Genomic DNA, 288,358 nt, shown 5'->3' with positions numbered 1-288,358 from the left:
CACCTGAAAGATATGAACTCCTGTGCTGGCATATTCCCTGCAACATAATACATCTTTTATACACTGGTTTGGGATGTACCACTATAGCTGTGGAAGAGTAGTACTAACAGTTTTATCCACACCCCTGATCTAGTTTCTATACGGAAGTGTTCTGAAGAGCAGCCACTGGGAATGGGAAGCCCTTATCCTTGTCATATACACTAAACAAATCATTCGTGAGCTATATCCCCCTCTACCTCCTAAGGTCCTGTTTCCCCCTATACCCCACACATTCATCGTTCAGAAACTTGCCTCCTTCCCAAGCTATCTGTTTTTTCAGAGAGCAACATCGGGGGGGGGCCTTTATATATACTGGGTAATAAATCTTATTACGCTTATAAACTTCACCACCATTACAAACGTTAGGTCCATTTCTATGCTTGTGGGACACACAGCCCATATAAACACATATCTACACAGAATACATATGGTCTGGCCTACTCAACTCTGAAAGTGAGAACTCAAAATAACAGCAGGAACCAACTGTACACCTCACAGACGGTGATCAAATGAAGTCTTTTAATGTATTTTGTCATTCTTTTGTCTTTTTCAACTTTGATATGACGTGATTTAGAAGGATGTACAGTAGAAGCCATGTTGCTGAGTGAGTGTCTCTCTGTTGCTTCATTATGTGTCGAGTGCTAAAGCCGGTAGGGTCATTTCAGACCAGAGTCAATGGTGAGACTGCAGGAGGGAAAGTGAAGGAGTCAAGCGTCCATGTTGGCTCCGTAGTAGTGTGTCTCCAAATCAATGGTGGCCCCAGTACAGAGTATCCATCACGGCTCCGTTTCAGCGGGGTACTCTTCACAGGAACCTCCATTTTGGCTCTGTCCCACTGTGTGTTTATATGGAAACTGTTATACTTGAACATGTGTCCCCGACGTTTGCAGGCCCTGCACACTGGACAGGATCTTCTTCTGGTGGCCTGCCAGAGTCACGCCCATCTTGGACAACTCACTGAAAGGAAAAGATAAATAATAATAATGTTAAGAAATATTTTTCATAATAATTTAAAGGTGTATTATGTAACGGTTATGGTGGAGGGGCTGCAACCTGCTGGTCTCCATCAATTTCAGGTATTTGCTTTCCCTGGAATGTTTTAGTTTTCACATCTCCATGGAGACAAGCAGGTCACGCCACCAGGTCAAGTTACAGGCCAGATCTGTGAAGAGGCCTGCCATTTTCAAGGTAATAAAAACACCTGTAATTGAGTAAATGCAGGATAGATGTTTATGTGGAACATTTTAAACAGGAATGCCATCTGCATGGAGACAAGCAAGTAGCAGACCCTCCACCAAAAAGTTACATAGTACATCTTTAATCTTACTCAGATTTACCTGACACTGATGTAGAGGATTGAGTCTAAACTGACATATCCCGCACTAGAGAAGTTCTCCTTGTACTGGCCCATCTTAATGGCCTCCAACCACTCGTCCACTGTGCTCACACTGAACTCTGGGGTGGTCGGGTCCTCCCTGCTAAAGACAACATACCTCAGTCAGGTCATGGCAAAGATTACTGCAGATTTTTTGTAGAACTTAGAATTGGTTGCTAGGTTACTTTTCATGTGTTTGTTGGTCTGCCTGTGTCTCTGGATTTGATGTATTTACGGGAAAGGTCAGAAATGGGCTGTTTGGTGTGACTCCATATGTCTGGATGAATGTTGGAACACTGGTGGCTTGGCAGAGGTCTTCTTGTTTCACACTGTATAATTACATTTTAAATCTTGAGTAGTCTTTCACAGATCTAACAAACTTGTATATAATTTTTGGCATACTGACCACACTGAACTGTTGGCCAGGTCCCGGAGGCTGGCTGGGTTTCTGATGAGTTTGTCCAGGATTGTGACAATCTGTCCAAACTTTGGTCTCTCACTGCGCCCCTTCTCCCAGCAGTCCAGCATGAGCTGATGCAACACCACAGGGCAGTCCATCGGAGCAGGAAGACGGTAACCCTCGTCTATTGCTTTAATCACCTTGGAAGACAAAGTAATGTTAAAATCAATGCATTATCAACAACAGTATATCAGTCAGTGCTTAATGTACGACTCACATCCTGGTTGGACATCTCCCAGTAAGGTCTTTCTCCATATGAAAGCACCTCCCACATCACTATGCCATAACTCCACACATCACTGGCAGAGGTGAACTTCCTGTAGGCTATAGCTTCAGGGGCTGTCCATCTGATAGGGATCTTCCCTCCCTGTAAATGAGAAGAAAATGTTAAAACATGCTAGCCATTCTGTAAAATAGCCAGATTATTATATCTAGGGATGTAACGATATTCAATTCTCAGGGTGCATGGTCATGATATGCATCTCGCAATGTATTTCATACAGTATTTATTGTTGGATATTGTTAATAACATTTCTTTCTTTATGTTTTTTGTACTGAAATGGAGCAAAAATCATGGTCTGCGTGGTTCCCTCTGATTTCGGTATATTGTGACTACTATTGTGAGACCTTTGACAATTACTGTTACATCCCTGACTATATCTGCTTGATTTAATGTTTGTTTGTGGGTTTAGTGATGAGTAATAATAATATGACAAAGATGAAAATATAGTATTGGTGTAGAGAGGCGAGTCCATGTTGAGAGCCAATGTGATTACACCGTATTTGTCTGTTGCACTCATATAAGAGGATTCCCCGTGCCTGCTGCTTTGTCTTGGTCTTGCCTTTCTTCCCTTCTAGCATTACTCTTATTAACTTTTCCTGCTGTTGAACCCTTGCCTTTGTTGCTGATGCGTGGATCAAAAGAACTCTATAAAGCTCGCCGTATGGCTTCAATAGGCAGCACAATACATGCCCCCTTCCTTCTAAACTTGTTTTGTCTGACACTCACGCATGCACCATTCACTCACTGTACCTATAGGGCTTTCTTTTTAACATGCTGCTGCTGCCTCTACCTAAAACTGCCTGAGTCTGCCTGGCCAAAGTCAAATAAAAGACAAAGTTGTCAAGTAGCTCAATGCTGTACTTCCATCACCCCGGTCCAACAGTACCCATTCTTCTCTCTATATGACAACGCTGGCTTGAATCCTCCCCTGGCTTTTCCTATTCATCCTTGGATCTTATTTGATATCCTCTGTCTCTCCCCCATCTCCACCTCACCCCCACAGCGCCCGCAGCTCTCCATCTAGGACTCCTGACATCAGCCCGTGTATGTGTGTATGTGTGCGCGTGTATGTGTGTGTGCGATTGCAATAGAGCAGTCAGCGCTTGATACACTCGTCCCAGGGCAATGCTAATGCCATATTAAAAATAACATCCCCAACACTTCCTATGAATATGAATAATGCCAACTCCTCGTGGGCATTTTAGATGAGTTACTCCGCTGTGGTTTAACTCACTGACGTTTGAGTTTCAGAGCGCGGCTGCTGATATTACCGAAGACTTTTCCATAATACAATAGGCCAGTGGGGGAGGAGGCTGAATTCCAATACTTTCTTGTATTATGATAGCGCTTTATTTTTCAATGTAAGGCACACAGTATTCTCGGCTGTTAAGTGTATTCAGTTGGAAGAATAGGTATTTTTGTCATATATAGTGCTAAAGTAGGAGACTGAAATTGAACTCTACTTTTTAATTTTTGGTCAAAAGTAGTGATGTGGAAACATATTTTTTTTCTGATGTTAGTATAATAATATTTTTTACCACTTTCAAAACAGTACCATGTGCTCTTACGCAAAGACCACTCACAAAGTCACGAAGGTTCAACTTTCAGTATTTTTTCAGTACTGATACCTGCTCAAAAGAATATCTAGTTTCAATTTTAGTTTAGTATCAATTAGCATCTGGATATTGAAAGTACATAGATTAACAACAACATGATCTCATCACTGTCTCCCGAAAGTGAAACAAGAAATATAATGTAAAAATAGAAACGTAGCAAGCTGTTTCTTACCCTGGTGGTGTAGGCTGCCTCTGGGTCGTCCTCCAGAACTCGACTGAGGCCGAAGTCGGACACCTTACACACCAGGTTACTGTTGACCAGGATGTTGCGCGCTGCCAGGTCTCTGTGCACGTAGCTCATGTCTGACAAGTACTTCATCCCAGAGGCAATGCCACGCAGCATGCCCACCAGCTGGATCACTGTGAACTGACCATCATGTTTCTGCACAAAAGAAGAATGACAAGTTAATGCATAACTAGGAGAATGCCTTTTTCATAACATATCAATATTTTTAATTATTGAGTGATAAATAAAACCTTGGACTCCAACAGTACTGATAAAGATGAAATATTCCAGACATTTTTAAGAACTTTTGCATTTTGGCATTTGCAGTATTGTTGGTGCTACCACTGGACTGTGCAGATAAAATGAGATGAAATTCATTTAAAAGAAAATAATGAATTACCATTGCAAGAAAGAACTAATGCTTTAGCAGAAATAATACTTGTAAAATGTATTATTTACATGAAGGTTGAAAATAGTAGTATTTGTAGTAATGTATTGAATTGTACTAACTCTGAATTTATTTTGACATCAGACAACACGTGTTCTCCCAAAATCAAACTCGGGCAAAAAATCTGAAAGAATCCTACACGTGTGAAGTCGGGTGTAGGCTAAACTTTGCTTTCAGCTCCTGCGTGCATTGCCAAGTGCGCTCGTAGACCTCAGATTTGAGTTGGCAGAGGGAGTAGAGTTTGTCTGATCAATGACTGTCCGCCTCATCTTCTCCTGCCAATTATTTCAGCCTTGGGCCAGTGGTCTCCGTTAAAAAGCCATCCATGTTATCAGTCACCCTCTCTGCTTTATACATCATCTTTGTTACACTGGCTTCATTCGTCTACATCTTGGATTTGTGCGCTCTCTCTGCGTGTACGGGCGCCTCTCCTCCTGTCCCAGTCACTCTCACTGGGCAGCTGTGGAGTAAGTTAATTAGCCCGTGGTTTTTGTGAGATGCTGATTGATTGGACTGTCTAACAAACCTACAGACTTCCTCTATCAATCTGCCCACCACGCCGGACTGCCAGGAAGGAGAGAGGAGAGAGAGAGGAGGGGGGAGCACAGACAAAAGCAGGGCACCAAGGTCCTACAAGGTGATGAGTAAGACGCATGACGGAATATGGAAATGGGTTTTTTGCAAGATGAGACAACCACGTTTAGGTTTGCATATTTTATAAAGGTTTTTTTTTTTTTTAGTAGAACATTTCTATTAGAGGAAAGGTTGTTAATGGAATGCCAGAAACATGAACAAATTCAGTACAAGTTGGACTGGCAGGTTATGGAACTCATGGCAAATGATTGGAGAGATTATATTCTTACAGCGAACAGGGATGCCTCTCCACTGATCTAACCTGTAACCTGGCTGCATGAAGATGGAGAAGTTTTATGCCATAATGTGGAACCTTCCAGGCAAATCAATAACATGCCCAAAGAGAGACAAACAAGTAGTGGACCCTCTACCTGAAAAGTTACACAGTGCATCTTTAATGTTGATGTTTTCCTGCAACCAATAAAACGCATTTTAACCAGTTGATATTTTTCATGATGTTCTTCATATTGTTATTCATTGTTGTTTTGTTGTCATTATACATTTTCCACATAATTATATTTTAAGTATATTTATACTTTACTGTACTTTTTGACTTGGTGTTGTAGGGTCAGGGGGCTGCTCACACATTAATGTTTTGTTATTTCTGTGGGACAGCTGCTTAATAAACAGTGAGTCTAATTAAAGACACATGGTGGGCAGCTCCAACTGGCTGTAAACCTATAAAACTGTTTCCGTAATTATATTGTGCCACTGCACTGCCTCTTTACGAGTCATTTTTACTAAGCTAACACACACCCCATGTGTGTCGCTGTGTATCCCAACATTACATTCTTTGGCTGTATTCATCTGTCAGAATTCATTTTATTTTGCCTCAGTGTTGCTGATGGGATTGGTGCCTGCTTAGCGCTCAGACTATCATCACTGGCTTAATAGCATTGCGGTGATTTTACTGGCAGACAAACAACACTGAATATGAATCAGGGAGATGGGAAACAAGAAACAGTGAGGCAAAGTTGTGTTAAATGTAGTTGAAGGTGAAGCGATAATAGACTGTGAAATATTAAAGAAATGATCATTTGTGGAGTCTGTCATGATCGTATCTTACAGGGTCTATTCTCACAGCTCTTTGATGCTCCAGAGCCAGACTTGAAGGACTAATTCCTTCAACACATCAATTCTGTTAATGGCATATTGAGTGACAGCCTCCTCCAACTGCTGTCATTTTGTCGATTTCAATAACACAGAAATACCTTCTTTGATTTGAAAATCTGGTCACAGGCAAAACCTTCACCTGCACTGTATCTCAAATGTCTGTCTTTGGCACTTTGAGGGAAAAGTCTGAATGAAGTTTTGTAGCATGAGTCATTGTTTTGTTGGTTGGTCAGTAAGTTTGAGAATAAAGTAAACCACAAGGGGTCACACTCTTTAATAAGAACAGTTGAGAAATTACCCTTTAAAAAATTGTTGGCCCTAGAGTTGACCTCGGCACATGAGATTAGTTCTACTTAACTAATTATAAAGAAAATATTATAGGGGGAGGCACTGCAAAGGCTCAGAAGTCATGCTTGTAAAATGTAGAATAATTTATGTCGGTTGGAAGGTTGAACATTGTAGTTTGATGCCTGCAGTATGTTTTATTGGATCTTGTGCTGCTCTGAACTTATCTCGATCTTTTTTATGGCACTATTCCTCCTCTTCTATTTCTTAAAAAGATAGCAAATAAAAGCTCCAATTTCCCCTCCTTTTTACAGTTGGAATAGCATTTTACACCTGGCTTTTGTGCGCAGCCCTGCCAAACCTTAACCTTGTCTTCAATGTCATCCCTGTGTTGCTCCTAGCTGCGATGTGAGCACCACCTCTCACCTTGAGGAACGTGTCCAGTGATCCATTCTCCATGAACTCGGTGATGATCATGACGGGTTTACCTGCAAAAAAACACAACAACATATTATTAATGATATTACCAGAGTTACAAGCAACAAACTATAAATCCACAGGGCCAGGGTAGTCTGCACAGCTGCGGTCTGTGTCTCCCTTGGGATAACTAGCATGTCGTCATCAGTCACTTTGACAGGTTCTAATCAGGCGCTGCCATAAACGCCACAAGATAATTAGAATGGACTGAGCCACTCCAAAGTGTGTGTGTGTGTACGGGGAGGCCTCCAGAGATCTCATGAATACTAATCAGCCACTAGGGGGGGTTAGGGAGGGGGTGAAGAGAGGTTGTGGTTTCTTTGCACCTGTGTGTTTGTGTTGACTGACAAGCACCGTGCACTCTCTAGAGCCCTGCGTGGCATCTGCTGGAGCTTACAAATGATTAACAGAATACGTGGTCACAAGTACATGTAGCTACAGAAAGAGAAAGCAGTCGTTGAACCACCCCCCCACCAGGGATAAGACAAAATGGGTAAGAGTAGTAACAAATGATGGTGTGTCCGTGTCAGAGGGGAGCTTGTAAAGGCATAGATAGTGACAACTGTGATGAATAGGTCGCAAGACAGCAGAGACGCTCAACAGAAGAGAGCTTTATCAGAACATTACAAGAACAAACAACACACCGGATACAGTACAAACATAGAAAATAGAAAGGTGTCCTAGGAAGCAAATAGTCCTTTTCATTAAGATGCAATCAGGGATTTTTTCTGTATTGTGTGATTATGTGTTTATTGGTCAAAGGCTAAACTACGAAACACTGTAAGGGGGTTCTGTCAATTTGGCTATCAACAAAGTACAATTTTAGAATGTCAAATATAACTTCCATATTGCTTACAGGTATTTCCTTAATTTTGCTATACGTGTGAGACATTTTCCTTTTGATGTTGACCGATAAATCAAGTGTTTACAAAGGTCTATAAACATAGTGCCGTTGTGATGCAAGAAAATACTTTACTAATACTTTCCCCTTTTCCCTTATCTTGACATTTCAAAATATTTATTTTATTTTTCAGATTTCCATAACAAGAGACCTATATCCAGAAAAAACAAAGACAAACTGGGGGAGCTCAACTGGTCCACATCTTGTCACAGAGAAGACACAACAACCGCACTGAAGCCTGAGAGATTGCAGGTAAAGACGGCAATACATCAGCCTAAATGAATTCACTATCTCCCACAGCACACGTACAACAGTGGGGGTCAGACACACAAACAGGGGCCCGGGCTCCTGGTGCGGTGTCGCCTGTGACAGTAACATTAGTCTCAGGGATAAAAGTGAAAGAGAATTGGATTTTCTTGTGCTGCGGGTGAGGACGGCCGCAGCATTTATCTGCACATGAGGCTCTGTGCTGTGGCTCTGCAGGCCATGTGTGGCACAGAGGCGGCCGAGCTCCAGGCAGCACCAGCGGGCAGAGAGGGACCCTGCACTGCATGTGATGAGAGAGGGCTGTCTTTTTAACAGGAGAAAGGACTGACTAATTGAGTTGTGTTAATAGTCTACTCTATTTTAATACATGATTTCAGATTTTCACTTGTATTTTTTCTTAGTAATAAACACATACATAGGCAATTATTTTACAGTTTGTTCATTAGAAATAACTATATTGATCTAAAATGGTTTATTAGTAAGATTTTAAAAAATCCATTGGCCACCCGTTCGAAAAGCAGAAGTAATTCTCTGGTGCTGCCCCCTCCTCCGTAGCATAGCAGAAGCATTTCACTATAACAAGCAGCAGATTTTTATTTATGGTGTTTATGTTTTGGAAAATGCATATGCAACAGGTTTGTCTTAAAAGTAAGTACAGAGCAGTGGGAGGGGATAGAGGTTATGTGAAAGTGGAAATGGATGTAACACTCAAGCCTCGAATGCAGGACAATACAGGATTACTCAAACATGCATGGATTACATAAAATACAACTCTAAGTAATCTAGTTATGATTGAAAACCAGTCTAACATGGTTAAAAGCTCGTAAAAGGTTTTGTATAATATGTCTCCCTTAAGTTTGTTTGTTGTAAAAAAAGTATGTCAAGACATCCATTCACTCTCCTCATAGAAAGTCGTCTAGTGCAATCCTATAGTGTGTGTTTATCTTGAACATGGATAGGGCAATCTAAACCTCATATTGTACCCTGTAGACAGCTCTGAAATGGAAGCCATCTTTAAGAAACAGCCACTGAAAACCAATTACATGTGTGTGCATGTTGCTGCTATGGCAGTGTGCCTTTTGTGCGTTTGTGTGCAGCCCATGTGTGGATAGGATATAACCTTGAAGCCCAGGTTGTCAGAGGCAATAGTTTAGAGAGACTTTCTATGAAAATCATTTATCACTTTGTCTCTTATTGGAAGGCTATGCAAACCTCCCATGTAGTAACTGACACACCATTCATGCTATCGCTAGCCATCATTTGGACACCTGCCATGCAGAATTATCCCCACAACACTGAAAGATAACAGATGTTGCTAATATAGGCCTCCCTCATGCTGTGTATTAACTTGTTCTTTCCTTTGTTTATCACGCAGACAATAACTTGCACAAATGCACTTGCCGGTTGCTATACTGTTTGCACAGCACGCTCCATGGCGCGGTGTATATATTTCAAATGCAGACAACATCTCAGCAACAGAGAAGCCACTTTAAATTCCCAGCACAAAACAAGAGCTCCTCAAATTCTTCCTGAAAGCAACTAATTTACTAATCACATTCATATTCATTCAGATGTATTACTTTCAGCGACTTTGGAAATAACACTAACACTGGCTCCCTGGGAATGGATGCGTGTGCAGATTGGCTATTGATGTGGTGCCAGGTGGAGTGTGTTATAGGATAGATCAGAGAAGAGACTGAAGAAAACGACGCAAACAGCTCTTCATTAGGTCGAAGTGAAAGTATTGTCAGTCATTCTCGATTTGAAAATGAGTGAAGTCTGCAGTCTAAACCTGGTAAATGACATTATGGGAGCTTGTTATGAGCGCCTGTTTGTTTGTGGGCGTGTCGCTGTGAAGCGGTAGGAACTGTACACAACTGGACAATTACATTATGAGCGGCTATCTGTGGGGCAGCATTACCGCATTATTGAATGAAGCGGCCCAAGGTACAAATGAGAAAATGAAATAACTGCTGTATTGATTAATGCTAAGAGTCCGGACTAAATGATACAATGCTTTTAACACAAGGCAGATCTTTGGTTCGAGGAAGTGGCATGCGTTGGGAACACACAGACAGAAACTCAATAACCTTATCTTCCCTACACCCCCCCCTCCCCCCTCTCTCTCTCCCTCTCTCCCTCTCTCCTCATCTCCTCTCTTCATCTCCTCACGTTTGTCTTCTCGCTCTGGATCCTTGGGTCTATCCTCACCATGAATCTCCACAGCCTCATTTGTTCCTGAATCCTTTCCTCATTTCCTCCCCTCTTGTATCCTATCTCATCTGTCCTCACTCCTTTACCCCCTGCCCCACAACCTTTACTGACTTATTGTTTTGGCCATAAAATCTGCCCTTTATATATATATATATATATATATATATATATATATATATATATATATATATATATATATATGTTGAGAAAATCTAATATACTACACGATTTGACAGTGTTTCCAATATAATCAATCGCTATATTTTGTAAATTTTTTTGGAATGATCTGATTTTGCAGTACAATTCTGCGTTCATATTCACTTTTTGTACTTTTCCCAAGCCAGTATATATTTAAAAAGTTTGCGATTGTAGGAACACTCTGTTGAAGTAGATTTTATTGTATTTACTTAAACTGCAAATGAAACCCAGAGAGAACAAAGGAATATGCAATATGTACATTTTTTTGGAACTGCTCTCTCTCTCCTCTCCTTAGGTTTTCTTATCCCTCACCTTCTTCTGTCCTCCATTGTCCCAGCTGCACAACCTCTACATCTGCATACATGTTCAGAATCAACCCTTTTACATCACTCTCACTATTGTTCTTGGGACAAAGACATGCAGTTAGAACTAATGACTAGTTTCTTCAGCGCAGAGAACTGAATGGGAAAAGCGTGTTAGCATTTTTCCACTGATTTAACAACACCTTGGAATGGTGTTTGTAAGTGTGTGTCTGTGGGTAATTGAGGGTTTTTTTAAAGGAGCTGATAGTTGCAGTGATTGTGCACCGCATAAAAGGACCTATGTCAAGAATGCGGAATGGGGTAGATGAAGCCGAGATTGGAGGGGGTGGGGGTGTCAGCGCGACAGAATCTCAAAAAGATCTATTTTTTCTGCTTTTCTGCATGTGGGGTTGTAATTAGCATGACAATAGCGACAATCAGGTGACAGACAGCAGAGAAATTTATTGGAATGGCACGCGGCGGGGGCCTCTTAAAGTGCAGCGCGCACAATGCACCCTCACACAAATGTCGGCATAAATAATCCTACACGAGCACTCGCCCTCCTCGCAGCACTGTCACCCTCACTTTTCCACACATTTTCTGAACAATTATAGTGTACAAAATGCTCTAGATATAAGTGCCATTGTCAACACTTGTGTCTTTAAACATCACACAATTAACAGTGTAACATGCATCAAATTCACTAATTACATTTTCTTCATATTAAACAATAAAGCAAAGATTAATGTAGCAACATAAATTCAGTTGTAATGTAACTAGATTTGGTCAGATTTTGCCAACAAGCGTTATTGTTTTTCAAATGATCAGTGTTGGATTCCATTGTATTTTCTTTGTAGCCTCCCCGTGATCAACTTTTAGTTTCTCCACTTCCAGTTGAGGGATTACTTTATTAAGTGTTTTGATTTGGTTTGCAAATATTAAATTACAACTATTAAGACTGAAGTTTTATTATAACCAGTTTTAAAATACCCCTCACCCGACTATACAAATGAAACTGACCCGGACAATTTGTTAGCACCACAGTCGTTCCAGCTCTTGCGTGTATTTTCTTCAATTCCGTGCTTAATATTTCTTGCTTACTTGAAAAATAGTTGTGACATAACATTTCATATTGCAGACAGTTAATAGCTTTGGATATCTAATCAAGACCTGCCACTGACAATTTGCATCTTATAGCACCAATTGCCAAACAACACAAACAACTTTCTATATCCCCCACTTTAATACCATGACGCCCATGTAGCCCACCCCGTTCCACCTGAGCCCGGAGCAGTCAGGGTCAGCCCGCTTGATTAGACCTCGGCCCGGCGTGAAGGGACCAGCTGGTGCAGCAGGAAAAAAAAGTCCTGAAGGAATTATTGACCCATCTCAACTCTCACCCCAAATCTAGCCAGAGCTGTGACCTGTGAAATTACTGCTCTGCTAGTGAGATTTGTTTCTGAGGGGCTCTATCAGCTCCTCAATGCGCCGTAAAGACAAGTGAGAAGAGGCACAAAGGAACCTCAAGAAAAATACATAAAAATGCTAGATGCAACTCCAGACCAAAAGGAAACATGCTTTATATTCATACAAAACAGAAAACAGAACGCTTTGTATGGCAGTTACACCGTGTTTTGCTGATTTGACAATTGTCCCCAGTCGTGAAATGTTGAAGGATTCTGGCAGTTACAGCTGAATTATTTTGGTTATTCTCATCAGAATTGTCAGGGTCCTGTAATTGTGTGTCTGGCTGTCAGGAAAAACACATTACATTTGGCTGCGGCAGTTTTCTCGACAAACTGCTGGAAATCAAAGGTCACAGTTTACATCAAACATTATTTACACAAGCAGAGAGAGGGGGACAGGGGAATGAATGTGGTACGCAGTTTGGCCTCTGAATATTCATGAGGCTAAAACACATCCAATTAACTCTATGAATTATTAATATTCATTAGTGGAGGCTATGCATATGCATTTGCTCTTTTGTTACAGCCTCATGTGCCATTGTGTGGGCGGACAGGAAATCTTTTTGAGGAAAAGAAGAGCACTTTTTTATGCTGATTTGTGGCATCCACTTTTAGGAACATGACAGTAGTTCCAAAGAGCTTCTCTTCTGTAGTTTTGTAAGTGGTCTGAAGTGGATGCTAACACTTTAATACCATCTTACAGGGACTATGTTTTTCCACACATGTGACCGCACTTTACAGGCTACACTCTACTGCCTTAGTGGGGGTGTTTTATAGTTGATATTTTTATAATATAATGTTTACTACTGTGTCGACTAGTGGACAAAAATCTGGAGATAATCCAACACCAATAAAAGGGAGAGAGAGAGAGGTATGAGATATGAGGAGAGCTGAAGTCACGGGGTGGGGAGGTACTGATGAGAGACCCAGAGCAGCTGATAACGGATCGCCTATCTGCTCCATCCAGACCTCACCAACAAGCGGCCCACCATAACAGATACTGACATAATCATGTGAGGTAAGCAAGTGGTCATTTCTACGAGCAAGTAAGCAATATACTCATGGTTTACATTATTTGCACTATCGAGGTGGTGCCTTTATGAAAACTCACATTTGGTGACGACTCCCTCCAGCCTGATGATATTTGGGTGGTCGAACTGCCCCATGATTGACGCTTCTGACAGAAAGTCCCGCCTCTGTTTGTCCGAGTATCCCGCTTTGAGGCTCTTGATGGCTACGTATATCTCCCTTTTCCCTTGCACCCGCAGGCGACCGCTGCACACTTCTCCAAACTCTCCTGTTACACATTAAGAAAAATATTTTTTACAAGATGGAATATAGCTGCAGTAGCTTTTAACACCTTTCTCACCTGCTCCTATCACTCTTTCTATTCGGATATTAGAAGCATCAATCTCTTTGGCAAAGTCCCGTATTGCCTGGTTGGGGTCTTCATAGGTGTGAGGATGGATGTAGGTTCTACTGCCAGGAAGTTTGACTGTAGAAAGATACAATAATAAGAAGAAATTGAAAGATGTATTCAAATATAATTCATGCCACTGCAGAACACGGCGCATCCAGCTGGTATATTTGTATAGTGTGGATGTGGGCGATGTGTTTTGAGTGACATTCTAAAACGGTTACATAATTCAACACATTAACTTCTTTGTGTGCATAAAAATGATTCAACGTTTTAACAGGAACACATCAGGTGCAACACTCTGCCAGCCAATGTGGATTTTCAAAACTGTGAAGAACAACTCCACTAAAAGTCAGCTACATGATGTTTCACGCTTGTTATACATATAGTGCTTGGTGTACCAACAGAGTATGGTATAAATAAACAAACATTGCAGTGAATTTAAATGAGGTGTTCACCTGTGTTAGTATATTGTCCTTCCAACTCTGTTTTTGCAGAGGAGGAAGACATGCTTAAAATATATTTAAATACATGCATATTCACCGTGAAGATGCAAAAAAAGGCTAAACAAGAGTGAATAAACTTTAAAATATTTAGAAATATTACTAAACACCATCTGAAAATTCAGTTTCTGGAATGTGCTTTGGTGCATTGCATAAAATATTTAAAATTACCTGTGTTTATAGTGTGAGTCAGGGTGTAGTTAGTTTGTAATTATTATTCTCTTACTAATTTTTTTCTTTTTTTTTTCTTTTACCTCTCCCATGCTGAAACTGCATCTTCTCTTCATCTGGATCCTGTTTGGCCTTGATGTAGCCGCAATGCCTGAGGGAAAAAGAAAAAAAAAAGTGAGTGAATTACTGTCGTCAATTTACAGTATTCCTCTAAATTCATTCGCTGGAGTCGGCAAAATATCTTTTCATCTCGATTCTTCCCCATTGTCTCTTACTAAGACAAGCCTGGAGCAAATCAACCAACTCTTCTCCTATTCTTCAACCTGTCATTTCCACACTTCACTCTGAGCTGTTTTGCGCCGCGGGTGGAGTGAGATTTCATGTGTCCACAGATACTGCTCAAACACATTCGATAAAGCACATCTGTGGACCCCTCTGGCCCTTTTAACCACTGCCTCCAGCGCCATGGCCTGGACACTCATCTGCATATAAACGCTTTAGGTCACTGATCAAAACCAAAATATTGATCATATTGATTGTCTTGATACGCTGTCCCCTGGCTGTAAGGAAGTTTTTATTTTTACTGCCCTAGTGGGATAAAGAAAATGTTGAATGCCATATGTTCAAGTCAGCCCATTTTCTCTCCTTTGTTGTGAAAAAGAGGATAATAGCACCAATCAACCATAACCCTGTCCAAGAGATTTATAACAGCTTTGATGCAGCTCATTCGGTGTTTGAGAGTAAAACCATAACAACTATATGATGAGGTTTTTATTGCAAGCGAAAACTAAACCTTTTACACTGCAGTGCAAATCAAGTATTTGTAAATCAAGGTTTTTATGTTAGATGATCATAGCATTTATAAAGTTGCAGTGAAATATACAACCATGAAAAGACTACGAACGGCTTGAAATTAGTTTTTAGAAATTAAACTGTATTGCGTGAATGCAGAGCGTTATATTGTATTGCCTGTATAAAGTATGTAAGTACATTCAGTATGAACTCAAACTCCACACATACTAATTGAGATTGTAGGTGGTCTGCCATAAAAGGCCACCTCCAATTTGTTTTTAGTGTATACTATATCTTCATCATTAATATTCTTCACTCCACTGGCAAATATAAAGGTGAACCTAATTTAATTAACGTTTTATTTGCAGCTTTATATGCACCTATGAGGTTGTAACTTGTATCAGATATTGGCTGTTGGCCAAAGTAACTGGCAGCAATATTAAATAACAAGTCTCTGTTTGGCTTTATTATCAAACTAGAGGCACAGTGGGAGAACAAAACATTGTCCCTATTTCACAATGATAAAATAAAGTGGTAGCCCTGTGCTTAAACTGTGCTATCAATAAAGCTACATGCTCAGTGTCATCTTTCAGTGATAATGAAGGTGACAAACATTTATCTTGTGCTCTTTCACTGACCCATACTGTTGTGTTACTAAAAAACACAATTAAATTTTGTTTTCCAGATCTACAGAAACATACATACATGTTCTTGGTCATTGTAAGATGTTATGAAAGAGATAATTACTTAATTTTGACTTTTTATTTAATCCTTTCACTTTCCCACTAGCATCTACGTCTATATCCACTTATGTTGCAAGCCAAAGGGATTGACTATTAAAAAAGACTCACATTTTGCATAATAACTGGGTGAATGACTGGTGTAATGGGTTTGACTAAGAATGAGAGTCCGTTGGTGGTTAATCCCTTGTTGCCTTTACACAGTTGACTGCACGACCAGACCACAACCAGACGTCAGTACGGCCTTTTGGGAATACATGGCCAGACACCCACACTGGAGCATAAAGAGGAGAGGAAAGAGAGTGACCTGAAGGGGGGGATATATGGACCCCACCTGCTTCTCAGCTGGGATACCACGGATGATCATTAGACCCCTGACACACGTGGGACATGTGTTACTGACATATGGGGAATATGGACTTGGTGACACCTCTGCACCAAGCATGAACGCCAAAATCTGTTATAGTGCTACGGCTGCATGTGTTAGGGTGTCGTCATGGGTGCTGGCTTCACGGGTGGGTGTCTGAAAGGGAATGAACACATTTCCATAGTAATTACATAGCGACTCATTTCTCCTCTCCAGTTAGAGGTGTCATGAATCATTAGCGCCGCAGTCTTAAACATGGCGCGGACCCCTGACATGGCGCTGGCTTTTGTTTTTCCCCTCCACAGCTGTGCCTCTGTCTGTCTCGCATGGATATATCTTGGGTCTAATATCTTTGAAACGGCCTGACCTGTAATTTACAATCACTTAGGAGGGCACCCTGTGGCGGCCATGTTTGGATTCTACAAGTAGATCACGTACAGCATATGTCCTCCATATTGTAAAAAATGATGTTGGTTGGAAAAATATTGTCGATACAAAGTGTAATGGTTTTATTTCCTCGATACAATGATAAACATGATTTTTTTCACAAATTTTTCCTTTTCTCTAAGCCTTAACCAAACAAAATACGAAAAATTATTAGTGCTAAATGTATTGTTTTGAGCTGATTTTGTACATAGTTGTAAGAAAGAACTTTGTGTAAATATTTTTTCTCCATTCACAGGAGTTAATTAAAAGTACCATTGATTTAATTAATTGATTTACATTGCCCCCATTAAACTTTTGTAACCATTTTCTGTTACTCTTTAGTGCTTAAATGCGTATTTGTACACAATAATTTGCCCCCCACGTCACTGTAAAATACCTGCACGTATGTTAGTGATACTTTGTACTGCTTTGCTACACTGTGAAGTTGGACTATATCTTGCTGTTGAAAAACCACTGTTGCGTTCAGCCACCATCACATTGCTCTTTCCTTCACTTTTTTCCCACATTGGCAAAAATGTACATGCAAATCCGACCCAGCTATATCAGTCTCACTTTCCCCTTTTTATTCCGTTCCGCTTGAGTGCGGACAACAGGCGATCCCCGTCCTCCAAAGCCACACACTGCACATTTGCATATCAATTTACTTTTTAATATAAGACTCTGTCACTCGAGACCCATTTGTCATTCCACCTTCATAGGGCTCTATCCATATATTACCCCAGCCCCTCCCCCCTCGCACTTCCCGGTCTTTTCCCATTCTGTTTCCCGTTGGCCTTTATCTCTCGTGGGATGTTATAGTCAGCGTTAATCCTTGCTTTAACTTCAATCATTTTGTCCAATAGCTCACATATACCATTATTCTTCTGCTCTTTCTGTTCCCTCAATGCCATGGCTCTTCTGTTGTATCCTCTGAAAGAAAACGCTGTATACTGGGTAGGTTAGGTCTGTTTGTATATGACAACAAAAGAGCATTGTTAAGATAATCATTGAATAATATATCATATCTCAAATCCAATTTTTACTTGGCAAAGATTGTTATATAGCGTGGAAAGTCCTATTAGACAGTGGAAGTTGTGACAGAGCCCTAAGGTACAAATAACATTGGCGAGAGCAGGGGAACTTTGGCGGACACAACAAAAGATTTACATAGTAATAAAAAGACAGACTGGGGGCTTTGGAAGTAAACTTGAAAAAACTGCAACTGCATTTTTGTAAATAGTATAGATAAAAACAACAACTAAAAGAAAGGGTTTACATGCGTACATTGGAAATAAGGAATCATCACGTGTTACAGTAGGTTTACTATGGAACAAATACCCATTAAGTAAGTTATTGATATTAAAATTTGAGTGGGCCACCCAGTAGAAGGATAACCAACAATAACAATATCCAACACAAAGCCAAAATATTATCAAAGTAGCATTACAATCATGAAATCCTTTTAGCAAGCTGCAGCTACAGTGATCCCAAAACAAAGTATGCTTTTGAGAACAGTAGAAAAGTGACCAGTCCAGGACAGTAAGATCACTCACGCAGACCGAATGTGCTGTCTCCTGTTCTCACCTCCTCTCCTCCTCCTCCTTCTTTTTTTGTCCTGCACTTTCCTCGGGCTAATGAAAATGAAAAAATCACTACATCATTAGTCACCCTTGCTCCACAACACAATAAAATGACACCTCGCGCCCCGCTGTGCCCATCTCTTCTGCTCATTACTCATATTAATGGCTATTTCATTTAATATTAAGCCTTTTAATAAAATATAATTACTGCAACAGAAATCAATGGATTGAAATCATTCGGTGTTATTAAACCGTGTACAGGCAGTAAACTAAAAATTGACGGGACGCTAATAAACTCTCTGGTTTTTCTAAATGCTGATTAGTGCTAATTAATTAAGAATGGGGCGTGGTGTGAGCGGTGCGGCTGATGTAAGTGAACTTGACGCCATCTTGAATTTGGGTCTGTACTTGGCTATACTATGTGACCAAGTGTGAAAAGATTTACCAAGGCCCGGGCTAATTATTAGAGAGGAGAAATGATTAGCTGTAGAGTTATGTCTAATAAATCTGTCTGTTTCATTAGCTTGCTGTTTGGAAGCATTTAATTTAGTGTGTCTCATTACAGGCGCTGCTAATAAAGGCAGAAAGGAACATGGAAAGCAAAAAAGCCATAAAAGATGGAATAGGATAGGCCCGCATGTAATTGGTGTAATGTAGAAGGATTTTTAACGATCTGGCGAAAAGGTCACGCGACTTGAGGACGCAAGGAGACGAGGAAAGGAAGCAAGGGAGTGTGTCTGGTGTAATTAACTCAAGTGTAGCCATATATTTGCTAATAGCTAGGTGTGAAACCAATCAGGGTAATGACTGGACTCGATTAAGCTGCGGTGCTAACATGTGTGGTAAAACGCACCATAAAGTTTCCAAAGCCAAAAAAGTGTCCATGCAATGTTTACAGGATATTTGACGCGTCCCACGGAAACATCTGTTCATTTGCATAAAGCCCCGCGAGTTATTCTTCCACCTGAAATGACGCGCCGCCATTATTTCATTGTTTTATATAAACTACTTTTCCAGGCGTTTTGCAGACAAAGCTCAATTCGGATACACCCCACAGCTTAGCAACCTTAATTGAAAGTAGTGGCCCATAAGCAACACATACAAAAGTGTCTAATAGCATTACACACGTTATTGTCATGTGCGCGTGGCGGCTTTGTCTCGCACTGTTTTGGCTGCAAAAGCATTATTACTGTTATTATCAAGCAAACTACCCAAAACCACCCACAGGGGTATATTGGATGAGTCCTATCTCGTGCAAATTCTGCGCAGCTTCCATTTGGCAAGTAATTTGGCAAGACGCTAGCTATTGTTTGTGTTTTCGGCTTCTTATTTTTGCATAATTCAAAATAGATTCCATCATTTTCTTCAATTTTCACCACAAATCTGACTGGATTCGGGGTAATTTCAATTCAGATTGGCACCATCACTTTTTGGTTATACATATCATTTCTATTTCACTGCCTGAATGCTGTGTAAAAGTTTAAGCACATATTAAAGTAATTATTGTCTGCTTGTGTTTTTTTTTTTGTTTCAGGCATTCAATAAGCCTAATTTTACAACATTAGTTTCACCATTTGTGCATCAAGTCTCAGTCAGAATGGCAAAGCAGCTGGTTTTGAGGTTTATATTTTAGTCCCAGATGTTTTTTGCTTTTAATATATGTTTTAGCACATTAAAAAACATTCAAACATCAATGTATATTTCCATCTCCTAGCAGCAACAACAGTGCGCACAAATTGCTCACAACACACAGGGCCCTTTATTTTGTTCTACCATTCCCAGTCCCTTTTCCAAACACAAAGAAGCAGTTGTTTAGTGGCAGTTCTTTGATTTCATTCCAGTCTCTCATTACCTTTTTAACTCGCCTGTTCTTTTCACAACACCTTTCATCAACTCTTCCCATTACAATGCTCCTCTCTCTTTGCAGTCATTAAGTTTTTAGAATAACCCCAGGCTGCAACAGATGCTACCTCTACTAGCATGCATGTTATCAGGGCGTGTTAAGGTAAAGCAGTTAGCTCCTTCTATTAGCTCTACAGTCTTCCCAGTTCAAAGACATCTCATTTTCCTCGATGTCTTACTTGCGTTGTTATACTCGACTTAAAGAGCTCTCCTTATTGCTGTTCAGATGTAAGCTTTGCAATGAAGTCCTTTTCCTTTATGTCTTAATTAAAAACTTAATATAAGCCGTGATTCCTTTTTGCTTAAATTTCCAGACATTTTTGTTAACAGATTGTGACCCTTGACCCACTGTTGGAAGTCTCAGAGTCAGACAGCAGATGTAGTCTGACAAAGGCGAGATTAAAAGATGCAACAGATGAGAGGGAACATGAACAGAGCAACTTCACGCCGACTTCACACCCAAAAGTGCTACCACTTTTTTACACTTCTGTTTGCAGAAAAAATGTAAGTAGCCTACGCATAAAAGTAATAACTTAGTTTTACAAACATTGCTCAGTGCACAGAATTAAGTCTTTTATAAAAAATTACAATGAATCACGCCCACACTCATTCAGACACATTTGATGAGTCAAGAGCACTAACCACTAAAAACCCAACCCAAACAGAACAAAATCTTTGTATTTGTTATGTTGTCACGCATCGATACAACTTTCAAACTGGATTTCAATGCTGGGATCAGGCTAGATACTTGATATTATGATCAAAGAAATGCTTTTGACAGTAGAGTGTAATTTTAACGCAACATAGTAGTGATTTCATTTCAGTTTTATCCTTTCATGGGGTCTTGTTTGGCTACAGATCTGATTCTGTAACTATTTAAGAAAAGCCCAGTGCTGTTCAGTTCATGTGATTCATTTTCAGAACCTGAATAACTTTAGTAATAATTTCAGTATCAATATTAGTTCAGACATCTAGTTTATCCGTGCACTGAAGTTTTTGGCAACCCCACTTACTTGCAGTTCTCAAAAAAATCCTCAAAACTATCAAGTTAAGTGCAATATACAGTATCACCCAGAGAGCAAAATCCAAGAAAGACACAGCAGTCTGGCATCCACCCAGAGCCTCCAGCTATTACAAAGACTGTATCGTTAGACTGCAGACAAAAGCAGTGAATACTCAGATGCAGGGAGGGAGCGCTGCAACATGTTTAACAAGAAGCTAGAGGAGAACACTTTTTGAGTGAAAGGCCATCTGCCGGATCCGTTGCAATGCCAGTCCTTAGCTAGCTCGCACCTGCCAAGTCTGTGCCTCGGGAGGGACAAACTTCCAACACGCACATTACCAGCTATGGCATTCTCTCACAGGGCAATAATGGCGACCGCGTGGCAGTAACTAGAGTGATTTGTCAATGGCGTGCAGAGTCTGAAGAGGTTTTTGATGTTTTCCAGTGTTTTCCCTCCTGCGGTAACAATAGCATAACAGTGGTGTATTAAACAAGAGCCGAGTGGCACAGCAAATCAAGCCGTTTATGAGGTGGTGCTGTTTGGGGCGCTGCCAGCACAAATGCAATGTGGATGTAAAACCAGGAAGGAAACTGCAACAGAGCATAATTTTAGAGCTGTTTTGTGCTGGAAGGGAAATTGTTGAATCACATAATGGTAGGTTACATTCAGGTCTTTAGTTTGTTATTAGCAAGAATGTAAGGTGCAATTTAAAAGTAAATGCACGCTGTTCAAGCAGGGCCGAAGCAACTGTGCTCATAAGTAGTGCTGTCACAATATTAAATAAACTTGACTTCAGTACTAAGGAAAAGCCTTGGTTCTGATTTCAGTACCAAGACGACAACACAAAAAAACACTCCAGTTTGCCCTGATGAAGGCCGAACGGTGAACACGTTGCAGTGCCTTTAACTTTATCTCCCATGTAGTAATAAAGGCTTTTAATTATTTTGTACTTTTTGAGTGCCTCAGTTTTTCCAACATCATAAAAGACTCTAATTTTCTCTAATACCTAAGACCTTTCTAAAACTGTTCGCGGTAGATCCTGTGTTTTTTGTTTTGTTTTTTTACTATTAGTACTTGTTCCATTGTACCAATCAATATCTTGTCAATCAATACTAGTTTTAGTATCAGTACCAGTATTAATATCAATATAGTACTAATACTTTTGACCACCATATTACATAAGACAAAAGAAAAGACATTGTTCCATGTTGTTTTACTTAAGCACAAACTTTAGGGCACTTCAGGGATCAATTGAATGCTCACCGAAAACCATGGAGTAAGTTATAATTATTATTCACTAAAAAGTTGGAAATCTACTCTAAACTTTAACGTTATTCAATGCCTTCTACTTTATGCGCTCCATTTGGCTCTTTCTGACAACCAACAGGTCCCATTTGACCAAGTAACATGAAGTCAATGGAAAATCAAACTACAAGAGCTCTCGGACAATGATTAGAAGTGCTGACATTTGGACAGAAAAGTCTTTAAAATCTCTGGTGGGAAATAGTTCAATAAACCCAAGCCCTCACTGTCAATTTTCCCCTGAATCTCATTATGAGCCACATCGAGGGCAAATGCATCCAATATTAGATACATTACACCAGTCGGGGCCGTGAATTGCAGCGCAAATTCTCATCCAAAAGTAAATTTCAGGAACAGAACAGGAAATGAAAGGCAGACAGACGTGTTGGAGAGCAGGGCTGAGGGGAGCGAAATGAGAACATGTTGGAAAAATGGATTCTTGTGTGATTGACGGATAAGATGGCAGCTTTGATAGATGAAAAGCAGGAGGCAAGGACTCCACCAGACGGGAAAGATACAGATGATATATGTTTTTTTCTTTTTACATTTTCGCTAAATTCTTGTGAAATCGTACCGGATGACACTTGTGTTGCATATAAAGGTGCAATCGGCCACCCGCCATCTTCCTCTCTCCCTCTTTTCATCTTTCACAGCTCCTTTCTTCACAAATTCTACTCACCACTCAAGCTTTTCTACCGCTCTCTTTATCATCACCTCCTCCTCCTCAGATATCTATACCATCCAGTCATTGTTTATTACATGATTCCTGCTCTAGTCCCTTGTGCCAAATCACACCACTGGAAGCACACATGTTGTTTAATCGAAACAGCAATCAACACTACTTCCTCTCGAGTGCCTTCGCCTTCATGTTTATATGAATGCATTTAAGTGCATAAAGGTGGAAGGAAATACTTGGATTTGATGATGGTACCTAAACCATTATGTAAAATACCTACACCTATGCACCCATATGTAAGGAAAAAGCAGGTATTACAACATGAATATCAAAAAAGTAATGGAAGCAACGATTCTGTACCATTTTGTGCCGAGGTAAAGCACAGCAGCAGTTTTTAGTTTTATAGTGTGCGTTGTGTGTACTCTAAATACTTGTATGTTGTTCTATTGGTAGTCAACATTACTTAATTTACTGCCTATAACCTAAAACTAAACAGTGGTGAAATTGTGTCTAATCAAATAAAGAACATTTTTTGGATTATTTAGATTAAAATCACTGTCCTAACCGAGCAATTTGCACAAAAGTAGAATAATTCCAATAGTTAGTTGCTGTCTATACTAGATACTGACAATAATTGCTACCATTACTGTATATTTTGTACAATCCCTGTATATTTTACTCCATAAAAAATATGCTGTAGTACTTCAAATAGCCAATTACTGATTAGTTGCACAGCTTGAACTGATAAAACATTGACTGTGGTGCAATTAACCCTGGTGTAAAACTTAGTTAACACTGTCCCAGCCTTGAAATATATACGGGATAAGTCAAGTGTCCGTCATCTCTGAACAATACTTGTAACAGGTTGTGTCGATGGCATATATATTGAAGCTTATACAGTAATTCCACACTGATTAAAAACCCCCAGACAAAAGCGACTTGAACGGCAGGGAGGACAGTCTCTGCTGATTACATCCCTCTGAGTCAATAGTGAATAGAGCACTCAGCCTGATAAGCAATCACCTGAATCAATACTAATGTTTTTACTCTGCCCGCATTAGTGAGTGTGTGTGGGTAGTTTTTAACATGTGGCTAATCTAGTCCGGGGCCCATTGTAGACAAACAGTTGCAGCGGCAGTAAATTGCGCAGGCTGTCGTCCCCTTCCAAAGAGCTTCACTGGGCTTTCATCTTCTCACAACAATCTGTATTCTTTTATTCCCCTCTCTGCCTCTCATCTCCGTCGCCACTTTGGCCTCTTTTTAGAGACAGAGCATTAACCTTCAAAGAGGCACATCATAGAAGGGGCTGCCATGTACAAAACAGACCGCGCTTTGGTTCATCTAGCAGCGTATAAAATGTCCAAGTGGGGACATTTTCCTACATGCGCTGTATCGTATATTATTGGTGTTCTTTTTAGTCTTAGTTGTTGCAGGTAGTGGGCCACCAATAAAAGCAACAACACTGTGCTTTTCAATAACTTTCTTAACCAGTTTTGGTCACCTTGTAGTGCTGGGTGTGTGTGTTGTTTGTTTTTTTTTGTCACAATTTCAATTCAATTTGATTTTCCCTCATTAAAAACCAATATAGCTTTCAATGTGCATTTTTGGAACATAAACAATACAGTCTGAACTCTTACCCATGCGTTTTTACCGGCTTATATGTGTGATTCAGTAAGCAACGAAATACTGTAATGTGTTTTTGGTAGCTAAAATATATATGCTGAGCTCGTAATCAAACAAATAAAAGTTGGATCTTTCAATTTGATCAAAGGGTAACATCTCATCCCTGTTCACTAAGCTGCTACACTCCAAATTCGCTTTCTCTCTCTAATCTTCTTAACTCCTGACCTTCCTCTACATGACCAATAAGATTATACCTGTCAGTGTCTGAACCTGAAAGTGACCCTGGTCTGTCATTGGCTCCCAGCATCATCATCAAAAAAAAAAAAATCGTAAAATAAAAAAATCACCCACACTCCTGCTTTTTTATACCAAGGTATTTTTGGTTTGAAATCTGTACCTAATTTAGAATTCCACTGACAGGAATTAATATTTCATAAACTCATCAGTTCTTTCCTGCAGCACTTGTAAAAATAAAGTTGTGCTTGGATAACACGAGGTTAGAGCAGATAATCAGAAATTTTCAACTTTGCTATTTAGTATACGGGAAATATTGCTCAAAATAGGCCTGGTTAATCTTGTATGCATTGCACTGCGTAAAAAATATAGTTACGTTACATAGTTTTTTTAAATGTAGCTGTTATTGTATCCATGTAGCATATGTCAGACATGTTTTTGACCTTACCTTCCACTCACAACAAAGCAGGTCACAAGGAAGATGAGCAGCACAATCCCCCCAGCAATGGAGACGGCAAGGATAGTCGATTGATTCGGGTCTCCAATGGCCAAAACGTCTACGAATAAGACACAGACAGACAGTGAACTCATAATCTTACAACTTTAAGAAATAAAAGTCTCTTAGAGGGAAGCCGGAGCCAAGTGAAAGATGATAGCAATTGAAACGAAGATAAAAGACTAGATTGAAGGAGGAGTAGGGAGAAGGAACTAAAAATGAGCAGAGGAAGTGAATTGAATAATAAGTACGGCTCTTGATGAAAAGCCCTCTCGCTCTATGTATATGAGAGCCGACGCGAGACCCCGTTCCCCGTTCGGCCTCGCTGTCCAAATGGATATGTTAACATTGCACATAACAAGGCTTACTGCCGAGAACTTTCTGCAAAGACGTATTGATTTTTACGCCACACCAATCGAGCCATTACTCAAAACAAATACCCCATTTATCTGACTTAGCTAAGCATGAATGGACACGTGTGCCTGTGCGTGTGTATATATATCCCAATGTGTTGAAGAAGCGAGTGAATGCCCAGGGGCTGTCGCAGATAAGCATTGATCTCCTATTACATTTACCGGAGCACGCATACACACTTCTATAGGGATCGATGGCATTGATCAGAATAGATAACCTCCTGTTGATTGCTGGCAGGTTGGAGGAACGTGGCACAAGCTGCATTTACGGTGTGAACTTGACAGTGGAGTAGGTGTTACAAATAGCTCTATTATATGAGGCATATTCTTTCATAATAAGGAATAAGGAATCGATTTACCTGTTAAATGCAAAGATCAAATATGAAATGTGACAATGAAGATGTATGATGTATGATTTTTATTAGGAGATTAATAATATAAAAATACAGTGTTAAGATTATAAGGATTAGAAACGCCATAATTATTCACGAAATTGACTCCATGATCCTTTTTCGTTTTCATTCACACCGTCTACATCGCTATTCTTCTCTTTCAGCTCTATAAACTCAAACTTTTCTAAATGATAAGATAAGGTTGATGTGACAACAGCCAGAATTTAAAAAGTCACAGCAGTTTACTTTTTTGGATGTAAAAAGTCTTAATGTTTATGGTTTTTAGACCTGATTTTGCACAATTTTAGATAAACTTAACCTTTGCAATGATAGATTGTTAACCACTCTGCCACAATGTGTCCAGGAATGTGTCCTTTAAGCTGCTTCATTGATTATTGTGCGATCGACTAACGTATAGACCTTATGCTCCACTGGGCATCTAAAACATAGTCACACTTTATATACATTAAATGATTGACCCCACTGTCTTTCTGCGTGGGAATCAATGCTCTCTTTAGCACCAGAGAACATGGCACCATAATGAAACAATGTGACAAGTACAAAGGCTATAAGAGATGGTTAACGGAGGGTCCTGACATAACAAGACAGAAGTACAACAGCAGCAGTTTGTGGAACATTTCCCATTATAACCCAAAATGGAAAGATCATTACCTCACAACAGCAGCTCCTGTTAGACAGAGAGAGAGAGAGAGAGAGCGCTATTTGCAGTGTAATGTTTCCAGCATCAGGCCAATTCTGCACTTTTTTGTTTGGGACACAATGCCTTATTGATTTATGTATTTTGTTCTTGCTTAGTATTGTTTTGAGAAAGATATGACACAATTACAGTATATTGTATAGTGAAGGTTGAAGGTTTAACTGAAGGTTTAGCTCGTGTGAGAATTCAGATTTCTGCTAAGTAATGCTAATTTGAATAGTTTCCTTTGATTAAGGTTTTTAAAATTTACACTTTTTGCCTCAATTTTGTCTCACAGCATATTTTTTTAACCATATCTTTACTTTTATGTGTCTGAGAACATAAGACATCTAAAAAACTACCAATTTAAATAAGAAAAATATGAAATTAAGTGCATTAAGTTTACTGGATAAATGTATACTGACTTCTTGTTCATTAATCTGCTCGAAATAAATAAAGAAATTAATGAAACTTTTTTGTTCAGCTTATAAGTGTGTGAAATGTAACTATGGGACTGGAAATACTGAAACATGACGGTCAAAACCAATGTTCTCTGTTTGTAGTTCTAGTTTGTTTTGGCAAATGCCCATGATTTAAATTCACTACTTAATAAATAGTTTGTCCTTTCTGATCTTTGCTATTGAAAGGGCAAAAGTTAACAATGTGTCCACTGAATCTATGAAACATAAAATAACACAGTGTTCTACATTATCCTCTTTCAATAGTAAAATGTAAATGAGCTTCGGTGCTGATATAAAAGCTATTTTGTGTGCGTGAACTCTTTAATCTGCAGGAGGAATACATTAGGCCAGATATAATCAGTCATCTTTCTCCTTGTTGTTGACCTTCAATATCCAATTTATGTTGCATTTATTTTGTGAGCGTCACCGTTAGCACACTGGCATGCAAACTATTTCGATCCGTGCTATCAAGTGTGTGTTTTATTGTTTGTTCCGGACCAAAAGCCAGTGGGAAATGAAATATGTTGATGGAATAAGTAGTGATGCAGAAGCTCGGTGCGTACCTTCGTGACTAGTCTCCAGCTCGATCTCTCCCCCATAGCTGCCGTAGCCCCCATCTGTGCGCGCCCTGACCCTGAACACGTAGGTGGTCCCCGGCTTGAGGCCATCCACTGTCATCATGTTGGAGCGAGTTTTCAGGACAGTGTAGTTCTGCTCACGCTGGTTCTACAATGAGGAAAGACCAGTTAGTGTACACGTTTTATACTTGTAAAAAAAACATGGCGGACCACAATGTAAGGCTGAAATGTGCGTACGTCGGCGCCAGGGCAGAAAAGTAGAAGTAGAAGAAGAGTTGCTTTGAATTTACAGACTCATGAAATGCTTTGTACTAAAAAATACCAGATTTCTTACAGTTTGGCAGTATGACTGACCACATTTTATAATTAATTGGCCACTATGTCACCATCTGCTTGTCTCCATGGTGATGTTATTGCTTTGCCAGGAATATTTCACAGTATGGCATTAAACATGTCTACCTCCTTGGTCAAAAGCAAGTGACACCTCCAGAGTTACAGATTAGAGCTGTGGAGAGAATGAATGAAGTTAAATGGCACGTGGACTATTACTGGTGAAGCAATAATAAGCATCTGCCTGGAGATAAGCAATTGGCAGACTCTCTACCAGAAAAGTGACATAGTGTACCTTTACAGATATTGTCAAGGTCAAACAAAGTGGGTTACAGAAACATACATATTGAACAGACCATAGCATGACAAAATTAAGGTGGAGGAATATGATAATAAAATTGATGATGCATTCAACCTTTCTATGGGCCACGTTCACCTCACATTTTTCATCTGCTCATCACCACTTAGATGCATTTATACATGAGCATCTGCGCTGTCCCAAATCCTAGCCTTGCCAAATCTACACTTTGGGGCAATATGTTTCAACTCGCACCCTGCCATGTTTCTTGCGCTCCCCCAGGTGTGCGTGTGGGAGGATGAATAAAGAACAAATGTGTGTCTGTCCGTAAGATGACTCCCCGCAGAGAGCTAGATACGCTGCCTAATGGAGGACACTCTACAACGTGGATTAACACTATTTTACTGCTAATCACCGGCAGCACATACAGGCAGCCTTAATTTCATCACCTTGGCTGTGTTTTACAAGGTTTGTTCGACAGATGTGTGGGTAATTGGCTTGGAGGGAGCAATAGGGGAGGGCTTATGATGGAGATAAAGACAGAGGGAGAGAGGAAGAGCAAGTTTTTTGGATGAAGAAGTCATTACTTGGATGCCTTAAGGCCATAGACAGTCTAAGTATAGTAAACAAGGGGGAAAAAAGGTTTATTGAGGGATTTAATGCCAGATTTGGTGTTTTTCTAATCCCACTTGAAGTCTTTATTACACTGTGATTCTAAATGTGTCTCACCTTCTCGTAATAGATGACCTCATATTCCACTATGGCTCCATTGGGCCGCTCTGGACCCTGCCAGGCCAAAGTCACGCTGTCCTTGCTCCGCCTTTCCTTCAACACAACGCTCACTGTATCAAACAAAAACAGAATAAAAGCATTAACCGCAAAGTCATAATGTATCTGAACCACCCAAGTGGCCATGGGATTTTTGTTTCAGCGTTGTTAAAGTGCTGTTTTGTTTTGTTTTTCTTTCTTTCTTCACTAAATATTTTGTCCTTTTGGACCAGTTTAACTTGGATCAGATGAGTGTGTTCTTTTTATATTTTAGTCATGTCATTTAATTTTATCTCAGTTCTCATAATAATTGTATTATGAAAAGGATTTCTATGCAGTGCAGCCAAAAGGAGAATGCATGAAGAGTGCATTAGCTGGAGTGACTAGACAGTTTCATCTGGACAGTTTAATCTGCCTTTTCACTATTTAAGATGTTTACTGGTATTTCTCTGACGTTTTCCACAAGATCTTAAAAACTGAGAGCTTTTGCCTGTGTTAGACCTCTTTTAATTCATTACTCGATTCACAGGGCATGTCTTTAGTTAACCAAGTATTTCCTACATTTTACATGTGCTCAATGTCATCAATCTTTGCTAATGAGCGTCTAATGTTTTATACAGTGTGTGGTGCTACTATGTTAGTGTGACGTGTGTCCTCGCATGGCAATACTCATTAATATGTACATCTTGCACAAGAAGACTGTTCTGGTGCAGTTCAAAGTGTATTTTACCAAATATATACTGGAGTCAGGAGTGCTACAAGTGACGCGTGCTGTCATAATGAGGTTAACACATATGTTCATCACTTCCACCCCCCACGAACCACCACCTCCTTCACCTTTTTCTCATTCACACTTATTGGGCCTATTAGTCATCAGCAGTGTGTCACATGATCCTTTTTGACATAAAAAACATCTACGCCACACTGGGAGTAAAATGTCTATCTCTTTGGGGGCCTTACTTTGTATAGTTAAACTAAACTTGCAATGTTTGGAATTTTGTGATCAAGACTTGTTACTATTATAATCTAATAAAAAACAGTCAAACCAAAACGTGAACCAACACATTTTGTGTTTTTATCAATAGTAGTCTTGAAGTAGTAATATCTTAATGACTACTTCCTTCCTGATCATTGGGTGCATAGGCTTTAGAGGCTAATAAGGCTAATGAGATTTTTCAATAGTTTCTACCATCTGATGAACACCTTAGTATGGCAATAGTGCTTTAGAAAATACTTCCTACCTGTTTGTGAGGTGGTGATGTTGATAACCACTGTTCCCCTGGGTGTGGGGCTTAAATCAGACACTCCATTCTGACTCTCCACGGTGAAGCTGTAGTTGGAGTCCGGTTGCAGGTCGGTGACTAGCACATTGGTGGAGGAGAGACCAAACTGTCGGGGGATGAAGTGCACACTGTTGCCACAAGGGGAGCACTTTTTGCCGTCGCCAGAGCACTTCCTGCAGTGGAGGCTGTAGGTGATGTCGCCCCGCCCCCCTGTGTCCCGAGGTGCAGACCACTCCAGGGTCACACACGTCTCATTCACAGTGGAGATGGGGTTTTCAGGGGCAGAGGGAGGACCTGCACAGGAAAACATGATCAAATTATGATTGTGGAGCTTGCTTTGGTCTATGTCAGGGTCACTTTGGTTATCAGGGCCACTTTGTCAAAAAAACACTTTCAACTCACTCAACTAAGCTTCCTTAGTGTCCATTGCCATTAGAGTTTACAATGAATAAAATAAATGCTTAAGCACTTAAAATACTTTGGACTTTTACCTTGCTTTTTAATGTTGTATAAAAGTCTATGGCTCTTGCAAAATCAGTGTAATAACTTGTAACTTCAACAGGATTTCGTGATCCAAGTTGCCATGACCCAATGTACGAAGTGTTGGTCTCTGCTGACTAATACAAAATGCCTCAGCTGTTTGGCACTGACAAATGTTGCAGACTACTACAGCTACTGTTGATCAAAGATTACAGCAAACAAAGGTGGAACTTGTCTCGGCGAAGGCCACCCACATGTTCCACAAATAAAATGGTTATAAGAAGTAGCCACTGTCTCTGTTTTGTGTTGTTTAACCAAAGAGACATGGTCATCGTTCCTATCCACATTAGTAAGTCCTTTCTGTCATTCTTTTGATAAAGGCACAACTATCTAAAACTAGAACCACAGCTGAATACAAGCTATATAACAAATGTAAACCTTACCTCACAGGGTTTACCACACTTTTTCTATTATATGAAGCATATATCCTCTGGGTAGAGTTCTGACTTACTGGCAGAATAGTGTTAAATATTGCATTCCGGCAGGACAGTCTGGTAACCTACAAAGCTCAGAGTTGTCCTGTATGTCATTATGATGGCCGCTCTATAGGAGCTACTCATATGGAAAAGCGCTGATTATGGCTAGTCCCTGCTGCATGCTGCAGTGCAGGTATCTATGGAAATGTGTCAGTGGATGCCCATTAAGCCTGACATGTCATCAGGCCGGGCTGAGCCTGAGCCCCAGGGGGGCCTGGCAGAGCCTGCAACTTTCCTGATTAGGCTTCCCCGTGGCACAGCCCCCAGAAGAACAGAGGAGATGGGGGTTTTCTGGCCATGGGGGCGGAGGCCTGGCTCAGGATAATTGAGCCTGTCACTCATATATCTGTTGAATAGAGGTTCTCTGATCCTGCTAATGCACCCCTTTTCCATTCTGCATACACAAGGCCACACTTAACTGTCCATCATAATCACCACTGATTGGCCCTTTATGACACTGGGACTATTCCACTGATATTCTACATTTCCCCCGCCGCTCTAGTCTTCTGTCTCATTTCCTTTGTCTGCTGCTGACTAATTCTCTCACTCTTTTTTTAGCCTTAATGCTTAGGAGAGTCGGAGTGGACCCATACATGTTTGGATGAATCACTTTTTCCACTTGAACACCTGTCATGTCTCGCCTGGTGCAATGATTAATATGTGTAACCTATCATAATCTGATAATGGCGTAGGTGTGAGCAGCCCGCTGTTCATCCATTCATACTCTGTCTTTCTTTTCTACTCTCTCATTTTGTTGAAAGTCAGACAAAATGCAATAGAGATATACCGGTATGCTGTAGCCTTTCATGACTTCTTAAATAATAAAATGTTCTAAAACAAACATAAATGAGTATGTGTAGACTCACGTGTGCAGGACATTGAACGTGGATCAGTCTCGGCTCTGTGGTAGCCCCTCTCACACATGCACTCGGTGGCCTGTTCCTGAGGAGACGAGCTGTGAGGAGGACATTTGGTGCAGTAGGCGTCTGTAGCTGAGGCCTTGTATGTACCAGGTCTGCATGCTGCAATGGAAGATGGAAAAAATAAGTCAACATTTTCTTAATTTGTGTAACACTTCAAACTACTGCATTAACGGTGTGGAATTCAATTAAGTTTTAAACGCTTTAGCAGTTGCAAGGAGCCATATTATGTATATCACAGTTGTAATTAGTGTGTTTTTTGGACTATGCCACGTATATTTAAACAGGTAATCAGGTAATTGTTAATGTCAAAATGCCAAGTAATTGTCAGGGGTTTTTTTCCTATAAGTAAGAAACAATACAGTAAGATTATCAGGTTACAACACCACTGGCACCATTATGTATAAACACTCAAATGAAGAGTATCCCACTATATCACATTTTCTCAATCGCACACCCCACATCCTTCTGACAGCTCGACATTGATTAACCTCCAAAATGATCACACATATGTCACTATTATGACCCAATCTTAAACAAGACCGCGCAGACGCATGGATACAGGATTCACAAACAACAGCTTGTGGTTTGATGTAAAGTGGGTAGAACGGATCCGGCGAGGTCATAAGTCCATGTCATGCAGCACCAATGGCAACAACAGCGCGGGATGTAATGTAATGTGACGTGAGAGACCCGGACGACCAGTTTTACCACAGGCTCCGACCAAACAAAACAGCAACAGCACCGCCAATGTTATTCCTCTTATATAATATCTTGTGGGGAATTCAAATACAACAATAACATAATATGACTAGTGCTGCGGCTGTTACACTGGGTGCATATTAGTCATTATGTGGAGTCATAAAACAGCGAAGGCAAATCTGTGCTACTGCTCAACACAGCAACAAAATGGATTGGGGACCTGAATGATTTCCCTTTTGCATTCCTGGCAGTAAAATGCAATCCAGGCTTTCTCTTTGGTAATCTGAATATAGATTACGCATGTATTTATTTTTACATTCACAGGGCTGCGTATCCTATTCTCATAAGTCCTTTTCCGGCCACAAGGCGGTAAATGGTATTATAGTGTGCAAAAAGTAAAGGAAATTAGGGTTGCTTGAAAAATATAATTGAATACGTGGCTTGGGTGTGACTGAATACTAACCAAAAAGTTCCAAAAAGTTGAAACAGCCTCAGTGCTTTGGGGGTCTTGAATGGCATTATATAAATCCATACATTATCGCAAGGCAAGATAAGTGTATTTGTATAGCAGTTCGCGCTCAAAGTGAATCAGCATAAATAATCATCATAAAATTAACATTAAAAGAGTAGAGTGCAAAATAAAAGCCTTTCAGTCGTATGCACAGCTAAACAGAACTGTTTTGAGCATATTGTCAAAGCAGAAGCCTGTCTCACATCTTTAGAAAGACTGTTCCAAGTTTTAGCTGCATAAAACTGAAACGCTGATTCCCCATGTTTAGTTCTGACTCTGGGCACCAGCAGGAGGCCGGTCCCTGAAGTCCTCAGAGTGTGAGATGGTTCATATGGCACTAACATGTGGGAGATGTACTTTGGTGCTGGTCCACGGAAAGACTCGTTCACAAGCAGAGTCGATTTAAAGTCGATTCTCTGAGCCACAGGAGCCACTGCAGAGACCTTTATTATACAGTATTATTTATAGTTGTATTAATATTAACACACTAAAGTGAACATAGCAATACATACAAAAATAAACAAAAAACTGACTGACTTTTTTTTTACCTCAATTGTAAACAGGGTGAACAACATCTAAAAAATGAAGGGATATTTTGAGAACATTCTATTACCTTATGCAGGTTTATGTGATCTGATAATTTGATATGTTTTTAATTTGATTTTTCAGCTCTAATATACAGGATAAACACTGCACGTAGAATACTAAAATGAGTATAAAACTTCAATGTGTGAACTGTGTGTGAGGTTGGATCAGAGGTGTGACAAATGCACCAGGTGTTGATTGGTTGTTGTGCGCTGGCCCTGGTCTACACAAAGGTGTTAAGTACGCTCTGATTGGGTGTGTGTGAGCACTGATTGCCTGCACCAGATCTGAAGGTCAGGGATTTAATCAAGCCGTACGTCACTCTGCCTCGAGCGGCGGTAAATTTTCCCTCCAACACACACTTACAAAAAAATGCTAGGATACACAACATAATGAACAAGACAGTGGACATTGGTGAGCGCTTTAAGAAGACAAACTTCTTTTTTGACCTGATCGGAAGTTAGAAAAAGTCTGTGTAACTTAATAAAATACATTTGAGTTTCTAAAATGATGTTTAATGGGTAGAAATAGAGCCGAGATGACCTTGGGACTTCCGAATGTTAAAACTGACGACGAAGCTGGCATGCAAAGGGGCAAGGAGCTATAGTTGAGACGATGGCAAGCTAACAACCACAAAATGATGCTCCTTCCGCCGTCTCCGCTCAGCTTTAAAACCAGTGGAAGAGGCAAGCGAAACGTGTTGATATTTTAACCCTTCCCCCTTTTTTGAGTGCTTAATTTTTTACTTTTCTCAATCTGAAACAACTGATCCCTGCATTTTACTGCTATCATGCTCCTGTCTAACGTATACTTGGTGTCAGCAGATCTGCATAAAGAAAGATGTTGCGTCAGAACTGGGATATGATGTGCCAAGTCGATATGCGAACCACCGCGCTCTAGACTAGACGAGGCAGTTTGATTTTGTCATAATGCTGCGATAAGACATGTTCATATTCCAGAACAAGCATTGATCTTTTTGAATTTGATCTACAATTAGTAAATAAATAAAACATTCTATTCCAAAAGTTATTTTCAATGCCAAATTCACGATATTTCCAACACAGTCAAACAAACAACTGACTATTTAATACCATGCTGTGTATTTATATTTTAAACTGCCAACATTTTGGAACCAAGCTTGTAATTTCCTGGCAATGTTAAACCTTCAAATATAATAGTGGCCTAAAAGCAGAGCGGGTTCTTAGTGTGTCGGTATGACTTCCACCTGGTTGCTGTGCAGGCTCCAATACAGCCGACAGTATTTTTAGGCAAATCATTCATCATAGGGGAGCAAAGTCCACTAGCACAATCCCCCATAGACCTGAAAGAACAGTGGGAAGGGGGCTATGTGTGTAGAAAGAATAGTAGACAAAAAAAAACACGAGCAAAGAAGCAAAGCGAGTGATAATTCTCCAAGGGTTACCGAGCTCTCCTTCCTGTCAGGTTCAGCGTAATGGGTGCCTATGCAATGCCATGTGTGCTGGCGAGGATGTAGCAGCTCGCTTTTCTCTAGGGCGCTTTTCATCCCGGCACAAAAAGGACCCCAAAAGATGGACAGAAGGGCCGCCATGCCAAACCTGCATCCACTGGGCCAACTCCTTCCTTTTCCTGGGCTCCTCTTTTGCACCCTATTTTCACTTGTTTCCTTTCCTTTACCCCAAAATGTACTTCATGTGTTCTTTTTTCGCAAGTTATACTCCAAGTCGCTACCTCATGGGAACAGGATATTTGACTTGATTCCCTTATGATGAAGGGGTGTAGGCACAGATCACAGTCTATAAAAAACATAGCAGAACACAAAAAGTAGTTTTTTAGTTATAAAGTTGTGGTGTTATGAAACTATTATTTTTAAAAAAGGGCAATGTTAGTGTGTTAGCATGTGTGTGTGGACATGTTCCCACCAAATGCAAAGTGTGCCATCAGATCCAGTGTCTTATTAAAAATTCATCTCGTCACCAGAGACAGTGTATTTGTGCCGATCGATAGCTCTTAGATATGATATAGTACCACTGCTCCAGACACTCCCTCAGTCACCACACACGGGACGGGAACTGTCCTTTGGAAAAAAAATGTTTTGACTGAAATATGTTCAAAGTAGAAAAAAAAGATGACAACAACCTTGTTTTTATCCTGCTGCTGCTAAACTTAGCGAAAAGTCAAATCTTTTTAGGTTAGTTCAAAGTTAGAAAATATTCATCACACATAGATCATTTAAATGCAATACTTAGCCTTATTTGAGCCTTAATATAAACCCATTAATACACATTAGAGGCTGTCAAAGAAACTTTTCTCATTAAACGGAAAGTTGTAGCCCACAGCGAACTTTTGTACTATGAAGGATCAGAGTGAATATTGTGCATGTTATAAATTTCAATACTAATGCGTATGTACAATTTACATTGCAAAACCACTTCATATAAAAGTAGAGTAATACATCAAATGAAAACAGTAGTAATGTTGGTGGCCTGAGGAGGATGGATGTCAATAGCACGTGTGACCACAAGTGGACGGGACACGTGTCCCTGAGAGCAGGAGGAGACAGATTAAAATGCAGGGTCTGGGGGAGGCCTCTTGGTCGTGTTAAGTGTTTGCTGGGATATAGCCCATGTTTGTGTGTGCTCTTTTGAGAGGGAAGTTGTGTGAAGCTCGCTGGCCCATGGGAGATGAACTCTGTAATGGTCACCATGGCAACAGGCTTTCAGGATGAAGCCCTTCTGCGGGCTGCCCCTGGAGTGCCACAGAGCTGCTGTGAGCGAACTGGTTGAGAACGGCTCCTTAAAAATTGATACATCAAGCGTCAGTGGAGAAATGTGACGAGATTGAAGGCGGCGTGTTTGGAGGCCACCGGGGTCGAATCTGCCTGTGTGTTTGTGCTCTGTGTACATGTCCATGAAACATGCGCCTCCTCCCATTGACATGTTTTCATGCTAAACAAATGATGTGACAAAGACGATGGTGTAACGCTGTATGTGGGGAAAGCCATACGATTATGAGCATATACTTTTTATATACTTTAACCACATGGCAGTGGCAAAGCGCTATTTGTAGATCTGCTCTAGACTTGAAATGTGTTCTTTATAAATACTTTGCTTGACTACCAAGCTCATGTAACCTCACTATGAAATCACAGAAATACAGATAAGCCACAAATTCTGTACATCTCACAATGACGATGATTTCAGAGCACAATCCAATCATCTGTCAGTCTTCTAATACAGGGGTAAAACCTCTGGTCTACTGTTGTTTTATCTGTCTTATGTTTGTATTTAATTTATCAAACTGTTTGGCCACTTAATTTCCTGTCAAGTCTAACAAAAATAAATAATTCAATCCAGCAGATTAAAATTTTATTTTAAATTTTAAGCAGGGATAATTATTCATTTTCACTTCAGCTCCGCAGAGTTTTATTGAAATCCAAAAATTTGGATCATTAAGTGCTGCCAGGGACATTATTTCATTATTTCAGCAGTCATTATAATTGAGCGATTATACATCATGGGAACTGATGTAAAAAGCTTGAGGGCAATTAGGAAGGAAATGTTTCTTGTAAATAGGTGTTGATCAAGCACAAAGTACAAGGAAAGATGCTGCGCTAAGTTTTTCTTCAGTAATGACTGAATGATGACTAAGGCTGAATCACCTTAGCAACTGTTATATAGGCACAGGGAAATGTTAGCAAACATTACAGCAACATAATAGAAAATAAAAAGCCAGTATAGATATAGCATCTACACTATAGCACTAGTCAACTCACTAGTCCAATGAATATTTTATCTTCACACAGTGCCATCGAGTTCCTGGAAGCTGAGGATTTCCTTTTCCCCAGACACTTTCTGTATAGATTGGTTGAGAGAATAGAAGTCAAAGGACATTAAAAGGGACTATGTTTTTTCTATGTAGTCCCCTAAAATGATCCAAGTTATTCTCCCTATGGACAAATAAACACTATTGAACTGGTGCTCTCCAACATTGTAGGTGTCAATGTGTTACTGCCTTTTCTTGCAGGTTTATATACAATTTATTATTTGAAACCAGATTAGTCTTTGTGTTGTGTTCCAATCTTTGCAGACAAGACCTAAAGTTCAACTCTTTTTAAAGCCATTTATCTGCATTCATAATAACACAACTAATAGATAAAAGTATTTTGGAAAAACATAGGTATTTGGCCCAGACAGTCTGACAGGTTCACCAGTATCTTGTGGCTACATTGCAGACATGAGATATGAGCCGTGACCAGGCGATGACACTCACACAGTGACTGACAGCTCACAATGGGCCCTCAGTGTATTTATGGCATCCTATGGCATCTGCACTCTCCCCTGGTGGAAGCAGATCTGAGATGTCCACAACATGAAGCACATGAGTACACACAGGCTGTCTCTGATCTACAGACTGTTCCTCTGATGTCAGCCAATTACAGAGAGCGTCCGAGGGGAACTAAAAGATGAACCCTCTACTTTCACTCACTCCAGCTCAGAGTAAATGTTTGCACTATTACACTACGGCCACAGTTGGCAGGGGAACTAGATATGTATTGTTGGAAATAAAAACATAAAGCAACTGTTCAAATTGTATGTTTTTACAGTTTTAACTGATCTATTTGCTGTCAGGTTTGATCATTGCACAAGCACATCTCAAAACTGTTGAAGCCCGGGCAAAAAATGCTTGAAACACTTACAGATGCACCGTGTAATCAGGTGATGAGTCTGCCTGTCTCTGCTTGTCTCCAATATGTCAGTATATATGCATTAATGTTTCACAGTATGGCGTTAAAACTCATCCATCTTGTATTTATTCAGTTCCAGATGTTTTTACTGTCCAAAAATCCCTTCAAAAACATGCATTCTCACTATGGGCGGGCTCGGCTCTCAGTCTCCACAGACCTGTAACTTGGAGTCACCTACTTGACTCCGTGGAGATAGATAAGTTCAATGTCATTCCATGGAACATTCCTGGCAAGGCAATAACATTTCCATGGGGACAAGCAGATGGTGGATCCTTCATCAGCAAGGGCAATTTTTAGTAAGTTTTTTGTAACCAAGGAATTGGCAGCTGTGAATAACTTCTCATTTGCAAAATAAGACAATAAAACTTGCCATTACGGCCTACCACCTGCACTGATTTCCTTTAAAAAACTCAAGTACAATATATTAATGCAATGACCTAAAAATATGATCATTTGACTTTTTTTGTATTTATGTTTCACAAAATGTCACAACTTTTTCACCCCTACTCCCTCCTCTATACTATCTCTTCTGCACCTTTCGTATTTATGCCTCTCCCTATCCATGCGTCTTATTTCCCAGTGGTCTGTCTGTCATACGTTGACCCTGACCTTCTCCAGAGCTCCTGCACAAATATTTACTCTACCACTGACAGCTGCTGAGACACACACACACCATCCAAAAAGAAAAAAAATGTGGAAGAGTGTGGTGTCATATTCATCGCAATTAAATCTAACACTTGCTTCATTCTCGGAGTAACCCAAGTTGATGGCCCTCCAGTGTGGAGCTGTGACGATTATCCACAGGTCTAAAAACACATTAAATAGATACCAGGTGTGTGTCTGTGCCGCTGGGGTCAGGGGCAAAGGAGGGAGAGGAGGGAGTGAGCATGACAGGCCTGTGCATAGTCTGCTGGGAGTATGGTTCACTCTCTGAATAGCTTATTCTAGGCTGTCTGTTTTGCCATCAATACAAATAGACCAGCAGCAGAACAGTGTATCTTAATACTAAAGCTACTGTCTTCTATAGAAATGTTTCAGTGGTAGTTTTTACTTATTTAACTATATCAAAATGCTTAGGTCATTTTAATTAATTGAAATTCATGGTCGATAATGGTATTCAGTAAAGATCGACGATGAGAATTAAGACTAATAGGCGATCATTGTTGAGAAAAACGCTGTTTAAGTATAACGACATTAGCGATAGCATTATTTTTATTAGTAATGAGTAATGTAACTAATTACTCTTCCCTCTGCTGTAATGCCATTGTAGTTACTATCAATGTAATGGTTATGTACTGGTTATTTTACTATGCTTACTGTGAGTCTGAGAAGGTGACGGATCAGACCCAGCTCTCTCGTCTCATTCAGATGACCTGCAAAGTTTTTCCTTTGTTTTGGGAATTAAACAAAACTGAGATGAGGGATTAGAGACTGTGATTGGCTGAAAAAGAGATTGACTCTAAAGGTGACCAATCAGAAGCAGCGCTAGGCGGCTGTAAAGACTTTCTTGGTTTCATTCATTTCATTGATTTAGTGCTGGCACGTGGATGAATACTCGCTGTTTTCAACACACGAGGATATCTGTCGATTCTTGTATATTTTATGAATACACATCATTATTTGGCAACTCTTTTGTGACAGGAGAACAAACTATGACTACAAAGGGAGGGACAAGTGCGTCTGGAGTTTACAGCCCATTAAAAAACGTCAGCATGGCGACAGTGGACACAGCCTTCTGCTCATGCTACTTATCATAAGTGCAGCTTATTTAACCTGTTAGGTGGTTCACCTGGTTTTACAAGTGTACAAGCACTGTCATATGAGATGCACATGTTTGTAATGTTCTGATCTCTGTGCGAGTCTGTTATTTAAAGGGGACAGTAGTTTGCCGTTGTTGCGACTCTACAGCTGTGAGTCTGTTTCAGTGCTTTTGAGCTCTGTGGAGGAGAGTAGCTTATAACGCTGACTCTGGCTGCATTTGGTAATTTGTAGGCCAAATAAGGCTGAACATAGCTCGTTTTTACTTGCTATAGGCGATGTGCAAAAAAGTGCAAATATTGGTCTGTCTCTATTCTGCCAGCAGTGACTGTCTTCAAACGTACTGGACCAACAACCATTAAAAGCTTCTTCTTCAAAAGCACATTACAGTGTCTTAAAGAAATCTAAGGAAAATACTATCCCGTAAAATACGTTATAAATTCTACATATTGAAGTAGTTTTCTTTGCTTGGTAAAGTGCCTAGACCAGGACACGAACCAGGGATGTGGGTGGAGTTAAGTTGGACCAGACATTGACACAAAAATGTTTTCATTTTAATGTATTACAAGAGGTCACGTCTTTTTTAAAACAACTTGCAAATTGACAGAGGAGCTCACCAACAAACAAATCCATGCAGTTAGTTACCGCTTTGGCAGAGGTAAGAATAGCACATCAACTGCTCTGGAGCTTAGTCATGTTGGTAAAGAGTTATACATTTCTTTTCGAAAAGTATTTTTAGTAAAGTGACTGCAACACAGCCTCGAATTCTCTGTACTTTTAAACTGAAGCCACAGTCTAAACATACATCTCATACTGTTAAATGTATTCATACGCACGCTTCGTGTCGGTAAACGTGCCCCATGACCGGTGAGTGGTGTGTGGGAGGAGCCGCGCGGTATTTTCAGTTCATCACTTTCAATAATTCATTCTCTCAAGCAGCGGCGGAGAAAGCAAAGCCGTGTGCCTCTGTCTCACACAGTAGCTTTCTCTTCACACAAACATGTAGATGTAGCTGTCAAGGGGGAGGCCAGATTCTTCAGAACTTGTATTGGTGGGTGGGCAGTTTGTCAGTCAACCTCAGAGCAAATTGAGCAGCAGCAGAAAGAATGAGAAAGGAAAAACCCCATGTGTTATTCTTATTCATGAGTGCTAGCGGAAACTTCCATCACCCAGTGGTTAAACTAGCAAATGTTTAAGAAGTAGGCAGATACTTTTAAGAATGTCCTGTCAGCAGCTTGTTACAATTCTGTTTTTCAGTTCATTGTATTTAATTTATAGTCAGGTTTCCTCCTTGCTACTGGAGATTTCCTTTCATAAACGTGTAATTATTGAAATGCATATGCAGCTTGGTTTTGTGTTATTTTAATAATGAGTGCTAGCTACATAAATCAGTTCAATCCATAGACTGCATAAAGAAGTAATTTGTCTGTTATTAATGTTCATAACTTGATTTACGGACGCAATAGTGAAATAAAAAATGACAAGCCTGACAGCAGCAGTTACGGAGAGCGGGGCGACAGCTTTTCAATGTAAAGTAAATTGGAGCTGGAGTCGACGGAGCCGGAAGCGCGTTCATGCTTACTTCCTATTTGAAACAGGACAGCTAGCAGGTTAGTTGTGTCCATTTACATGTTTCAATCACGGAACGACATCTTCACTTTAAACATAGCACATTTACAGTATCTTACAGTGACCCCCAAGTGCCATGATCGTCATACAAGATAGAAACACAATCTCAAAGTAAATGTATAATAAATAGGGCAATATCTCACAAAGCAAAATAATGCTGTTATTCTGGCATAAGTTTATTGTTGCTAATTTGTGCATGTAATTCCAACTTCCTCATCTCATGAAATATCACTCATCTCTGTGCAGCTGTAGTGCACAAACTCATCACAAACTTAATGTGTCAAATCTCTCATTAGTTCTTTATTCTTTGCTCAGAGCTGTACTTTACATTTCCTCTCTGACAATAGCGCAGCTGTACTCTTTGAAACCTCAGACAAATTGGCCAACGACCACATCTGTATGACAAATTTAGAAGTGAGCAATAATGTATGTACGCCAACGGGCCCCAATCAGTCTTTTGACGGGCCCACTGTACATCTGGAAGCTATCCCAAGATCCAAAGAGTGAAGCAGAGTGAGGCGAAGGGGTCAATGGCTGTCTTCCTGTTAGCCTGGCTTCCTGTTGGATTGGTTTGGTCTATGCCTGCCCGTGCATACAAATCCAGTCGACCTTAAATAGAGCAATCCTAAGCTGACTTTGACTGGAGAGACGTGAAAAAGTTTCCCATGAGTGTGTGCATGTTTATCCCTGAGTGGAAGTGCACGAGCATAAAGAGCACAGCCAATTAATAGCAACTGTACCCAGAGGAGTCCCGGCTCTCCAGCCCTCACTCTCCTGACTACGCTCTGCGGGGAATACTGCTGCTATATAAAGACCTGAAGAGTAGAAACGTGCATTCACAGTTTCACAGAGTCCTTGGCCTGTTTTTCCTTTTTGTCTCTTAAAGTTACACTACCCAGTTTGAGTTTATTGTCACGGTTAAAAAGCTAGATATATGTGTAGCACCTAGTAGAATGTGACTTATTACTTTTGTATTTTTGTGATGCACGTATTCCTCTGCAGTTGGAATATTAACTGAATTTAGAGACGGTTTAATCCACTCTTTGTCCTTGCTTGTTCATAAAGTATAGCAAGAGTTTAGTCTTATTTTAGACCCGGTTAAGCCCTCATTTAGACCTACAATAGTCCTGCTTTAGACCTGGTTTAGATCCGGTGGTCTCAGAAGACTCTATATTAATGTTATTTGGAGATGGCTGGATAATACATCTAGTGAAATTCTTATTATCTCATCATTCATTCAACCATAAAACAGCATTTCTATTTTCCAAATCCAAGACTCTATATCTGGTAATAGCCGTCTTCCATCCAAAGCCTGTCAACCAATTGCTTTCAAGCCATTCTTATAAATACACCAGCATGGATTTAGTGTTTTAAATGTGTCATGGACAGCACTAAAATATGCACATTGTCGTATTTTGTACAGCATTATTTATTTTTGTATGTTAACATCTGAAAGGCTCCTTTTCAACAATGCATTTTCTCCTCAAAAGCTGTGTACCCGTTTCCTAAATATCTGAGCAAAATTTGTCTTGCCCCAGTACCAAGTATTGTATAAGCAGCTCTTAAAGTCAAAATAAGTCTGCTGCATGCTGTCGCCATTTAATTATAAAGGATTTCTTTGTCCAGTAATCACGAAGTGCACATTAACATGCTAGTTTGTGTTGGATTTGAGAGTTGTGAAAAGTGCCTATCGTGGTGAATTATTAGTATAAGGTAAGTGATGAATAATGCAAACAGTTTAAAGTGAACTACTTCTGTTTTTAACATTTTGAATACAGTAGAAATCAGGTCCAGCACCTTTAACATCTAAGCTAAGTGACAAGGTCCAGACATTCCCTTTCTCCACTCTACCTCCTGCTTCTGTTTGAAGGCACTGCAGATACCTCCTTGGCTCTGGGGTGCATTTGGTGAGCATTCCTGGCGTCTTTAGCCGAAGTCTGGCAGGTGATCGGCGGTGGCAGTAGCAGCAGCACTAGGAGGCTCTTTGTGTGAATAGACATTATCTGGGTCAGCGCTGCGTGGGTATGTAGAAAGAAGACTATGCACCCTGTCGAGGGTTTAAGCCTTTTGCCATTTTGTGTGTCATTTATTCCTCGACAAAAGATGAAGGAAAGGGGGGGAGGGGGTGGGATCTGGGGTGAGGACATGTGAGAGAATTGAGATAAAGGTAAATGAATAGGGAAAGGTTGGCTGTGAAGGGGAGCAAAGGATCTAGTCCAAAAGTCAGACTGAAAAGGGGAGATGCTCCTATTGGCCTATATCTGCTTCTTTTGGTTCTCTTGTAAACAGTTTCATATCTGTTTGGTAAGGTTTTGCTCAGGTTGACATTATAAATAGCAGCAGAATAAGAAATGGTCAAGCAAAGCAGCGTAAACTATATGGGAAGTAAACATAATAACATACCTATAGGCCATAATTAGGAAAAGAGAAGAGGGAGTTTGTTGTATGGGAGCCTAGAGCCATTTAACACAATAAATATGTGAATGTTTATTACAGTAATTATCTAAGCTTCATGTTTGAAGTTTATACTGAAAAGTTGAACTACAGCCCTCATTGCTTCTAAGGAACTACTGAATGTTCTGTTTGTATATATGTTACTACAAAAACGTAGAATGTTTTAATTGATTATAAGCAAGAACCACTATTAAACTACTATTAAATCTTAAGTTATGCAGCAATGTATCAGCCGCTCCCTTCAGGTCTGTGAATGATCAAATGATTTACAATTAGAAGGAGCCAGTGTGCAGAGGTCTGGTGTTGTCACAAACTGCAGCCTGTACAATTTCCTCGAAAATGTACTTTTTCACGGTCGTAGATTTAAGGCTGAACACACCATGTGCTCTTCAAGCTTTGGGTTTCCTGCCACTGTATTGTATTTCACAGATCTAAGTGGAACCATCTCACTCCTTTAGAAATAAGGCTTTACTGTAGCCCGAAGCCCTACCCTAGCATTTGTCCTCTGCTAACATCTGTCCTGCGCTAACATCTGCTTGGCTATATCACCTTGGCCTTCCGATTCTCGAGCAGCTTAACACCTAATGCCTGGCACTCATTCACCTCTTGTACTGTACATCCACAAAGCCCTTGACTGGCTGTCTAAATCTGTGTGTTAGCCGCCCACTGCCTGCCTCCCATCACCTCTCCAGATCCCCGAGCTGCCACGCCGACGAAGAGGAGTGCTGAAGGAAGGCGTGCAGCGGGGAGCTCTTGACCTTCACCAGTCTGGATGTGAGCAACATAAAAATACTGGCTTTACGCATCTCCACCGGCCACATCTTACACACATTTTTGCAAAAACAAAAGGCTGCGTGATAGTGTTGGCAAAAATGTAGGATGCGCAATAGCTGTGTGGAATATAGCAGTATAGCAGTTTATATAGCAAGTTAAATTGCAGGATAAACGAAAACTACCGTAACTACTTCTAGGCTAAGTTTAAACCCGGTTTTAACGAGAAATTTCAAATATGGAACAAGACCACACATGTAAAGGAAAACCAAGACCCACATGTACCCAAACCAGATCCAGGCTAGGTTTAAACTCTGTGGGAAACTAATATCAGATCTATTTCTGGTCAATACAAGAACTAACTTATAAATTAAATCTATTCCAAAAATAAACCAGATCAAAACTTCTTACAGAACATGCACTCTTTAGATATTCATATACATTTGTCCATATCTCATTCACCACATTTTGAATACATTGTAAAGCCTGTACAAAGGCTCAGACCAGACCTCACTTCCAGGGAGCCAATAAGGTCAAGGCCCCTGCTGAGCCGTAGGCGCTCGCACAATGCACGCTGCTCTCCAAATGAGCTCCTTCTCATTCACAGGTACAGAGATTAGCCTTTACCACACATCTGTTCAGCCCTTTATTGTACACAAGGCCACAATCCTCTTACAAATGTGTTCTTCAATACATGCATGGGAGCCAGCCTCAGGACATGTGTCATACTTGTCTTTTTTCTACACTGAACAAATCGAAATGCCTTCCTGCTGGACTGTGGTTAGGGCCAGAGCTGAGTGAATGGCTAAACAGCAGGCCTTTGATCCCACTTGTCACCGGGAGACAGAAACACAAAGTAGTATAGGGAGATTTTCCAAAAATACATCAGTTCCTCAAAGTGAGATTGTGCAGGGTGCTGCTAGAACCCTCCAGTCTCTGTGATCTCATGGTGATGGTATTTCAAGCGTTAAACATGTAAAGGAGCTAAAAAGGAGGTTTTCAGATATTTTACATGGTGTTTTACAAGCGGAGTACTACGCCCTTAGGACTCCTGTTTGACGTTTCTTGTGGTTAACTGGTTATGTTAGGCACCTTTGTTCTTGAGTATGTAGCCAGAGGTAATAACTACAAAACATTCGCTCTACTTCACCAAGACATTTCGATGCATGTAGAACTTGTTTTAGGCAAAGCATACAGTATAATTCAGTTAGATTAAAAAATATATATATAATAATTAATCAAATATTTTCAAACTGAATGCATTTTTCCTTAACCAAACTATGTCCCATCAAGACCAATATCTACTTACATGGAATAGCAATACCAGAAGGAATCCAACTACTACTTAATGTAAACCAACAAATAAATAAATGTTTTGCCCTAATTATACTATTTGTGGGTTGGCAGAAAGAAGTTCCAAACCACAACTGCTACAAAGGCCCAGTATTCTCAACTTACTAATAAATAACCAATATGCAAACAAAACAGCGACTGCCTTTAGTAATAAACTGCTTGCCGGGGGTCTAAAATTACACATATTTTGTTCAAAGCAAAAATACATTTAATAAAACTATGCACATTTGTTCCTCAATAATTATCACTCTAGTTTCCTCCAAACGGCATAAAAAGAACAGCAGGAGAGCCAAATGTGAGCTGTACACGCAGTCCGGTGTGACTGGGAAAAGTATCCACTTCAAAACTAAGTTCTCGTCTTGTGTTGGCAGCATCAAACATGGAATAAAACAGATTCCAAGTAGACCATTAAATAGTAGCCGTGTTGCCTGGAAACATGTCACATTGACCTATATTACAGTTCTTGCCCACTGCGAGATAGAGAGGAAAGGGTGAAGGAGCTGAGATGAGAGAAGGAGGTGACAGGTGTCCATCCCTCCTCCATCTTCAACTGCACGAGGCTGTAATTGGGGGTGTCAGCATCACACGTGACATTCAATGGTCTTCAGAGAGAAGTATCCACCACAATAGCTCAGAGGGACAGAAAGGAGAGGATGAAGGTAGAGATAGAGTAGAAAGGGTAAGTGGTAGCGAGTGTGCCTGTACAGGGCTCAGCGTGGGGTAAAGAGGCGAGGAGATGTGACAGGTCGTGACACGGGATTAGATCGAGCTGTGGATGTGAACTAGAGGAATATTATTATGTAACTCAAAGTAATGGTGGACAAGTGAGATTGTATTAGTGTTCTTAGGAGTACAGAACGATGCCTCCATTAGAACTGACAGATGCCATACACATTAATCTAGTAAAGGTCTTATATTGCGCCAAATTTACTCTTGTGAGCTTTAAGCCATGTTAGAATGGTGTTACCTCATCAAAGACATATGTGGAGTTGTGTTTTATTTCATTTGCCCGTTCGAGTACCCTTTATTGTTAGTCTGTCTCCATCTTCAAGGCTCAAAAGTCTCTGTTCCACCTCATGATGTCATCAAGTTAACAGCTTCCAACCATTCTAGGGCTGAAATTATTCAAATGATTCTCGTGAAAATGTATTTTATTATCACATTATATCACAAGATAGATAGTGTGTTTTTAGTTTGAGAGAAGAGCCACCTTATTTTAGCGAACAGGTGTAAACTAGACAAACATAATGCCATTTAGTGTGTTATCAAATAGAAACTGTTTATTAGCATGTGCAATTTGCTTTATAATGACATATGATATTATAGATTTTCACGTGTTTCTTTATTATTAAACTTATTGCTATGTTTGGACAATATCTGTAATACTCAAGTTCAAAATCACAGGTTCAAAAAAAGGTACGGCATGTTTTTGTTTACAGTATGGTTGTCAGGTAAACCTCTACACACGTCACATCTGCTGCTCATGTTCAACCAGGAACTACAATGATAAAATGGTCAAAAGATTTTTAGCAAAGTGAGTAGTCTAACCTGCCATACGCACTTTGGGTAATCTATTTTATATTACCCCATGGCGCATACTCGGGTTACGTTCATGCATTTAAACTGTGAGAAAAAAAAAAAAACACCAGATAATACAGTTGCTACATGATAATACACTGATCCGATGGAGCCCTGGGCCTTTTCTCAGCATTTCAAAGCATTATCAAAGCAGTGCTGCTAACTGTCTGCCAGGTTATATCACTGCCCAGAGCAATACTGCGGCTCGCTCCCAATCACATTCATGTCGGCAGGTTAGAGCTGGAAATACAACATATTTCTCATGATTCCTGCCACTGCTGTTAGCAACCTCACACGTGCACATGCGTTCAAACAGCAGGACCAAACCCTGATTTATACATCTTTAATGAGTTTGGGTACGGAGAAGAGAGCAGCCAACAGGGGCTTAAGAGGAAACATGAAAGTAGAAATGCAATAAAAAAGTTATATTATAGAAAGGGGAGAGGAATTTTCTTTCTTGGCAACATGGGTAGCGCTTAGTTTTTTCGTTTTAGACTTGCTGCAGCTAATGAGGCTCCTGATGATAAATAAATAAAATAATTACGCTTTAATTACAGTATAATTACAGTGAAAGATATTGGTAATCTTTATGCAGTAATGAATGTGTTGTTGACAGATTGAGTACTTTTACCACTTAAACCAAATACACATAAAAGCTTACACTACTTCAATCACTTAACGCTAACAAAATATTAAATAAAAAATTCATGACGACAAGGAAAAATATATGACAAATACGATTTAAGCTGACGGCAAAATAGAATCAAACATCAGAAAAATGAAATTGTGAGAATGATCGATAATTTCGTAGAATAGGTGTTGGGGGCATACACCAGGGTCACATAATAACAGATTGGAGGAGGGGGAAAGGCTAAAGATAGAGGGAGCGAAAATGGCCGTAATTGGAGGTGTCTGGTGTTTGTCTAACAGAGCAGTAATGATTCCATTAGCGCCTGACTCCGACAGAGAGAGAGAGAGAGAGAGAGAGAGAGAGAGAGAGAGAGGCGGGGGGGCAGGACACTCGGACAGACTCTATAGGAATCAGTGTTAGCATCAGAGCAGCCACACAAAGGGATCTGAGGGTGCTATTAAAAGCCTTGTTCACCTGCACAATAGTGATAATTACAAATGCCCCCGGCCATCCTTTTTTCACCTCTTTGTACAACACTGTGTTTAAATGCATTAGGCGAGTTTGATTCCCATGTGTACGACCTTTTGACTGTGTTTCTTTGGCACATCTCACGATGGTCGGTTTAAACTCCACACGCTATTGTCACACAGTCATCTCTGAATAATTAATATTTGTTTTAAGTACATTAACTTTGCTGTATCAATTATTTCTAACTGCATAACTGCATATTGACTGTCCAGAACAAAGGTTTAAGAAATAAGTTGATGTAACCCCTCATTCATGCAGAAGTGGTTGAAAAATTTTCAAAGGACAATGTTTTTGCCATTGAAATGTTTCTTCCATTGTCGATCTGAAAGTACTGATCGGGTGAACTAGAATCTATGACAAATAACATGGTATCGGACAATAGACTGTAACAAATGGTGACTGATTTAGCCATAGACCACCAAATTTTTGCCAGCTGGTCAATCAGAGTGCGTGCCAGTGAGGGGATTTTTTGGCTGGATTAAGATGACAACAGAATGTCAGAAAATAATAATAATGAAGTAATACAAATAGAACTGTTCTAATTCCTCATTAAAACTATAAGCAGCAATCTATAAGAACAACTTCCAACAAAATATCTGCTATAAATGTATGCAAATCCGTCTTAATATCAAAACAAACTGCGTAGGTGTCGCACACTTCCCTGCAGCTAAATGTTCATTACTAAGGGATTACAACCTTTTGTTTTTACTCTTTGAAAATGTCCCTTACTATGCAAATAACAACGAGCAATTGTTCCATCCACAGCTTGCGCTGACCGTAAGTTACTGCCGCAGACACATAAATCTGACGACCTCTGCCCCCACCCTGTCAGGAGGACTCCATCAGTACCCTTGCACACATGCACACATGCACACAAGCCGGACCTTATTGAGTTGACGCTAGCTTGTTAAACATGCTTACATCGGTTTATTTATCCTCCAAGGGGAGATAAGATTCGCTGAGCAGACTGATGAGGTCATACAGGGGTCATAGGTCAACCCTTCTGCAGTGCCAGATTGACCTGATAAATAATAAAGAGTATCAACCTTAAGCGCGACATGTTATTTTACGAGGCGCACTTGTTTTTGTTAATTGAGATGCAGCCGGAGTGCCACCGCAATCTGTGCACATTCTTCCAGTATGCAAAGTCTGCCGGGTACAGCTTGTTCCGATTCGCTTTGTCTCCAAGGCCCAAGTGCCAAGTTTTCTAGGCGTCTGGGTGCTGCTTTTCCTCCAAAACAACTGAAATTGCATTATGCCCGGAGATTTCGAAGTTTGCAGTGATGAATCTGGGAATGCGTTTTCTTTTTCTGGGAGGAAGTGAGCCCGTGGGGACAGGTGAGACGGTGCTAGGACTCCATTACAGCTTGCTCACTCAAATTCATGCCGCCATAGAAACGAACACAAAAAAGCCAGCACACACGCGGGGTATGCATGCTGTCAGTGGAGGTTTATGACTCAATAATCTTTCTCCCATGGCAAATGCACATCAATAGGCACTTTTTTTTGCATCCATACCTCAGCATTCAGGGGTTAGTGAGAAATAAAATATCCAGCCACAACACAAACACTCCAAGTAAACAGGAAATCCAGCAGTTTTAGTAAATGGAGTCATATGAAAAGTTGCATACAAAACACATTTTGATGCGATAAGAGCAGAAGTGACGTAAATGGACAACTGTGTTCTCAGTTCTAAGCCACACCACAGGTACTGACTTATATTACGCTCACCCTGGCCTGCATTACAATGTGTCCACAGCTTCTACTGTGTTGAATGGCAGTTTCCATTATGGTGTTGTAGACATACACAAGGTTAAGAACATGTAGTTTTCTTCTTTCTTTCTTATTTCATTATATAACTGTTGAGCTATATAACAGTAAATCTGTATTTGAACCTGGCAAACCTCATGGAATCAAAGCTACTAGAATAGAAATGCAATCTTAAATAAGGGTTGGTTTAGCTATGTCTATATAACATTTAATTTTGAGTGTTTAATATATATATATATATATATATATATATATATATATATATATATATATATATATATATATATATATATATACTTGAATAACTAAAAGTAAATTAAATTAAGGAGTCTGGGGTGCATATGTTTATAAGTTGTCACTAGAGGCCAGACAGTTAAAGAGTATAATAAAGTGTCCTTAATATAACTGGATTAAAAAACTGGATTAAAAACACAAATTTGAACATAGCACCTCGTTTACTTACGTTGGCAGACATCCTTGTTTTCCTCAAAGCCGGGTTTGCACACACACCTCCCGATGGGCACGAGCCAGCCTCCATCTGCGCTACAGTACATTTTGGGCGCCTCAAACTCCTCGGAGGCGTTCACACACACTCCGTGCACCTCCACCAGAGCTGTGTCCCCGCCTGTGATGGTGTCTGGGAACTGCGCCAGGTTCAGGACGGTCAAGGGGCACTTCTTATAAAAGACCCGCACGGACACTAGGGCAATGCAAGCACCCAGGTCCTGAAAGGCCAAGTAGAAGCCTTTTTTACTGAGGTTACTAATGTCCCGCACCTCTGTGTTCAGCTTCATTACGCGGTCGCCCACATCCACCTGCAGACAGGAGCAGAGCATGTGTAATATACTACGGGCGAGCAAACGGGGACAAATATATTTTTAAAAACATGTCTAAATGTGTGTGAATGTAGAACCATGGAGCAGCAGCATGCGTTTGCAAGCCAGATGAAATTAATCTTTTTGGAAATTCTCCACTCAGATTTACAAGTACAGTAAAATAAGTTTGAAAATAAAACTTTCTAAACAAATTATTTTTTCTTGGCATCAATGTCTGTCTCTATTAATAGCACTAGCAGTGAGGTTTATTTCACATTGTCAAGGAAGTTTTAGCCTTAATTGCGAAGGAATACAATTGAATGTTTAAAAAAGTCTTCATCTCCAAAGTTTTTCATTTTTTTTAAGTCATACAGTATTTACAAAAACATAATATGACATAGTTTAATGTAGTACTTGTTGTTCTGTGAATACTCTTTGATTACTCTTATGTAACTTCCATACCTGTGTAAAACTCTCATCTGCAGCGATTGTATCTATCTTGACGTACTGACTCTCTTTGATGAACCACAGGTTGGGATTGTTGGACTCATAGTAGTACATGTTGAATGTCTGCAAGAGAACGCAACACTTGTCAAAGTTATGAAATTGAAGTTATCAGACAAGGCCTAAAGTGGACAATGTAAAGTGTAGGAGACAATGGGAACAAGTATCAATCCAATGTGATATATTTTCTGCAGTTCTGATCCACTGCTTCTCCTGCATCTCAGCCCATCTGTCTGTACGGCCAGTGAGCTGCGTGCAAACTCCAGCCTGTGTGGAGCTCATTCTGCTGAAGTAATGAGAGCGTGGAGTGGCAGGGGGCACTCTCAGATGGTCAAGTGAAAACTGAGGAGCTACAGTATTACTCAGATGAGAGACTGGGCACTACAGTCAAAATGATAGTCATGAATTGAGAGTGTAAAAGTATTTGGAGAAGTGCATTTTTATGTATTTGCTATTGCTCTGGGTTTTGTTTATTGTGGAAAAGGTAAAATTGTATATTATGCAAATTCAACTATGTTTCAAACTTTCAAAAGTCTTATTTCATCTGCCAAAAGGACATTTTTTAAAAATACTTTGGAATCATACCACAACATGTTGAGGCAAAGATAAGATAAGACACTTAACAATAGAGTACCAAGAGTTTACTGACTCTAACACTCATTAATTCTAACAAGTAAATTATTTTTATACATAACATATATAATATAACAGTAGCCAGTGTGTGATTGTGTGCAGACCTCTTTGCAGGTGCCGGGCACTCCGGGCAGGCTGTTACAGTCCCTCAGAGTGAACTTGATCTCGATGTAGACTCTCTGTGCTCCCTCTCTGCTGATGTGCCGTGTTCTCAGCCAGTTGTTCTGGTTCGCCTCCATCACATTACAGACCTGGTAGGTTCGCATGGGCGTGTTCCTCTCATCCATCACACTGATCTCTTCCCACTGAGGAACACACAGCAATGTTAAAAACAGCATTAAATGTACCATTTGTCACACAAAATAGCAGCAGAATGAATGCACGGGCTCACCACTCCAAAGATCTGACCTGCTTGTCTCCATGGTGACACATTTAATGCCATACTTTGGAGACAAGTAGGTGGTGAACCCTCTAATGGAAAAGTGTAATTGTAGCTTTGACAAATACTTTGTATGTTTTTACGTTTACTGGTTCCTGGCTACTTTGCATTCACATCATTCATTCGGTTGAATAAGTAATGCTATATGTATTCAATAAATGCAAGGCCACTTTGACATGAGAGGCTCCAAAAGACTGTTCATCATCGGTGTACAAAGGACATCTCGAGACTTGCAATTACTCATGGGAAACTAGCTCTGGTTCAGTGAAGTGTGCCTCTTTCTGTGGTGAAAAAGCATGGCGTGTCTGTTTGATTATGAGTGATGGACTGTGTCATACTGAAGGACTGCCTTTGTCTGTGTGCACAAGTATATTTTCCTAGAGTCAATGCGATATTCAACACTTCTATAGGAGTTTGTGGTCTGAAGAGAAGCTAGAGAACAAGGAGGACTAGGCCGGACAGAGCTACTTTGTCTGCCGTCATCTGCTGCCATCTGGTTCCACTTCTGACTACGGGCCAGTAATTGAGAACACTTCTTACACCAGGAAAACATTTCAGTCCACACACCAACCACACACGCACACACACTTAAACATGAAGACATACCCTAGACTTAAAATCCTATACAGCACAAATCCAATTTCACTTTCTTAAAAAAAGAAAATAAACGCTTGCGGTTTCAATGTCTTCTGATCCACTTAAAGAGAAGCTTGCTAGATCCTGCAAGAGACACACGCAAAATTCTCTACAGCTGTACGAAGGCACAAAAGCTCTCAATTGTGGTCAAACTTGAGTGGACCACCATCTTTGCTCCAAGCTTCCTGTCATCATGCTAAGACTGAAGCTTTAGGATGCATGGAGGTGAGCGCATCTCATTTTCGGTCACTGAAAAACATGAACGCAAGCGCACCTGCCATGACCACACACTTCTAAAATTAAAATGCCAAATTATAGTACAACAAAAGCAACTATGCAATGACTACTGCTATAAAAGGTTAAAAGCAGCTAGTTGTGTGTGGTTTTGTGATCCTGATCTGATGTGATGGTCCAGCAGCACAGCAAAAGCATGTCACATTTCACCTTCAAATGCAAAGTGCTTAAACAGAACCGCGCGGCCTTCTTCTTTGCGAGCTCTCTTGATTATAATCTCTATATGTTGAACCACACGCTCCGCTGTGTATGCCTGCCCAAAGCCCTCTTGATCTTGACCCAAGCACTTTGCCATGAGCAGGAGGAGAAAGGGAGCTAGGGCTGCACTCGTCTGGAATAAATGTCACTGACAACCTATTCAGTTACATAATAAGTGGTTCAATGACAATTTTATGGACAAAAGCAACTAGGTGCATGCGATAGTGAAGTGTAAACACATTTCAACACTCATTTATCTCTGTTTGGATGGTTTGGTATTGGTATTATCTTAGTTTTAGGTCTGATATGTCCTGATTATCTGACCTGCTTAAGGCCTGGGTTGATGTCATTCTTGCTATAGTCCTGTAGCGATGCAGTTCAAGTGGTTTAAGTTTTGGTTAGTTCTGGTCTAGACCTGTTTGATGATCATACATAGAACTGTTTAATCTTTTAAGTTTAATTTAGGATCGATTTAAACACCCATTCATTCTCAGTCTCATTAAGCAACGCGTTTTTTCCACATATTGGCCATATTTTTCTCCTTGGTTTTGACCTGTGTAGGGCTATGATTACTCGAGTCCAATCTCCTTGGAAAGCCAAATATTTTCAGAGGTGGTGCATAGAGCTGAGAAGAAAATGAAGGAGAGAGAAAATGAATGTTTAGAAATTACGAGCACCGCGTCTGGCAGCTAAACGGACCCATCTGTGTGGAGCTGAGACCAGTCGGACATCACAGGACGGCGCGCGCACACAAACTCACACGCACACACAAAACCAAGTCCATGGGGAGTGGTGATTAAGGCAGTTATGGGAATAGTCATTGAGGGATAAAGAGAGCTTTATGATGTCTTTGTTTATTTCTTTGTGGGCCCAGTTTGGAGTGGCTGGATTACTGCCACTTACTGCGCTATACGATTTGGTGCTCTAGTTGGCAAGGCTGTTCATTGTCACTTGAGCGTGTCCTAAAAGAACAGGTGTGTTGTTTGAGTCAGGATCTTGAGCTATCGGAAGTAGGTTATGGGTTAGTTTGTTGGATTATATCGTACTTTCATTGTACTTTTCAGGAACAGGTCAAGCCAAAAGAATTTTTATTTGCCTTATTTTCCTAAATATCCTTCACATGCAAGATTAGTATGAAATAATGACATGGGTAAAGGATTTAACCTCTGAACGAGCATTTAAACTCAAACATCAGTGCAATAATCTGATATTTATTTTATTTTACTAATGAATAGCGGTGTCAAAATGTATAATTCATGACGAAACATGACGATTTAACTGGTCCTAATGATGTCTTTACATTCACATTTAATTTTAATTCACATTGATGGCCATTCTTCTGTGACCAAATGTATGAAAAATGAAACAGGAACAGCCAAATCAAAAGCATTTTACATTTAGGTGGACTTTTTTTCACTTTAAGAAAGCAGCACAGTGTAAAAACTTGAGCAAGGCTGAAAAGTTTTATGCATCAACAAATGGCAACCAGTAAAAAAACAATAGTATAGAAAAGAAATATTTCATTTTGCAGCGAAACGTCTTCACTCCTACAACTTTTTGCTCAGTTGACAGATTTTATATTTTCCTTTTACTATGGATCAGACCCGGACGACTGAGGGATTACCCAGACATCTTTGGGCTTTGTAATGTAACAAAAGTGACCTCTGGCATGTCAAAAGACGTACTTGTTGTCAGTTAATATGTTGACATTCGTGTTGGCGAGCTCTAATTAACATGTTGAAAAGAAGCCGACCCTCCTCAACCCTCAATCACCTTAGCCAATCAGAACGCTGCTCGCCTGATTGCTTTGAAGTGAAGCAGAGATGTCGAATCAGTCTAAGTTCAACCAGCTTAGCATAATATCCCTGCTTTTGCAATCACCCGATGGTTTCACCTATGAGGATAATTGGCCTGCAAAGTCTGGAATGGCTTTAGCGGTGACAAGAGCAGAAGTTGAACATAGAGGGACCACGGAGGGGGCGTCCATGTTGAAGCATCATTAGTTCGTATCTGTTTTATGTCCCTCACTGGGAACACCCTCGGCTAGTGACAGAAGTGGGTCGCTCTGCCCGTCTCCACCATATCCGGCGCTGCATGGCTTGGATTAAAGTTAACCTCGGGGGGTCAAGTGTGGGTTTGGGCTAATTCAGGTAGACAGTGGTTTGTGATTGGTTGAAATTGGCTCTTGTTTAGCCCATTCTGTGGCTCTAAATGCGAAAGGTCAACTAGATAATCCCTCCTTATATGAAACTTCAGAATGGCTGGTCCTGTCACCGGCCTTTCTGAGCTGCTGCCCTTTCTGCTCCCCTCAGCGCTCAAACTATGGAAATATTTTGACAGATATCATTCTGTTTTGACATAATTTTAAACTATTTCAGGTCAAGTTGTCATTCTTGCAAGATACGATAAGACAGAAGACCTTTTTTTGAACAAGTAAAACTATCTTCCAAATTAATCGTAGTTGTGATGAGTGTGTAATAGTATCATTCAATATTAAAGCTGCACTATAGAACTTTTTGGGGATTTACAGGCGTTTTTATCATTGAAACCAACCTGGAGAACATTCTAAGAAAAGCAATAACATCGCCCTTCCACCAGAAAAGTTACACAGTGCACGTTAAATGAGCATAAAGTGTTTTGAGGATTGCGACCAAACCCATACAAACGCCCTTTTCTCATGGAGGCTAACAGCTTTCTCACGTTCATGTTCTGCAAGAGTCAATGACAAGAAAGATGAAAGCCCGGACTTAACCAGCTTAATTAAATATAGCAATTTCCCTGTCCAGATTAGGCGTCTGATAGAGTTAGAGCTGGAACAAACATGGGGAAGCCCTTGTCCCTTGTGTTTTTATCAATGTGGCTTGTTAGTCGCACTAACTGTGGGAAAATAGTCTCATGATTCTAATGATACCTGCTGTTTAGTTTTAGAATTTCACACTCTTTTGCGCCATCAGGATGAACACAGAACCCTTAGCGGATATTTCAGCAGCTTTTATTGATATTTCACATTTTGGTTGTTGTTTATTTGTTTTGTGAGCCGTGCTAAAGTGATTATAGAGTCGTTACAAATTATTACAATTGCCATAGGATTTCACTGTCTGGTACTGCACTGTTCTTCAATATAACTCACATTACTGTTTATTAAAAGGTTTATAGAGTACTTTGACCTCCACTTTTGACAATTTATGATGAGAAACTTTGGTAACTGTAAAACTGACACTATTCACTGCTATGACCTTTTAAGAAGTTTGTGAATTTACAAGCCGCAAAGTTTTTTCTATTTTGAAAAGAGGCTATTGTAAAAAGCTGTCCTGCATTTTTTTTCCCCCAAGTAAATCTGGCATTGTACACTGGAAATTACAACATTTACAGTTTATGCTTCAGGACTTCAACTGCCAAACTTATACCACATGTTTTGCCTTTGTCCATGCGCAAGTTCATTTTTCCCATAAATAACTCGCTGGTCCAAAATGAGATTGACCTTCTTAGGCACAGATGGAAAGGATTGTGTTCTTCTGAAAGCACCTATGCAATCAAAGCCAAATAAACACGCCGTGGCTGCACAATCAGACCATGTCAGTTAGGTGAACTTGATATCCTTGGTCGCACACTGTAGGCCTGTTTCCTCGCTGCACCCAAACCATGAAATACTGTGTGGCATCCTGCGATTTACCACAGTATATAGTATAATGGTGCAATGGAAGTGTGACTCAAGGGGCAATAGAATGGATTCAGATCTATTCAGTGGTTCTAGTGCAGGACTGACATACAGAACGAGCTCTTATTTATGCCTTGAATGCTTTGGGCTTCCGTTCTCTTGATGTGATATGGCTGAACTCCCTCAACCCCTATACCTGCGAAAGGGCTTCTTACGCAACTCACTTGGAGCAGCACCAGTCTACATAGGTTACATAAGTGATATTTAGGCCCGCGTCCTCCTCAGTTCTATCCCCCAAAATTTGTGACCCGTGAATAACGGCTCTCTCCAGTGGCACAGCGTTTTCAGCACACTGGAAATAATTTGTAAATTCCCAAGCACTGAATCCCAATTTAGACCACACAACAAGCGAGAGCTGCCTAAAAGCAACTTCTACCACTCAGATTTGAATGCTATTTTATGGACTACGAATATTCTTCTTAATTGTATACATTTTTTTTTATATATATATGGCGATAAAAATTGAATTGTGACCTGTTAAGATATGCTGTGCAATTTTTCTGTTTAATGTAGCTCTATACTCAAACACACACTTTTCCACACTACTCCAAGTCAGTGGCAGTTGCATTTAACCAACTACAGTGACATGTGAACTTTCTGAAAAATTACTTTATTTACCCCTTCAAGGAAAAATAAAGACACTGATGGCATATCCTTATCATGAAAATGCAACATTTTTTTGCACATGGCCCACCTCTACATGAAATTATGCAAAATGAATATTGTAAATATGTTCCGATAATAGTGGCACAGTTTTTCTTTTCTTTTCACTCATTACTGTTCATCCAAGGGGCCTATTGCATTTGTATTCTACTGCAGTGTATACTGCTGTATACTCACCCCTTCATTTGGATATGCCTCCCAGCCCAGGTCAGCCAAAGCGGACATAGAATCCAACAATGTAACTGCAAAAAATAGGAAGAGAACAAAGGCATAAGCAACCATGTAAACACTGTAATCATGTTTAATTCTCCTTTCTGGAGCCAAACTTTGTTATGAAATCATATACAAGCGGTTTGTTTGTGCTATATGTGCAAGACAGCAGCAGAATCAGCAAACCTATAATTTTCACTTTTAGATTACAATAGTTGCAGCTGTTATGATCCAAAAGAACAAAAAGCCAGACAGAATGGTCAAAGCAATGGATGATAACAAGATATCCATGTTTTTTCACAAATTTCACAAATAGACTGCAGAGGTAAAACTAAAATTAAACTTAAAATAACGTCAATCAAGTAAAGGTGAAAGTACTCCAGAAAATCACACTAGACTATTATTATTATGAAAAGCTCTGTGGACGCGCTGCAATCTTAATCACATCTACTGATTAAAGCATAAAGCTGACTAAAGCATCTACTGATTTAATGGATACAGCATTTACCCCCAAACCGAGGCAGTAAGTTTCTTTGTTTTCGTCTTTCTGAACACACATGACACGACCCTTTTCTTTAAGGTCAAAACATTCTTAGCCCACAGGCCCCAGATGAAACATATTTTTCCTACAGGCCATAAACTGTCACTTTGAATGCTTGCACTTGATTCTCACCCTGTACCCTTCAAGTAAGAATAAGAATTATTTGCTTTGTACTCCCATGCAAGCTCCCATAAGGCAGTGTGACCCTCCATACGTGCCTGCACATGGACTGCCCTGGCTGTCTCCTGCTGGCAGTGTGAGGGTGACAGGAGGAAGAGGAACAAGGAGACTGTGAGGAGGTGAAAATGAAAAGTCAGGAAGCAGCAGAGAGGTGCTTGGGTCTGCAGGAGGCATATTGGGAAAGCAGCTTGGAGAGAGGAGCAAAGGGTTCTGCACCTGTGTCTGTTGAGTTGTTTTAGATTGGATCAGTCTGTGCATGTGGATACTTTTGTGGTTTTGTTTTGTGGTGTTGTCACGATACTAAAATTTCAGACTCAATTTTGAAACCAAAAAAGCTCATTCCTCCATATCAGTTTTGAAATCCACCTTTTTTATGAAAATGGAACCCCACATCATCTCTATATTATAATGTCATTTTAAACACTTGATAATAAATATTTCACAATGTGTCCATATACTACATCTGAAAAGGTTCAAGACCATCCACAGACTTAATACTTGTACTAGTTTTAGATTAGTACCTTCATAACAAACATGAAACAAACCCAGACTCTTGCAGATTGCGTTCTCCTTAATTTATTCTATTAGAAATGTTGGGAAAATGGAAACGCATGGAAACGAGCTACATTTACTTAGCCAACACAGCCAATCACAGCCCAGGGAATCTCCGCAGACACCGAAGAGACTAACATCAACAACATTAATAACAAAGGTTGACACGGAAACGCTAGCACTGGGACTAACAATTTTACGTAGCTCAGCTGGTTTATTTTTACATGAGAAAAACATGAGAAAATATATTTTTTGAGTTACACTGTGGTAAATTGGGGCAACAAAATGTCTCGAGACTAGAATGAGATTTGATTGCTGTTTATATTTGTTAGTAGTAATGTTTGTAATGGTGGTGTTAGTTCATTTACAAAAGAGGACTAAAAAATGAATCTAATCCTTAAAGTTTTTGCCTGGTAAAACTGACCCAAGTCATCATTTTGGCGTGTGAATAATTCATTTGAGAGTAACACTTTAACCATGCACCACTTTAGAGAATGGCACATTTTATTGATCCTTTATTAGCTGTGTATATCTATGAGCGTTTAAACCACTACACTTTCATATTCCATCCATTTTTTATGAGCTAACCGGAGCACTGGCCCGGATAAGTGCAATGAAAACTAGCACACATTCCAATGAGACTAATCAATTAATAGAGAGCAGTTGAGAGTTGCATGTTTACCGTCACCTCTGGAGCTGCACACTGCCTGCAGGTATCCACAAGCAAAGCATAAACATTCACCAGGCTCCCCTCTCTCTCTGCCCTTCTCTCTTCTGTGTGGTTATAAGTGAATATAGGCTCTCCACGGCCACCTGCACCATGACAGAGAGGAGAGACGCCACGCTGTATTAAGGTATGTTTGTGAGAATAATGGTATAGAATGCACAGCGCCCAGATTGAATAATGCAAACAGGAAATACAGGGAGACATGTAGCAAAACGAAAGGTCAGAGATAGAGCCCGTCATATGAGCGAGGTAACTCACTCCATTGGCATTTGAGTGGCGTACACAAGCAGAACATAATAGCATAATAACATGATTTCAGGATGCGATGGAGAGCGGTAGTATTTTCAGATAAAAAGATAAAAGAGATTGCGTTTGTTGAATTAGGTAAATTGTCTGTCACGAACACGGACCATTATGCTTTCATACTCTCACTACCTGGGTAATTTTCTCACAGTGCTTTGCAACAATATTGAACAAAACATTCCATTCTCAGTGGCTTTAGTTTTGACATTTAAAAGTTGTGCCTGATACACCGTCACACTGACTCATGTAAAACAGTTGAATAATCTATAATCACAAATGCATGGTGAATAAGAATAGCTGGGGAATCATTATTTTGTTGTTGAAAGCAAAGGGATTGGCAACTGAATGAAACTACAGGTAAATAGACGATGTTTTAAAAAGCTGAGCACAAGCTGGTATAGTTTAAAATATATTAGAACAGACTTGGAAAATATGACACATGATGAAATGACTATATAATGTGATGTTTGAACTCGTGTTGACTCCATTTTTATTCAAATCTAATTATACCACAATAGTAGTAACAATAGTGTGCAGAGTTTGTCCTTCATCTGACAGAAGCAAAGACATTGGTCAGTTGAATATTTGTGAGTGAAATTTTAGATTTTACATCTCAAGGTTTGGCTTAATAACACTCACCACTCTTGAGTGGCTTACCACAGTGTTAAGAGCACAGCCTTACATTTCATTAGGACATAGTTTTAAAGCAGTTATCCCTGAGTAAGGTGCATCAATTTGCCTAAGTGAATCTTTGACTCCACTTTGTTACATCTAGGGTCCCAGAGTTTCTCATTAAAACACAGCTCCTTGTGCTACAACAGCGGGCTATGCTAATGTGTGGCTCAGGCCATTAGAGCTCCTGTCCAGTGGGTCTGCTGGGACACACCGGTGCAACCATAAACCTGTGCATCAACACTTTCTCTGCTCCGCTCACACCTCCTGTCAATACCACTTATCACTTGTAATCAATGGGCTGCCTCATCCATAATGGATAAGCTATAGCTTCCTGTCTGCTGACCTGGACACTATTTGACAAATAAAGTTCACTCAAACTAAAGCTACAGTGGTGGTAATGTGCATCTGTGGTTCATCAATGGTGAAGGATGGTTCAGCATCACAACAATAAAACAATATCACAGGGGCAAGCCAAAGTGTTTTGGACACAATCAATCAAAAGACTTGGAGATATGGCAAAAACAAAACCAAAGATTAGCACATTTTTTTCTCATATTGAAGTGTTTGTTATTTAAAAAATATCCACAAGTCCAAAGTTGGAATTCTGCTCCAACCAACATGCTTTTCCTAATATGAGACAGATTGAAGAAGACCTCTTGATTTAAAAAAAAAAAAAAAAGCTGATCATTGTCATTTTAAAACAATTGCATCTTGATTTGATTTGATCGATAGCACAGTGCAACCCAATAATCACTTCTTTTTTTTTTTTTACTTTTCAAAACAAGACTTGATTAAAGTGATAATGATAGAAACTTTGTGCAATAGGTAAATAATAAATCCCTTGCTCTCATCATGTGTGCTGATTACTGAGAGACTTGTTGGGTTACACAGAGATACTGTCTTATTGATCCCAGCTCTCAGGTTCACATTTTCTGAGTGTAAGACGAGGAGCAGAGGAGGAAGTCCCTGCTTTTCTCCAGCACCAGTTCTCCACCAGGGCTATGAAAACTCAATCCACTCAATAACATTTCTGCATCTCTCTGCCACCCCTTGTCTTTCTTGTTTTCTATTTGCATAATGGTTTGTCTCTCTCTCTCTTTTTCTCTCTTGTTGGTCAGCATCCACTTCTTGAGCAGTGAGAAGCTGTGATCCACCTGCCAACAATCAAACCGCGCTGCCAACAGCCGGACTGGCACACAAAGACGCCCCTAGAATACACACTCGCACAATATGTGACTACACAATGAGCTCATGTTATACTGGAAGAGGAAGACAATAAAATGCTGCCATGCCCATATTTAACAAGTTAATTAAAAGCCTATGATATTTAAAATTAGTTTATGGTGTTTTATGATGTGAGAAAAAATAGCTTTTTTTAAGAAATCTGAAGTCATGTCTGCATAATACTACTACAGAGCTGCTTTATGAAAAGGACAAATCATAATCACGGTCATTTGGTTCATTTAGTGATTTTTACTTTAAACTATTATACACTGTCAAAGGTCAACTTACAAAAAAAATAAACTTGCTGTTATCTTGTTTTAAAAGCTACTAAAGATCAGGTTATGGCGCAGAGATGATTCAGAACAGAGTTAAGTTTTCTATTACACCACATTTAGAATCAGTTCAATAAAACTGAAACTGTTCTCCCCATTTGCCACAAAGGTCAAAAATAGTTGATGTTGAAGTATTTAATAAAAGCAGATTTTCCCTGTAAAACTTCTAGGTCAAAAGTGAAATATTTCTTTGTCTGGTCACGGCTCAACTGTTCTTTTAAAACAATACAATACTATACTATCTATATCTGTAATACGCTCTTCTTTCATTCATGCTTTCCATATGGGCCTCTATTGACAATAAGTGCGTTCACCTCGGGGCTTGCCTCCTGATTGCCCGATACTGCATCTCTGTGACATGGGATCATAAGTTGCTCACATGCGCTGTACTCAGGCCCTCGCAGCGCTCCTCTGAGAGAAGCCTTCTCCATCACTCTGAGGGTTGTCAAAGGCAACCAGTGGACCACGAGTGTGAGATGATGGAGTGAAGGACTTGAGCTCTGAACTTTGGCAATTATATAAACCGCTAACAACCACAACTATGAGTATGAGTTATAATGTCAAACCACTCATAACATAAACAAGTATTTTCTCGCATTCATTAAAACAGCATACCTTCATCTTAGACATATTTCTTTACAAATTTACCTCTGCAGCTGTGAACTATATAGTAGACATTTACAAACAATAAACAGAATAATTTGTATACCCTCAAGACATTTTTTATGTAATCTTTATGAAGATACACTGAAGAAGATGCTTGTTCCATATTTGTCCTGTGCACATGTGGCAGAGTAGCGTCGTCAACTGTATAGACGATATCCAGTGGTGGAATGTAGCAAAGTAAAATTTGTTAAGTACTGCACTTAGGTAAAATGTTTTGATATCTGTACTTTACTTAAGTTCGTTTTAAACTGGATACTTTTTACTTTTACTTCATTACATTTGAGAGCAGGTATATGTACTTTCTACTCCACTACATTTTTGAATAGGACTGTAGTATTTTCTAAGTATTTTTTTTATTATTGTTTGAGACCTGCAGAAAAGGCTGAGGGTTTATTTTTAACACATTCCTAATTTGAGCAAAACAAAACAAAACAAAACAAAACAATACAGCTAGAATAAAAAAGATCGATTCAATTGTTTCTGTTTAACAAAATTCAGCACAAAATTGTATCAAAATCAGTACATTTGAAGCTTTATTAGATGTCAAAATCTGTGTGAAATGCTACTCTTACTTAATCTTTAAGTACATTTTTAAACAGGTACTTTTATTTTTACTTAAATAGTTGTTGTTTTTTTCACGTCATACTATACTTATTTTTTGCTCTGGTATCTGTACTTAAGTACCAAAATAAAGTACTTCTTCCACCACTGGCCATATCCACTGACAATGCCACTTGATCACAGCCTCGTCTGTACACATTTGGTCCATATGTGAGCTGCTGGTGCTGTGAGTTATAGTAATATCACTATGTTTTTTTAATAAGCTACATTTGCAACAAACACGAAAATATACTTGCACAATTTGCGACCTTGAGAATCCTGCTACTACTCTAAGTAAATGGAGCCAGCCACATCCGCCTCTGCACACAGCCTCTGCACTCACACTGTGACGCATGCTATCATTCATTTAAAGACATGAATTACAATGGCATGTGCGGACTGAGGATATTGGAGGAGCAGGTGTTGGAGGCGCAGGCAAAATTGGAGTGGAATATTGGGAGTGTAGTGAGGTGCCGCTGACAGCCAGGAAAAGACTTGTCACATAAAAGTGTGCTTAGACAGGTGACACACGTATATTTAGCTATAGCACACCTTGGCTAATTATCAGGAGGCTGCGGGGCTCCTAGCACTTCAAACATAAACCAATCTGGTGCACAGTAAACACAAGCAGATGTGTACAAGCAACGCTGCTGTGGGACTATAGTAAACAGCTACAGTTAACGAATGTCCAAAACACAGTCATGAAAACAAGGGCTCCTCGTAAATTAACATACTGATGGTGGGAAAGTATTTTTATAACTGTAATGTGTGAAAACATATTTGCGCATTTTTGTCCAGTTTAATTTTACTGTGGATCATACCTGGACGACTGAGGCATTACACAGATAAATGTTTTTTCCTTGGGCTAATATAAAACTAAGTACTAATGGCTATATTTTACTGTTATGTTATTTTATTGTTTTGTTATTTTATTGCTATGTTTTACTTTAGGTGTAGGTTTAAATCAATAGGCCTAATAAACAATATTAACAGGAATGTGCTATTAATCGGACTTATAAAGGGTATAGAGCCAGCCCTCTGTCAGTAAAAGCATTTGGTTCAGGCGAAGTTCAGACATTGGAGAAAGAAATTTGACATTTTTTGTGCATTAAATGGCAAATTAAAAGTGTCTATTGTTTATATTCAGGAGAATAATAATGAAAGACTTTTTTTTTTTTTTTTTAATGGGATAAAATTAAATAAAATAACTGTCTTTTTCTTGCTTTAAACAACGAAAGAAAACAACTTTTAAATGTTTGGAGCATAAGAATAACCCTTCGTCAAGGAATAAAACTTGTGCCCCAAAATCCCTGACTTTTCTTTTCTATTACGTCCACAGGCATTCATCAGGAGAGACAAAGAGATTGAAGCTTTGGTCAGCAAACACTGGAGATCTGACCCAAATCCCGGTCTGTTTGCCGAGCGGTCTAATGCTGCCTTTCAGCGACACAGCACGAGAGGAGAGACGAGCAAACAACAACACAACAGACCAAGAAAACCGAGAGGAGGCCCAACGCAATCTGGACAAATGAAAGGTCAGGGCTGAGGATGTGTGGGAGTGGGCACCAGCGTGGTCAAGGCCCGGTGACCATGTGAGCAGATGTAAGGGTCAGGGTGAAAGGGGGAGGGGCTTTGTGTTCTGTTCCAACTTCACTCACTCCATCAGGCACTGCACATGATGAGCTGAGGGTCTCTGTGTCTAAATGGACCCCGACAGAAACCGGTCAAGCACTAAACATAACAAATACTAGTCCTTGTTTTTAAAGAGAAAACCACTGGTGCCTGGTTGAAGGTTATAGTGAGAGAGCACAGTTAATGGGCGGTAGAAGGGGTTTGAACACACACATGTGCTGGTTAACAAAATCCAATTCATTTTATGTTTTTAAGTCCAGAGTTTGAAAATACAACCACATCTACATTAGCCTTAATAAAGCATGAACAAATACTTAATTCATAATAAGCAAATCAAGCCTATTAACTACTAAAACAAAAGGTAAGGTTATGAGTAAGGGTTAGGGTTTTAATTAAGTTGTTACGAAGCCTGAATCATTCTTAATAAACTATTTGTTCATGATTAACTCATTTTAAAGTGATACAAAACTGATCCCAACAAACAGAGACATTTAAAAATCACAACAAAGTACTGCATTTCCTAAACCAGCTTTTGTCATAAAACCAGAGTTGTTCCGGAAGTACACATCTCAGTCTAACGTCGCATTAGACACAACGGTTCCTCTCATCGTTGTTTATTTTCCATTCACACACTAATCCTTGAGGTAAGCTCGGTGTAGCAGGATCTAACCCTCTGTCACTGTGGTGTATTTATAAGGCCATCTATCAGGCAGCCGGGGGAATATGTGACACTGTTCCCTGGACCAAGACCACCTAAGTGCCCCCCAGCCATACATTAGACCAGGATGTGTGTGTGTGCATGTGTGTGTATGTGTGGAAGCAGCAGAATAATCCTGTGTTAAGCATATATAGGGGCTACAGCTCATTACAGAAAACATACAGAGGCTGCAGGCAGGGCTCCTGTGGTTATACTGTTATTTAAGGTCATGGAGGGAGGAAAGGGCAAAACAAAGGGAGCGGGAATTTCACAATCTACCATGACAGAAAGTACAATTGTCTTGTTTATGCAGAAATGTAGTTACTGTAGGTTTTTCCGAGATTCTTCCCCAGATTCAGTTTCTAGTTTGCACATGTGACGTGTAGTTGCACTGGTTGGTTTGTTTGTAAGATTATTAGGCTATTGGCCAAGAATCAGAATTTCAAGCATACTCAGATTTGAACAGGATTTCTAAAATGTGACTACTCTTTGTATGTTTAGGCTACGGCGTGTCCTGTGACAACTTAATGGGAGGTATTCACCTAGTCCAGGTCTGGCGCAACTGCACTACAAAGTCAGATGGTTGTCACATCTTAAGTAAAGCTGTCATGGACTCCTTTCCTGTCCTTCTCTTGCCCGTCTTGACAGTTAACGCACCATTTCTCCAAGCTTGGGAGAGTTCAAAAACTGCGACTTGTATTTCAGTTGATCGCTCATCGCACTCTATTATTGTACTGCAGCAACTATTTTTATAAAGTTAGAATAATGGTGGAAAACATGAGCACAAACATCTCAGGAAGAGCTTTAGAATGGACTACAGAGAGATGGCTGCTCTGAGGGGGGCAGATCGAAGGCACTGAGGCAGGGGGCCGCAATGAAGGCAGGGATTAAGTATAAAGCAGTAGCAGGAGGGTGCTCCTGCCAGCCCACTCTCTCCACTCAGATGAGAAGCTAGATCTATATCCTCTTCTGCCCAAGGTCATGGCTGTTACAATCTCCTGGACACACACACATACACAGGCACACATGAGGTATAGCTCTGCCGATAACTACAAGCAACCATTATAGATTAAAGCAATTAAAGCAAAGGTGACCTCTGACCCCACATTATAGCGTAGTCCGGATCTTGTGTGAATCATAAGACGCGGGGCACACTTTACATATGCTTGACTCCGCACTAACGGCTCACCCTCATGTTCACCCTGCACAAGCAATAAGCCCTGAGCCCCCCGCACGCAGCACCCATCAGCGCCGCAGCACCCCGAGGCCAATCCAATGAAAAGCTCAATGTGTAGGCTCAAGATGAAGTGCAGATTACAGTAAGGCCCCAGACCATAAAACAAGCCACGGTCCAAGGAGGATTTTACAGTGCTGGGGCATTCTTGTTTTGCTGCTTTACTGTTAATGAAATCAAGAAACTCAAAAGGTAATGAATGGATGACTGTTATTTAAAGCAGAGCTATTCTGCAAAATCAACTTTTCAGAGCTTTTAATCTTGTTATAGTTGTTTCCCCTTACCATTTACTCATCCAAAATTATTATTTTGAGTGATTTGTACATGCTTGAGCAATCTTTAATCACTTATTTTAAGATTCCATTTTATTGATCAGCCCTCATTTTCACTGCCACCGGTATACGCCCCGTGCTCTCTACCTACTTCATTGATACGCGCAGGATTCGGTAGCGTCATGTACTCATTTTGGTACAAATGAAAAAGATCCGTGGCTTGCTAGCGTGATGTGCAGCTATCAGCCATCAGAGGAGCCGACAGCAGCACGGCTCTTTGTTGTGATGACGTTTATGCCGATGTCAGCTCCCATTGGGCTCCGCAATTTTCTTAAGTTGTTTTATATTAATTTTGCGATTTATAATGTGCAAATTATAACATAATGGTCCATAGATTGTATAGATTATAGATTATAACTATAGAGAAGGCACAAGCACAATATGTCTTCTTTAAGTTATTTGTTGCCTTGATCGTTATTAATAGAATCTAGAATTGTAAATATAAAGAATATTAATGTGTGATGTTAATTGTTGCGCAGCAGAGACCCTGATCTGTTTTAAAGTAAAATCCAGATCCAGATTTGCCTCTGAGTCTGGACTTCTTGTAAAAGAAATCTAGCTGTAAAAGAAATGTCAGCATGTCACTGCGCATCCTAAAATAGATCCAAACAGAAAGGACAGTGTGACAAAAGAGACCTGGAGGAGAGCGGAGAGCTTCATAGTGCCTGGGGCAGCTTACTGGGGATGTGTAGAGCTCCCTCTACTGGTCAAGACAACCACAACACCTCCCTGGCATCTCATTTCATCTCTTTTATATAGAAGATCATCTTTATTACAACAAATAAACAAGCCTATATCCGCTATGGATTTGCTAGTCACACACAATTTTCTTAAATTTGATCAATACCTCAAATCCAGCTCTCATAACAGCCTTCTTTGTAAAATGCCACCAATTTTGCAGCCAATCAATAGCTGCACTGGTAAACTACAATAAGCTTGTTGACAGCTTAACAGTGCTTTGGCCTCTTTGTTTCATCCAAAGCCTTTTGTTCTTAATTGAGCCTTGAGAGAAATATTGGACTTTTTTATGAAATGAGATAGACTCCATAGACAGAGTGGGTGGGAGATACACACAGTGATAAGCACACGTACACAAAAGATGGTACAACGAAAGAGCAATCTTCAAAGCTAAGTGTTGAAGTCACAGCAGGCGAAGGAGAGATAGGAGGCTGTAAGGTAAAAACACTGTGGGAAGTGTTTGGCACAAAGGGGTGTTATTTGGTTTGTGCCCCAATGGAGACATGCGCTAAACACACATGCAGTAAGTGAGTCCTCCAAAGTGCCAATTAGACCAGTCCGGAACAGCAAGACACAGAGAAAGCTAATCAAAATCATTAAGAGCTTCTAATTACTGATCATAGCTATAGCAATTATGTCAATTATTAAACAGCAGTGCATTTGCAAGAACTTAAACAGTGTAAATGAACTTCAAATAATCCATCTGGAAGCTCTTGTTTGCATTAAGATTGCTGGAAGGGCAAATCAACAACAAACAACAGTAAATAACATTGGAATGAATATGTGTGAGAAGGTGTGAGGAGGGAAAAGTCACAAGTGAAGAATTGCAATGGATTTCAAATACTGAAATGATGTATTAATAATATAATTCAGTCATAGAGTTCAGTTTGATCAAAGCAGTAAGTGTAGTTTAGTAAACCTTGAAATTAAGTCTGACATGAAATACAGTGAGATACTAATAGATTTCAATCATTCTGAGTATCCATTGCATACAAGCTCGTGTGATTTGCTTTTTATTACGTTTCACTTTTTTTATTTACTCAGACTAATTTAGACCAATTAATTTAATCAGACCAACATTTCAAATCCATTGTCGCCGACCTCCAACAGTATCCTCGCTTGGTGCCTCTCCTCTCTTTGTCTTTCTGTTACCACTCCTGGGGTTTGTCTGACACACATTGAGTCAGATGTATAGGGTCTATATGTACACAGTGACTTATACTGTTAAATTATCCCTGAGGTAGAAGCTCCAGCTCTAGTGTGGCCTGTCACCTCAAGTCTGTGCTCACTTTTTCTTATTTGAACGCTGCATCTTTCCCACTCGCAGTTGCTCCGTGGAGATGCAGCTTGGTCTCCAACAAACTGATAGAGCCATAGAAAGTATAAGACACATCTCATGGCACTTTGAGCACAAAATCCACATTTAAACAGGTGCTGGTGCCTTCCTTTCCATGCCAAAAATGTTAAAACGGTAATGACATCTTCTCTCTTTTGATAAACTTAACTTAATCACCAACAACAGCTCAGTGCGCACAGATCAGGGATAGTTAGGCTCATGAGTAAATTCATTGCCTGGTTCCAAGCTGAGCATCAATGTTAATATAATAAGTGCGACGCGCGCAGAAGCAGTGTGACAAATTTAACTAACAATAATTGCTGCTCTTCAAGTATATATCCAAATCAGAAAACCACCACTCAATCTTTACGCATCCAAGATTAAGACGCACATGTCGTTCCCTAATGTCGTTATGATAATTATTATAAGTTGAGCTACTTCTATAAAAAGAAGAAGGCACGAGCGAGCAGTGTCTGTCTCCAGCGTGGCAAAACGTGACTATATTTCCCTTGCATGTTTTATAACTAAGTCAAGCACTTAGCGGGAGTCGTCAAACAGTGAGGCATAGAGGTCCCACAGAGGTCCCACAGAGGTCCCATAGAGGTTCTTACGCACCGTGACAACTGCCATACTCCCGGGGAACACACTTTGGAAACCCGCCTTACCTTCATTGTCTGGGTAATTCCGTAAAGCTCCACAAGAAACGAACAGGAAAGAGTAGAGGTAAAAGGACGGATAGATCCACAGTACGCGTGGTGGTGTTGGCGGTGCCATTTTTCAGGCTGCGCTGCGCCCTCGCTGCATCCCTGGTCCGCGGTGTCGAGTCGGTGAGCGCAGCCCGGCGTTTGACGAGTAGGAAAGCAGCGAGAGCGAGCGAGAGAGGGAGGGAGAGGAGAGGAGACGTGGAGGGAGAGGAGAGAGAGGAGAGAGCAGAGGTGGGGACGCCGGGAAGAGACGAGAGGAGGGACCGCGCTCAGCCAACTTGTGTCAATCATATGGTTTGGCACTGAGTTTTACAAAAAGAGCTTCAGAAAGTGATACCATAGGCTACATGTCACGCTGGCTTAAAATACTGCTCTTAAAATAGGCTACTGTACAACAAAAGTAAAGCAGTTTTATCATTAACCTATTTGGAAACTATTTAGAACACTTTTATTTTAGTGCAATCAAAAAACTGTGCCAAATATGAAATCTTAAAGCACATACTTCTGTAATATAGCCTAATTTGGAACAATAATAGACGTTTTGTTTCATGTTACATTCATAAAGCGTTTAATATTTATGATTTACAGCATATTCTCATAATATCAAAGCACAAAGCAGATTGTAAGCAAATCAAAAATGTGAGTGAGTATGAAGCCTAATTCTCAAAACAGCCTTTACACATCAGTATTGACCCTTATTTGCATCTTCATTTACTGGCTTGCTTAATTAACTGAAATTAATGAACTAATGATGTAAAGATTTTGCAAACATTTCTGTCATTTAGGCTGCAGTATAGTTCTGAATAAAACAATGATTAAAAAAAAGCAACAACATGAAACTGCTTCTTATTTGTTTTAATTATCTCCTGTTGTGATCTTCAGAAACACTCATACTCATGCCCCACCATTCTTAACAAACCACAACAAAGCAGCAGCAGTCATTAGTTTTTAAGAGTCACTGTGGTCGAGAAAAACAGTCCCATATCACTGTGGAAAATACTGTCAATTATTTTGATAAGCGACATAGGCACATGGCAATTACTGGATTAGTGTCAGGCCGGGCTTCCCTCTGTCTTTGTCTGGTTGATGTGGTGGAGGCAGCGTTACTGACATGCACATGAGAATCCAGTAAAATATATGGTATGGAGATTTATTCAGCCTATATGCCATGTATCAGACTGGTCTCTGGTGTTTATGTGCCCTGCCTGTTGTTCTTCAGACATGAATAAGTGATGTGTGCACTCTGTCATGTAAAATGAGCACAGAAGAGTCGTGAGATACAAGGTCAATCTGTGTCAATAACTCAGACGAATGCTGCCGTGGTTTAGAACAGTTTTTCTTACCTCCTATAGCGTTTGACACCAAGGCTGCCAAAACACATCATCTGCCTCCTACAGAGAAGTGATGTGCATATTCATTTGGCATAAGTGTCAGGTGCCAGTCCCTGTTCCCTTTGCTCTTAATATCTTACAAACATACAGTCATTTCAATAAAGATCTTTTTTAAAAATAAAATACAACTTATTATTCTGCTTACTAGGAGAAAGAATGATCCAAGACACTGTGATATGCTTAGTTATTTTTATTTCAAAGCCGACATGTTTCAACCTGAGTCTTCATCAGGGCATGTGATACACATGACATAAATATCCCAAATTTTAACACTGCAAGTGCATCTTTTAAAATCACCAGTGGAGCAATGTGCCTTCGGCATTTAACCTTGAACAGTAGCCTGTTAATCACAAGTCTCTGTATAAATTTGAAAAAAATATAAAAAGGGCTATGATTTTCTAATTGTTTTTCTATGAAGAGACAACTGGTTGCCCCTAGGTCTCCACCCCCCTCTAGGATGTCTCTGTAGCATTAGCAGTCAGAGGTGATGCAACCACATCTTGATTCATGGAAAGATCATGACCACAATTATATTTACTACGAGCAACGTTCCTGCTTCTGTCCCAAATGAGGTTCTTGAAAGAGACATAAAAGTGTCAGGCATGTGCTGTGATTTATGCTGGAGTCCCATGTTCCTCCTCGAGGCTCTATGTGCAGCTCTACATGTGTGTCTGTGCTGCCTGCACCTTCTCCCATTTGTTAAGAGTCCAATTATGATGATGATTTGTTCTATGCAATGGCTTTATACTTGAGTGACCTAATTTCCAGGGCGAGGATGTAAAGTGGGCTAAAATACTACTCCTTATTTCCTCTTCCTCCTCCTCTATTCCTCCCACTGCTGTGGTGACACTGCACTCATGCATACCCTAACCAAACATGGCTGCCCTGCATTGCAGAAGTGACAGTGTGACTCTAAAGCCTGCTTGCCCCATCACCCCACACACAAACTCCATGTGCATGCCCTCAACATGTGCCCACAGCCTCACACTGTGTGACTGAGTGACTCAGCCAGTGTAGAGCATCACTGCTGCATACACTGTATAAATAATATACTTATATAAATAATAATAATAAATAATTACATGTATATATTCAGTCTATGTCTCTGTATTACAGTCTCACATACACTGACAACAACAGACCACAACAATGTCAAGTCTGCCTTCTCTGGCTTTGCTTATTGCAAAAGGAAGCAGTTTCTTTCCATCCTCTTTAGAGCCTTTCTCTCTGCTTGGAAAAGTCACCTCTAACCCTGCTGAGGTCAAACATTAACCTCTTCCATACTCCATTTTGGCTCCTCACTTTCAGATTCCAGCCCAGACCTCCTGCCAATAGAGACACAGCTGCTCATTAAGGGGCACTATTGCTCTTTTACAACTAAATGAGACATTCATTAACCTACTGGCCAACAATGACAAAGTCTTTGCATAGAGATGCAGAGTGTATTGTCAGCATGTATGAGCTGTGTGGCTTGTTTGTGAGTAAGCCTCAAATTCAATGTATCATTCAAAATGAAACTGATGCTAAAGTTTCATATTATATTTTTAGCCTCTTACTCATGCACATACTTTTGTCACATTATTATGATTTTGTGTATACCAGGTGTCTTGCTCAAGGAATGAACTCAAATTTGGACCACATCAGGAGTGAAATGCCTCCATCACTGTCATCTCACCAACTATGAAACAAGGTGGTGCTGAAACCTACACTCATAACAGTTTTTTTTAAATGCCATTTTAGTTTTTTCAAAAGTTTGGCTCAGTTTAGTATTGAGTATCAATCTTCTAGTGCCCTGAAGCAAAGCTTTGGGGAAAGCCACTTTGAAAGTACAACTAAGTGTGTGTCCAAAGGCAGGAGTTGGCTCCATGTGCACTGGCAGGCGCAGCATGGTGACAGGGGGCAGAGGTGATGACAGAACACCCCCCTCTGCCTGCACTCTCTATACCCACACCCCCCGCCCCATTCAGAACCACTCACTCATGTGGTAATGGCTCTATTGTGACAGGCCCTACACTTTGGGCAGCAGCTTGGTGCATGGTCCTGGCAGAGGCATGATACACTCCTGTACTCGGACTGTTCCATCCTCTTTTAGAGTCTTCCTGTGTGAAGCTCTAGGCCACACAATGACAGGTTATTAGAAGTGAACGAGTTGAGAAAGAAATAGACTGGACACAATTAAAAGAGCCCCATCTTTGTTAAGCCTCTGCTCACAGTTGTTCCTGTCCAGCGGTGTGTGCTGTGCTATGGGCACACACAGTGATTCGTCATGTCAGACAGCCCCGGTGCTGCCATACAACAAAAGGTGAAAGGGAGTGTGGGAAAGGGCTGGTGCACAAAGCATGCTCTGCCCCCGCCTGCCTCTCTTCACTCTGCATAGGACCACAACATGCAGCACCCCCACTCTGTAGGCTCCCAGGGCTGGGCTGTGTCACTCTCTGAGTTCTCTCTCTTTCTGAGGCTATAAACTGCACTTCATCAGTACACGACAATGGGATCAGCTACATTGGTTAAATGGTTAAAAATTACTTACAATCAGTTTGTATCACTCTTTTTGGGTAAATAGAATTCTGATTTATAGTAAATGTGTTACCCCACTGGCTGAACATTTAGCTCAAAAGTTTTGTTCAAAATATATAAAATAAATATATATTCTAAGCCAGGGATATCCAAACTATGGCCTGGGGCCAAATGCGACCCTCAGAACAGTTTTTATTGGCCTTCTGCTAAACTGGCCCATTTGATTATAGGCAGTATTTCTTACGGCATAGTTAAGTCATTCTATCACCTCAACCTCAATAACATCACATTTTATTGTGATACAGACCTGAAATGAATGTTTCAAGCCTTATTAAAGTTACAGTGGCTCTGTCAAAACTACGTAAAATGCATTGACACAGCGTACTGACCACTGGTCTGTGGTCCTCCGCTTCAAACATGTATTAAGATGTGTCCCTCGGTTTGGACGGCCCAGATCTAAGCCTATTCAATTATTGGCATTCCTATTCTTATCTTAATGCACTCTTTTATTGTCACCATCTGCAATTTTACAGTAGTATCGTGATTAATTTGCAGCTCATTATAACTCCTTTATATATGTGCAATAATCAGGCAAACAAAGTGTGAACCTGTGATGTTCCTCAAACCCTGAACCCCCTTGTGAAGCACCATATCTGTCCAGACTGTAGATTGAAACATTTATAATGTCAACAATTTTACAGTGAAGGCCACCAGGCATGGTATCACATTTGCAGACAGTTGGAAAAAAGGAGCTCTGTCCCGACAGCTCCTCCGTGCACACAGAGGGAGAGGACGAGCGAGGGAAACAGGGAGACAAGGGGAGGTGAGAGAGATAAAACAGTCTTTCAAATGGAAGATGACCCTGGCCATGGCAGCTCTGCCCACCACAGACAACAGAGAGAAGAGGAGGGACCCTGATTCATTCTGGTGCCAGCCGTGCAGACACAGACAGCGACAGATGGAGCGAAAATAGTCCTGTGACATAAACACTTTATACTGGCACATGGGTAAAGTGAATATTGTGTGGCTTACACGAGCCAAAACATCTTAGCCTAACTCAGAGCGTCTCTTTATCATGGCACCTGTTTGTGAATGAGATCAATGAATATATGATAAACAAAAGCTATATGTTGGCTCTGACCATTATTTTCTGCTGAAGGTTTTGTCTCTAATGACCATGACTGAGGCAAAAACAAAAGAGAGAGTAAGCTGGAGGATACAGAGAAAGACTGACTGATGATGAGGAGATGCTGCTCAGTCACTTCCTCTTTACCAAGTGTCTTATACAAAAGAGGCAACCACAATGTTGACAAATATCTTTCTGTGGTTAAGGAATCATTTGAGCAATATAGCTAATAGTCACATCTGATGGTAATTCAATGCCGTTTTAGTTTTACATTTACCAGAGCTTTTTTGGATATACATTTTTATTTGGAATAGATTTTTACACCAGCCTTTTTATGTAATGTAATGTTCATGTTGTAAAAGTAAAATAGATACTATTGATGAGGTGAATATTTGGTGACCCAGTCCATCTAAAATGCTGATTCTTCTTGAGGATTTGTCTCCTGTTGTAACTTAGAGAGCAGCAGCAGTTACATGTTGTGTGATCTGTCACCATGTTTCCTGGCACAGACAGGCCTGCACTAATGGACAGACACTCTTCGTGCGCTAAACAAATTAGCTCCATTACCCAGAGACAGACAGCTTAGGCGCGAGGTAGAGAGTGCAAGAGAGATGCTGCACAAGAAATCCTATATCTACAAGAGTAACTATGAAGCCTAACTATGTAAAACAGCTTACAGTGTGTGTACAAGAACTTGATGAGTGACTGGGAGCTCATTTGAATGGATATGTACTCAAGTAGAATACTGCTGCCAAAATTGTACTTGAGGAAAAGTAAAGTAGAAAGTAGGCTTGAAAAGCTTGTTTTTTACATAGTTTTAGTAGCATTTTAGATCAGTGGGCTATTTTATACTAACATTTTTTATACTGGATCCACATGATTTCAGAGCAGGTGGAGGTGATCTGTTTGTTGTAGAAAACAGCAGAGACAGCAGTGATACAGCTGGACACTGGGAAGATTGGACTTTGGTGCTGTACTCACAAACTCCAATCATTTAAAATGTAACAACATACAATTATTTGACTAGGATTTTACTTGAGTACAGGTACAGGGATGAAAATCTATTGCACTTCTACTTTGTGAAGGAGAGGTCTTTTCTTCCTGCTGCTGTCAGACTGTAAAACAAACACTAGCTCTGTGCATGTGAATAAAACACTGAAGTCACTTAACCTGCTGCTTAATCTGTCCACATGCACTGTACATAACCATAGTCATAGCAACAGCAGCATTTTTGGTAGTGTTTGGTAGAGTATTTGTCCACTGATCTGAAGGTTGGTGGTTCGAATCCCACTCTCAACACAAACATCATTGGTAGAACAGTTAGATTCACTGACCCACAGGTTGGCAGTGCGATTCCAGCTCCCACAAGTGAATATTGTCATTGTGTCCTTGGGAAAAACATTTAACCCACCTCACCTCACTGTCTGCGTACAGTGGTGTATGAATGGGTGTGTGATTCCTTGATATAAGGTGCTTTGAGTGCCTCAAAATCCTTATACCTTCACTCTACTGACAAAGTGTTGTGTTAGATCTTATTTCTATTGTTAAGTCATTTAATAATTTGCCTTGATTCTGAATGCATGTTTCATATTCTCTGAACTTCATTTTGCAACCGTGTAATTTCCCAGTGTGGGACAAATAAAGGTTTATCTTGTCTGAAAAGTATAATTACTTCAAAAATCTACTCAATTACTGTAACTTGCTTATTTGTAATGAGTTACTTTCCACCCTGCTGGCAGAACATGTGTTAGACCAGGCCAGACATCTTAGAGCGTGTGTGTCCTCCAGAGACAGGCTAAATGTGCATTATGGCCCATCCATCACTCACTTATGACCCTTTCACTTACTTACACACAGACACACGCAGAGCCGCTCCCAGCACATACATGATACAGCTTAATACGAGCACTTAACACTGGGCTGGCATAAGAGAGCGCAAGACACATCTATCTCCATACACCGCTGAGTGCATCGCCAAGACATGTACTAAACAATAATATAATCCAGCTGGTTTTAGGTCAAAGCAGTCCACCTTAAAATGATTGATCTATAATTTGATTGACACGACTATTCCATCATCTGCTGTACCCTCGCTCTTCTTTTTGCTCTGTTCACCTCTTCTTGCAATCCCTTTACCTCCTTCCCTGTTGATGATATGGACGCATCACTATGTCTGCATTGTGATTGGATTACCTGGCCATAACCGCATGCCCTGACGCTACGAGGAAGCACTCCCCCGTACAAACATGAGTAGGAGCACAGGCGGACGCAGGGAGAATCTACTTCCATTCTCGGTAGTAGAGCCAATGTGGCCTTGAATACTTTCTTAGCATTTACTACAGTCAAATAAGGTAAGCTTTCATTCACTGTAAAGTTGCCAATAGGAATACTGATTCATTATGCAACAAAGCACCATAAAACTAGAGTAAGGTTAGATTTTGGCATGCAGTCCAGCTGATGTCATTTCATTAAAGGTGATTTATTATGTAAAATAGACTTCTGGGAGCTTTTAACCATGTTATAGCATAATTAGCTTGCTCGAAGTTTTGCATGATTGGTTGATGCATGTTTGAGTAATTCTCTTGCACGTGAGGCTTGAGTGCTCAGAAAATATCTATTCTTACCTACCCCCTGTCTCCGCCCGCTGCTCTGTGCAATTCTGATACAGGGTCATATATGTAGACTTCAGTGATGTCATATAACCATTTTTCAACAATAAAAACAACCATAAGAATATCCACAGGTTTCTACCATGAAGTATGAACTATTACAAAATGTTTTTTTTTATAATGTTCTTATTTTACAGAGCATCCATTGCACATACATTTGATGCAGATTTGACTTTCTAATAGGGGTCTTTGTTAGTGGCAGGGACTGTGTGACATTGAGGTCAGACTGAGCCAAGGACCTGGACCTTTAGGTGAAGGCCACTGTTTCCAATCAGGTCCTGATCAATGTGGACTCTGCTCTTCCGCACCACTGGTTAACCAGCCTCTTCCCTGGTGTGCAGAAACTCAATACAAGTACATAAGGAAATGCTTGGCTTGTTTATTTGTTTGAAAGATGTAATGAAGAGGTATGCACTGAACAAAGAACCAAAAGAGATGGAAGAAGTAGAAGTATCTGTTCAGTGTGCAGAAGAAACTATTGATTACCACCTCTGCTGTTTTGTGGGTTTATGGACAGAGCATTTACCCTGGAACGGGAGGCTGATTGGTTTTATTGCTGAATTGAGAGCACTGGGCTACATGTTTCCTTGCAAGCAGAAGGCACAATTAAATCAGCAACTTTGCTTTCTTTAGTTTGAAAGAGCAAAGGAAAAACACTTATACACATTTGAGCACTTTGAAGATTTAATGATATGCTAGCTTCGCCCTTAATTGAAACTCTTAACAGCTGCCCTGGATCCATAGTGCTGTGTCACTCAACAATCAATATCTTTCTGGAAACAAACTTAGGCCCAAACGTATGCATGCCCTGGGAGGAATCAGTCTTATCGGGAAACATCCGATCAAGCTGATACACTCCAATGCCTTATGGGGCCGCATCGACTCACTGGGAGGCAACTCAGGATCAATGTTTTCTCCAGCTAACCCAAACTCCATGCGTATGTGTGTGCGAGCCCAGGGAACCAGCTGTCTGCATATTCATAATAATAATAGCAGTGTGAGTAGACAGAACTGGCAGTGCACTTTGAAGAGCTGAGAGGAGAGAGAGAGAGAGAGAGAGCGCTGGGGCCCCCAGTGGAGCTCACCCGCTGGGCTCACCCAGACAAAGACAAGTGGCTGTGTTTTCAAACACCGGGCCCCTCTCAGCACCCAGAGGTCAGAAACTCGGAATAATCTCGCTCCAACAGGGGGACAATGGACCAGGAGCGGGACACACCAGACACACACCAAACACACACACATAAGGGAGGGATTGGGACTTTGATATGACCCTGATTAACCCAAGGAGGAAGTAGTGTGGGGGAGAAGTGAGAGAAGTTGAAGAGAAAGTTTCAAAGAGAGGGGAGGGGCCTAAGCGGGTAAATATGACAGTGAAAAAGCAAGGTTAAATAGAAGGATAATTTATGGGCACAACAGACCATAGGCCTGTTGCTGCACTAAACTGACATTAGTTTGAAAATAAAATAATGTGTTAGACAAAGTTAGACTTTGCATTTTTAATTACTTTTACCATTATTAGCACCATTACTCCTCCAGTCGTTACACAGCGCAGTGACTGAGTGGTTAGCATCATCACCTCACAAAAACAAGTCCCAGAGAATTTGATGTCAGGACTGTGTAGGGATCATAGTGTAAGTTTTCTCCAGATAGTGAGCCAGTAATTACCAGTAAAATAATCATATCAAATATCATGCATATTGATGTCCTGACTTTTGACAAGGAAATTTGGCGCAAAATTTGTAGAGAGGAACCATTCAAGACAATAAAAAGTAATGAAACTGAAATATTGGTGGACGTTAACACCAGTGAGCATTTTAAATAACTATTGACACTTCTGAATATTTCCTATAAGTCAACAACAACAACAAAAACTACTGCTGTATAATTTCTCTCAAAACTGTTACAAACTGTACAAAAGTAGCCTACATTTAAACCTACCAATATTTCAAAGCAAAATTCACACCTCCGTTAATGCATTGTATTTTTCTATGAGTGTCATTTCTACCCAGAGGCTACAGCTCACTTGTGTTTTTACCTCTCACAATGGGCTACATTTGGAAGACTCAGCCCAGCACAGTCCCCATACCAGGGCAAGGAGAGGGTGCCATCTAGTGGAACAGAGGATTAGTGGAATTATATAGTAGAATTTATTAATATTTCAAATACTTGACCAATGTGTGTCTCCTAAATTGTATTTAACATGTTCAAATATTGCTTTTACTGACAGCAATTGTAATCTTGATGTATTTTTATTGCAAAAAAATGACATAATGATCAAGTTGTTTATGTTGTCATTTGGTGGTTTGGTTCTCAAGGTGGTTATATAATAAGAAAGCAGACCTCAGATGAGTCTGTCATTTGAGTTACCAGTTCCTATAAACCAGTTAGAAATAAACCTAACTCTCCGATCAGTAGTGCTGCTGCAGTGAGTTCATTCTGGAGGTTCATGGCATTTCCACATAACGAAAATTTGTATGTGTCCTCAGTGTGCAGGTAAGTACTCAGTATGTGTCAGTCTGCAGGTAAACACTCAGTATGTGTCACTGTGCAGGTAAGACACTGGGCTGGCTCACTTGTGATAGTACTTCCTTTTTTTAACCTAAGAGCGCTACAGATCTGTTCTAAAACGTAACGACACAATTTGTTCGAATTTCCAAACTAACTTAACCTCTCAAAACTATTAAACCTGTAATAGTCTGGCTCTAACGTTATGTGCCTTGATACATTTTTTTCAGTCTAATGCATTTTTTTCCTTTTTCTTTTTTAAGGAATAACAGTACAGACTAATGGGGTTCTGATAAGATGGCAATTTGAGCCGTTTGAGGCCGTAGTTTTCAGTCTATAATGGCTTTGGTTAAAGTGACAGGTTAGTGGGGGAGGGGGGGCAGGGATCAGCTGCGCCCGGCGCGCGCTCCTCTGGACCGTGAAGCGCTGATGATTAAAGTGCGCATAAAGTGCTGAAGTGCGCATTGATTTGCCCTGACACGCCCCTCGCCCGCGTGCTCGAGGCGCGCGCAGTCGGGTCATTCCCTCTGCGCGCGCGCCCCAGAGCCACGAGGCCAATGTCTATGCTAATGTGCTAATGCTAATCTCTATGCTAATGCAGCCTGGCTTCAAGTCGATTATTGACACATTTCTAAATGGACGCTTGATCCACAATTGAAGCTTTGTGCAAGAGATACAAGCCAGAGGGTCAGTTTCATTCCAGCTGTCATTTCAGGAAATGAATCCATGACCTATTCCTAAGTGAAATATTAATTTGAATGTAAATGACATTTTGCTCTTTAGATCTCTGCTGATCAACTAAAGTGACCAGATGAATGTGCTCAGGACGCCTTTCTCCATATAAACCATATAAACACATATAAAGCAACAACAACTATTGTGGGTTGTTTAGTTAAAACTATAAAAAAAAAAAAAAAAAATCAAATATCAACAGTGATAGTGGCTGGTTCTGTAAAGGTGAAAGAAAGTCATACAATCTCCGTGCGAAAGGTTGTTGTATTGATCGGTCTGTGTCCACCTCCACAGTTAAATATCAAAACATGGACAATGGTGACCTATAGATTCGAATTCTTTCCCCAGTCATATTCAGGATTTCTGGTAAATTAAATGTAACCATATTGTTCTTCAACCCAGAAAAGGCTGGTTGTATTCCTTAAGACAATATAGAGAAGATAAAGTGAAATGCACAATACCACAGATTAAAATATTGCTAGAAATGATCCAAGCAAATTGTTTTCATACATGAACTGCACTTCCACACGTGTCTATAAATATGTGTTTTATGTTTGATCTGTTGCTTGCTTTGGTGTCCATGTGCAGTGCAGCTCTAGCATGATCCTCCTTATTGACGGTCAATATAAGATGAGAGTTGGTATTGATTGTAATTTCCTGCTACGCTATATTCTGCTTTTTTGCTTCATCAGGAGACTCAGGTGAATATGGTGTTGTCCTCACATCTGCAGCTGCTACACACAACAAAAGAATAAGATAGCGTAGTATTGGGAACACCTCCAACAAGTAGTTTAACACAGGCAAGGGGACCTGAGGATTTGGGGAGTGGATATGTTTTGTAGCAATCATAGAATTATTGGTAATTAGATTTTAAGTCTGTGTAAATGTTGACAGTATACTGCTGAAGTAAAGACCAAAGTATCAATATTGAGAGCTATAGGACACAAGGACCCAGGAGGAAGACTGCATATGTACTCCTGACAAACATTCTGACTCTAGAAGAGTCTATTCGATTCAGTGACAAAAGAAAATGGGTTGAATGGGTTCTTAACTTACTAGTATAATATTTTATTGTCAAAACCCCAATGTATATTCTGGCCTTTCTGGTCTGGATTGATAATAAGATGATAAAATAATTCAAACTATTAGAATAGAATAAATGGAAATATTATTATATTATTATTATAAACTATTTCATAATTCATATTTTTATCTCCATATTATTATTATTATTATTATTATTATTAGTAGTAGTAGTAGTAGTAGTATATGTTTTTTATCTATTTATTTTTAGCTTTTTTTTTTTTTTTTTTCTGACTGTTTCCAAGTTAGTTTGAAGGGGCAACTATAGTTAAGAATAATTACCTTATTGCTGACGTCATTGATAGAAGGCCAGTCACCTAATACCTTAAAAAGTTAAGTACACTTTCCATAAGCTGTATATAGTGGGTTCGGTCAACTTTCAGGTCCTCTCCTTTTTGCGGCTGGTGTTAGTGAGAGTGACAGAGCACGGGGTGAGGTTGCACCTTGTGCAGGGGCTGCAGCAGTAGCTGTGGGCTCAGTGTGGTTTTTCTAGTGACTTCATTGTTTCCTCTCGTGTGGTGGCTGTCTCCATTGTGACCTCGTAGGGGGTGGGGATGTGCAGTGGAAGATCACACTTTTATAAGATCTATATAAGAGAGCCATCGTGCCTCTTCAATGCACTATTCTACTCTGCTCACCTTGGTCACAGATACATCTCACTGTGAATATGGGACACAGCCTGGCACCTGCTGTTCTGCTCTGCCTCATCACATGGATTGCTTCACTTCATATAAGTAAGTTTACCAAACATATTTTTTTGTTTTGTTATTTTTGTTTTGTTAATAAAAACTGAATTCTAATTATTTACTCTTTTGTTTTAGCCAGTGGTTATTCATCTAAGTGCTGTATCAAGAATAAAAACGTCATAGTCCGCCTGGACAACATTGTAGGCTACAAAGTTCAGCCTCAAGGTTTCTGTCCCATCATGTCTGTGGCGTAAGTATCTGTGTAAAATATCATTTTACACATTTGTTGTACAAACTAAACAATTATAATCAACTAATAATGTGTTTTATTCAGGTTTTTGACCAAGCAGAACAAATGGATCTGCTGGGACCCTGAGGAACCATATGCACAAAGGGCCATGCAGAAAGTGGACCAGCTCAGACACACTCAACAACAGAGAGAAGTTACAGTTCCACCTACGGCTAAAGAAATGACTGTTGGCCAAACAACGGCTCAACTCAGTAGCAGCAATTCAACGCAACTTCAGACTCAGGTTCACAAGGTGATGGTGAGGGAGGTGGACAACACTAAAGGGAAAAAAAACTCCAGAAGAAAAACAAAGAAAGGAAAGAGGAGGAATAAGAGAAGAAGAATGTGAATATGGTCCAATCAACAATAGTTTTCATAATAAGCTGTTGTTGCACCTGTTTTGCATTGCTAAGTTTGTTGTTTCTTTTATTTGCAATATATTAATATATTTGAATGTCCTTAAATGTATGTTTGACAAGAGACATTTAATAAATAATTAATAACGGTCGGCTTCTTGTATGGTGTATATTGGTGCCCCCACCCTTATTATATTAGAAAATATAATCCCAAGCATATTGTAATAATAGAAATAGGATGCATTGGATTCGGACGTCTTTAACACTAGTCTATTTTTCATTGCCTCCAAGGTCAGATATCATTGAGAGTAGGTTGTGTCGGTGTTGGGCTGAGCCACTAAGGTCTTGTTGTATAAGTAAACCTTGTCGGGACCTTGTCTGTTGGAGACTGCTATTCTAATGGTGAATCACCAAGTAAATCCTATTGTGAAAAATACCTACAGCCATATTGAATGATATTTAAGCATATGTAAAAAGGAGTTTGTCTCTTTACCATAAAAAACAATCAGGTCATTGCCTTAAGGGTTCACAACCGACACAAGAAAGTGGAAGACAAGTTACATGTTGCACCTTTAAGAATAATAATGGGGACTTCAATGATAAAGTTACTTAAATAATACAGCCACACACATATGCATTTTCAATAAATGGTTTATATAGAATATAACCTTGTTACACCACGCTCAAGGGCAGCACTCAGCCGCACAAATACAATTTCAAGTTACTGTAAACGTTGCCTGGGCACTGATCTAGCCTCTGTTCTAGCCACTTCCTGGGTGTTTTTGGTACAGAGAAATTATGTGGTGGTTCATCTTAGGCAAAGGCAAAGGCACACTGCTCTGTTCTGTGTGTACTTGATTCTTAGAAACATACATGAGTATAAGAAAAACACAGACCTCGCACAAACCGCAAGATACAATTTACAACACTGTTTGTATCTGTATTTGGTCAGTGAAAAGTTATAAATTCAATTTCACATACCCACGGGTTTCAGAATGATGAAAAGTTAGAACTATTACCATAGCAATTGACAATGTAGAACTAAATATTATATGTTTAGAATGGTGAAAAGTCCTGAAAATGTAGAAGATGTTAAACATATAATATAGTGTTACTGTGGATGTCACTCCAGTGGGTTTGTAGCAGTGGCTGTATTCTCTGTAGTCAACCCCTGTAAAGGTTCCACACGGTTTCACACTGAGTCCACCGGTCTATGAGAACAACTCAATCCTTCCAGGGCTCAAGACAGAGGAATATTCATACAACCCACCAGAGTGGTGAGTGGGTACAGTGCAAACCGTGAGGTGTAACTTAATGTAGGCAAGTGTTTAAAAAAATATTATAAAAACATTTCCACACAAAAGAACTCAAATCAATGAATTATGTGATATAATGCTTGATTATATAATTCTTGTATTACATCATGCATAGCTTTTAAAGCACGCAAAGGCACTGGTAGTGTGCTGTCAATAAAAGGTTGGGGAAAACCCAAAACCCATAAAACCTCAAGTACCACATGACCCTAAACTGCGATTTTTCTGTTCACCTTCCACTGCAGCAACACTGGTGTTAAAACATATACATATGTGTGTGCATGTATGTGTGTGCGTATGTGTGTGTGTGCATGTATGTGTGTGCGTATGTGTGCGTGCGCACGTGTGCATGTGCGTGTATGTGCATGTGTGCGTGCGTGTGTGCATGTATGTGTACGTGTGCATGTGCGTGCGTGTGCACGTGTGCGTGCGTGTGCATGTGTGTGTTAAATTAAGGTGTCAAAACTTCCTCTTGGACAGTATGATGAGTGGCTCGTGCTGGTCGTCATGTGAAACAGCACTGTACTAGTGTATAGTATAAAATACTATCTATAAAAGAAAATAAAAATACTCTTTACTCCGTCTAGGACAGATATGTCTCTGAAGGGAAAATCAGTTCAGTGTCCGTTTATCTGTAATGATTCATATTATTGACATCACTGTTCATAAAGGGCATAACACTTCTCCCACAATGACAAATGACACAGACGTCTTCTCCCCCCTGACTGAGTGGTACTAAATGAAGAATACAGCAAAAGGTTAAAAAATTGTAATAATTTCAATATAAAATTTTTTACAAAAGTTAACTGCAAATCATGTTACAATTCACTTAAATAAATGCTCTATTTTGAAGTCTCATAAATCTTGTTTCAGAAAAGTGCATAGCACTGTCACTGCAACCACAAAACCTTACTATATTGATTAACTACATTGGTTGCTATTTAAGAGAAAGCCTCATACTTTTTTAGTTAGATGATGCTGTTTTGTTTGCAAGTCCTCCCTCTGTGATCAGACGATTTTAATACTGCTGCAAGATTTTAATGAAATCCAAAATTCCCTAAAAAATCTTAAATTGTGATTGAATGCAAATAAAAGTAAGCATATGATCTTTTCTAGTCACCACTTATAAATATCTTGGGTTTTGGCTTGACGAAAACGTATCGAAAACTGTTGGATTTACTCTTCCTTTGTTTCATTACAGATGATGTATTTGAGGCCCATCACTGTATCCTCTGTGGAAAAGTGTGTTGGTCATCACTATCTATTAGAAGATTGCAGCACTGTGTGAAATGTATCTATAAGGGATCACTTTAAAAACTGCCAGAATATGTCACCTGCTTGATAATCATTGATACCAGAACATTTAATACCAGATCACATGGCTGTATAAAGACTAGCAGCACCAAAACTGAGACAGGAAAGAGGGTTTGTATCTGTTTTGCTTCAAGAAAATGAAATACAGGAAGGAAGGAAAAGCAAAATTGGATACATTGGTGACACCATTACAATTTATTAATCTGGTACCACTGATATACACACACACACACCTGTGCCTGTTTTAAATGGACTTATATACTTATTTGTTGTGTTTGTTTTTTGTTTGTATTGTATTTTGAACAAGGGACCTATGAAAAAGAGAGTCCACTGCATAAATAAAGATGTTTCAGAGCTTCCAGGCACCAAAACACATCTTTGTTGAAGTGCAAATGCAGGTTCAAAGCTCAATGCAGCAGATGTCTATATTTTTAGTAGAATTAAAAACATCTGTATTAATTTTAAATGTCTTCTGCTGCTTCCGACTGTAATTCTACGTGTGGATTGTCAATAGTCTACAATGAGTAAAGCAACATTTTGTGTCTAGAAAAAAATGTTATACAAGACTACTATTACTTCAGCCCTGTTCCTGTAGTTTCTTTAAGTACATAAACAACTATTTTCAGTGTAAAACAGTGTCTTTTATTTTTCAACTGTGCGTTTTACAAGAATATAACAGCAACATACATTTTAGTTCACATTTTATACCAAGTCAAGTGTTGAATTGAACAAAATGAACATAAATTAAAGACAAATGTAACTACTTATAACTTACAGAAATGCAAAAAAAACATAAGAAAGTATCAAACATGGTCAGAACTTGTAATTTCTCCAGCAATAATATGTTTTTTTGTGTGTTTGTCTCCTTTTATGTTGTCCAGGTATTTTATCATGTTTTTTGTCCAATCACTTTTTGGGTTGGCACATATTCGTATATTTTTCTGTGCGGTGAATCTGTTATAAACATGAGTATAATGTTAAGGATACTATATGAATACACAGCTTAATACAACATTATAGTTATACTTACACAACTACATCCAGATGACAACGAGGACGAGTCTGTTTATAATACTTCTTCAGTGAGCTTTGGGGAGGCTGGGTTTTGGAAATGAAACGACAACACTTTGCCATTCTACCTATTAGATAAAGACAGTAGTAAAACACTGAACGATTCATCTGAAATCGGAACAAATCAAAAGAAATCTTACTTTGTGCAGCGCTGACAACAACAATAGTGGCTACAAATATGACCAATACGACCATACGCCCCGCCATGGTGTGACTGACTGCAGCACTTATAGCATTCACATTCATTTATACCTTTTTAGCTCAGCACCCACATGCCTCTATGGATGGAAAGAAAAAGTCTAGTTCCCCCTTCACATGTCACCACTAACCATCTGCAGCTCTGCAAACAGCTCTGCCACAAACGGGGGGTCGTAGGATGTCAGGTTCCACTGACTCAGGAAGTGGCTCTGTGACAATGATTTTGTGACTTTCTTAAAATATATCAAGTGTATGATCATAAAGTCCATTTGTACGGTCAGGGGTGGGTAGTTATTTAATGGAATGTGACCGTATATTGAGCAGTGTGACAGTGTACAGTACTCTTACTCTCGAGTACAGGTTTTTGGTTTCTTTTTCTAGTGCGAGTAAGTTACATCTGACATAGACTCACTCTCACGAGGAAGTGGGAGGTTTTGTGTTGATAAATGGCCTGGGGTCTTATTTATTTGCGCTGTTTTGTGTTTATATTTTGTGTATATTCACTGTTTTGTATATTTTGTGTATATTCAGTCAAAGTCTAATTTTAATTTTTATTGACCTTATTTTAAAGTATGCCCTTATTTTTACTTTATCACAGCTTATATCTACTATTGTTAGTCACTGTTTTATGTTGCACCATTGTGAATTCAGTGTGTGACAATGGCAGTAAAATGTATGATTCTAATAGAGCATGTGTACAAACAAAAATGTGTGACTGTACACGCTGAGATTGTGATCTAGATTTGGAAATGAGCACTTTGTCTGTCTGTGTTGAGATTGTGATCTGAGCATGAAAATGAACACTGCTACAAACATTTTGAGTGTTGGGACTTTTAGAGATGAAGCAGGAGACAGTTTGTGCTTAGAGAGATGAGAGTGAAGTGTTTGGAAGTTTTAGTTTAGTCTCTAAGTAAACTTTTAGTGAGAATTCTATTTTTTATAAATGAGGACTGTGAATATTTGTGTTTCTTGAACTTCACTTCCAGATATTATTTCATTTTTCATATTTTTGTCCATTATTTAGAGTTTTGTTCTTCCTACTATTAACCTTAAACTATTAAATCAGAGGTCAGGTCTAGATAGTTACTCTTACAATTACTATATGTCCACAGGTGTGTTTTACTCCTACCTGAGTCATTTCTTTCTCTATAACTTTAGTACAATCTTTGGGCTGAACTGTTCACCACAGAGGTCTCATTTGCATGACTGTTGTAGTGGTTTTATAGTACTACTCATCCATACATAGTACTGCTCACATATACACAGTACTACTCATCCATACATAGTACTGCTCACATATACACAGTACTACTCATCCATACATAGTACTGCTCACATATACACAGTACTACTCATCCATACATAGTACTGCTCACATATACACAGTACTACTCATCCATACATAGTACTGCTCACATATACACAGTACTACTCATCCATACATAGTACTGCTCATATATACACAGTACTACTCATCCATACATAGTACTGCTCATATATACACAGTACTACTCATCCATACATAGTACTGCTCATATATACACAGTACTACTCATCCATACATAGTACTGCTCATATATACACAGTACTACTCATCCATACATAGTACTGCTCACATATACACAGTACTACTCATCCATACATAGTACTGCTCACATATACACAGTACTACTCATCCATACATAGTACTGCTCATATATACACAGTACTACTCATCCATACATAGTACTGCTCACATATACTACTCATACATAAACAGTACTGCTCACACATACACAGTACTACTCACATAAAATTCACACCCCCACATGCACACACACACACACACACACACACACACCTACTCACATGTTCTACGCACACATACACAGTACTACTCACATAAACTACACACACATACACAGTACTACTCACATAAAATTCACACATACACAGTACTACTCACATAAACTACATACACATACACAGTACTACTCACATATTCTACACACACATACAAAGTACTACTCACACATACCCAGTCCTACTCACATAAAATACACACACATACACAGTACTACTCACATAAAATTCACACATACACAGTACTACTCACATAAACTACATACACATACACAGTACTGCTCACATATTCTACACACACATACAAAGTACTACTCACACATACCCAGTCCTACTCACATAAAATACACACACACACACGCCCCCCAACCCCCCCCCCCCCCCCCCCCCACACACACACACACAGTACTACTCACACATACACAGTACTACTCACATGTTCTACGCACACATACACAGTAATACTCACATGAAATACACACATACACTTTTGTTTCTGGTCTGTGTAACACAGTAACACATGGTCTGAATACTCTCTCTCTCTGCTGACTCATAATAGTACACAAGTGTTAACCTTTTGCCTGCTTTCATTTCTGAGTATATTGTACATCAAACTGTGTTCATCACATTATTATTCACAGATTCCTACGTTCATTTTATTTAACCTTTTGAATCTGGGTCACCATATTTAAATTTTCCCAGACTTAGGTTTGTAAGCCGACTGCTCTCTGACAAACACTAGATGGCGACCAAACATGAAACTACACCTAAAATAATAAAATAATAAAAACACCTAAAATAATAAAATATAATAAAATAAAATAATTTCCTGCAGATGTTGCCTTTCGTAACCAGACCTTGTAGTTACTTGAGATCTTATGAATAACGATGGAGTGAATAAATTTGATTTCCTTTGGTCTTTACACATTTGGAACGACCCTAATTTGTATTTTAAGTATTAGTCTACGTATCGAAACTGACATCACGGTACACATAATCACTTTTCCCCTTATGACTTTCCTGCTGTCCATATTTGGCTGGACAGTTGTGGTTTTGGCTGATGTCTTTGGTTAGGACAGACTCTCCTTCCTTCCTCTTTCTACTCTCATACTGACTTTTGTACTGTGTGTCATGGTCTTTCCCATTCAATACTGCTGATCTAAGGATACATTTGGCTCATACATCCTATTACAATATTTTACTCCGCAATTTTTAAGTTCAGGTTCCAATACTCTAACATCTTAACTCTTAAATACAGAATGGGACCATAAACATGTAAAGTCACAGGCCCAGTTGGAGTTATGAGGTTAAAATAATTGAAAACATGTAAGCACAATATTTACTTTTATTTATTTGCTTTTTTCTCAATAAATGACCCACTAACTACATATTTCCTGTCAATTCCCAGTATTATAAGACACAAATTCCCGCTCATAGCTGATCCTAACAATGGATAACAATGGAAACAATGGAAATATGAGCCTGTACATAAAGACGGATGCTACCACAACAATTTTAAAGCTCAATCAACACTTTTACAGCTTCATTTCTAACTTATTAAGGCCTTTCTGTTGTATTTAAACTCCACTGTGCCCCACATGCAGTACTGGTAACACACTACATTGGGAAGAATGTGAACATATACATATTTTTGTCATTTTTTGTTTGTAAAATGGGCTACATAAAGATACCACAATGAGCTGCAACAGGTAGACCTAATAAACCCACAGACCACATCACTCATCTACTGCTATTAGGATGCTCGAGTTCCGTTGACCACTCAGATCCGGTATATGTTTAGGCAATAGTCTCGTTCTGAATAAAAATGTTGACTGAATTTGCAAGGAAATAACAGTTGCATCACTCTGCTCAGAAATAGTCTTTTGCAATCATTTGGAAGACACCATTTTCTCAGTCAGATTTTCCCAGTTCCTCTTTTTATGGTATAAATCAAGAGGGTTTGAACAAGGGAAGCCAGTACTTTCTCCTGCCAGATTGCTCAATCCAACTCCGCAGACAGCACCTTCAAACCCAGAAATGGACATGTGCAGCAGAAAACTTCAACTCTTTGCCATTTTTGCTGGAGTCCTGGCTATGGTCACAATGTCATCTGGTAAGTTAAATGTGATATTGCTTCTATATTAGTTCATTACTGTATTGTCTGAATTTGAGAATTTGAAGTAATTTAAGAAATGTTCTTTATCATCTCACCTTTACAGCACAAAAAATTACCACCTGCTGCACAGAGGCCAGCATCGCCCCTGTGACCGCTCCCATCACCGGCTACAGGATCCAGTGGAAGAGCCTTCCATGTGTCCGGGCTGTGATGTAAGACCCTTTCCATCTCTCTTGTTTAAAGTGAAATATGTCAGACAAAATATACCCCAGAAATACTTCAATAACTGTGCTTTCCTTGTTCAGATTTGAGACCACAGAGGGTGAGATCTGCAGCCACTGGAAACAGAACTGGGTGATCAGCAAGCTCAAGGAGCTAGAGTGAGTCTATAAACAGGACTAACATGTGTGCTGTGTGCATGTATTTCAAATACTGACCTATGTTTATCTCTGAACAGGTCAAGCCGCAGAGGCAAGAATAACACTACTGTAAGAGCAAGCTCATAGAAGAAAACACTTCTGTTTTATTTAAAGTTTGTTTTGAACTTGAATATTTAAAAGTGCATAATGTAAAATATGTATTATTTATTAATTATTGTATTTATTTAAAGGACCTTTTACTTATTTAGCCTTTTACTTTTGCTCACAAATAAATACACTTACTTTTTATGAAATACATTTTTTGTCTGATTTAATTGAAAATTATATCATAGATTTATAACTGAGCAATCCTGCCATCTAGAGGACACCAAAAGCAGTGCACGATACAAGAGACAATAGTTTGAGTTCAGCAAAGACCAGGAAACTGTGACTCTACATGAATCCTTCAAACAAAAGCCTCTGTGCTGCCTGAGGTGTAGAAAGACTCTGTGATGTTCTGAGAGCTTTCTGTGGAACTGAAGAAAACTCCACTGTTGTTGTCCATCACAGACTTTACACTTTTGTCCATCTGCATTTGTCTGCGAACATCCGGACGCTCTTTAGCCAACTTCTTAAACTGATCACTGAAAAAAAAAAGAAAAAGTTTTATAATACATATCTATCTATATCTATAAATCTCTCTCTCTCTCTCTGTCTGTCTCTCTCTCTCTCTCTCTCTCATCTCTCATCTCATGTGTGTGTGTGGGTGTGTGTGTGGGGGGGTGTGGGTGTGTGTGGGTGGGGGGGGGGGGGTGCATGTGTGGGGGTGGGGGTGTGTGTGTGTGTGTGTGTGTGTGAGATGAGAGAGAGAGGGAGAGAGAGAGAGAGGGAGAATATAATGATCTCTTTCTACCTGTATACTAAGTACACTAAATGGGTAAAAAGTAAAGTTGACACTTTACCTCAGCATTTTCAAAATTCTTTGCACCCACGGAGCTCTTCTGTCTGCACATATCTTGTTCTTTTTGACTGTTTCGAAACTAAACAAAAACAATGCATTAGATGATAAATAAAACGATAAAGACAATAAAATAACATTATGTTTGATACACAATGTTTAACTCAGATGTGAAAATGAATAATATAATAAAACATAAACTATTATGTCATAGCTTATTTCATAATATGTTATGATATGTTTGTATTGTTAACATAAACTTTAGGTGGAGTATGTTCTTACATGATGGCATCGAGGTCACAGTTTTCCATTACGGTCTGTGTTTTAACGCCTGTGATGCGGTGGAAAGGTATGGGGCTCCGTGTGTAGCTCGTACAACACGTCTGGGCCCCATGAGAAGAAACTGCAGCACAGAAGTACATGTAAGAAGACTTTGTTATGCCAACATTTAATATGAAATAAGAGTACAGTAAAAGTTCAACAACAGCAGCAGCAGAATAAAAAGGCCAAAAATGTATCAGACATATACAAGATAAATAAGGATTTAAAAAGTTTTTTTTTTTGTTTTTTTTTAAACATAGAAACACTTATAACTGAAATATCTAATACTTTGAATAGAAAAAAACCAAAAACAAAAAAACAGTTTTGTACAGTGGCTGTATAATCCCTCAGTCGTCCTGGTATGATCCATAGTAAAAGAAAATTTCAAATCTATTAACTGGAAGATGAAGATGTTTCACTGCTCAAGCCGCTTCTTCACTTCTGATTTAGTGACTATGGTCATGTAGAGTCTGCACAGTATTGACCTCAGTAAATCCCCGTTACTGTCCACAGCACTGATTCTCTTATTATAATATTACAGTCTACACATGATGCCTATAGGGAAAAGCTCACCTTTTTCTCGGGCTGAGTTAACTAGTCCCAGGCAGAGGAGAACGGTCGCCACGGTGATGGTCCTCATGAGAGCCATGCTTAAATCAAAGAGAACTATCACAAACGAGCTCTGTATTTATAGTGTTTGCCGCTCCTTTGGGTTTTTCACTGCGGTTCCTAAATTGAGAACAGGAAGCTCGATATTACATCATAGAAATAATGTACTCATTGCACTCATTATTTTATCTTAAATTATAATTACACTATGTATAGTGCATTTTCAGTCTAATCTTTGGGAGGGTTTGGTAGAAATTGTCTCCTGATTTTACATTTTCTTAAACACATCTACAATAGGCCACAGCAGACTGACTTTAGTTGTAAATTAATGCATTACTTATGGGGTGATTTATTATATATTTATTACATTTATTACATCTCTTATCAATAGAATAAGAAAGGAGGCGGGCAAAATATCTAAGTACAGCCCTCCTCCCTTCTTATCCTATTGTCCCATTAGTTCAAAATAGAGCCTGAGGCCTTTGTCTGATCATTTTTACCCTATCAGCAGTTTTGATATTGTTGTGGTGAAAGAGATGAGGTGAGATAGGTTTCGAACCCCATTCCCCTGCTAGTGGTTTGACCCATTTAGTCTGCACAGAGCTGACGTCTCCAGATGTAGCTGACCTAGAAAGGCATTGTCTACCTGTGCACCATCTGCAAATAAATACAGGAGTTTAGCTCAGTGTTTTTAATATATGGATATGCAAATGATGGTACCATCATCATTATGTTTTAATAAAGTACATAAGAGCAACACTAACCCCATTACATATGATCAAATAAGCTAATGTGTGCTATACATGTGAGGTAAAGATGCTGCGGGCCAAATCATAGTGGTGGAGTGTGTAATTCTGGCTTTTTATTTTTTCCCTGCCTGCTGCTGGGAGTGTGGACTGTATTTCTAAACAAAATGTTTTTCCTACAGTTCTTTCCAGTATTTGCTGCCGTATAAATGGAAATTCTCATATAATATTATTACAGTGTAAATTCCTTTATTCTCATGTTAACACAAAGAACTGCACCACAACTGTATTTAAAGTTAAATCAGAACATGCATATTTATTTAATACTGTAGTATATAAACTATAGTCTGATTTTGCCATAATACTTTTATATTTTTAGTAATATTATTTGTAATATATGTATTATCTAAAATAAAACTGGACTTTTCCCAAATACAGTTGTGCTCAATATGTTTTATTATTGGATAAAATCAAAATGATATTTTTGCCAAATATAAAAAGAGTTGGTTAACCTCAGGTAATCAGACAGAGTGAAACCACCACAGATTTTACATAGAAGTTGGCTCGATCCCACAAGACTTTCAGATCTAATCTCACTCTCTATTTGAATCATCTAATGTGGGTCCTCCTCGAATCCTCCTCCCACATGTCTTTATTTAGCACAACACCATCTGATGTCCTGTCATCAAAGCCTGCTCCCAGCCTTAACGCTTGCATCCAGGCGGCGGCGCTGTGAGAACAGGCCGCTCCACTCGAGGATATTGAGCTGGACATAACAAAGAATGTTGATTAAATGGGGTTAAGGCCTCAGTGGTCGTATAAATCCAACCTGAAACCACTTTGTGACAACTCAGATTAAACTGAGCGAATTAAAGCATTTAGCAGTGAAGCCATTGTCACAACACATCTTCTGCATGAACATAAGGACTGTGAAATCTCACATGGCTCTGTGTCAACAATACACACTTATTAATAAATGCCAAAAATACATTTGCAAAAACCTAAATGTTGTTCCCTATTGTGATAACTATTTCACTGATAATATCACCTTCACTGTAAGATAAGGGGTATTTTTTATTCATTTGTTACACCTCGATTGGTAAATTTGAACAAAAGGCGTAAACAAAACCTGATAAAAATCAAGATAATTCAGTTGAAGCTGTGGATGGAGAACTTAAGGTTCTAAAAGTTTTGATAAACCATTCAACATTTGTACAGCATTGGCGTTTAGGATAAATATATTTTCAGTTTGCAGATATTGGCCAAATGTGTCTTTAATATATATATATATATATATATATATATATATATATATATATATATATATATATATATATATATATATATATATATATATATATATATATATATATATATATATATATATATATATATATATATATATATATTTAAATATATATAATTACAAAGCACTTCTTAAAACACAAAATGACATTACACCCTCGTTAAGGGTTTTTTATCTCTTCTCTTTCTCGTCTGCCCATGTCTATTGTTTGACCTGCAGCTGCTGATAAAACAAAGGTAAAGTGATTAACAAAACAATTGTCTGGTGAGACGCCTAATTCCCACTAATCCTGAGGAAATCGCATGTCTTTATCAGTGACACAGAGTTTGGTGTAAGCTGTGTAATGCTGCACAATACACTTTTCCACACAGTCGGATAAAAGCTTAACTACACTGCACCTGCATGTTTGAGAGTAATATCAAGTTTTAATGTCACAATTAGAAACAAAATAAACATCACAACATCATCGCAATTTAAATGGTGTTTGTGATTATTGACACCACAATCAAACAACAGTGAATTCTTGCAATTACTTTCATTTAAACTGCAAAGCAATGCCTTTTCATTCTTAAAATATGGGACCAGCTTTAGGATGTCTAACTCTGAATACAAAAGTAAAATGACTCTAGCACAAACAGACAACAGTAGTGTAAACTGAAATGATATTGTGACGTGAATAGTCTCTGTTGTCAATAAACAGAATAATCTTGACTTTTTGGGATTCTAAAGTAAATCTGCAATAAGGTTGTAATAAAAAAAATAAAAATAAAATAAAAAAAGCCCTCATGCTGGTACTTCTGTTTTTGGTCTCTTGCATTTAAATAGTTCTGACCTGTGTAGCAGACTCAAGCTTTTTGTAACATACATTTTTCAGTAGGAATATCATTTTGTACAACTTCATAATAAAAATTTAATTTTGTCTTCTTTTTTTTTTTTACTGTTCTTGGCTGCGATTTGTTCCTTTTGTGTGATGCATTGATGTACAACTGCCTTGTTTATGCCACAAAATGAGCAAGATGAGATGATCGAAAGTGTTTTTTCAGTTCCACTCGTTACTTTTCACACTATGCTCAGTAAGAATTTGGTTTAAAAAAAGTGCAGCTATTAAAAATCCTCTTAAAATATTTTGTCCCAGCATTAAGCCTACTGCAGCACTTTTGCAGGGTGCTAGCTTAACCATTACACCCTGGCTTTTTTGCTTCTACTTGCACCTGTTTCGGAGCGTTGAGATAAATGTTTGTCCCTGTTTTCTTGTTGTAGCAGTTTGCAAAATGTAGTGTCATTTGCATGAGGGTGGGAGTGAGGCAGGCCTTTTCCTCCTCCGGGCCCCCCCTGTTTCGACTCTGTTTTAGACTCTCCTTTTGGGGGGTTGAAGGCAAAGGGAGGGGGTCAGTATTGAGTTGTCCACCCACTCGAGGCACCCCCTGGTCACCTGCGTGGGTGTGGGCCAAACAGAAAGGAAAGGAAACACACAACAAGGAAAAAAGGAGCAAAGATTGTATTTCTACCTGTTTAAAGATTGACTTGTGAGGATTCTGCAAAGACACATGATTTGGGCAAAGGTGTGGCGATTTCATTGAGAAAAAACAAACGACTTGCACTTGTACAGAACATGGATTTTACTTCTGTTATAGAGTACCCCTGTGATTTATATGCATGGTAACACAATGGAAAGACGCACACAAGCAAGAACAAAACCACTTCCTAACCCCGAATGTCAAGCGTGGCAAAAAAACGTTTTAAATGAGTCGAAACTTCCCCAGCTCTACGGAAAAGTGGTGGTACACATAAAAGCACTCCACAACAAAGGCGGCAATGGAGGCTGGTGAGACGCAACGGCTCTCAGAAACACTTGGCTGAGGAGCGATCTTAAAAAATAGTGTAGTTTATCATAATTAGCGCCGTTCCAGACTGTCAGACCTGTAAGGCAGGCCAGACAATGCATGGCGCTTTTTACTTTATAGGAGAGTTACAGCTAATGGCTTGATGTTTAGTTACAAGAGCCCAGTAGGTTTGGTTCCTCACTCGCGCTCCTCCTACATCCCATCTGCCCCATGTCCAGAGTGTGGGTGACTGCTGAACTAGCTCGTAGGGGGGAGGTACGAAATCATTGCAGAAAATACTAACAAAACTTGTGATGTAACACTTCAACATCTTTAGACCTGTTCCAAGCAAAACATAAAAGGGGGGAAAATATAGAACTGGACCTGGGCGACTTTTGGGAGCGCCCAGAGGTAGTGGAGTCTGGCAGAGCTAACTGGATAGAGTCAGCCAGGAGAGGTGAGAGAAACAGAGAGCGAAGAGATAGAAAAGAGGAGTATTTTTAGGGTGGTCTGTTATCTGCGAAGATGAGGGCATTGGTATCACAGCAGGGTCAACAGCGCTGAAGGGGAAAACCGCTACAAAGCTGAGAAGTGAGAAACGGTGAGCCGGAAGAGTGGTACAGAGCATGGCCTGTGCTGCACAAAGCTAAACAATGACTAACCACATGCACAGGAAGGCACTTCACTCTCACATAAGCAAACGTCTCAGAAATAACACACAACAAGTCTGGTTGAATAATGTGAAGAGGTCGGTTTAGATCAATAAAATCATTCCTCATCTGTTATTTTTGCGGACGATGGCAGTTTTGGTGAAGGTGGGGAATAGGCATGGACATTAATCTTGGTTTGACACATCAACTTGACTGACTGAGTGTAGGTGTGTCCTTTACCTCAAGACAGTTTTATCTCATGCGTTCATATTCAGCACCGTAATTCTCAAAGATATGCCTAGAAATATAAAAGTGTTGTACAATATCATCTACCCAAAAAATGTATAAAAATGAATGGAAATAGAAAAAACTAGAAGACATGAAACCACACACCCCTGGACAGTTTCCAAATCAAACTAGTGCCCAGACGTAAAAGCAAACTGGGAGTTTTCTTGTGCCTTATTATGAAATGCATTGTATTGTGTATCAGAGGTAGTAGAAACAGAAAACTGAAGGCCAGTGAAATCCTGTTCATTATTGCTTCTTGGGCACACACACTTTGGACACATGTGCCACCTAATGTTTTGCTAACTCAAGAAAATTGTCTTTACTGTACACCTTTTCTGTCTCTCTCTTCTCTAGCTGCTGCTCTCTGAAATGCCAACAGAACAGATGGATGGAGAGAACATCACATCACTCCAGCTCAGTGTTTATGCAATCACACAAAGACGCCAGCATGCAAACACATCTCCAAAAACACACAACCACACTCACATGCGCTCAAAGCACGCGGCTGTCATTGATTTATTCAGTCGACAAAACATTTTTGGTGTTTTGGTGGCTTGAAGGAAACCTTCTGTTCGCTTCTTCCTTTGTTTGTACAGTAGAGACACGCGCACGTCTGGCAAGGGATGTCCACATGCATAAACACTAGTTTAAGTCATTTGAACAGACTGGAGCAGCTGCTAAGAAGTGAGCTGGGCACTGATCAAAACGCCTCAGCCATGTTAATGGCGCCGTGTCGGCAGAAGGAGTTTGACCGTTCAGTCTCATCACTGGGTTTAGAATAGCTGAATATCATTTGTGCTAGAATCCACAGAGTATGTGTCTAGTGCTATGAATATGAAATTGTTTTTGCTCACAGTGCGATGGCACAGCTCTGTGTCGGACTGAAAGCCAAATGAAAACTCTCGCTCCAGGAATATCTTAATGAGGCTTTGAGGAAAGCTCCGTTTTCCAACACCCAAAGCCCCCTCTGTGCGTCGCCGCCACCCACCCGTCCAATCACATCCACACTCATCTCTCTTCTCTGCTTCTTTTGTTCGTTTCTTTCAGCCGCCCACACACCTACCGTCCCTTGGGCTTTTCTTCTTTACACTTGCACAGTTACATTTGGCTACTTTGTGTACTTTCTTTATTTCTTCCCGTCCGCTTCACTGTCCTGATCATTGTTATGCCCTTGAGATCTGCACATTGGTTGACATGTGGAGGCATACAAATAAAAAACAGACAGGCCGTCCTATATTTAGTGATAAACAATACAGATGTGTGGGCAGCTGCCATCTGGGGCCTCAAACAGGACAAAAGTGTGTGTTGAAGCCGTGTTAGGCCAAGCACCAAGCTTAAAGTAGAGGTTCAGCGGCGATGGGGGCGCAATGTCGAAACCCCCTCTCGAGAGTGCAGATCCTCAGGGGAGAGTGGGAAAACATCTCGATGGTCATCAATCAAAACTTTGGTGACACAAATGACCAGAAACAACAGAACCATTCTCCATCCATGTCACTATGTCACCTCCGCCCAACAGTCGTGTCCCACCCACCTGCGCCTCCGCCCCATTGGTGGACAGACTGCAGCGCTCCACACGATTGGTTCGTTGGTCCCTCAGCAAAATCGTAATCCCATTTCGGCTAATTGGGTCTTTGTAATTACGCAGTCTTTCGTGAAGATGGTGGAGAATGAAACACGAAAACGGTATTATGGTAGATGTGGAGAGTGGCAGGTCGAAGTGGTGAGATGGTTTTTGGCGGCTCTCGGTGCCAGATGCTCTTCCTGGGTCCATTATGATGCCTAACAGGGGATCGAGATGGTTTCGGCATAGCAACTGCAGGACACAAAGCGAGATGGAGACGGCTAGAAAGCGAGCCACACCAGTATATACCTTGAAGTGCAGCTATACCATTACCCCCAAAATAAAGATGTTGCACCTAAAATATACAGCCAACATCTCTTTAACTAAAGACAAAAAGCTTAACCAAAAACCTATTGTTTGCCATAAAGCATGTCCAAAGTTACTGTCTGACATTTGTGACCCCAAACAGTTTAAAGGACCCGTGTGTTATCATCAAGGCACAAACATCAGAGCAAAAGAGAGCATGTTTCTTCTTCAAGCTGTGCAGAACCCAAAACGATTGTTCACTGTGTCTTTAAAAAGCACAGTGTAGGAGGACAGTTCATGTGCCGCTCTTTGTTTGATCCACCACACTCCGGGCCTTTGTCCCACTGCCTTTTTCTTCTCTGGCACTACGTAATTATTGCAATAATCTGGAGGGTTTTTTTTAGCTGGAGATATTATGATCAGACAGTGAGAAGATGGCCCTTGTGTTATCCCCCTCTTTAATTCCAACATTACATTCCTGATCAGGTTTTTATTTTTATTTTTTTACCCAGTTGTCAACAGGCGGCGCTGCTGTCACGCTGTTCGCCCACAGGACAAAGAACCTCCAGCTGCCTGATCGGCCATAAAGACAGGCCAGGCACAGGCAGTCTAACCTTTTATTAGGAAATACACATTCATCTTTTGTAATGTAGTTGACAGGATTTCTATGACTTACAAGCAGACATTTTCCTTTGGCCTTCACTGCGCACAAATGTCTCTGTTGAGAGTTAGAACGTGCCTTGGCTTGGATCAGGTGTAAGGTGCAGTGCCATATTGACTCTAATCTATTGGAATGCGGCATCTGCATCTCTGGTTCATATTTGGATAGAGTTTTTTTATCGCTTGATGTTAGTTTTTTGTTTTGTTTTATTTGGTTTTTGGTTTTTTGTTTTAACTTTGCTTCAGCTGTGCCCCGTTCCATGCATGTTGAATTTATAGGTCATCCCAGTGCACGTACAGAAGTCACCTCCATTCAATAAATCACTGGTAACATGATACTAGTTTTTATCAGCGCATATTAACAGTGTTCCGGCGCCCCTGGGGATGTCACTCGTCTCGTGTCATTTGAATTTACCACTAACGCACAAGCCTCTGGGCGTGAGATCCCGCCCCATAAGCTTTCCTCGCTGCATCCAACTCGCTTCCACACTTGCGTTCATTCACACACATTTTTCCCACCGGGATGGATGCGCCTCAGCCCGCGCGCACAAGAGTGAACGGGAATTACGCACACATGGCGAACAAATGGAGAACGATTTACACTTTTATTTGGATATCCAGCACAGTGGCCAGTGCAAGGACGAGGGTTTATCCTGCCAACGAAGGTAAGAAGAAAACGTAAAAGCCTCTGAGACATTTACAACTCGGACGTTTCCGCGTTTGGACACTGCTCTATGCGCATCTTGTGCGCTCCAGGAACGGGGTCGAATTTAAATTTTTTTTTTTTTAGCTTGTTAAAGTTTTCCTTTGGTTATTTGGTTTAATGATTACTTTTATGTTGTAGTAAAAAGAACAAAAAACATCCACTAAACTCAGATTTATCAACAGAGACAACTGTAAACATGACACAAGCACCAGGACTAGTTATGTTCTAGTTTATCTTATTCATTTAATGTCTAAAATAAAAAGAGTATTTTTGTAAAAGTCCAATAATGCAAGTAGTTTGAGGAGATTAGCTTTTGATTTGCATTTCAATCATGTCTCATGCCTTTCTCTGTAATAGAGCCATTTTAACATGTATTTTGGCACTTCTTCAGAATCATATATGTGGCAGTGATGATTGAATACTGTACTGGCTGTTTTTCCCTGATGCCACCTGCATATGTGTGCGTTTTAGTGACCCTGCTGGATACAAGGACAGCGCCAGGAGAACTGAAATGGGCAGCCAGTCCTTCAGAGGGAGGGGTGAGTGGGAGCTTCTTCTCTTTCTCTCTCCTTTTTCCATTTATTAATTTATTTTCTTACAAATACACAGTTTACAACCTGTTTTCTCTTTGGAAATAAATCACACTTAGTCTGGAGACTGCAAATAATCATCCCACAGATTTTTTTAAAATGAGCTGTTGTTCGCCCAGCCTAAGTGCTAATATGAGATTTTTGGCGTAGTGTTTGGCAAATGATAAAAGTAGGAAGCAGCTTGATGGTGGGTGTCGTTTTTGGGGATTTTTAGAGCCATACGTGCCAGAATGGATCACAGAAATATATTTTCTTTTATTACTTATTAGTGTATGGGCCATCTGTACATCATTGCCTCTGGTCTTGTAGGAGTTAGTGGATGAACTTGACTCTCCTTTCTTCTTTAGTTCTCTTCAGTCATGGTGTGCTTATTCTCTCACATGCTGCTTGATTGACAGGGTCCTGGTCTGCACGCACTGAGCTTTTGATTACAGGCACCCCCTAGTCTTCGACATCCTTTAGCTTCACACACTTTTAGACCCGCACACAGACACCAAAAGCCATCCTCTCAGTGGTGTGCGGTTGGGGCAAGTGCATTGCTCCTTTTTTCTTCTGACAGCTGTGATTTCAATCTGCTGACAAAGACTCCAAAGGGGAACCAGACAAGGAGCCATCAAACTCTTTACAGCAATCTTCTTCATTACACACGATCCACACTAACACACACACAGACACACACAGGATCACCCCTATAGATTAGACTTTGTGCATGTTTATGGCATCGCATTGTGTTTAGCAGAATGCAGTACAGTCAGAGGCTAAATCTTTTATTTTGCTGATCAGGGGGGGAAACAAAATCTAAAATCCTATTGTGCATTTGTTATTGATGATACAATCAAACAACAAATGCAAAATGAGTACAATAAAGCAATTATTAATGTCAATTGGTTATTTGTTTGGTACCTGTTAATATTTTCTAATGCGTTATGCTGCCCTTTAAACTCATCGGTCGCAGAATTATCGTGAGTAAAGTTGTAGTAAATATTATAGCTTTTTTGTATTTAAGATCTATTTTACCATCTTATGTAGTTACAGAAACAATAGGAAGTCAAAGATATTATTAGGATTCACTGTTGAGCCTGAAAGCGCCAGAGAATCAATACAGTAGTGCACTGTTTCCCAACCAGCGGTACAGGGACTTCTGGACGTACGTGAGGAATTAGTGGGGGATTTTTGGACAATATCAGTATCACTACAAGAAAATATAACAGAAATAATTAACAATATGCTGCTAGAATGACCAGATTTATTTGAACCCAAGTTAGAGGGTACTTGGAGTGTGAAACAAAGCTTAGGGAGACAAAAAAGGATGGGAACTAATGCAGTAGTGAACATTTTCTCACTAGCAATAATGAACTCTGCAGATTTTTTTTACATTCAAGCTTTCTGAATACTACTCAACTTGATAAAAAATAAATAGCAAAAAGTCAAGTTTAACCAAGCTGATGCATTTATCAAAATTTGCATTCCACCAGGCAGTGTAATAAGGCTCAACGACTTATTGATCCCGTTTGTGCACACGGCCCCTCACATGTCCCTCCCTTTCAGATGCACACATCCTGTTGTCGTACTTCTCCCTGCCGCTCTTTCTCTCTCCTTTGACACGCCACATTTAGAGTGTATACAACTCTCACCAGTAGGGAAGGGAGCAGATTATTATTCAGTGGCAATAAAAAGCCAATTTGGAATCGTCAGGCTCGGCGGTCATTTAAAGGGTCACAGTACAAGGCAAATAGTCAACTCTATTGAGATGGATGGAGCGGTGAAGGTTGAGCTGCCTTCACTTCTGTGGAAATGTGGCTGTAAAAAACCCTTGGAGACAGTACTATAATCTGAACCTGCCGAAATGTCACAGACTGCTGAGGCAAGCATCAGTGTTAGCCCTATATATTTCATTAACACATACAATGGTGTTTCAAACGTGTGGGAGTGGGATTTGTTCACTTGTTACTTCACTTTATTTATGACCACACAATATCTGCAAATGGAAAACCCATTATTTACAATCAGCTTTCGTGAGATTCCATTTGTGCTAAGTGCAAAAGTAAGAGTGGTATTAGATGCCTGGAATCAAAGGCATTTGCCATCTGGGTCCAATGTGGTGTAAAAAATGTGGTCATTAGACAGAATTTATTTGTCTTTACTTTTGCAACAGTTGGCCTATCAGCTGCAGCCTTCATCAGCTACTGTTTTGAAACCTCATCCTTTTTACACTTGCGTTTTCAAATGCTTCTGAAACTTGAGCTTTGGAATTGCCAAACAGCAGACGAACACGTAATCATTTTAACCACTGCCATATGTAAGATGTGGATAGCAAGCCTGCTCTATTCCTTAGTTGCAGTTGTCCTCTTTAATGTTTATACTTAAATTTAGCCAAGCTGTTTTCTCTATATCCCTGTTTCTTAACTTAAGCATTGATCAATGTAACTATGGACATCTGTTTCAACAAATTCCTGATCTATACTCAATTTCCAAGTTAAAAAGCCCCAGCTGCCTCCCAAACTGCTAAGAGCACTAAGTTGTTTTCATTCTGCCTGGCTGCGTGATACAATTGATGTTGTGTGATTGCAGTGGGAGGAAGTGAGCATAATGGATGAGAAGAACATCCCCATCAGAACATACCAAGTCTGCAATGTCCTCGAACCAAGTCAGAACAACTGGCTAAGGACGGACTGGATCCCACGGTCTGGAGCTCAGAGGGTTTATGTGGAGGTCAAGTTCACTTTGAGAGACTGCAACAGCCTGCCTGGGGTCACCGGCACCTGCAAGGTATTTCAGTCTACAACAGGAGAGAACAAGTGGCTCTGGTCTTCCACGCTAAATCCTTTATTTTTATCTTTTAGGAGACATTCAATTTGTACTACCACGAGTCCAATGACGACAAAGAGAGCTACATCAAAGAGAGCAGCTTCATTAAAGTTGACACAGTGGCAGCGGATGAGAGTTTTACTCAGGTAACAGCTCATTCGGGTTCAGAGATCAGGATACCTCCGCCCCCTCATACTTTAATTTATCCACTTAACAGTACTCTTTTATTTTGTGGGATTTTTAACATTCGGCATTTTGATTCACATTAATAATCCATTTTGCATCGCAGAAGTCAGCCAGTGTCAATACCTCTTCATATGTCTATTTCTGTCCAGGTTGATGTCGGAGATCGCATTATGAAACTGAACACAGAGGTGCGGGATGTAAAGGTCACGACTCGGAAGGGCTTCTATCTTGCCTTCCAGGATGTAGGAGCATGCATTGCTTTGGTTTCTGTGAGGGTCTTCTATAAAACGTGCCCCCTCACTGTACGGAACTTGGCTACCTTCCCCGATACGGTCACTGGAGCTGACACGTCGTCACTGGTGGAAGTGAGGGGTTCCTGTGTCAACCAATCAGAAGAGAGAGATGAGCCTAAGATGTACTGCGGCGCTGATGGAGAGTGGCTGGTACCTATTGGTGGATGTCTGTGCATCTCAGGATACGAGGAGAAGAGTGGAGCGTGTAAAGGTACATGTTGCTTAAAGTTTCATATGTTACTGCATTCTGATTTTGAAATGAATTGTCTTGGGATATTCTTGTTGCTGCTTTCTTGAGTTTAAAATGACAGGAAACAGCACTTGTGGGTGCTGCTTTATGCTTGGTTTCTTATTGTGTAAATCTTAATTACTTATAGTTTGTGATTATGACATGTTCACTAGAAAGCATGTTGCTGTTGGAAAATGTGCTTTAAATAAATTGCAGCGTTAGGAAATCATCTAATGCTAAAATGTCATTGACAGTCATAGTAAAAAAAGTCACAGGTCTAAGTAAAGGGTGTTTGAAACCATCTGGATGAAAAGGCCTCTCCCGTTAACAAATCTGGCTTGAACTTTACAGCTACCAAAATGCAAGCTGTTCACACCTTTCACCAACGTACATGTGGTCGGCATGACGTGTAATGTTTGTAAGCCTGTGTGTGGTTGTATGGTTAGCTAAGCAACGGGTGAGTGGAAGCTATAGTGGGTTTTATGAAAAGAAAAAAAAGGCTCTCCTCCTTCCAGGGCACATAAGCAAAATATGCGCAGATGGACACAGACCAAGCAATAGACAGATATAAGGGAACAGCTCAGTGATCTCCTAATTTATGAGGCTTGTCCGGCTGGCTAATTGTATAACAAACAGAGCAATAACTCAAACAGAGAAGAAGAGAGAACAACACAGCAAGATGGACATAAAGACTTTTGGTGCCAGTTGGCTTTTCAAATTGAAAAAGCACTTCTTTCTGTAGAACAGTAGCCAAACCAGTGATAAACGTCTAGCGCAACCTTCACCCCGCTTGCCCCATTTGTTGAATGTGAAAGAAGGAGGAGGTTTTTGGGGTGGTCCCTGAGGTCTGAAAGATGCTTCTCCTCAACGAGATTTAAGAGAGACCCTTGACTCGGCTGAACCTCTAGCAGATGTGAAGTGCCATCTATCTATCGGCGGCTCTGTGTTCTGGCTAGTCTGCTCCCGCTGCCTGTCAGGTTGTTGGCCGGGCTCAGCTGCCTCAAATGGAAATCCATCAAACTCCGGATGAATACTGAGGACCCCGCACGATTGGCAGTGTGCCTCAATGCTCCCTCCAGTTTTAAGCTCAAAGTTTGTGTTAGAGACAGAGCAGGACGACCGATGTAGACGGTTCTGAGAGGTGTTGAGAAGGCCTGACTGCTTAGAGCCGCTGGGGTCAAAAGGTGTATGGATTGTGTTGACTCATGTGTGATCACTCAGTCTGCATTATAGACTCCCCTACTGACAGATGGTTGAGCGGAGTACAGCTACTACAAAAAATATTGGCATAATTAGAAAGTCATGTTTTACTTCAAGCTCCATATGCTGTTGGTATACATAGAAAGTGTAGTGGTCTTTTCTTCAACAGTTCAGATAATGTGAAGTTCTTGGGTTTTAGAAGTGAAACAGATAAAAACATTAAGCTGTTTCAAAGAAAGAGTTATTTCTGAGACATCCTAAAGAAGACAGAATATTTGAATGATGATATGGAAGGAGTCTCTTCATAATACTCCACACTTCAAATATGCTCATTTTTGCTTATTTTGAGAGTAACCAGCCTCACGGTTTGTTGATGGTAAAATTTGTTTCCTATCACTTTCACTAATTTTAACTCAACTCCATTTTTGAATGTCCACTTAGTTAAAATGAATGGGCCCTAAAGCTGGCCAGACTAATGTGCGTGAATTGTGAAAGGTTCATGTCGAGTGCTGGTGAGGAAGGAGAGGATCAGGCCAGGAGCTCTGCAGAGGAAGATGGGATTTGGTGTTGAATAGGGGAGCGCAGTATGAAAGAAGGCCGCTGACAGCAGAAGGCATCAATGGTCACCCGACCCCTCCCCCGCAGAGAGTTCGTCACAGGGTGCAAAGGGGACGAGTGGGGAAACACAAGGGAGGGAACACCCCTCTTTTGGAAGGCCCTGGTTAAAACCGAGGTCATGACTGTGGCTGATGAAGATGTCAAATTGTGTGAGTGACAGGCTCGCTCTCATATACACCGGGAGTTTAGCCACTGAGTGCAGGGTCACGACCAGCAGAGATGAAGACGTCAAAAGTTTGACAGCTGCGATCCGTCTGGGAGGATCGGAAATGAAGGAGGAGAGACGAGAGGCGAGTGAGGAAGAAACAACACAGAGAATTCAAATGGAACGGCTGGAGAGGCGGAATGAAAGCTTTGTATTTAACCGCCTCTGTGCTGGCTGGATGGCTGGGCTGCGTTTTGCTAAGCACGTTGGGAGGCCTGGAATGCATATGAGCGTGCGTGTATGTGCGTCTCTGCTCCCCATGTCCAGAGAGATTTCATGGTTGCTCATCTTTCCAATGCACCTGCAGAGCCTCGTCAAGTGCAGAATGCTTGGATGAGAGGGGTGTATAAAACAGTGGCAGTGAAAGAGCGATTTTAGGAAGTTAAAAAGAATGAACAGATGATAGAATAGGCTGTATAATCGCTGCATTCAGCCCCTCTAATTATTGCATTTCTGGACTGTGGACATGTTGGATGGCTGATTTAGTGTATCTGTGAATTTGTGCCTAACAAAGCCCTTCTTCCCATGTACTCACAGTTTGGAGGGCTGCCCGGGAATGCCTGGAGATCAGGGGCATACAGAACAGGGGGAGGAGTGTGCATGTGTAAATGTTCATGTATGGCAGGTGACAGTGTGGAGCACAACAGTGCACTGGGATTGTCTGGAGAAGCCAAACCCAGGTGGGGGGGAAATGGATTGAATTCCTCTTTCAAACTCAGAGGCTCATTGTCTTTTCTCGCAGGTTATTCTGCACTGCTAGACACGCTGCCAATTCCTCTTGGTCGTCTGGCATTGGCAAAACTCTCTGCTTTCCTCTCATTATCGTTAACTCTTTTTTCCTGATATACGGTGTAGGGTAGAGGGGGTTCGAGCTGGTGGCAGGGGGTGATCTGTGGCATGGGGAGGGGGATCATTGTTACTGAGAGCATTCACATGCTAATGCTAGCACTGTTGGCTTAGTGCAGACAAATCCACACTGATTTCACATGAAAACCTCTATATTTGCTTATGGATATTTAAATGTAGGCAAACGTTAGGCTCCCCGTGAGTGTGCGCACATTAGATTAGCATCAAGCTGTGCCAGAATTCCTAATCCGCTCAGCCTCTCTTCTAGTGATCATTTTAATTGAAGGGATACATAAAAAGATAAAGTTGTTTGGCCTTTAGGATTTCTGTGTTTTTAATTAAGAGGCCGCGACCCCGGTGATTAACAGTTTCCCTCCCTCTCCAGTGACAGTCTATCAGTCTGTCTACTCATCCGTCAATCCGTCCCTCCCTCCATCCATCACTCAGGCAGGTGTCACAGTGGAGCGGTCAGGGGTACTTCCTCCTCGGCTGGGGGGGACAAGGTCTGATGACAGATAACATGGGGTCAAGGGGAATACACACACACAGCTGCATACAGTGTGCCAACAAGACTTCGTGAGATGCGCAAAGAGCTGCATTTGCATTTTAGCTACTGAGAGCCTGCATATGTAAATCCTGACTGTGCTGATAGTAATCAAAGGGCACCTTCCTTTCCTGCCTACTTTATCTTTCCTATCTGTTTGCTTATTGCTGTCTTCCCCAATCAGCCACTTCCCTGCTCTACAGCTGATTACACTGTATGCACAAGATACAGTAGCAAGCAAAAGTTTGAAAGTGGTGTAAATGAAGTGTTGTGATCCTAAACAGAGCAATTTCTGAAAACTGACCTAGTCAGATGAATAGTTTTGTGTGGATCCAGATCACTGATAACCTCTATACTTACATTTATAGTAGATTAAATAAGGCAGAATGGAAGGAGCACATTTATTATTTTATTTGTTTATCTTTATTTATACAGGGGGGCCCAATGATAGTACCTGGGTTCTCTTTTTCATGGGCGCCCTGTTTAAAATACAATACAAGCAGAAAAACAGACAAAACAAGGAAGTATAAAAGTCCATATAAAACATTAAAAACAGGAGCAGGTGTGTGTATAAAAGTTTGTTACCAGATTATTAAATTGCAAATGTGTCACCAAAGTATCCAGTTTTGCTTTTCTTTGGAGTGTCTTCCATTTTTGTGAAGAAAAACAGCTAAAGCCCTCTTTCCTGTCTCAGTGAACTATATCTGTACATTAAATCATGAAATAGAGTCATTGCTCATTGCTTAAATCCATGAACAACTTTTAAACTCATGGAAACACACACATTTTGTAATTCATTAGGGCAATAACTGTAATTGAAATTGATTTATTGCACAGCCCCGTCTCCTTCAGTCCTTCCTGTGTTGTTTCTTTTCTAGTTACAGATTTCGTCGTTCTTAGAAATATTTTTCATCACTATTATCTATAAACGTTTTTTTACAACTGACATCATTGAAGTACCTTATCAGTGTTTGTGCCTAGTGATGGTGCCACCGCTCAGAACAGGCCCTTCGTCTCATAGTAGGGTTAATGTCGGGTTAATGACACCATCATGAGCTCTTATTCCAGGTCAGCACTCAGCTCTCACTCTTGTGAAGCTACGCTCAAACACACAAAAGCTCGGGGACAACAGGCCCAATAGAGACATGAGTAGCTGGTGAGGGAAGTTTATGGCTTCAAATGCTTGGCTTCTTTCATTCTTTCAGATCTCTGTGTTGAAGACAGAAAGAGGAGTGGTTCAGGCTTAGACAAAGGCTGTGTCCAACCCCCTGGAACAGTCTTGTTATAATCAGCCTCCAAGTCACATAAGTGGACCAATTTTTTTTTTAACTGTTAAGAATGACAATATTAATCACAGTCAAATGAAAATAGCAGAAATTTGCACTTGTCTTTGTTTTATGTTCCAGGTTAAGTCTGAGTAAAGTTCCATTTTTCAAGCAGTGCGATTGCAAGTGAGAACACAGCTTCCACACAGAGCAGTCGCAATTAGCAAATCATAAAGTGTTACTGCAAAAAACTATGTCTTTGCATTGGGTCCTACTCTTATTCCTACAACCTACAAATCTACAAACCCTGTAGTTTAAAGCTCAAATTAAAAAAAATTGAAATCTATATTATTGTTATTATTGTATTATGTATTAGTTTAGCAGTTAATATTTCGTAAATGAATAGCACATCTAATTGCAATGACATATTTTCTAAAAAGCCCTGGTTCTTAACATTTATTATATGGAATATAACTCATGCTGAGATGAATGCTATCTTATCAGCTGCAATTGTGCTTATGTCTTCCCTGGCTTCACATGCCATTTTACATAGCTAAAAGCGTGTTTTAAAGCTTTCCTTGACACTTAGAGAAGGGTATATTGAGATCTTGAAAATAGCAGCACTATCATGACACAAAGGCAGTTAAGTACACGGCCAAAGTAAAAAGCACACTGACTGGGAGCGAATCCTGTGCAAAAGCTGAGAAGTAGGGCTCAATGAGTGTGTGAAAGAGTGACTGTACGAGGACTAGTGCAGATGGGGCAGGATGGTCGGTGAGAGGAGATTACAGGGGAGGCACTTCCGCCCTCTCATCTGCTCACGAGTGTCATAAAGCATGCTGACACACACACACGATTCCCACATTCCTGTGCGCTCCTCCTACTGGGACGTCTCCATCTCCTTGGAAATCTGAAAAGGGGAAGAACTGGGGATGGCTGAATTGGTGGAAGCAAGAATGAATGAATAGCGAGTGATGATGAAAAGAAGGTGGTGGAGAAAATGATTGCTCGGGAAACAAACGCTGGATTTCCAAGTGAATTCAAGGGAGGAAAATGTCTCTAACCAGCCAAGCTCCTGTGCTTCTCCAGTGGATGTCAAGCTGTATAATTATGCACTCATTTATCGTATTGTTGTTCTGTCAATGCATAACTGGTTGGTACACAGAGAGAAGATTTCCAGCCTCCTCTCCGCTGCACTCTCTTCTTCTCGGTTGCTCTGATTCTGTATATTGAAATGTCAATTATATTTGTGTGGGCTGTCGACACCGGGGTTTTTTAATATATTCTCCTCTTATGTTTTCTGCAGTAAGTGTGGGGGGTGTTCTTGTAAATTAATAGAAAAAAATAGTGCCTCTTTACTCTAACGTCATTTTCTCATTTCAATTTTGTGTTCAGTGGATTGAGTTGGATTCCCCTGAACGTGTTGCCCCATGTGTTGATTAAGTTGTTGTCTGCAGCGATCAATAAGGGTCAGGGAGCAACCAACCTGGGTCACCGGTGACCTTTTGAACCAGACTGCAGGGTGGACTTAAATATCCTGGCTAATAATGTCCCTTGTTAAAATAGCAGACATTCAAAAATACTATATACTGTTTTCCACAAAAATATCAAAACAATAATTTGACAGTGATTTTAATGATGCAGCCTCTTAAACCAAAACATCTCAAGTAGGCTTTTATTAAACACAATTGTTGTTTTGTAGTTAATCATAATCAACAGTAGTGGGTGGATTTGGACAATTTTACCACCTTGACCTCAGTGTGCTACAGCTGGAACAATTATTCATTATGTTTCCCTTTTACATGCATTACTACGGGATAACAGTAGCAGTACTAGCAATTGGGGAAAAGAATTTGCAAATAAGCTTAAGGATTTTTGTTTATCCGGCACTTTGGTGGTCCTTTTTACTGTACGGGAACATTAGCATTTGAACTGTCTTTGTAAAATGGTGTTGTTATGACTGGCAATAAAATCTTTTAATATGCAAAACACCAATTAATTCCAGAGCAGGTAATTGTCATGGATGATCCCAGTGTTGACAAAGAATTCCTTCTGGTTTGTGTCTCTTTGCAGCCTGTCCCGTCGGCTTCTACAAGGCAAAATCTTCCGACCCAGGATGTGCCAAATGCCCTCCCCACAGTTACGCGCTCAAAGAAGGGACAGCCGTTTGCGAATGCCACGCTGGGTTCTACCGTGCAGACTCTGACCCTCCTGCCATGGCCTGTACCCGTAAGTAAACACGCACCCTATCTAGATGCTCAAAACAATGCTCCACGTGAGAGCCCTGCATGCTAACCAGACTGAAAACCCATTGTATGCACAGTCTGCTGAACCAAATACAACAACACACAACCCTTTCTCAATAACACTGCTGTTTTCTGAACTTGTTACCTATGACTAAGCTGTCATCTACATGTTATTGGATAAGCAGTGACTACAGACAATGAGTGAACAGAACAGGCATGCTCAAATAGAAGGTTCAGTGTAGCAGACTGGGAGGCCATAGTCTTAGTATGTCGTAAACTTAATTATATCTAAATACAGCTCATGGGTTTCTTGGCCTGGGAAAAAATGAGCGAGCATACATAAGCACTGTAGCGAAATACCAAGGAGGAAAGCATCCAACACATCAAAAACGCTTTCAATAAGATCCCAGATGTCTACAATTTAACCTCTGCCAAACTCACCACAGCCCCTCCCCTCTGGTGTAGTCCACTTCCTCGATGTGCAATACAATTATACTGACTGCTCCTATTCTTTTACACAGAGCCGCCATCCGCTCCACAGCAGTTGATCTCTGTGGTGAATAAGACTTCGGTCGTCCTGGAGTGGAGCCCCCCTCGCCGCTTGGGGGGGCGCAGCGATACGAGCTACAATGTGGAATGCCTCATCTGTCAAAGCTCCAAGGGGAACAAAATGCTGTCCAGGAATCACAATATGTCCCAGCCTGAGGCACAGAGAAACGGCTTAGGGATGCAGTCGGACCAAGGCTTTGTGGGACCGGATATGCACCCAGGGAGAGGAATCTACCAGAGTGGAGACTACCCCAAATCTAATACAGATTCGGGGTCCCAGTTGTGCTTACCATGCGATTCGGATGTCGTCTTTTCCCCCAGACAGACTCGTTTGATGACTACTAGGGTGGTTGTCAGCGAGCTCCGAGCCCACACCCACTACACCTTCATCGTACAGGCGCGAAACGGGGTCTCCCAGGTCAGCGGCACGGGGGCAGCCCAGAGCGTTTCTGTGACGGTCACCACAAACCAAGCTGGTGAGATAAATGCGTTTGTCTTTTCTATACTGCAAAATCTGCTTAAAATCATATGTGGGTCAGCACAGCGGCATCTGCTGTGGTTGTTCTCAGGGGTCCTCTGGGAAGCAGGTCCTTGTGGGTAGTGTGTGTCGTGAAAGAAGCATGAGGTGTATATGCATTTTAAAAGCTTTTAGGAGATGTTTTTACGGAGTCTATGAGGCATATGATTGCACATTTATTTCTCGAGTACATGACATCTGAAAATGATCTGATTTGCAAATGTAAATGATTTGTAGTATTTTTGTTTGAAGAAAGTATGTTTTATTAGAAAGCTCTCAGCTGGAAACACTAGCTCCTAATCAAACCATCACAGTCTGTCACTGCTCTGTCCTCCTACACCTTACAACCGCTGAATTAATTATATGGATGCTCTCTGGAGGCTGTCAGGGAGGAGATATGTAAATCACTGAATGCAAATACAGTGGGTAGAAAAAAGCGAGTTTGTCAAAAATGAGATGTGACTACTTTTCAAAAGAACTTGACTTGACATACAGTATGAGTGTAAGAGTGTGACATTGTGACTCAGGTTTTGACCCTGGATGTGTTAAAAAAAAGTCAGCTTAGTTTTTATTATGTGTTTCATTTTAGCTGCACAGGTGACATGGTGTATGTGTGCTTGTCACATACGTTCTCCATTAGTTTGAAGGGGTGCTGTGTTCACATGCTGCTGTTACATCTCAACTGTCATAGTACGAAGGCATTAACAGTGCCATTTAGACGCCTGTGCACCTGCTTAGGTTCAGGTGCCCCGGGGAAATAACTTCATGCATAGCACCAAAGTTGTCTGGCATATATCAAGTCCAAGCTGCACCTCCATATGGCCCAGTATCACATAACAGCCGCAAAGAGGACAAACTGCAATAAAGGGCCAGAAAAATGTAGCAGACCAGGCTACAGTGAAAGTCTCTATTAAGGAGTGAGGAAGATGAGATTTAGGTCAGCTCATACGTACAGTGGGTCAATGGGATTGCTGACAAACAGGCAGGGAAGTGGTCTGTAGTCAGCTGTGTTTTCTGTCATAGTACTACTACAGAAATAGACACTTCAGTCTTCGTGCTATGTCATACTAAGTGCATCTTCTTCTCTGTCAGCTCCCTCTCCTGTGACATTCGTCCAAGCCACCGATGTCACCAGGCACAGTTTGTCGTTGGCATGGCAACAACCAGATCGACCTAACGGGGTCATTCTCGAATATGAGGTCAAGTTCTATGAAAAGGTGAGCCAGGCATAGTTAATGCAAGTCATACACGTGTCAAGAATTGTCAATATATTGGCACACTGTTTTACTTCACTGATTCTAGAGATGGATTTGCAATCAGGCACTGACTCCAGTGTCTTTTGTCTCTTCTAATCAGGATCAGAAAGAAAGGTCCTATCGCATAATGAGGACTTTTTCCCAGAGCGTGGACGTGGCCGGCCTCAGCCCGCTCACTGTCTATGTGTTTCATGTGCGTGCCCGAACAGCTGCTGGATATGGGGAGTTCAGTGCGCCCTTTGAATTCTCCACTAATTCAGGTATTTCAAAGGCATTTATGCAAAAAACAGTAAAACACACTGATTAGTTACATAGAGCTTTGTGCATGGGCATGTCAGACAGCAGCTACTATTGTTTCTTAAACCTTATAACAGAAGATGCAAATAATTAAATTTATTTACTGCATACCTCAGCCTCCATTTCTCTCCTATCTTATTTTGTATCTTTATTATGGACAGTGCTGTATTTCAACATCTCATTACTGTCTCTTTCTCTCAGATCCATTCCCTCTGATTGGAGAAGGGGTGAACTCAGCCTTCCTGCTGCTGTCAATCAGTGGCCTTGGGATTTTACTCCTGATATCTGCAGCTGTCTTCATCATTACCCGCAGGTACACACACCCACACTCTCCTTGTTACTGTACAGTTAGCTGTCCACACCTACTGACTCTTTCCCATCATGCAATCTGAGCAAAATGGTGATGTCAATAATATGCATTTCTTCTGCTAAGCTGCCATTGTGCATCTAAATAATATGAGGGTTACCTGAAGCTTTTAAAGGGGATTAGAGTGGAGACAGTGATAATCCCTTTGTCCCTGACTTGTCATTACTGTCTCTTCAGCAGTGGGGCTTGTGTGTCCTCTTCACAGCAGACGTGCACGCTCACATGCACAGGCACACAAAGCATCCACACACACCTGCTCCACCACAAAGGTGTTTGTGACAGTTTCTTTGTTTAATGGAAAACACCTTTTATCTCTTGCTACCTGAGGCCTCGCCCCTCCTCCTGCACTTCCCTCAATGCTTTCATCTGCTCGCTCAGCTTTCCTCTGTTGTCATTGTCATTACTTTGAATTACTGCAAATCCTGGAAACCCCTCTAAAAGAAACAGAAAGAAATCTGAATATAAAACAATCCTGGTGGCTTATTATTGGTTCAGTTGACTGTATAATTCAAATATATCCAGGCTGAAAGGAAATAGTTCACTTTACCTACTTAATTTGCATGCCAGTTAAACAGCTACTGTCATTTTTTCTCTTCAGGAGGAGCAAATACAGTAAAACCAAGCAGGATTCTGAAGAAGAAAAACATCTTAATCCAGGTATACTGCATACTTCGACTGTCAGTGTCTCTTTGTTCTCCACCTGCACACAAGCGGCCAGTCCATTTACATAACACATGCATCATTATACAACTAATATTTCACACTAATCCTCCTACCTTCCATTCTCCTCCTCTTCAGGAGTGAAAATCTACATAGACCCCTTTACTTACGAAGATCCTGACCAGGCCATCCATGAGTTTGCCAAAGAGATCGATGTCAACAGTATCCACATCGAGAGGGTTATTGGCATGGGTAAGACTCGCTCCAGCGAGCAGACCCCCACATGGGCTCACATGCAACTAATACTAGTCATTTGTATGTTTATAGGAGAGTTTGGGGAAGTGTGCAGCGGGCGACTGCGTTTACAAGGGAAAAGGGAGATCTACGTGGCCATCAAGAGCCTCAAAGCAGGATACTCAGACAAACAGAGGCGGGACTTCTTGGCAGAGGCCTCAATCATGGGGCAGTTTGACCACCCCAACATCATCAGGCTGGAAGGGGTTGTCACCAGATGTGAGTTTTGAATTACATTATATTGTTAACGATTGTTATGAATAAACTATTAAAATAAACTCAGCTGCTTTGAGACCAAACATAAATATATTGTGTAGTGAACAATCAAAATAATAAAACTAATTAAAACCCAACAGACCTGATTATGAGTTAATTCTGTATATTTACTATTTTTTATTGTAGGTAAGCCTCTAATGATCATCACAGAATACATGGAAAATGGCTCCTTGGATGCTTTTCTTCGAGTAAGTCCTTTCTTCAGTTGTCTAATTATTATAAACACTGGGATTATTATTTTCCTGACTCACTGGTTGGTTTCTGGTTGTGCAGAAACATGATGGTCAGTTCACAGTGATCCAGCTGGTGGGCATGTTGCGTGGCATTGCCTCTGGGATGAAGTACTTGTCAGACATGAGCTACGTGCACAGAGACCTGGCAGCGCGCAACATCCTGGTCAACAGTAACCTGGTGTGTAAGGTGTCCGACTTCGGCCTCAGTCGAGTTCTGGAGGACGACCCAACTACAGCTTATACCACCAGGGTAAGAGCATATTTTAATCTGTCAATACATTTGTATTAGTAATTTGCACATCTATAAAATGTGTAATAAAGAGTCTGAATTCTTTCCTGGCACACATTCACATTAACTAATTGATGATTACATTTGCTTGTTAAGAGGATCAATAAACATTATTTATGAGGTCTCTGTGGTGTTTAGGAGGCCACTGGGACTTACCTCTCCCCTGGAGGAAAAATCCCCATCAGATGGACGGCACCAGAAGCTATAGCCTACAGGAAGTTCTCAACAGCCAGTGATGTGTGGAGTTATGGCATTGTCATGTGGGAAGTGGTGTCATATGGAGAGAGACCTTATTGGGACATGAACAATCAAGATGTAAGTAGCTAGAATCCAGTTCTAAGCCAGCCATTAACACCAAGAAAATGCATGGAAAACGTCTCACATATATCAAGAGGAATAGTCAGTACATCACATATATTTATTTGTTTCTTGTCAAGTTTGCTGTTGAAATAACTTTTAATCAACTGCATCTGAGTGCATCTGAGATAAAGCACATTTAAAAATTCCCAGCTCACACGTACAATAAATAAGTATAATGAATCTTAAAAATATCTACTACACAGGACAGGCTCCAATCCTCAAGACACTACATTAGAGGCACAAAGCCTATGTTTTCTAAAATAGTTTTGCTCTGTTTAGCTCTGTGCCAAGGACCTTGGTCAATATTTATAAAAATGCAGAAATGCCTTTGTGAGCAACAGTTGAAGTAAGCTAGATGTCTAGAAGGGTCACTGGCCTTTTTCTTGATGATACATTTTGATGTTTTATTAAAGCCAATATAAATGGCTGCTTAGTGCTTTTCCAAGCATAAACTATATAAATGTTGGCTTAATTTACGCCTTCTAAACCGTTCTAAATAAAATCCAATTTCCAAGCAAATTTGCAATCACTTTGCTATCAAAGCTGGTTAAGTTTGAGTGGGTCAAAGAGCCTTTGTGGCATATGGAAATGGCTGAGACGTGATTGATTTCATCTGCGGTGCTCATGAGAGGCTCTCGAGATGAGCTCTACTCCACATATTTGGCTGTTTATCCAATGTGCCGCACTACTTTTTACAGCAGTAAAATTTAAAATGTAATTGCAGCCTGTTGTAAGACAGCAATGGGAAGATCCTGAAAAACAAAAAAGCAATAATTCTTCAGTATTTCCTTAGTGTGGTTTGTAATTAGTAGCTTAGTTGATCTTAATCACCATTTAAATGTCACCAGATTGTGTTTATTATCACTGCTGGCCAGATTAACTTAAAACTGCTGTACCACCCAGATGTCCTCAAAACTTTAACATTATCCAAAAACAGCCAATATAGGACAATGCACTCATAAAGATTAACCTCACTCAACCTCTGATGTTTTTTGCAGGTCATCAAAGCAATAGAGGAAGGCTACCGTCTCCCGGCCCCGATGGACTGCCCTGTAGTTTTACACCAGCTCATGTTGGACTGTTGGGAAAAGGAACGTGCAGAGAGACCCACCTTCAGCCAGATATTAAACATGTTAGACAAACTCATCCGCAACCCAGGGACCCTGCGCCGCACTGGGGGGGACAGGTACATTACTATTCTATTTTTTTCTTTATAAACTGACTATTAAAATACATGAACTGATGTAACCTGTAAGAGACAAAAACAACCATTTTTATTTTATCATCTGCAGACCCTCGGCAGCCATTTTGGAAACAGATCTTGGCACAGACGTGTGTGTGTCAGTCATACCTGAAGTGTGCTTACAAGAGTGGTCCGTGTGCGAGTGGCTCCAGTCCATTGGTATGGAGAGGTACAGAGACACTCTGGCAGCCGCAGGATACACCAGCCTGGACAGCCTACTCACACTAACACACCAGTAAGTTTAACCCGTCAAACCACCTACCCACCCTTAAGCCTAGAATTACGTAATTATTAAACAAAAATTTTGTTTATGTTGTATGTTTTTGACTGCACAATAGAACATGGATAAAAGTTCAATAATATCAGTTACATTTTAATAATATTTAGGAATATTTTAAAGCAATTATATCTGATAATAATAAAAGTATGTATCCACAGGGAACTCGACAGACTTGGGATCATCACACCTTCACATCAGGACATACTACTGGCACGAGTGCAACAGGAAATGTTTTCCCAAATGGAACACATGCAACACACAATGGTTCCAGTCTGAACTCTTGGAACCACTGGAGAACATTTTCCATTTTACCTCATTCATGCACTTTAGAGGAATGTTTTAAAAACTGTTGGATTACAATGACTGGAGTGCATAATGTGAAACCGAGCGAGACTGAAGCAGCACTTTTGTGAACTTCTGTGGATGAACGGACATTTCCACAGATATCATTCAGCTACTGAGAGTTTCACACTCCGACGTTTATGATAACATTATTTTACAAACTGTTTTGTGAAGGCTGACATGTAAAGCTGTGCATACGCTGTATGGCTTCAACTTCTTTCATTTGCTGCTTTGGGCTTGACTTGAAGAAATATGTCACATGTCTTTCTGTGTATGTGTGTTGTGAATGTAGAGTGGATGATGACAGTGAATCTCTCTTAAGATGTCAGCATCTTTATTATGCAAAGTTCCCAGAGAAATGGGAGGAGCTGGGCCGAATGTATTCTTATCACTTAACACTTGGACAATACTAACTACCAGAATGGTTTACCTGTGTCTTTTATTTGAATGTCTTAGAAATTAGATTAGAAACATGTTTCTGCGTCCAATGTAAGCCTTTGTCTGATGCTAATATTTAGCTTCAAGGAAAATTTTGTTTATTTATGGCCTTTTTTATCTAGTTTGTACATTGTAAATTAGAACTGAGGAAGAATTGAAGAACTGTAATCATTGCCATATTGCATTGCAATAAATGACAAACCTTATCACAGTAAAAAGCTTTTAATTATTTTTAATTGGCCTTGTGCATTCTAATATATTTGATCTATAGTGTAAATTTTATTGCTGTAGATAAAGATGTGCCATTTCCGAATTAAGTGTGGCAGGAGAATGTGTTCTGCGAGATTTGAGACTTAGTCAGAGACGCCTTGACAGGGAAAACAAGTCCAGAGAGAACAGCCAGTTAAAACTGTGCTGGTGTTAGATCAGAATGTGTGAACGATGGGGCACACACAAATGAGGGAAGACTTTGAGGAAAACGGGAAGTCGAATTAAAAAGGAGAGAATTAAGAGTGAGCTGTCAGAGCGTCTGCGTGGAGTTCTGTTTTCTCCTTTTCTAAATTGGGCTGAGTTTGCAGTGCATATTTTGTTGAATCAGCAAACATCTGTCTCCCCCAACCGATATCCCAACACACAAACACACACTCAGGGGAGAGTCTTTGATACATGAACCAAATGGAGATATGATTCTAGCAGAAATGTCAGTGTGTTTTTTTTCTCCAGCCTAATGAGCGCTGCCTTCAAGCACAAGCACAAGCACTCACTTCCTCCCTCACTTCACTACATTCAAATCACACAGAAAAACACAAATGCTGATGGGGTTTAATGAGCCACTTCTGTCTGAGCAACAGAAAGAAAAGGACTCTGGACTGGACCAATCAAAACGGCAGCTTCTGTCAAACAATAAGGCGCTGACACCACACTTGGCAGGTAGCCTTTGTGACAATGCTTCACACAAAACTGGCAGAAAATACAGAATTTGAATGATGGCTTTCAATTATTGCCAGTAACTGTTCTCACTCTAGCTACAATATCATTAATTGCTTCTTTCTTATGATGAAGGGAATGTACTGTGATTTTATTGGTTTTACCTTTTAATTTCAATTAAACAAACATTCCTCATTTCAAACATTGGGGGTCATCTCTTTCTGCACTTAGAGAAAAGGTTTTACACATAATAATTAAGTGCTTCTTTCTTATGATGGAGGAAATATACTGTTTTTTATTGATGTTATCTTATTTAATGGCAATCAAAGGACAAATATCAGAAGGGCAAGAACTGAGCCTTGTGGAGACCCATTTTTTTATTCATCACCCTTTTGTCCCATTGCCTCTGTCTTAACTTGTAGAAATGGGATTTAGGAGTACACGTGATAAGGCTCTGCTATTTTAACCAAAGCACTGTAGAAAGCTCTGTGATGGTGTAGCAACAGAAGGAATCATTTAACAGGATGAAAAGGACACAGTTTAGGCCTTGAATCCACATTGACTCATGGTAGCCTGAGCACCAGTAATTTTAACCCTAAAAGACACTCTTGTTATATGGAGCTGGGGTAAATCGAATTGAATCTCTCTGTCTCGGCGTCTCTGTGGGAGGTGATTGTGTGTTTTGTGTCCAGATTAGGGCGGCCGTACAGAAGGCTAATCCGGGCCCGCTCTTCCTTGTGGGAGTGGCAGCGGGGTGTCTTTGGTGCGCGGCCGGCCGTGAGCTGAAGGCTGGGAGATGGAGGCCTGCACACGGGCGGCTCACTGCACAGCTGGGGAGCCACAACACGGAGGCACCCCTGGTTCAGGATTAGAGCTTGCACCTCAGAGGGTGACAGAGTGCTACAGGCATTCCCACGCTAACATGAACAGGACAGCCTCAGGGACACAGTGGTGCACAACTCTAATTGAGAAAAAATTTGCTTTGTGGAAAGAAAATCAAAACGTGTGGATGTGTAAATCTCATAAAGACATCAAATCGAAAGTTGGTAAAATGCTAAACATGACACTGGAACATTTGCTAACTTGTCATTTTGCAAAACTTGTTAGAAGGTGATACGCTCCCTCGCATTGATCAAAACTTCCATATTATGTGAAAACAGTTTAAATGTTTTACAGCAACATTTATTTCATTACTTTTTCACATCATACATTGCACAAAATGATCTGAATTGTTCTGTTTCTGTACTAAGCAGTGGTTTAATAGAGACAGTAGTATTTGTAACTGACCAGTTTAGGAAATTGATGTACCAGATATTAAATGAAGATACAGCATAAAAGGAGACACAGACAAAGAGCCAGTGAGTGTTTTGAGAGGAGCAGCTGTCCGAGTTGGCCGCTCTGTCCCTGTCATTATTGTGTCCAGTCGCTCGTGTCCTGGCTCTGTCCCCCTGCTGCTGCGGCTGCTGGTGGACAGGTAGCATCTGACACACATTACCCCACTATTAATGACTTGTGCTCAGCCATTACCACACACACAGGGAAACAAACAGCCCCCGGCCATGCATTCTGCAGAGCAAAGCATCACGTGTTATACAAAGATGAACAAGCAAGTGTCTTTTATTTGAGTTAAGGGATTGGTCAGATGTGACGCAGGATGTGAGCTCTATACCTGAAAAAGGCCAATTCTGGATTGAGGAATAGGTTTAGAAATGTTTATAGAGCCACCACTGCAGTAGGAGGATCATTTCTACCATAGTAATTTCAACAATGGATCAATACCAGATACTCATTGTACTGTATGCATTTGATTCTTTATCAACTAATAGATGAGATTTATTCAGATGATTCATTCTTGGCATGTTCCAAGGTGAAAACAATCAGTTCTACATATTAACCATGATTCTCTATAACATTAACATATGTTCCCTATTTTGCAAATAGCAGAGAACTATAATAAAAATTATCCACTGCATAATGGTGTTCAATTCCACAGTTCCAACAGCTGAGACAGTCTGTCATGCCCCATTGTCAATATCATAGCTATAATTACTCCAATTCAATTATACCATTTACTGTACACTTGATGCATACATTACATAGTAATATGTTAACTAGATACCCCTCACCAACCATCCAACAACCATCTGCTCCAGTATTTAACAGTGCTACTACATAATGGACAATACCTTAACCTTAAAAGAAGATGGTACATCAAAGTACCATGACTTGAATTTTGAAGACTTCATTTTCCACCTTTGTTGGCTTATTTTGAAATCCAATTTTATACAAAGCTGAGCTTGTAGACATCTTTTGTTTGGGTGAAATTATCAGTGTGGTCGGGGGCCCCTTATCATCTCTGCTGGGCTGCGGTACTCATCCTATTGTTGGTGTTTTAGGGATTTGGAGTCTGCTGGTATTTCTGTCTGCTTTAAGAGATGCCTATGTGGAGAGTGGGGTGTGGCCACAGGACCCCCCACATCAGAGTCTTTGTGGGTTAGAATCCCTCAGGAATACCACTGCGATTAACATTAATCCTACAAGTCTGAGCGCAAACAACACAAGCACATCTGAAATCTCTCAACTCAGCTAAAGCAAATACCTGCTCCCACTGGCAATTTGTCTCTACATGATTCAGGATAAGAGTGTAATGATAATGTCCCTGGGCATTTTCTCTGTGACTCATGCTGCTTACATAAGCACCAATGAAACACATGAAATTTACTTGTCAAATCGTCCATCTTATGTAGCTACATGTAAAAAATGTAAGAAGCATAAACAGACCCTTGAGGACTCCTTATTAAATATGTATTGATTATTTATCATGCCACAGATATTTTTTCACATTCAACACTGGCATCAATTTTAAATTGATGGGATAGGCTACTATAAAAAATACACCAGTGGTTGTTGTGGTTGTGAGGGGGGTGTTTACTTTGATTTGAAATGGGATTTTAGTTTTTAAACTCACAAAAATCTATCTATGATCCCTCATTTTGAGATCTGACGTCATTTTTGTTCACAGGTGGTCTTAAATTCATTTATATTGTTTTAAATTAGCCCACAGTGTTAGCTCTCAACCTGGTCTTCCATCTGGCCTTGCAACAGCACTATACAAACAGCAGCACACATACAATAGTTATACAAAACATAAACCTTTATTGGAGCTTGAACAGAGCTTTGAGGAACCAAGAACAGAGTGAATAAAGTCCTGTTACATTTTAAAATAAATTGTGCTATATAAAATTGCCTTGTACAGGAGAATCACAGACAATATCCTCTCAAACTTTATCTCTTTTAATGACATTTGCAGGTGGAGCCCACACAGAAAAATGTGCATGTCAAAACATGAGCAGATTTTAACCTTAATAATATTTGTGTTAAGATCAAGTAGAGGGAATAATCCTCACATTCTGGATAAGCAAAGCGGAGAGGAAGTCGGTCAATACTGGTTAATATGACGGGCCCACACAAACAGACAAAGACCCGATTACTCATGTGCACACAGTGACTCTAGACTCTCTCACTGCATAATCTATGTCAATGTATCTTTTTTTTAAACAACTATTTCACAAGTCAAAGTGAGCCCATATCAGCAAACTGAAATACATGAGTACTAAATTTGTGATTTTGGCTGGTAATATACTTTATTATTAGTAGTGACATACAGTTCAGTTGAATATTTTGTTATTGTAATATTAGTGGTATTGTTCCATCAGTAGGAGACAGCAGTAGTAGGACTGGCTGTAAAATACTTTTGGATAATAAATACAGTGGTGGAACATAATGAAGTAAAAGTAGTACTATACTTAAGTATACATTTCAGGTATCTGTGCTTTACTTTAAAAGTACACTTTAAAGTGGATACTTGTTACTTTTACTTCACTACATTTGAGAGCAGTATCTGTACTTTCTATTCCACTACATTTTTGAACTGGACTCAAAAGTAAAAGTATTTTTATTATAGTTTGAGACCTGCTGAAAAGACCAAGGGTTTATTTTTACAACACTCATAGTGTAGCAAACAAAAATACACATAAATCCAGCCAGAAAAAGCCTGATTGATTATATTGTGTCTGTTGAACAAAATTCAACAAAAATCTTTATTAAAATCACTACATTTGAAGCTTTATTAGATCTCAAAATCTGTGCAAAATACTTCAATTTTTTACTCTTTAAGTAACAGGTATTTTCATACTTTTACTCAAGTAGATTTTTTCATGTGATACTTTTACTTTTACTTGAGTTTTTTTTTTTTGCTCAGGTATCTGTATTTTTACTTTTACAAAACTGTGTAATTGTTCCACCACTGAATAACTAATATATAATTTCAAAATAATGCCAAAATGTTTGCCAGTACTATGATATTTTGGTCTGTATTCAACGACAGCACCACCTCAGTATAGAGCAGCTGCATTAATTCAATTGTCTATTCCCCTAAAAGGAATGTCAGTAGAGTGAAGGAGACCGATAGAAACGAGATGGCCAGAGAAAGTTTTGTCCTTCAGCATCGCTGCGTCCTGTTAAGGATGGATAGATGATCAATAGGAGAGAGGCCATAGAGGGGATTAGGATTAGAAATCAATGTCTTTGTTTTCTTCAGCCTGTCACAGATAAACACTGCCTTAAGACACTGTCAGTGGAGGGAGAGACTATTGACCATTTCCATGACATCCCTGAGCTGACCAGCACATGCCATAACATTATGACCATCTGACTATGGCGCTAGTTACAACAACCAAATCCATAAACAAGAGAGAAATAAAGTACTTTCTGAAGTCCTTACATAAGCTGTTTCACCAGAACTGTGTAAAAGTTGGATGTAACAAATTGAAATGTCTTGGATAGCCAACAGTGCTGCTTGTGGAGGAGAGGAGTTGGCTGATGAAGATGTAGGAGCAGAATACTTGATGCTGAGATGATGCTCAAAACCTGAGTGGGCTGCAGGGAAAGAGGCAAAGGATTCTGGGTAGGTGAGGTGCCACGTCCCACACACAAAGGCTGAAACTCTCCTGCTTTGATCCCTCCCTCCTTCTCTCTCCCTCTCTCTCTTTCTCTCTCATTCTCTCTCTCTCACCATCACATACACACACACACACACACACGCACAAACACACACACACAGGCCTTGTTGTCGTGGCTTTGGCCTGCTGTCTTGGCAGAGAACAAAGCTATTTGTTTATGTTTGGTGCAGATGAAAGCTCAGTGTTGTGAGGGACTACTTCACCCCAGGTATATGCCACTGCTCCTGCATTTCTGTTTAAACACAGACCTGCATTTGTTAGTTAAATCAAATGTAGCTTCATAAAATGTAACAACAAACTGAACATCCACTCAGTTTTTGTGCACACAGTGTTTCCTTAAAAAATACTTTCTTAATTAATTAAACTGGCTTACATCTAGAATATTTATCTTTGATAAAAAGTGGTTTGATTATACTTTTCATGTTGTGTTTTCATATGCAGCCCTTGATGCAAAAAAGCATAAAACGTATACTGTGTTTAGAGCAATTTAAACACTAAAAAGCAAAGAAAGACTCCAACTAACCACTAAATCTAGAGACATAAAACAAAAAGTGTATTTATTCAGACAGGCCTGTTTTGCGACACATAAAGTTGGAGTTGTTGTGGAGTAGTTAACCCATTAACTACTGTCCAATTTTTTCCCCGAAGACCACATTATGAAATTCATGTACCATTTGTAGTACTTTGAAAATGAATGAAAACTGAATAAAATTCTGACTTTTTATGGTGGGACACAATTGTGATGGTGGAATGTTTTGTGAATTAAAGGTGCCATAAGATATTTTTGATCATTTTAATCTATATATTAATCTAATCTCTACTTTCACTCTAGGCACTGAGATAGAGACACATTGACTTTTAAGGATATTTTAACATTTAAAAAGAACAGTTTTCAGTTTGACAGATTTTGACAGATTTTGCAGTTCGTATAATACAGTGCAATTATTCCTTAAAATGAAAAAGATGCTGTTCTCACTTATATATAGGGACAGACAAGAGTATAGTCATTTCTGAGAGAACCTTGGATGTTCCTCAGACTTGTCTCAGTACCAGATGGACAACTTTGAGTGTTCCTCAGACCTGGTTCTATAAGTTCTAGAGAACTTGGATGTTCTTCAGACTTGACCCTGACCCTACGTGTTCTACAGATTTCTCTCTACAGGTTCTTGAGTACTTTGGATGTTCCTCAGACTTGTGTCTCATGCAGTTATTCAACAACCTGCTGGACATCACCCCCACACAGTCTATTTCAATGAACCCAAGCTCTCATTTTTAGGGACAATTACTTCACCTTTGCCATCACCTTCATCCAGCATATCATGAATTTCCCTCAGGGTGGATATAAATCAATTCAAAAAGGTGGAATATCCATAAGAAATACATGTGCTTCTATGTATACTGCTCTATACTATGTTAAAACGTTCTATCCAACATGTTTCCATCCTACACTCAAACCAAAATAAACTGGAGTAACTGCAGATAGATTTCTTACTACTAGAGACCCTTAAGATGAAGTGTACCAAAAATAATTGTCCTGGGTTAAATTTAAAACACTTTAGTACCCTTTTATTTGACAGAATTCTGGGCATCATCTACTCTTCCAGGTGTAACCTTCACATAACCATCTCTAATCATGTGACAATTTACAGTAAACCTGTGACATCGGACACATTTCAGCCTGACTCTTTATTCTTTCAGAAAATACTGAAAATCCATTGACAATGTACACAGTAACACATTTAGAATTTCGAAAGTACATCAATTTTTGGTGGTCACAGTTGTGCCGGTGGGTTGAGATGGGTTAATTAAATTAGAGGAGAAGTTGAGTATAGCTCTTGTATGATTCTAAAAGGGAGAATGTGAGATTGGAGCCAGACAGTGGTCTGTACTGTACACAAACAGAGAGACTGCAGTTTATAAAAGAAAAATACTGCTATTCAGGCCTTTGTATCTGACACATGTGACATTTACAGTGTTGCAGTTATTCATTTATGGGAGACCAAACCATAAGTAACTCACTCTCAACCGCCTCCAGCACTTTATACACAAGAATTATTACAGAAAGTGACAACCACAAAGAGATTTACATTTGGCGATATATGTCCCATTACTAAGAAGGAAGAAAAATACACAAACATGAATTTAAACAGGACAAAACAAACCTTGAGTAATGGATAGGAGGATGTGGCTTCTTTCTGACATTACTTCTCAAAATGAGACGTAACAAGGAGAGATAACAGGGTTTTTACTTTAAAGAAACACTGCGTAACTCAAAACTACTTAGAAAAACATGCATTCTTACTGTGAGCCGGATTGCCTCTCCACAGACCTGACCTGTAACTTGGCCAAGTGCCTCACCTTCTTGTCTCTATAGATAGATAAGCACTAACATTTCCATGGAGACACCCCCCTCCAGAAAAGTTACATAGTGCACCTTTAAACCTTTGAATTACTTTAACTGGGAAATATTTTTAGAAGATAATTGAACCTCTGAAATGTGCCTCTATATGAAAGGTTGAGTGCTTTATCTTTAAAACTGCATTGAAACTGAAGAGGTATTTTTACACTATCTGCCATTGGAGGAGCAGGAGATGGAGAAAAGAAAGGTGAGAAGAAACAATTGTGTGGGTGTCTGCTGATCCTTGTCCATCACACATTCCATCACAGAGCGACATGGCTGACTTGTCACCCTGAGTGACTTTCCCATCTGCCGCGCATATCCCTCCACACAAACCTGCACAAACCTCTCAAATAGAGACCCAAAGCCCCATCAGCCAATCCACTGACACACTTGTTTCTGCTGAATATCTCAAATCTTCCAATCTTCTGCGGCCGTGTTGCTGTGAAAAACTATATATCAGCAACTTGGGCTGTGACGCATTTCTTGTCTCCAAAAAAGTTCCTAGTGGTGCAGATGTGTACAGTTGGGATACTTGTTTCTTATTTTTGGGCGACATTCACTGGTATTCCGTAATGATACAAATATTTAAGTATATTCTGTGGCTAAAATACTGTGCATATTTTATAGTTCTGCAACCTCTGTGGAAGCTATAGGCAAACAAATGTCAAAAATGATCAGGCTGTAATGAGTGGCAGTTTTAAATGCTCTGGTGCCATCTAGTGGACAACAGGTAAACATACATGAAACTAATCCTGTTGTATAGGACTGTTGGTACTGGTACTGCTTGTAAACTTATAGTACTGTAATTCTACTATAAAATAAAACTAAACAATATGAAATAAAATGTGTTGAAAAATAGTCTTGTGGTCAATAGCCGTGCCTGGTTTTATATATATATATATATATATATATATATATATATATATATATATATATATATATATATATATATATATATATATATATATATATATATATATATATATATATATATATATATATATATATATATATATATATTATATATATTTATATATATATATATATATATTTATATATATATATTTATATATTAAACAAAACAAAATAAAAAAATATAATTAAATAAAATGAATAATGAATTTCTTGCTTAAAAAACACACCATGGCATTTGTTTACAATATAATATTTATTTTCACAGTGATTGGCTACAAACACTGTTGCCCACAAATAGGCCGGGGATACGTGACTGAAAAAAAAACAATGTACATGAACTTACATCAGAGTTTGAATGCAACATAGAGCAAAAAGCAAGAATATCACCAAGTATGAAAAAAGAAAAAAACATGTAGTACTTTTGTTCACTTCCGACAATGTAACAGAAAGCTCTTCATAGCTAACAAGTTACGTATTTACTGAAAACCCTGTCACGCCATCAAATCATGCACAACATGCACACATGGACAAGTGGAAGAGGACACATGCAGAACAGCTGTGCCAACATTTAGCAAAAGCACTTCTCCCCACAGGATGCTGCTTTAAATGTACATTACTATTCAAATTAATTGGTAATTTGATAAGGCATACAGGACAAAGCCATTTGCTGCCAAATATTTTACAGATCTATTGAAGACTCAGAAAAGGAACACAAAATAATAGTCTGTCAAAGCTGTAACAAACGTGTGTACATACTTAAAAGTATGGTATAAAGTGCCAGAAATTGTAAATAAATTATGAATAAAAGTGATTAAAATTTGACTGTGTTGCATAGGCGAGCACAATTTGACCATAACTGTTTTTTATCCATAAAAATACAACTGATAAGGTCACTGAGATGTGCCCATTTTTGCCCTTTTGCATGTAATTATCAAAGTTTTCAGGTAGACAGTGGTAATAGTGTGTTTAGCATTAGCGTTCACCATGTCATAGTTGACGTGTGCAGCTTTCGCTCACAGCCTGAGTTTCACAGTAAATCAGTAGAAGTTCAGTGGCCTCATTTGGCCTCACGAGGTCTCGCTCAGTCATCACTGCTCTCTCCACAGTGGTTTACTAAGGAAGTGGAAACAAACAGAATGAACATATTAGCATTTATACTGGTGAAAAGAAAAGTGAGAATAAATAAAACATATGATCTTACAATCTCACTGTCCCCGTCGGATCCTCTTCTGGAGTCTGAGCTGGGATGTAGAGGAGAGTACACCCAGCTCTGGTCATCCTGAGTCTGCAGTGTCACCGTCCGGCCAGCAGAGGGCAGCACGAAGAAAACAAAAAGTTAAATTACTATGGGACACAAAATTAGTATTAGTTTAGCTTGCAAACACCTTGAGAGCAGTTTTGACAGAAAAAGAAAACTATGAAGGAAGTAAGTGGGAAAGTATTTATATGATTTAGGAAGCAGATGAAATTTGTTATTATGTAAATGCAGCCAATTCTGAGTTTTACAAAGCAAGGTAAGGTACTTAATTCCATTTGCAATGCTAATAATACTACTGCTAAGACTTTACGTGGAAGTATTTAGTTAGTTACTTTCCAGTTCTGGCCACACTACTCTACAAGCTACACCAAGAACGCCTTGACTCATGACTTACACTGTAACTCGAACTAGAATTGAGTTTACGACGGCCAAGAACTGGGGAGTACACCCAGTATCTGCCGTCTGCATACTGATGGATCAAAACAAAGGCAGAAAATCAACAGTGAAGTTGCATGTATTAATAGTATTTGCGTAGATGGATTCATGTTGGTGTTTCCTTACATAAAAAATATACTGTAGATGAATGGCAAAAACATGCAAGATTCGAACTAATTGCCATGACAGTACTCTCTTTGTGCAGGAGAGAGAAACATTTCAGTGCATTCAAAGCAGCTCCAGTGTGCTCTGGGGTAGGCTGAAAGGTTTATGGAGAGGCTATAGGCTCCTAATGGTTAAGTCCCTGCATGGATTATTATTTTATACTTTTGTTTATTATTTTTACAGGAGATTTCATTGCATGGGTTAAAACAAGGACAATAGAGACTGCATAATCCACTCCTACAGGATGGATCTTATGTTACTTACATAAGAGGGAATAGCATCAGTTAGCTGGTTCTTAAAGGCACACCATGTAACTTTTCTGGCAGAGGGTCCACTACCTGCTTGTCTCCGTGGAAATATTATCGATTTACCTGAAATGTTCCATGACTAAAACTTATCTAGAATTTATTACAGGTCTTGGCCTTGCATTCTTACTGTGAGCTGGGTCACCTGTACCTGAGAGGAATAAGTTTAATGCCATATTGATGAACATTCTTGGCAAAGCAATGACATCAGACAAGCAGGTGGGAGACTTGCCACTATAAACATTACTTTCTACTTTAAACCCATGTTGGTTTATTTGCTGGTGTGTTATTGTGTTGGCCAGATAAAGTCCCCAATCTAACAGAAATGGGGAGTTTTTTTTTTAGACATTTAAACCTACCCCTGTATACACACATGTTTTGCTCTCACCATCACAGCTCTACCACGCTGTCCTGACTGGGCCACTGTGAGACTCCCAGTAGATCGAGGACAAACAGACAGTAAGGCCTTTGTAATGGGATTTCACTGTGAACCAATGACATGAATTCAAGTGCTCAGTAAACTCAGTAAATACTCACAAAGTAGATGTCAGAAACCTGCACTTCTCCATCAAGGGAATTGTTGCTACTGGAAACTGACACGTGATTGCTTGACGTCAGTGGAGGGCGGCGAGGGGGTGGCTGAGGACTAGACGGAAGGGAGGTGGGCAGGGTTGAGGTCAGCTGGTGGGTGGAGCTTTGGGTGGAGGTTTGAGAAGATGCTGGGCAAATGGGAGTAAAGGCTGATGCAGGTGCCAGTGCTGAGGTACTGGGAGTTAACACTGGAGTTGAAACTGGAACTTGTAAATTGGTGGGAGAATGGAGGGGCTTTGAGGAGGGCTGTATGGTGGAGGAGGGGAGTGTGGCGGAGGACTGGGTGGATAGGGGAGGGTCTGAGGAGGAGGTGAGGGATGGAGGCAGTGTGGTAGGGGAACAAGGGCCTGGAGATGGAGCGATGGTTGTGGGTGGGGCCTCAACAGGATGCTCTGGTGACAGGTCTGGTGATGTCTTCTCTGTTGCTTTGGTGAGCTCGGTGCTGTTGGGAATTTTACTGAAATACAATGAAGAAATAAAATGTTATTAGTCCTATTGGATCCATCTTCTGTCTCAATCAACATGGTATGACGGTGAAACTTGCTTGATTGTCAGAAAATGCTGGATTTTGCTCAGTAAAGGTTCATTAATATATTAGTATGGGCTTGGTATAGTTTCATATGGATCAAACAGTCCTTTTCTACTACAAGTTAGCACAAGGTTTTAGCTATAATCTTGAGTGAGTTAGTTTTTCACAGCAAATAACTTTTTACTGTTACATAATCTACATAATCTTGTAGATTATGTAACAGTTTTATATAAATTGTATTGAAATTAACTTTTTTATTTCTGTGTATTTTTAAAATTAATTAACCATTTCTATAGAGCCTTTCAAGAAACCCAAAGCGCTTTACATTGCAATATTCATTCACTTATTCACATTATTTGGTGATGATAAGTTACTATTGTAGCCACAGCTGCCCTGGGGTAGATTGATGGAAGCGACGCTGCCAATCTGCGCCATCTGCTCACCGGACCCCCACCAACACTCACACATACATCACATTCATTCCAGGCAGTGAGGGTGAAGTGCTTTGTTTCATTTGTTTTTTTGCCACTGGCGCCCCACTGTGGCACTTGGTATTCCATCAAAGTACTAACCAGGCCCAGCCTTGCTTAGCTACTGAGATCTGATGAGATCAGTCTTTGAAAAGCTGGTATGGTATTTGGGGATGACAAAACCACGTCACTTCAGGCGAAGTCGATAGTGTCACAGTGTAATGCCTTGGTGGAGGTCTGCTGTTTCTGAATACCTGAGCTCAACTTCTACTGTTATAATATCTTGCTTTTCCTCATGGACCTCTACAATCTCCTTCTGGGACCTGTGTGCACAACAGAGAACAATTCCATGTAATAAGAGCCACGATAAAGAGTGAGGTGACAGACTATTGGCCTGCTGACACACCTGGCCACACTGGGAGAGAGCATCTGTCTGCGGTAGCGCGGGTGCTCGGGCGTGTCGAAGGGAGTTGTGGTTAATGAGTTGTTAGACGACAGGGTGGTGGCGATCGATGCAGTGGTGGCATCTTCAAATGAAGGAGGAGTGCAAGGCGGTTCTCTGCCTAATGGGGTAATTATAAAACAATACATATGAGAAAGAAAGAAGAAAAGAGTTTTACACTAAATGTTATGATACTTTAACAAAAAAGCCATTGCAAAAAAGCATATATTCGTGATTCATGTCTGTTTATGTTCTTTTACTTTAAAGACTAGTTGACAACTGCTATCAATTTACAATTAAACTGACCAAATGTGCTGATGTCCAGAAAACACAAACCATGTTTTTCCTCTTTGTTAAAATTAAGTTGTAGGGTAATTGAAATACATCCACTTTTCCAAACTATGATTCTACTTGCAAAGGACTAAATATTCTATCCCAGCAAATATGGGTCTAGACCACTAGATACTAGATACAACTTAGATTCACCAGTTTTTTTGACATGTTTTCAAACAGTGTGACAAAACTGCAGTACCCAAAACAAGAATACTGAAACAAGTTGCTGGGATTGTGGCGTTCCAAGTTAATTTTATTTATAAAAACACTCACCCCTGTCCTCCAGCATTGGGAAACTCCTTGCTCCTCTCAGGTTTTCTAGATTGTCCAGATTTTCCCTGCGGTCTTCAGTCAGTGAGGGGCGCTGTGATGTGGACCCAGCATTAGACCTAGATGCTGACAGGGTTCCTCGTCCTCTCTTTGAAGGAGATGGCCGAAGAGCTAAACGGATAATAAAAGGTTTTAGAGTTTTCAAACTAACTATTAAAACCAGCAGTCCTTAAAAGTGTGAATTTACAGCAGCTTTTCCTGAAGACAGTCGAGGTACAGAATTTGAAGAATCGCTCAGCGTAGAAGCCAGGCCTGTGAACTGACACAGTGTCCTGAGAGAGAGAGGAGATGTGAACCATTATAGACACTGCATTATAATTCAATCTGCACATTTCATTCATCACAACTACTCTACTTGTGTAATGAGAGGAAACTCACTACCGTTTATTGACATTATGTGATGTGGTGTTTTGGTTGATTGCGTAACAGATGTGTGAAAATGACTTACCCCGTCATGGATAAGTGACTTCCAAGAGTGCTCCAGCTTCTTAATCAGCCTGTCAGAGAAGAGAATTAAATCATTTAGCTGCTCTCAACAGTCATTTATTCCTGTTACCTGGCAACACAAGGGCCAATCACAGCCTTATTTATGCAGCGTGGAGTGTCAGTTTTCATGTAGTGCTATTCAAAAGGAAAATGGCAGTATTCATTATTACACACCTGTAGGACTGCAGGATATCAATGATTCCAACAAAAAGTAGTAGATTTTCTCCTTTTGGCCCCACAGCTGGAATACCTCCCATTCTGCAAACAGATAAAACATATTTGTACAGTCTATTGACCTTCTTTGGTGATTTTAACATTCTTTTAGCATCCTACGTGACATCATGGTCCAGCGTGTCCCTGCACATTGAGTCTCCCTGTATAGACTCCATGGCAGTGGAATACAAGGCTCTCTGCAGTACAGGCCTCTTGGAGTCAGTGCCCCCTGCTGGTGATGCCTGGCACTGGATCTCTTTTTCTGCCAGAGTTTTGTTGTGGACACCGAGCAGCAGACTGTAATCCATGATCTTAAAACTTTCCAGAACCTGAGAATAAAATAGAATTGATGAAAGAAGTTTACAATTGAAACGTTATGGCACAGTATAAATAGTAGAGTGTCTTACCAAACAGTCCCTCTGCAGAGTGCGCACTAGTGCACTGTAGGTGTCCTGGTCTAGTGAGAGGCCTTCAGGGACATCGCTGAGAAAGTCCAGGTCTTTAAAAGTGGGTTTGGACTTCTCCCTTTCTTTTTTTGATGCACGTCTTTTATATGTAGATCCTTTTAGGTCAAATTTAAGGTGCATTCGTATTGAACGGGGTAAAATATTGTTCATCACAATAATTCTGATATTTCTGCCTCCACATTGAACACAATACAGTCCAAAAAACTTTGGCAACAAGGTCCTTGGGTTCTGGTTCAAATTCTGTGAAGAACAGACACAGTTTCAGTTTAGTACAGTGGTGATAGGACAGTACACCTGGTGTCACAGCGTGACCACACGTTGCAGCTAAGTAGTACTTGGCCCAGGCAAACCACTATTATGCTTAAAACAGCCAGTGGGAGGCGTCACCACCGACCAGGGTCAAAACACTGATAGGATAAAGAGGATAATGGTGCCTAGAAGTTTTAGCTGCAGACTTATTCTTTAACACTGAACACACAAACAGCCATGAACAGTTTTGTCTAAAAGTCTGAAATGTCTTTATGTACTGGGCACATCATTTGTCATAAAACAACACTTGTTTCTTTCAAATTCATGACACTTCTTTTCTGTGGTAACTGTTTACTTGGAAATGTCATGACCTAATTGTCTAACCTAGACGTCTCATCCAATATTGTTTGTTTTGCAGTGACCTCTATATGTTCAGTAAGTATTACTTAAACACAAATAAATAGCTATAGTATACATACACAATGTACCTGTCACGGGTCAAACTAACTGTAATATAAGAGAGATTTACCATGTAGTATCCAGGTAGTAGTTTTTGTAGAAATTCGGCCTCCTTGTGCAGCACAGTTTTAATGATAAACTCATCATCACTGGTGACATAGAATATTGATCCACTGGCTCCAGGATTTGACAGCTCAATCAAAGGTTCATTACAAAGCGAATACTGCAAAAACGATTAACAAAAATATAGACTCATTTTAAAGTTCTTCAAAGGTTAAACACACACTCATCACTCGTTTCCCTTGCTGCGTCAATAAGAGATTGTTTCAACAAAGCTTTTTCTCACTAATGTTCATCGAAAGGCTTTGTGGGTGTTTGTGTGAAACTTACACATTTAGACTGTGTTTGCAGAATGTACCATTATCAAACTACACTTTCACCCACTGTATGCTGTGGGGCAATGTGAAAAGAAAGACGGCAGTTTCATTTAATGAAGTTGCTTTATGTGTATGCACGGATACATGTGACAATACTGAGTAATAGGAAGTTACTAATCTCTTTGCATAGGGCAAATTCAGTGTCAAAAAGTGATGTTAGAAAGATTGTCTTTGTTCCCTGGGTTAGTGTACACACCACGTGCTAGATATTTACGTTTGAGGGAAGTAAAAACAAAACATTTTCACCAAAGTTCCAGTAAATAAGATATACCAAATATAGCAACGCTGCATAACTTCTGAAGGTGGAACATTATCTGCATGATGAAAGTTAAAACCACACTCAGTCTCCATGGAGATAGAGAGTAGATATACCATACTGTGGAATATTATAACTAATGAAACAGCATTTCCATGGGAACAAACAGACGGAGGCCCTTTCAGACCAAATAAGGTTTATTTATGTTTATTAACTTTAAAAATGTTGTTCAGTTGACAGAATTCAACCTTCTTTTTCTATGGACCCTACCAGGACGACTGAGTGATTGTGCAAAAATGGAAGCACTCATTGGGCCATTTTTACAATGAAAAAAATGATACTTGGATAAACTGGATTCATACAGCCTTCAACTTACTCAAACCTATCACCTCTCACTGTGTTTGGCCTTTTGCAGTGTTTATCATCTGAACAAAACTGATGTATTAGCACATACCAGGTAGTCATCTGGTCGGATCCCAAACAGCTCTCTGAAGTAGCGGAAGGCCACGGGAGCATACGTTTTAAATCGAAAGTCTGGGAAGTGATGTGCTGGAGTGAGATTACTGCCTTCACTGTAAAAAGAAAATAATTGGACAACACTTACCTAAAAAAAATCTCTATGTTTCTGTGATAAATATTTGAGTAAACCCTGATAGTACCTTGGAAAGAAGATGCTTTCCACCACATAGAAGTCTTGCATCAGCACATCTCGCTCTGGCTTGGAGCTGAGGTTACCGACTGTGTAACCGATGCCCAGCTGGATGGCCCCTTTGAGCGCTGAAGAGGTGGTCTGTAGGAGGCACACAAGAACAACAAAGTGAGCAGGAGGCTGACAATGCTTTGAGGGCTGTTATATAATATTATGCAGCTAAGCAGTTCTCAAGCAGTATGGTAGTCAATTGGAAAAGACTGGTAAAAAGACAGTGCCTTTTTGTACGTCGTCTCCCCTGAGGCATCGACTCTTCTGTGGCCAATCTTCTTCTCGTGAGTTGGACCTGCTCCAAATGGTGATGGCATCTATAAAAAACACACAAAACAAAATTCAATTCAGGAAACAATCGAGAACCTAAATTAAAAGGGATGTTTTCCAAATGGGTAAAATCAACAAGCATGGAGTCATTTGTGTGTTTGTTTAATCAGGACCACAACAATTAAACAGAAGAAATGTGATTGATCGTCTACTGAAATAATTAAGGACTACTTTGATTATCGTTAATTATTATCTGGGCAACAAACTGATTATTATTACACATGCCATTTACTACAAAAACAAGACCGCACTGTTATTAAATCAAACAGGGAAGAAAAAAAAGATATATTTTATGATTTTTTATTAAACTTTACCTTTAACCGTTTTTTTTATCAAAAAAATCTTCAAGGTACAATGAAAAATAATCGTTTCACTAAAATAACTGTTTGTTGCAGAGATAGTTGTAATATTGTAACTGTATTGACTAAACTCTGTAGACCCTCTTTCTCAAATAGTAGCAATGCATTTAGATTTCAAAGTGTGTTTTATACTAGGGCTGTTATTGACTAAAAAACTTCCTGCTAACTGATTATTCGACTAAAAGGGGGACATAGAAAAAGTATCTCTATGTATCCGACCCAAACTGTACGAACAAGACTACAATTACAAAGGTGTTGCAAAAACAACTATTTATGCAAAAAAGACACTAGGATACAATGTATTTATATAAAGACAGATTAATCTTGTGAATCTTGAGTTTAATTTGGCTTTTTACATACTAATACTGAGAAATAACAAATCTTCAACGCCCTCACTTTTCCTCTCTGCTGTTGTCCCACATAACTCCTTAAAATCTACATAATAGTATAGGACAGTAGCTCTATTTTATACTACTGTAAAACAATCATAGCTTTGAATACAGGTCATTAAATAAGAGCAGTATTAGCTCACACGAACGGTAGGTCTATGTTCTCAGTTCTCACCTCTGTTATCTGAGCTTTTCTGGCTGGATCTGCAGATAGAGAATGAGAAAAGAGGTTACAAAGCTCCTACTACAATGCATTATTCAATGTGCAGTGACAATTATTTAACAAATGCTGACACAAAATCATTATATAGACTAACATGTTCAGTTTGACACTCACCAGCAGGGGGCTTTAGAACATACTTCGTAGTTTTCAAATCTAGTCAAAACTAAAAGATCCAAACGGCAATGTGCACTTTGCTTCTACTATTCTTGCACCACTGAGATTTGTCAGGCAAAAAGTCTATTGGATTGACTTTTAATCTGAGCGTTGCCATTGGCTGCTTCCTCCAGATCAGGGGGCAAACCAATCAGAAACAGGGATTAGAAGAAGCCAATGCATAAAACTGATCAGATCTGTTCAAATCAAAAAGACACTGACAGGGCATCAGGATAAAAATAGACTGTATGGATGCTATCGGTGGCAGCTATGGAAGTGTAGTGAGAGTGTTTTTTAATAATCATGCTGAGATTCCGGTCGTGTGAGGGGAAAAGATTAAGGATGCGATGTGGACGGGGCAGGGATAAATACCCTTTAAGCCATGTTAAAGACGAGGACACTGTAGCAGATGTTTCAGCACTGTGCAGTACTACACAATGCTTGGAAATAATGGAGACCGGCTCATATAATACAACGACAGAGATGTAGTTTTAGTGGTGTGAAATGTTAGGAATTAAAAGAGGTTAAATCAATAAAATCAATAAAAGGATTCTAATAACATAATATTATGATCGGTCTAAGCAGTATATGAGACTACTGATTTCACTACACTACTTAATTAAATGTATTCAATGAATGGCCTTGTGCTAGTTCTTACATAGATCAAGACCATACATTAAGTCTATTCAGGAAAGGTTCACTGTTGTCCTATTTAGGATTTTTTTTTTCACATACATACAATTGAGTATCTAGGTTGGATTGAAACTCTATGAGACTAGAGCATAGCCATGGCAGACAAGTTCACCTGCATATGCACTGTTACTTTACCACTGAGCCAAACGGCATTGCAACTTGTCAGTGCAACAGATTTGGACGATACTATGGAGTGGCAATTTAGAGGTTATATACACCCTACAATGGAAGCACAAGCTTTATTTTTCATGATACCTTTGTTCTTTTCTTGTTTTAGTCCGAATATTGGGTGAGAACACCTGTTACAGGTCAGATAGTTAGAACAATAGAGACTATGCCAGGGCATACACAATGGATCTGTGGGATTAAGGTCAGAGCACAATTATGACTGTGGGCCATGATCATGGACATGCACTGTGTTTTTTTATTAAAATGACACATTTGATGCATTTTGATGGCATAGAGATATTGTCCTAAATGAACCAATGGCAGGAATATGAGTTTGAGTAAAGAGGATTAGGTCAATATAAGTGCGAGTGCATGCGGTCTGTTGTTTTGACAGTTATAAACACACAAGTGGATTTCAAGCCCACTGCAGGCTTGGGACATCTCACTCCCTCCCTGTGCACAACTATAATCTGTTTGGATCTGGTATGAATAATAATCTCCAGAGTCATGCAGCACTATACATACACACTTGTTGGCACTACAAGGCTTCTTCAGTTGGATGTAATGTGTATTAGAACTAGTAGTAGTTAGTAAACCTGAGTAAACCTGACGTGCCACTATCTCAATGTATTTGTTGGGACGTCCATAGTAATGGTTGTAATTGATACCCAGAAAGGATTAGGAGTTTATGCTATAATTCCATAGCGGATTATGTAAGGCGTTCTTCACATATAGACAGACAAAGAGTGTGTTCTGAAGAGTTAAATGTGTGAATCCAACCATCAGAAACAACATACTGTAAAAGTTTACCTGTCTAATGAACTGCAGTGAACTTGAATCACTTTAAACTGAGGTCCAGTGACTTTACATCATGACACTGTTATCTAACCTTTAATTTATTATTAATTCCTACGTCTGAGGTTTCAATTTTCTGGAACTTTGAGTTCTTCACTTGATTTTAGTCACCCAGCCCTAAAATAAAATAGTTGAATTGTCTGTTGGCACATGGTGTTCGTGCAGGCCTGGTGTACTCTATGAATGTCGTTTAAATGTGTAATACAATAGGCTATATCTGAATGCATTGTATTGAAATAAATTCAAATATCATACAGACCGGTGTCCCCCAGGTCCCCCAGGTCAAGCTGCAGGCACAAGCCGGACGCCTCGCTTCGACTCCCGTCATCCCCGGGTTCCGCAGTCCTCCCGTCCATTCCTGGAAGCGTCCTGCCCGGAGAAGATGCACAGCCTGCTCCTCCCACCAAAGACACTCACGGCGAGGGAACGCGTGTGCAGTTATCAGTTAAACCTGATTCTAGCCTCAGAATAACGGGCAGGCTTCCCGAAAACGTACATAGCAGCATCTTTGCGTGTTCAGGTTGGCAAACGCCGCGACAGTGGAGTGGTGCAGCTGCTCATCTCCTCTGCCGCTGCTGTGCGTCGACGTCGTGCGCAGGGGCGCAAAAGCTCTAGCGCGTCACATGATAATATCCATAGAAAAATATTACCAAATAAATACAAACCAAGGATGTCGGGAAGTTATCATCAGTAAAATCTAACATCAACTCTAATAATTAACTGGCAATTTTGTGGATGTAAAGGTTTGAGATTTAATCCATTCCATACACAGCAGCCAGAGCTTTTGTTGTGGTTCAAGAAGACATCGTATTTATTAGTCAACAGGTTAACACTTTGGTAGTTTATACAAAATCAACGTCACTTTCAGCTCTTATCAAGCAAGTGAATAGCACATCTATTAAATGCAGTACATACAAGTGCAAATGTGGCATTTCATTTTAATGTTTCTGAAGACAAAACACTAATTATTTTTCTAATCAGAGTTGTGACATGGAGATTTATACTGGGCAAAGGAATGGCTTTACTTTTTTAAGCATAGTAAAACATGTGGCTTTTCTCATGAACATAGAAGGTGGTGGATGCAGGTGATCTCTGATTCAGTTGCACGCTAAAATCAGGCCAGTCCTCCCCGCAGTAGGGTTTAGAGACAAGCCGTCATACGTCAGAAAAACACTGCTACACCTTAAAGTCCACATGAAAAGCCAACAGTTAAAGCATAATTTATAGGTATGAGGGTAGATCCTTTTCCACCACCTAAAACAACAGAAGAGACAGGATATTACTTTTAAAACATGCCTGACCAGTCACAGAAGCATGTTTAAACAGCTTACACTTGGATCATCTGTGGGGCCGTATCTCTTCACCACTTGGCCCTCTCGGTTTATGAGAAACTGTAGCAATAAACAACATATTTCATTACTCTGCCTAAATGGCTAAAGAAATACAGTAATTCTTGAAATTACCTTCGTGAAGTTCCATTTGATATTACTGTGGAAATAAAAAAAAAAATAAAAAATCAATTGATGAATATATACAAGTCTAACACAATTAAATAGAAACATCTGATGGATGGTTAGTCATGGATCAATTACTATAACTGGGCTATAACAGTTCTATATTTTACACCACATTAACTGCTGGTTGAATTGTACAAACAACAGTTGGACTTGGAACCTACTTCCCCAGGGTTCCTTTGCCTTTTGGCTGAGCCTTCATCCACTTCCAAAGAGGGTGGGCATTGTCTCCATTGACTTCAATCTTACTGAACATGTCAAATTCAGCATTGTAGCCTTTGGCAAACTCCTTTATCTCGGCATCTGTTCCTGGTTCCTGCATCATACAAGTCAAAAGGCATACAATGAATAAAGATGATGCAACCACCAACCACCAAATGTTAGGTTAGGCTAGGTGAACACATACCTGTCCTCCAAACTGGTTGCATGGAAAACCCAGGATACGTAAACCTTTGTCAGCATAGGAGGCGTGCATTCCCGCTAGCTGAGTGTAGTTTACTCGGGTCTTTCCTCATTTAGAGGCTACATTTGTGATTATACAAACAAATCCTCTACAATACAAAAACATATCAATTAAGATACAAATACTCATCTGTAAACCTGAAATATTACATCTACTTTACCTGTACTTTTCCAGTGAGACTTCATTGCCATCTATATCTTTGGCAGAAAACTCATAGATAGACTTAGCCGTCTCCCAGTCTGCCACTTGTGCACACTAAAAACAAGCAAGAAAGCATTTGTCATAAAATAAGAAACATTTCCCGGAAAGCAGTAAATGAAGTAAAGATTAATAGTGTACAAAGGTCAAAGGGGGTAACAAAAATATGGAAGTTGCTTGTTGCGTCAAGATCTCTGGACTCATTTTTACCAGTATCTGATCACACCTAATTTACTACTTTTTAAACAACTTTTTTTTTTGCCGCCCACCCTGTCGATTAAATTACGGGGCGCTCACCCATCTCAAAATGTGCTTCTTTACCAAATCCGTTCCGCTCCTTACGAAACTATTATATTAATAAAAATCCGGTCCCTATTTTCCCCCATACTTTGTCTCCCTTATCCAAGGCTAGACCATAAAGACTGTAAATACCTGTAAACAGAGGTGAGTTTAAGGAGGAAAAGGAGGGAGCCAGATTCTATCATCATTATTATCTCATCTCGTAAATGTGTGACTTATTAAGTTTAGACAAATGAGACTCTACATGCCTTTGTGTTGTCCAGTTGACAGATTGAATTTTTCTTCTATGGCTCATATCTGGACAACTGAGGGATTACACAGACAGGGCCTGATGTTGTAAGAGTCATTTCATGTGACTATTACTTAACTATAAATATATGAAACGCACAAACAAACGCAGTTTTCCCGCTGTGGGCCCAATGTTTTTCTTTTCAAAGCACAAGTTTAACTGTGTTTTGAGTGGAACGAGTAATTAAACAACATTTAAATTTTAAACTTCTAATACATAAATGAACGTAACATTGTAAAAACAATCAGTGTGTGACAAAAGGGATTAAGTCTTGAGAGCTCCTTATCCCTAAATTTAGTGGTAGCTGGGCTGAATACTGTTGGCTTTAAGCTAGTTACATCAGCACAAAATCACATAATAATTGCGTATCTTTGTTCAATGCTTCAGTAATCAGCAATCTACTAAAGCACTGTCTAAATAATGAATGAATTAATGAGAAGCTAACAAATCAGGCTAATCTTATCAATCGGACCCTTTTGCCTGTGACACCCGCAGAGCCGTTACGCACTTTGTTTATAAATAGACGCCTCGCGCCGACCTACGTCTTCGACCATAAATGAGAGAAGATAGATTCAATTGAATGTTCTTAATTGCATCAACATAAACACATAGTGCAGTAATGCTAGGTTAACTTACCATGCCTCTCACTAGTCCTCTGCTCCCGACGAGACCCAGCAGCAGAGTAGACCTGCAGAGCCACATGGCGGCTCTGCTTTTGCTGTGTCACGTGACCAGCTAACCCCGCCCACTAGAGTGCAGCACTTCCGGGACGTAAGTCTGTTTAAGCTTTTTTCACTAAAATATTTTTACCATACCATAAACGAAAATAAATTTAAAGAAGTTTTTTTTTCTTTTAGTTGCGATATTAGATAACGTATTTCTAATAAAATGATAGGCCTTCGAGATGGCAATAGAAATTAGAATTCCCTTGCGAGTGTCCATGTGACAGGGTTACTTTGGGGAATATGACATTTGACTTATTCTTGCCTAAACATGTTTCTGCGGAGATGACTCAGCCTCCTCCATGGAAACGCACAGCATCCACTCCGCAAGTCTGTGCACATATGGACGAGCATGCGGGGGGGCCCCATTAGCCCCATCAGCCTAAATTATTCAGTGAAAATGATTTGGAAAAGTTTCTTGATCTCTTCATAAAAAATGTGTTGGACTGATAGGACACTAGGCTATACATTTTTTTTTTTTTCATGCCACTTAAAAAACAACAAAACCATCAACAGTAAATTCTGTGACACTGGAAAAAAAATTACATTGTAGTTTCAAAATTGAACCAACAGATGGCACTATATAGATAAACAAAACATCCTAGCTGGGGATTTGACATTTATTTCTAAACCAGAAGCTGTGTAAAGTAAAAGAAATTGAGATAACACTTGAGATAACACTTTAATAAGAGGCTACACCACCTTTAGGTACAATATTTACTAAGTTACTTAATAAATAGTAAATAAGTAAATAAGTAATAGTAAATAGTAAATAAGTAACTTCCAGCCTCATACATACACCTCATACACTTATTTTCAGGCGTGACGTCAAACAGGTGCCATAATTAAACTTATGAGAAACAGCAAATCATGGCTTTAATTGGGTATATTCCCAGTTGGAAATGTCTCAACCGTCGACAATGATCATGAACCCCCAAACCTTTAGCCTACTTGCTTGATTTTTGTTGATTTTTATTTATTTATTTTAATTTTATTTTTTTTTAACATAATTTTAAGTGGTTTGAAGATGATATGATTTTGTTTTATGGAATCTCATTCATTAGATTTGTTTGCCATTTTTTCCCTTTGCTTTAGTACAACTACCATGCATAACACAACTGACTCAACTCAACTGAATTGCTGTCAGATCTCAAGTATTAGCATTTTTTACTACTATATAGATGTTGTTTGGGGGATTAGACATGTCAGTGTAACCATTGTGTTAAAACCAGTTTAATGGAGACAATATCATACCACAAGGCTGTAACTGACTTAACTGGTTTGACTGGATGAAAAATATCAACGTACGGTGTTGCATGTTATAAACTCCTCGTCCCATGTTGTCAGTGGTTTATAAAAGTCACAGTAACATGCCAAAGGGGCTGTGCTGTCTATTATGATCCCTAATGACTGCCGGGCTGTTGTAATTACAGGCGATCTGCGTGCGGACCTCCTTGTTAGTAGAACCAGCGGGTTGTCTCTCTCACATATCACAAAGAACACACATGCAAAGCACAACAGGTGTGTTTGGGTAACGCAGAGCTGAGGCCATGACTTTTTTCAGGAAGACACTTTTAATTAGACCATGGTAAAAATCACAGAATCTGCCACAGGTTCCCACCTGCAACATCCCAGTTCAAAGCACCTAATTAAACACCTCACGTATAGCCAATTAACTGGGAATCAAGCTACTCCTACTGTACCAAGCATCAGGCAAATCAATACACTGTCTGTGTGGGCGACTGTGGGTAGGAGCTGTAATAAGCTGCAGCTCAGACTATGCTATCAGAGATGTAAATATATATATATATATATATATATATATATATATATATATATATATATATATATATATATATATATTACTTACTATAGCCTACAAGCCTATTTAGGTGAGACTGTACATCAAGGAAGATCGAGGCCTATTAGTAACGTATCATCTCACTAGCAAATATATTATGTAACTTGTGTTCTGCTCAAGGGCAATATTGATTGCCAAAATAAGGAAAATAACAAAAGATCCAAAATTGCATCTAATTCTTTATTTAAAATTCCCATTAGTACAATCTGCCGGGGGTTTACCACAGAACAAAACACAAACAATATTTTGAGAATACATAAAAGACAAACACACAAAAAAGTGTACTACTAAATAAATGTTAAACTTTATGTACTGTCAAAGAGTCTTGAGTTTTGTTGCTATAAAGCTTTTGTTATACAAAATAAGTTTTAGCCCATGCATGTCTGAGAACTAAATTCCCATACAATCGTTACAGGAGTGCTTTCTTTGACAGAAGTCTGAGTGCAGTTTTGTGTATTGTTTGTTACATCGATAAACCTTTCTTTGTTCATAACCTTTCCTAAAAGCCTGTTTGATACTTTTTTTTTTTTACAAAATAAGTGCATAGCATAAGTGCCTTTTATTGTTGTGGGATGAACAAAGACATAAAAGAAGTTTCCTTAAATGACCAGAAATTGTATTTATATAGGAACTTCTTTAATGAATACAAATGAAGGGAAAAACAAACAACTTTTATGGGAAAAACAGTTGCCTAGGAACAACCTCTGCTAAACCTGACTTCTGATAGCACCCCCCCCCCCTCCCCTCCTCCCCCACAAACACACACACGCGCACACACACATACACACACACACACACACACACACACACTCGCCCATAGAAGAACACTAACAGCTCGCACCATGGGAGATAAGATCAGATGCTTCAAGAAAAAGTTACGATTATTCCACACTGTTCCTAAGCAACACGTCCGCTGTTTTCTTGTGTCGGCACTATCTCCCCCACCCGACTAGAAATTAACAGTTTTAAAAGTCAGAAATTAAGTTCACTGCCCAAACTTTAACAACTCGTCAAAGTTAGGGCATTATATACAGATAATAGGTTCTGCAGAAGTTTGTCGCCCCAATGTATAATGTTGTTGTTGTTACAGTCTACAGTTGTTTGTTGTGCTAAACTGCAGGTTTGGTTTTGGAGAGTCTCTGACCTAACAATACATTCATTACAGTATAAAACTCTAATGTTATTTAACCTTTAAGGAAAACTAGGTGTCTATATATCATGTATCTGATATAGACCCACTTAAAAAAAAAGAAAAAAACAAATTATATATTCAGATACTTTCTGAAGTCACATTTCAATACTGAAATGTGATGCTTATTTGGTTGATACTTTTCCTGACTCCATTCCTTTAGATCGGTCTTAATCTATTGCACCACACCGCAATATTAAATCATTGGCTCAAATTTTGTGTTGAAACTTACAATATATTGCGTTTTTAATTATCATTGTGGTATCAAAATTAGTATTGTGTATCAAGGCTAATTTCCATATTGAAATAGTTTGAAGTTTTGTTATCGTGACAAGAATCATGATGAAGAGATGTTCTGTTTTTCTGTCACCTGTCAGTGAGATCCTGTTAAGTCTGATTTTAAACTACACAATGGAATCTTTAACACCTTTCTAGATTAGCTAATTAAACATGAACAAGTGTAGATCTGCAGTGCCAAAGCATGCATACTTTTTCACCGTACTAATTACACACGCACAAGTCTTCCACTCCTCTAGAACAAAGAAGGAACACAATGAAAACAGATGGCAACCTATATTTGCATTAGCCGTGGATCTTTTTACATTTAACCGTTGCACTCTAATGGGGCTTGGTTGGCACGGCAACACATTCTGCTGGTCTGTTGTTCTGTGGCTGAATCTCAATAGTCCAGATCAGCCTCCTTATCACAACATCGTCTCAAAAAAAGAAAAAAAAAGAAATCTAAGACTATGAAGGCATGTTTTCCAAGCTTCAGTGACAGGCAATTGGCAGCTCCCTGGCTCTATCTCGAATCCATTCACTGAATCAATTTACTAGCACACTGACCTCGCCGCACTCATTTCAGCATCCAATCAATCCCATATTGTATTTGAGCCTTGTCAGATTACCAGGCCTAATCTGCACTGAAAACAAATGACTTTAGTATGGCAAGTTCTCTGAGCTTCCAAATAAGAAAGATTTTAAATGCATTGCCACTTGTCAGAAAAATAGTGACAAAGTATTAGACAAAAGAGGAGCCAGGAAAAGAAGCGAGCTTTGATTGAAAGTGCAATGCGGAGAAGATAGCAGGTACAGTTCATTAACCATTTAACGTGATCCTGCTGTGAAGCAATGAGCTAGTGGCATCCTGCTGACAAGAGACTGCAGCCATCTCTGGACAGCACAGGAGAAGAGGGGAGCAGAGAGGGGACTTTTTTTTTTTGGAATTAAATGGAGACAGACAAAATGATAATTGGATGATATGAATATGAATTGATCTGTCACACTTAACAGGATGTATTTATTTAAACTTTTCTTTTTGGCCAGTATTATGTCATATTTTATTAATGCATATTTCTCCTAAAATATTGAACAGCAAAGTCTCAAACTAGCAAGCAGAAGGGGTATTGAAAACAAATAGTTACCATCAGCTTAACTCTAGTTAAAATACTAATATTTGACAGCAAAGTACAAGTACAACCCCTGCCCCAATAAACTAATAGTTTATAATAATTTGTGAGATTTGGTCTAACACTTCTCAGGGTCCTTCACCATAGGGGGATGTGACATCCCCTATGATGGTATGGAAAGATAGCCACTGTGTGCACTGGTTTAGAACAACTTTTTTCAGATGGCAAAGTCAAACTGAGGTAGAACGCCCAGGCACAGCCAATCACAATATTCTCTCTGAAGCAAGTGCTAAATGTACTCATTTACAAACATGTAGTCTGGTACCCCAGATTTAAAGTAGAAATAGGCCTAATAGAAACCTTAATAGCACAATTAGCAGTAAGAGAACAATAATGACAGTGTGCTTGGCACAGTGCAATTTCCTATTAAATATTAATTAACCTTTTACTTTTCAATAGATTTTGTGGCAACTTCAGTGACAGTTTTACTCTAAGCATATGCTCCAACACCATGAATCATTAAAGGCCCTATATATACATGCTATTTTCTCATCTATGTTAAAATGTTGTTTCCTCATCAGAAACATATAACACAAGTTGTGTTTTGTTGCCTTCACTTCTCTCAAATGGAAAACACTTCCACCTTGTGATGTCATATGGTAATACAGGAAATCCTCCATTGTATTTTTAAACCCTATACACTAGAATCATTTGGATGATTTCAGCCCTGGAATTCCCAATCTCTACTGAACAAAAGGTAAAAGGAGCTGTTAACTTGAAAACTACCAGTACATGACATCACAAGGTGGAACAGAGCATTTTGAACTTTGGAGATGTACAGATTAATAAATGAGAATTATTCAAACATATTTGAATGAAACAAAACACAGCTCCAAGTATGTTTCTGATGAGGTTACAGCATTATAACATGGCTTAAAGCTCACAAGAGTCAGTTTTGCGTAATATAGGACCTTTAAGCTATTCATTTGTATACTGCCAAATGCTTCCTAAACCATCTTTTGACATAAGAGTTGTGCAGATTTTCTTAAATAATCTTGAAAATTAAGATCTGTTATCATTAGTAAAGCTTCATAATGAGACATGCAAGAGTGCTATTTATATATATGAATGAATACAAAACGTAGGGTGAGACAGAGACATGCTATTTCCTGTGGTAACTCTCAAAGATAACCAGTAAAAGAAGTGTCATCTTGTACATGCAAATTAAAAAGTAATATTCTCCAGTGCATGTATTTTTCTTGTTTTGTGCCACTGGGAACACTTTGACATTCACTCAGCTGTACTGTCCTAATATGTACTGACCTACTAAATTGAGCATTGATTCTTTATACAACCATGCGGTAAAGTGCGTGTGGCTGTCTATTCCCTCGCTGAAAAACAGTGTATGATATGAGCTTCACATAATAGTAGCACAGCGACAGCTTGTTACAGAAAATTGACTTCAGGAACAGGGGCTGCATCTATTTCGGAAAACCCAATTAATGGAAGATTATGGCTATTCAACAGATGTTTTGAAGTCCGGGGGAAATACAGTAGGAGCAGAAATGAGAGAGCGCACATGAGTCACGTGTGGAGAACAAATGGAGAGTGGAGTTTTGCCACAGTAGGGGACGTGTTTGTTAGGATTCGTGTCATTTCAAACTATTAAGACGCATGGTGTGCTGCCAATCCAGACCCTAGCTCCAGAAGTGCTCTTTAAAAGGACCATGAGTGTACAGCAATATCACAAAGGGCAGGCTGAGAGGGCCATGTTCACCTGCTGTCTCATGACGGCCATTTTGACGTGTACGCTTTGAACCGGTTTCTCCTCTTCTCCCCTGTTCTCCCAGTGCCCCTCCGAGGTACACACCCGCTGTGTTTCCTGCTCTACTGTCAATCATTATGGATTTGTCTAGTCTCTCCCATGGATTTTCCCCTCTTCACTATTAAAGGAGTAAGAAATTTGGTTAAGTGATGCTAAGGGAACCAAGGAATACAAATGTATGTGGTCTTAACATGAACACTAAATAAACAGTAAATCTGAAACTCCATAATCTTACTTAATCTTACTCTAGACTTTCTCATTTAACCGGGCTTTAAAGGTGCACTATGTAACTTTTGGATAGTCTGTTGTTGCTTTGCCTGGAATGTGTACAAAATGTCATTAAAGTTGTCTATCTCATTGGAAAAAAACTGATTTTTTAGCTATTAAACATGTTCAAATGAATAAATGTAGAGATATAAGTTTAATGATGTAGTCTGTGTGGCATTTGGCCCGTGCAGGTCAATTGGAGCAGGTGATTAAAATTAATATTTATATATATTGTGTCACAACATTTGGCACATGCTGACAGGATTCGACTGAATGGGACCGAGATCAGTGCTTTGGTTAGGCTACTTTGTCCACTGTAGACTTGAGTTATAGAACACATTGCATTAATTTGGTGGTTAAAGGTGCATAATGGAAATAGTTTTAATTGGCTTGTGTTATTTTTTGCATGTTTTATCTGTTTGCATTTGTTTATTTGCATCTTGTATGTTTTGCTTTTGCAGTGTATTATTTTGAAGTTGCATGTTTTCTTGAACCTTGAACAGTTGCTTAGAGCTACTTTAATTCAACTTGATTAGCAAACTATCGCTTGTGCCTCCAGCACGTTGCACTGATAGACTAGTTTGTGTTCCACGTGAGCCCTGCCCCATGTTCCCAGGTAGAACCTGGATGGGTTGAAGCAAGTGGCTAGAAGAGGCCCAGGCATATACGAGCTCAGCATTTATCTTCTGCTGACCAGGCGGTTTTCCTGTTTGATTATTTAGAAGAGGAGGCCCGCAAGGAGATAAAGTACCACTCCAATGAAGAACAGAGCGATCCAACCAAAGTCACTGCCATTTTGCAGACCCTATATGGATGTTCAGAGTCATATGTGGAATCGCAAGAGGCATTTTTCTGTACCATGTCTGGTGAGCACAGGGTCCCAGTGGTTACAGAGAGCTTCTTTCGGAAGAACTTCAGACCTTGGTGCGAGGAGCGTCTCAGAATCTGCCATTGTCTGTAATGTAAGGCTGCCAATGATTTGGCCGTTCCATATGTTGGCTACCTTGAGGTTGATGTCAGTCTTTGTGGTAAATTGATGCCCCATTATGGGGTCTTGGTGGTACAGGACCTCCTGGGACTCCTTTTCAGGTTACTGGTGAGCTATTTGGTCAATATGGATCTGCTTTGTTTGGAGAGCACTGAGGATCACTCCTCAATGCTCTTGTGGAAGCTATACAAAAGTGTCATGTGCAGTCACCCCCCTACCAGTGTCCACAACAGTATCCAAGCTGTGACCCTTCATAGGATTTGTGAGTTACTAACATTGATTTGTAGAGGGCTTTGCCAAGCGTACGGCTCTACTACATAGGAAGGTGGCAGAGCTATCAGGAGGAAGTCTAAATGTAGTATAGAGAGATGAGACCAGGAGTGTAAAGCAAGCTTTGATGGCTTGAAGGAGAAACTGACCAGAGCACCAATGCTTGCCTATGCAGATTTTTCCTTACCATTCATCCTGGAAGTGGATGCAAGCCACTGCAGCTTGGATGCAATACTTTCTCAGGAGCAAGGGGGCAAAGTCCATGCCAATAGCATATACAAGTCAAGCCCTATGAGCTGCAAAACAGAACATGTCAAACTAGAGTATTTAGAGAATACCTCTTTGGACATCGGTGTGTTGTGTACACAGATAACAACCCTTTGAGGCACCTTTTGGCCACGAAGCTTGAAACCATCAAGCAACGTTGGGTGGCACAGCCCATATCCTTAGATTTTGAGTTGTGGTATAGATCTGGCTGAAGCAACCATAATGCAGGCGCACTGTCCCACCAACAAGATTGTTGTTCATCAGATGTATCTGCTTTTGTTTCTGGTATGATGGTGCCACTCACCCTACAGCAAGTAAAATAATACAGGCTATGGTGTCTGCTTTTCCTGGCCACTTGTCTGTGGCCTTCAGGATTCTGATCCTGCCTTATCTGACACTCATAAGTGTCCCTGACACTATCCAGGGTGGTATTGTTGAGCAACATCGGATATAATCGATCAATTGGAGCAAGTGAGTACAATGAATATTTATATATAAGTCTACTGCCCCTAGTGTCACATCATCTGGAACATTAAAGCAAAGCAATGTTTATGGAAATAAGCCGGTGTTGGGCCCGCTGTACCAGCAAAGTTGCATAATGCATAGCATAAAGGAAGGGTATAGAATTTCCATTTTAGATTTCATGAAATTAGGACCCCAGATGCAAGGTAGGCATGTTTAAATCAAATGCTGATTTTACTGATAACAAGTGTAATGTTGATTTATTTTTAATTACAAAAACATTGGATATGACGCCCAGTTGTTGACATTTGGTGTTTGAGTTTTCCAATCAAAAAACAGAACTTCACATAATTTCTAAACTAAAATCAGTTGTAAATAAACCTAACCACACTGTAATCTGAATTGTCACTATCTAAACCACAGCACCTGCAGCTGGGCATAAATCAGTACTAGTGCAGCCTCTGCAGCTCAGTGAGTGAATTCTGAAGGCTCTGAGCTTTCACATAAGGCATGAGCCATTTTGAGAACGAGAAAAATGTGTCCTCAAAATGCAGGTAAGGCACTAGCAAGTTCGGTTCGGTTGCTATTGCAGTTTTGTTTTTAAACTAGTTGAATGCATGACACATATTCTAAGTCAGGACAGTGTGATCAAATTGTGGAAAATGCGTGATTCAGCCATTTCATTTGATGCTGTAACAAGAAACAGGTCAAATATTGCTTATTATCTATTATGATTGAGATGTTTTAGATGACTGCTGGAGATGACGACAATTATTAGCATGAGCTTCACAAAGTTGTTACTCTCTAACTCATGTCTTTACTTGCTTGTTTCTATCCTTCATTTTAAGGACATACCAATACACCAGTAAGCAGAATCTGGGTGAACGTCATCTTAATAAATCTCTTCCTCCTGCGCTCTTGCATGACCTTATGTTAGAATTAGCTTGGTAAATATCACAATCTCTCAGGGGACGCTGTTACCACACATCTAGCCATACCTTATTGCTTTGAGAACCGTATGTGGGTAATACAGCAGACCCACAAGAAGACGAAGAAGAAAAAATCAACATATGCTTTAGACTGTTATTTAAGCATGAGTAAATCTTTGTTGGAGAAGTTGGAGAGCATGTGACCCATGGTACTCCTGAGGAGACCTGTTATTGTACACACTATAAATATGTGTGGTTGATGAAGTGATTTAGTCTCAGCAGATGCCAAAATGGAGACAGGAGATATAATTGAGTACATCCAAGTGAGGTATGAAGGAATGTGCAAATGTGTAAATTGAAATAGTAAATGTTTGTAAGAGTTGTGGGAATAATTGGAAATGTGCTCAGGTGGTAAAATACTTTTAAACGCTTCGTTGGTAATGACTGTGACAATATGTTTTTGTGCAATAAAGGCAATAAAGGCAAAATAAAGGCACTGGCAAAAATGAATGGAAATAATCCATCCAAACAAAATCTTGCCATATTTGCCAATGAATCATTTGTTTAATCATTTGTTTAACTACTTTAATGTTTATTACATATTTTAATTGTGTCCATGTGACATAGCTTTATGTGATTAGCAGATTATTGATGAAGTCATAAAGGTCAAACCGTAAAAATAATAGTTTGTTGTAGCACCAGTTTATTTTTTTAGTTTTAGTTTTGTTGTTTGCTCATGCCCTGATGGTTCTACTCTTTATTTGAAAAACCTACATCCATTAGTGAGAATTCTGATTCTGATTATGTTGTTTCTTTTAAGCATCCCTGACCTCGAGTTGAAACACCACAGTGAAGACTGATCAGGTGCAGGGGTAAGAGAAATATTTGATCTCACATAGTCACATGCCATTGCTCGGATGCTTATCAGCTCAATTATTTTTAGACGCAGGTTTTTACATTGTATTTGTGAGAAATATGAAAATGTGTGTTTTGAAGTAGTTTACATCACTGTTTACACCAGCCCCATAAACCATTGGCTGTATCTGAGTGTTAGAAGCACTTTATATGTTGACATGTTTGCTGCTTGTTTGAGAATAATAAAGTGGGAGTGTTAGCAGTATAAATAACTACGTTGTTCTTTAGTCCACCTCCATCTCAGTCACAGAACTATAGTCAAGCTCCATGGTGTTTGTGCCACTTATTAAAGTGCTATTGTTGAATAGCAAACACAGTTAGTGTGCCATGGTTCACCTGTTGCAGTTACAAAGAGGGATGCCAGATAATAAGGCTTTGATAATGATTCACAAAAACAATCTAGTGCACAATGTCAGAGCGTGATGCAGAGCTTCAGTTGTAAGTTCAGTTAGTAGACTGGTCATTTTAGTTGTGGTCAGATAAATATCCTTTAATTTGAAATGATATTTATCAGACATATTTATTCTTATGCCTGATAAGTGAATGGCATGATTAAGTGTTTTATCCAGAGAGCTGCCATGTTAAAGCCAGCATTTTGGCAGCCACGTTTCACAGATGTGGCACTAATTCTTTGGACTCAAGATGGAAAGTTTTGGAGGGAGTTTTATTCCAGTTATGTAATGTACAATTTGTGAAGATTTGTTTAGGGATTTTAAAAGTCAGTTAATATTTTCAAATGTTTGCTTTTTATTCAAAGTTCAGTAAATCAACCAAATACGTTTATTCATCCCCTAGAGGCAATTTAAACACACTGAGTAGTCTTCATGCTGAAGTTTGGGTTCAGAATCGGGTTCAGAATCATGGAGGAAAAGTCAGGTGGTCAGGGCAGTGTGACTGAGGAGGATTGTCCTTCCCCCTCTGTAACGTCGTCCACATGGGAACCAGATGAAGAGTTAGTATAGCATTCAATCTACAGGCATGACACAATCTTAATCAAAATTGTGTACTCAGATTGTACAGATTTATCCCAAGCCATTAGAACTTTTGGAATTTAGAATGTGGATCTATTATGCCAAATCTTATTTTTAGATCTTTTAACCATGTTATATTTGTGTTCCCCGTCTCATTTACCCCCCTGAATTTAGTGATTCATGCATGTTTGAGTAATCTTTATTCTCCTGTATTGAAGACGTTATTGCTCCGATCAACCCCTTGTTTTCACCTCCACCGGATCGCGCCAACTGCTCTGTACTTTCTTTGTTCTTTAATTCTATTTTCTTAATCAGTGATACACATAGGATTCGGCATCGTCCTTAATATTGTGATTTAAAATGTCCAAATTATGAAAATGATCCACGGGTGTCATAGATTATAACTATACAGTACACACAAGCACAGTATGTCTTCTTTTAAATCATTCCATCCTTTGATCCATCATACAAATGAACATCTGCTTGTCACATACTGAGTACAATTAAATAGAGCAGGAGAGAGGAATTGCCTGAAAAAAAAAAAAAAGACTCCATCTTCATTCTGTCGGGGCTTCACATGGGCAGGGTCATAGTTCATCACTTTTCCTTTATACTGCTGTCAGAAAAGGGACAGAAAAGTTGACATAAAACATTTGAACTCTGAACATGTGCACAACTTGTACTTTGTCATTACATCTCATTTTATCAAAAGGCCCATTCTTTCTCACTGTGCATGTACCTACTAATTACAATATGAGCCACCATGTACCACGCCACCACTCTTAGCTTTTACATTTCACTACCTCTGTTCTTGGAATAACAGCAATCATAATCCATTTATAGTCCCCATTATGAGTCATTGCTATGTTGCTCTTATTAAGACAGTTTAGCCAGGCAAAAAACAGCAGCTATGCCATACAATACCGGAGACCATTCACTGAATTTGTGCCCATTAGGAGATGCTTTTGTCCCTTCACTTTCTTTGTCATTGCTCATGGGCAGCACTGTCACTTCAGGCTGTTTTTAGACCACACCAACATTTTTGGCAGCTGTAAAACAAAAGAACGTGATCCAGACCCATGGTTGATTGGAGACTCTGTTAGTCCATTACAGTATGCTGAGTAGAGTGATGGAGATGTGTAGGCTGGTGCTCATGGTAATTAGCCATGTGTTTTGTGTGGGCATTGTTGGAATAAACAGAAAAGAGGATATTTTTGGTCTTTCTCTCATGCCAAAGAGTGTTGGAGTGTTAAAAACATATAACATTTAACCTATTATCTGTTTTATATTGTAGGGCATACATTACAAATTCTGGAAACAAAACAGCTTAAACTTAGACCTGAAATTATTTTTATTTTGTGTGTGTGTGTGTTTACTTAAAGCAATGTGTGTGTTTTTTTCCCACCAACTAAACTTTTGTGTTTTCACCTACGATTATTAAAAACTTCAGGCTCCACATCATGTTGGGTTAAATCTGTTCTGTTCTGCAGTTTTGATCAGGATCAATAGACACGCTTCTATTATTAAGTTGTTTTATAATGAACTAAATATAAAATAATGATCCACATGTTGAAGAAAGCCTAATGCGTCTTCTTTAAAAACAAATCATTGCTATTATTAATTATAACTATCACTTATGCAGTTCAGCTCTGCAGTTTTGATCAGAAAAAGTCAATAGACACGTGTTTATTATTAAGCCTTTTTAGATCAATATTGCAGTTTTCAGTGAACAACATGTAAAATAATGATCCACATGTGCTATAGTTTAATACTAAATACACAAAAAAAAAACCATAATATGTCTTCTTTAAGAACAAATAATTACATACAATGTTGGCCTGAGTATGCAGACTTTCTTTATGAATTATTGAAAATAACATTCAGTTCAACTATATATTTTTACCTCAACAAGTTCATCCAATAAAGACTCAAAGAGCTCTCTGTCGCGATGATGACACTTTCGTTAAAACCAGTGGTCTTTGCGTGGTTTTTCCATGACGCCATCAGTGTCAGAGGATAAAGTGGACGTTTGGTTGTTAGCTGCAATATTGACATGTTGATTGGGGACCTAATCAGCTCCTCTTGTCTCACATCCCATCAGTGCAAGTGCAGTCTGCCATGATTCACTGACGTTTATTCGTACAGCTCTGTTTATCTTGTCAAAAATGGTGATGGGAGCAGTTGGTAATTCCTTCTTTTTTGTCAGACGCCACTCGGTGCCAACATATTGTGTGAGGAATCCTCTGGCTGCATTGTTGACTGAATATAGTGACTGTCACACACTTGTCAACATGCCAAGCAGACACAAGGGACATACTCGCAACACCAGTGCACCCTGTCGCTCAAATATTAAGTGAACATCAGGAAAGACAGCTTCTGCATTTCCAACATATGCTGTGTTTGACAGCTGTATGTGTATTCATATTTTACGCCCTCTGTTATAAAGGTATTAACACAGAACATCTGGTCAACACACATTTACACTGATGTACAGAGGATGCGTAACAAAACACAACCAGTCTTCACTGTGTTGCACTGTGTTGCACTGTGTTGTTGGAGTTATGGGTGGTACCACAACTCTGGAAGACCTCCTGCATGGTACCGGTGCCCAAGACGCCACAGGCCAAGGAGCTCAGCAGCTTCAGGCAGGTGGCTCTAGCATCTCACCTGATGAAGACACTGGAGAGACTGGTCCTTGGCCACCTCCGCTCCACCGTGAGCTCAGCAATGGACCGGCTGCAGTTTGCGTACCGGCCTGACAGCACTGTGAGGATTCTCTTCTTTGACTTCTCCAGTGCTTCCAACACCATCCAGCCACTGCTCCTGAGGGACAAGCTGGAGACCGCCGGAGTGGACTGTGACCTGGCAGACTGGATCCTGGTCTATCTCACAAACCGGCCCCAGTTTGTAAGAGCCAAGAACTGCGTGTCTGATCTCATGACCTGCAGTGTGGGGGCGCCCCAGGGCACTGTCCTCGCGCCCTTTCTTTCCACTCTTTACACTGCAGACTTCAGACACAACACGGACAGCTGCGTCCCACAGAAGTTCTCTGATGACTCTGCCATCATTGGCCTCATCAAGGATGATGACGATGTGGAGTACAGAGGACTAACAAAGGACTTTGTGGACTGGTGTCAGCAGAACCACTTCATCATCAATGCAGAGAAGACCAAGGAGATGGTGGTGAACTTCCGCAGACACCACTCTACTGTCCCCTCAGTGAACATCCAGGGAAGGGACATTGAGAGAGTGGACTCATACAAGTACCTTGGTGTTCATCTGAACAACAAACTGGACTGGACTCACAACACAGATGCACTGTACAGGAAGGGCCAGAGCAGACTCTATCTCCTGAGGAGACTCAGGTCTTTTGGAGTGAGAGGGCCACTCCTGAAGACCTTCTATGACTCTGTGGTGGCCATCCTGTACGGTGTGGTCTGCTGGAACAGCAGCATCACAGAGAGGGAGAGGAAGAAGCTGGACAAGGTCATCAAGAAGTCCAGCTCCATCCTGGGCTGTCCTCTGGACTCAGTGCAGGAGGTGGGGGACAGGAGGGTCCTGACTAAGGTCATTTCTATGCTGGGCCATGAGTCTCACCCCCTGCAGGATGCTCTGTCTGCCCTGGAGAGCAGCTTCAGTGACAGACTGATTCACCCTCGCTGTGTGAAGGAGAGGTTTCGCAGGTCTTTCCTTCCTGCTGCTGTCAGACTGTACAATGAACACTGTTAACACTGAACATGTGTCATTCAACCACACCTATGTGCAATACTCAAGTCACTTTACGAAGATGTTATATCAGTGTCTATTTTTAGTTTATTTTTAAGTCTATTTTTTAAATTATTTTAAGCTATTTATCTATTATCTTGTTTTATTGCATGTACCATTTTCCTTCTGTTCTTTAACTGTGCGGTGCAATACTGGAATGTTCCCACTGTGGGACTAATAAAGGCATATCTTATCTTATAAGGACCATAATGGTTTAATGCCTTCAAGGCTCTTAAAGCCACTCCCCCATTCACACACACATTCACACACCAGTGTACGATGAGGTGGGTGAAGTGTCTTGCCCACAACAACAGCATTCACCTGTGGGCCAACCTGTGAGTAAGTGGGCCACTCTACCAATGATGTTTATGTCGAGGGCGGGATTTGAACCACCAACCTTTGGATCAGTGGACAAATACTCAACCAACTGAAATACTGTCGTCTTGATCCCCAACTTAAGATAACCTTTTTCATTAAATCCCTCCAGACTCTATCTGCTAAAACTCAATTCCCGGAAGGAGATTACTGAGATTAAAATTTTTTAATGATTTAGTCTCTCCTTTCATTTAACCAAAGTAAAATCCATTAGTTTCCTTTTGGATCTTCACAGACTGATGCTAATTATCCTCCAGTGCACATCCATAAAAATATGCGGTTAGCAATCTGCAGATGGGCTGCAACAAAATCACTACTTGAACATTTCTATAAGCTCCATAGGGACATTCAATAGAACTGACCACTTCTAATTCAGAGTTATCTTTATCCCAATAACAAGAGCTGCAGAACATTCAAGGACAAAAAACTCAAAATACACATATTCTGGCATGGGTTTTGTGCCCTCATAAATGATGTCATCTTAAAAGATGTATCATCGTGACAAACATTTCCAACACCGTAAAAGTTCATGTTACTTATTGCTAATATCTGTCTCCTCCAGCTTTGATAGTGGCATCGTGTGACATCTGTTTTATGTGCACTGTGGTCTGTTAAATGACATATTTAAACTGAAATGAATTGAATTGCTTCTCTCTAAATCTGTGGGCTATTTCTCCCAACTGTTTTACAGATGGTGCAGGTCCACTCTTCAATTTGTACCGACTCAATCTCGAACTGTCTTCACCCCCTCTCCATCTGTCTGCTCTATTTTCTGTTTTCTCCTATTTGCTTCTGCTCTGTACACTCATGGCTTCTGCTTGCTGCTGCTATAGGGCACCATTTATCAAAAAATGTTACATGTGAATGTAATCATTGAAGGAACGTGCTCAACATGTCCTTAAATAATAACGCAATTATAATAGAACATACAGATGCATTTAGAATGGGAAGATACAGATAGTTTACATTGGCCGAGTTGATTTATCTGCTCTGATATTTCAGAAATGGTTCATTTCACAAAAACCTTACAAAACATCTCACTAGATCAGAGTCATATTAATTCCACTGTGTCCATTATACATAAGACAGGATTTTAAAAAGTTCAATTTGTGACCATTGGACCAAGAGTTGAACAAGGAAGAGAATTTCTTCGCATAATGTGTTTAAAATTACACTTTTGCTTTTTTGTTTGTTTTGGTTGCCACATAAATGTGATCATTTGTGACCCTTAAAACAAGACGCCTGAAGTACCTCAAACCTTAAACTAATAGTTTAAGGCTTGTGTTAAAATATGAATCAGACATATTTCTATATGTGCACTGTCTTGTGTATTTTTTAGCTTACTTAACCATAACAAACAAACAACCTGGATGTGAGAAGATTTGATCCAGTAGCTCTAAATCACCTGTTTCAATGAGTCAAGCACATGAATGTGTGTGTGTGACCCTTATCACTGAGTCATACTCAGGGCTTGACAGACATTTTGTTTTGAATAAAGGAAAAAGAAAAATCTTGGCAAAAAATGTATATTGTATATTGTATATTGAGTGCAGGAACAAAAGACTGGCCTTATTTCACAGTGGCTCAGGTGGTTGAGTCCTGTCACTGGAACTAGTACATACTTTTGTTTTATAATATCCACCTGGCCTAAGCCTTCACAATACACAAATATTACCAGTTAGACATAGGTGTAATTGAGTGGGTGATTTGTGGACTCAGTCAGTCCCACGGCTGCTGTGGATAAACCATCTGGGGAGGACGAAAGCCATATTATTATTATTATTATTATTATTATTATTATTATTATTATTATTATTATTATTATTATTATTATTATTATTATTATTATTGTTATTGTTGTTGTTGTTGTTGTTGTTGTTGTTGTTGTTGTTGTTGTTGTTGTTGTTGTTGTGATTATGATTATTATTATTATTGCTGTTAAATAGTTACATAGATTGTGGTGACTATATAACAAGTTACAAGTGCTAACATCAATGTACTGTATCCTAGGGTATATTCAAAATAAACAGAAAACGTTTGAAAATGTAAAATATGTGTACATGTGTTTTACACACTATTTTATACAGCATTATAATACTATTGCAGCATTTACATCAATAAAGCAGATACTGTAAACACACTTTCCATGAACTAAGTAACCAACAAATATTACTTATATTAAAGGGCCCATATTAGGTTATTTTCTGATCTATGTTATCATGGTGTTTCCTCATCACAAACAGACCTGGAGTTGTGTTTTTTTTCATTCACACAAGTTCAACACACAAACCCTGCATATTTAAGCTGAGATCTTCTCTCAAACAGAAAACATTTTGTTCCACCTTGTGATGTCATGTGGCAGTACAGAAGGTACTCAACTGTGTTTTTAAACTCCATACACCTTCACCAGAATCATTTGGATAATTTCAGCCCTGGACTCACCAGTCTCTACTAAACAATAGGTAAAAGGTAGTAGTTAATGTCATGACATCACAAGGTGGAACTTGAGCTTTGGAGATGTAGACAGGCTAACAATAATTGGTTATTCAAGCATAGTATAGGACCTTAGAGTTATATGTGGGATGTGAAAAGCAAACTCATGGGATTGGAACTAACTTCCATATAAAAAGGTTACTGCAGTTTGAAGGATATTGTAACTGAACCACTGCTACAAACCAAAGCATATTTATGTGACCCAAAAATTCCGAGTGGGTGTTTTCCTGAATATCGGACCATTGCGTGTAATACAGAGAGCCTTAATCCCAATGACATTTAGTTTGACATTTCTGTACTCTGTACTATTCTTCACATATAAATTCAAGCAACGTCAACACAGCCCTATGCAAGTAATGAGCTCTGAAATCAATAGGTTGTGGTTGCCTTTCGCGCTCCCATTACATGTGCTCACAAAAAAAAGCTAAAATGGAGGAAAGAGAGCTGCAATTTTCTCTGTGATGTTGGATCAATTTTTGCTGATATGGTCCTTAATCCCTCTGTCTCTAATGGGTAGGTCGAGTACACCATTACAGTCCATTGTGTCCACAGCTCTGTTTTTGGCTAACCTCTGCTGCAATGTAAAATAACCTGAAGAAGTGGGACTATGGAGCATATAATGAGGTGAAAACAACTGGTAGAATAGGGTGAGTGCAGTGGCTGTGTAGGGGTATTTTTAGATGTATGGATATATGGATGGGGAGAATATGCTTAGCCGTCTCTGTGGATTTTTCAGTATCAGTTACAAAGATACATTATTCCTTCAATTTATTAGCAGTTATAGAGGTCTTGGTCATCATGAGGTGGAGCAGATGCAATAATAAATGTCAGGTAGTTGCACGGCTGAAACTTACACCTAGATATTTTAATCTCATCTTAAAGGTCCACTATGGAACTTTTCTGTTGGAGGTTCAGCCACCCGTGTGTCTCTATGTAAATGTCACTGCATTGCCTAGAATTTTCTAAACATATCTACTTTCATGAAGAAGGGCAGGTAAATCCACCAGACCAAGTTAGGTGAGATCTGTGGTGAGGTGACCCCTCTCATAGAAGTAATTCATATTTCGAGTATGAGTATTTTTAAAGCAAAAGCAGCTCTAATAGAATATATGAAAACATCTCCATTATGACAAGCAAATGGACGACCCGCTAAAAGTCTGATAATGCACCTTTAAGTATTACCTTTAAGTATTACAATATATGTATATATATATATATATATATATATATATATATATATATATATATATATATATATATATATATATATATATATATATATATATATATATATATATACATAAAACTGCAAAATGGATTGACCATCCAAAGTATGTGTACAAGTATAACTTACAGTCTATTTGTGTATAATGCCTTCATTAAAGCCCTTGTACCCGATTGCAGATATACTGTATAAGTAGTTCTTGAGATCAAAAAACAGTAAATACGTTTTTTCATGACTGCATCTAATTAAAATGTGTTAGATAAGATAATCAGGAAGTGCATGGTTAACAAGCTAGTTGTTTATCTTATTGTGATGTCAAATCTCTGCTCAGGTCTCTGAAAGTTGTCAAATCACTTAGAAACTCATCACAGTGAATAATTAGGGTGTTCAGAATGCATAAGGTAAGTGAACTTTGGACCATTGCAAACAGTTTAAAATGTTTTGTTTTACAGACAGTAAAAATCAGGTAGAGTCCCTTTAATTACAATTAAATAGCCTACTACTTAAGCCACTCATGGAGTCTCTCCAGTCTTCTCTGTTCTCCATATACTGCAAGCTTTTTACCAACATCAATTTTCAGCAGGTTTTTATTGGCTTGCAAGTTTCTAGCGTTAAATAATTTGATCTAATTCAGTCCTGATTTGTAGATAGTTGTCATAATGTTAAGTTATTTACATTTCTAATAAAAAAGGCAAAGAACAAGCAAGAGTGAGTTAAAAAATATACAGAGACTGTAAGAAGAGAAAGTGAGATTTCAACAGTATTTTTCATCTTTCAAGCGTTACATGAAGCAGTCAACAGGCCCGTCATGTCCACTGTACGGCCACTTACAGTAGAACCTGTGGGTGGTAATTGGAGGCACAAATGTAGCGTTTGATTCTGTCTATTGGCTGCTGAAGGTCTGTGGAAAACCTGAGAAGCGAAGGTTCAAGTCATGGGCCTCATTAAAAAAGGCAGCTCAGTGTCCAATTAAACGTGATCCTCTGTCACGTCACTGCACATGTGAGCTACTACACTGTCAGCGTGTGGAGATATACCAAGTGTCAATATGTCCAGGTGAAATAGTTACATTGATTATTAATACACATTGGACAGATGTCTTTGTAATGCAATAAGCCCATTTGTATTGGCATGTATATTATAATTTAAAGGTCGTATATTACTGGAAATTGACAGCTGTGAGTGTTCAGCCATGTTTTAATGTTTTTACCTCTTCAAAAACATACCCAGAGTTGTGTTTCATTAACACATATTTGAGTAATCCTGCGTTATTAGTCTGTGTACATTGTAGACATATTAATAACATTTTTATGAGACAACCAGGTGACGATGATAACTTGTGCCACCTTTAAAAAAAGACAGAAATACAATCTAGGTTGATATGATTCTAGTCTTGATCTGCACCACCCCACTGCACAATTCCTAATGGTGTAGTACTAATTCCTTATTGACCACACTCAAATCTCATTTATATAAGAATTTCTTGTTAGAGCCTTCTTTAAACAGCAATTACCACTGTACACTGGAGGTTTTCAGGGAAACAGTGGACAGCTGGATTCCTATCCGCCGAGCCTCTCCAGTCTAATGAGTCTGGATTTGGTAGCATCAAAACTTTTAATTATTTGGATTTGAAACTATAAATACAGATATTGCAAAATAATATGTATCCACAGAAAGTAGTAGTGGGGTGAGAGTGTATTTGTTGCTGGACCATTAAAACGTGGTCTGGTCCAAATGACTCCTACGAGATGGCTGCTCATACCATGACAAATCCACCTCCATCTTTTACACCTGGCAAGTCCCACTGGGCTGCAGGCTCCTTCTCCTTTTTCTTCTTCTTCACAATTGTTTTTCTTCTTCTCCTCCTTCATTCTTCTTCACTCTTGTTTTTCTTCTTCTTCTTCTTCTCCTTCATTCTTCTTCACAATTGTTTTTCTTCTTTTTCTTCTTCTCCTTCATTCTTCTTCACTCTTGTTTTTCTTCTTCTTCTTCTTCTCCTTCATTCTTCTTCACAATTGTTTTTCTTCTTTTGAGTCTTTTGGAGTTAAATCTGACAGTTACAACATCATAATACTCAAAAGTAGAATCTAATTTTGAATAGCTTAATCTAAAATTTGCAATAGCATAAAGTGAAATTTACAGTTGGTGACACATTCAGACTAAGTTACTGTGAAACTATTTGGTGCTGTGAAAGATTTTCCCATCGTCTTACTGTGACCTTACTGTGACCTTACTGTGAAATCAACTCAGTTATTCTTCAGTATGTTACTGTGAATTTGCATTTGAAAATGAAAAATTAAAATGTATTAATTAGGCAAAAGAGTTTTCCTTTAAGTCTCACAAGAGTATAAAGGTTTATGAATTGAACTATTGATAATAATAAACCAAAACAGAGAGCTAAAGGATACATGTTTTAATGAAATAATCTGCACATAGGTCTGTAAACATCAAAGCCGCCATTAAGGATTAGCCTAATGCCCTGTGCACTCTCTGTCATGACTTTGGAACCTGGAAATTGCAATTATTTTAGTTTGACGAAAATTACTTCGGAGTAGCCTCATTAAAACAGTTTAAGAAACATTTTCAAGATTGTCTTTGAACAAGGTCGACATTATTGGCCGTTTTTTAGCCTATTAAACTGATTGATTAGTTCATCATTCATGTATAGACTACAGAAATGAATTAACAACTTGAATCACTTCTAATAATACTTTAGTCTGTAATAAACCACACGTGAGCGTCAAATATAATCGTGACGTTTTCTTCAAGAATCAGTGAAGCGAGAGGAAGGAGCCTATAATTCCAACACTTTGTGGAGAGGAGAGAACTGCTTCAGTGGTGCGCACAGTTTGATGGTGGGGTAGATATTGCAGGAAGGTTACACAACATTCTCATTGGCTCAGAAGTCACAGACCTCATTATATAAAGCGAGTGTGCCTCATCTAGCAGGCAGCAGCCTTTTACCGCTGCCAAGCGCCCGGATCAGACTTGGAGTCGCACGAGCGGGAAAATACCTTTTACGCACAGCGCGCTTGGAGCGCTCAAGCAACAGTTTCTCAATCAACAGGTATGTGATCCAACTAACGACAGATTGTTTTACCATATTATTTCTTGTATGTTTTTGTTGTAGTTTTTTAGTTTATTAATTCCGGTTTATTCTTGAGATTAAAGAGACACCCGGTTCTAATTATAATGGCTTTATGAGGAGCTTTGCACCAGTCAGTTTACATCAAGTGTTTATTCTACAAGATGAGAACAATGAGCTCTTTAAAAGTTCCTTTTGAATCAAATCATGGTTACAACGCTAAACTACTTGCCATGTAAAAAAAGCTATGCTTTTAAGAGCCTCCTCAGTCAGGTCCGTCAATTTAGGAAATATTTTGTCTGTTGGCACTAGGTGCATGATTCATGTGAGTGACTTAAGTGAGGTGATGTTTTCTCTATTTCCATCGTTCAGTTTGGCTGCAGCTGTGTGTAACATGTGGCTCTTGGAGAAGCTGCGCAGCTCCGTGGAGAGCAGTGGAGCTCAGCAGACCCCTCAGACCACAGAGGCTATTCCTGTGGCTGTTTATGCCAATGTGCTAACCCCAGAGAAGATTCCAGACTTCTTCATCCCTCCCAAACTCATTTGTTGCCCTCCAGATGAGTCCCTGAGCCCTGAGCCTCAGCCCCGTGCCGCTCTGAGACCTTCCTCCTCAGATCACTCCATCTGCAGTCAGAGCCCCCGAGCCCGCAGCAGCCCACGCCTCTTTGGACGCAGTCTGCAGAAGTCTGCCAACCGCCACATCATCCAGATCGAGAGCGCGGACGAGCCAGGAGCCACAGACAAACCCTCAGCGCAGCCCAACACCAACGCAGACCCTCAGTCACAGACCGCCATGTCTCTGCCCTATGTCCCCAAGGCCCAGACCTCCTATGGCTTCTCCACCCTGGTGGAGTCGCCTCACACCCGGAGGAAAGAGAGCCTGTTCCACAGTGACCCCAGCAGCCCCCTCACCTCCCCTAACTCACAGAGGCGTTCCCAGGGTGGGACACTGCTGACCCCCGCTGACCCCAACCCCTACAGGTACTTCAGTGGAGGGGAGAGCGACACCTGCTCCTCTGCTGAATCCTCACCCTTCAACTCCCCTTTGCTGTCCCGCTCTGCATCTTTACTGCGCTCTATCACACAGGAGACACAAGCCAAGGTGGGGCGTTTTAACACATCTACAAGGTGTTGCTGAAGTTATTTATAAAGGTACTACTAAAATGCTCTGTTTTTTTCTCAAAGGTGTCTCGTGCTAAGCGCTCTCTGGCGCGCCACAGCTCCTTGTCCACAGATGAGTGCAGCTCTGCAGACAACAGCCCCAACATGCAAAGGCGTCGCACCCGCTGCCCTCCCTCCCCAGCCTTCAGAGGATCGAAGGGAGGGGGCTTGAGAGGCACCGCTGCCGACCTCCTACAGCGAGAACACACCATTAACCTGCACAAGGGGGGCACACTCCGCCTCAGCACACACTACGACCCTGAGGCATCCAGGTTGAGGGTGCGAGTCCTAGCAGCTGAGGCATTATACAACAGGGAGACTGATGTAAAGAGTATCAACTGCTGTGTGGCACTGTACCTTAACCCGGGCAAACAGCAGAAGCAGAGGAGCACTATAATCAAGAATAGCAGAAACCCGGTGTTTAATGAAGACTTCTTTTTTGATTCACTCCCACAAGCTCAGATCAAAAGTCTGGCCATGAAGGTGAAGGTTGTCAACAAAGGCACCAGTCTGAAGAGAGATGTGCTTTTAGGAGAGAGAGAGGTGTTGCTGAGTGAGCTGCTGGCAGGACTCTAGGGATTACCTGTCAAGACAACAGCTCTAAGACTTGACTTGTCCCTTTCCTCTCCAACTCCCTTGCAATATTCACAAGTGTAATATTGTGATGCCAAAAGTGTCCCTCCTTTGCTTCTCTACTGGAGACCGCTGCTCCTATATTACGTCCTGTTTTAGTTTTTAAACTATGCTGACCTGTTGCTTTGAATGTATTCCTCCAAACATGTTGCCTACCTATGATGTTTCTGTACCCCAAGCGTATTTATGCTGGCCTGTATCTTTGTATAAAACATAAAGACCAAATGTGTTTTTTGCACGTCTGTTTAAAATGCAGAAAGCCTCCATGTACTTGAACAATTTGATTATTACTTTTTTGAAATGGCATTTATTTTACTGTTGTGAGATGTTTTTGAATAAAACTATAATTATTTGCCAAAGATTTGTTCTTTGAAAGGAACAATTTGATTAAATTGTCGTTTTTACTAATACCATGAATTAAAAACAAGAGATTATAAATCACTTTGCTCATGTGGCTCAGCTTTGCCAACAAATTGGATTCTTGTTCCTCTGAGTTTGCTCCTTAACCTGTCATGTGCTTTTAAAGTGCATTACAATTTTAGATCTAAAAGCTCCATCAAAGATATGACAATAGAGGGGAAAACAGTTGCTAAAGTGTACATAAAGCAACAGGCAGCAGTTCCTCACAGAATGGCTCCACGGGTAAAACTGTCAATTCATCTAAAACAACTACTCCCTCTGCTGGTGATAAAGGTGCACTGACATTTCAAATACAGACTAAATAAAAACGAAACCAAATCGCAAAAGAAATGAGTAAATTACAAGTATTCATGAACATTATTTACATATTCCTAGGGCATTCATAAAGTGTGTAATTATGCAACTATAATGTGGTGATTTATTTAGCGTTTCTTAACTTTCAGTTTCTCAAATTTCTTAACCTCCAGTATGACTACGAGAAACTAAGGATTCGTCAGTCCACTGGATGGTGTTTTAAAAATATATACAGTACAGTCATCTCTGCCACGGACCGAGCGTGCACCTTCTTGAGGCATAACCCAATTATAACAAATGAGCCGACCAATCACCTGAACTGATATGTTTTCAACCGGACTGCATTGTGGGTAATGTAGTTTTGTAGGTGGTCACATATGTTCGTGCCAGTCTGACTTAAACTACAAATCCCATAATGCCTCACCGGAGAATCGTAAACATAGATCTGTCAAACAACACAAACGCCATCTTGACAGCAGCCTCAAAATGGCAGAAAGATGAGAGGCAGAAACAGAGCCTCGAGTCAGAACCCGTCTCTCGGCTTTTCACCTCCAAACTCGTCTGTCTTTCTGTGATCGAGTGGTTATGGGGTTGATGTCCAGCTCTGGAGCACTCCGTGTGTAAAATGGATATAACCACGGCGGTTTACAACGCTGCCAGAGATGGTAAGCTAAAACTTATCCAGAAGTTGCTGAGCAACAAAAGTCCAGAGGAACTAGAAGCTTTAGCCGAAGAGAAGACCCAAGGCGGGACGCCGCTGCTCATAGCGTCTCGGTACGGACACTTGGAGGTCGTGGACTACCTCATAGAGCACTGTAAAGCCAATGTGGAACTCGGGGGCTCTGTTAATTTTGACGGTGAGACTATTGAAGGGGCTCCTCCGCTCTGGGCGGCTTCTGCAGCGGGTCACCTTCCTGTGGTCAAAACGCTGCTGAAACACGGCGCTTCTGTCAATAATGCCACTTTAACTAACTCCACGCCACTTAGAGCCGCCTGTTTCGATGGACATCTGGAGATTGTCCGCTACCTGGTAGAGCACAGAGCCGACATGGAGGTGGCCAACCGCCATGGCCACACCTGCCTTATGATATCCTGCTACAAAGGCCATAAGGAGATCGCAAAGTTTCTTTTGGACAAAGGCGCTGACGTGAACCGCAAGAGCGTAAAAGGAAACACGGCACTTCATGACTGTGCAGAGTCCGGTAGTTTAGATATTATGAAAATGCTACTCAAGTGTAATGCTCGCATGGAGAGGGATGGCTACGGCATGACCCCACTACTGGCAGCCAGTGTCACGGGTCACACCAACATAGTGGAGTATTTGGCCCATCAGCCTCGCACCTCCAGAGAGGAGCGCATAGATGCTCTTGAACTACTTGGTGCTACTTTTGTGGACAAGAAACGTGATCTTCTGGGTGCTATGAAATACTGGAGGAGGGCCATGGAGCTGAGGAAGCCAGGTGATAAAGCCTCTTCTCTGGCGAAACCCCCTCCTGGACCCCCTATCCCTGCCTATGGCTGCGCTCAGGAAGTAAACACTGCCGAGGAGCTGGAGGCTCTGATCACGGATCCAGATGAAATGAGGATGCAAGCTTTACTAGTCCGAGAACGCATCCTTGGCCCCTCCCATCCAGACACTTCCTACTACATTCGTTACAGGGGGGCAGTGTATGCGGACTCAGGTAATTTTGAACGCTGCATAAGTCTGTGGAAGTATGCTCTGGACATGCAGCAAAGCAACTTAGACCCCCTCAGCCCCATGACTGCCTCCAGCTTCCTCTCTTTTGCAGAACTGTTTTCCTTTGTGCTTCAGGACCGCGCTAAAGGCACTTTGTCTACACGAGTCACTTTTCATGACCTGATGACAGTCCTTGGGAAAAGTGTCAGAGAGGTAGAAAGAGCTATTGCACAGAGAGATAACCCCCCAGAGGCACCTCAGTTCACCAAAGCCTTGTCCATCATCCTTCACCTCATCTTTCTGCTGGAGAAACTAGATTGCACACCAGAGCAGGAGCACCAGAAGAAGCACACAGTGTATCGCCTGCTCAAACTCAACCCCAGAGGGCGGAGTGGCTTCACACCCCTACACATGGCGGTGGACAAGGACACCACCTCAGTGGGCAGATACCCTGTGGGCCGCTTCCCCTCACAGGCTGTGGCCTCTCTGCTGCTGGAGTGTGGTGCGGACGTGGATTCACGAGACTGTGACAACAACACACCTCTGCACATTGCAGCTGCAAATGGCTGTCCGGAGATCATGGCTCAACTCATGAAAGCAGGGGCCCACTTTGATGCCACAAACGCCCAGAGGAAAACGGCCTATGAACTGTTAGATGAGCAGAGCAGCGGACATCCAGCACTTTACCCTCTGAACTATGTGACCCTGCAGTGCCTGGCGGCACAGGCTGTGGAGCGGCACAGACTGCCATACAGAGGACTCATCTCTGAGGAGATGGAGGCCTTCATCGAGCTCCACTGACTGTGCTCTGCTCCAGCATTGCGCCTGCACTTGTGCACAGTATCAAACCAGAGCATAGCAATAAGCTCCCCTTCTGAGCTAACCTGTGTGACTAATTCGCCTGCTTTTTGCTTTATAAAGTCTCTAAATGAAAACATCTTTTGGTTGGTCTACAGTTGGTTTGGAGAAGACTGGACTAGTGAACGCGTTTAAACTTGTTAAGAACTTGCCTGGTAATGAGCATGAACTTAAAATCTTTAAGACCTAAATATGCTGAAAGCTTTTTTTTCATAGTGTTATTTGCTATGAAAATGTTTTGGAAGAGCTCCTGTGCCAAATGTAGAGAACAAGGTTTGATCCTAACAGACAAATACATTTTAATGGGGATTTGAAGCTATTTTGAACTGCAGGTGATGCCCATTGTGTGATAAGATTAGACTGTCTTTGATTAGAGGCTGTGATATCTGTATAGTAAAGCACCATTGTTAGCTGAAGCCCCGGCGTGTACAGACTTCTATGCAGGTTGATAATCCAATCAAAGGTAACACAAAAAATCCACTCAACAAACAGCTTGCAACAGGATTATTGTTTGGTTCAAATGCTTTTCCTGACATGACCATGTTCTAAAGTGGAATGATCCTTTTACTATAAATTGGTTTATGTATAATATATTTACAAGATAAATTTTTCACATCTATTTTTCTCGAGTTGGCCAGTTTGAATGTGGTCTTAGTGTGCCTACATCTGTACTGTTGTTGACATCACTGAAGCCAAATGTTCTCCTATAAATGTGCTTTTGGTCTTGTCTGCTCTACACAACAGTGTGAGATTAAGGGACATGGATTAGCCACATTTCTGAAATGTGTTACATTTCCCCATAATTCCTAGATACTGTCCACACGAATGTATTGGGTGGGTTTATCTGTCATAGTTTCATTTTAGTCTTATTTTTATTAGTATCTCTTTTGTTGATCTTGGGTTATCATGGAGGAATTGCTGGGTGTGAAATTGCAAAACACAGTATTCAAAATGACTGTACATTTAGGTGACAAACTAATGATGCCTTTCTTTCTCAACTGGTTTATTTAACAGATGATAACCCAAGAATAGAGTATCTGAGATACTTGAATAAAATTCAGTATCCCGACAGTCTGGGTGACTTATTTTCACGAGTTGCATGTATTGGAACTTAAGCTGTTCCACACTTCTTAAAAATTCTATATTGAGCTTTTAGAATTGTGTTGTCTGATTTCACTTGGAGAGTGTTAATTTTCTATTTTCATTCAAAATTGTTATCCTGCTATAACAGCATTAGCAGTAGCATATGCCAGTGGGCTTTCCTCTGCTCGCCTATGTGCGAGGATGCCAAAATAAAACATAACAGAAATCTGATCTTTCCAAGTTGTGAACTCTTAAAGTATAAATAGCGTCCAATTAACGTCACTGCTTCGGGGCAGTGCTAGAGACAGGGCTCTTACTCGGCTAATTTTAGGGATCTTTTGCCCTAGCTTCAATTCTGAAAATGGGAATACTGTAATGCTATACAGTCAGGCAGGTCACGAGGTTAGCAGCCAAGATTGTGGCCTATGACAACAGAGGCATTATCGTAACATCATTCCTAAGTTCCTAAGATAAGTTTTCATAACCTCAGACATTTTATTACTACTGCATTTAAACTACAATTACCCTGGTCTAGTCAGGAAGCCCCAGATGGTTAATGACATTTTGATGATCATTTCTGTGCTCTATTGAGTATATACAATACATTTGTTGACCCACCAAAAGGCAACCTTTGACATCTTCTTTCAAATTGGTGAGAAATTGCTGTAATTGAGACATTCAAGTCAAAATGTATATATATTGACACATGAAGTGGGGCTTTACAAAGGTCAATAGGTCAAAGCACTGGCATTGTTCAGAAGACACAAAAGATTTATGTTCACAAGCCGCCAGCAGTACCTCATGCCCCCACTAGATGGCACTGGTAACAAAGAGTCACACTGTAAACCTTTGTTCCTGAAGCCGAAAGACAAAGTGTTTGCTGTATTTGCATATTCTTAATGTGACACAGATGTGGGCTATATATGATGTCACTCTGTTAGACGACAGGCTGAAATCTGAGTCTGACAGTTGTACTGAACTGAACCAAATGGTGAAATAAGAACGCTTCATAGACTGAATTTCTGACTGGGTATAGCACAGCATTAAACATCCTAAAGCACTGTACCACCCTTCTCCAACACCTTACGCACAGCTCTATTCTGTTAGTGCGCCCTTTTGCCATAGTGTGACCCATAGACAGCACAGATTACCCTCCACCTACTGTCAAACACTGTGCTCATTTTGTCACTTTTTCACCAGAAAAGGCATGTCTCATTTAATAGGCCTGTATTTTAGAACACAAATACATTTACAGTCGTCAGGGCTATAGTCCTTCATGCATCCATTTGATTTAATATTGCATCCAGTCGACCTTGGTTGGAGCGTTTGTTGAGAGACACGTCTGAGCTGGCCTTCACAGTGGCATCTACACGGAGCGCATCAAACCTAAAATCAAATATTAATTCATAACAGCATGGCCTATAGCGTATTCGTTCACATAATGTAACAAATGTCTAAATATTAAAATCACCTCCTGTGTGCTGTTGTCCTCAGCTCTACCTTTTCTTGTGCAATAATAGACTACCGCCCACAACATTCACTGCAATTTTGAACGCATTTAGTTAGGGACTTCTGAACTTCTGAAGCAGACATGGGACTCTGTAACTCTGTATTCCCGCCAACAGCTATAATTAGGCACTACATTATGGGAATCTACAAGGTTTCACGGTGCTTATCTTCCCTGTTTGCCCCATGGGTGCTCAGAGTTTGGTTTGGAGAACTAAAATCAAGCCAATACAAGACCTGCTGTAAACCAGAGTGGGAGGAGGACGGAGGGGAAGGGGGTGTAATGGGGGCAATAGGGGTGATGGGGGATACGGTTGCTATTGGAGATCAGCGCCTGCATCACGTCATGGCAACTGGGAGGGGGGAGGAGCGGAGGAGAGAGGAGAGGAGAGAGAGAGAGAGAGAGAGAGAGAGCAGGAGGAGGGCGGCAAGGAAGGATACAAGGCAGGGAGTATCAATGACATCAACTGGCTGGATGTGAGGCCGTCCGACCGGCGATGAGCTCCTGACAAAACCCGACCAAGGAACAGCAGAAGCCGAAGGAGCTCTTTCCAAATTTCCCGCAACAAAAGGCCGAGTGTTGGATGCAGCCTCCAGCCCACAAAAAGGCTGACACGTTTTGTCCGAGGAAGCCCCTGCCTGGATTACATTCCGCTTTCGCCTCGCCGTTTCCGATGAAGAATCTCTCTGCTGCAAATCCACCCACATGCATCTAGCAGACAGAGACGAAGACACAGGAGCACTCCATACCAGGTAACACAAATATATTCATAAACTGTGCGTAAAAAAGGCACGCACCCCACCCTGATGTAGCGTTTTGCACCTGTCGGGTTTACCTTTAGAAAAAGTACCTCGCCAAAGAAGCATGTTAGCCTGTGTAAGGAGCTTTAGCGCGCTTCTCTTGGGACTTTCTGGGATATTTTTGGGTCTGATCATTTCTGGAGCTGCTGTTTTATGCATGTTGGCAGGTTGGTAACAGCGCTGTGAGAGTGCGCGTCCGTCTTCAACCCCCACCTTTGACTGTGCTGGCTGGGCTGCATGGGCTGCATGGGCTACCTGGGCACGCTGCTGGAGCCTTTGTTCATTATCCACTCGATGGAAGTGGCTTGTGCTGATGGCAAAATGAAAGGTTGCCAGGGAACACTTGGCTTTCTCGAGTCCAAAGAATGCAAAACTTGACAAAAGGCTTTGGCACGTTTTTATGCAAATGATATGGACACTCGTTTGGTTACAATATATACACATGTTCAAGCTTTTTAATAACAGAAAGGCAGCATGGGAAATGGCTACTGAAAGCACAGGGGCAAAGCGCGTAAACTTTTGGAGACAATAGATGGCTTCTGCATCTGGCACTGTTAAACAAGCCCATCTGCACACATGGCGTTTTGTTCCGCATAGATAGGCGTCTCATACGTCTATAATTACGCACAGTAACACTTCATAATAATAGGTTAACTCATGCATATACAGAGCCCTATGCTTTTTAACTCTACGCCTATTCAATGACACTATATTCCCAGGGCTATTCTTCCATTATATAGGTCATCATCATGTCAAATACAGCAGACCTACTTCTCTTTTCACAAACTGGAAATTGTGTCCACAAATGATATCAATCAAGTGCTACATTGTACTTAAAATACATATAATAAGTAGTACATTAATGCAAGTGTCATTCATTTAAAAGAGTCACCACCATAATATATTTGACACAGAAATAACCTTTATATTGTAACAATGCTCTGGTCCTCCTCCATTTCACCAAACACATTTTTCTACAGCTCTAAATCAGGATTACCAAAGCAAAGATGAACATTGTCACCAACTGTAGTTCTTGATCATAACTACAAGTTTATTCCATTTTTCCAAACGGGAATTGTGGTTTCATGTTTCAAAGTGTACTTTTTGCTTTCTCACATCCCCCACTCACAGAATCACTCATGCACAGACTACCTTAAATAGCATTTTGCCAGAGTTCAAATACAGGCCTCTAAGCTCCCTCTTATTCCTCGTGTATGATCCATGAATATTTCTGGTGACGTCTTCTCCCAGTGGTTTTGGTTTCACGTCAAAAGCCCCATTTGAAGACTTCTTCTTGGAGTGTAGCATTATAACTGACTCCTACACTTTTTCCTGTAGGCCTAGATTTTGTGAAGATTTCTGGGTAAATCTTAGCATACCAGTCAAAAAAGGTGAAAGTCAATTTAACTTAAATGCAGCGAGCGTAGCCACCTGTACCACCAGCAGACAGAATGTTTGTTGTTGTTGAGGCATTGATATTAATTGACCTTTTCAAAACCGTCCAAACAGTAAGCTTTTGTCTGGCCTGAGCATCTAAGGGCTATTTATACAAAGGATGGAGAAAGTGCAACACAGGAATGCAAAATGAACTCCTTAAGGCTCTCTGCAATATCATCCAAATACAGGAGTAAACAATGGAAATGTAATGCTTCTGCTTCAAAATGGGCTGATTTCAGTGTTTTAAAGGTGCATTTGTTTAAGCAAGAGGCCTCTTGAGATAGACCAGGAACTGTTTACATATAATAGCACAAATGTCCCCATCAGTTAACATACATATACATTAGCTGCATATTAATGTATGAAAACAAGCTGGTCTTTATGAGAATCCCTTATAGCACAAGGCCTGAGATTCACAGTGAATGCAATTTACATAAAGTAAATAGAATTAAAACAGGTTGTATAACATGTGCTGGTGGATCTATGCATTCTTGTTTAAAGAATAATTTCATGGTGTTCATTTGTATTTGTATGGATCTTTCCATGAAACCGTGTTTCTAAATTTGCTTTTCCAGCATGTCTCTAAAAAATGATTTTCAGAAACCATAACATCTGTTTTTGGTGTAGAATTTCAATGAACATTATAGGTTATAATTTTAGAAGATGATTTGTTGTTTGAAAACACACAAGTCAAACATGCACAGGCATGGTTGCAAAGAGTCTGAAGAGTGATCATAACAAGAACGTTAAAACAAACAGCTAAGCAATTGCCTAGCTAATAAAGAGGTGTAAATTGCTACTTATAACCTCTACATGATTATTTTCCTTATCTTTCTCATAACATTCTTTGTTCTCCTAAGCTGAGTCATAAAATGCCAGATGAAGCCACATCTTTAAGCATTCATTATTTTGACCATATGTATATCTGTGTGCACGTGCAGCTGTCCCCTCCATACAGGCGGGGATGAGTGAAGCTTCAAAGATGGTTGTGACTTGACTGATGCCCTTCTCCAGATGAATCAGAGATTGTGATGTGTCAGCAGGGATGAATAATGCACACTGCTTCAGTCCTTCTCCTCCTCCGTCCTCTGTCTCCTCCTCTTGTCTCCAGCTATTTGCCTGTCTTTTCATCAGCACTGCCACATCTGAAGACACCCACTCCACCCTTCTCCTCTCCTATCCCTCCCTCTTTCTTTTTCTCTTGAAAAAAGGGCATGGCTTTCCCTTTGCTGCTGCCAGGGCTGTCCTCTGGTCAACCTCACACTCCTCTGCTCTGACATCAAACTAATTTTTCTCCAAATGAAAAATATATTTCACTTCGCCACACATTACTTCTGACATTACTTTTGAAAATGTCTCACTACTATGGCACATGGCTCATTATTCAATCACAGACAAGGAAGTGGTGCCATTGACTTGTGTTGACAGATACACCCCTGACTGACAAGAATGATTAGGAGAGGTGTACTGAGTGACAAGATGGCTGACGATGCTAAAAGACAAACTGCGTGATCAGAACTCAGAGGGTGAGAGTGGGCATCCTCCTCTTTGAAGTGCATGAAGCTGTCCGCTAGCCAATGTTCAAAGTATTCTTTTCACTTCGCTTCAAGCCAGTCCTCCTGTGTGTTATCAAGCTTGCAGTTTAAATTTTGCATAGAAAGTTGGAGACATGCATATGGACTGGACTCGAGCCAAAGTTGAAGGTACGGTACAAGCACAGGCAGAATTCAAATTATTAAAAATAATCAAAGTAGGGCTGAACTATATGCGAAAAACAATGTTTCCGATTTAGAGAATTCTGCTCAGAGTTCACATTTTATATGCATCTAGAAGAATTATCAGAAAGACAAGGAAATATGAACTCACAAGCTAATACAAGAATCACATTTCAGAACATATTTGTATAGATCCACACTATAAATATAGCAGTTTTCATGCAGGATAAGATGGGGTATTTTGTTGTTTGTGGTGGAAACTATGCTTGTGATTTTGAAATTTGCTAATAGCATCCATTCATGTTGTGATTTTGATTTGATTGTGATTCATCTTTCAACCTTAATTCATGTGATTTAATTTAAGGGTAAATGCTTTAAACTGCTACGTATATCTTCAGTTGGATCTGGTCTAACTCTGCCGAAAACATTCTTGCATCCAGACAAATAGTTAGAGATCTACTTTTCTTACTGTCAAAAAAAGAAGGGAGCCGGTTCCACCCACCACCGTGTTCTGGGTGCTCTGCTGCAGTCAGTGTCCACACAAAAAAAAAAAAAAGACAAGGTTACTTTTCACCTCCACATGGCAGTTAATGAAAAATAACTGCACGGTTTGATTAGATTTGATCTACTCAGATGTTACCATGGCAGGGCAGAAATGCAGCATCAAGGGTGGATAAGCGACGATCTCACAGTTTGAAAAGGTTTAATGGTGGCATGTTGTCCCCTGTTATGATGTTGTGTTTTGTGCAGGTGGCTGACACAATCCATGTTTGGTTTTGGCGTTTCATGATTACTCTGTCTCCACTTGGGCTGAAGGATGCCATCACCAGCGCACTATTTGTGTGAGTGAGTGAGAATAATGGGCAGTCATTGGGGGAAAGCATGCGTGCGTGAGCCTGTTCCCCTTGACAAGCATTTTGTCTCTCCCTTTACTGTGACACTTGCCGATTTTTGGCAATGACACTAAGGACAAATGCAGTTTTTCTAGCCCATTACGCTGACTTTCAATTCTATTCACAACTTTACTGCCCCTCAAGGAGAGATTCATCCGGCGTCGCAAATCCCATCTCCATCCTCACATCATGGGCAGGCCCGGTGACAGGCTCGGGCTTGTCCATGGCTGTGTGGTACGGAAATGCAATTCGCTGAAGTATTTGTCTTCAGTGGTGGATATTGTTGACAGCATTAAAATAGCCCAGTACCTTTTTGCCTTTCCAAAATTAATTGTTTGCTTTGCAGTTCCTAGCCTTGATGGTGAAAGTATTTTGCTTGCTGCAGTGTTAGATCAGTACAACAAACCAAATAAAGCTGATGTTTTTTTTTGACGTACTTTTTTTTTTTTTTAACTTCTGCTGTAGTAGTATTATTCCAAGCTATAAACTGCAATTTCACAATTGTTGTTATTAGCACTATATATCTATATTTTGTTTGTGCCAGGATATTGATGCTGAATAAAGCATGAGTTTCCCTCTCAGGAAAAATACACATCTAAAAATGAATTCCTTTGCATCTTCTTTAATACCTGTCTTTGTGTAGCTGTGATATTCTTAGTCAACACGTGTTATGATATAAGTGCCTCTTCTTCCACTAGTGTACATGCTGATATTTGCCCTTCTCTTAACCGTGAGCATATAGGTTGTATACTGAGGCAGTGTTCATGGTTATGTTGCATGGTGATTTCAGAGCTGCAGGCACATGTTGTGTGGAGATAATGAGCTCTCGGCGGACACATACCTGAGTCATGTGACCAGGCCTGACAGGTGATACCATGGCAGCACAATGCACAGGAGTCTGCTGTCTGATCAGCAAACACAACACCATTCTCAAGGAAATTAATTAGCACCTCCCATTGAGACCAGGGTTGCTCACATAAAGCAAAAATAAACAAGGAGGATGTGTAAACTAAAATGACTGGAAGTTATGGATAGTTATATATGGATGGTTTATTTATTTAGAATTATAATGTGTGCATAATGTGAAAAAAAAAAATCTTTAAGGATAATTTTGAAAATGGTATTACTTCTGAAAAAGAAGGATTTATGAAATGCTACTTTATGGTGCAAAGGAGTAGATCTGATGCAAGCTAAACATTTTTAATATATGTCATTTGAAGGTAGTCCAAGCTGTTAGGACAGCTTTCAGATTGCTTCCAATACAAACCTATGTTAATGGGTGTTTGACTAAAGGTTGCCAGGTCCTTGCTTGGCTGTCACTGGTCCCTTGTGTAGTTGTTCATTGGGAAAGGTGTAAGGTGTTTTGCTGCCTCTTTGTTTCCTTTGCAGTATTGCAAAAATACCTTTTATTTACAGTGTTCGACAACAACACACACTTTTGGCAGTCTATCTTGAGGTTAGAATCATAAAGGTGTGATATTCAACAAGCTTTTGAACAGTCCAAAAACAACACAATGTCTTAGAACATAAGTAATTATGTGGCATTAATCGTTTTGCACTCTTTTTTAAAAAAACATCTTTGTTCAGTAACTCTAAATTAGTTTCATATGTCTGATATTCTGTCTACAAAGAGAACCTATCTTTTATGCACTACACATTATTCTTTTGGGGGGTATTTAGTATTAAACTATAACATATGTAGATCACTGTATGACTGTTGGGTAGAAAATGGTTAATTGCCTTCCTGTTACAAGCTGAAGAACTGCTAGGCCCCGCCTCTTCATAATGACATTTCACTGTACTGAGCTGCAGATTGTTATTGTGGAAAAAAGCTACATCACACTACTAAACTCTACATGCACAACCCAGAGTCTGACTTTTTTTTTTTTTTTTTTTAAATGCTCACAAGTAAGTAAGAGTGGGGATTGGGGGTAGGTAAGAACAGAAATTTTCTGAACCTCGAATGCAGGACAAAGCAGGATTACTCAAACAGGCGTGAACCAATTGAAATACAACTTGAAGTATAAGCTTATGGTGAGGAATGCTGTTCTAACATGATTAAAAGCTCACAAGTCAATTTTTCACAATATGTCCTCTTTAAGATTAGAGCTTTTGTCACTGTCACTAACCACTGTTGGATACAATATTAATTTTGTTTTCCAGTCTAAAAAGCTTTATCCCTGATCAGTATTTTCAAGACTGAGTTCCAGTATGTGCATTATTCCTGCGTGAAGACTTCCACCATACATACTTCTCTTCTTTTAGTCTTCACCTTGTAATTCAGTTTTCACTCAAAAGCGGTGATTTGCAAAAGGCAGGGGGTAAAAATGGCACATCTCATTAATGAAGTCTGGACTGAAATCTGAAGATGGCATGGTATGATGGTGATGCTGACGTCTGGTGAGATGAAGGTGTGCGGCGTTGTCAGGGAGCTGTGGTCCTGCTGCACAAGAAGCCAGCTAATTGGCTGCTACATGACAGTGTGAGACTTTGTGCGCTTACAATATACATGTGTGTTTTCTGGTTATTAAAGACCTGGAATCAACTGTTTTGTTCAGTAGACACATAACCATCCAGAAATAGGCACAGAATTACAGATGGGGTCTTGTGATTTAAACTGGGCGCTAATATGTCAAATTAACTATTAGGCTTTACATGCAACTGAATAAGTATGAAGCTATCAGTATGTACATAGAGTCCTCCATGATCTCCCGCTAGGATAAGAGTCAACCGCGGGCCTCAGATATGCTAATAGGACAGTGAGTTGACAAGGACTCAGGAATCAGGCGAAGTAATGAGGCAGAGACACAAGGATGCGCTGCCTGTGAAGACGAGAGAACAGAGAGGCCATGTCGCAGGAGGGAATTAGCCAACGCCTGTAAGGTGTTTCCAAAAGATGTTTGTGTTGTTGTGGACAAGAAGAGCTCTTGTTTTCTCATGTTGCCTGGTGGGAAACTTCACCTGTGTGATCCAAACACACCCGTGCAGAGTGTGGTGATTGACTGATGGTGAAATCTGTTGCAGTACGACCTATCAAAAATATGTAATGTTATTTTTTAGCTTTAATGCAAACTGTACTATAATAACTGTAACCACCCCAAGCCTAGATATTTGGTTTAGTGGCAGAATAATGAGAACAAAATATAACGATGTCTAGATTTTCTCCGCAGAGACTACATTATTATTAATTTATTTATTTATTTGATTAGGAAAATGTATGCTAATGGACAGACATGATACAGCATGAATGTAAACAAACCAGATTATGAATGCATAGTGCTATTAAATCGGGCAATAACGGTTTGGATGAAAACATGACATAAATCTTATACTGACCCCTTTTAAGTCAATCTAGCTTTATAGTGGTGCTGCAAAATGAAGTGAAGCTATTACTAAAGCTTACAAACTCATCACTTCCGCAGATGTCCTTAACTTTAGCCTATAAACACTTTTCCACGCTGGTCTCCTCCCATCCTCTGATAATCTGCATCATATGTACTTTTAAGGCATCGCTAATGCATTTCCATCGCAGAGGCAGCTTGTCCATCTGTTGAGAATGCTGCAGCTTCAGTCAGCCTGACCTTGGAGATGTGTGGGTGGACGGGTTTTGTAGCATTGTTGCTCTGGTGGAGAAAAAAATAACAAAATGGAGGTCAAAAGTAGGAGGTTATTTCAGACTGAGTGGTTAACTTTTACGGTCAGTGGTGTTTTGGGGCTTATTCAGGTCAGATGTAAAAATAGAAAGTTAATTTAAAAGACCATTTACTGGACACCGTTAAACTGAACATCTCATATTGCTTTACTGTAGTTTACGGATGAAAAAATGATGGAAAGGTGTTACAATTGGGTATCAAAAATGACTCAAAAGCCAAGTATCAGGACTGAAAAGCTGAGCTGCTCTTTTCCAACTCATTAAAATGTGACCTTAAACAAAAGACCTTGTTCCAGAATAGAATAACTCCAGTAATAATGATTGTTCTCTATATCTATGAACTAAATATAAGTGTTTGACGTGAAATGATAAGGCTGACCTATTTGAACAGATATTTTTGATATATTTAGAGTCTGATAATGCAATGCAAAAGCCAATATTATTTTAAAATAAAAACATGTCTGCCATATCATGAGTGAAAAGTTGTGCTGCTTGCATGTAAGTGTAGAAAACACTTTGGCAAATCAAGTATTCTTTGTCAGTGTCAGACTTTCTTGATTTGCATAGTTTTTTAATAACTATCCTCCAGTAAGCCTATAAGGAACAATTGACTCTGCATACAATACTTAGATCAATACATATTATGTTTCCAGATTCTTGTCAATGCACAGCTCTCTCACTCACTGGGACTGACTAGGCACTTTTCTGTTTGAACCAGTACCAAGCCATGATAAGCTTATTTGATTGTAAAAGGTAAATCACAGTGTGGATCTTTACAAACATCTGAAGTGTCTTTGACTTACAGTGAAAAGCACTATATAAAATCAATGTATTCTTATTCTTATTATTACTATTATTAAACCTATTTAATGATAAAAAACATGTAATAGGTATAGGTAAAATGATGTGATGAAAGAGGGCTGTGGTGATATATAGTCAAAGGATAAACATGGAGGAGGACAATGTATCAACTGCAAACTGATATTGAATGCACCAGAGCAGAGTTTTGATGTAAGGCTAACAGCATCTAGCATGCTAATTCAGACAATAAAATGTTTTCTAATTAGATGCAGAGCTGCTCATACAATATATCTGTACTGGGGTAAAAATAATGTTGCTCAAATGCATGGTACAAAGCAAAATCACAGTTTAGCTCTCTACAAACATCTGAAGTGTCTTTGAGTTACAGTGAAAGGCACTATATATAAATACGTACATGTTCAAAAACGGTTAAGTATAGATTCTTGTATCAGTTCACATTTTCCCCCTAAATTCTACAGCCCTATTCGTTATCAAAAATAGTGAATTGGTTGGTGAGTTAATGTAACATGACATACAGTATTGTAGTACAATAATGATATTCATTGATAATGAACTCTTGCTATATTTACTCCTTGACAAATAATAGAGCTGGTTGACAGTTGAGGTGTGAGATTACCTCCCTGCTGTTTGCATGACTCATTTGGCTCCCAGCACCTTTTCAAACTTCGCTGCTATCTTTATCTCCGTCTCCGTATTCTCATGAGTAAAATAGTGCAGGAGTGTGGTCATGAATGTTGCTGTTGTCAGTGTTTCTCGCCCCTTTGCACTGTGGGGCATCTACACAGCCCTGACTCTGGCACCCTGCTTTAAAGCCAAGTCTTACACAAGAACCCAAGTCTCCCAGCTCATTGAAATTCAGGGCAAAGCATTGCCAAGATTTGAGTGACAGGTGTGTTTTCTTGTTAGGAGAAAAGCTACAGATTTTGATTTTGATTTGATTTCCACAGCTAAAAATGTATCCAGGGCGGCACGGCTCATGCCTGCAGTAAGCCGTGCTTCATCCTGTGCTTCTGATCCTGAATGTGCGTGTGTGTATGTGTGAGTGTGTCTGTGGGCTGTGTGTTGGGAAGGGAAGGGAAGCGAGGAAGTAAGTGCCAATCTCCCCCATGATGCTTTGCCATCTGCCATGTTTTTATGCGTTCTGTTCTTTTGGATGTGTGCGTAATGTTGCCCTGTGGGTGTACATTGTGTTTGTTAAGTGTCATTTGCCTACAGCGTTTGGGGTCATCGGAAACCGGAGCTGGCCCCTCCCGTGAGGTGACTAATGCCAGAGCAAACTTTCACCTACTGCAAACTGGCACCAAAAGTTGTCCAACTCAAAGCAGATTGTGGAAACTGTAGAGCTGAAATTGAAGACTTTCAGCACCATGGACAGCACCACTCCTTTTCCAAGCAAAAGGATGTGGTTTGGAACAAACACAATTATGACCATTATCTGCCCATGTCAGCACACGACAATACTCTTTTTAAACTATGTGATGTTCATCATTTATGTATTATTCTAGCCTTACATTTGGCATATTGATTTCATAATCCTTTCAGTTAGTTATTTATATTATTATAATTAGAATAATGCATTTGTTGCCTATTGATCCATTCGTTTTAGTACATAGTTGTATCAGTAGTTGCAGTATACAGCCTAGTTAAAAAGCATTCGAGGTAACAGTGGGTTTTATCAGTAACAGCTTTTTGTATTAGTGAGGCTGAATTGGCAGTAGCCGTCTGCACTTTCTTGTAAGATTGAAAATTGCTTTTGGATGGAAGTTGAAATGTCTTGATTTATCCAGATGTACCTTTGAAAGTGTTTCTATCCTAGACCACACCTGTATGAATAAGGGATTACATCGACTTATTGTGGCTGTGTTTACTTTTACTTATGCATGGCTGAGTACAAAGTAGTAGTTACCAGACTCACTCAAATGTAAAAATAAAGCTGGCCCAAAGAATTATGTAATGAACTGTAAGTCATTGTTACATTTTCACACTTTGCATTGCCCAAAAAAGTAGTGAATCTCCTAGTTGGCACATCCCAACAGGAAGCCTATTTTTCCAGTAGAGTCCTTATGTGGTTACCATGGAGTCGTGTGCCCGGCGAGACTTGCTCAGCCCACTGGTGGCCATAAAGCATCGCAGGTAACGAATGAGGGGTGGGTGGGTGTCTGCTGGGCGGGGACAAGGTGAGAAAAACAAAATATGTCACCCACAGCAGTCTTATTACATCAGCCTGATAGAGCACAATAACCACCTGAGCTGCTGCTGCCATTACCGTGCCCAGCCAATAAAGTGAGCTTGTAGGCCCATCAATCAGTGTGTCGGGATGACCATCTGTGCTGTTTCAGGGAACAGGTAATAAGAGACCCCCACTGTCTGCGGTGGGCTGCGCATCAGACCAGCAAGAACGATATGACTGGGTGATGTAGAGACTGTAGAAAAGGCAAGCTGATGTTGTGATGAAAGAGTGGTGTATGTATAATCAAAGGATAAGCATAGAGGAGGGCCATGTATCAACTGCAGCATAATACTGAATTTTCCAGAGCACAGTTTTGCCATAAAGCTAACAACAGCTTGCATGCTAATCTGCACTTCTTGACCATAAAATGCTTTGTAATTAGATTCAGACAGTACGGAGCTGACTTATTCTGACCTCAAGCAATATATCTGCTCATGCAATATATCTGTACTGGGACAACGTTCCTAAAATACATGTGGAAAATTGGTTACAGGGCCTTTAAGAATTTAAGAATGAGTTAAATAATAGAGGCTTGTGCATTTAAGGTGATATATTTAAAGCCCTTTCATTGTTGTTACCTAAACCTCATTTACAGGTGTTTTAGTACATGTCTGATTACACACATTCCTTTATGTCAATATTGCCCAAACATGTACATATATATATAAACCAGGAGTCTCAAACTCACAGCCTGGGGGCCAATTGCGGCCCGCGAGATGATATTTTGTGGCCCGCAGGACAATATGAATGTTTAATGTTAGTGTGGTGTTACCATGTTACCTGTAGCTTCCGCCAAATCTGTAAACCCCAAACACACATGTCACTCACGCTGTGGTCGGTTGTGTGTACTCCTGTCACAAAAGATTCAACAAATAACGATGTATATCCATAAAATCCACAAGAACTGGCATATTTCCTGTATGTATGTTGAAAACAGCGATGACGTTTGAGAAGATTTTAACACAGCTTTTTTCACCCAGACTCTGCCTCCTGCCACCCCCAGATAGTTTGAGTTTGAGACCCCTGATATAAACATTATATGGTCACCAGTCAAGACTTTGTTCCAATCCTTAGTCTGGAAAAACTGAGATAGTTGCACTAGTACAAATGACCAATGTAAAAGCCATATCAAATCAATAAGCAAAACACCGTACGATGAGAGGCAGACGAAAATAACAGGTTAAAAGATATAATTGTCAATCATTCCCCTTCCTTGGCTTCCTAATACAATGATACTTCAAGTTGCTGCCAGACATGGAGAGTAGCACAACTGATTAGTCATTGGCAGTTTGTGGTAACAACAATAGCAGAGAGAGCAGTGGTCATGACACTCACACTCAATATGCTAATACTGTAGTTATTATTCTATTACCAGTACTTAAGTAAGGCCATTTATACTTGAATAATGATGTAATGATGTTCAGTAAATATGTAAATTCAGATTGGCCATTAAAAAAAACAAAAACAAAACAAAAGATTCCCACAAAAAGGAACTGCTCATGTGCTCAATGTCCCTAACGAAACATATAAAAGTCCTATTTTACTTACTTAATTAGTGCTACCAAAAATAAGTGTGGCTCAATTCATTTGTAATTTGTATGCTGTTCTATATACCTTCCGTCAATATAGCTCTGTGATGCTCACTTCTAAACATACCCATCTTGCTACGTTTAAGCTGTAATTACTTCATTAAACCTCTGCGGTGCCGTTGCCAAGTCCACTATACGGAAGCCTGCCTCTCCTCACACAGGAAATGATGGCTTTCACTGGAGTTAACTGTGATTAGCTATGCATGCTCGGACTCGCCTTGGTGCACCGCTGCGTCGTCCGCGTATCTGTTTTGGCTCACTCCCTCGAAACTCACAGCTGTAGGATGCTCTAAGCCCTTTTGTTTGAACTGTGTCAATGGACCAACAACAGCTGTAGCAGCCGGTGGCGGGCAGCTGGGGAGAGGAAGAGGATTTGGAACTACAAGCAGGGGTTAGAGTGTGCCGAAAAGACAAGAAGATGAATGATAGGGCGCCACGGAGGAAGTAGTGCTGAGGGAGGGGAGGTTAATACGGGGAGGAGATGAGGGAGGGAGCGGCGAGTGAATATGGACATCCAAGTAGAGAGGAGAGGGAGGGTACGAATCAGGAACGGAAATCAAATTTAGATGAAAAAACTGAATTAATATGGATGGAATATTTTTTACAGTTTATGGCTGTTTTTTGTTGTACCATTTGTTAAAAAATAATGAAACAATCCTCCAAATGAATGACTTTAAAGTGCAAAATGGGGATAGAAGCAATTAACTCTTCCTTTTTGAGTATTATTTTTGCCCATGTAACTGTACTTTATATTTTCTCTCCGCTTAAAGATCAGGTGGCAGACGAGACACGGCTTTGTCAGCAAGTGAAAGACAAGAGGGAGGGCCGAGAATGATAGATAGGGTTAGACTGAGGTCACTGAGATATAAAATTGCCCCGGCAAATCCACACACTACAAGAGGAGACAGACAGCGCAGTGTACCTCGAACATTTTAGTGGCAATGTGGCTCCACGCGTAGCAGCGGCCATAGTTAGATTAGCACGGGCAAATTGAGTTTCCATAAGAGGAGAATTTACTTAACATGCTGCCAATGGTGCTTGAATGAACCCTGATCTGATTTGCCTTATCACGTTGTTCAATTGAAAAGGGGAATGCTGAAAGCTTTTCTCTCCGACGTCTATTACACTAGATAAGACGAGAAAAAGGCCCAGGATCAGATAGACATGACTTTTTTTTACATGGGCTATTTTTAGAGAAGGCGGTGGCAGACGGTAATGTGTTTGAGCAGGTCATTAGCTCAATAAGTGGTTGCGGGACTCGTTGAATATGTAAGTCACCAGAAATGCCTCTTTCATTGACTAACCTCTAATAAGGGCTACACAAGTAATCAGTCCTGCTTTGACACCGTATCTGTGTGGCTCTCCGTATCCATGTCCTCATTTCATTGTGCTCTGTCACCTGTGAAAGCATATTATACTGGTCCAAGGTACAGCTCGCATTTTTTCCTCAGTGTTTTTTTTATCTGCTTTTTAATAATGGTACCCGAATACCTCATTACCGTATGTTTGACACGGGTATTATTATGTTTATCAGATACCTTAAAAAGCCTTGTATGCTTCATAAATCAAATGCATCTTTCCTCTGCTGATTTGTGGACAGCAAAGACACATGTGCACAGGAACACACACCTATCTAAAAATAGGTTCAAAGACATCTATGTATTTTGACTAGTGCATGCATGTATTTACCAAATGAATTACCAATTAAAAGAGGTGACATGCATTATGTCACTGGTTTCTTACGTTCATTCTTCATGCAGCTTGATATAAATGCATTTTTATGTATAGTTACAACTTATCCTAGTTGAGAAAAGGATATTTACAGGCCTCATTTATCAGTGTTGTCAGAATTCTGCAATATGTGAAAATTGTATTGCATTTTCATGTCACCATTTCCTTGTGCCCTGTCACCTTTGAATACATGTATCTTTCACTGCCAGACGCTGCTGTAATTTGTAAGGATAATGCTAGTGTATGTGATGTATGACAGGCTAACAAAGGCTACTTTCTCATTTGGCCTCTTCACCTGCGTTCTGACACACTACATGGAGGAGGGCTCAGGGGGTGCAGCACTGTGGAGTTATTGACGAGCAGACAGGGGGCGCCGCTACAATGGCCGTTCAAATCCCTGTAAATCAGACACAACTGTGAATAATAAAGCCGTTTGTTGTAAATCAGCTTTTATTGAATTTGAGTTTAACTCTTCAAGACCTAATGGCAATTTCAATACATTTTACTTCTCTGGATTTTTTCTTAACTCTGCTTTTAAAACACCCCCTTTCACCCCACAATGAGATGTTATGCATCTTATTTTCAGTACAACCTGGTATTTCAGTGTGCATGTTGTAGTTGTGTCAGATGGTTGTAATAAAAGCTATAGAACCAGAAATAAAAACAAACAAACAAACAAACAAAAAAAAAAGAAAATAAAATTCACACTTCTTTTATTCAAAACACACAGAAAACATGAAGAAACAACTTTTTAGACATAAAAAAAATGCTTGATTTAGGACTTTATATCCTTATAGCACAAAATATCAATCTGTAAGTACAGTAAAATGTCCTCTTTGCCCTCAAAACAAAAAAGTGCAATTGCCTCACTAGTTTACTGATGCCAGTCATGGAAACAATTCCTATAAAATACAAAGCACAGAGCTAAATCACAAACCTTGCATTTCCATGGTGTACATTGCTTCTTCCCCCATTTTTCTCGACACTACACACATGTCAGACTTCTATATGACCCTTGCTTGTTGGTCTTTCTGCACAGAGGTAAGTCCTCCATCCCTGCACTGTACCCTATTACAACAAGTCTAAGTGCAGCAGGGATAAATGCAGTTGCTTGTAAGTGCAAAACCCCATCCTCCCCATTTGTGGCTGTCTTCACACCATTCGGGTGTGAAGACAGCCACAGATACCAAAGATACGTAATCCAAACATGCATAAATATGCATTGCACATGCAACTGTTGTCTATGTTTTCTCTAAATAGTTGTGAACTATTGTTTCTTCATTTTATAGTATTGTATTTGCTACTTACTCTTCAGAGGGATCAAGACCCTCCAGGCAATCCAGCTCGTAATCGGTTACCACTGTCTTTCTTCTTTTTTAATTCTCGGAGCTCCATATCCTCTGTGCGTAAAACACCAAATGCCTTGGTACACGGGAGCGAGCAGGTGTTCCCTCGGCACACACCCAGCACACGCCCTCTTCAATGCTCGACGCCATTGGCGTCATTTCCTGTTCAGCGATGAATTATTTAATAATAATGCCTTACACTTGTAATGCACTTTACAGGCTTGTCAAAGCCTCTCAAAGTGCTACACTATAGTCATTATTCATTCATTTCCACACTTGGTGATGGTAAGCTACTATTGTAGCCACAGCTGCCCTGGGGCAGACTGATGGAAGCAAGGCTGCCAAACTGCACCATTGGCCCCCTCCGACCACCACCTATCATTCACACACACACACTACTTTCATACTAGGCTAACCACTGTTGCCCCTATTTGCGGAGTAAAATAAACTTTTCAAAAAAAATAGCAAGGGGTGCGCAATTACGCAGACCAAGATGCGTAATTTGTCATTTATTGGAGAAATAACTGCACTTAGACCTGCTTTTTCAATTGTTATGAACATGGACATGCAAAGCAAGCAACCATTTTGACTCATGACACTCTTTGACAAAGTTTGAGCCAATGAAAATGGATCATGAGGTGGAGAACACAGATGTGATACTAGTTTTCGTTACGTCATCACGACAAAAATATGCTCAGAATCCCCAACTCTCCATTTTACGGGGAAGTACGAAGTTCTAAGTTATAAGTTTCTATCTGTTATGATTATAAAATTGCACAAAATGGACTGAAGGGTCAATTTAAAACCTGTACAAGTGTTTTCAATTACTCCAAGGTGAGCTGCTTTTCTGCATTAACACTTTTATGTGCCACCAGAACACTAAAGCGCTCATTGCTAAAGAGGAATTAGGCCAGAGTGAAATTAAATTATTATTAGGACCTCTTGTGGGATGAAAAAAAAAAAAACACTCTTTAAAATGTATTATTGCGTCTTATTTCACGGCTTAGTGGCAGCGCAACCCAGTTACTGCAGAGGAAGTACATGCAAATGATTCCTGTCATTTCCACGTCTTGGTTTGGAGGCAGCAGCTCTATTGTTCTTGCATTAGTTCATTTGGAGCTGCGCCGCTGAGCTGTTAATCCCAAATCACAAATGCTCTGAAAAAATAATCCTGCATTAACATAAATTTGTCATAAAATTTCATCATAGTTTGTTTGGAACAATATGTAAATGAAGGGTGGTTGTGGGTTAGATGCCTGAGCAATGCAAAAGCCCCTTGGGTGTAGTCTACATGGTCTGAGTTGCTGTGAGCTTCATCCTATAGTACAAAAGCATTTCTTGTTTTAGGTGATAATTTTTTCTCAGTCAATATTAAAATGTCAAGCTTCAATTTTGACACAAATAAATACTGGATATCAACATCAGTACCATTTTATGCCTATATATGATGCAACACAATAGTAGGTCTTCCATATTATTCTAGCTCTGATGTAGATAATTCAAGATCATTCTAAATCTATTACATTTTGCTCTCTTTATATGATTTTTATTCAACATGGCAACATTGTTTAGAAGAGTATTAGTTTGGATACCAGAATGAATTATGTGATAAGGAAAGGTTGTTTAGCTGTAACCGTCTGTCAGCCCTGCTAGTTAATGTTCGTCCCACAGATGCTACCAGTCAGTCACATGCATACAATAATATAACAAATGTTCATGTGTATCCCTTTTGGCACACTGTCTGTTGACATTTGGTTATACCTTGTTTTTTCTTTTCTCTCCCTGTGTGTCCGCAGAGTGCCTACCTCCACTGACTGAAGCCCTTCCCGAATCTCCACAGTCGGCATCCTTCCCTTTGTGGAACCATGCGCCTGACCAGGACTGGCAGTGCTCTGGTCCAATTCCGGAGCGCTGTTTGCCTTAGCCCCGCCTCCCTGAATCTGCTACTGCCTTTGATGGTCCTGCTAACATATCCACTGTGCACTGAGTCGGCAGCACTAGGTACAGCAGCTTCTTCTGTCCATACATTGATTCTATTGGCTTTAAATACAATTCCTGCCTGCAGCTATGGCCTCATTGTTAATGTGTGTCTGGGAGGTCCCATCAGCATGCTCCTCATCATCTTCTTGATTACAACATTTCCGCACATTTACTGCCTCACTGCTTCACCATATTTTTATTTGCTCAAACAGACAGAGGATGAAGACGCAACAGCACTACCCTGAACAGAGGCGGCAGTGCATGTGTACTGTCAGTGTGCACAAAGCACAGTGATATTTGACAGATGAGTTTATGCAGTACACGGACATGATGGGTTTATTTGTGAATATGTCTTTATAAATATAACCCTTAATCACCCTATAGGTCCATTATAAAACATACAGTTTAGTGGACTCCACTTATTCCAGCCCAAATTGAAACACTTATGCTTATCTCATCTAAGAATCCTCATTATTTTCTTGTATGTTGGAGTAATTTGCATGCTCAATTGGGATAACAGGCTCGGAACTGACACAACATGGCAGGAAAATATAAACAGAAACTGGACATAATAGTATTCATAATAATGATTAAATATTATACATATTTTATTGTTACATATTACTTATTATAAAATATAAATTAATGGCCTAGCCTAGCTCATTAATTTCTAATTGACAGAACTTGTGTATCACATGTTCTTGGACAGAGAACAGAAGCAAAATTGACAGCCAAGACAAACTGGGAGAGATGCATTATTAAGGTGCCCTTTAGGCCTGTCACAGTCTAATACCATATCATACCATACTGCAGAGGATCTTCATGCCAAATGTTACTAACATTGTCACTAGGATGGGCACAAAGACAGTCTTTGCATTAAAATATACTGCAAACGTTGGTTGCAAGTCTTGCGCATACTGAATACAACCATACAAAATCCTTATATAAAATTGAAAGTATGTGGGGAATTCATTCACCTCTGACAAAGTGGCAGAAGACACAGTGTTCTCCCTGAACCGTTACGCTGTATTCGCCGCTGGCTCTGGTTCTATTTGAGCGCAGCAGGAGTCACTAAGTCACTGGGATGATTACAGCGTACTAAGGTGTTTAATTAAAAAGAACCTCGCAGTACATCAGTGCTAGACCTGCCTGCTCTGCTCAGACAACCCGGGTTTTAAACGCACACAGATCCTCATTACTCCTTTTATTTCTATTTTAGTGTTTCTGTAGCCTTCAGATCATAACAAGTCATCGCTGAGTGCAAATCCATCCGAGCCGCTGTCTTATGGGGGCTTTTCCTTGGCTCTCTTGAAGAGGCTTAAGTGGTAACACCGCCAGTGGGGCTTGGTTCTGTGCATGGATTGGTGTTGGAGGGTATTTAAGAGAACGCAGACAACATTTTGGACCCCGACTGAAGCCAGCGAAAGCCATATAAAAGTCCCAAGTAACAACGTGAAATTTGTTTTTAATCCCATCGCCAGAAGTAGTAGACACTTCCTCTTTCGCTGCCATGTCTTCTTTTCATTCACATTTTCATATTGTTGGCAGGGATAGAGGAGCAATTTGTTCAATGCTCTTTCTGGCTTTCTGTGTGCTTAATAGGCAGGAAATATCCTTCTCTGCACGCTAAAATGGTGGGCATAAAATTGCTCCAAGTGAATACTATACTGTAGAAACTGCGGCTGGTCGCTCTTTGCTATTGAGGATCATAGCAAAAGGAAACCACTTTAGGGCAATATACACCCGCTGCAATTTTGAGCTGGTGTTGCTCTATTTGCTCTCAAGACAGTGTGGTAAAAGTGCAAAAGGGAGTGTGGGGCAAGAGAGACATGATGGAAAGAAACTATTGCTTAGATTTGATGCACGGGTTTTCAAACTGCGATGTGTGAACTCAAGCTATGTGTTGGTTAATGTTATAATTTAATTTACTACACTGTATCTGGGGTGTATAGGTTGACTCTGTCCCAAATTACTAGTTTTATTTTGGAATATTCTTTACATATTAATTTCTGTTTTATTCTTAGATAAGATAAACTGGGACAAGAATTTAGCTATAACGTATTTGAAATGTCGAATAATGAATTTGAGGTGAGGTGAATTTTCCTGTTAGAGTGTCCGGACTCTAGTTACCACCAAATACAAAACAAATATTTCTAAATGTGCATATTATTAATGGTAGTGCAGTCCTTTTTGTTGTTAAATTGGAATAATGAGACACCTTAACATTTTTAAAGGTGCACTAACTTTTTTGTTGGAGGGTTCACCACATGCTTCAGATCAGAGTAAGTTTTATTGTCATTGCCACTGAACAAATTTCACAAACTAGGAATGTGCTTCGGAGGTATGGTACAACATAAATCAAAGAATAATAAATGAATAGTTAATATAAACTATTTCTATCTCGTTTGGACGGATTTATGCACCAGCACATTTTTTTCAATTATGATATACTGTCAATGCATTAAGATAGAACTGCAAATGGTTTATGTTGCCAGTATCAAGAGATGGAAGGACAGATGCCTCAGGATGTGCTTGTTAGGACTTGATAGGTAGCTGGTATTCTCCAGTTTCCTGAGTGAATCGACACAGTGGGACCTCACCCACCCAGACGCTGCAGGAGTGGGAGGAGGGATGCAGGTTGCCATGGTAAGGGTCATCCTGACTTCACCCTGATGGATTCTGCAGTTAAGCCCAGCACCATGGCAACAGGACACAGACACGTAGCAAAGGGGTGGGTGCTTTAAGTTGTTGACTGATCTGACTCAGTCGCTGTGAAAAATATAGCTTTGGCACTGCGAGGAAAATTATTGTTTTGGCTTGGGTTCTGAAGGCCACCTCAAACATGACATTAGGGAGAGGTAGATTACTGTAGGTTCTTGGAGACTATATGTGTGTAGTTAGAGGGGGGATTCAAGTATTCAGGTAAAAGGAGTAGTTTTATAAATGTTTACTACTGTAGGTTTTAAAATATGTATGCATAAACTCAAAATTTTGACATTTGATTGAAACTTATAGATAAAAAGTGTAAAATAAAAAGTATATATATAAATTTCTGTTCTAAAATGTACTTGATAAATGTAATGCAAAGTAATATGAAATATAAAAGCATTCCCATTGCAGTGGAATAAAAACTACAGATTGACCTAAATTAACATATATTATGCTCTAGAAGTTTCCACTATACCTAAATATCTGAGTACTGTTACTTTCAACCCATCATTGCTAAGTGCAAAAAACCTCTTTTAGGTGTAATACCGCAGGCTGAAAATGACACTTTCCGATAAGAATACATTTAAACCAATTATGTGCTGTGAATGAGCAGCCAACACTTTCCCCACCTGTGAAACACTCATATGCTGTGACAGGCCTATAGCGGCATGTGCTCACAAGTCACTAGGCTGCCCAAGAGGTTATCACAGCGTACACACAGACATGGAGAGAGAGGGGAGGAGATGTTCTTCAGGAGCACAAGCCCATCTTTTATTTATGACCACAGGAAGTCCTTCACCATGTCCTCTAGATGATACCCAGGAAGCAAGCGCAACACACAGTCATCAGATCACAAGTCATTCGGACTGGGCCAGGGACACGGGCGTGGTCCCTCCGTGCCATAAAAAAAAAGAACTGTCATGTCACTGTATAGTTTGATTTTGCGCTTTTGTTGTTGCAGCTCCTCCAAGGTTCACCAAGATTCCCACGGATCAGATCGGAGTGTCAGGAGGGGTGGCATCGTTCGTGTGCCAGGCCAACGGGAATCCCAAACCGGTCGTCTACTGGAACAAAAAGGGCAAGAAGGTCAACTCCCAGCGTATCGAGGTGGTTGTCACAGTGCACGGTTCAATGGTCGGACAAAACAACACAGTATAATCTATAAATGTTATTCTATTGTGTCGCTGAGAGAGTTTGGGGCATTGTTCAGGATAGCAGTAGGAACGGGATAATTAGCTTGATTATTATAATGCCAAATATATACAATACTTCACAATTACGTTGAAAAGGATGAGAAGTACAATAGAAATTTCAAAAACAGTGTTGTCATACACGTTAGCAACAACACTTTATCCATTTATTGTTGCCAGAAAACAAAAACATACATACTTTAAAACTGTATAGATAAAAAGATCCATATTATTATTGTCTGATCTATGTTTTAATGTTGTTTCCTCGTCACAAACATATCTGGAGTTTTGTTTTGTTTCATTCACAAATGTTTAACACACAAACTCTGCATATTTAGGCTGAGTTCTTCTCTCAAATGGAAAACACCCTGTTCCACCTTGTGAAGTGAAAATACAGGATGCTCCACTGTATTTTTAAATTCAGTACACTTTCATTAGAATCATTTGGATGATTTCAGCCCTGGAACTGCCAATCTCTGCTAAATAAAAGGTAAAAGGTAAGCAGTTAAAGTTGAAAACTACCACTTCATGACATCACAAGGTGCAACAGACCATTTGAGCTTTGGAGATATAGACAGACTAATAATGCAGGATGTGTGAATGAAACAAAACACAACTCCAGGTCTGTTTTTGATGAGGTAATGACATTATAACATGGCTTTAAGCTCACAAGAGTCAATTTTGTGTAATATAGGACTTTTAATAAACCTTTATTCATCATGAAATTAGATCTTTGTTCACGCTTTATTAAAAAGGCAGTTAATATAAAGAGTTAAATGTTATTATTAATTATGCACATACTAAGACATACCTTACTAAACCATTGTGGACTACCTCTTCATTCATATCTTTTAGTCTTAATGCCAGTATAAGCCACATTTACACACTCTGCCATGACACACTTCAGCTGCCAATTCCATCTACATAATTCACAATATTTGGTGTCTATTACTAATGCTGTTGTTAAAATGCATTGTGGCTTGCTTAGCTTAGCTTAGCTGCAATAGTGTTTACAAACAGTTGAGTCTATATCCCACACAGCTCTAGCTCATCAATGGTTTTAACTAATAGACTGATCAATAAGACTTTATATAGGGATGCTATTTTGAGCGTGTGTTCCCTTCAGATCTCGTCTATCCTCACATATCATCACATATCACATCAGCGGCATGCCAGGGTATTAATGATTTTTATACAAGTGTAATTACCATATCTGAACGCTCGGTCTACCTTGAGCTGCAGTTTGAGATGACGAGTGTGCATGCGGGCTATATATGGACACTGTACTGTGCATTCCTACATTGTTGCTTACATTGGAGCACTTAATTACATTGTGATTTATTAGCACGAGTGTGTCGGTGATGATAATATCTCATCATCCAAGAAGCATCTAACGGAAATGAGATCCAATCGTGCAGCTACAGGGGTGTGCTTCTCAGCGTTTGTGAACTGAAGATGGCCTTTTAAGATTATGAGCAATCAGATATCAATGCCTGAGCTGCTACTTGCACTGGTGTATTCTGACTCACACACTTGAAAGACTACACGCTAATAAAGCACGGAAATTTGGTTTAGAATAACACACACGCTGAATTTTATGTAGGTAATGTACAGGCCTGTCACGATAAGAAATGCTGAACTATTGCAATAAACGATAATATTGACACTATAATATTGGCACTTAGACAAAGCAGGATAATCACAGTAAACACATTTTTAAATATACAGTAGCATTAAAAGGCTGGAGGTCAGTATTTATTGTATGCATATTTTCTTTACTGGGATATTTTTGGGTAATTTTTTAGCAATATGATACGATTTGAGCAAACTAAGTACTAAAGAGCTTGATTCTGCTATGTATTTATTGCAGCTGATGATTTTTTTAACAGTATTGTATATTTAGAACAGTTTTTGGGACAATCCTGCTTTAGGGTTTTTGTGTCAGTAGCATAAATTAGTTTCAGTATTACGATTTAACAGCTATGTTATGTTTATCATGACCTATGAACTAATAATTAACAATAGAAGTTATTTATTCTACCCCCTACAGCTCAAATCTGACATTATTACATAAAAATAACAAAAAGCTCCTCATTATCTCAAAGAAAATGTACACAAGATAAATACTGAGCCACAAAATATATTGTTCCAGCTTTCATATATTGAACGATAAGCCGATATAGTAATTAACATGACAGGCCTATTAATATATGCTAAATGGGTAGGTATTATATTTTATGCTGTTTATGGCAGTGAGAATGTTAAGCATCAAAAACACTTTGAAGTACTTTTAATATTTGCTCAAGTTTGAACATTAACACTTCAAAGTAACAATTCTCAGATTATAGATAACTTGATTTCTTTAAACAGTATTTTTGTAGCTTATTTGTCTTCATGACCTTCATTTGCTGTAGGTTTATGAATTATTAAGTACAGATTAAATACCACATTAAATTAGATCATTCTTAATTGTAAAAGTAGACATTTTAATCATATTATTTCATATATTTACTTCTTTCCCACATTTGATCTCCTGTATAATTCCTGTTATTAATATGCTGTTAATAAGGCACTACTGATGCCTGCGTGTTCTTTTTCCTGCCCAGACCATAGAGTTTGACGAAGGTGCCGGTGCCGTGCTGAGAATCCAGCCACTGCGAGCCCCCAGAGACGAGAACATCTACGAATGTGTGGCACGCAACAACCAGGGAGAGGTGTCCGTCACCGCCAAGCTCGCCATTATCAGAGGTACACCTCTTTCTTATTCTTCCCCTGTGCTGTCGATCGCATGTGTGACAATGACTGGAGTCAGGCCACACCCAGCAGCATTCACAGCGGACTGCAGCGAAGCCTTTCTTTTTATAGTACCTTGGAGTGCAGCCGAGCGTGATCAAGCCACAAGAGCACTGCTTTAGCCCCCGCCCAGGTCAGCGTAACCATGGCGCCTCCTGGCCTGCATCGACGGTGTTAATCTAATGTATGCTATGTCCCTTCCTCAGTCAAACTCAGCTAATGCGGTCCAGTGGAAGTTTGTGGCACAGCAGGCTAAGCATAATACAAAGGATGATTTCTCCGGCTGTTGGAACATGGAGGAAAACCAGGGGATTAGGCTAGAGTTTGGTCAACAAGCCATTTCAGCTGAGGGGATATTTAACAGGGGGAGGGAGGGGTGTGGGAGGGCGGCCGAAGAGAGGTGAGGTAGTATGAACAGAAGATGGATGAGGAGTGTGGATTTGGCGAGCTGTAGTGAGCAGAAGGCAGGTCGCCCAGGGTATAGTGTCCTGCCAATCTGCACCCCCAGCCCTCACGCAGCCCCAGCCTCAGTTTAAAACACATGAGCTCAGAACGGCAGCCCTGCGGCTCCTTGTCTATGAGGAACTTCTGCCTGTGTAAAGCCTTTTCTCTTTGTGCTGGCCTTTTATTAAAACAAAATGAGCCAAATTAGTTTAGCCAGACTACCTACTATACTCAGAAACTTGTTTTTTACTGAATGCATAATTTTGATCTTATGACAATTCCACAAACGTACTCTGATCTTTCCCAAAAAAAAAAAAAAAAAATTCTTGTCCAATGAAAATGCTCTGGAAATGATTATTAGGTTAAAACAAGTTGTTCCTTACACAATACATTTTACAGTAACATTTAAAAGTCTTAGTGATCCCCTCAAAGCACTCCATTCAAGTGTCAGACCCTCATATGTTTCTATAGTGGTGGTTTGTGTAATGGTCGTACAGCACTAATAGCGGTGGTGTGTAGTGTGTGGTTACCCACAGGATATGGCTGTTCACTACAGTGCAGCTAATGGATGGAGAGCCTGGTTAGTTGTGGAGCAAGCTCTGTTGTTATTTAATACATTCACGGTTTGTCACGGCTAGTAGTGTTTTGTGATTTCTCCTCTCCGATTTATAATGTATTACATGCTAATCTTTTGTCTTAAACCAGTATTTGCCTTCTGTAAGCCTTAAGCATGTAAAACACCACACACAGTCTCAGTCCCAGTTTTTCCGACTCCTCTCCTCACTTTATCACTTGTCTGGCTTCATTTTGTCCCACGGCAAAGTCCATTTCTAATTTCTTCCCTCTTGTTTTATTCATTCTTTCATTTTCCAGACATCTATTTTGTGTGACCCCCCGTCTGTCTGGACTCCCTTTCTTCTGTCTTTTAGCCAGCCCTCTGCTATGCTCTTTCTCCTTTTGCGTCTCAAGCCAAAGCGTTCCGAGCACTGCAGCACCGCTCCTCCACCTTGAGGAGCCGTGAATATTCCGCAGCTCTGCATGTTTAAACCTCTGGTGGGCGAGAGATTCTCATCGCCACAGTGCTGTGTCTATGTACATGCATCATTTCATATTTGAGCTGTGTGCCTCATTTGTGCAGTGTAATCCTGATTATACTCGCCTCCCAGTGTCCCATTTTAGGAGAAAGGATGGCAGAAAGAGGGGAGGCGGGTGAGGCAGGAGGGAGAGATGTGTTGCCATGACGGTGAACAGCCTTCATAAGAACACAGCTGAGATTCCCCCGAGGCGCCGGCTGCACTGGCAGACCATTGGCTCAGGCTGTGTTTTGGTGGAGAAACAACTGCGAGTATCAACTGAGCGGATTACACTTCCACAGCAGCTAGCCGGCTCTTTCATCACACACACCTCATCTCCTGTGCCTTATTGCCACTGGGCTTTTATTCTCTTCCTTGGAGTCTATTTCCTCTGTTATTTATATGAGGAAAGTGGCCTCACATCATGTGGACATGAGGGGCTCTCTTACAGGGCCATTATTGCGGCCCACAGCTTGTGTATATGGCTGGTTTTAGGAGGCACCGCTGTACACTGCTTTGTCTCATTGTGTACGGTGTTGTGATCAATTATCATAAAGAGCCATTAGCATTTAAAGTGCTCCCCCTCACCCCTCCTGTAGTCTGTAGACTCTCTAGAGTGCTGAGCGGGCCAGATTAGCCCTGAATCAGGCTCGTCTTTTTAAGCTGCTTTCTGAAACCCACCTGGAAGATGACTTGGCAACCTGTTTCTAAATGGGTAATAGTGAGAGAGGGGTGCCCGGGTGTGTGTTTTATCAATGTTTAGCCGCTGCGTGTCTGTGAGTGGGTGATAGAGGGAGAGGAAATCTGGACTCTGGTTTGTTTGTTTGCATGCTCTGTGCTATGTGTCTGACAGTGTTGGTGTGTCCATTGTACTGTTGTATCTGTCCATGCACGCTCATGCACAAATTGCATATTTGCCCAGATCTGGTTGGCTCTGTTGCCTGGTTTTGGGCATCAGGCCTGATTGCCCTTCTGCAAACATAACCAGGCCAAAATGAATGCTCCCAACCTCTTGATACACACTAAACACACAAACACGGAGCTCTGGGGAACAATGCCTTTGCCCACTGCCAACTAATGCTGTTGACACACTCTGTGTTTATATGTACACACAGCACGTTTCTCCATAGCCTGTCTTATCAATTTAACCAGGAGATGGGAAATCAGCAGTGCTTTAGCACACTGTTTGTGTTTGATAAATGATTCATTTGCTGAAAAGTGTTATGGAGGCCATGCCTGCAGTCTCTATTTCAGGAAGCATCTGAGTCATCCAGGAGCATGTCTGTACCTATGGCGCTCCTTTGTCCATCTGAGTAAACTTTTGCATTTGTTATAAGCATTATCTCCATAGTAACATACATTTCCCATGTGGCTCATTATCTATTCAGTCGATGGGCAGTCACAAGCCATTTTTGCTATAGAATCATTTCATGTGACATTTTAAAAGGACTTCACTTGCTAAGCTCACAGTACTATACTATAATTATTAAAATGCATTTTAATGCATGCAATATGCAAATGCTACATTTAGAACTATTTATTGTTGTATTGTAATCGAAATCTGAGTGAAACCTTTGTTTCCTTTTTATTTTCAGCTTTTTCATTCTGTGTTTGATCTCCTGTTGTGCAGTGATTTGCACATTGATTTGAATTGGTAGTCTTTTATAATGCAATGTTTTCCACTCATTTATAAGACAAAAAGTCCACTATTGTTGCTATTATTATTTTATGGCTTTTTTGTATTTTATTAGAATAATTTCAGGCACTCTCTTACCCATTTTAAGCCATTTAAAAATCAATTTGTTCTAATATTGCTTTTCTACCACCGTTAAGACCACATATCCATCTCACCTGCAATATTTCATCCTCCCCATCCTGTCTCTGGTGATTTAGTCCAAGGTCCACCATCACATTACATTATTTTCTGCAATGTTAAAGACCTGGGATGCAATATACTACCACATACACACACCCAAAGAACACCCCTGAACTGCTGCAGTGCCGTGCTCTAATTAACAGCCAGGGAGTCCATGTAGTAGTAGCCGGCGGGTGATAAAAAGACCATCTGAACCCTCTCTGGAGATGGGGGGTGGTTGTAGGGGGGCAGGGACAGCGAGGAGCAGATGTAGGCCTTGCTTACTCTGCGCCTCAGGGGAGATCGCCTTCTGACCTGCCTTATCGATCTCGCCTGCGTCTTCTTTTCTCTTCCTCCATTTTTTGTCAATGGAAACAGCACTGGGCTCTATTGGAGTGGATCATTAGCATTGATTGGTTTGGGATTGTTGGTAGAAGGGCAGTTTTGTTTAGGGGGAAGAGGTTGGGTCAGGGTGATTCCCCTCACAGCGGATCTTCACTTGAAAAACTGTGGGAGTGAAATGTAAGTAAAACACAGTCCAGCAGTGGGTGGATTTAGTAGAAACATTTTGAACTAAATAAAACAAAAATATAACTTACCAAGTTTTTTACAAAGTTGGAAACCTGTACAAAAGGTCATTGGCAAATATGGTGTTGAATCTGGATGTATTAACAGCAGAAATAGGGAGGGCAATATTGGAATTCACTCTTCTGTTTCTCAAATCATTGCAATAACCAGTCCTATTTTTTATTTAACCAGAAAGTCCTTTTGAGATTCAGAATGTCTTACAGAAGAGACCTGGTTAAGGTAGCAGCCAACACAATCAACACAGTACAGAAAATCACAAACTATTATATTGTAAAAACAGTTGCAATTAAGATCCACAGTTATTTCAATTTTTACATTTTGTCTTTTCAACATTACATTTACACTTTGTCTCCAGCTTGTCAAAATGAATACTGTAATGAAACTCCCCTCATCAAACTTGGCTTTTCACACTTAACTCTGCTCATGGCATTTCCCCCACTCTTTCCTCCTCTTAGCGCCTGCATCAACAACCCTTGACATTCCTATTTGAAAGCTCTCTTAAAGCTGATGACTCTGGAAAGGCAAAAACGTGAGCCATAGATCCTATCTGGCTGACTCCCTATCACTGAGCGCGTGCGAGCAGATGGCACACGTCTGTCATGTGGTTAGGTAGCGGGGGGCCCGGAGGAGCGGAGGAACCCAGCAAAAACACACACAGTTGATTCGACTAATGTTGGACTAGTACAACGTAGATGCTTTGTCGCTTTGGTGATTATCTCTTGTAATGCACAACTCATGCTGGTTTTGTTTTATAACCCAATTCAAAATCTAAAACTGAACCTTTGACAACTTTTCCTGAAATGGTTAAAGGTACACAATGGAACACCGCGCGCTTGTTTCCATAGAGATACAATTGTGTTTGGATGCATTGTGTATTATAAGTGAAACTGTATTTGGATGTCTAATTTTTTTATACCCTCGACGTTCAAGACAAATATCTTCCCTTGGAGACGATGAAGGTTTATCTTAATTGCGTTGCCTGGAATGTTCCGCAGTATGACATTAAACATATCCATCCCTTTTGAGACGCCACCAGGTCAAGTTACAAGTCAGATCTGTGCAGAGACGACCCTACTTACAGTTAGAATGCATGATTTTAAAAGTATTTATCAACATTAAGTGAAATAAGGAAAAGGCAAGAATATTCCAAACAGAGCTGATGGCAGTTGTGAATTATTATTATATTTGGAGGTAAAATAGTAAACGGTACAAATCCATAGATGCTATAATAATTGTAGTCTAACAGTGTGGCTTTGGTTACAGCTGCCTCCAAACTTTTTGTTGTGTTGCCCCTGCCGACTTGATTTATTATCCAGACAAATTGCCGCGTTGCTAATGACTTCATCGCTTTCGGAAAAGTGTGATATGTAATTATGTTGGAAGGTATGGGGGAGGTGTTTATCCATGCTTGTGTGTGACAGATCGAGTGGGCAAAAGGCTAAGGAGAGGTAGGAAGCAGGAGGGCTCCGTGGATGCTTGATTACGTGTCTGGCCATCTGGACTGCTGTCACCGAGACGCCTAATCCCATTCACTTTCTATGCCTGTGTGGAGAGCGCTCACCTTTCTCAGTATGCAAAAATATGTACACACACACCAAAACTCATAATATTCTCCCTTCAAAGTAATCATGAGACATAGCCAAACGCTTGCAGACACGTCCCTGAACGGTCTCTCTAATCTGTGGGACATTTAAACAATTACTGCTAACAAGTCCCTATTAGCCTCAATGCCCTGCCCCTCCTCTTGATCCCAGCTTCTAATTGTCACTGCTGTCTGTACATAGTTATTAGGCCAGAAATCTCTGCATCAGTCACTCCACCACTAAACACCTGTATTTGTAGAGTAGAAATGTGCGCCTATATGACTGTGCGTGTAAATACCTGTTTAAGTAACTCCTGCTGACTGGGCGGTCTGTTTGCGCTGCCTGTCAGACGTTGGCTAAAAACCTGTCGACTGAATCACCTAATGACTAGCTGTAGGGAGCATTACACGCCTTTGATGAGGGAGAGCGTAGCACAGGAGCTGTCGCGGAAAGGATTTTTGTTTCCAGGATGAGGCAGATGGGGAAGGGGAAGAAGGGGTGACTTAGAGCGCTGCGTGTGTGCGGGCTCAGCTAAAAGCTTTTCTGTGGGAGAGAAGTTGTTTGACTTCACAGTAAATCCACTGTCTGTCTCTTCAATGATATGGATACACATTCTTTGCGCTTCCTATTTTCACTCAAAACCAAACCTATTCTTTTCTTTTGATTTTTTCCTTGTAGGGGAGCAAATCTATTAGTTCACATTTAGTAGTAAGGAGTTTTGATTCTGTGAAGGTTCCGCACTATCTCAGTTTATGCTATAAACTCACTGACTTTTGGGTGCTACAGCAAGAAAATGGTAGTTCAGTTAAGTTTAAAGGTAGAAGTTTGCATTTACATGGTGTCTTTCTGCCAGCAAAATCACTCACAAGGTTATGGCTGGCAGTAAGTGAACCATGGGCATGTATAAATCAATTTTGTCAGCAACTTCAAAATCTTACAAGTAGAGAGAGGTGTTTTCAAAGTGCTTATTGTGCTTTTTTTGTTTTATTCAGAGACAAATGTAATATTTTTGTCCTCCTGTGGGTTAATCACCTTTTAGAATGATCCTATCCATTGTTTAGTCTCATTTTAGAGCTGGCATAGTCTAATTTTAACCATAGTTGGCTAATTCAGCCTCAATAAAGTCTTGGTTTAGAGCTGGTAGTGCTGATGCTGATGTAGATCAATATACCAGAAAAACACAGATGATTATTACTGCACTACTAAAAGGAAGTTGGAAAAGGTGTAAGCTGTAAAATCTAACTGTCTTAATCCACTTTCTTTGACTACTCTCCTTGTCTAACTCCTTGCTCTTTCCCTGTCCTTGTCTGCCCTCCAGAGGACCTCCTGCCCTTTGGTTTCCCCAGCATCGACATGGGCCCTCAGCTGAAGGTGGTAGAGCGCACCAGGACGGCCACCATGCTGTGTGCTGCCAGCGGCATCCCGGACCCTGAGATTTCTTGGTTCAAAGACTTCCTCCCAGTGGACCCCAGCACCAGCCAGGGGCGCATCAAGCAGCTCCGATCAGGTAACACGCCAAATCATACAAACCTTTAGTTACTCTTCAATAGAACTGATTAAAACAGGTGGAATCTTCAGTATTCCCTTGTCTTACAAATTGATGACTATGATTACTTCTGTATAATGATGCAAATTACTCCACTCCTGGCTTTATCTCTATTTTTCTGGTTTGCGAAAGCTTTTTTAGAAAATCTTTTTGAGTTAGCAATTTAATTTCAGCTTGTAAGATATGATTCCACTTATAAATCAGCTTTTATTGTGTGATTGAAACGACTACAGGTGCATATCAGTAAATTAGTAGAACATTTTTACTGTGGTTCTGTTCAACTAATGACAAAAGTGAAATTGCATAAGGTTTTTTTTCCTCCTACAAAAGATCTGCCTGTTATATGGTAGTTATAATGGTACAATGGCTTATGGTTGTAATATATATTCTAATTACATCTATTTCAACGTGTATATATACACTGAAACAATATAGATATGTCGTACTTTACCAGTGATTTGATTTTGTGTTTTGTTACATGAATATAGTCAGTAAGTCTGGACACAGTGTGATAGACAAACAATCAGAAGATAAATAACCACAAGAATGAAACTGTTCTCAACTAATCTACCTGGTAAAATGTTGAGTTAAACCAATAAATACAGTAAAAAAGTAAAAAAGGGAAAGAAGATACCTAACAAAACTCACTGAAATGGCTTATGTTTCTTTTCAGTACATTTAATCCCAGTCAAAACAAAACATTTCTGCGTATTAAATAATGTGTTTCTTTGAATTGAATTGCTGAAACCCGCTCTTCTTAGTTATTGATGGACTGGTACAAACTGCCTCGAAAGCTATTTAAAAGAATCCCTGGTGCATCATATTTTATTGTAATGATAAATCTGACCATAGCGGCCATATATTAGCTCTGACAGAACTCAATCAATAGCTTTGGGGAGAGGAGTCAGCTTATTAAAGACATAACTGATGTTCCTCTTATCTTTTTACCCGCCCCATTGAAAATCAGTGCTATAGACTCGGTGAATAAAAAGCTTTAAGAGGAAGTATCTTTTTGACAGAGATGGTTAAAGATGAAAGTGTTTCGTCTTTGGAAAGCAAAAGAATAACGTCAAGTCTCTCTCGAGCTGGTTTATTCTGTGTTGTTTATGATCTTCTCTGTAGATGATAAACTGTCACCTGTTGGAGGCAGGCACACATTTTGCCAGCCGTTCTCTCTCAGATGTCCTCGGGGAGCATAAAAGCGATGGCGAGGCAAAAGCGTTCTGTTGTAACTTCATCCATATTCTGCGCGCCACTCAGCAACGCGCGGCCAGATAGCTCCCCCATGCCCCAGCAGCCTTCACAGATCACTGCCGCCCTTTGTCAAACCCCCTGTCTGTGTATCTAACCGCTCTCATTGTATTTGAATGTGTAAAGTAATGCGGAGTTGTCTTAAATGTGTAAGTATAGGCTATAGAGTCAGATGGTTAATTTTAGATGTCAATTTCGGTTAATTTTCTGCACTCTATTGAAAACGCAGTGGGTGGTACTAAGATGTTCGACTGTGTAATTAACTTGGAGGAAATGCTGGGCTTGTTGTCAATGAAATTATGAGGCGTGTTTCTTCCGCTGATAGCTATTGTCAAAAAGAATAATTGTTTTGTTTTACAGTTATGTAAATATGTTCTAAATTAAAGTTCCCATATTATGCTATTGTCTGATCTATGTTTCCTCATCACAAACAGACCTGGAGCACATGTTTAACACACAAACTCTGCACATTTAGGTTGAGTTCTTCTCTCAAACTAAAACACTCTATTCCACCTTGTGATGTCATCTGGTAGTGCAGGAAGCGACCCACTGTATTGTTGAACTCCATACACCGTCACTAGAATAATTTGAATTATTTCAGCCCTGGAGTTGCCAATCTCTTCTAAACAAAAGGTAAAAGGAGCTGTTAACTTGAAAACTACCTCTTCATGACATCATAAGGTGGAACAGAGCATTTTGAGCTTCGAAGATGTAGACAGACTAATAATAAAGTGTTACTCAAACATGTGTGAATGAAACAAAACACAACTCAGTGTATGTTTTTGAGGTAAAAACATTATAACATGGCTTAAAGCTCAGAAGAATGTGTAATATAGGGCCTTTAAGTAATGGACAGAGTTTAATAGACATAAGATTGAGACGATGAAATATTTTAAGATAAGAAAATCTTTTTGTCCTTCAGTGGGGAAATCTCAGTGTTGCAACAGTTAATTCCAAGTACAGCAGCAGTAGACAAATAAGTATCTAAAATATGCAAGATAAATAAGGCTTCAAAATAGGCCTAGTAAAAATGTATTTCCCATAAACTACAGAGTAGTCTGGTTAGATTCCAGACAGATGCAGCTTCCATAATAACAAATCATATGCCTTTTATGTTCTTTTTAATGCCGTCAGAGGCCTTCTTGAGTAGCTCCACACCTGCGATTGGGCAAAGCCACTATAAAAATCTAGTAGTGATCTGATCCTTGTAACGATCAGATCATGATTAAAAGATACCAAAACATTTTTTTTTATAATTAAAATTTTTAAATACTTCAAGACAGGTGCCATACATATATTTGCTGTGTATATAAACACGTACATTACATATGAACATAGGCTGCATATAACCATATGATCAAAGTGCGCAGGATAGATCCACAATCTTGTGAGTGTTTTACATTGTTAGATTCAAGCAAGAATTAACAATGTGGAGATGGATTTCGCTAGAGCTCTGATACTGACGGGCCATTACAAACAGGCTCTGTCTCACCAACACAAAAATCTGAAAAACAAGTAAACCTGTCTGTAAACCTGTCTGCACACAAATTGTAATGGGGCCATAATACTAAGAATAGCAATGATGATTGTAGCGTAGCGTATAGAACCACAACATTTTATGATTTCTGCAAAAATTACAGTGGCAAGAGCTTTTTTTTTTTTTTTTTTTTTTTTTTTGAAAGCTACATATTTTATTCCCTTTTTAATTAGGGCTTGACAATAGAGCAAAAAAATATTCACATTTCCTCATCCGCAGGTTTATTAGATTTTTTTTTTTTTTTTCACCAGTAGATGGCACATGTGAAATCTGTTGATGTGAATTTGTGATCTGACCTTGTAACAATGTGCTATTTGGTCATATTGTATCATATTGTAATTCAGTGCTGCATACAACTTTATACTTATACATGGACAATTTTTCCTAGCCTCCTCCTATTAGTCAGCCCCTGCTATGGTCTGAGTGATTGACAGAAGGATTAAACCAGTCACATGTGAACATTACAAAACAACAGACACTATATTTTTTGTATTTCTAAGTGCACATGAATTGTACTAATATGAAAATCATGTTCTAAACTCTAAGAAAATGATTATATGAATTTATTTTCACATCAGCCAACTCCACTCCACTGGATTTTGACCCACTTGAATTACAGATCACAGAGATTAGATAACATATTTTTTCTTCTCAATATTCTCTATATAACTCCTGCTGTCAGCCTACTTCATCATGTTTAGTTTCCACATCTTCCCACAGACCTAGTTTCTCACTTTGTAGGGCCCCATTTTGACGTGATGCTGATTCACCAATACAATATATAAAGCCACATATCACATCAATGCAACCGTAGCAAGACAAATGGCTCAGCGAGATCGTCTGCCTGCTCTTAATGGGATTTCAAATCACCGGGAGCATCACCAAAGCAGAGCAACCAAATGCGCTGTATAATGACCCAAACACTGCACTGAAATGACTTGGAGGAAATCAATTACACCTGCAGTGGGTTCTAAATTGCACTGCTATAGATGGAACACCCCTTTAAGATCACTTTAAAATATCTCTAATGGGGGCACCTTCGGGAGTTTAAAGGGTATGATTTCGTGGACATTTGCCAAGATCTAGTTTGGACCTTTGCCAGACTGTTTTAGGCCACATTATTTTATGTTGGTCTCTGGGACTTGAAAATCCTTTTATGGCTCACGAGGATGAAAAAGAAAAATGGTATTGAAAACGACTACGATCAGATTCTCAGCAACAATGGCACGTAGCGGGTTTATGGCCTTTAAGTGCCCATCCCCAGCCAGTGCCGCTCCTCTCTCCCTCACCTACGTAAGATTTTCCAAATATGTATGATAATTTACTCAAAACATATGGCGTGAGATGGAGCTGAACTTTCGTTGACATCTTTATATCTCAACAAAAACACCCATTTGTGAATGCCAGCTGCTGTGCCTGTTTTTATGTACGACTTAGATTCCTATCTCACGTCACAAATAGCCAGATACCTGTTCTAAGAGATAATGGCTTAGGTAAATAAGTAACTATCTTCCAAAATTCTATATGGGACAGATGGCAAGCGGTAAGGAGCCCAAAAGTGACTGCTGGGTAATGAATACATCTGGCTTGGCAAAAATGATGAGGGAATATTCTTGGTTGAAGTCACTAGTAATTTAACATTGGTCTGTAGTTCAAAGCATAAATACTTGCCAAACCTGTAACACTGCAATAAAATGAAATCCATATTACCATTACATGAACCCAGATCAATAACTTGGTTTGTCTCGGTTATGAAAATCACAGAAAGTTACAGAATCAAGCATTGGCAGAACCGAAATAGGCCCATCTGGCGAGGGAATAGAACCCGTAACTTTTTCCTGTGAAGTGACAACATTAACCAACCGCCCTCCCACTGCGCTGGGTGTTTTTCTTGATGATAGATGTTTTATAAATAAAATATTCACAGAGCTCATGTCATTAGCATTTGTCACAGCTGCTTAATGTGATTATCATTTGGTTAAAATTCTTAGTCAACACAATTATGCAAAATTATTGTAACCGGTGTTGGCTGGAGGCATGCTTCCTATCTCTGGGTCCATATTTTAATGCAGTCTCTCTTGAGATTACTCTTAAACCCATTAAATTAGGTATGGAGGTTTTGCATTTGCAGTTTAAAATGTGTGCTGTTGGCAAGCAAGAGGACTATAGAGGTTTAGACCGTATGTCAAAACTGTAATAAAATCTACATAAAAATCTCTTAAATTTCGTGACTAAAAGATACACAAACAAAACATTTTATGATTTCTGTGAATATTACTTTTACCCTTTTTTTCTGTTTTTTAAATCTACATATTTCATCTCCTCTCAATCAGGGCTGAGCAAAAATACTACTTATTACTACAAATATTTTCCTTTCCACATTGATCCATCAGTTTTTATTTGTCTTTCTGTATTAATTTCCTGAAAATTAACGATCCATATTTTAATTCAGTGCCATTTAACACAAACCATTTTAAAATGTCTGAACTATACTCCAAACGACATGCTTTTACAGAGGATTTGTTGTAAACCTTTCAGTTAAAACCTCCTGTCTCTCCCCATCAGGACTAAACATAAGACCTGGGGGGACGGGACCTTCTCCGCTGCTGCTGCTGCCCCCTCCCTCTGAAACTCCCTGCCCAAACACATCAGAGACTCATCCGCACTCACCTCTTCAAAAAAAGCCCTGAAAACTCACCTGTTCAAAACAACCTTCAAATAAATTCCTGTCTTTTATTATCAGTTTCTTTCATTTGTCTTGATCTCTGTGAAGTGTCTTTGAGTGTCATCAAAAGGGCTATATAAGTTTTATTATTATAAAAAATCCCCAGCATATCATTGTCGATTAGTAATGTCTGAATGCCTGAATCTGGATTATTAGTTTTCATTGTACCAGCCCTAACCCTAACCCCAACCTTCACCTGTATGACTTATTTGTAGTAATATCCCAACCAACCTGTACTAGCTGTAAATGCAAGCAACAGCTCATCACTAGGGTGGACTCCAGGTGATGGGGCTGACCTAGATGCTCTGCCAGCGCGCTCAGGTTCGCAGCATCAGTTGTCATCCGATCATTTGGATCGCAGCCCGGCCGACATAATACACCCTCCACGATTTCACAGCGGCTCAATTTACCCCAGTCACATCTCATTCTGGGCCTGTCAGCAGCTTCCAGACCCGCTAACAAACTGCCTGCTTTCTCCTGCTCCTCTGGCTACATTCTACTTTCTCTTTTCTAACACATTTGCTCCAGTCATTTCAAGCGCGCTCATTATTTTTTCACTCCACAGTCCGCTTTATGTACACTGTTGTTGACCTTTCCTTGCATCCAGTCCCAACATCTGTCTTTCTTTATGTGTGAAGCGCGGCATTTTGCATAAGAAAGATTTCAATTGGCAGTTTGAAATGTGTGCGGAAAGTTGGCCATCTGAGCCGCTCGGAGCTGTCAGTGGCTTCCTTGTTTGCACATTTCCACCTGTCCACCGTCATCTCCTGTTCATTCCATCTTTCCTGTAGCGTTCTTTGCTACTGTAGAACTGATTATGCATTCATGTTTATATTATAGTGAAGAGGATTTTTCGCTCGCAGGCCACACTCAGCATTCATGACACGAAATGCAATACAAGTGTCCTAAGGAAAATCTATCTATTCCTACATTCAAATATCTAGGGATGCACACGCAGAACGACAATAAACCAATTACGTTTTTAAAAGGACACTGGATCTCTCTTGCACTCACGTCTGCTCAGTATGCTGTTGCCACATTGGAGTCCATTAACACTTAGCTAATGTCATTTTTAGTACAAGTTATTTTACGCTAATGGGGATCCAGTTGTACAGAGGCATTTTAAGCATTATTTCACTTCAGTTCTATAGTCGTTTTTGCCAGTTTTTTCTTCAAACTAATAAGCGTACAAAAGTGGAGGGTCAAATAGTAGAATTTCGCTCGTTTAAATATAAATATAACAGAACTATTTTGTTTTACTCTGTATCACAATGAGCAGGATGTTACTGGGATTTTTATTTAAGAGAAAAATATTCAAAAACATAAAAATAAATGCAATAAAATATGTGTAAAATATGTATTGTTAGGTTTGTCTCGATAATCATTCAATATATGAAAGCTGGGGCAATAAATATTTATCGTGGGTACATTTCTTTGCAACACTGTGGAGAGTTTTGTCATTTTTGTTGTAATACGATAAGTTTTGAGCAGTAGAGGGTAGAATAAGTCATTTCTATGGTTGATTATTGTTTCATTCTGTTTATTAGTTGTAGCTCAGGCCTTAATTCTTTTTCTGGGTTTATCCTGCATCGTTTTTGTATCAAAGGCATAAAGTAGTTGCAGTATTATCGTTTATCGCAGTATCAGGCTTCAAAATGTGTTGTGGTGACAGGGCTACATATTGGTTCATATTGTGTCTTGTGTCTCCTCTTACTCAGGCAGATTCCGCATTTTACCTGGATCCTGAGATTGCTTAGCTGAGGAAAAGATTAGAGCATATTCTATATCATTTTATAAAACTAGAAAAAGAAAAATAATAGTGCAATTGACACAATATGACCAAAAAGTCACTGTAGACACGTTTAAACTGCAACAATATCAATTATACACTCATAATGGAATAATAAATAGCTATTAGGGGGCAATTTGCATATGTAATATTGTTTAAGTGTGCTGTGTACTCTCATTATGTAATTAGCTTGTTCATTGTCTGTTTGCAGGAGCAGACTGAAGTGGGTGGTTATGTACTGCTTTTGCCACAGATATAAAATCACACATCGATTAGTTTAAAGTAGATCTATTCTGCAAAATCAACTTTTCAGAACTTTTCACCATGTTATAGTTGTATCCCCTTGTCATTTACCACCTAGACGTTGTATTAGGAGTGATTTGTGCATGTTTATATTTTTTTCAAGATGCCATATTGCCGATCAGTTGTTGATACACAGAAGATTCGGCAGCGCCATGTCGTCATTTTGGTACAAATGAAATGCTACTCGTTAGTGTGATGTGCAGCTCTCCATAGGAAGGTCAGACAACTTCACGACTTTTTGTTGTGATGACGTTTACGGCAACAGCTGCTTCCATTGGGCACTGCAGTTTTCTAACACAGAAGTCAGTGGATTTGTTTAATTTATGAAGTTGTTTTGGATTAATATTGCGATTTCACATGTGCAGATTATAATGTAATGATCACGGGCAAACACTATATAGTAGGCACAAGCACAATATGTCGCCTTTCATAGATCCATGCTGTTATTCCAGTTAATCCAGAATACTATATGAGATGCAAAGTGACATCCCTTCACCAGTTTGTGTGTCGGCCTTTTTCTGCTTGCTTGATTTTGCTCATATATGTATTTTTCCTTTTTGTGCAGTGCGTAATTCATAAGTTTTTGCCTTCTCCTCCGGCTTCATGTCAAAGTCATTTTAGTATTAGATAAATGCGACAGAACAGGCAGCAAGAACAAGAAAATATGTGACGGTAATTCAGTGTCTTAAAACGTAGTAAAAAGAATATTATCTGATGAAATTATGAAAACAAAGGACCAGTGTTTAATTATAGTGTGTTTAGGGAGCCTCACAGTGGGATTGGGGTGGGAGGAGGCAAAAAGAGCAGGTAAAAGACACAGGTTGACAAGTTAAAGAACGTTTGTGGGTTATTGCCGCAGGGGAAGAGAAGTCTGTGTTGTTTCTGCCAGTTACTGTAGCAGCGAGATAGAGCTGGCTTTCTTCACGGCGGTACCAGCCATCCAATTGTAGCAGGAATCACTTCAAACTACAAAGGGTGTCATCTAAGTTTAGTAAGACGACTTGTGTTCTGACATGCAAACTTTGGAAATAGAAATATTCATAAATTCACAAATGTTCACTCCGAAGGCAAAAGATGAGGTAATAAAATATCAGAGCAAAACACAGACCTTTAGGGGCAAAAGATGGTGCAGAAACAATTATAACCTTGAGTCACAAAGATTAAAAACATCTAAACTGGCCGGAACAAGATAAATAATTTCTCCCAGTTGCTATTTGATGACAAAAGGTGCCAACAACTATTATTTAATTATTCAGTTATATTAAATAAATTGGCTTTGTTTTCTACTTGTATGTGAAATTTCCAGAATTTTTTTAAATAAAATTTCCCATAGAAACTAGGGGATTCAAAAATGAAACACTGTGTAAATGCTTATAAAACATATTTAGACTTTTTGAATGTCTGTCAGTGACCTTTTTGAACCATTTCTAACATAACTGAACAATAACACAATTATTCTTAATATAACCTTCTACCGCAATCATACAATTATTCAATTGAGGTCCTTTTAATGGTGAGAAACTCTGTCAAACGTTATGAGTCAGTTTTTGTAGCTAGATTCTCCAGATTCGCAGTGTGTCTGAATTTTCTCAGGTCTCAGCGAGTACAGTTCACCTCCTCTTTAAGGTCATCATAGAACTAAGGTGATCGATTTTATGCTGTTTCTCTTACGTTGGTCAAGTCACCAAACTGTGAATCTGTTTTATAATAATATATAACTTGAGCCCAAACCAGAGTTTACTTGTACTTTTCAGAGTACTTTTCTAGCAGCATACATTCACTCCTAATTGAGTCATATTTTTATTGACATAACAGTAAAATAACTGATGTCTTGTTTACTCTTCCCATCGTAAGTCTACAAATGACAAAAATCTATGTTGACAATATGAAATGATTTGAACATGATTCTTGCAGCGCTCTTTCAGATATGATTTTGTTTTTTTCTCATATTTTTGTCCATTTTTGTCCTTAGAAAATACCAGATTCTGTGCAATATTTCAGTTTTTTGTCCTTCTGAATAGATTCACTTGAACTTCTAAAAATTATGTTACTCTTTAAGTTATATGAGCAGTACCTTTCCAAATACTTTTTTATTCTTACTTGAGTAATTGCTTGGACCAATACTTGAAGAATATTATTTTGATGTAACGTTACTCTTGATTTTTGGCTACTCTACCCACCTCTGGCTCAAACTAATCAATTATTACCATGCTATTAACTATCGTAACATTTATTTTGCAGGAGCACTCCAGATTGAGAACAGTGAGGAGACTGACCAAGGAAAGTACGAGTGCGTGGCCACCAACTCTCAGGGCGTGCGCTACTCCTCTCCTGCTAACCTATATGTGCGAGGTAGGACGCGCATACACACACATACATGCTCACAACAAGCAAACAGAGAAATCTTTCCATTAGGGCAAACTACCTCTTTTCTATGTGCTTTTAACTGTAACTTAATATTACTAACCCATTCATTGTCTACAGTATATGTTGACTGTCCTACTTAAACCCTGGTGCTATTAAAACAATTCTTTTGTAGTAATGATAATCAAATTGATCTACATGTTGGCACCTTGGTTTAACTGCATGGAAGCATCACTGTTTACTAAAATGGTTTCTGTACAAGAGGCAGACTCGTTGGGCACTCTAAACATTAATTAGCTTAATGTCTTCCTTGAAGCAATAAAAGTTAAATTAGTATGAGTACGAGTACGAGTATCGGTTGGTTTAGTACTAGCTAAAGACGTTCTATGCCCACATTTAAAGTATGTATGAAGTTGTCTGCAGATGCGTGTGGTGCAGATGGGTGTGAGAGTGGGGTGTGTGGCTTTGCGCTGGCCGTTTTTATTCTCTGTGTTTCCTCGTTCTCTCTTTTCCTTCACGTCATTGTGTTCCGCATCAACCCCCCTCCATCCCTCAGAGCTTCGAGAAGGTTGGTGCGCTCTTTCTTTTCTTTTGTTGCTCCTTTGTTTCAGAAAGATTCACTTACTCAATCAGAAAGAAACCATGAAGATAAGTGGACTAGATTTGAAGTCACATGGCTCCAAACTGAAGACAGCTGAAATGTACAATAGAGTGGTCTGCCTACACAGCAGATTGCATTGACTGCATTGTGAGGCCTTGTGCAGAACCCTTGGTATTGCCTTCACTCCCCGATCAATGTTTTCTGCATGGTATGATCTTGTTGTCATGGAAACCCAGGAATTGGAAGATTAAAAAAGCGATGTTTGCATGGAAGGAGTGAGAGAGAAAGAGAGAGGAGCACCGCTGCATGTGTGTGGAGTTACTGACACGAGCGCATGGCACATTGGTGTATGGGCCTTTTGATATGCTCGCTATGTGGTATTGAACTAGCCGTCTTGTCTTGTCTTGCTACTGACTTTTTTTAATGCTTTTTGTGTCATTATATGAGACGTTATGTCCCCGCTCTTATGTCATTGCATTGACTTCAATTTTACACTTGTTGAGTCACGATCATACCCGCCATGTTTGTACACGCCTGCAGTTGTGACATTGGGCTTCACTGATATGAGCACACCATCCATGTGGCATCACACTGCTCAGATTTATGCCCTTAATAATCAGAATATACCTAGTTGTAGGAGAATGCCTAAAATGTTTCATATTTCTTAGTATTTCCTATCTTTTCCAAACAGACCTATATGGCTATATTGTCTGACATTTAAAATTAATCATATCCATGCGCGTTTTTGATACCGAGGGAGATATTAATGATTCCTTCTTATTACAGTGCTTAATGAAAGCAGTGTCCTTGAGACAGACAGGGCGGAGCTGCGTAAATGTCAGTGAGGGACTTGTGTGCTCAGATAGTCGGTAATCCTCTGCACTGTGCCAAGGCCTCGCTCGTCTGCAGCCTCAGACTCCCCGTAGAGGAGGCCGGTCGCACTAGGTCTTCTAATAAAGATGGAAGCTCCTGTTCTGTGCAGGTCCATAGGAAATGGAGGGAATGATGCGGCTCAGTACAATTAACTCTAAGCTAGTGGCTCTGCAAGAGCGTGCAGGATTAGAGCTTGTTATGAGCTCACTTAATTGTAAAGTGCTAAGTTCCGGCAGTGGCTTTGTCTAGCTTTGTGTCTCTGGGCATTTCTACATTCATAACCTGCACTGACACTGCAAAGGTCATGTTTCAGCTTCTCTAACAGACACCCAGTCCTCAGCTCCATCCTGTTGTGGCTCATATTACCAAACTAATCCACATGCTTAATTGACTCTTTCCTTTGTTTTTGGCTGTGTTGTTGGGTGTACAGTAACAAAGTGAATGACACAGATAATGTTGCGTCATGCTGCATTGCACCTGCTGTGTGCCGTGTGCATGGACAGTGTGGGACATGTGCATGCTGACAGACACAGGTGCCTGCCTAACCATGTCTAACAGATGTACTGTTTTTGTCTCTCTGTCTCTTTCTTGACTTCAACTTGCGTATCCAATTCTGGGTATCTTTTGGCTTTTTATTTCCAATGCATTATGCATTTTTTGTGAAATAATGAGACAAAAATCCATTGAATTTTGAATTTGAATTCTTAAAATATGTTGACTTTTATGCAATCTATTTTGAACTAGGAGCGTGGCTTTTGAAGATTCCTTTAGGAGTGCAGGTTTTGTTTCTTTGTACTTTGTATGTTTTTTTTTTTTTAAATATTTGTTATATTTTTTGTTTTTCTTTCTTTGAATATATAGTACCGGTAAATTCATTTTAGACTTGGAGTTTCTTTAGTTGAGTTTTTAGCCTTTTTCTGCTCTGCCCCCTTTACATTCCTTTCATCCAGAGATGTCCGTGCCATATCTCTATCTGTCTATCTCTGTTCCCTGGGCTTCTTCTGTTCTCTCTTCTGTTTCTTTAACATCCAAACTTTAGCGTTTTGTTCCCGTCTTACTTTTGTAGCTCCTATACGTTATTTTCAATGGGCCTTTGGTGATATAGCAGTGTTTTTAAATAGATCCATGTGTTTTCTTCTTCCTGGCTCCTCTCCCCTCCTCCCCCTTGAACCCTTTTCTAATCCTCTCTTTATCTTCCTTATTTCCCTGTTACTCCCCTTCTCCCCTGTTTATCTCTTCTTCTCTTCTTGCATTCTGTCCGCACCCTGATGTAGGAGCAACAGACACATGTACATAAGTTTATTCACTTATCACATGCACATACTACCTCACAAACCTCTCTTTTGCCCGCACTCTCCCGTTCTGCCTCTTTCATATTGTCTTGGTGTTTTTTGATTACCTACTTGTGTCCGACTGATCACTCTCCGTAACTGCCACTGCTCCCTATATGAACCACACTTCCTGTCCACATCTTTCCAATTCATTTCTGACAACACTGTATTAGTTCTGAATCCTATGTATTGTACAGTACTTTGTTGTACAATGTGGCTGTCCTTTGCTACATTGCCTGTCATTGTCTTGAAGAGAAGCAGAGCCTGTCGTCCTCTCTGGCTCTCTCTGGCTTCTCTCTCTCTGTCTCTTTAAATCCTCAGTTCTCCGCTCTCTTCTTTGTGTTTCCCACCATTTTATCCCTCTTGAGTCGCCCAGGCATGCAAGTTACCTATAAGTCCAGTCTCTCGATACATCGCTTCTCAAGATATAGTTTGATTTAAAGACTATATAGTCTAACACATGAATGGATATAATTTGCCACTTCCTCTCAAAGGACACAAATAGCAGTGCAAGAATTATTGATCGATCCAATGATTGTCTACTGCAGAAGCACCTTCAGGCAAAGAAATTTTACATTTACTCTAAAAGTATCATTTTAAGTTTATTTAGACCATGTTTAATTCATTAAAAAAATTCCTAAATTGGTTTGAGAAACTGACTATAGGTGTCATGTCCTGGTTTGCGCAATACTCAAGAGTTTGTCACTTATTTTTTTGATGAGGAGGCTCATGTTTTGAGCTCAACACAAGATTTGTGTCTTTTTGTTGAAATCATCAATACCATAAAGTAATTGGAACTAAACTTGAAATATCCCTTTTGTAATTTTCTGTACAAACCCTGAAGTTCATTCTTCCCCTTCCTGTTACCTCTCCTCTCTCTATTCTATCTATTTCTTTTGCTTTCTGCCTCTCTCTCTCTTCCCTCACTCCTTGTTTTTCTCACCCTACCTCTCCCTCCCCCCTGTCCCGCTCTGTCCTCCCCCACTTGCTGTCCCGCTTTCCCAGTGCGCCGTGTGCCCCCTCGCTTCTCCATCCTTCCCTCGAACCACGAGATCATGCCGCACGGGAGTGTGAACATCACCTGCGTGGCAGTGGGGTCACCCATGCCGTACGTCAAGTGGATGCTGGGCAGCGAGGACCTGACCCCCGAAGACGAGATGCCCATCGGGAGGAACGTTCTGGAGCTGAACGGAGTCAGGGAGTCGGCCAACTACACCTGTGTGGCCATGAGCAGCCTGGGCATCATCGAGGCCACGGCACAGGTCCTGGTCAAATGTAAGGAAGGACTTTTATTCTAATGTGGGGTGAATAGTACTAGTATTCATGTTTCAAACTTCTGGTATTTAAGATGGAATAAGTGCAGACAAAGCAACATGTACTATATTCCTAAAACATACAAAACATATATGTGTGTGTATATTCTGTGGGCTTGTCTCATTGCTTTGCCTGGAATGCTCCTGTGTAAAGCATTAATCTAACGCCATGCTACAGGTCAGATCTGTGTGGAGGCAAGAAAGCCATCAAGACAAGCAAGTGGTGGACCCTCACCCAGAAAAGTTATATAGTGCACCTTTATAAGGTGATTTGCAGTAATAAAAACAGTAATGTCAGAGATAGGTATGTCTATTTATGTTCAGTGAATAGTTCCAAAAGTCCTCTTACAATTTGCTGCATTATTTAAACACGTCTGTCTTACAAGAGTCCCTTACATAGAAAGTGTAATTAAACAGAAACAAAGAGACTTTCAAAGATGTTATTTTTCTGACACTGACAACTGATGACTGGAACAGCTCAAGAGATCAAGAGTTAACTCTAATTTTAGCTTTTTACCACACTGATTTCACACTTATTGTGTCGTTTTTAAACAATAGTCTAGACTTTTTGTTGCAGCACACAGGTGCACTTAATAACAAACCTAATATAGAATAAAACATCTTGACAAAGGCTTGAATTGTGAAGCATTGTTCAGTTACACCTGCCATGAGTTATAAACACGGCAATTGAACCTTATTCATTATGTGTTCACTTATAGAAGCCCATAAAGGGTGCATAAATGTTTTAGTAATGGGACAAGTCGATTACCAAGGTTTCAAGGTGCCAAGGTTTAGTAAGTGAGAATACAAATATCTGAATTGGTCCATATTTTAAGTAACAGCATTCATGGTAGAAGTAATAGTAGTAAAATTAGCAGTAATGTTCATTGTAGCAGTAACAGCTCTTGTGGGACAAAAACAAAATGGAATTCTATATCATTCGTTCTTTTACAATATATACACATGGGCTTACTTCCTCCATCCCGGGCTGTATGGAATCAATTTTTTCTCTCTCTCTCCTAGCCTTACCCAACGCTCCTGGTACTCCTGTTGTGACGGAGACCACAGCCACCAGTGTGACCATCACCTGGGACTCTGGAAACCCGGACCCCGTCTCTTATTACATCATTCAGTACCGAGCCAAAGGTCCGGACAACAAGTATGAGACCGTGGAGAGCATCACCACCACACGCTACAGTATTGGAGGGCTCTACCCCAACACTGAGTATGAAATACGGGTGTCAGCAGTCAACAGTATAGGCCAGGGCCCCCCCTCTGCCCAAGTGCACGCTCGCACTGGGGAGCAGGCTCCAGCCAGCCCCCCACGGAACGTCCAGGCTCACATCATATCTGCAAACACTGTGATGGTACGCTGGGAGGAGCCCGAGGAGCCCAATGGACAGGTGGGTATAATGATGGAAAAAGAAGTTATTTCATCCTGTTTTAAATTATTTAACAAGATTGCATTGTTACATAGTTACTAGAATATGCATTTACTCCTGGCACCAGGCCTCACAAAAACTAATGATTTTGCTTTGAATCTTAAGAAAGGTGACATTTTTTTTAGCTCACATCATTCGATATATTTTCACCATGATGAAATAGGGCCATGGTGGAGATCTGAACTCAGACATCTAATCATACGCATTATAGTTCAGTTTCTATGCTATTCTTACTCTTGTATTTGTAAAGCTAGCACTGCTGTTGGAGCGATGATACTTTAAAATAGCATTGTGAGAGTTGTTCTGATTAAGGCCCGGAGAGGTTAAAACTTAATAAAAGTCTCCAGTGGGAGCACTTTTCCAGTGAGCAGGTCTGTGTCCTCTGCTGCTTTTTGTCTTGCAAGAAAGATTTCCCTGCTCTAACTCCCAGACCACTCTCTCTCTCACTCTAAAGAAAGACAAGGTAATTGGACTGTCCTCTCAAAGTGAAAGTGCTCCCTACTGAGGGCCAGCTACCTGACCATCACTATAGAGTCAAATCCACACATAAGTGCAATTGAATTAAAAGCATATGGGGATTACATGTACAGATTAATAGTAGGAGAGAGGATATATAAATGTGTAGTAGTTATTATTGAAATGCCAAGGTGATGCTTATTGTGCTTGGTCTGGACTCAGTATCTAGGTAAAGGGATCCAACGGTGAGGAATTGTCTGGTGACATTCCTCATTAAGCACTGTAATAAGAGGGAATCATTAATATCTCCCTTGGTATCACAAACGTGCATGGATATGATTAAGTTTAAATGTCAGACAATACAGCCATGTAGGTTTGTTTGGAAAAGATAGGAAATACTAAGAAATATGAAACATTCTATGCAAAATGATATCATGGTTTTCTTGGAGCCAGATCACAATTTCGATTTTATCACGATTCACGTACACGCAGTATAATCATCTGCTTCTCTGAAAGTTCACATTGCAATTGGTGAAATCCACTCACTCAGAGGATTGCTGACGCTGACCTATAGATTTGGGTGAGGGAAAGTGCCTTTGTTTTTGAGCATACAGCTGCATTTAAGGGAAAAATTCGTCATCCCTATATGGCATATTGTCACAGGAATGAGATCACAATTCAGTTTTATCACCATATTGTCCAGTGCTAATGACAGGTCATGTGACAGTTAAGATATGGTTCAAACGGCTGAAGAAGGTTAAGCTAGTAGAAATCTGTGGGAATACACAGTGCATCAGCTAGATTACCAACAATAACAGTAAAGGTATTATAAAGTTATGCCTGTTCTTTTATTTCTGAAGTGCTAGAGTTTGTGGAGATCAGGGAATAGACCAGGGCTTACCCACGTGTATGAAAAAGTACTTTGTTTATCGGGGTCAAACGCCAGAGCTTCCCCCCAGAGACATAGGGACATCACCTTGGGATGTTGACTTCCACCAAACAGCCAAGCAGCAAATCTCCAGCACCATCTGCATCCAGGCAAAACTGTAATTTAGACCTGACCTTGGCTGTTATAAACTCTTATGGTTATGTGTTGTAAGAAGATATTATGGATTATCGGGCATTTGGGACAGTTGGATTACGTGCACGCCCACATAATACCCCTCAGTCACTGACAGACACTCAAATCCAGTTTCAATCCTGCAAAGTGAATTGTTTTCTCACTGATCATGAATTATGTCTGGCTTTCTGATGTAGGTGAAAGGGTATCGTGTCTACTACACCATGGACCCGTCTCGCCCCATGAATGAGTGGCAGATCCACAACGTCCAGGACAGTGTCATCACCACTGTACAGAACCTGGTTGCATCGGAGACGTACACAATCCAAGTGCTGGCCTTCACCTCAGTGGGGGATGGGCCTGCCTCTGACCCAGTCCATGTTAAAGTCACACCTGGAGGTTAGTGCTTCCAGTTATGATGATGAGGTGTTTACTTCGCATCATTTTCTGGAAAGTTTGTAGGTAAAAATCTAATAAAACCTTTTCAGTTACAACAGCGGGCTATAACATTTGTATTTGTGCTGAATTGTACTGTGCACTGTGTAACTTATTGGGTAGGGGTCTGCCACCTGCTTGAGATGTGATTGATAGGATGTTCCAAAGTTATTTAAAAATATAATTATAATTATAGGGGCTTTTATTGCTCAAATAATACTGTGAAAAATGTGCATTATTACTGAGCAGGCTCACCACAGATCTGACCAGTAACTTGCCCCCCACAAAAGTTACACAAATCTATTACATAGGCATTTATAGAATCTGTGTTTTCTTGTAAATTCTACTTCACTTTCATCTACATTTTATGGTCAAGATTAACCTTTATTGACTTGCCATTTCCAAAAGGTTGGGAGGCAAATGTTGGAATATTGTTACAGAAGTACTTATGTAATAAAAATATAAATGAGAGTTGTTAAATATCATTTTTTGTATGCATAGTCAAGCAAAAATAAGCAATAAATCATTTGGCCATAATCTACTAAGCTTCTAATTTGAGCGACTTACATCAAGTTGTTCAAAGCACTGGATTGTGAAATGCTTCCAGATGAGCTCATCCTGTCAGAACAACATTAATCCATTTAAATGAACTAATTCCACCTGTTTGGACTCAATCCTGTCAGTGTAAACAGAGTAGCGAGCTAAAAATGTCCCACTCCTCCACTGCTCATGACAGTATGACAGCGATTTGTATAGGGGAAATATACAAATACAAATATGGGGGAAGAATGTTTCTGTTTTCTTCTTGGAGCACTCAACAAAAGTATTTACAAGTTATTTACATCCTCATAAAACCACTAAAACACAGCAGTACTTAAAACAGGCTAAAAACATATATTTAAATAAAATGTATATTTCTATATTTAGTCCCAGGCCAACCGGGAAAATTCCGAGTGGGCAAAGTGACAGACACGAGCATCGAGCTTATATGGGAGCCTGCGTACACCAAAGAGAGTATCGTCAACTATGAAATTCTCTACAGACCTGTCAAGTTTGGCAGTGTGGTAAGACTTCTTCTCATGTGTGTGTTTGTGTAGACAGACTGCTTAACAAGGCAAAGGGATAAAAGGGCAGATGAAAAGAGGAGTTTGAAAGATTAATGCCAGTGTCCATAGCCTCAGCAGTGCGTAGTGACTGTCTTATCAGCTGCTATAAGCCGTGTGTCTGTGTGCACTCAGTCTGCCCTCTCTGTCCTCTGCTCCTCTCCACTGCTCTCACAGGACAAACTCTCCTTCGGGCCCAGGAGTTCGTACACAGTGGTGGGCCTCCAGGCGGATACAGAATACTCCTTTTCTCTGGCTGCCACCTCCAACAAAGGCCTCGGAGCATTCACCAACGAGCTGGTGCAGAGGACGTCACAAGCCAGTACGTCTCAATTTCACTGGATTATACCTGCAGCCACGCGGTTATTCCCCAGATTGAATTGTGCTGAAAATTATATGGAGTGATTACCTTACACACATAACAGCTTTGCTTCTTGGATCCAGCAGCATTCATCTTCATATCTCTCCATCTATCTTGTTTATCAAACCATACATCAACCCCTCTCCTAAGCATCCATTGGTGTCTCACTGTGCCTTTCTCGCTGGCTTCTCTCCTGGAGCAGGGCATGCTGACAGATGGAGACAGAGCGGCGAATAATGTTTCAATCTTCCTTTTCCTTGCCCTCCTTTCACTTTTTCCACTCTATCATTGTCTAATGTCTTTGAAAGGGCAAAAGTGTGTGCCAGTTATTGGCTAAGAGCCAATAGAAAGGGGCATTAAGGAATGGCAGTTTGCCTTCTGTGTTGACAGGTAAGTAACAGCCAGTGCATCATCAGTGCCGTACCTTTTTCTTTGGTTATGTCTATACCAATGCACATCCATTTTAAGACACAAGTCTTAGTTTTCTCAAAAAACTGATGTGCATATTTTTACATTTCTATCTTTACAAATACAACACAATTGATACTGCAATTTCATGTCAAAATACAGGCATATATTTGTAAAATTTAAAAGTAAATTGTAAACTGAGTAAATTTTAACTAAACTACATGATTAAATAACGCTAATTAGTATGATACAGAATTGTGCATTTTATGTTTATTGCACACATTTGAATTTATTGACTTGTGCCTGTCTAAAGTAAAGAAAGTAAGAGATAACAAAGAGAAGGGTACAGTTTTGTAGTCAGATGTGAGATCAAGTTCAGTCCATGTTGTTGTATGGCTTTAGAGGTAAGCATTTACAATCACACCGGATTCGTGTCGCCAGATCTGTTGTAAGGCTGATTTCAAACTGTGCTTTGAGCGGTTCTCTTCTACCTCCAAAATGAAGTGGCGTCCAAGGTGGTACAGCGGGGTAGTTTGCAGGTTGCCAGATAAGCAGACTATTTCATGCAGCAGAATTCATTTCCTGGGGAGGTAATGCGTGCTGCTTTGTTATCGCCAAGCTTTGGTGCACATCTAGATTGTCCCCTGAGGCCAGCTGAACACTGGCTGTACGGCTGAGTGGAGAGATACTTGAACCTGTCAGCTATGACTATTACACCCCCACACATGCACACAACTCTATAAAGGCCTGGCAGTGCACATATGGTCCAGGTGTTGTATACACGCTAGACATTTTACAGGTTTGACTGGAGGAAAACTGCAGGTGGCGAGTGATACAAAGGATTCAAAAGCTAGTGTTTGCTCCAGTCTGACTAGAACTGTCCCTGATTCGATTCTTGTCTTCAATTCATCATTCCAGCCTGACTTCCCAAAATCCATCTGAGTGCCTTTCTCTCCCGGGGCTCCTGTGTCTCTTTTATTGCCTCTTAAATCCTTTCAGTGCAGTGTGAGATCTGTTTCAGTTTGTTTTTCTTTCTCCTATGAAGCCCTGGACCTTCTCCTTGTGAGTAAGGCAAAGTCTTCTGTGCTGCATTATCTGTGCAGGATTATGGCAGGGCGTCTGTGAAATGTATATATTCTGCAATAGTCTTGTGCAGTGAGCTGTGGTTCCATGAAACCATGTCTGTTTTATTCTTAAAAATGGATGTTTAAATATAGCAGCTGTGTATGAGAGGCAAGGTCCTCCTACTATAATTACATTGTCTACATCAGGTCAATATTCTTGTCTCTGCTTTATTTCATTAGGCACGGTGCGAAACAGTGTCTATTAACATTATGTGGTTGCTCCCTTTATGCCTGAGTCATTGCTGTCTTTGTTTGAACTTTTCAGTTTATTTTTGTTGTTTCCTTTTTTTCCTTATTCTTTCCTTCGATTTTCTTTTTCCCCTCTCTTCATTTCCTTGTCCTCTTCTGGTTGTTCCTAAACCATTGTTCCTGTCCAACCAGAGCCCTCTGCTCCACCTGAGGGGGTGTCCTGTGAGAGCGTCAGCTCCACCGTGCTCAGAGTCATTTGGAGGCCTCCTCCATTGGCGGAGCAGCATGGACAGTTAGCCGCTTATGAGCTGAGCTATCAGAGAGTGTCTGGTGGTGAAGGCGGGGGACAGGGCCAGGTGAATGGGCTCACTATCCCCCCTCAGCAGGGGCACACACAGGTAGAAGGGCTGGAGAAATGGAGCTGGTATAACATTACAATGGCTGCCTCGACGGCCCATGGGACAGGACCTAAAAGCCCGGCTGTGCTGTGCAGAACTGATGAAGACGGTAAGCAGCAGACCAGGCTGTAGCTCTTAGCTAATCAGCATTGATCCTTTAGTTGATTATTTACTGGCCAAGCTGCTGGTCATTTAATTACTCTTATGTGTTTAGTTCCTGGAGCAGCACCCCGTCATGTTGACGTACAGCCTTTGAACTCATCAGCGCTGCGTGTCACCTGGCGACCTGTATCCCCACGGCTACGCCAGGGCCAGATCCGGGGTTACCAGGTGCATTTCAGCAACACGGGGAACAGTGATACACGTAACCTGCCCCGGATCAAGGACCTCCTACTGGATGAATCCCAGGTGACTGTCTGAATATTTAAAGAGTGTTTAAAGTGTATTTAATCCTCAGACAGCATCTCTTTTGGTGCTTTGACTCATTCTTCTCTCTGGTCTCGTCTGGACTGCCTGTGGCGCATCGTGTCTCTCGGAAAGATGGAGGAGACTGACTCCACTCAGTATGTGAGTTTGTATCATCCTTCCCTCTCCATATTCTAGGAAGTTTTCCTATTCGAGATTTGCTGACAGATTGTTATGTAAAAGTTTGAACATTTTTATTGAATTTACAAGTATGTAATTACATCTAAAAATACTGTTATATGCTATTTTTGCTCAAGGAGATGATTTTGGGTGGGCTGAAAGCAGAAACCCTGTACTCTGTCTCTGTGGCTGCGTATACCACCAAAGGAGATGGAGCACACAGCAAAGCAAGACTGGTGCAGACCACAGGAATTGGTAAGCACAAACTTTATATACTCTACCTCTACCTAATATTTACACTTTATAAATGTTGTTTTTGCACACTAATCGATATATAATCTTCTTATTGGCAGTTCCTGGCCCTCCACCCTTCTGGGTACGCCCTGGTACCGGTGCATCAGTGATTATTTGGTGGGTTCCTCCACAGGACACTGCTGAGTCTGACAAAAAGACACGGCCAGTAGAAGTGCTGGGATACCGGCTGCAGTTTGGTCTGAAGAACAGCTCCTTGAACAGCTCAGTTGTTTTCTCTCCCCAGGAGAGGAACTACTCCCTCAGTAACCTCTCTCCAGGAATGCTTTATGCTTTTGCCCTCTCTGCTAAGAGTAAAGCAGGCTATGGAGCTGTGTCGCAGCAGGAAATAACCCTTCCAATGTGCCCACCCTCAGGACCCCCAAAAATATCTGACTTTGTTAATGCCACTTGCTGTTCTCTGCACCTCTCCTGGCAGTCCCCTGTCCCAGAAGACTGTAATGGTGCTATCACTGAGTACACGATTGCTTATAAAAAGGCAGTGAGCCAGATTATCCCTGATGCCTCTTCAGGACCTGCCCTCTCTGCTCCCCCGTGGCATGTCACACTATCTGCCACAGAGTCCAGCTACATCATAGTTGGCCTCAATCACAGCACAGCCTACGAGGTGCAGCTCAGAGCCCACAACAAGGCAGGGCCAGGGCCGTTCAGCCCACCCCGTGTGTGCCAGACACTGGCCTTTGAAACAGGTAGGGCAGTTCAAAACACCCTTTACCTCCTTGGCACTGCCCCGGTTTCACAGCTCTTCTCCCTTCATGTGGGTTTCACCAAACCACCACATTAAGTGTGGACCAGTTGTTCCAGGTCAATCCTGTGCACCTCCTTGAGGCTGTAAGGTGCACAGTCCAGAGGAGCATGTGCTCCCCCTCACTCACTTGCCTTCATCACCTTCCCCTCACTGCCAGTGGAGCAGGCTGAATGTTAATGGATGTCTGCTTCAAGAGCACAGCTTATCACAAACCCTCAGGTAAAAGTCAATACAGGGCTTCCAAATACAGTATCTAATACACAAGGTAAGTTGAGGAAGTGCATTAAGGAAAGTCTCATCTGGACCGATCTCTGCAGGTAAGCGTGTTTTATCTAATAGACCTCCACAGCCACCTTTGCAAAGCTTTCTGCTGACATGCAGAATTCAGAGTCAGACAAACACAACCTACCACTGTGCAAATGAGGCATGTCACGTTCCTATCGCAGGTCTGTGTCTGATCTGTTCTGACGTCCACTGTCCTCCTCACCTGCTCATCCTCCTCCACATCATGCCTCTGCTCCCTCACCCTTCTGTCACATTTTCTCCAGGGTCGCAGTGGAAACCTGTGGAGCTGCAGACTCAAATAAAAGCCTTACTCACGTGTGACTTATCTGTGTTCTTACCTGTCCTCATTTTAGATGTGCCAAGGAATTTCTCTGTCAATCTGGCCACAAAGACCAGTGTCCTTCTGACATGGGAGTTTCCAGAGAGCAGTAACTCCTATCGCTTCACGGTACGACTAATAAGAGCTCGAGAGTCTGTATTATGTGTATCGTTGACTATAAGATATACATGTTAATTTGACCTAGAATGAAATCAATAATATCAAATTAGAAGAAAGCGAGGTTTATTGGCTAGTTGTTTATTTATTTATTTTTAGCATCTGGCTGCAAAATTAATCAAAACTCATTATTCTGTCATTAATAATTCTGCAGTCTGGAGTTTAAAGAATGCCACCTTTGTGAAATATTTATGAGTTGTTTTTGATACAACTTTGACTTTAAATAATTCAAAACATGGAATTAATTGATACAATAAATACCTATATTTTATGAGATCATATATTAACTATCCTTCCTTCAGGTGGAATATAACCAAAGGAAGATGGAGGTGGATGCCCGTCTGAGAAAGGCTGTGATCCCAGACCTGCAGCCTAACACCAGCTATGACTTCATGATCACCGCTCCAGAGGGAAACATGGGGGGCCTTCGTCACCGCATCACTGCCAAAACCTCTCCACCAATGACCATCCGGCGCCCTGAGATCGACCACACGCGCGACACAGAAGCCACAGTCACCATCATACTCCCATCACTGGAGACGAGAACGCCGGTCAAGTATGTGTTGTTTTTGATGTTGTTTTGATGTTTTTGATGATATTAAGCCAGTATGAAGACTGCTAATTGCCATGGTTAAGAAGTTATATTACCTTGAATGATAGTAGTGCGTGACAGTAGCTCAGTTGGAGTGTTTATACACTGATCCTAAGGGTTGGTGGTTCAAATCTCCACACGTGACATAAAACTTATTTGCTTAAGCAGTCAGATCCACGGACCCACAGGTTAGTGGTGTGATTCTAGCTTCCACAGATGAATACTGTCAGTTTGTCCTTGTGGAAGACACTTAACCCACTAACCCACCTCGCCCCCACAGTCTGTGTACACTGTGTGTATGAATGAGTGTGTGAATGGGTGAGTGGTTCATTGATGTAAAGCACTTTGAGTGCCTTGAAGGTGGAAAACCATTTAATAAAAATGTGACTATTTACCATTTAGTGTCCATGTTATGACCGTAACTGCACTTTCAGTTACCATGCTATTTTTCTATCCTACAGTGCTGTAATGCAAGGCGCTACCTTAAATTGATGTACCAGTTAAGGACTGGCACAAAGAAGCACTAACTTTCGTGTCTGGAATATACCCATCACTAATTTCTACATAAGCTTTGTATTTGTGCACTTTGAGGTGAACCCTTAGAGTGTTGCAGTTGCTTTTAAACAAAAATAAACTATAACAGTTGTAGTGAGAATGATCTAATGTGTTTTCCTGGTGTGTCTAAACAGGAACGTTTATGTGGTAGTGGTCCCATTAAGGAGAGCCCGCGGCGTCATCAGACACCTCAAGAGCCCAGACGAAATGGACCTTGAGGAGGTGAGAGAAAACACTGTTTGCTTGCGCCTCAAAGCAGCAGAAGACCTATAAACACAACATAATAATATCACAGCTAGCTACTCCTGGCAATGCTTACCCTTTTCTAATTTAACATATTTTTTCCAACATTAGTCATGCATTTCCTTGTCTGTCTCCACGCTCTATTCCCCACAGCTATTGAAGGATATCAGTCAAAAGCAGAGAGATTCCAGGCAGCAGAAGACAGTGGACCTCAGGCGAGCGTATATCACGGCCCGCTTCACACCTGCCACTCTGCCGGCCTTCTTCACCTTGGGGGACCAGCTGGACTACGGCGGCTTTGAGAACCGAGCACTAGAGCCAGGCCAAGAATATGTCTTCTTTATTCTGGCTGAACTCAACTCCACAACTGGGGTACAGTCTGTCTTGCTAATACTATTCATGGGTTTGAAAATTTGCGCCATTGTAATAGCAATTAACAATTCAAAACTAAATATTATATATTTTGAATGGCGAAAAATGCTCAAAATTTGTCCTATACACAGAAAGCTAAAATCCATGGATATAGTATTGTGAACACTTTTCAAGGGGTTATCTTTTGTTTTTGAAAAGTAGAAGGAGTATTAGTAGGAGTTGAGTTAGAAGTAATTGCCAAACACACAATGAAAAAATTTGTACTGTTGTAAGTAATTCTACCTTTTGCAGTGACAGATTGTAAATAATCACTGCACACACACACACACACACACCCCCACACACCCCACCCCACACACACACACACACCCCACACACACACACACACACACACACACACACCCACCCACACCCACACACACCCCTACACACACATGCCCACACACCCACACACACACATACACACACACACTAATTTATTACACTTTTTAAAGCCAATACATTTTCATTATTATTATTATTATTATTATTATTATTATTATTATTATTATTATTATTATTATTATTATTATTATTATTATTATTATTATTATTATTATTATTATTATTATTTTATTTATTTTGCAATTTATATAACAATTTTTGTACTTTGATACACCTTTCTTTGTTCAGTCTTTATAAACCCTTGCCTATTGTGCGCCCTGCAGCTAAAACAATAAAATGCACGTCAGTCAAAGTGTTGTAAGCAAAAGGCAATAACCCTCATATACTTTCATCACCAATGGTAATAAAGAGTGAGGGAGCACACCAAGAACTGTGAGAGGAGATGCTGGCCTTTACAACGGCACAACAGTGAAATGGAATTGAATTGATCATAAATATGCCGCTAGAATGAATATAGATTGGAAATACATGGAAATGTTTCATCGCATTATTGCAGGTGAACATGCAAAAATAGTATTGACACAGGCACCAATGCAATCCAAGTGGCAAGCGGGTATTGGTTTTCCTTTTGTTAATTAATCATTTCTTTTTATAACAATTCAATTCAATTTTATTTATATAGCACATTTTAAATACAAGTTAAGCTGCCCAAAGTGCTTCATACAAAAGTGAATACAAACATATATGCGTCAAATGCGACACAGGCAAAGAGCAATAAAACACCCAGATATCGTGCCTAGCTAGAACGAAATCTGGTTTAGTCTGGTCTTAAACTGCGCTACAGACAGCGAGGATCTGACAGGCAAAGGGCATAACAACAGGCAAACGACAGGCATAACAACTTCAGAATGGTCAAGAGCTCACCCAACTCGACGATTCAGGTCAGGCGCTTTGCATGTGTGCTGCAACCCAAGCACTAGACTAGCCAACAGTGCAAGTTCTTTTTATGTAGAGGAAGATCTGTAAAAAATGGATATAAGCAATGTATTAATAATTTAATAAACACTGTCCACTCAGGGGTTTGAACCATGCCTGCAGTATTTTACATTATGTGACCAAAACATCATACATGTAATTTTATAGCCTGACATTATACGACAGAGCTTTGCATCAGGAAGAACATCAAACGACATAAACCTAATACATGATCATTTTATTTGTATTTCTATATATTCTATTTATTTTTATTTTTTACAGAAAATGTATGTAGCCAGTCCATATACAGACCCAGTGATTGCACCTGATTCGGACCCCCAACCTCTGGACGCCGGAGACGGTCTGATTTGGGTGGTGGGACCTGTTTTAGCCGTGGTCTTCATCATTTGTATTGTCATTGCGATTCTTCTGTACAAAAAGTGAGTGTTGCTGAATACACACAGATTTCATTGTGTTGTTTTGAATAGGAAGCTAGTGTTTACAGCGGCATTTAAGGCCGATGCTCCTTTAATTTGTTCCACTTTACACTTTTCTCTCCCTCAGACAGCTATCAAACCGTGTGACCCGGCTCTTGGCCTTGCATATCTCCAGAAGCCTTCAACCTTTTGAATACTAATGCAATTTATTGATTTTTCTTCTCTAACAATCTGTCTGTTCTGTTCCTTTTCTGCCCCTAATTATTTCTTCCTGGCTTCCTCGCGCCTGTTTCACTGGAAGCAGCCAACCTGACAGGTAAGATTAAACCAGTGTCAACCTCTTTGTTCATTTGATCTTACAACACTCTCATGGGGAATTGAAAGTACTAATAGTAGTTCCTCTTTAGGTATAAGGTAGGTATAATAGAGCTGGGAATCACAGTATCTTTTTATAACATATCACTGTTCTGTACTGCAGGGCTCAATCTATATAACAATACGCTCTTTTGATGGTGATATTGTTAACATAGTGGTCTAAAGATAGAGATTTGCAGTATGTCTGATCACTGACACATGCATCTATGTTTCTCTGAGCAGCAAGCGAAAAGACTCTGAACCAGGCACCAAAAGCCTTCTTAGCAATGCTGAGATGATGGCACACCACCCAACAGACCCTGTGGAGATGAGACGCATCAACTTTCAGACTCCTGGTATGTTTTAATAATGCACTGAAACAGGCACCCAAACACACAGCGGGTACATTTGCATAAGAAAGTGTACTTCCACCGCTCGTGATTTGATAATGAAATATTCATTAGGCTAATTTTATCCCTGCTGAGATTATGCTGACAAGATTGTGGAAGTACTCCTCCACATCATAAATCGCCCAACGACATGTACCTGGCAGCTTCCTGTCTCTCCTCAGATCAAAATGGCTACTGCCAAGGTACAGTCAGTGCTTAGTCACGCTTGAGTCATAGCTCTGTGACAAAATCTGATCATCTCCGCTCACCCACCTTAAACATTCCAGCTCCATATTACAGACAACACAAAACAGCCATTAACTAAATCTGGCCCATAAATCATGAATGTGGGCAAAAATGGACATGAAAACATTGTACTGTGTAGCGTTTTCCGTTAGTGTGTCTCTCCTCTTGCCATCTGAAAACCCCACTGTGTACTAACTACATAGTTTTGCCGCTTTTCGTCCCCCACAGAGCCAGATCTAACAACACAGCTGTTCTGGTCACGGCACCAAGCTAATGCAGCATTGCTATAAATTTTTTGTGCTAGTTCAATTAACAGATTTCACATTAATCTTGCGTCAATTTACTCACCTCACTATAGTTCTGCAGTTTATAGAACCGCATAGAAAAGGTGTTGTGTTTCATCACTACCGTAAAGGATTTAGTTTTTACCTGTCGCAGCCTGAACCATTTTAATCCCAAGATGAAAGTACGTGATCCTGGGAAGCAGAGTAAACCCACCGAAGTGAAAAAAAACACCTCTGCTCTTTTTCTTTTATCATACATTTTTCGTCTCTCTCGTGGCAGCAGCCTTGAAGCCGACGCTGCCACAGCTTTTTCTCCCTAGAGATGGGTGCTTTTGAGATGCTCAGTAAAGATAAAATTTGTTTCCAAGAAAATCCTGCCCGATGCTATTCGAGGTCATTGCGGTCGTGACAGTAGTGCTTTGTCGTGATTACCTGTGGGTGCTGTGTTGCAGAAAATAACCACTCTTTTAAACCCACATTTGGCAGGTCAAAAGAGAATTTTTTATAGCAACACAATAGATTTTTTTTTTTTTTTTTTTGCTGTAGAAATTTACACCAATCAGATTTAAGCTTATGAGCATTATAACTGTTTACCAACGCACCTGCTGGTGGGTGCCAAATACAGTATTATGTAATTCTAAAAAGTTGTCTAAGAAGCGAAAAAAATGTGCAGGCATCAGAGTGGTAAGAGCCAAAATTGTGATAGCTTTGTGTTTGTGTCAGGTCCCCAAAAATTGCAGGTCTTTTCAAATTTCTAGTGAAGTATCTATGGCGAGGCTACTAAGGTTGATATATGTGTGCATAAAATGGTCCCATCCAACAGACTGAAATGTGCATAGTAGACCGTGGTCATAATGTTATGTTTTATCAGAGGAGTTGTTTTACTGCAGCACGATTGATTATTTTCATAGAGCACCAAGGCACATTATAACTTTTGTGTTCTCCCTTTTGCCTTGTGTGGATTGTTTCTGTTCTCCGCACAGTATTACTTTGGGGCCTTTGATTTATGGTCATAGATATTTGCCTTTTCCTCTCCCTCCAGCTGTGAAGAGAAATGACTGTTTGGAGGCATAGGTTCTTTTCAAGGGGGTTTGTGTGTGTATGTGTGCGCGTGTCTGTGTATTACTGTATGTGCAGCCCTCCTAATTAGTGTTCTGTCTGTGTTTGTTTCTCTCTAAGTTGTTGCTCCTCTGATCACACCGCCAGCAATTTATCAAAGAAAAAACATTTACAAACAAATGTGCCTCGCCTCACTTTGTCCCGACACATGGATCAAAATTGATTTTCTGCCTCAGTGTCTTTGTTAATGATATGCGATGTTCCCTGATTGTATAATTATCAGTACATCTTTGCATATAAGTGATGTCAACCTGCAGTAATTTGAGGCTGTTGAGCGGATGCTGTCTTCACCTTTTCAACTTTGCCCTTTCTCCCTGTGATCCTTGTTATCATGCAGGAATGATGAGCCATCCCCCGATCCCCATCGCTGAGCTGGCGGAGCACATTGAGCTGCTGAAAGCCAATGACAACCTGAGACTATCCCAGGAGTATGAGGTGGGAATGCATTACAATTCTATATGAGTGAATGGAGCGAGCACCGTTTTTATAGCTGTTAAGTCTTTGTTTCATAACGCAAATGTGATTTAACTTTTGTTTATCCGTGTGCTGATTATATGTTCATGATTAATTCAGTACTACAATTTATTGCTGTATAACTTGTCTACATTATGGAGTAGAAGCAGACAATCCATTATCTGCAAATGCACCACTTAATAGCTCCTACACACTCAAAGCATTTGTGTCTGCTCTTGTTTCTTCCCCAGTCTATCGACCCGGGCCAGCAGTTTACTTGGGAGCACTCCAACCTGGAGGTCAACAAGCCCAAGAACCGCTATGCTAACGTCATTGCCTACGATCATACTCGAGTGGTCCTGGCACCCATTGAAGGTGAACAATAGTTAGATAAAAAAAAGAAATGTGTTCTTTCACATTTAGAAAAGGTTAGTTAAAGATCAAAGATGAGTTGGTTTAAATTTGGTACAGTCATATAAATCAGGGATTAGTCTTGGACCCGTCTAAATTTATGATAATGGATTAATCCCCAAATTATTTTTCATTAATATTTAAACAAAATAGGTCAGAAATGTATTCCTTGGGTTTTTACAAATATCTGGTAAAAAATTATGCATCCAATACAATTTGCAGCCAATGTGGATACCCATTCTTTTGCCTTTTGGTGTGTAAGACCAAAAACATTACATTTATCTATGTGGAAATAGTATAAGATTTAAAAGGGTTAATTGATAGTCTTCAGATGAAAGGAGGATACTAGGATAAAACATGATTATTGATTTCAATCCAAGTCAGACTAGGTTAGTGTTAGGTAAGCCCAGAGGCACCAAGGGGAAGGAGCGCACAGTGATGGCTCTGAAACAGCAAAGCGCCTGTGTGCAGTGGCATGAGACTGACAAACAGCTCGGGCGCATTCAAGTGCAGCCAGCTCTCCCCACAACAAGAAGAGACAATGAGTTTGATCTGGAGCTCATGAAATTACACCCACTCTCCTGTTTGTTTGTTGTCACCCCACAGTAGCCGTCAGTTCGCTTGGCTGTTTCATGTCACGCACAGAGGTTAATTTGTGTCTAGAGCCCTTACAAGCGTCTCATTCGCAGGTATCTTGGGGAGCGACTACATCAACGCCAACTACATTGACGGCTACAGGAAGCAGAACGCCTACATAGCCACCCAGGGACCACTTGCTGAAACTTTTGGAGATTTCTGGAGGATGGTGTGGGAACAAAGAGCTGCTTCTGTTGTTATGATGACTCGTTTGGAGGAGAAGTCTAGGGTAAGGAAACTGTCTTTACCCACTGCCCCACTAACCTGAAACTACTGGGTATGGCAAATAAATCTGAGAACAAAAATACAAAGGTTTTTCATGTATGTTTTGTTTATTGTAGATAAAGTGTGACCAGTACTGGCCAAGTCGAGGGACAGAGACCTATGGCATGATTCAAGTCACTTTGCTGGACACAATGGAGCTTGCCACATTCTGCATTCGCACCTTTTCCCTACACAAGGTACATTTCATCACTTTTTCATTACATTACACGGCCTTATTTACACTTGAATCCCTGCTATTGCCAATCCTCAAACCAGACGGACCGCCCTGTGTTGGCCTGAGATTGGATAACGGTTGGAGGCACAGCAGTTTCATATAGACCACGGCTAATCTAGGTCCGTCAGGCTGTGGCCTATTTACCATTGCTAAAACTAGGCCAAGTGCAGCTTGCAACTACAGAAACAAGTCTCAGAAATTTGGTATTTTTATCATCAAATAGAAAACAATGCGTATGATTTTTTTCTTTTCCCTGCCCCATTTTCACACACACAAAAATAACTTCATAATATAGAAATAAAATCATATCAACTCACAAGTGAATTCAGCAACAGATTATGTGTAATTTTTTCTTAATTTTATGCTTCTTTCTACTATTTATATACATACAAAAGACATCAAAAATATGAAGTAAGATATATGAAATTATGTAGTAAAAAAAACGGTGGCTACTTTGAGGATTTGAATATAAAATATTAAAAAACATTTGTAAAGTTATTTGTTACCTTTATTTGTTACTACATAATTATCTTATCTCCATATATTTGATGTCTTCTGTATGTATATAAAATGTAGAAAATTGTAAAAGTAAAGACAAAAAAGAAAAAAACACTGAATGAAAGTATGAGACTAATTCAGTTTTGGCTGCTCACTGTGTTATATTATGCTATTTTTGAGATACAGATAAGACATTCAAATCATGTTTTTATTCTAATTTAACATTGCTTTTATAGAGCGGCAGCAGTGAGCGGCGAGAGGTACGACAGTTCCAGTTTACAGCCTGGCCCGATCATGGTGTCCCAGAATACCCCACACCTTTCCTCAACTTCCTCCGTAGAGTTAAATCCTGTAACCCCCCTGATGCCGGACCCATTGTTGCTCACTGCAGGTATGGTATATCATTTCAGAATACACTGACATGGAATTTTTTGATACTATACATTTGAAGGATTTTTGTATTGCAATAAAACATGTAATAGTTAAGTTTATCTCATCATAAACTCTTGCTCCCTCAGTGCTGGTGTTGGTCGGACTGGATGTTTTATTGTCATCGATGCCATGTTGGAGCGCATTCGGCACGAGCGCACGGTGGACATATATGGGCACGTGACTCTGATGAGGTCACAGAGGAACTACATGGTGCAGACAGAGGACCAGTACAGCTTCATCCACGAGGCCCTGCTGGAGGCTGTGGCCTGTGGCAACACTGAGGTGGCCGCCCGGAGCCTGTACTCTTACATGCAGAAGCTGTCCAAAGTGGAGACCGGAGAGCATGTGACCGGCATGGAGCTGGAGTTTAAGGTAACCAATGCACTTTTGGAAATCTTTTTATTCAGTTTATAAACTCAACCCTGATAATTGGAAGTACGAGCTATTTGTTACGAGCTATTGAATTGAGCTGGTTATATAATAAAAAGACCTTGCTTTTTTAATCTATCCACACGTATCCAAACGTATCCAAACGTATTACTGATTATTCAGTGATGATTTTTTTTTGGTTGGTCAATGAGTCAAACTATTATTTCTGTTTTAGCCAGAAAAAGGTGTAAATATGCTGACAGGAGACTTAATAAATAAATATAGAATACAAATACATATTGTATTAATTAGAATTCAAATTAAATAGTTTATTCTTTTTGTGCCATTTTGTTTTAAAAAACCTGCTCTCTTTGTTATAATATGTCTTTTCGCATGTGTTAAGGTTTATACTCCAGATAACGATCAACACTTATTAAAACAGTCAGTCACGATTGCAATCCTAATCCACACCATGTTCAGAATCTCAAAAATGTTTGAGATTTGACAAAAAGTTACTTTGTGATCAAATTGAGTTCATTTGTGAATTCCTCCTCGTGCGATTCTAAAAATCAATGGAATTAAACATTCGCTATCCTGAACTAAATAATGGAAAAATGGAAACAAACCAATGTCAGCTTCTTATGTATGCAATATAAATATATTGTAAATAACAGTGTGCTTGTGGATTGGTCATGGTGGTGAAATTAACACAAGCAGTTCATATTTGAGAGTCCATTCATTAAACTCATCAGGCTCATCCTTTTGAAGTGCTAAATATGATTACATAATGTGATTTTTAAACAGTTTGTTTTCAATCATTTTTCAAGCTCTCAGATATATTGCCCCATTTCACATTAGCCAACACATGCAAATGAGCCTAATTTAACCTGCATCTCAGCAAGCATAATCAGTTTTTCCACAGAGCCACTGTGATCACACAAGCTTGTTCCCTTTCCCATTTGCAGCGTCTGGCGAACACCAAAGCCCACACATCCCGTTTTGTCACAGCCAACCTGCCTTGCAACAAATTCAAGAACCGGCTCGTCAACATCATGCCCTATGAGACCACCCGAGTCTGCCTGCAGCCAATCAGGGGCCTGGAGGGATCGGACTATGTCAACGCTAGTTACATAGATGGATACAGGTATGTTGCAAACACTAATATGACCTGACCCCTTCGTCCTATTATGATAGCTTGATGAGTGACTGGATTGGATAGGTTTTCACTGCAATGCCCCCACCTGTCTTGTCCAATCACGTCTGTTATCACTGCGTGCACGTTCCAGTTGCTGTGGCCTCAGTGAAGGGACGTATGGGGCATTGGTTGTGATGATTCAGCTCCTCACACTAGTTACATGCATGTGTCTTGACTGCTCCTGTATCTGGCCTCAAGCTTAACTCTGGTAGAGTTTAAGTCCTGACTAAGAAGTAAGAAGTAGGTGGCTTGATACTTGTCTTGTAATGTGTGTGCAGGCAACAAAGAGGTTACATCGCCACACAGGGTCCGCTGGCTGAGACCACAGAGGACTTCTGGAGGATGCTGTGGGAACACAACTCCACAATAGTGGTCATGCTCACTAAACTGAGGGAGATGGGACGGGTATGTAAACACACAAGCACTTTTATGCCACTTTGCTCTCGGCACTGGTTCCTAATGAGCTTTCTGTTGTGGTCTCTCAGGAGAAGTGCCACCAGTACTGGCCCGCGGAGCGCTCAGCTCGGTACCAGTACTTTGTGGTGGATCCCATGGCAGAGTACAACATGCCTCAGTACATCCTACGGGAGTTCAAAGTTACAGATGCAAGAGTAAGTTCACTGTGTTTCTTTGGCTCTAAAGACTCTGGTCAGCCTGACCTCCTGCTCCTTTCTGTGAGCATTGTTAGGAGGCAGCAGTGCAAGGCATGTCCTATCGACCACTACTGTGTGTCAGTTATTTATGTGAATATGTGTAGCACCACAGGTTAGCCTAGTGCTATCGACAGGCTGCCTCCCACATCACTCATCCATTGTGCTGTCTCCACCTTATGCCTGTTTGCTGATGTGTGCCTTATGCCAGTCATAGATAACTCAAGCCAAACCAGCCCTGTCCTGACGCCACTTCGACAGATGCTGTATTGATCCCCATTAAAGCAGAGTCAGAAAGGCTGAGCAGAAAAGAAGAAATGTAATTGCTTACTGAGTGGTTGACAGTAGCAGACGAAGAGACGTTACAGCTCAGAGTTAACCACAGCCACTGATTCAGGGTCAGATAACAGTAATCATTAGATGGAGCAGGGATATTGCCTGGCAGTCTTTCTTCCAGTCAATAAGGCAAGAAAAAGCTCTTTCAATAGTCTTTTGCTATAATTACCCTCCATAAAAATTCTTCGTGGCTAATTAGTTTGCTTTACATAGTTATCAGGTGTAATTTAGTGTTTTGTTATACATAACCAAAGTATGCCAGGTGCAAATAAAAAGCGGGGTGGGATGATGTGAAATAACCTCAATAGCTCCATCAGAAACATGACAGTTATATAAACACATTACAAAAATATGAATAATTTAATTGGAGACTGAAATGTAGTGTTTGATTGTGATCTCATTACCATTGCAATTAATATTGAAAATGTAATTACTATGATACAACCTATGTTTACTGTATTCATATTTTTATCTTTTAGGATGGCCAGTCTCGCACAGTACGCCAGTTCCAGTTCACTGATTGGCCAGAACAAGGTGTGCCCAAATCTGGAGAAGGCTTCATAGATTTCATTGGCCAGGTGCATAAAACAAAGGAGCAGTTTGGACAGGACGGTCCCATCACTGTCCATTGCAGGTAACTACAAAACCAAATATGTTATAAATCAGTGCAGAAGTGAAGCAGTCAGGGTACATCCTATACCACTATATACGATAGCTGATAGTTTTGGCGCTTTCTTTCTTCAGCGCTGGTGTGGGGCGGACAGGTGTCTTCATCACTCTGAGTATTGTTCTGGAGAGGATGCGTTACGAAGGGGCCGTGGACATCTTTCAGACTGTCAAAATGCTGCGCACTCAAAGACCAGCTATGGTGCAGACTGAGGTAAGCGCAGTCACAAGAAATTTAATCAGCACACTTCAACTTAGTGACTGTATTAGTTACGCAGGCTCCATAATGTGTATTTAACCATGAATGTGTTAATTGTATTACTGAAAGTTATTTATGCATTAACCTTGACCTAGCTAGCCTGTATATTGTTTACAGGTTCTAAACGATCCATAATAATTGTTGTACATTAGAGACTTAAAATAAAGTTTGTAAAGAGCAACTTTAAATAAACTGAAATATGGCTGGGAACATTTTCTTTTTCATATTTAGCAGTCATGATTTTTTTTATTATATTATATTTTGTACTAAAACTTACCAAAAAATATTTAAATTGCTTTCAATATAATAATTTTCTGAACATAAATAATACAAACTTTCAGTCATCGCCATTAGACTTAGATGAACTTTACTGATTCACAAGGGATTTGGACTCAGTAGCTCACGCATCACAATAAGAAAGAGAAATATGAATGGTAATAATTAAAAATAAGTAGCAAAAAAAGGGAGACTGTTGTCAAATAAAAGCTATATACAAGGGGTGGGTAAGGAGAAATAGTGCAAAGATGAAATAGTAATGGTATGAATGTAGTCCTGTATCTCTCACTGTTTGAGCAGAGCTGTAGGAACCTATTTGTGAAATCGCTCCTCTCTCCCTCTGGTGTCTGGTGCAGTGGGTGAGCAGGAGTGTCCATGATAGAGGGCAGTTTGTCTGGTGTCCTCTGTCTCTCACTGTGACAAATGTCTCCAGTTCACAACCGATCACGTGACCAGCTTTACGGACCAGTTTGTCAATCTGTCCAATGTCCCTTTTGCTGGTGCTTCTAAATATCAATTAAATACGAAAATCCCAACTATAGGACTAGCTGTGGAACTTTATATTAAAAACGCCAAGCAGATCATCGATAATTAGAAATGACTGAATCCCTATCTCGATTAAATTTCGATTCATTGCCAAGTCTTATACTGAAACCTAACTTGTAATTAAAGTCTATATTAACATTTTTCCTCCCACTAGATTTCTTCTTTGATTACACTATGCACTTTTTAAATACTCTCTAGTGACTCAATCATTAAATAATAAATTACACCATTAACACTTATTAATATACATTGCCATATGCATTAATATTAAAGCACTATTAATAATTGTTCCATCTGTCCCCACAGGATGAGTACCAGTTCTGCTATCAGGCTGCTCTGGAGTATCTGGGTAGCTTTGACCACTATGCAACGTAAGCAAACAAGACCACCATTCCATCTATCTTTCCTCTTCGAAGGAAACGTCAGAGAGTGAGAGAACGAAAGAAAGAAAGACGACTCGAAATACTTGCAAACATTGAACTTCTCGGAGCAAAGAACCACAGATGAATCCTACATCTACTAAGGACAAAAAGCACCAATACAAACACAAGCAACAAGATTTCTGTGTAGCGCCCACACTTGTCAGACAGCTTCCTCTAGGGGGCTCCACTGAGATGTATTTGTGGGTGTGGAGACTGTCATGTGTAATCCATATACTTACCTCAGTGTTCCAGTGTGAAGGACTTACTATAATACATGTGTGTTGTGGTCAGCTATCTACAATATGAAACAGTGAAATTACAAGCGGCTTCAGAACAGGAAATATATGTGTATAAAAAAGCAAACAAAAATACAAAGAGCCTGGATATTTGCTGCACCCTGAATGGGCTTTTTATCCTTAAACTTTGTAACTATGGTGAACTGAGGGGTTGCTAAGGTGGACATTTCTATGTGTTCGTGCGTCTCTTTCTGGTTTTAAGCAGATGACTAGGCTGAGAAGGAGATCACTAACTAGCCGGCCACCTTGATGATAGAGGATGCTTACTTACAGCACAGTGCCAAGAGAAACCCTACTATGAACTGTGGCCTACGAGGAGAGACGGCGCCCCCTATCACCCCAGCGTAACACAACTCCCGCGGCCAAACAAGAACAACTCAAGCTGGCCTGGAATCAGTTCACAAGTCCCAGGCAAACAGCTGGCCTTGGAACACATGTTAAAAGTCCATCATATCCTCAACGGGGCTCCGATTTGTTGCCCAATTCTATTCCATCATTCGCTCGCTTGCAATTTTGCTCTAGTCCTTGTTCATCCTCCGGCTCTTGATGTCAGTCTCATATTGTGTCACTACAGCGGGGGCTCATTTAAAGAGACAAATGACAAGCACCAATCCAACAAAAAATCGATCAAAAAACGTTTTCTTTCTTCTCGTGAATCAAAAAAGCACTTCAGCCTATACAGATTAAAGTCGTGATTTTATGTTTGCCTTACACCAACTGATTTTTTTTTAAACATGCTGCTTACTGTTTTTTCTGTGTCGTGTGCAATATTTTCCTCGTACAGTATCTCAATTGGAGGCAGTATGTCTCTGAATTATCATGAAGCATAGCCACTTTTGTAGGATCATCAGCAAATACTATTCAAATGACCTACCTTCCCAAATCTTTACTCAGAGCAGTTGATGTATCCCTTTCTTATTAGAACCACCGCACAAAGCTTTCGCTAAATGTCTTTGTTATATTACATGCACAGATCAGGTTTAACATCATGACCACAACTTTACATCGAAGAATGGAAGGATTGGAAGCACAAAATCAGCGCACAATCAGCAAGTGATGTATGATCGTAGTACAACAATGGTGATAGTTTGACAATTGGTTTAATCTCAACACTGCAGGTGGTCATGATGTTAAGGCCTGATGTGTACAGTGGATCCCATGTGGTGTTTTAGGAGCACATTGGTCAGATTTTTGTACATAACAGTTGGCCATTAAAATCCCTTACAGTACAAGTACCGTCTGAGCACAAGATATTACATACATGGGATCAGATGTGTCGTAGTTCTAATAGTCTCAAAAAAGCCTTATTGTTATCTTTGTCATATTTATTTGATGTCTTTAAAGATATTTATGAATTATTTTTGTTTTTACTAATGTTTTTTTTTTCTTTTATAATTTGAAAAATATAGCAAATATAACCAATAAGATGTTGTTTAGTTGGCGAGCCATTGTTAAAGTGTATTGTCATGGATGTTTTTTTTTATATTTTTAATGGCAGTTTTGGTGCTTTTTTATTTGCTATGCCCTCTGTGTAGGGTGCTATTTGATACTGATGTCTGTTTAGTTAGCAAGAGATGTACATTAGCAGAAGGTTTGCAGTAGTTTACAATGGTGCCGCAAGGACGCTCCCCTCAACATTGTTTCACCAGTACCTGAGGTGTTCTAGGGCAACGGAAAAGCTAGTTATTTAGAGAACTGTTGGTAAATAAACCCCGATAAGGGGTTAATATTTAGTTTGCTGGGAAGCACATGGTAGCAAGTGTATTTTTCTGACAGAGAATGGGTGAGAAGTGCCCACATTTACATCCCTTGTTTAAAATCTGAAATTATTCTAGTATAAAAACTGTGTGTGGTCCAGAAGTCTTGACCGTGTGTGACATATATCAAATATGTTATCTCTTCGATTTCTAATAATTATTGTGTCAAGAGAAATATTGTGGCGCACACGCATACAAGCTGCATAAAAGATGTGTGGAGGGCCAGCTCTGGTAATGCCATCCCTTTCACTTCTGTACCTGTTCTTTCCTTTCAACCATGGATGTAGATATTGTACCTGGACTTTGTATTAAAAGCAGGATGATTGGATATACAGCAAACATGCTGTGCCTTTGGGTGTTATTCATTCATAGGCCACAAGATGGGGACAAAACAATTTAGCAAAATCATGAATTCCTCATAGTAATGTCGTTCATGTTTTATACACACACACACGCAAAAAACTACACTGGCGCAGAAATACTCTCACAATAATGGGTGATCAAAACATGTATCTGAGTAATGTGTATACCTAAAGAAGATTGGTAATGACTTGGATCTACTACTGCTACAATAACATTTCTGTTGCACATCTATGAATTATAGAGTCCTCGCCTCATGAAAGTAGAAATCTTATTAATAAGTCCCACTTATTCTAAAACAAAATTCTGTCAGAGCTGTGTCTTATCACACGATGCTTTTTGGTGGCTCTGATCATTTAGATGAAGGTGATGCAGACTATTATGTTTTCAGGAGCCACACACACTTACATCTGCACAGAGTAGATGTTATCTGCAGTAGATGTATTTTGTTACAAAAAACTCTTCAGTCTAGAGACCACAAATGGCTGAATAAGATTAAAGCTCTTATCTGGATTCTGTGAGGGACCTATGAGACAACAAATCTAGAGGTGATCCATGTCATTGTTGGACAATGGTAAATGGAATGCCATCATGACAACAACCAAAGAAAATACATTCAGAAGTACTTAGGTAGTACATTTGAAATGGTTAAATGTCACTTCTATTGTAAAACTTGCATGATCATCTTACACTAACAAGGAACAAACAGCACAACACCTCACTCCAGCAAACAAACTGAAACAATCCTCCACTAACTCCATATTGTGTACCTAAATATAGACCAAAGAAATACATTTTACTCATTACAGAATTACAAACACAACTTACAGTGTTATGATATGTTCACCAGGTATAGAGTGAATGGAAAAGTGCTATATAAGACTCCTGCATTATTATTATTATTATTATTATTATTATTATTATTATTATTATCATTATTATCATTATTATCATTATCATTATTACTATAAAACTGACAATATTTTGCAGAATATTTTTACATACAAATGCAGATTCTTCTGAACGTTTGTTTCCAAAGAGTCAGTGTCATTTCAGCTGCAGCAGAGGCAGAAGGTAAAGGGCATAATCACTCATTGGCTCTAGGTTAACACTGACAGTACGTGTTCATTGTGAGAAGCCTCTCCACTGGAAACAAGGAAAATGACCTTTGAGGACATGTGCATTCTTAATGTGCACTATTCATCAGGACCTATGCCTATAGATATTCAATATTTCAACACTCAACCAGACAGTAGCCTGTGTATTTAAACCCCAAGGACAAAACACAAAGACGTGTAAGTATTTGTGACACTGCAAGAGCAAAACTTTACAAACTGTTGATTAAAAATATCTGTATTCAGCAGCTGGCCCCGTTAGGCCCCTAACAGACCTTGGTGGTCAATGGCCCGCCAAATAATAACCGCTTAGATACAACATTTAATTGGTTTGGACTGTCCTTGGTCCAACCAAAATCGAATGCGCCATAGAAACAGTTTCATCCGCCCCCAAGGTGTGCTCCTGATGTCTATCACTGTGTGCTGAGACAAACCGAGCACAACAATCACCACGCGCTCTGTGCGTGAGTCCACGTGCGCCAAACAGGAGAGCGGAGGCGTCCGTCTGTATTAACCTGCAGTCACTGATTGGTTAGATTATATCTGGGCCACGCCCCTCCAGTCCTTGATTTGTTTGAGCGCATGTACATGATGTCTGTAGTGAAATGGTCGCTTTTGGTTTGGATGAGTGTAGCTCTAATCTTCAGACCTGTTGCTTCTTTGCACTAAATATTGCTCAAGCTACTTCTTTCCTGATCAAGCCTACTACACATTAAATGAGTCAGAAGAAAAGAAAGTTCTCTCTGGACAGCTCCGTGTGAGTATACACTGGCTTTTTGAACCTTTAGTGCCAAGAGTCAAGTAAATCCAATTATTCATAACACTGTTGCCCATACACCACTGAATTCTATTACTGCTGCCTAAATGCATAGTAAATGTTATAGTATATTTACTGGGTCACAAGATGGCATTTCATTACAATGAAATACTTTTATAATATGACAATGGGCAGGTTTAATACAGCAGCTGTCATCACTTGTATACTACTACTACTGCTGCTTAAAACTATACAACTACAATGTGTTTTAACACAGTACTATGGCACTTATTTAAGCACGACTGATGTAATGTCACTTTTCCCTCTTGGTCTGCGGGGACAGCAGTCAGGAGGGAGTGGGTCTGACCAGAGGACGCAGGGGCAGTTGGAAGAAGGGCCAACCACAACACAGTCTGGATGAAGCTCGACAACACATCCAGGAGCTCAACCGCAGCCTCCCTGCCACCACCTTCCGCAGGTACAATATGGGCAGCAATGCAAGAAACAAACAGGTTTAAAACTACATGCAATACATTTTTTTGTTTTCTCCAGGGAGCAATCTATAGCTGAGGAGAGCTTTGAGAGAACAGATATTAACAGCAGTGTAAGACCTTTGATTTATTATATTTAATAGAACCTATACATAATACACTCATTTCAATAATTTACTGCATGTGTCATAGAAACCAAACTCATCCCTCTATAATATCACCATCATGTGGCTCTAAAGATATTTTTTTCAGAGCACACCCTTAATTTGAAAAAAAATATATATTTAAGTTAGGACGTGTGTACAGGTGTAGCGATCTGTTTGTAGTTGCACGTACATTTTTGGCTAAAATTGGCTAAATCCAAACTGTGTTGTTTTTTTTCATTTTGCATGTTTTCATCTCACTGAAAACGTGTGTCCTTACTGTGAGTGAGCTTGCATCTCCACGAACCTGATTCTTGTTTAGCTTGGAGGAGAGCCAACCCTGCTTGTCTCCATGGAAATGTTGTTTGTTGGCTATAATCTTCCACAGTATGACATAAAATGTATTTATCTCCAAGGAGAATGTTCTGAAGTTTGGTTTTACATTACATTTCCTTGGAATCCTGCAGGTGAGGTACGCGCTGTTGCTTTAAACAATATATTGCTAAAAAGTACAGTAGTCCCCCACAGTAGCATATGCTCGCTCTTTCTGAAACAAATACTCGACTGTGGTCCTCATTGAATGGAGAGTCTATGATGCATGCAGCACATTATCCCATTGTATGTCAAATTAAAGGCTATTATCTCATCAGCCAGAACCTGCTTGATGCCCATTCCCTCACATTTGATTAGACTAATCATCAGAGCATTTCCCTACAGATTCCCAAGCACAACAAGAGCTTCCACAAACTGTTCCCAGAGATTCCTGACAAGGAGAGCATGACCCACGGTGAGTTCATACAGGGTCTGTCTTTACTTATTCACTCATAACAATTCACATCACATTGTGTCCTTCCTGCGGTTTGCCTTTAATGCCTTTACCAGCTGATTAAGTGCTACAACCTGCTCTGTATGCCAATGGCTGTCGCTGGATAAGAAGCTATACAATGGTTTTCATAGTGAATTATTCAGCACACATGCCTCCTGTTGTTAGGGCAACATTTTGAAAACAACGTTTCTTCCATCCTTAAAACTGAGTGTTGCTTGCAGCTTTCACCTGTGCCTTGCAAAAAGATGGGCTCTATCAGGGGAAACTTTTCGTGTCAGAGAACAATGTGTGCTTTTATTCATCTGTGCTCCTCAAAGAGACAAAGGTAAAACAAATTTAGTAACAAGATAAAAATATATGATTTGTTTTAATACCGCAAAATGTCATGATGTTGTTACAGGTGATCATTCCTGTGTCCAGTGTTAGACAAGTGAAAAAACACCAGTCAGCCATGTCTTTGCTCATTCAATCTGCTGATGGAGAAAAGGTAATGCATCTCAATAACACTGCCATAAAGTAACGTAGGTGGAATAACGAGTACATATTTACCGCTCATACATTTTATTCAGTTTAGGAATAACAGTGGGGGTATAAAGCTAAAGACAAAGATGCACTGAAATAGTTAAAGGTGCGTTGGGTGAGCATTCTGGTGAGAGTCCTACCACCTGCCTGTGTCCTCAGTGACTTGGAATATTCCACAGTATGCATTAAACTTATTGATCTTGCACTTGTTCAATTGCATATGTTTTTATTGCTCAAAAATACAATAGAAAACATGCAGTCTTCCTGTGAACAGGGTCACCTATCTGTCCTGGTGACGTCTCATGGATTTAGAAAAGTTCAAGCTGTGGAACATTTCAGGCAAAGGAGTAACATCTCCATAGAAACATGCAGGTGGTGGACGCTCTGCCACAAACGTTACATAGTGCAACTTTAAGAAAGTATTCATTTTCATCCTGACTTTCATTTTCCACATAATTTTGAAATCTGATAAGAGAAGAGACATTGTATCACAAATATGTTTAAACTGATAAACCTGTTTGTTACATGCAACACTTTGGCCCAGTTACTTGACTAATTCCTTTAATGCGTGTGGCCAGCTAATATTCTAACAGAACTACAGCACCGTCATTAGATCAAAACCCATTATCTTCTTTGCATCTAAATCATAATGATAGAGAAGTTTTGTCACTTCAACTATCTATTGTGAGCTTTTCAGGAATAGGCAGAAGAGGAATTTAAAAAATGACTCAGGGAAGTATGTCTAAGGTGCTACCGACAACACAAAGTCAAATCTTGAAAATACAATCATGTCTTGCAGGTGTTCTCCAGGCCATCAAGACGTTTGTATAGAGTGTGCCAAAAAACACTGAATGTGTACACTATGTCCTTGTCTGAACCCAGTCTTGGACTGGACTTGATTTGGTTCGGTTCTAGTCCCAGTTAGTCCTGGTCTAGTTACAGATTTGGTTTTGACAACAGTGCAAATCAAATTTGTAATTGTAATTAATTATATGAGGTCTATTCATTCTCTACATGTTCGCTCAGACAATTTAGAAATGATTTGATTTAAATTAGCTCAGTTGGGGTGACAGTAACTCAGTTGGAGTGATTGTCCACTGATCCAAAGGTTGGCAGTTAGAATCCTACTTTAGACATAAAAACATTCATAGTAGAGCAGTCAGATCCACTGATCCAAAGGTTGGTGGTCCGATTTCAGCCCCCACAGATGAATGCTTTTGTTGTGTCCTTGGGCAAGACACTTGACCCACGTTGCCCCCAGTGTCTGTGTACACTGGTGCATGGGTGTGTGTGAGTGAATGAATGGGTAAAGAGTTTTGAGTGTCTTGAAGATGGAAAAGAGCTATATAAAAATGTTACTATTTACCATGATTTTTACCAAATGTAAATGTGATGATTATTATTCTACTGAATTCTAGAGTAGATGACACTTTTTGCATATGATACTCAGACAATACCTTACGTAGTTATTCTTAATCTAGTAATAACCGTTAAATTCACCCTGTCCCTGTGTGGTTAGCTGGCATCTCACAACAAAGTAAGTTGTATACCCTTTGGATTTCGCCTAAAAAAATGAAGCTCAAAGGAAAGGAGGAAAAACTTTTTGTTCTATGTTCACTTCCTTCAAACTGTCTGCTTTCTAACTTTGACCTGCTTCTTCTTTTCCTGCCAGTACTTGTTTGTGTCCCTTATGAACCGTGGGATGTGCTACAAACTCCTCCAAAGTGTCTGTTCACATATACTAGTAAGTCCATTTATTCCAGTATTTAGAGTAAAAAAAGAATAAAATATAAAAAATTACAAAATACCATTGCAGCCAGAAAGCAACAGCAGCAGCCCACGTGTCTCATCTGGAGAAAATGAAGTTGATTTTGATGTGAGTAACTCAGTGTTAACATAAGCATATGACCAGCAAACTACAATATCTGTATATTTCTAATGTTCAAGGTATCCTCCAACTCAAGTAGGGAAGATAGTTTTGATAATCATCTAAGCAGCAAGAACAATATCAATAATGACTTTGCAGAGTTTTCTAGTGAAGGTAGGCTTTGAAAACTAAAATATTATATTTCAAACACATTTTTTTTTACATATCACTTCTCTGTCATAGTTCAACCCAGACTGATTCCCCCAAGTCAAAATATTGTAACAGACCAAGGAAACCACAGAGGTATATTGTTTCCTTTCCCTTGGTTATTTCCTTCCAGAGGTTTTGTGACCATATATAAAAATAAATATTCTATCATTTGCAGAATGGATTAGGAGTGTGGCCAATTGGATTACATCATTATTCTTCATCAGTGAAACCAGAAATGTTCATGTTCTCTTTTATGCCTACATCATACTGTAAGTGTAATACAGTGTATGTATGTGGCTGGTCCTGAACAAGAGCAGGTATATTTTATCTCATCTTCGTGATATTTCCTTTTAGACTGCTGTTGCTGCTTTTGACTTCCGGCTACATCGGCTTGAGGATCATTGCTTTGGAGGAACATCTGACCTCTTTGGACTCAGTTGCTCCAGCGTCACACCACACAGGGTAGGTTAAACACACAGGTCCAAGGTTCTTTAAAAAAAACATTATACTCTGATGAGATAAATACAGAGTCATCCTACTGGTTCTAGCACCACAGATAACATTCCATTTGTCACGCCCAAACAGCTTGTGCCACACATGGTCATGTGCACATTTTTGTATATCTACACACTGTGAACAGAGCAAAGTGACTGTAGTCTACAAGGAAGTGAACACTTTGTCTTTTTCAGATACAAGGAAACATAAGCAGCATGAGGGCACAAGAACAAGTCTTCAAGGACCTCCGTCTTTTGAGATAATCAATCTATGTCTAGACAGTGTCCCTTCAGTATTACAACATGGAGCCATGGCAACAAACTGTACAACGCATTAAACTTTTTTTTAATAAACAAAAAGCACTGAGTTAATACTATTGGTGGGAGATTTTACTGACTGTACATCACCCAAGTTAGATTTTTACCAGCAAAATAAAATTACTGTTGAGCAGCTTTCCTGTGTAGAGCCATATGGACGCAGTCATCCTGAAAGCCTGTTTATTTCTGGCCAGTAAAATGCTGACTGAGCACAGTGAGCAGAAGGTTGTCTGGCATTTGAATGGCATTTTATTTTGAATGGACAGGCCGTTTCCAGGAAAAATGGGATTTTCATATGTGAAAATAATCAACTTGCAATATTATATAAATTTAAGTTGATAGGAAATAACATTTTAGCCCAGCAGAGGGCAGTCATGGATTAACAATAAAAGAAATGCTTCACTGCAGAAAGTATAGCCACTAGCTTTGTTTTAACTCCCAGTTTAACCATGTACAAAGACATGTAGAACATATTTTAATATTGTTTTAAATTATATTGTGCATTAAAATTAATGTAGTCATATTCTTTCATATAGAAGTGATTTTTTTATTTGTTGTCGATAAAAAGGTCAAGATTTCGTCCCATTAATTAATATCATTACATCATATTCTCAGTTCAAAAAGCAACATAAAATTACAAATAATACAAAGAATAGAATAGGTAAGTACAGTAACCATATAAACAGTTCACTAATGTAGTCTAGCCCTGCCCGCTGTCCATGTCAAACTCTAGCACAAAACTCAATACATCAGTAATAAAAAAATTCAAATAAAAGTCCCATTTTTAAAAAGCGCATTATTATTATTAATATTACTCCAATGCCATGAGTTTAGTTTGACCCTCACATAGAATACATATTAGAGCTTACACCCACCCTTTACTTGCTCTTCAAAACACAATAGACATGCATACTGTTTTTACTGCTCTACCCCACACCCCACCCCACGAAGAAACATTCAGGGCCAGAGGAGAATATAACCATAGTGGTGAATCTAAATGTAAAGAGACCCCCCCGCCCCCTCCCCAACCTTCCCCTTTTCTCTCAGCCCCATAAAAAGTGGATCCAGTGGTTTCCCTGAAAAAGATGGTAACAGATTTCCATTTCTTAAACGTAGTGCAGAATGAGGATGGACTGTTCTCCCTGCCTGAGCTGATGAGCAGAGAAGATGTACACAGGCGACCATCTTGTTCTCCAAAAGAAGTGGAGCAGCCAGATCAGTGCTAGTTTAAAGGTGCACTATGTAACTTGTGTAGTTGAGGGTATGCCATCTGCTTGTCTTCACGGAGATGCTATTGCTTTGTCTGAAATATTCCACTGTATGGCAATAAAGCTATCCATCTCCAGGGAGACAAGAAGCAAGTGGCATCAGTTACAGGTCAGATCTGTTGAGAACATGTTTTCAAGCATTTTTTTGCCAAATGAAAACACCTGTAAATTGGAATGTTCTACCTTTCTGTCTTGCATTTATTCAGACAAAGCAATAACATATTCATTGAGACAAGCAGGTGGCAGATGCATGAAAAGTTACCTAGTAGTGCACCTTTAATGTGTGGCACCTTTAATGTTGTCACCTCAAAATGACCACTGTAGATCACTGAATGTACTGATGTGCTGGGACCACATATATTCAAGTTTATACCTCTGTTAGTAATGTTTCCATGGGAGGTATCCATGGACTATTCATTCTGCTGGCCCACAATTGTCAATTACAATGAAAAAAAAAACAAAAAAACACACACACACAAACCTACATCTTATACCCTTATTACACTTTGGATGCTTTTTACAATAGTGCTGAACTTAAGACCTGCTTTTTCATGCTTGTTCCAATATATATATATAAACATGTCAATATACTGAACAGTGCAGTATATGTTTGTGTATGCGTGTACATGATTGTGATGATGTGCAAAGGTCTTGTGTGGTGGAACCCGCACCACACCAACAGTGACAGGCTCAAAGATGAGAGTCGTCCGTACGATTCGGGCCACAGAGGTTAGAAACAGAGCTATGATGTCACTGTCCTGGCGCCCAATCAGAAATCACATTGATATTCATCACATTTTACATGTATGGTTCTAAACAATCTATGGCCCTATGCTACGACAAACACACAACATGATCACCTACATTAAGAAATATGCTTGACAGATATGACTGCAACTGGGAGCGTGTGCAGCAAGAGTATAGGGAAGTTTTTAATGGCCAAGTTCTGATTAAACCAATAGTTTTCAATTTGCAATTTAGGAAAGTAGATCAAGTTGTCTGCTTACAATTATACTCTCCAACAGAATGCTAAAAACAGCTGCACTGCATTTGAGACTCAAACTTGGTCTTGCAAACACCTGTTGTTTCCAAGACAGCAGTCATCAAAGTCTCAGTAAGAAATAAAACCTAAGACCTTCGGTTTTGTAAAACTAGCAATATCCACGGTGAGGACCTGTTTACTTATCAATACTAGAACAACCTGGGACTGCTTATCCATAATGCAACAGCGCAATTAGTTACAACTGGTGAATAATAAAAAGCAGCCAAGGACAAATGGACGACACAGACAGTGGCCATTTTATATGGTTCCCAGCAGTAAAAAATTATCAGAATAAAAGCAAGGAGAGGCCCAACAAGCTAGGAGTTTCTCAGACAAGTCTCAGTATGTCCGCTTTAACTGACACTAAAGAGGAACACAGTCTAGAAGGGAGGCGCAAAGGTTCATTTAAGCCAAGAATTAGCAAGGATGACACATGCTTGACCAATAGTTAGTCCACTGCACATGAGTTAAGTGGTCAAGCTATGGAGGTATTCTTCATACAAATGAAAAAACAAAATAAAAATAAAAAATTACACCATGATTTAAAAGTCTCCATTACACCTTCCCTTGTTGCAGCTCTCCAAGTCATCAGGAAGTCCTTCATGTCACATAGATAGCATCAACACAGTTACAGTTAATAGTGATATGATTTAGAATTCCATTCATAGCAGCATTCACTCATAAAATGACATCTGTGTGCCTTTGGACAAAGCTGTTACTTTAAAATACATTAAAGCTGTAATTTCACTGGTAGGAGATGTCAAATGCCCCATGAAAAGTAATGATGATGTTAATCTTAGTGTATGTGTACATTAAAAACTTGGTTGTAAAAGATTTTTTTTTAAGTAACATAATAGTACTACTTTAAAGACACACAGATGTGACAAATCAAGCAGAATTCCCTTTAGACACTCGCTCCACAAACATACCAGTATCACGTCTCTCAGGAGGCTGTAAAAATGCAGAGGCGGCAGTTTGTTTTTCAGGCGTGTTGTGCAGCCAGGTCCTGGTTGATGAAGCGCCGTAGCCGCTCCAGGTACTGGCTGTAAAGTTCTATGTCGTTATGTCCCGCTCCCTCCACCCACAGCGGCTCCACGGCTTTGGGGCAGCGCTCGAACAATGCCAGGCCATGAGAGAAGTCAATCACCTCATCCTCTGTACCATGGATGATCAGAACTGGAGACGGGATTTTGGCCACCTTCTCAATGCTGGAAACAAAGGATCTCATGTTACAAAAAACCTTCATTATAAAACATTTCTTATGGTCCTTTAACTGCAAAAATATTGTGTTAAATCAAGAGAATACACACTTGGGGAAGGCATCAAAGCAGTAGGTTTTCTTGGTGTCAGGGAAGGCCACTCTCATCCCAGAGGTGAGTGGAGAGTGCAGAACCACAGCTGCACACTCAAAGCGTGAGGCCAGGTCCACTGTGGGCACTGTACCGATACTCTGCCCATAGAGGATGATGTTCTCAGGGCTGATGCCATACCTGTAACACCAAATGACAACTTAGTCTCCCAAGTCTTTTATATATAGCATATTAAGTTTATATTCAAGTGAAGTGGTTAATCAATAGTTCAGACAAATCAAATTCACTATCAGGATTTTTATGAAATTGTCAAGAAAAAGATCATGAATTATACCGCGAGCGCAATGCATTCCAGGCAGCATCAATGTCAGCATAGAGGTTTTTCTCCGAGGGCTTCCCGGTGCTGACACCGTATCCCGAGTAGTCGTAGGAGAAGATGTTACAGTTGATGCGTGTTCCTAAACCAATGTAGAAGCTGCTCATCTGGCCAAGGTCTACAGCGTTACCATGTGAGAACAACACAGTGAACCTGGACAATGAAGCAAGAGGAATAAAGTCAGTTTAATGCTCCGGATTAAAGAAGATACCAGCAGTTTACTACTAAGTCTTGGTACTCATTTCACATAATTTTGAAAACAAAAACATTGGCGGTTATATCACAGCTACCACTTATACTAGTCTTTCATACTTTTTTGATGATAATATGCAAATACACAGTAACAACTTCCAGATCCAAGTTTGTCAAAACATTTGGACTGACCTAGCATTGGGGGCACAGCGAATATACATGCATCCGACACGGTTGCCTCTGCTGGAGCGAGCCAAGAACACATCGGTGACATCCAGCTCTCTTTGAGAGTACTGGAACTCTGCTCTCTCTGTGAGGTGAAGTTTCCACCTGGGCTCACCAATAACCCCAGTGCTGGTACCTCCGCCTGCAGTGCTGCCGCCTCCCCCTCCTCCTCCCCTGTCACCTCCCCTTTCACTTCCACCTCCAGCCCCCAGACGTGCGCGCAGACCCGGAGCCCCCAGCGATGGCAGCGCGGGCCCTGAGCTGGACTCAGTGGTAGAGATCGGAGTGGGGTCCAGATCTGGGATGAGGGCATAGGTGGGCTCAGGAGGGAGGAATGCCAGTTTGGCTGCAATGCGGCTGGGGCACGGCGGGCAGCAGAATAAGCAGCATAACTCCCGTATGGACAAGCCGTTCATTTTCTGGGGGAGGATTAATAATAATGAGAAGTTGGATTAAAAAACAAACCCACATACACACACAGAAAACAAAACCCATGTTTCTTGTTAACTTTACAAAGGGTGATACATTATTTATGGACTTGGATTTGCTGTGTTCAATTTTGCAATTTTACTTGATGTCAAAGCCCCCAATCCAATATTTAAACACACAGGTGATAATGCTGTACCTGAATGTGAAATCCCTGGGCTTTGAAATGGGCATAAAGAAGCACCAAGGCTCTAGACTCCAGTCACTGAACCAGCCAGATCTGTAGAAAAGAAATGCACGAAAGACATTATAACGCATACCAAACACCATATAGAACTTGAACACTTTCATTTTCCCTTTGAACAAACAGAAAAGAATGTGTTAGACTCACCGAACCACATTAAAATGTTTAATTTGAGATCTGACGGTTAAGACTGAGACCATGACCCGGATGAACTACGATCTTCAAGACCAGTGATGATATGTGTTTACATTTCATCGCACGAATAAAGGGCAACTCATTTATAATATGTTGACATTTAACGGTGTTGTATAAGCTTCATCATTACCACGATCGAGTCTTTATTTTTTATTATGGAGCTACACCTTAGTCTGGTCTGGTCAAGAATGACTAATTAAACACCCCCTCAACACAGAACGACAGGGACACCGAGGCTAATCGCGGCTACGTGCCCAAATAGGATAAAACCTCTGATATAAGCCTTTTGAGACTAAATAAAACGAGTTTCTTTTGTCTATACAGATGAAACTATATAAAAAGGCAATAGCTGACATGTTATACATTTCAAAACAGAAAAATCTTAGGTACACGACATCGAATTATGAGCAATTTATCGCCAGCTATGGCTAGCCGAGCGTAGCTAGCGGTGAATATCACGGAGGCATAACTAATAATTCAAACACTATTTACTTACCGATTTACAAATAGTGTGTAGACAGACTGGTGTGTGTCTATAGATACACACGAGCAGCACTTGACTTCGAAAACCCGCCGTGTTTCTTGACATAGATGGTTTCTTCAAGCGTACAGACTGATATCGGTGGCTAGCTAAAATCCATTGCTAGATTTTTTTTTTTTTTTTTTTTTTTACAACTGCGTCCGACCAATTCCGGAAATGACGTATACACGTGGTGCTTTAAAATTCTGCCCATGTTTTTTCTGTTTATGGTAACTTTTTAGCATTATAATAAATTGGAAAAGATTTAAGTAAGTTAATTCATATTTTGTGGAGTAAAAGCTGTAGAAATGACACCAGAAATACAACTACAAAACTTAAGTTGTGGTGTGTCTACGTGTACGTGTATTTGTGTGTATTTGTATGTGTTTTTGTTGTGTGTGTGTGTGTATATATATATATATATATATATAGTATTAACATCACCATTAGGTCTTTAAAATATAATATAATATATAATTAATGTAGATATTGTGTGTGTGCGCGCGCGCGTGCGTACGGGTGTGGGTGTGTGTGCGTGTGGTTACATTTTATGGTAGCCTATTGAAAAGTTTGTGAATCTACAGAAAATATTATAGTAATTATCTTAAAATGGTCTTTGTCTCAAAATGTCTCAGTTGACATTGTTCATATTCCTTTTGTATAAGCCCCATTGTTAGTCTATAGGATATAATAACATAAAACTATATATTCGTTGTAGAGGCAAATTACTATTGCAGGCGGCGATGTTGTGTGAGGATTAAAAGTGTGAAAAAGTCGTTTTTGTCAGAGCATTTTAAAAACAGTGCCAGAGGCTCTGTACAAATGTTTCTGTGCTGCGCGTGTGCACGTGAAAGAGAGAGAGACGGAGTGAGAGAGTCTATTCATCATTGATCCACTGCAGGACTGTGTTTCGGGGGGTGTGAATTATGGGCCCCTGCTGTCACTGTGCCTGCTCTGCGTTGGACATTTCACCTCGCCACTGTAAATTTAAAAAGAGGATTAGACCACATTTTGCTGACCATTGACTTCACAAAGCGTATCCTGACCAAGTGCAGACAATTGGCTGCGGGTCCCCACTGACTGAATAATTACCACAGTTCGCTTTTGCACGATTTAGGATTGTGAGCGAGGCTGGAGAGACAGAACGCCTGGTGAAAATTGCAATTTCACAAAGGCTCTGGAAGGAGTTTCTCTTAAAAAAAGACGGTTTTGGTTGGTCGGGCGAATTGGACGCGCTACTGAAGGGTGATGCTGCTACGGCGACGCGCAAGACCCACAGAGGGAAGAGACAGGTGAGGTGCGGCTGTGTGGAGCTGCCGCTGTTCCAGAGAGCCATTGGATATACCGAGCCACCCATCAGCCTTTGACCACAGATTGGGAAGAAAAAGAGGCGCGGAGAGGGCACCTGCTCATCCTCCCGGTACCTGGCCATCTGCTGTGGTGAGTGAGCCAAACGGTTTCAGAGCCATTCAGACATAAATACGTAAGGGAACACTGGGCGTAGATAGAATAGACAGGTATACGGTGGGTGCGCATTGTATTGCTAGCATCTAACGCAGTTGCTGCATTATTAGCACCCCTCCTGTCTCTAGGCTATGTGTGCAGAGCATCGTCTGGACATTGCATGATGAGCTCTTTGTGTCTCTTGCAGGTGTAATCTCTGTGAGGTAATATAGATATTATGTGGTATATTTCACGTGTTGAATAGGGGCCCCTAGTGTAGCCCAGATGTGAAGTGATGCCTCAGCATTCAAGATATTTTGTTACACTGCATTGCATTGATGAGCACAAAGCCTCACTGAAATCCAGCAGTAAAGAGTAAAAGATCCCAAGTAAATAGTCCAGCTCTAAAGTACAGCAGGATCACTGCGCATTGTGTTCAAAAAAACATTTAATTTGGGTTTCCCCTGTTAAAGAGAGCAAAGGTCTGCTATGATGATCTGGAACCATGAGGGCAATTGATTTTGTCATCAGTCACTTTTAGAGTGACAGGACTGACATCACAAATCCACAGAACAATGTGAATATACTCTGTAGCAAATTTACATAAGAAATTAACAGAAAAACATGGGTGACAACACCGGCCAGTGACGGCCCCTACAGGCCAAGTGTATGTGAAAGTGCTGCTGAACCAGCTCACACTTCAGTGATTTATAATGCTGTTTATTGTTTACAACATCATCTCTTACACAACAGTTTTCCACAGAAGAACCACACAGCCCCGAAGGCATGCTGGTTGTGTCTGTGTTTTTGTTGACCATTTGAGACAAAAAGACAGAGTTGCAGACAAAAGAGAGACTGAAGAGAGGAGACGCAGAAGATGGAGTGTGGTAGTTGTCAAATTGGTGAATAGAGTACAGGGGGTAGGCAGAGCATAAGTGACAGAAGCAAAAATGTGTAGCAGAAAGCCGAGGCTGCAGACAGCAGTCTGAGAGGCTGTGAATGGTCTCCCTGTTATCCCCGCTGCCCACACAGACAGCCTCACAGCAGCCCTGTGAGCAGGTGCTAACCCAACCACAAAGCAACAACAGGTGCAGCTACTGTTTCACCAGCTACCAAGCCCAACTCTGACTTACACCAAGCCCTCATGTGTACACTTACATAATGTATACAGCATGTATAGGAAAGCCCAGCTAAACTAATCTAGTTATTTGCTTGGAGCAAAGTTAAAAGCTCTTGAAGCAATGAGCTTTAACAGCTGCAGGTAAAAGAGTGAGCTGGTGTAAGCTGACTGCCCACGGGACCTTTAATGAGTTCTATTGATCACATACAGGTCCCTACTCAATCACACATGTTAAACCACAAACAGGGCATCTGGGGCATAGATGGAGAAGAGGGAGAATTGCTGCATGCCATGAGTGGGCAACAACAAGTACATTTGGGTGGTTAAAGAGGAGCTCATTCTTGTAAATGACTGAAATGGCTGTGTGTTAGACATGGAATAAGCAGAACATTCTGAAAATAGAGTGATGTAAGCTAACAGCTCCTCCTGTGTCGAGCAACCCGGGACAAATTGCCTCTCTTTACCCACTACAACACTGACTCACTCCTGCTTCTGAGCACTGCTGGGATGTAATCGGCAAAATTCTACCATTTTATGTTTTAAGATGCCGCAAGACTGCTGCTGTTATATTATCTTGAAATACATTTGTACTACAGTAAACAAAATATTCACACATTGATGGTTAAACTATACATTCCCAGACTTATTTGTCAATGAATAAAGTATTTACAGAGTTAAGTTTTCACACAAAGCGTTTATCTTCAACGTGCAAGTATATGCACCTTAAGGCAGAGAAATCGTAGGTCTCAAACTATGTATGTATCTGAAGAGAGTGACCTATTACAATAAGACCCTCTGAGCAAAGACTCATGGGACTTTTATGAGGTTAGAGGTTGGGAATCATCCATGTACTCTCAGAAACCAGTGAAAGATACACAATTTTTATGCAAACATTTAAATATCTAAAAATAAAAGATACCACACTGGATGAGAGCTTCACCACTGAAAACTATGTTAAATACTGTTAAAAGTGCCATAATATACTAAAGACTGGTTTAGCAATGTGCGTGAGTTACTGTACAAGTTGTATAAATCTCTTTAAATGTAAAGATATGCTATGTGAGCATTATAATAGCTGTGTCTCCAGTGATAATGTGCTTTTACTTTTCTATCGCAGGCTTTCTTTGTAAATCATGTGGTTGTAATTCAGTTCAAAGACACATTAGAATATGCATTGCCCGGGTAACTCGACTGCATTTGTACTATGGGTCTGTAATGAATTTGCATAGTCACCCAAATCCCCTCACAATTTTAGAAAGCTGCTAAAGTTAGTGTCTCTCCTTTGTAGATCTGATTCACACCTAAAAAACTGCAGAGTCAGAATCAGACCATTCAGTTTCTTGAGACAGCCACTAAGAAAACACTTCGCCAAGTGACCTTTCCCAAATGCCATTGCTAAGCCACTTCTTATTTCCTTGCCTATGGCGCATGATGCATGTTAGGGCTGCAAGATAATAGTACATATGGACAGTACACAAATATAAAAAATAATATAATATAAAAAATATGAGAATTCAAAAAATATGTATTGAAAAAAACAAAACTAAACTAAAATAGCAGTGAGTGGTTGAGTGATTATGGTGGTATGAATGAAGTGGCATAATGGACACTTCAATCTGGAGGTCTCCCACAGAGATGGATCCAAATGTCAATCCTTGTATTTCCTGTTTTGTTGGTCAGACAAAAATAGAAAATTGTATGTAATATGTATACATTTAATTCTCCAAATCGTTAAAACCACTGATGTGTGTTTTAGGTCAACTTTGGCATTTTGAACAAAATAGCAATAAATTAATGCACAAGTCAAAAGAAGGGCAAAATAAATGACTTTTGAATGAATTTTGGAGATTTGATTTGCTTTTTATTAGTAGATAAAGCCACATTCTGGTTATTTGACTTGTAACTACTCTAGGATACTTATTTGCCCGATGAAGCTTTGTTTGGGTTAATCTCCCTCTCTTCTCAATCCTGTCCTCTAGCTCACCCCTCCCTCTCCCACACAAACACAACTTTTCTTTTTTAATTATTCTTTTCATGTGAGGCTGCAGTCACCGGAGCAGCCTCGAGCAAAGCAGCAACACATTTACACCTGCAAGAAATGAAAGTGTATGACGTGTGTCTGTGTGTGGATGTCAATCCACCAGCAGCTCTTTGGCATTTTGATTTGAAATGTGTGTAGACCTCCTATTGAGAGCTGTGATCCTCCTAGCAGGCTTCCTCCCAAAGAGCTATATTTATTGCTAGCGGCGATCAGAGCGTACAAAGAAAAAAACATGCAGCGGTTTTGAACCACTTTCTAATTGAAACGTTTCTTTATAGTCTACGCCATCAATAGGAAATAGTATATATTAAATGAGAGATAATTGTTGTATTGTTTATATTAGACAATCCACAGCCTAATGATGTTAAAACTAACAAGCACACAAGCCAATACTTCTTGTGCTAAGCAATACTAAGCAAAATACTCTCCTTAAATTGGATTAATACTGCATTACGATTTTTTTTGCTTGCTTTGTTATTGACATGCAAAGATTTAGATGTTCTTTCCCAACCATTTCAGCACCAGTAAGGATTAACATAAGATTCTCCTTAAACACTGGTATTAAGATAATACAACAAAACATGCAACCAAGCCCAGACTGCTCCCTACACTGTATAGTCCCATTGATAGGAGTTCATTCCCACCTCCCCCGTTGCTGTGTGGAGACTGCATCACTGCTGCTGCACGTATGGGGCTGGGTGCACGTGTGTTGGAGGGTGTGCACTGCATACTGGCTTGGGGCTATGTGCACTGAATGTATATGTGCTTACTGCAGTCAAACTCTGGTTAGTAACGTTTGCCCTTGCTGCTGCAGCTCCTTACAGCGCCATAAATATACTGTGCCTGTGCCGCCTCACCCCTATATACTGCCATTGATATATCGCCTGTTTTACAGCACGGATTTCGCTGTTTTGATTGCGTTCCTGCTTGTGTAGATTATCCATAAGCTTGCTTCATCCATACTGCCTAGGATGTGTCTGTCACCATGGGCTTTAGGCAGGAGGTCTGATTAGATGAGGCTGGTGGGAGCGTCCTGGCTACACTCCCTGCTCTGTCCATCCTGTTTTAATTACCTATGGCACACACCCAAGGGAATATCTCTTCCTCTGTTCTTCACCCCTTCTTTTCTTTTCTCCTCCTTCGTGTTCACTTTCTCTCCTCCATACACTTAACCTGATATGCGCAGCTGCATCAAAGGTCCGTGCGGATGTAACCCCGGCATTAGCATATAAACGACCCCGCAGATGGAGTAGTGTTTTAGGATATTTAACTGCAAAAGACAGATTCCCTTAACTTTGATTAGCGCTGCTCCCGGCAGACAGGGGAGGCCTCCCGAGAGAATATCGCGTCTAGCCTTGATGAGATAAAAACTGACTTTAGAGAGTCTCATGCATATATCCTATTTGACGAAATTTGGCAAAATCGTCTTAGATCCTGCGAATGGTGCATCACTATAGCCACGTTCCCTTCAAGCATCAGTGACATAATATAGTGCACTAAGATAAACCTTAAGACAGTAAAAAGGCTGAGGCAATAAGATGTGGTTACGATATGTGATGCTGCTCGCATATCTTTGCAGCTCTGTCTAGAGATCTTGTCGTGTCTACAGGGGTACACTGATCTCTTCTCCATCTCCAACTTGCATATTTGAGTGAACTGGTGACTTTTTATTGTTAATTAATTGATCAGCTTTATACATTTTTATCAGACCTATAGAGCAAAAGGGTACTGTCTATACATTGGTTATGCCATATAGTTGCTGGAATATGCCTAGTCACTGCTTACAGTACTAAACATCAGACGTACGGTGGTAATGGTTGTTTTATTTTTTCACTGTATGACACCTGCAACAATGATAACCTTGGTTGTTAGTTGTTATGAAGTCCTTTATTACACTATTACTATTTTTCTCTCTCTCATCAATATGTACAACTAGTTACATAATAAATGCAGTTATCAATGATATAGTTGGATTGCTTGTTTATGACAGTATAATTTGGACTTTGCTACAGGAGTGACTTATTTATTGGGAGAAATTGCGTTTACTGGACTTTGCCTGTTTAATCTGACAATCTGATTTAGACCAATAATGAAGTTACGGTGGTTGTAGAATGGAGCAGAGTGTGAAGGTGACCCACTTCTCCCAGTTTAGCCCTGTCTGTGTTTGCGCCTGCAGGATATCTCTCTTTAAGTCTTTTAACCTGCATAAGAGAAACCGTCTTATGAGAAAGATTTGTAGGGGGAAGATGAGTATAATTTATATCATGATTTATGTTTTCCTATCGACCAATTAGGTCTTCAAATGCTCGAGAGAACTTTTTTGACCTTCCATTCAGTGAGAAAAACCTGAAGGTGCTTTAAAACATGTGATTTATGTGGATAGCCTTTTCCCATCCCCCTCATCGCTAAGAGGGGATCCATGCCTTAAGATCCTTAGCTTATCATGCCCAAACACAAAATCTAAACTTAAATCCATTGCTGGTAGCACTAATCGATGATATACCTTTAGCACTCCTATACTATTTTGTTTTGGTTCATGATATTGTTCACACACTCTATATGCATGTGTGCCTTGGAGGACATCCCGCCCTGTTCGTTTTTACATCTACTGCAATAGACCATCTCTGCCCAGCTTTGCTATTGGTTGCTACGGTAACAGCAGCACAGAGTATGGTGGCTAAACAGTAATGGGGAGTCAGTGAACGAGTCCCGATCACAGTGACACATACAGTATGAGGAGGGAAATGTCAAGATGCCCACACAACTTCTCACAAATGCATTGCAGTATTTTGGTGCCGTTATTGCCGGGTGATGTATACACACATGTAAAAGAGGCGCGGTGTGAATTCTGCACGCTTTAGACCACTTATGAACCAATTTATTGAAAAGTAATGACAAAGGTAGCATTATAGTTTCAGGGTAACAAAATCATTGACTCGTATAACAGAAACACAATTTAAATCAAAATTGAAAAGACTTAGAGGCAGCCGTGCATATCTTTAGGTTACTGATTGAAAATGTTCATTGAGTCAATAAATGTAATATTAATGCAGTTTAATCGATAGTAATATGGCAGGCACGCAGGTTAGTATATGATCATAATCGATTTTATACTGTCGCTTAATTAATTAATGCAAAAAGGCCAATTATCTGTGTGTACTCTTTTGTATAGCTGTATGGTTTTGGTAGTGTTTATTTTCCATGAATAGCCCAGATGGTGGATAATGACGTCGATGTTATTTTGTGTCTCTTTTTAACGCATTGATCTTGCAAGTTAATTCAGAAAACGTGTGCAATTATGAGGGCAACAGTAGCTCAGCTGGTAGAGCGTTTGTCCACTGATCCGAAGGTTGGCGGTGCAATTCCAGCTCCCACAGATAAATGCTGTCGTTATGTCTTCAGGCAAGACGTTTAACCCACCTCGCCCCCAGTGTCTGCGCACACTGGTGTATGAATGTGTGTGTGAATGGGTGAGTGGTTCCATGATGTAAAACGCTTTAAGTGGCTTGAAAGTGGAAAAGTGTCTCTGTGGCACTTAAACAGTCTGGAATATATATTTGTTATAATTGTGTATCACTTATTTAGGTTATGACCCAATGTAATACAACATTTGGACACAATGAAGGTGAATGCATATGTGATTATACCTTTAGATGACCCACTGATTGGTTAATGATGTGCATGTTACAAGATGCTTTGCTAATGGATAGTTGATGAGCCCATATTGCGGCACAGGTCTGTCAGTTACATCCCATAATATCCGTGTCACACCATCTAATCCAATCACACCATTACAAGCAGACACAAATCAGAATCCCTGTCTCCATTTGCCTAATTTTGTAGCCCTCTTTCAGAAACCATGAGCCTATTTTTAAAGCTTGATGAGCTCCTGTCTCTTCAGCCTCATCTTTTATCCTCGACTATGTCTTGTGGGAAATCGTACAACCTTTGATTTTGGCAGTTTTAACATAGAGGAAGCCTTGAACCTCCCTTTATAGCTTGGGGCTTTAAAAATACTGCCCTTGTCATGAGATTGGTGTGCAGCGGAGTTCTCATATGTCAGCCTTGGCCCCGATTTCGTGGTTTATCTTTTGAATCAATAATCTTAATCGATATGTGCTCTAATGAGGAGGTTGCATTAATGATTGGCTGTGGGGTTTGGACATCTGCTTATGCGAAGGTTACTAAAATTCATGCTTAGGTATTTGCTTAATTTGATCTTGCGTATGCAGAATAATGAATTGTGATGAAAAATATACTGTATTAAATAGAGATTTGAATATGCAAATTACTACAAAAAACTATTTAGTTGTTTGGAATTAATTGTTTAGAAAATTGCACCCTTGTTTTCAGGTGAATAACATTTGCCACATACAACTAAATAGGACTATCACTTTGTTTTAATTTTAATCAGCTTTCTGGTTAGCAAAAACAGTGCACCAAAATATGAGCAATAAGTTGCAAACAATAAAAGACCCATTATTAAAATGGTTTGGACTACGCTACAGTACATTTACAGGTTTATAGGTTAATTTGATTAGCCAGTACCTCCTACTTTCTGTCTGAGGACCAGCCACAGTGCGCCAAACAAGACAGAATGTTTTGAATATCCTTGTATCATTCTGAACAAAATCTAAAAAGTCTCTTAGTCATCGTGTTATTTTTTTCTGTCTTTTTACTGGTAAGCCATGGTGTTTGTTTTGCCCATCAGAATTTGTGGAGCCAGGACACGATTCCAGATTATATTGTAAAGTACTGTGAAAGCGTGTATTCCAGGCAACACTGGTAACTAAGATTACGGCAATGATTTGGGGCTGTTGTTCGATAGATAAATCTATACAATAATCCTATGGCTGACTGATATAAATTGGTCCAAGTTCCTCAAAAGCACAAGCCTCTATTATACCAGCCCAATATTTGCAGGTCCTTGAAATAGAAAACAGCCACTATTGTATTTTATTAAACAAAACTTGCGTAAAATGCTTTTTATTTTTAGTTCTGGCCATAACACTGACGTTCCGGTAGCCTATACATCTAGTTTGAAGAATTAGCATAGGCACTCAGATGAATCAAGCCAGCCCCACCTTGCCTTTTCTGCCTCCTCCAAAGCATTTGATGAGGAAAGCTGCTTAGATGTGTCAAAACCTGCAATCTGTAGGCAAGCATTTCATTTGAAGTATCCCTTGAGCATAGTCTGACGCCTCTGATGTCTTTAAACAGACCCTCACACTTCAACTTATATGCAATCTCAAGTGGTGGGCAACGCAGGTGAATATGCACAATACATTGCTGTGTACCAAAATAGCAGTTATCATCACCTTAGCAACTACCACAACACTCAATACATTACAATAACAGTGTTTTTATATTGTGAAATGACAGGCAGATAGAAAGAGGAATGAATAAAGGTGCTGGTGGCTTAATGGAAAAGGGTGGATGAAAGAGAGAGGGAGGGGGTTGGGGAAAGCGAACATGGTTTCAGGATAATAGCAACAGCATTCATACTACTCACACTCTTTGGTCAATTTGTAACCTTTCTTCTCATTTATTCCCCATTGAGGATCATATTAGTTTGTAGAGACTGAAAACCAGAGTACTCCACCCTTTTGGTTCCTCTCATCTCTCTTTTGTAACACTTTCTTTTTTTTTTTGTGCTTATCCTCACATCAAAGACAAGCAAGCCGCTGAGCCATCTCACAGGATTTAGGAGGAAAGCTTCCACATTTTGAACATGTGTTTCGATTGTTCCGAGGTTCAGTTAATATACGGTATTGTACTGAATTAGGGCTGCAAGAGTAATTGAATCGAAATTGATATTTGAACGGAAACGACAAGCACATCCCAATGGCTAAAATTTATTAGGATTTATTAGGATTTATAGGAAATAGCATAATTTCCTCCACAAACAACATAAGTATCCTGTCTGATTCGGCATAAACACTACTAACCCTGTAGTTTAGATCTGTCAATACTGTTTTAAAATGTGAGCTTTTGAGTAGAAGTCTAATTGCAATGCTTGTCAGAAAAATCACAGTTAGATCTTTTTCCCAAATCGCGCAGCCCTGTATCAAATTGTGTTAAATATTTAATTGAAACATCTTACTGACTTTCACAAGGCTGCAGATGCATTATGTGTTGAAGCGTTAATGCTAAAGATACAAATTGTATTTTTCTAGCTTGACCACAAACCATTTTCCTAGACATTTTATTTGTCCAGTAAACCAATTGTGGGCACAAAAGCTCCTTTATATGAGATGCTATTTTACAAAATGCTGCCAAAGACATCAATTCCTTCCCTTCTTTACTGTCAGAAGAGATAGTGGACTAAGAAATTGCATTACAAAACTGTGCTTTGGCAATTCTGCTAGTAGGGCTCGGTCCATAAACAGCACATTTTGGATCTTAATGGCACTCTGAGCTCTACTTTGGGTATGCTTGATTGAGAGCTTTGTTAACCTCTGACCACAACAATAACATTGTCCATCTGCTCTAAGTTTTTGTCCTCTCTCTTCCCTCATTCGCTCATCTTAAGGACACACCCCCTGCTTTTAAAATCTAATCGTCCATAATATAGCCAATCAATTGGGGGAAAAAAACACCCAAATGTCTTTGTAACCTGGTGAATACTCAGCCTCTCTGTGTGGTATATGGTTCTGAGACCCTTTTAGTTCACACAGTTTTACAATGGAGTGACATTTTCAACAATACGTCACCTTTTCACTAGTGTGTAGAGAATAGGAACACATTGTCTTTGTCTTTCTTTTGAGGTGCGAATAGCCACCCTGCTGCTCTGCTGACCCTGTCACATCCACATAAAGAAACCTGTCAAATAGTCAATATATACTGTACACTCTATCATATTCAAATGCATATTCAAATACTGCACACAATAGTGAATTTTGACTTTCTCCTTTTGATCACAGAATGTGTCCTGCTGCCATGGCGACCGTGACTCCTCCCCTCACGTTTCTTCTTGTGCTACTTCAAATGGTTGACGGCTCATTCCCAGAGGAACCCAGTCCGCTCAGCTACGTCCCTGTGGAAGGTATGTGCGTCCTTTCCTCTTTAAATGTGTGTGCCTGCGCAGTTGATAAATGGCTCTGTGCTAGAAGTGGAAATCAGGGGTCAAAGGTCAGAGCCCGGGTGTGGGGAGATGGGCTCAGAGCTGGAATAATAAAATAACATCTGATCAGAGTCTTCAGTGTGTGCTAGATTTTTGAATAAGGAAATGAGAAAGTGCAAATCCTGACTCTGGATGTCTGCGAGGGAGATGCAGAGACAATAAGACAGGATGGGGTGGTGTGGATGACAAACGAGAGGGCTGAGGGTGGAGATGGGAAGGGGAGGAGACAGGCAGGTGGAGATGGATAACTCCGCTCCTCCATGCCTCCCCTACAGTCAAGGACAACAAGACCGTTTCACAATCTGTCTCCTGGCGACAAGGACTCCCTGCGGAGACCAGTGTCCTCCATCATCACAAACTTCTTCACAGTCCACAATTTGATGCTTCCATTCCTTTCCTGTTTATGTAAAACTATTGTAATGCTCTGAGACAGCAGAAATCCAGCAGGAAGTCATGACAAACACTTTGCCTATTACACACTAGTAATAGAGGGAAATACTCTTTCATTGCTTTAAAGCTTTAGCTCTCATATCTACTGCTGTTTCAAGTTATGTTTCTTAGTCAAATGACACTAAAGAAGCACACGAGCCAAGTAACCAAAAAACTATGCAAGCTGTGCAGAAAGTGTCCTGGGAGGCCCAAAATGGAAGCATGTCACTTCAACAAAAGCTAAACATTATACATAAAGAGTATTTTAAGAAGGTTTTGCAGTATTTTTTACACTAAAATCATCAAAACAAAAGGTTAACTAACATCTGACAGTATATACCACTATAGTAAACTTTCTCTGCTTAGCACCCTTGTTAGGAAAGACTTGTGTTCAGTTTGATACAAAGTTTAGAGGCAACTCGAGCCAAAAAAGAAAGGGTTGGAAACCACTGCTCTAGACACAATAGAGACAATATTCAATGCACAATTGAATGAAAAAAACAACAACAAAAAACATCACAAATGCAGATCAAATAAAAGCCCTTGTTTTTCCTGCGGGCTCCACTTTGGGCACTTTTCCACATTGAAACAGAGATGATAAAGCTGTGTTGTAAAGTATACCGGCACATCTAAATAGAAGCTGCCCTTTATCTGTCCTCAGCTGACACACTTCAGGACAGCACTCCTTGTCTGCTCTGATTATATTTCTCTGCTTGTTTTGATCTTTCAGTGGTGAGGAGGTACCCCGTGTTTCTGGGCAGGGCACACCGTTCGGCTCAGAGGCAGGAGCTACACATTCAAACCGTCCTCCAAGTCAACCGCACGCTCTACATTGGAGCCAGGTAACCAACGGCAACCACCTCCAACTGTGTGTGTTAGTGACGTCTTCACATTAATATTCCTTTTTTTATCCCCCGGCTTCCATCTGCTGTCATTCTGTAGACGATGGTTGTCAGAGTGATGTTTCAAATGCTGTTGCTAAATGTCAAGCTGTTTGTTCACACTCACCACAGAAAGGGATAGTTGTCAGTTTTATCATAACGTGTTATTTGGGATGAGTAGCTAACATTCTAGGTTTTTGGCTTTGTTTATTTACAGCTCACTAATTACAGTTGGTGAATTATTATTAGTTTAAAGGCGTAGCAGTCCTATTATCAATCTACATTTTAAATATTTCCATCAAAAGTACGGTGTATTTAAAGACTTAGTTCTGGTAGTATGGTATATCGAAGGTGAACTCAGGGGTTACAAAGCAGCAACTGTAGTTTTTGGAGCAGTGTAGCTGAACAATAACTACTTCGTAATATACCTACTCCATATTTTGTCATATTTTTCATTATCAAAACCCTATGTAGTTTACTTTATCCAAGTTTCAGTTGTCTTCCATGCCAATGTTAACTTCTTCTTCTTTTTACAAACTGGATTACCAACCCTTATGTTGCATGTGTTGGACAGAGATGACTTGTACAGAGTAGAACTGGATAACATGGCTGGGGAGGAAATGTTCTACAGCAAGGTAAGAACTTTTTCTTTTACGTCCAAGGAAGGAAATAAAAATGGACTATAACTATCCAAATAATATGAATAATTTTCTTTTGTCAGAAGCGGACGTGGGAATCCAATAAAAACGACATCCGAGTGTGCCGTATGAAGGGCAAACATGAGGTATATTACATTAAACACGGCACTTTGAAAGTCACTCTTATGCACCAGCTATATCCACGCTATCACACGCTTGGACAGACACCACAGCTGTTGAAGGAAACGTATTTCCTGTGTGCACACTTCATACGATATTTACACAAATCTGATCTTGTTGGTGCAAAATCAACTCTCTAATCACAGCCACTCGCAGAAATGTTTGTGAAGCTTGGACTCTTTTACACGTTTGTTCCAGTCACCATGTTTAGACTCCAGCTGGATGTGATAAAAATATACTATTTGATTCCGGTAAGACTGACAGCTTATAAATATATATGCTTGGTTGAATAAATGCCACAGTGCCAGCGGCCAAATCCAATCGAGACAAAAATTGAAAAGCGAAAAAGAAGCAATGAGAAAACATTGGAGAGCAAACTGAGCCGAGAGACTGACATAGCCCTGGGGAGCAAACAGTAATTGAAATCACTTGAGGAGAGGAGCTAAATGCAGGGACATGTGTGTAGGTGGACGGAGCCAACAGGCTGAGGACACCAGGAGAGCTGAAGCTTTAAAGGAACAGATAACATCAAATGATTGAAAGGAAAAATAACATTTTAATAAAAGGACAAAACGAGTGGGAGTTTGGCTTGAGGCAGAGCAATGGCAGAAGACAGTGAAAAGTCAGAAGCAGCAACTGTCACTAGCAATAATGTCCCTGTAAATGTAAGACATGATTACGGATGTGATTGTGGTGCATTAGTGAGTCAAAATGACAGCTTTCAAAATTACAATTATCGTTTCCCCATTTGAAAGAAAAATGTTTTTCTCCTTCAGTGTGATTTAAAATACATTTAATGCTAATGCCTGATTAGGTCGTGTGGTATGAACGCGGGCATATTTTAGTGTGAATTATTCAGTAACACAAAAGAGCACTGTTCTGCCACCATTTGTCAAACAATCCAATGATCTGCAAATCAAAATTATGCAAAGCACTCCTCACTCTGATGAAAATTGTTCTTTGGGAAAATGGGGCTTTGTCAGGTATATTTGCAAACATTTAAAGGAAGGTTTAATATTTGCCATGATTCTTCAGGGGAATCTTATCTATAACAGTGAGGCATATCTCCAGGTTTGAGCATCTTGTCTGACAGCAGCTCTGTGATCAGACTCTGCTGAAATATAGCCACAAAGGGATTACCGTGGCAACAGCTCTCATCAACTTTTACGTTCCCGGTTAGCAGCTTTAAAATTCACCTCAATCTTCACTCTGCACTTTGAAGCCAGCTATAAAGTGTGTATCCTATTGTTCCAGCATGGGGAGTGTGCTTGATAATGCCATTTCCTCTAAGGATTGTGGTTTAAAGCCATATTCCTCAGCCTGGTGGTCTAGCTATCTCCAACTGGTAGTTTGCAGCTTAACAACATCCCTTTTTTATGTGCATCTAATAATTATCTGCTTGTTTTTAATCCGTCATTTGTGGTGTTTATCATTCCTGAAGGGCGAGTGCCGCAATTTCATCAAGGTTTTGCTCAGTCAGCCAGACGGCCTGTTTGTGTGTGGAACAAATGCCTTCAATCCTCTTTGTGCAAATTACACTGTAAGTACATAGATCTGCTATATGCAGCTTATTTAAGTAAAAAAAAGTTATGATTTGTTGTTTCATTGTAAATAAGTGATTTCTGTAATTATAAAATAGGGGTGTGGTGATAGAAAATTTCATTTCATAAACTGCCAGATAAACTGACTTAAACATAAACTGCCAGAAAAAGGGCACTTGGAGTTTTGGAACTTCCAAAATTCTGCTTTTTTAATTTTCACAATTATTATTATTGTTCTTAAAATGATATTGTGATCTGAAATATCATGGCTATAAATGAACTCCATAATCTTGACATCCCTGCACTGACAGACAAACTGAAATTAATGGTGTAGTACATGGACCCGGGCACTTCTAGTTGAATGGTAACTGCTGTACATATTGAGCCACAAAACATTTTTACTCTCACTACTATCATCATCCATCATCTTAGTAATAATAGTAGTTTCTGAACCTAAACTTGGTTGCACTTCTCCTTGTTGCAGAGAGACACTTTGGAAATGGTGGGCGAGCCTGTGAGTGGCATGGCGCGCTGCCCGTATGATCCGAGACACGCTAACGTGGCTCTATTTGCAGGTACAGACTGCCCTTGTGTTTACCTTTACCAGTGATTTATAGTGCGGCCTCTCGGTGCAGTACTTGTTTGGTTTTAATCTTCCTGACCTTGTGCTATCTCGCCATCCCTTCTTCTTAATCTTCCCTGTCCGCATGTTCGTACGTGTGTGCTTTTTCTGTCTCAGATGGAAGTCTCTTTACCGGCACCGTGACAGACTTCTTAGCCATTGATGCTGTGATCTATCGCAGCCTCGGTGACAGCCCTGCCCTACGCACCGTCAAACACGACTCTAAATGGTTCCGAGGTACTTCAAAATTAGAACTCTCTTTCTCATGGCAAAAACTCCTGATAAGGTTAAGACTTAAGAATAAAGCTGTAGAGGAAGATCCAATTTGATTGCTAGATGAATTCCTAAGTGGAGCACTCTTGGACAGATGTGATGTATTGAGGTTACTCGGACGCCTTTCAGTCAACTCTATCTTTCACAGCGGAAAAACAAGCCACGTAGGTCAAGTCAAGAACATCAGGATGAATAAATGATAAATAATGTGTATCCTCTTGTCCATTATGATAAATTAAACAGCACATGTATATTTAATGAGACCCAGTGGACGCCAGTGGTCTATGTTGATGTCAGTGTTATTACTATGGCAGTCATGCACTTTACTCTGAATGCATTCCTTTGCAGTGAATGCATAAATACAAGTGTGGGAATTTTCTAATAGTGATAATATTGTTTTGCAGAGCCGTACTTTGTGAGTGCCATGGAGTATGGGCCACATATTTACTTCTTCTTCAGAGAGATGGCCATGGAGTTTCATCACCTCGAAAAGGTGATTAACCATCAATCATAGACACAGTTCAGTTTGAAAAGTCATTAAATGGATGACAGCTCTATCAAGTTGTATTTAATTATTAGAAGTTCTTGCTTAGTGTCAGATAGTGAAATAGTCATAACCCAAAGACAGAAGCTCAAGGTTTTCTCATAATTAAAGAATATACTGTACAAACCCCAAACTAAACTTAAGACTATACACAAAACAAAATAAAAACTATCTGATATTGTACAGAGTATGACCGGCATGCATTGCCTCACATTAATCATCAAGAGTCATTTTAGATCAATTTACAATAGCAAAAGTATTGTGTCAGCCACAACTGAGGCTGGTAATGTCTCTTTCTTTCAGGGAGTTCAAAGGGCAAAAAAAGTCTTTCAGATAAAAATAGAACGTTGTGAAAGATATTGTTACAGTATCCAAGCAATTGCAGCGAATCATTTGCTGTGGTAAATCTTTAAAGAACAGGGCGCAGCCGTAAGAGGCTTTTTATATTTGTCTTATCTTAGTAATAGAGCCATCTTATATGATACTTTAAGTCTGTAGAACATTAGGCCTTTTATCAAAAGATCCCAGCAGTACAACTGAAAGCAGTCTGCAGTATGTGTCTTGAATTTTGAATAGTTTATATATAACACAAATTCCTTTTGTGATAGTCTTATTCCTTACTTCTTTTCAGGGAAGGTTAGTTCACAGTTATCCCCCTCTCTTTCTCTGTGGTTGCAGGTGATGGTGTCTCGTGTGGCTCGTGTCTGTAAGTCTGACCTGGGCGGCTCTCAGCGTGTTCTGGAGAAACAGTGGACCACGTTCCTGAAGGCTCGGCTCAACTGCTCTGTGCCCGGAGACTCACACTTCTACTTCAACCTGCTGCACGCCACCAGCAGCATCATTCACATGCAGGGCCGGGATGTCATCCTGGGCCTCTTTTCCACTCCTCCCAACAGGTACAAAAACCTGCAACATGACATATAAGGAGTAGATGAGCCAGAGTAAGAATATTATTACTTCATAATATAATATTACTCAAGAAGAAGTAAATGGCCACAGTATGTGTATATGTTTTATATGTTTGTATTTTTTCTCTTAATTGCCTGTTTTGAAATTTGAAAAATAATGATTGTAAAGTCACATGTCAAAATACAATTTTTGTGAAATATGTAACTTTTCTGGTGTGGGTCCACCATCAGCCATGTAATAGGACAACATTTTGTTTTGTTTTTGTTTTTTAGCAATAACACTCCTGTAATGACATAAATGCAAGATAGATACGTTTAATACAATAATACTAAGCAAGCCAATAATATCTCAATAGAGACATGCAGTTGGCAGACCCCTCATTAGAAATGTTATATAGTGCACCTTTAATATTAATCATGTATATGTGAATCTACTCTTAAAATTATTATGTAGTGAAAAAGTAAATGTAAGTGATTACCACCCCCTTCTGGTGATACAATAATGAGATAGTATAATTTCTCTAATATTTTTTCTCTCTGTGCCCATAGCATCCCTGGCTCCGCTGTGTGTGTGTTCGACATGCAGCAGCTGGCACATGTCTTTGAAGGACGCTTTAAGGAGCAAAAATCCCCCGAGTCAATATGGACTCCTGTACCAGATGAGGCCGTGCCTAAACCCAGGTATTCATACGTAAAGAGTGTGTAAGCAACTTGGCAACATTCTGCAATGGTCCATGGAGTGTGTCTCATTTAGAGCCTATCTCCTGCTGTCACTCACACCACACACTGCTTTATATACAGGGTGTCCATAAAGTCTCTTTACAATAAAAAAGTAATACTAAAAAATTACAAAGGCAATTGATAAGATATCTTTTTTTTAACTCTCATTTAATACATCTCTATATGGGCACCATTTGTCGCATGAAGCACATCAAGATGGTACTCTATATCATGCCATGTTTGCTGTAGCATAGCCTCCTCAATGGTGGCAATCACATCTGTTATGTATTGCTTTAGTTCAGTAATGTCCCATATCTTTGTTAAATACACGATATCTTTAACATAGCCCCATAGAAAGAAATCCAGAGGTGTGATATCTAGTGAAAGTGGTGGCCACGCAATTGGTCCATCACTTCCAATCCAACAGTCTGGAAATGTTTGATTGAGAAACTCACGAATATGCAGACCCCAATGTGATTAAAAACTTTTATAACCAGTGAGTACAATACAACAGATCTAATTACCGTAATATATAGTATTACTTGCCTTTGTAATACATTTTTGAAATTGTAAAGAGATTTTATGGACCCTCTGTATATTGGTTTCACAGCTGAATTGTGTTTGTGCAGTATTTTGACATGGATAATGATATTTTCTTGCAATGAGAAATACGTATGCATAAATACCTTGAAACTAAGCAATTAACTAAAACATCAAAACTAAAAACAGAATTTATAGGCCTGTTCCTAAGCCCTGGGCACACTATATATTCCCTTTTGCAATGCATTTTCTAAACTGAAGCTGTTCAGTAGATGCTACCATTTTGAGAATATATTTTATAACGTACAGTGCTGACTTAGCTGTTTTTTTTGGGGGTTTTTTGTTTTTTTTCAGACCCGGAGGATGTGCAGTACAGGGATCAAGATTCAGCACCTCCACAACATTGCCAGACGAAGTGCTAAACTTTGTGAAGACACACCCTCTGATGGATGAAACTGTTCCACTGTTGGGACACAGGCCGTGGGTGGTCAAAACAATGGGGAGGTGGGTAACATGCATGCATTTTAATATGAAGTTACTTGGTGAGCTAAACTTTATGTCTGTGACCAGGTACCAGCTGACAGCAATGGTGGTGGACACAGAAGCAGGTCCACACAAGAACAGAACCGTGCTATTTTTGGGCTCAACCCGAGGAACCATCTTGAAGTTTTTAATGATTCCCAATGGAGATTTAGTTTCCCACAACAGCGTGTTTCTGGAGGAAGTAGAGGGATTCAACCCTGACAAGTAAGTACTGTAAATTATTGTTAATACTGATTTTTTATTTTTTTTTGCCTAGTTTGATCTATTTATTTAAGACTCTACATTCAAAGCAAAAGATTCAATACAACTAAGATGTGGTCTAGTATTTATAGAAGAAATTTATCAACAACTTTAAAATACACTTTCGTACATTTGAAAATAAAAATAAAAAATGATAAAAGGTTTTAAAGGCTTTATCATTCCATTGAAATGGGAGCTGGAGATGTCCTTTACTGTCTCACGAGCTTATATGAGAGTTTGGGACTCTCAGTGACTTTATTATAGGGGTGTACTGTAGGCCTTTTATCACCTGCTGTTGACCTTGCTCCGATTTTGACATTGCTTACTGGTGTACTCTATCGGACATATTGAAGCAAGAATATGCATAGCATTTTATACACACAGTCAGAATCTGTTTTTGTCAGTTTTTGTATACTATTGTGTATCTTGTGGCTACGTGCAGGTGTGGGGAGGACTCTCCTCAGGCTCGACAGCTCCTGTCTCTGACTCTGGACAGAACCAGCCACACTCTGCTGCTAGCCTTCCCCTCATGTCTGGTTCGAGTGCCCACATCCCGCTGCCATCTTCACTCACGCTGCATGAGGTCTGTACACTTTTCTTTACTTCAACTACATATCAGGCCAGCCAGCAGTAATAATCCAAGTCAATATTTGTAGTTTTTTATGAGATTTGCTGGAAAGAGTGAAACTGTTTTTATTGTTTGGTGTTTTATATGTTACTTGTTAGGAGCACATACGTCAATATAGCCTACAGCACATAAGGGAATAAGTTGTGTTGTAGGAAGGACAGAAGGCATTTTCTGATGGAGTTAGTGTGAAAATGAGGCCAACATTCTGCACATTCCTTGTCCTTTATTTCCATTATACTCCATATATTTTGTGTGCAGAAGCTGTCTGGCCTCAAGGGATCCATATTGTGGCTGGACCAGAGGCAGCACCTGCTCCTTTCTGAGACCAGGCACAAGGTAAAATATAGTCTAACTCTTACAGACAAAGATATTTATACACCAGGTTTGCAATTAATTAATACAGATGCAAAGATTCCCTGGGTTGTGAACAAAATGGAACATAAATGGTGCTACATCATATATTATATTGTAAAATATATTGATGTCCAGTGTCACCCCTTAGGAGTACGAGCCTGACCCCTGACCTATGGCATAGGTTACAAGGAAAAAGAGAAACTAATTATTATTATCAATAATTCTTTACATTCACTCTGTGTCAAGTTAATATTATTGATTGTATTACTCAGAATGTATGTTTCTTTGAACAAAAGTGTTTTTGTTTTGTTGTTTTGTATAATTTGGGTGTTAATTGTCACTTTTGGTCCTCTGATGCATGCCTTTGTAACTGCAGGCTCCCATTTCAACAAGACGTGGAGTATGGGAATACCACCTCCCATCTGGGAGACTGTGATGGTATGTTGCAGCACTATGACATGGACTTCAGGCTGGGCTGTGGACTGAGGGCAGTCTCCACCTAGTGGTTACATAGATAACTACACCTGTCTACTGAACATTTTGTTCTCTAAATGCTCCTCCTGCTCCTGAGCAGGGGGATGTACGTGGCAACTTCTGCAATTAGAAAGTTTTAATTACACAGAAGACTTCTAAATCTTGAATAGCAAGTTGCTTAGCTGCCATATAAAGAAATAGGTGTCACTGTGACACATGGAGATGAATTTGGGCTTTGGGTTCTACAGGTCAAATTATGCACAGTAAGAGACGGCTTAATTAGAAAGGATGTGAAAGAGATGTGATGACTCGCACAGACAAAATGATGCGTGATGAGAAAGGCAACATCCTCCCACTGAAGTCTTTGTTCTATCAAAACAAAAGAACAGTCTGTGAGGGGAATGGCCAAGGCTAGCTTTAAAAATAATGTAATTTCTGCTAAGAGGCTCCATTGTCACCAAAGTAATATTAAGAGAGGACCACTGTGGTAGGTCAGCTTCAAAGACATCAGTCCTGTGAGATTAATACTTGAGAAGCACATTGAAACACATTGTGAACCATCCTCACGCTGTCTTTTCCAATGACATATGGGCTGCTTGCGTTTATCCTGATTATAAAAGTGATAGACCTGTAGTGGAAGTGTGGCTCTACGCTGCTGTGTCTGCAGATGGGAGTGATTAAAGTTGTGCTGGAAACACTGAGGTAATGGTTCCCTGTGTGAGAGAGGAGAGAGACACACACACTCAGTGACCGGCTGCAGGCTGGAAAGAGTGAGGAGTCAGCTGCTGTGGTCAGAGAGAGCTGATGACAGTTACAGGCCTGTAGAAAGCAGAGCCTGTGGAGCCTCAAGGCAAGAGTGGAGAGACCCTTTTACAAAGACTCATCCCACAAAATAGACTCTTAATGCCCCACATTATGACCAACGTTTAGGAGTGTTATTGTAGATATTGATTTTTTTGGACTACCTTTGTCTTGTGGGGGTAAAGTGCTAAGTAGATGCCGCTTTGTAGCACTAAGTAGATTCTGCTACATAGCACTAAGTATTAATGATGTTTAAGGGCACCCTGTGGACAGACATCTATAGAGGATTAACACATCATTTCCATTTTATTCAATTGTATTCAATTGTGTATACATATAAGTTCAATTGTTTCTTAATTAGGTATCAACTTTTGTCCTTTTAAATTCTGATCCGCATATTGTAAAGTTTTGTGTTACAAGTGGAATGAACTGAGCTAATCTATCCATTCCACAGGTATCTTGCAGCAGAGTTTACTGATTGAACCAGAGAGCCTGGTCTCCCTGAACCTCTTGGTGGCGTCTGCAGTGTCAGCGTTCACCATCGGGGCAGCCCTTTCTGGCCTGGCAGTCTGCTGGATCATGGCTCACAAACCGTCCAACCGGAGACATCATACCGGATCTCAGTCCAGTTTACAGCGGCGCGACAGGGGTTTGATAAACAGTGCTATGGGAGGGTCAGTCCTGAGTGTCACACGCCAGGCAGGAGGTGAACGCCAGTGTTCTCAGGGCGGGGAGACCCTGTTCGTCATGCCCAATGGGTGGGTCAAATCCGGGGAACTCGACCCAGGTTTCCTGCCCACACCAGAACATACTCCCCAGCAGAAGCGACGTGGACTTCGACTGTCCGACTCCAACTCTGGAGGCTGGGACACAAGCCAAACATACCTGGGAGGGGGCTCAGTGGGCTTAGGCTCACCTTGTCGCATGCCCCCATCTGTGTACCTGACAACCAGACTGTTCCCACAGGGCGGTGTGGGGCGCCACAGTAGTGAGGGGCGAGGGAATGACACTCCACGGCAGCACTACGTCTGCCTCAGTAAGCAGGAAAAGTCACTGAAAGGGACGCCCAAGGCTCCCCTCAGAAAGTCTGCAGGTGAATATGTGTATCCCATGACCCCACAGGACTCCCCCGAGCGCCGCAGGGTGGTGTCAGCACCAAGTGCGCCCAGTGCCCCAACAGCCCCCAGCGCACCCAGCCCAATGGAGTACAGTGAGCCTCTCCCTGTTCGCTGGCCACAGGAAGGATACATCCTGAGCAGTCACGGCATGGTTCCTGTTCCTCTGCCACCCCCTACAATACCTACCCCCAGCAGCCAGGCCTATGTGTCCCAGCAGCACACTCCTGCCCTGAGCAGAGCGCTCATACGGGGGGCGCTAGAGCGGGGCGAGCTGACCGACTTTATGGACTTGAGCCATTTGATGAAGAAGAGCTGTAATGACAGGACTCAGAATGGACAGTGACTTAAGAGGGACCAGTGCAGCGTCTCTGACCCCCTCCTTTTGTTTATGTCATTACCATTCAGCCCCTGGCCTCTTGTATCGCTCCGTGACTGTGACTGGCTCTCAGCTCTGCCACTCATATCCAGGCGCACACTAATTGGTCAGATGGGCTGAGGTTGTTGCTGTGTCTGCATTGCAGAGCTGCTACTCTCCCTGGCTCCAGCAGCAGAGGAAGAGGGGTGACGGAGAGGGAGGGGAGGATATAAAGATGTGGATAGACATTCAAGTCCTCGGTCTCTGTACATAAAGTATGGCTGCAGAGGTACTACTAAGAGGCTTCTCTCTTTGTGGATAACATTAAAGACAACATCACCCATCTGTTCTCCAGTATTGCCCCTTTGGCATCGTCTTCAAGTAGGTACTTGAAGTCAAATGAGTAATTCTGAGAAACATCCAATTAAGCTGAAATATGTCAAACTCCTGTGACCTATTACCTAACATATGGTCTTTTTCAAACAGAGGCTTTTTCAAACACTTTATACACATTTGTACACAGGTATGTACTGTGGAGGGGTAGACATATAACTGCCTCTAACCTGCCTCCTGGGATGTGAGGCTGTAAGTCAGAGCCGACTGCAGCTCTGAAATGTCAGCAGATTTTCTGCTGCTGTACATCACTGACATCTGAAACGTCCATCTCTGTTTTTGTGTGCCTCAGTCGCTCTCCACTTCCACTCCATGTACTCTTAAAGACTTGTAATTCGACATGGACGTGTAGAGAGAGGAGCGTAACAAAAAGGATATTTACTGCAACGCACTATGAACACTTTGTCATATGCTGCAGAGGGGCTATAAGTGTAGACATTTATTCATAAACTGTTACAATGTGTGCAACATGGTCTCATTTATTCAATTGTAAGGTACTGTGGGTCAAGGTCTCACAGATAAGAAAGGAATGTCAGAGGATGAAGCCAACACAAAGTTAATAAAGGTAATGCAAGTGTACCCAGCAGAGAAATGGGAATATATATTGAGCTCATCAAAGTGTCCAGTGCTGTATGAAATGCTGCATGTTTAGATCAACACAACAGTCTTAGAAGATGAGTCACAAACAGAGACTGGACCAAGCAGCCAAATCAGGCAATGAATAAGGAGCAACAACACAAGCTTCATATTAATAGTGAGCAATATATAGTTTTCTGTATGTACACTTTACATTAGATAAAATGATAATGTAAGCCTATAACATCAAGCATACTTTCATATCAGGCATTAGCTTCCAAACAAATACCACATTATTCTGATATTTATTTTGCTTATAAGGACTAACAAGCATTGATAATTACTCTTATGTGTGCCAAAATCATTTCCAATTGGTGACTGTTGACTGCTTCCTCATGAAATGAAGTGCCATAAACCATTTGAATTGTGGTCTGACTGCAGTTTCCATATCACCACTTGCAGTATTTGTGATATATATATATATGCCTTTGGACTGTTTCTATTATTTCCTGATGCCAGCTTGTACTGTTAAGTCTCATCTCAGCTCTCATTGTCCTTATGCCAATGACACTGAATGCCATTTTTGAGGGTTTGCTCATTAACTACTTTGATGCATTATAGACTGTAAATGTAATTGTATTTACTGCTAACTTGAAATATTTCTTTCAGAGTTTTGTATTCATTTTGATTTACAAGTGTGTGTTTTTTGAGCAAACCTTCAAACTGATTGTAATGCTGTGAGAGAACACTGTGTATCATAATGTCTTATACATCAACCTTTCCACTCCAGTGATTGTACTGCCATACTGGGGGATCTTGAAAGCAGTTTTTCAGCATCTCAATTGAATGAATGTACCTATTACTTTTGTCATTATACCGTGCAGTAATAAGCAAAAGCACAAAACCATTTTTTCTTTTTGCATTGGAAAGAGGCTGTTGTGTTTGATGTGTAAATAGTGTAAATAGGAGATATGTCATTGTTGGGTTTTCAGGGCTCACAGTTGCTCTCCCGAGAAGGGACTCCTGTCCTGATGTGCATTTTTATTTGGCTGTGAATAAGATGTATGTACAGTATTTACGGGCTGACTGCTGAGCTCAGCTGTTCCCTGTTCTTAGTGTAGAGATCTCAGACAGAACTGAGTCTTCTCATTTCAATGATGCCTGCCGAATTTCCCTTTTTTCTGTCATTCACAGTTGCTAAGATACTGCTGTTATAATAACCATAAATCTTTGGAGTATTGCTATTAAATGGCATTATATAATTGACTGCTGATGTTGTCATACTTGGTGCTAAATCAGAAGACGCATCACGTATACGGTTTACACACAATATTCACATACACACATTAAAGGTCTCTGAACCTTCACACCAATGTCAAGTGCAAATCATTAGGGCAATGCATTATCTTTAATTGGATGCTCACTGAACAACTAGTGAACAGCAGAGGGGAATTTGCACATTTCTGGCAGAATTACTGGTGCACACCCTTAACTGAATACAGTATTTTTGATAACTACTGTAAATGATTTTTCTCACATTATTGTTCTCAGATTTTGCTTAAGGCACTACTGCAGTATAACCATAGTCGCCACTAGAGGGAGATACACACTGGCTATGCTCCATTTGGCCTCAGACGGTCAGCTCTCCCACGGGGGTCTGCGCATTGACTGGACAGCATATGCCTGTCTCTTTGAACAGGAGTTAAAAATCAGTGTGGCCTTTTGTTGTCTACTTTGATTTTGTGCTTTGAACGGCTCACACAGAACAGGAAGGTCAGATAAAGGTTAAACTCTTGGCCCTAGTTTGATTTCTAAAAACAAATTATGCCAGATGAAGTTTAAAAAACAAAAACAAACATCAATATATTGAATTTCATTTCACATTTTCCTCACTAGACAGACATAGCAGCCACTTTGCAAGAAACAATATTTTTATCATTTGAACAAAAACTGTTAAACTACTAAACACTATGAATATCCCCATTATCATTTTAAATCCACAAACAATAATACAAAAAAATAAAAATCATTGTTGAGAGTAAAAATGTTTGAGAAGAAAGTAATAGCTGATGGAGTCAAAGCAGCAGTTGGTTGAGGCGATCCACTCAGAAACTATTAAGTATGTGTGTGCAAGCATGGGCCTGCACTGCCAGTCTGCAGGTGGCTTACTCAGGTAGTTCACTATGTAGCTCACATTTATAGGAGTAAAACATACCACAAAGACAACCAGATTAGCCGTCACTATTCCAATGATGCCTTTCTTCTCCTGTGTTTCATCATTAAGTTTGAACAAAATGTAGATAATTTGACTTGAACAAAATACTATTGTCAACAGTGGAAGAAAGTAGCCCAGAAGAAGTAGCAGAAGTATAAAAACAAGACTGAGAGGTTTATCTTTGCGTCTCTCATAACAAGTCCAGAGTTTGTCAGGGCTGTTCTCCTCTCTGAACACAGCACATACAGTTATCAGAAGGCCCCAGATGATGAAACACACAGCAATTGCTGTCTCCTTCTTCCTGCTCCAGGATCTGGCCTGCATGGGGAACCTCACGGCCAGGTACCTGTGCACACTGACGGCCGCTGTGGTCAGGATGCTAGCATACATGTTGAGGAAATGAAAGTTGAAAAGGAACATGCACAGGGAGTTCTTGGGAAGGCACCTAAAGGCATCATAGATCCTAAAGGGGAGGAAAAGGATGAGGGTGGAATCAGCCAAGGCCAGGTTGAACATGTAGATGTGGGTGTCTGTCCATGAGCACAGCCTGAAGGCACAAAAAGCAGCGATGTGCAGTAGGATTCCCGGGATGAAAAGGAGCGTGTAGCCCACGCCTTGTAGAGTGTCCATTTTGCACTCAGATGAGGTAGTATTCATGCACATGCTGCACTGTCTGCTCAAAATGATAATGTGTTATTAATGTCACTACATTGAGCAGAGTGGACGACAGCTTTGATGCAAAAAACACCACTAATCTTGAACATTTGTATAGGTACTGTTTGTATTATTCTATATTAGATTTTTTTCTTTTGTTTTCATTGACTCTATATCAGAGTCAATGAAAACAAATACTGATACACATCCGTTATGTTTGTTTCACCCAGCAGCAAAAAAAAAAAAAAATAATAATAATAATAATAATTATAAAATATCAAACTCACTCAATAATCGCAAACTCAGAGTAATATTTATCCATTATAAAAATGGATGGTACACTGAAAGGGTCCATCTTTTGCCTGAATATACTACTACTTGATAAAAAATAATAATTGGCTAATAAAATAAAATATAATAATAAAATATCCTTACCATCAAAGTTGCTCTCCTAAGTGGGCTGTAATCTACAGACTATGTTTCCCCTCATCTATATTTCCTGTCCTTTAGGTGGTTTGGTTTGTGTGGTGTTAATACGTCACTGAAGTGTTCTGTAAATTTCCCTCTTAGACGTAAAGCAGTTTCAGTTCCAAGGAGTACAAAAGTTGTGTGAATATTTACAAATGATTTTATTTCTCTCGGTGATCCATAATTGTGCTGAATGGAAAGTATTTTTACAGAGCTCAATTTGAAGGAATTTGTCCAAAAGACACTTTTTTTATGCGTTTTATGCGTTATATGTTATTTTTGCTTCCCCAAAATTCTGCCAATATGAAAGGTCAAACTGTCTCAAAGGTGAAAGTTTAAGA

At 40.0% G+C, this 288,358-nt stretch overlaps 13 protein-coding genes across 24 annotated transcripts in view; 7 read left to right on the top strand and 6 right to left on the bottom strand.

Annotated features, from left to right (window-relative positions):
- Positions 1-72,395, bottom strand: part of epha4b (eph receptor A4b) — a 74,173-nt gene extending 1,778 nt beyond the window's left edge. The window contains exons 1-20 of one of the 2 annotated variants that reach the window (XM_033982333.2): positions 72,233-72,395; positions 59,766-59,830; positions 53,745-53,945; positions 52,966-53,073; positions 52,152-52,503; positions 32,639-32,794; positions 30,715-31,050; positions 29,435-29,547; positions 28,063-28,225; positions 25,489-25,597; positions 14,478-14,545; positions 13,673-13,798; positions 13,415-13,600; positions 6,905-6,966; positions 3,946-4,155; positions 2,092-2,241; positions 1,821-2,014; positions 1,600-1,743; positions 1,377-1,517; positions 1-996 (exon numbers count right to left, since the gene is read on the bottom strand). The exon at positions 1-996 is cut by the window's left edge and continues 1,778 nt beyond it. In XM_033982333.2, coding sequence (XP_033838224.1) covers positions 897-996; positions 1,377-1,517; positions 1,600-1,743; positions 1,821-2,014; positions 2,092-2,241; positions 3,946-4,155; positions 6,905-6,966; positions 13,415-13,600; positions 13,673-13,798; positions 14,478-14,545; positions 25,489-25,597; positions 28,063-28,225; positions 29,435-29,547; positions 30,715-31,050; positions 32,639-32,794; positions 52,152-52,503; positions 52,966-53,073; positions 53,745-53,945; positions 59,766-59,830; positions 72,233-72,341 — 3,093 coding nt within the window. In that variant the 5' untranslated portion in view covers positions 72,342-72,395 and the 3' untranslated portion in view covers positions 1-896. The remainder of the gene's footprint in view (positions 997-1,376; positions 1,518-1,599; positions 1,744-1,820; positions 2,015-2,091; positions 2,242-3,945; positions 4,156-6,904; positions 6,967-13,414; positions 13,601-13,672; positions 13,799-14,477; positions 14,546-25,488; positions 25,598-28,062; positions 28,226-29,434; positions 29,548-30,714; positions 31,051-32,638; positions 32,795-52,151; positions 52,504-52,965; positions 53,074-53,744; positions 53,946-59,765; positions 59,831-72,232) is intronic. The other variant, XM_033982334.2, reaches the window with a different exon arrangement.
- Positions 72,396-84,949: 12,554 nt separating this feature from the next.
- On the top strand, positions 84,950-85,769 carry LOC117385729 (eotaxin-like). Its single transcript, XM_033983046.2, has 3 exons — positions 84,950-85,028; positions 85,116-85,230; positions 85,315-85,769. The coding sequence occupies exons 1-3, from the start codon at positions 84,962-84,964 to the stop codon at positions 85,616-85,618; spliced, it is 486 nt and encodes a 161-aa protein (XP_033838937.1). The 5' UTR covers positions 84,950-84,961; the 3' UTR covers positions 85,619-85,769.
- Positions 85,770-94,152: 8,383 nt separating this feature from the next.
- On the bottom strand, positions 94,153-95,767 carry LOC117385712 (C-C motif chemokine 20-like). Of its 2 annotated transcripts, none has more exons than XM_055228760.1 (4): positions 95,692-95,761; positions 95,079-95,203; positions 94,801-94,878; positions 94,153-94,482 (listed from the first exon to the last, which is right to left on the bottom strand). In XM_055228760.1, exons 1-4 carry the CDS (start codon positions 95,755-95,757, stop codon positions 94,305-94,307), a joined length of 447 nt encoding a protein of 148 aa, XP_055084735.1. In that variant the 5' UTR covers positions 95,758-95,761; the 3' UTR covers positions 94,153-94,304. The 2 variants fall into 2 exon arrangements, with proteins under 2 accessions (XP_055084735.1, XP_033838918.2); XM_033983027.2 differs by having other exon boundaries at positions 94,301-94,482; positions 95,079-95,199; positions 95,691-95,767.
- Positions 95,768-103,589: 7,822 nt separating this feature from the next.
- Positions 103,590-122,356, top strand: LOC117385029 (ephrin type-A receptor 4-like). Of its 2 annotated transcripts, XM_033982259.2 has the most exons (19): positions 103,590-103,731; positions 104,244-104,311; positions 106,934-107,131; positions 107,206-107,316; positions 107,506-107,860; positions 114,630-114,785; positions 115,324-115,827; positions 116,961-117,085; positions 117,225-117,384; positions 117,623-117,734; positions 118,387-118,445; positions 118,587-118,700; positions 118,776-118,961; positions 119,145-119,206; positions 119,292-119,501; positions 119,679-119,855; positions 120,899-121,086; positions 121,193-121,378; positions 121,582-122,356. In XM_033982259.2, the coding sequence occupies exons 1-19, from the start codon at positions 103,590-103,592 to the stop codon at positions 121,697-121,699; spliced, it is 3,231 nt and encodes a 1,076-aa protein (XP_033838150.1). In that variant the 3' UTR covers positions 121,700-122,356. The 2 variants fall into 2 exon arrangements, with proteins under 2 accessions (XP_033838150.1, XP_055084727.1); XM_055228752.1 differs by lacking the exon at positions 103,590-103,731 and having other exon boundaries at positions 104,159-104,311; positions 121,193-121,312; positions 121,582-122,350.
- Positions 122,357-131,748: 9,392 nt separating this feature from the next.
- Positions 131,749-143,324, bottom strand: LOC117385540 (phosphatidylinositol 4-phosphate 5-kinase type-1 gamma-like). 2 transcript variants are annotated; one of them, XM_055228753.1, is made up of 18 exons: positions 143,022-143,318; positions 140,846-140,874; positions 139,820-139,909; positions 139,552-139,682; positions 139,347-139,464; positions 138,270-138,422; positions 137,432-137,731; positions 137,145-137,353; positions 136,986-137,069; positions 136,774-136,822; positions 136,513-136,597; positions 136,269-136,436; positions 135,627-135,783; positions 135,475-135,543; positions 134,168-134,678; positions 133,120-133,194; positions 132,669-132,752; positions 132,489-132,580 (listed from the first exon to the last, which is right to left on the bottom strand). In XM_055228753.1, exons 1-18 carry the CDS (start codon positions 143,116-143,118, stop codon positions 132,578-132,580), a joined length of 2,412 nt encoding a protein of 803 aa, XP_055084728.1. In that variant the 5' UTR covers positions 143,119-143,318; the 3' UTR covers positions 132,489-132,577. The 2 variants fall into 2 exon arrangements, with proteins under 2 accessions (XP_055084729.1, XP_055084728.1); XM_055228754.1 differs by lacking the exon at positions 133,120-133,194 and having other exon boundaries at positions 131,749-132,580; positions 143,022-143,324.
- Positions 143,325-143,538: 214 nt separating this feature from the next.
- On the bottom strand, positions 143,539-146,228 carry LOC117385655 (phospholipid hydroperoxide glutathione peroxidase-like). Its single transcript, XM_033982955.2, has 7 exons — positions 146,163-146,228; positions 144,900-144,994; positions 144,683-144,827; positions 144,441-144,592; positions 144,226-144,250; positions 144,094-144,153; positions 143,539-144,016 (listed from the first exon to the last, which is right to left on the bottom strand). Exons 1-7 carry the CDS (start codon positions 146,226-146,228, stop codon positions 143,984-143,986), a joined length of 576 nt encoding a protein of 191 aa, XP_033838846.1. The 3' UTR covers positions 143,539-143,983.
- Positions 146,229-168,919: 22,691 nt separating this feature from the next.
- LOC117385329 (C2 calcium-dependent domain-containing protein 4C-like) lies at positions 168,920-170,638 on the top strand. The gene is made up of 2 exons (XM_033982627.2): positions 168,920-169,646; positions 169,730-170,638. Exons 1-2 carry the CDS (start codon positions 168,939-168,941, stop codon positions 170,279-170,281), a joined length of 1,260 nt encoding a protein of 419 aa, XP_033838518.1. The 5' UTR covers positions 168,920-168,938; the 3' UTR covers positions 170,282-170,638.
- An 858-nt stretch (positions 170,639-171,496) lies between these two features.
- Positions 171,497-175,451, top strand: fem1a (fem-1 homolog a). The gene has a single exon (XM_033982626.2). The coding sequence runs from the start codon at positions 171,678-171,680 to the stop codon at positions 173,529-173,531; it is 1,854 nt and encodes a 617-aa protein (XP_033838517.1). The 5' UTR covers positions 171,497-171,677; the 3' UTR covers positions 173,532-175,451.
- A 1,171-nt stretch (positions 175,452-176,622) lies between these two features.
- On the top strand, positions 176,623-247,623 carry LOC117385326 (receptor-type tyrosine-protein phosphatase S-like). 7 transcript variants are annotated; one of them, XM_055228751.1, is made up of 36 exons: positions 176,623-176,930; positions 194,190-194,394; positions 198,044-198,189; positions 200,879-201,020; positions 207,927-208,115; positions 218,001-218,111; positions 220,872-220,886; positions 221,934-222,203; positions 223,265-223,644; positions 225,397-225,598; positions 226,562-226,698; positions 226,915-227,059; positions 229,012-229,326; positions 229,432-229,625; positions 229,758-229,784; positions 229,940-230,057; positions 230,156-230,803; positions 231,501-231,595; positions 231,946-232,199; positions 232,925-233,012; positions 233,187-233,405; positions 235,047-235,204; positions 235,503-235,517; positions 235,799-235,911; positions 237,931-238,028; positions 238,298-238,421; positions 239,147-239,322; positions 239,435-239,554; positions 240,327-240,481; positions 240,609-240,894; positions 241,857-242,035; positions 242,365-242,491; positions 242,572-242,697; positions 243,552-243,706; positions 243,817-243,952; positions 245,126-246,583. In XM_055228751.1, exons 2-36 carry the CDS (start codon positions 194,259-194,261, stop codon positions 245,192-245,194), a joined length of 5,868 nt encoding a protein of 1,955 aa, XP_055084726.1. In that variant the 5' UTR covers positions 176,623-176,930; positions 194,190-194,258; the 3' UTR covers positions 245,195-246,583. The 7 variants fall into 7 exon arrangements, with proteins under 7 accessions (XP_055084726.1, XP_033838510.1, XP_033838512.1 ...); XM_033982619.2 differs by lacking the exons at positions 229,012-229,326; positions 229,432-229,625; positions 229,758-229,784; positions 229,940-230,057; positions 230,156-230,803 and having other exon boundaries at positions 198,044-198,192; positions 245,126-247,623; XM_033982621.2 differs by lacking the exons at positions 229,012-229,326; positions 229,432-229,625; positions 229,758-229,784; positions 229,940-230,057; positions 230,156-230,803 and having other exon boundaries at positions 176,629-176,930.
- A 1,743-nt stretch (positions 247,624-249,366) lies between these two features.
- LOC117384948 (GRAM domain-containing protein 2B-like) lies at positions 249,367-254,471 on the top strand. 2 transcript variants are annotated; one of them, XM_055228756.1, is made up of 13 exons: positions 249,367-249,526; positions 249,870-250,004; positions 250,079-250,130; positions 250,878-250,947; positions 251,208-251,311; positions 251,387-251,473; positions 253,181-253,252; positions 253,325-253,384; positions 253,456-253,549; positions 253,619-253,678; positions 253,761-253,854; positions 253,940-254,047; positions 254,275-254,471. In XM_055228756.1, the coding sequence occupies exons 1-13, from the start codon at positions 249,486-249,488 to the stop codon at positions 254,288-254,290; spliced, it is 993 nt and encodes a 330-aa protein (XP_055084731.1). In that variant the 5' UTR covers positions 249,367-249,485; the 3' UTR covers positions 254,291-254,471. The 2 variants fall into 2 exon arrangements, with proteins under 2 accessions (XP_055084731.1, XP_055084732.1); XM_055228757.1 differs by having other exon boundaries at positions 249,410-249,526; positions 249,873-250,004; positions 254,275-254,470.
- A 2,475-nt stretch (positions 254,472-256,946) lies between these two features.
- Positions 256,947-260,354, bottom strand: LOC117384934 (alpha/beta hydrolase domain-containing protein 17A-like). Its single transcript, XM_033982118.2, has 6 exons — positions 260,172-260,354; positions 259,436-259,516; positions 258,778-259,229; positions 258,352-258,546; positions 258,018-258,197; positions 256,947-257,915 (listed from the first exon to the last, which is right to left on the bottom strand). Exons 3-6 carry the CDS (start codon positions 259,224-259,226, stop codon positions 257,690-257,692), a joined length of 1,050 nt encoding a protein of 349 aa, XP_033838009.1. The 5' UTR covers positions 259,227-259,229; positions 259,436-259,516; positions 260,172-260,354; the 3' UTR covers positions 256,947-257,689.
- Positions 260,355-261,112: 758 nt separating this feature from the next.
- On the top strand, positions 261,113-283,905 carry LOC117384916 (semaphorin-6B-like). Its single transcript, XM_033982088.2, has 17 exons — positions 261,113-261,635; positions 271,723-271,844; positions 273,082-273,193; positions 273,807-273,867; positions 273,954-274,016; positions 275,492-275,590; positions 276,076-276,166; positions 276,331-276,450; positions 276,891-276,979; positions 277,709-277,926; positions 278,488-278,619; positions 279,553-279,702; positions 279,769-279,945; positions 280,424-280,564; positions 280,868-280,945; positions 281,340-281,401; positions 282,693-283,905. Exons 2-17 carry the CDS (start codon positions 271,724-271,726, stop codon positions 283,697-283,699), a joined length of 2,721 nt encoding a protein of 906 aa, XP_033837979.1. The 5' UTR covers positions 261,113-261,635; position 271,723; the 3' UTR covers positions 283,700-283,905.
- A 2,801-nt stretch (positions 283,906-286,706) lies between these two features.
- On the bottom strand, positions 286,707-288,026 carry gpr35b (G-protein coupled receptor 35 b). The gene is made up of 2 exons (XM_055228609.1): positions 287,985-288,026; positions 286,707-287,568 (listed from the first exon to the last, which is right to left on the bottom strand). Exon 2 carries the CDS (start codon positions 287,556-287,558, stop codon positions 286,707-286,709), a length of 852 nt encoding a protein of 283 aa, XP_055084584.1. The 5' UTR covers positions 287,559-287,568; positions 287,985-288,026.
- Between the last annotated feature and the right edge of the window lie 332 nt (positions 288,027-288,358).

Source organism: Periophthalmus magnuspinnatus, chromosome 17, assembly GCF_009829125.3.
Source record: "Periophthalmus magnuspinnatus isolate fPerMag1 chromosome 17, fPerMag1.2.pri, whole genome shotgun sequence".
Classification (NCBI taxonomy): domain Eukaryota; kingdom Metazoa; phylum Chordata; class Actinopteri; order Gobiiformes; family Gobiidae; genus Periophthalmus; species Periophthalmus magnuspinnatus.
This window is presented reverse-complemented; position numbering and strand designations above follow the sequence as displayed.

Excerpts from the sequence above, each read along its gene's own strand:
- LOC117385712 (XM_033983027.2), bottom strand. The coding sequence starts at position 95,766 with ATGGCTCTCATGAGGACCATCACCGTGGCGACCGTTCTCCTCTGCCTG. Across the intron at positions 94,879-95,078 it reads TGTGACCTCGATGCCATCAT|TTTCGAAACAGTCAAAAAGA; the intron begins GTAAGAACATAC and ends GTTTTTGTTTAG. Across the intron at positions 94,483-94,800 it reads AGAATTTTGAAAATGCTGAG|TGATCAGTTTAAGAAGTTGG; the intron begins GTAAAGTGTCAA and ends TTTTTTTTTCAG.
- LOC117385329 (XM_033982627.2), top strand. The coding sequence starts at position 168,939 with ATGTGGCTCTTGGAGAAGCTGCGCAGCTCCGTGGAGAGCAGTGGAGCT. Across the intron at positions 169,647-169,729 it reads CACAGGAGACACAAGCCAAG|GTGTCTCGTGCTAAGCGCTC; the intron begins GTGGGGCGTTTT and ends TTTTTCTCAAAG.
- LOC117384916 (XM_033982088.2), top strand. The coding sequence starts at position 271,724 with ATGTGTCCTGCTGCCATGGCGACCGTGACTCCTCCCCTCACGTTTCTT. Across the intron at positions 277,927-278,487 it reads TTTTCCACTCCTCCCAACAG|CATCCCTGGCTCCGCTGTGT; the intron begins GTACAAAAACCT and ends CTGTGCCCATAG. Across the intron at positions 279,946-280,423 it reads GAGGGATTCAACCCTGACAA|GTGTGGGGAGGACTCTCCTC; the intron begins GTAAGTACTGTA and ends GGCTACGTGCAG.
- gpr35b (XM_055228609.1), bottom strand. The coding sequence starts at position 287,558 with ATGTGCATGAATACTACCTCATCTGAGTGCAAAATGGACACTCTACAA.
- LOC117385540 (XM_055228753.1), bottom strand. The coding sequence starts at position 143,118 with ATGGACGGGAGGACTGCGGAACCCGGGGATGACGGGAGTCGAAGCGAG. Across the intron at positions 137,070-137,144 it reads ACGCTGGACCATGATGTCAC|AATGGGAGGTATTCCAGCTG; the intron begins GTAGGATGCTAA and ends ATCTGTTTGCAG. Across the intron at positions 135,784-136,268 it reads CCCAATGCTGGAGGACAGGG|GCAGAGAACCGCCTTGCACT; the intron begins GTGAGTGTTTTT and ends TTACCCCATTAG.
- LOC117385326 (XM_055228751.1), top strand. The coding sequence starts at position 194,259 with ATGCGCCTGACCAGGACTGGCAGTGCTCTGGTCCAATTCCGGAGCGCT. Across the intron at positions 194,395-198,043 it reads CACTGAGTCGGCAGCACTAG|CTCCTCCAAGGTTCACCAAG; the intron begins GTACAGCAGCTT and ends TTGTTGTTGCAG. Across the intron at positions 238,029-238,297 it reads GACTATCCCAGGAGTATGAG|TCTATCGACCCGGGCCAGCA; the intron begins GTGGGAATGCAT and ends TTTCTTCCCCAG.
- LOC117385729 (XM_033983046.2), top strand. The coding sequence starts at position 84,962 with ATGGGACACAGCCTGGCACCTGCTGTTCTGCTCTGCCTCATCACATGG. Across the intron at positions 85,029-85,115 it reads GATTGCTTCACTTCATATAA|CCAGTGGTTATTCATCTAAG; the intron begins GTAAGTTTACCA and ends CTTTTGTTTTAG. Across the intron at positions 85,231-85,314 it reads TGTCCCATCATGTCTGTGGC|GTTTTTGACCAAGCAGAACA; the intron begins GTAAGTATCTGT and ends TGTTTTATTCAG.
- LOC117384948 (XM_055228756.1), top strand. The coding sequence starts at position 249,486 with ATGAGTCAGAAGAAAAGAAAGTTCTCTCTGGACAGCTCCGT. Across the intron at positions 253,679-253,760 it reads AGACCAAGGAAACCACAGAG|AATGGATTAGGAGTGTGGCC; the intron begins GTATATTGTTTC and ends TATCATTTGCAG. Across the intron at positions 253,855-253,939 it reads TTTTATGCCTACATCATACT|ACTGCTGTTGCTGCTTTTGA; the intron begins GTAAGTGTAATA and ends ATTTCCTTTTAG.
- LOC117385029 (XM_033982259.2), top strand. The coding sequence starts at position 103,590 with ATGGATGCGCCTCAGCCCGCGCGCACAAGAGTGAACGGGAATTACGCA. Across the intron at positions 117,735-118,386 it reads GTCTTCATCATTACCCGCAG|GAGGAGCAAATACAGTAAAA; the intron begins GTACACACACCC and ends TTTTCTCTTCAG. Across the intron at positions 118,446-118,586 it reads AGAAAAACATCTTAATCCAG|GAGTGAAAATCTACATAGAC; the intron begins GTATACTGCATA and ends CCTCCTCTTCAG.
- LOC117384934 (XM_033982118.2), bottom strand. The coding sequence starts at position 259,226 with ATGAACGGCTTGTCCATACGGGAGTTATGCTGCTTATTCTGCTGCCCG. Across the intron at positions 258,198-258,351 it reads TGGAATGCATTGCGCTCGCG|GTATGGCATCAGCCCTGAGA; the intron begins GTATAATTCATG and ends TTGGTGTTACAG. Across the intron at positions 257,916-258,017 it reads TGCTTTGATGCCTTCCCCAA|CATTGAGAAGGTGGCCAAAA; the intron begins GTGTGTATTCTC and ends CTTTGTTTCCAG.
- fem1a (XM_033982626.2), top strand. The coding sequence starts at position 171,678 with ATGGATATAACCACGGCGGTTTACAACGCTGCCAGAGATGGTAAGCTA.